The 245,582-nt window shown below is 42.5% G+C and overlaps 2 protein-coding genes across 6 annotated transcripts; one reads left to right on the top strand and one right to left on the bottom strand.

The window, feature by feature from the left end:
• The first annotated feature begins 14,734 nt into the window (after positions 1–14,734).
• On the top strand, positions 14,735–189,907 carry fbn2b (fibrillin 2b). The gene is made up of 65 exons (XM_060941303.1): positions 14,735–14,833; positions 18,796–19,083; positions 46,774–46,856; positions 51,512–51,616; positions 61,351–61,446; positions 61,589–61,684; positions 72,845–73,042; positions 84,807–84,932; positions 92,971–93,096; positions 96,802–96,954; positions 98,616–98,786; positions 98,877–99,023; positions 112,042–112,161; positions 112,301–112,426; positions 112,555–112,677; positions 114,544–114,819; positions 115,085–115,138; positions 117,227–117,352; positions 118,567–118,692; positions 122,115–122,231; positions 123,255–123,392; positions 124,655–124,705; positions 124,852–124,977; positions 125,131–125,358; positions 127,256–127,381; positions 127,665–127,793; positions 127,908–128,033; positions 129,887–130,012; positions 130,172–130,294; positions 130,380–130,505; positions 130,590–130,715; positions 130,883–131,005; positions 131,176–131,298; positions 134,221–134,346; positions 134,422–134,544; positions 138,553–138,675; positions 139,197–139,358; positions 141,126–141,194; positions 141,366–141,491; positions 143,939–144,064; positions 144,163–144,312; positions 144,918–144,989; positions 145,087–145,212; positions 145,360–145,485; positions 147,236–147,361; positions 147,557–147,673; positions 149,702–149,830; positions 155,108–155,227; positions 155,344–155,469; positions 155,764–155,916; positions 156,086–156,151; positions 159,205–159,324; positions 160,740–160,859; positions 161,460–161,582; positions 163,201–163,332; positions 163,872–163,997; positions 169,437–169,643; positions 171,251–171,376; positions 172,247–172,369; positions 172,478–172,594; positions 175,865–175,993; positions 179,373–179,492; positions 180,424–180,655; positions 186,500–186,656; positions 187,200–189,907. The coding sequence occupies exons 2-65, from the start codon at positions 18,908–18,910 to the stop codon at positions 187,572–187,574; spliced, it is 8,589 nt and encodes a 2,862-aa protein (XP_060797286.1). The 5' UTR covers positions 14,735–14,833; positions 18,796–18,907; the 3' UTR covers positions 187,575–189,907.
• Positions 189,908–192,180: 2,273 nt separating this feature from the next.
• LOC132898844 (cortexin-1) lies at positions 192,181–228,689 on the bottom strand. 5 transcript variants are annotated; one of them, XM_060940515.1, is made up of 4 exons: positions 228,668–228,689; positions 208,617–208,701; positions 202,818–202,976; positions 192,181–194,043 (listed from the first exon to the last, which is right to left on the bottom strand). In XM_060940515.1, exon 4 carries the CDS (start codon positions 193,304–193,306, stop codon positions 193,058–193,060), a length of 249 nt encoding a protein of 82 aa, XP_060796498.1. In that variant the 5' UTR covers positions 193,307–194,043; positions 202,818–202,976; positions 208,617–208,701; positions 228,668–228,689; the 3' UTR covers positions 192,181–193,057. The 5 variants fall into 5 exon arrangements, with proteins under 5 accessions (XP_060796498.1, XP_060796500.1, XP_060796497.1 ...); XM_060940517.1 differs by lacking the exon at positions 228,668–228,689 and adding an exon at positions 220,022–220,106 and having other exon boundaries at positions 202,809–202,976; XM_060940514.1 differs by lacking the exon at positions 228,668–228,689 and adding an exon at positions 220,022–220,106.
• Positions 228,690–245,582: the final 16,893 nt, after the last annotated feature.

The raw sequence follows: 245,582 nt of genomic DNA, 5'->3' as shown, positions 1-245,582 counted from the left end.
TAGAAGACAGTCCATCATTCCATGCACTGAGAAAGAGTCCATCATTGTAGTATTGTGATAAAACAAACAAACACGCAGGACTAGCAAATAAACATTGCAAACATGAATAAAGGCCAAATGCAGAGTCTTGTTTTTGCAATTCTACATATCATGTCAGATCCCAGTGATGATTGGGTATAGGAGAGGAAACATCACTGATATGGTAATATGTATAAGTCTCATCTCATTATCTCTAGCCGCTTTATCCTGTTCTACAGGGTCGCAGGCAAGCTGGAGCCTATCCCAGCTGACTACAGGAGAAAGGCGGGGTACACCCTGGACAAGTCGCCAGGTCATCACAGGGCTGACACATAGGCTACGTTTACATTAGACCGTATCTGTCTCGTTTTCTTCGCGGATGCACTGTCCGTTTACATTAAACCGCCTGGAAACGCCGGGAAACGGGAATCCGCCAGCGTCCACGTATTCAATCCAGATCGTGTCAGCTCCGGTGCTGTGTAAACATTCAGAATACACGGATACGCTGTGCTGAGCTCTAGCTGGCGTCTCATTGGACAACGTCACTGTGACATCCACCTTCCTGATTCGCTGGCGTTGGTCATGTGACACGACTGCTGAAAAACGGCGCGGACTTCCGCCTTGTATCACCTTTCATTAAAGAGTATAAAAGTATGAAAATACTGCAAATACTGATGCAAATACTGCCCATTGTGTAGTTATGATTGTCTTTAGGCTTGCCATTCTTCCACTTGCAAGTGGTAAGTGATATGCGCTGGGATCACACACACAGTGGCTCAGTCCCGAATCACAGCTTTTTCACTTCACTCGCGTGCTCTGTGAGCTGCGCAAGGCCGGAGTGCGCACCCTCCAGAGGGCACTCGCTGTTCAGGGCGGAGTGATTTGGAGCGCAGGATGCCTGCGGAGCCGAGTGTATCCGTGTATTGGTATTGCTGTGTGCATGCAAATCGTGTATTGGTGTTGCTGTGTGCACACTAATCGTTTTAAAAACGTTAATCTGATGATCCGCTGATACGGTCTAATGTAAACATGGGCATAGACACAGACAACCATTCACACTCACATTCACACCTACGGTCAATTTAGAGTCACCAGTTAACCTAACCTGCATGTCTTTGGACTGTGGGGGAAACCGGAGCACCCGGAGGAAACCCACGCAGACACGGGGAGAACATGCAAACTCCACACAGAAAGGCCACGGGACTCAAACCCGGACCCGGACTGTGAGGCGACAGTGCTAACCACTACACCACCGTACCGCCCCAATATGTATAAGTGTTGTGTTAAAAAATAAAGGTTGACAGTCACGTATAAGATATGTATCCAGACCACCTATAAAATACTATGTTCACACTACAGGTGAAATCCATTTTTTCATTTTTCATTACAGTGTGAACAGAAGAAATCACACTGAAGTTAAAATTTTGCACCTTTTGACCACATTCATATGTGATACTGAAAACTTAACAGTCCAATTGGAATTCATGAAGCTTTCCATCAATCCAGTTTGACATGTCATTATTTTCTGCTAGTGAAAATTCATATTGAATGAAACCGTAGTGCAGCAGTCAAACCAGGATAAAATGGCTAACAATAATGATAAATGAATGAATGAGAGTTCATCTGAAGGAAATTGTTTTCTTCCCTTGAAAACCTTGTAGAAATTAGCTGATAGATGTTTCCCTAGATATTGTGAAATTTTGGTTAAATTCCATATCTGCATCCACTTAATAGTTCCACTGCTCCTACCATGTAGATATCCCCCCCTTTCCCCTTCTCCTCTTATTTGTCTACAGATTTGCAACCTGCCTTCATATTAATGTCGAATGCTACTTTAGGTAAACAATTGGTAGTTTTATGTTTTCTTTTTTGTTTACTGCTACATACCGGTAAGTGAGCACTGTGGATTTTGTGTTTTTACATGTATGCACGTCAGTACAGGCATTACCTACTGTATTAAAAAGTATTTAAAAGCTTGTGTGAAACCTTAACAAAAATTCAGATTTAAACAGTAAATCAGAATTGAGCACTTGGAACTTGCGGTACGGTGGTGTAGTGGTTAGCACTGTCACCTCACAACAAGAAGGTTTCTGGGTTCGAGCCCAGTGGCCGGCGGGAGCCTTTCTGTGTGGAGTTTGCATGTTCTCTCCGTGTTTGTGTGGGTTTCCTCTGGGTGCTCTGGTTTCCCCCACAGTCCAAAGACATGTAGGTTAGGGTGACTGGTGAATTCCAGTCCAAATCTGTGTTACATTTAGACAATTGGAATTTTGTGTTCATACAGTTCTGGAAAATCTGATTTGCGTTACATTTAGACAAAAACTGAAATCCACCAACTGGCTTAAAGTGCCTTGGAGAAAGCAGATTTTGTCCCTCACACTCTTAATTTGGTAGCTGTAACTGTTATGTGACAGGAAAGCGCTAACTTAGATTAGATTAGATAAAACTTTATTGATCTCTTTGGGGGGGGGGACAGCACGGTGGTGTAGTGGTTAGTGCTGTTGCCTCACAGCAAGAAGGTCTGGGTTCGAGCCCCGTGGCCGACGAGGGCCTTTCTGTGTGGAGTTTGCATGTTCTCCCCGTGTCCGCGTGGGTTTCCTCCGGGTGCTCCGGTTTCCCCCACAGTCCAAAGACATGCAGGTTAGGTTAACTGGTGGCTCTAAATTGACCGTAGGTGTGAATGTGAGTGTGAATGGTTGTCCGTGTCTATGTGTCAGCCCTGTGATGACCTGGCGACTTGTCCAGGGTGTGCCCCGCCTTTCGCCCATAGTCGGCTGGGATAGGCTCCAGCTCGCCTGCGACCCTGTAGAACAGGATAAAGCGGCTAGAGATAATGAGATGAGATGATCCCTTTGGGAGGGTTCCCTCAGGGAAACTAAGATTCCAGCAGCATCATTACAGATAAACAGAGAAAAGAAACAGAGGAAAACTTCTAGATAAATTCAAATAAATTAAGTATTTACATATACAAATATAAAAAGAATAAGATATGGGGAAGAGAGGAAGGGGAAGGAGGAAAAATAAAAAAGGGGGGGGAGAAGGGGGGCGGCAGGAGACTAGTGGTTGTGAAGTAGTGATGATAAGAAAACTAAAAAAAATGATATAAAATGGAAAAACAAAAGTATTTGTTTCAAAACAAAAGCATTTATTGTGTCAATAAAAAGGAATTTGTACCCTGAATTTTGTAATGTAAATGACGCCAAAGTGGGCTATGATTATGCATAATGTGATGCAAGAACAGTTTCCCAAAAACTAACCTCATTCTTTTCTGTAATGTTTTGAAGGAAATGACTAAATGTTGGGCAAATAAGAGCAACCTCTTCAAAGTAAGATTTATAGTGAAGTCAGCGGTGGCGCTTTCTACCCACTGACCACAAAGTGCACCCTTTTGACCAGCGGCTGCATATGACAGGCCTCAGTGATTCTGTCTAATGAGCTTATACTGACCCTACTGACGTCTCCAAAAGAACACCGCATTGCTCACACATTTCCCTCAGAATGGAAGAATTTTTTTCCCCATTCTTTTTTTTTTGTCAGGAAAGTCCTTATTGAGTGTTTCTCTTCCTTTCCACCCAGGAATTTCTCCAAACTGAGCTTTGCTCCACCCACACTCCACAGACCCCACCACAAACCCAATGCAGAAACACAACAAAACCTCCATTCTCATACATCTCATACGTATACTGGACACACAACTCTTCTTTTCTCTAAACAAGCCGGTTTGTTTATCCTGGTCAAGGCTGAGGCATAGTGGTGGAAAAGATATCTACATGAACTGAAAGTAAGTGCATGCAAGAACCTTAATGCATCTTATTCCTCATCCAGACTACACTCTAAACACACTTTACATTCCAAGCGCACATCCTTTACGTCAATGCAAATGTTTTTGCAACTTTCACGTATCCTAAGGAATACATCCAGGGTGTATTCTCTCTTCACACTCAGTGTTCCCAGGACTGGCTCTGGATCCATCACAACCCTGGCCAGGATAAAGCTCTGAGTGAAGATGAATGAATGTATCTCAAATCACATTTCTTAAATAAATAGTAACAGTCCTGTCTTGGCTGCATGACCTAGTCATAAAAAGCACTGATGAAGCTTTTACAAAATGTTGCTTAAGTTTTCTAAGGCTACACAAAACAGAGATTCATGTGGAGTCTAGCAAAAATCTGGTATTTGGACTTTGGAACCATGGTCGATACCTGAAATGATATCACAGAATAAGCCATGCTATCATTTTGTGAAAAAGCCTGCCCAACTTCCCATGAGTCTATCCTATGACTCAATTGAAAAAGTTAGCTCTAATAGAACACAGAGTTTCTGTTGTGATGTGTCTTCTCAGCAAGATACTTTGTCTCAGGAAATGAAAAAAAAAAGATTCGCTTGGTGTGCCACTGTCTCAAAGTGGTCCAAATCAGGTTTGGTGCTGATTTTTATTCAAGAATGTTCTCTACTCCAACTTGAGACACAAGACTGAAACGGAAGTCATGTGACACTGGGCCCATACGGTGACCAAAGTGTATTCTCATCTGGTTGCTGCAGGATGTGTTGTCCACATAACATTACAGTACATGCAGAGACGTCAGAAATCTTTTTTCCCCACTTTTTGAAGACTTGAAAGATTGGCAGTAAAAAGTAAAGCAGTCATAACAGTAAACAGCAGACAAGCCTGACAGAACTCTAATAGATATTCTGTATAATTTGACAAAACAGCATCTCTACCATATGTCCACTTTACCTGGACAAATCTGGATCTAAATAAAAGATACAGAAAGAGATATCTGATTTTACCTAATGCCATGCAAAGCACTGGAAGGAATTTCAGTCTCATTTAAACACATTTTAATGAGTCAGGCACTTTAGGGGGGGAAAAGGATCTTACTGGGCTCTGCAGAAAATGTGGTTCTGTTTAGGAGAAAGGGAGGGCGGTGAACAGCAATGGCCTTGGGGGAAGGGGGGTTGAGCCAAAAACGTTCTTCCTATCCCATATTCTGGAGCAGATGCAGCCTGACCCATGGGGGTAGCAAAACAAACTGAAAATCGGTCCAGTACCTCTACTGCACCATGTGGATAAAGTTCATAAACCTTCTTACAGTATATGACTGTTGAATCTTGCCCATAATCATGTGATAAAATCACCAGCATTAGTCTTTTTTCTTTTTCTTTCTGGAACTAATACAACATTGAATAAGTAATTTCATGTTCTATCAAACTGATAGTGTTGCCAAGTGAACCTTAATTATTTAATGTATCAGTGACAAAAACTATCCTCTTGAAGACCTCAAGTTCATTTTTATCTGAGATGCATTTGTGAGATGATTTAAAGAGGACAATTGAAGATGAACCCAATATGGTCTACTGCTGCTCAAGGTTCAATGTGCTGTCCATTCTGAGATGCTTTTCTACTCATCACGGTTGCAAAGAATGGTTATTTGAGTTACCATAGCCTTCTTGCCAACTGGAAACAGTCTGGCCTTTCTGTTCTGGCCTCTCTAATCAACAAGGTGTTTCCAACCACAGAACTCCTGCTCACTGGATGGTTTTTTGGTGTTTTTTGCACCATTCTGTGTAAACTCTACAGACTATTGTTGCTGTGTTTCTATTCACTCCCTATTGACCATATAGTGCACTATTTAGGGTGCATCCATGTTAAATTTAATTCCATGTATAGTTCACTTTATACGACAGCACCGCTGAATTCTCAATTCTGATTTGTCAGATGGTGCTGATTAATTTAAATAACAGCATGGCTCAGACAGTAGTTTCATCTGTGATGCAAATCACAGGTTTATATTGTCTCTGTAGTAACAGTTTATTCACAGGGACTTGTGGCAATTGCGCCACAGAATCTAAACTTAATATAAAAAACCTGAGTAAACATGTGTTGCCATTTAAAATGTTTTATCTTAGATATGATGAAGTTTTCTGTAAGGAGACATTTATCATTATTGGAAGGAGAATCCAGTATCAGCACCTTGTAACAGTCAGAAGTTGTAAGTTTAAGTTTTCTGAAACAATATAGTATAAACCTGGAGGACTTGCATTTTGTGGTTTCTCAGTGCCAAAACATAAGCATAATAAAACATTTTTATTTTCTTACCTTCATGAGAAATGAAGGAGAGAATTGCAGGACCAACTATTTTAGCTGTTATACTGCAAGTCATAACAGAACCCAATATCTTTCACTGATGTGTCACAACATTAAATGTAACTATTATCAGATAAAAAGTTAGTTATGTCTATTTAATTGTTTAGCAATTGCCATATTGTAAAAATAGTGCGTTATTTAAGCCAAAATCTAAGTTATATTTAGAAAATTATAGGTTGGAATTATCTGACCACTGAAATACCCTTTTCTCCACCATGATGAAAGCATAAAAGAAGGCAACAAGTTGTAACCTCAGATACATATAGTTTCTGACGTTCCACTTGTAATTAGGACTTGAAGGGATGCTCATGAACTTCTTTTAAGTAGGGAACATAATTCATGCTAATTAAAAAAACAAATAAAGTTGTAAGTCTGAAAGAGACTTGAGAACTTGAGAACAAAAATAGAAACTTTCTTTAGAACAACATGGGGGAAGATTCCTCAGTGCTGTCCCAACCTGCTGTCTCATGTCATCAGTGTGCACTCACTCAGTGTGTTCGTGTGTGACAGTACGTTCAGCTGTTTGGCCACCCAGCTGGCAGAGGCAGTGAGATGAGTAGTCGAGTCGTGACCATGGTGCTACAAAGGAAGTTAGTGAAACGTGAGCAAACAAGATGGCCTAGTAATGTCATTGATGCAGGCACAATTTTTTTCCAAATACTGTTGAATGTATGGGCTCTGAGATAGCTGAGGTCTTAAAATGTGAAAATATTTAATAAACACACAATTCTAGATAGGTGTGACATCCAAACTGCCAGATATTCCCAACTGAGATATTAAAAAATATAACTTCCTATCCTTGTGAGGACTTTGTATTGATATAATTTTGCATTTATTTAATGCTATGCCTACATGGAAATCTCACCCTTGCCTTAACCACAGTAATCAAAAGAAAACCTTTTGGCTCTTTAAAATTTTTTTTTTGTTACAAAAATAAAAGTGACAGCTTTTGCCAAGGGCGGCACGGTGGTGTAGTGGTTAGCGCTGTCGCCTCACAGCAAGAAGGTCCGGGTTCGAGCCCTGTGGCCGGCGAGGGCCTTTCTGTGCGGAGTTTGCATGTTGTCCGCGTGGGTTTGCTCCGGTTTCCCCCACAGTCCAAAGACATGCAGGTTAGGCTAACTGGTGACTCTAAATTGACCGTGAGTGTGAATGGTTGTCTGTGTCTATGTGTCAGCCCTGTGATGACCTGGCGACTTGTCCAGGGTGTACCCTGTCTTTCGCCCGTAGTCAGCTGGGATAGGCTCCAGCTTGCCTGCGACCCTGTAGAACAGGATAAAGCGGCTAGAGTTGATGAGATGAGCTTTTGCCAAAAAACACTTGTGGACCAACCAAACATCATCACAAGGTCAAAATGGTCATGTTCCTATCCTTATGGGGTCATTGGGTCCCCACCAAGATATAAAAACATGCTCCCCACACACGTACATAAAATATCATTGATTGATTGAGTCATTCATTCATTTCTATACCACTAAATTCCATTGCAGATCCCAGGTGAGCTGGAGCCAATCCCAGCTGATATTGGGTGAGAGCTGGGGTTCACCTTGGACAGGTTGTAATTTATTGTGGGGCTAAAACAGACAGACAGACAGCTGTTCACACTTACATATACACCTATGGGCAATTTAGAGTAGCCAGTTGACCTAATCCGGATGTCTTTGGACTCAGAGGAAACCCATGCAGGCATGAGGAGAACATACAAACTCCACATAGAAAGGCCCTGGTCAACTGGCAGGTTCATATCCAGATCTGCTTGCTGAGAGGCTACAGTGATAACTACATGTACCACCATGCTGCCCCACACATATAATACAGTTTTATATGTATTCTATTCTTTTTATTGTAATATTCTTTTTATTATATGGACACATCCAAAAAAAAAATACACAAGTTAATCAAAAGAATTTTAAGGTTGAACCGGTTCACCATTTTGACAAAGCACGTAAAGTCAGCAGGAAAACACTGGGAGGGACATCATCAAAGTGAAATATCGGGAATTATTATACATAAAGGACACTTTTTTGATGGAATAAAAACATGTATTCTATTTCCTTCTAGCGGGTTTCATTCATTTGGTTTGATAGCATGCAATATTGTTAGCATATTGCTTATCCTACATGTATTACGTCACGCTACCCAATGGAGAATGAGTGTTGAATATGGTTTACGATATTGCATGGTTGTCAAGACAACAAGACGTTAGATGTTGGAGCTGATGCGAATATCCAATGAGAAAGTTTTCTGCTGCATATGTGCAGAAGCATTTCTTTGTTCGCCGGGAAAAAGAAAGACGCGTTGCCCAAAAGGCGACCAAAACTTCATTAAATATTCTTCATGCATATTTGCAAGAGAAAAACATACCAATGGACATCGAAAAACTGGAAAAAAGACACGTTGGAGACATAAAACTTCCGCGCTAGTGAGTGACTGTGACAATTTGTAAACAAATATAGCCACCAGATTTGCTTCATTAAATATGGAAGATTTTGAGAGAAATTTGAAAGAGAAAAACACGTTGAACACCTGAAAAGAATGTGTATGTATAATAATAATAATAATAATGACTATTGACTCGTCTTCGACTTGTTCAGTATTATGCTAGCTGAATGGAATATATCTGATATACCACTCAACGTGGGCGGCAGGGTGGTGTAGTGGTTAGCACTGTCGCCTCACAGCAAGAAGGTCCTGCGTTTGAGCCCAGTAGCCGGCGAAGGCCTTTCTGTGCGGAGTTTGCATGTTCTCCTCGTGTTTGTGTGGGTTTCCTTCGGGTGCTCCGGTTTCCCTCACAGTCCAAAGACATGCAGGTGAGGTTGGTGGCTCTAAATTGACCGTAGGTGTGAATGTGAGTGTGAATGGTTGTTTGTCTCTATGTGTCAGCCCTGCGATAACCTGGCGACTTGTCCAGGGTGTACCCCGCCTCTCGCCCATAGTCAGCTGGGATAGGCTCCAGCTTGCCTGCGACCCTGTAGAACAGGATAAGCGGCTACAGATAATGGATAGTTGGATGGATACCACTCAACGCCAGCCATCTCATCTCATTATCTCTAGCCGCTTTATCCTGTTCTACAGGGTCGCAGGCAAGCTGGAGCCTATCCCAGCTGACTACGGGCGAAAGGCGGGGTACGCCCTGGACAAGTCGCCAGGTCATCACAGGGCTGACACATAGACACAGACAACCATTCACACTCACATTCACACCTACGGTCAATTTAGAGTCACCAGTTAACCTACCTTGCACGTCTTTGGACTGTGGGGGAAACCGGAGCACCCGGAGGAAACCCACGCGGACACGGGGAGAACATGCAAACTCCACACAGAAAGGCCCTCGCCGGCCACGGGGCTCAAACCCGGACCTTCTTGCTATGAGGCGACAGCGCTAACAACTACACCACCGTGCCGCCCCAACGCCGGCCAATATTATTTAAATATGTCACTCAAATCTGTGATGGATTTCGGAGGAAAAATGCGACTTTGTCAACACGAGAAGATAAACTTTGGATCTTCAACCCAACATGTGATTTTCTTATATTAGACACATTGACAAACAAAGTATCCAGAGTTATCAAAACAATTCATTGGTTTCCTCACGAATGAGGACATTAGAAATTCTGTAACTCAATGTCCTGGATGTAGTTCTTAATTTCCCTGAGGGAACCCTCCCAAAGGGATCAGTAAAGTTCTATCTAATCTAATCTATGAAAAGTATGAGTGGCATATTTCCCAGTAAAACACTTGTGTCTATATCAGATACAGTGTCAGCGTTTAAGTCTAAGCTGAAAACATATCTGTTTAGTCAAGCCTTTTGTTAATGGTGTTTATGAGGTAAAGGAGTAAACTCTGGAGGGTCCTCAGACATAGTGTTTTGGTAAACTGGGATGTATGGATGCTGTCAGTCCCCCACCTGCTTGCTCACTCGAGTTTGTTGATGGTGTAGTGGCTGGCTGCTTTATGTCCCGGGGCTCCCTCATGCCTGTGTTACATTCTGGCTCTCCCCTTTTAGTTATGCTGTCATAGTTAGTTTCCGGAGTCCCTGCTTGTACTCAGTGCAATATGTATACTGTTCCTACTTATTCAGGTGACATTGGGCATACCTAACCACCTGTGTCCCCCCGTCTGTCCTTCTGAGTTACATGTCAATCCTGAGATCGAGATGCTGACCTCTTCTGCTCCTTGGACCTGCCTGATCCATCCTGATGCCCTATGTCTGGTTGGAGTCTCATCACATTGCTCCTGTGGAGGACGGTCTCATATGGACAGTTGAAAGTCACACTTGGAAGACGCTCTGGACTCTTACAGTAATGCTTTTATGGCTGAGGACTACAGTTGACTTGCTAACTTTAGGACTGCAGTTGTCATGAACAGTTTTGCACTCAAGTTTCAATGAAGAGTTTATAACATCAACAAAACTGACTTCATGTTAAAACTGTTAATGTTATAGTCATGTTGTCTGTTGTTGCCCAAATGAGGATGGGTTCCCTTTTGAATCTGGTTCCTCTCAAGGTTTCTTCCTCATGTCGTCTGAGGGAGTTTCTCCTTGCCACCGTCGCCACAGGCTTGCTCATTGGGGATAGGTTAGGGATAAAATAAGCTCATGTTTTAAGTCATTCAAATTCTGTAAAACTGCTTTGCGACAATGTTTATTGTTGCTATACAAATACAGTGGTGCTTGAAAGTTTGTGAACCCTTTAGAATTTTCGATATTTCTGCATAAATATGACCTGAAACAACATCAGATTTTCACACAAGTCCTAAAAGTAGATAAAGAGAACCCTGTTAAACAAATGACACAAAAATATTATACTTGGTCATTTATTTATTGAGGAAAATGATCCAATATTACATATCTGTGAGTGGCAAAAGTATGTGAACCTCTAGGATTAGCAGTTAATTTGAAGGTGAAATTAGAGTCGGGTGTTTTCAGTCAATGGGATGACAATCAGGTGTGAGTGGGCACCCTGTTTTATTTAAAGAACAGGGATCTATCAAAGTCTGATCTTCACAACACATGTTTGTGGAAGTGTATCATGGCACGAACAAAGGAGATTTCTGAGGACCTCAGAAAAAGCATTGTTGATGCTCATCAGGCTGGAAAAGGTTACAAAACCATCTCTAAAGAGTTTGGACTCCACCAATCCACAGTCAGACAGATTGTGTACAAATGGAGGAAATTCAAGACCATTGTTACCCTCCCCAGGAGTGGTCGACCAACAAAGATCACTCCAAGAGCAAGGCGTGTAATAGTCGGCGAGGTCACAAAGGACCCCAGGGTAACTTCTAAGCAACTGAAGGCCTCTCTCACATTGGCTAATGTTAATGTTCATGAGTCCACCATCAGGAGAACACTGAACAACAATGGTGTGCATGGCAGGGTTGCAAGACAGAAAGCCACGGCTCTCCAAAAAGAACATTACTGGTTGTCTGCAGTTTGTTAAAGATCACATGGACAAGCCAGAAGGCTATTGGAAAAATGTTTTGTGGACAGATGAGACCAAAATAGAACTTTTTGGTTTAAATGAGAAGCGTTACATTTGGAGAAATGAAAACACTACATTCCAGCATAAGAACCTTATCCCATCTGTGAAACATGGTGGTGGTAGTATCATGGTTTGGGTCTGTTTTGCTGCATCTAGGCCAGGACGGCTTGCCATCATTGAAGGAACAATGAATTCTGAATTATACCAGCGAATTCTAAAGGAAAAATGTCAGGACATCTGTCCATGAACTGAATCTCAAGAGAAGGTGGGTCATGCAGCAAGACAACGAGCCTAAGCACACAAGTCGTTCTACCAAAGAATGGTTAAAGAAGAATAAAGTTAATGTTTTGGAATGGCCAAGTCAAAGTCCTGACCTTAATCCAATCGAAATGTTGTGGAAGGACCTGAAGCGAGCAGTTCATGTGAGGAAACCCACCAACATCCCAGAGTTGAAGCTGTTCTGTACGGAGGAATGGGCTAAAATTCCTCCAAGCCGGTGTGCAGGACTGATCAACAGTTACCGGAAACATTTAGTTGCAGTTATTGCTGCACAAGGGGGTCACACCAGATACTGAAAGCAAAGGTTCACATACTTTTGCCACTCACAGGTATGTAATACTGGATCATTTTCCTCAATAAATAAATGACCAGGTATAATATTTTTGTCTCATTTGTTTAACTGGGTTCTCTTTATCTACTTTTAGGCCTTGTGTGAAACTCTGATGATGTTTTAGGTCATATTTATGCAGAAATATAGAAAATTCTAAAGGGTTCACAAACTTTCAAGCACCACTGTAAACTTGACTTGACTATATAATAAACAAACAAACAAACAAACAAACAAACAAACAAACAAACAAATAAATTAAAAAACTTCATTCATACACATCTTCTTTCTTTCTTTCTTCTTCTTCTGGCTGCTCCCGATTAGGGGTCGCCACAGCGGATCTTTCGTCTCAATTGCTCCCTGTCTTCTGCATCCTTCTCTACCACACCTGCCACTTTCATGTTCTCTCTCACCACATCCATGTATCTCCTCTTTGGCCTTCCTCGTTTTCGTGTGCCTAGCAGCTCCATCTTCAACATTCTGCTTCCAACATGCTCTGCATCTCTTCTCAGGATGTGCCCATACCGTCTCAGTGTCATCTCTCTTAGCTTAATTCCCAAGCTCTCCACATGTGCTGTCCCTCTGATGTGCTCGTTCCTTATCCTGTCCAACCTTGTCACTCCCATCGCAAACCTTAACATCCTCAACTCCGCCACTTCCAACTTTGCCTCCTCGTTAAGGGGACGGTCTCTAATCCATACATCACAGCTGGTCTCACTACTGTCTTATACAGCTTACCTTTCACTTTTGCTGGGACTTTCCTATCACAAATGACTCCCGCAATCCTTCTCCAACTGCTCCACCCTGCTTCCACTCTCTTTCTCACCTCACTATCGCAGCCTCCATTTTCCTGCACAGTTGTCCCCAGGTACTTGAATTCACCAACTTTCTTTACGTCTACTCCTTGCATCTTCCCTACACTCTCATCCCCATTCTCACTGATGCACATGTATTCTGTTTTGCTACTGCTCACCTTCATTCCTCTTTGTTCCAATGCATCCCTCCATCTAATTTGATTTATTAGCTTTGCCATAGCAAGATATATATATATATATATATATATATATATATATATATATATGCATTATGGCTGGGAAACCACTACAGCTTGCGCCAATAACAGTGGCCACATTGTACCAAATCTGCATGTCTTTGAACTGTAGGGGAAACCGGAGCACCCGGGGGAAACCCACGCAGACACGGGGAGAACATGCAAACTCCACACAGAAAGGCCCCCGTCAGCTGCGAGGTTCAAGCCCGGAGGCGACAGTGCTAACCACTACACCACCGTGCTCTCTCCAAACCCAGCTTAACCTCCTTTCTACTTTTGCCACATATCACAATATCATCTGCAAACATCATGTTCCATGGCGACTCTTACCTCACTTCATCCATCAAGCTATCCATCACTATGGCAAACAAGAAAGGATTCACTTCATAAAGATCTCATCTCATTATCTCTAGCCGCTTTATCCTGTTCTACAGGGTTGCAGGCAAGCTGGAGCCCATCCCAACTGACTACGGGCGAAAGGCGGGGTACACCCTGGACAAGTCGCCAGGTCATCACAGGGCTGACACATAGACACAGACAACCATTCACACTCACATTCACACCTACGGTCAATTTAGAGTCACCAGTTAACCTAACCTGCATGTCTTTGGACTGTGGGGGAAACCGGAGCACCCGGAGGAAACCCACGCAGACAAGATGCAAACTCCACACAGAAGGGCCCTCGCCAGCCATGGGGCTCGAGCCCGGACCTTCTTGCTGTGAGGCGACAGCGCTAACCACTACACCACCGTGCCGCCCCTTCATAAAGATCTCATCTCATTATCTCTAGCCGCTTTATCCTGTTCTACAGGGTCGCAGGCAAGCTGGAGCCTATCCCAGCTGACTATGGGCGAAAGGCGGGGTACACCCTGGACAGGTCGCCAGGTCATCACAGGGCTGACACATAGACACAGACAACCATTCACACTCACATTCACACCTACGCTCAATTTAGAGTCACCAGTTAACCTAACCTGCATGTCTTTGGACTGTGGGGGAGGCCGGAGCACCCGGGGGAGGCCCACGCGGACACGGGGAGAGCATGCAGGCTCCGCACGGAGGGGCCCTCGCCGGCCCCGGGGCTCGAGCCCAGGACCTTCTTGCTGTGAGGCAACAGCGCTAACCACTACACCACCGTGCCGCCCCTTCATAAAGATATAAAACATAATTAATAATGTTCAGTTACATTTCAGTTTGCAACTATTGATTGATTAGTGTGTATGTTGTTCTCACTCACTCCCACTCAGAGTGAAATATTTGGTAGCCTCAGCGTCTGCTGTTTGTATTGGTCTTAATTATCTCATAGCAGAAAGTATGCGGTCAGCCCCCTCCCACACTGTCCGCTACAAGCCCCGCCCCTTTACAGGCGCATTATAGGAAGCCCCTCCCCTTTCCCTTTTCTGCACTAATTCACTAAACTTTTTCTTTCCCCATGAGCCAGCGCTGAATTTTCCCCATTCAGCCTCCTCAGCGTATCCCGTTACAAAAACCGGATTCCGGGCTGCGCAGTCTCAACACATTCCGACAGTTATAAGGTAATTCTCTTCAAGATTTTGTTAGCAAAAACATGTTAAGACCTTATTTTGTGCTTAAAGTTAGACACTGCAGTCGAGCCTGCAAAGAATAGTAATGTTAGTAGAGAGGAAAACAAGTTATAAGTTCATTCAGGAATTTCATGAAAGTCAGGTTTATTCATTCAGTCGGATTACATTTTGCTTCATGCTCACCTTGTTTGTTTGCTTGTTTTTCCTATATTCTCATAATATCATATTGTCTGATTTTCTTAGGATTTTTTTTTTTTGGTCATCAAAAAAAAAAAAAAGATTGATGATTAATGCTAATTAATCCAATTCCTGCTTATGTTCTCACAAAACTGTGCACTGCATCTAGTGAAGGTTTACAAGTTTCCCGTTGCTCATCTGAGATTTTGTGAGCTGTTCACAACTTTTTTTTTTTTTTAGCTCGTCACCAAGACAACCCTCGCAGCTCGCGCGCCTTCGTATTTATTTCTCGCGATAATTAAACAACATCGCGCGTGCACACTGGAAACCGGTAGTGTTTATGCACGCGCCTCTAATGGTCTAATTAGCGTTGATTAGAGTGGTGTCTGTGTTTTTGCCTGAAACCATAAGCAGTCTGTTGCTTTAGTTTTTGAGACTGTAGTGTGTACATTACAAACAGATTTATGAAGACTATACAGCAGAGCATTTTTTAAAGATTTTCCACTAGGAGACTAACACTACGTTCAGACTGCAACCTGAAACGACCCATATCCGATTTGTTGTGAAATCCGATTTTTTTGTTAGGCCGTTCACATTACCAATTATATGAGACTTGTATGCGATCTCCAATATGAACGGAAAACGACCCAAAAGTGTCCCGCATGCGCAAATTGACACGTAATAAGCACATCTACGTAATACGTAAACAAAAAAAAGCGCACTCTTCATGTTTAATGATTTCTTTTTTGTTTGTTTGTTTAATTATCTGGTTAGTGTTAAAGTGTGAGGTCTCGTGTGTGTTTTTGTTTCTGAACTGAAATGAAAACGTGTAGCCTGGTAACGAGGGTTGACTCCTAAATGTCTGTCTAATTTCTATATAAGTGCACTACATGTTACTAGGAAGTAATGGATTTTTAAACTCTATATAGTGCACTCGAGCTTCAGTAGGCAGTCATTTGGGATACAGCCGCTGTATTACCAAACTCTTAATTCAGGCTTAATAATTTGCACATATTTATTTCGTCATATTAATAAACTTTTTCTACATTTTTATAAATATTTATTTAGATTGTTTATAGCGGGGCGGCACGGTGGTGTAGTGGTTAGCGCTGTCGCCTCACAGCAAGAAGGTCCTGGGTTCGAGCCCCGGGGCCGGCGAGGGCCCTTCTGTGTGGAGTTTGCATGTTCTCCCCGTGTCCGTGTGGGTTTCCTCCGGGTGCTCCGGTTTCCCCCACAGTCCAAAGACATGCAGGTTAGGTTAACTGGTGACTCTAAATTGACCGTAGGTGTGAATGGTTGTCTGTGTCTATTTGGTTGTTGTTGTTTTCCACCAAAGAGGCGGGATTAGCCAACGCAGAATAGTGATGTTTGTCTCTTGTTGATGACGTGCAGGTCGCATGAATGCGACCTGTCCGGTCAGACTGCAGTCGCATGTGAAAATAACGGATATGCATCAGAATTAGGACCACATATCCAAGCGGCCTGGGTCGCATGTGAAAAAATCGGATCTGTGTCGTTCAGATTGTCAATAACAAATCGGATACATGTCGCATATGGGCAAAAAAATCGGATATGGGTCGTTTCAGGGTGCAGTCTGAACGTAGTCCAACTGGTCTGGGCAATACAACCACAGGCCCCAGAGTCCATGCGGCTGCGGTATATTCTGTGATGCAAAATGGTTCACCAATCACCATACAGACAAACACACTGCAGTGACTACACAGCTATCAAGAGCAATTACCAAGCACAAATGTTATGTCAAAGACACTCAAAGTTACACAGTAATGACATCGGATTCTGACATCAGCCATCTCAGCAACCAAATTTTAGTTTTGTTTTTCTTAACCAACATGATCTTGTGTGTATATCTTATAACATAGATCTTCGTTTTCCTTGTTAAATGTATACTTACATTTATTTATTACATAATACTTGGTGAATTAATTGCAACTGATTGAACCAAATGATAAGACATAACTTGGTTTAAAATTTGGTCTCCCAGTGAAGCTAGTTTGGCATTGACTAGGAGACCAAATGTTAAAAACTGCTCTGCTATACAGTGTATAATAAAGTCTGCAGGTTACCAGGGGCATGGTTTTGTAGACCAGGGGGTCAGTACAGCTTAATTTGCAGCCATTGTTTCAAGGTTTAAAGAGATGAATTGCTTTCTTTATTGGATTACAGATATACCCTGCTGAAAAAGAAAATACCCAGTGTTTCACAACACCCTTGGAGTTCACCCATTTCTACCAGTTATAAATCTTTTGAGACCTGTGATTTAACCTGATCTCTGACTTTAATGAGAGGACTGAACAGTTGGCCACTTTTCAGAACTATACTGCAGTAATGCAGTCGATGTGGACTTGTAAAACCACACATGCTGGTATGTAATTCAGCATCGCTTTGCGTATGAAAGCCCTGATCCAATAGGCATAATGGATTATTGCATGGTTTAAAGATCAGCTATGGGTTTCTTAATTTTCAGGTTTACAGTGGGACTCAGGCGGCACTGGTGTAGTGGTTAGCGCTGTCGCCTCACAGCAAGAAGGTCTGGGTTCAAGCCCCGTGGCTGGCGAGGGCCTTTCTGTGCGGAGTTTGCATGTTGTCCGCGTGGGTTTCCTCCGGGTGCTCCGGTTTCCCCCACAGTCCAAAGACATGCAGGTTAGGTTAACTGGTGACTCTAAATTGACCGTAGGTGTGAATGGTTGTCTGTGTCTATGTGTCAGCCCTGTGATGACCTGGCGACTTGTCCAGGGTGTACCCCACCTTTCGCCCGTAGTCAGCTGGGATAGGCTCCAGCTTGCCTGTGACCCTGTAGAACAGGATAAAGCGTCTAGAGATAATGAGATGAGATAAGACAGTGGGACTCATTTCTTCCAACCATAACCTACTTATATAAACATTAAGGGTGTGATTTATTGAAGCGTTAATTCACATGTCATTTGTGTTTGTTGGATTGATTCAGTTTGATTTAGTTACCCAAACGTATTTGAATCAAATCATTTTCACATTTGTGTGTGGTGATGTATTGTTTTCTCCCTGGTGACCTGCGGACATTTTACAGAGTACAGTCTTCATCAAACCGTCTGCAATGTACAACCTAATATGTATGACTGTGCAGATCATTTGGTGTTTCAGACAAATAAATCAGTTACAGACACTGCCCCTATTATGGACGTGTTCATAAATGCCTAAGGATTGAAGTTCCATTATGGGTGTGTGATACTGTTTAATTATCGAGATAAAAGTGAAGGTGCGTTAGCTCTGAGGATTGTGTTGGTCACAAATCAAAAACAGCTTTGAACAGCTCACAGGAAAAATCTAAGATGAGCAATGAAAAACTTTTGTAGATGATTAATAGACTCTGTACTGTCAAATTAAAGTGGATGTGGATGTTGGAGGACTAAACACCACCATGCTTCCAGCAGTACTGACATCTCCTCTCAGGCAGCACACCTGCGTCCAGAATAAACACATACCGACTCACTTAGCCAAGCACAGGAGCCACATTTTATCAGAGCTAAATTGGGAAACAATATATTCCTTGAGTAAGGGTTAAGGAGTAAAGGTCACATGACACTGGATATATGAGAGAATAGTGTATAGTGTAGTATACTAGTAGGGTTTGTAGTCAAGTAATTTCTGATCTAGTAGTTATGTAGTTATAAGCAAATTATGAAATACACAACAACAAAAAATGTAATCAAATACAACTCAAGGTCAAAGCAATATGTAGTCAACTCTTATTTTACCCCCTTTCCCCTCTGAACCTCCAGCTCTCACCCTGGAGTGGAAGTGGCTCGGACAAGTGGAGCTCGGAGGTGTCCAGGCTATCAGCGTGAGTGAGTGTTAAGAGTGAGGACTTGGGGAGCAGCACGGCGCGGGCTGATGGGGGCTTGGACTGTGGCCAAGGTGGTGCTGGGATGGGCTGCTGTGTGCTTGGCGTCTCTCCAGATGGTGCAGGCTCAGGGAGACAGAGGCCTGCAGGCGAGCCTCTTTAATGGAAAGCCGGAGGGGGGGTTCCAGCAGAGGGTGCGCCGGAGAGGACAGGATACCCTCAGGGGGTAAGAGACTTGTTCACAACCACTTTCCCACAAATATGTTGCTGGAGTTGGTTCAGGGAGCAATCAGTATTAGCAATCTAGCTGCTACTTAGTTTGTTGCAATTGCCAGTAAAAAAAAGGCTGTTTCCTCCGAAGACCATTGCTTCATGGTTATAATATTTAATTTCACAGATTTTCCAATGAAAATCCCAAAACCCACCCAGAATCACCACGACGTTATGACACAATTCTTGGTTCCAGACCAGCAACATTTTAGTGATGGAACTGAACAAAGCTGCAGTTTTGCAGCGGAAACGCCCAGAACTGTTTAAGACTAGGCACTACTAGGGAGCCAGTATTAGCACCTTGTCAGTGCACAAAGTCTTTTCTAAGGCACAGTGTAAATCAGGAGACACAATCTCATTTAAGTCTATCAATGTGTAGTAAAAAGGCAAGCACAGGACAGACTCACTGTTCAAGTGTTTAAAGTTGATAGGCAGCTGGGAAACATGGACACTGAGCAACTGAGGGTAACAATTTATTTAGCTTGACTGTAGTCATAAAATCTTATATAATTACAACGTAAAGACATAATGACAATAAAACTGAGATAAAGTTGTCAGGAATGTCAACATTTTCCTCATACATGTTGGTAAATTTGTGAGAAACTATTGTGCGCAACTAAAATGACGCATTTATTGCACTTAGCATTGCTTGCTAACAGAACTGCAAGATTATGTTAATATGAGTTATAAACTAGGTAATGCTAATGACTGAAACTAACAATTTATCAAGAGCGTTCATGGCCATAAAGTCTTTTGTACTAACAGTGTAAAGACATAATGAAAATGGAAATGAGCTTTATCTCAGGTATGTTGGAAAATTTGTTAGAAAAGGCACCATATGACTAAAATGAAACTTTAATTACACTTGCCCACTAACTGAACAGCCACATACACAGAAACATCAGCACCAGTTATGAGAGCACTGTTGTTAGGCAACTGGAAAACATGGACGCTGTGCATAAGCTAGCAAATAACAGAGGGTAACAATTTATCTAGCTTGAATATATTAGTAAAGTCTTTTGTACTGACAGTATAAAGACATTGTCAAGTCAAGTCAACTTTATTGTCAAATATGCTCCACATGCTCGACATACAGCACAGATGAAATTTCAGTCCTCTCTGACCCACGGTGCAAACAGGCAATGCAACAAATAAAAGTAGAATAACTGAAATAAACAATATAAACAGTATAAACACTCTAGATAAGAAATAGATATAGACTAAACACTCACAGGTGTGTGTGTGTGTATGTGTGTGTGTGTGTGTATACACACATACACACACACATATATATATACATACATACAGTGGTGCTTGAAAGTTTGTGAACCCTTTAGAATTTTCTATATTTCTGCATAAATATGACCTAAAACATCATCAGATTTTCACACAAGTCCTAAAAGTAGATAAAGAGAACCCAGTTAAACAAATTAGACAAAAATATTATACGTGGTCATTTATTTATTGACGGAAATGATCCAAAATTACATATCTGTGAGTGGCAAAAGTATGTGAACCTCTAGGATTAGCAGTTAATTTGAAGGTGAAATTAGAGTCAGGTGTTTTCAATCAATGGGATGACAATCAGGTGTGAGTGGGCACCCTGTTTTATTTAAAGAACAGGGATCTATCAAAGTCTGATCTTCACAACACGTGTTTGTGGAAGTGTATCATGGCACGAATAAAGGAGATTTCTGAGGACCTCAGAAAAAGCGTTGTTGTTGCTCATCAGGCTGGAAAAGGTTACAAAACCATCTCTAAAGAGTTTGGACTCCACCAATCCACAGTCAGACAGATTGTGTACAAATGGAGGAAATTCAAGACCATTGTTACCCTCCCCAGGAGTGGTCGACCAACAAAGATCACTCCAAGAGCAAGGCGTGTAATAGTCGGCGAGGTCACAAAGGACCCCAGGGCAACTTCTAAGCAACTGAAGGCCTCTCTCACATTGGCTAATGTTAATGTTCATGAGTCCACCATCAGGAGAACACTGAACAACAATGGTGTGCATGGCAGGGTTGCAAGACAGAAAGCCACGGCTCACCAAAAAGAACATTGCTGCTCGTCTGCAGTTTGTTAAAGATCACATGGACAAGCCAGAAGGCTATTGGAAAAATGTTTTGTGGAAGGATGAGACCAAAATAGAACTTTTTGGTTTAAATAAGAAGCGTTACATTTGGAGAAATGAAAACACTACATTCCAGCATAAGAACCTTATCCCATCTGTGAAACATGGTGGTGGTAGTATCATGGTTTGGGCCTGTTTTGCTGCATCTGGGCCAGGACGGCTTGCCATCATTGATGGAACAATGAATTGTGAATTATACCAGCGAATTCTAAAGGAAAATATCAGGACATCTGTCCATGAACTGAATCTCAAGAGAAGGTGGGTCATGCAGCAAAACAACGACACTAAGCACACAAGTCGTTCTACCAAAGAATGGTTAAAGAAGAATAAAGTGAATGTTTTGGAATGTCCAAGGCAAAGTCCTGACCTTAATCCAATGGAAATGTTGTGGAAGGACCTGAAGCGAGCAGTTCATGTGAGGAAACCCACCAACATCCCAGAGTTGAAGCTGTTCTGTACGGAGGAATGGGCTAAAATTCCTCCAAGCCAGTGTGCAGGACTGATCAACAGTTACCGCAAACGTTTAGTTGCAGTTATTGCTGCACAAGGGGGTCACACCAGATACTGAAAGCAAAGGTTCACATACTTTTGCCACTCACAGATATGCAATATTGGCTAATTTTCCTCAATAAATAAATGACCAAGTATAATATTTTTGTCTCATTTGTTTAGCTGGGTTCTCTTTATCTACTTTTAGGACTTGTGTGAAAATCTGATGATGTTTTAGGTCATATTTATGCAGAAATATAGAAAATTCTAAAGGGTTCACAAACTTTCAAGCACCACTGTACATGCATACACACACACACACACACACACACACACACATATATAATCTCATATAATTGTGAGATTATATGTATATATAATTGTGACAGTGAAATTGAGACAAATGTGTTGGAATATCAACATTTACCTCAGATATGTTGATAAATTTGTGAAAAAAAGACACTATGCCTAAAATTAAACTTTAAATGCACGTAGCTTTGAATGCTAACTGAACTGCAATATTGAGAAATGTCAGTTGTGAGAGCACTGTTGACCTGAAACTATACAAAAATTAGACTTCCAAAGTTGTAAATACAACGATGGGATATTCATGTGAAATCTTCTCAAAGATATAGTCAGCACAAAATTACCCATTTAAACATAGAGTAAGTAGGACATTTTTATAAAAAATAAATCAATCAATAAATAAAAATTCCGGAAAATAACTAGAGCGGCGGCTACAGTTATCAACAGTCCATAATTATTGACACCTTTTCAGATTTACCAATAAAAAACAGTTTTGCAAAGGTGAGTTTCAGTTACAACAGTTATTATTGGTTAATTAGTCAACAGGAAGACCCGCCTCACCCTTTGATCTTGTCGTCTGATGACACGGCTCGTTACCTGAGATGAAATTTTTTTTAGCATGATCAGCAATTTGAGAAAAACCAGGTAAGCATGGTGGAAAGATCATGGGCATGTTTTTACTGATCAAATTCACCGATATTTCATGATATCCTTGTCAAAACCTACTTTGTTTCTTACTCTTTTGTTTGACAGTCGCCATTTTGTATCTAAACGTGCGTTTGAGAAGTCTCATGATGTTTCGATAATAGTGATCACTTTCACTGGTGTCCACCATTATCGACACCCTGTGGAATTAAGTGACATTTACAACTGTTATGGATCGATCTTTGTGTAACATTGTTTAAGTAGATGAAGCAGTTTATAAAAAGTGCTGTGATTTATAATTTTTTTTATTTCTGATTCATAACAGAATGGAATGCTTATAGAGTATTTGGAATCCTATTGCAATAAATAGAATTAGACCAGAATTAAATTCCTAACATATGAAAAATTACATGCTTGAAACATTCTGATTTTTCTATTCCATTCAGAAAATATTTTTTTGCAGTTTGTTGTAAATATCTACCACATATTACAATATCAGTAGACATTTTATATTTTTAGATGTAAATTTAAAATCTCAATTTAAAAAATTGACCTTTGACCTGGATTTTCATGTGGTTACAATGTCAATTGCCTGTTGACATTACTGATAAGGCCACTCATTTTATATCATCTGGTTGACGGATCCGCCAAAGTGCTGAGAAGAGTGCCGCTTGAAAAAAAATTCAACTTTATTTATTTATTTTTTTCCCACGCCGATCTCTCAAAAGATGCCGATGTGAAAATAATTTTATTTAATCTAAATTAAACATTAAATCGCATCTTTATCATGACCATTTGATACCTCGCGATACAACTTGCCATTTTTTCGGTCACTGTATTGACTCCACTGTATTCGCGTCTCGTGTCTCGCGTCTCGAGAGTTCCCAAAGTGCATTGCGAATAATGGCGGCGTCCAGGAAGTGTGTTCATGCCATGCGAGAAGAATCGAATAACAAATCACAATGACTTCGTTCGTGCGGGTTCGTTTAAATAGGGGACAAGCTGCATTTAAGCAGTCTGCCGAAGGAGAAACTGTCAGCGAGTTTATTATGCGCGTGGCACACTGTGCTCTGGCCGATATCCTAGGGTATGTTTACTCTTTCCCCGGAACGTGTAGTACCACTTCTCATGGAATTATAAGGTCTCTCCATTTTTGTATTGTGTGGAGTCCTACAGCTACAGCATATATGGAAGTTGACCTCATGAGGAAACGTTTTCCTTCGTATAAATATATACCTAAATTGGTTTTGCATTTGTTTCATTAATATGAACACGTCAATATTTCAACTGGAAACTTCTTTTGGTAGACTAGTACATATATTTTGGGTTAATTAATTTCAACAATACAGCCAAAAATTTTAAGTACATTATTATTATTTTTTCCTCCGACACATTTTTTTTCATTTAAAGAAAATAGTATTTTTTTCAACCTTGTAGCCTTATTTTTTTTCTTATTTCGCCCTACATCACACAATTTGACCTGAAAAATCCGTCAACCAGAAAATAAAAAATGAGTGGCCTAAACTAGAAATTAATACAAACAACGACGACTGATTAACAAAATGTGAGCTACGAAAATACTTAGAAAGTGGGTAGGGAGCATCATGCTCAGGTGGATAAGGCGTCATACCATAAATCCGGGGACCCAGGTTCGATTCCGACCTGAGGTCATTTCCTGATCCCGCCCCGTCTCTCTCCCGCTCATTTCCTGTCTCTGCACTGTCCTATCCAAAAAAAAAGCCCCCAAAAAATCTTAATGGAACAAAAAGATTTTCTGACACAGGTTAAACATCAGTTCATTTGTTTACAAACATTAGAATTACTTTCTCATTTACATAAGCACCGACATCCATATATTTTTACAAAATATATTTTGTACTAAATATAAGTCTATGTAAAACAAATTTTAAATAAAAACTGTTTTGTTAACTTAATACCACATACCGATTATTTTTTTAATAAATAATCATCTGGGTGGCGGCACGGTGGTGTAGTGGTTAGCGCCGTCGCCTCACAGCAAGAAGGTCCAGGTTCGAGCCCCGTGGCCGGTGAGGGCCTTTCTGTGTGGAGTTTGCATGTTCTCCCCGTGTCCGTGTGGGTTTCCTCCGGGTGCTCCGGTTTCCCCCACAGTCCAAAGACATGCAGGTTAGGTTAACTGGTGACTCTAAATTGACCAGGTGTGAATGCGAGTGTGAATGGTTGTCTGTGTCTATGTGTCAGCCCTGTGATGACCTGGCGACTTGTCCAGGGTGTACCCCGCCTTTCGCCCGTAGTCAGCTGGGATAGGCTCCAGCTTGCCTGCGACCCTGTAGAACAGGATAAAGCAGCTAGAGATGATGAGATGAGATCATCTGGGTGTCGATAATTGTAGAACGGTGTCGGTAACTGTGGACAAAGGTGTCAATACTTGTTGAACGGTGTCACGTGATCTGCTACGCTAAGTAATCAGGAATCGACTCCTTTATTTCCAGTGGAAGTTTAAGTAATTATTCATGCACAATTTACGTATTGAAAGTCTTTTCTACTTTTGCAATGGCCAAAAGATTGTTAAGGTGTCGATAATTGTAGCCGCTGCTCTATTTCCTTTTGTTGAAGAATAAACATGTGCCCCTGCGGTAAATGCACTGTCACAACACTTTGGAAGATGAAGGTAGCTTTCCAGGCGTTTTTGCAGTGTGCCTCTCAGGCTTACTGGGAGGGATGTGTGAGTCCACAGAACTTGGTGGATTTCAGTATATTTAAAAAAAATTTTGCAACAAGGGACATTTTGTTCTCCATGGTCTTGAATGTCAGGATCAGTTATTCCAATCAGCCTCTCATATGTCCCTGCTTATTTACTCCCCTGCAAATTGCCACAGGAAATGAGGTATCCCCATCACTTGGGGGCTGTTACAAAGGACATTTGTTTCTAGGCTGCAGGTGACAACAAGGCAGAAAGCACTGTGAACAGAAATATGTCAGCATTACACTGAATCCTCTGTAATTACTTTAAGCAGGACCTTGCCATGCCCACAAAGAACTGATTTTTCAAAAAATGTCTGCGAGTCAGTCATCCAAGCCTAAATAAATACTTTTGGCTTGAGTGTCTAAATTCTCCTGGCCCTGTTTCTCTTTCTGTACAAGAAATCATGACAGAATTTAATAACAACATGTGTAGTGGAACCCTTTTGTCTCTGCACGCAAGACCCTGGACAGTGTAGGTCCTCCAGATGGTTCGATCTATTGGCCAGTTTTCCCACCATTACTTTTTATGAATAATCTATTCAGCGAGGCAGAACTTTGTAGTGTAGAACTGATTTGTGCTGCATAATTTAGAAAATACAAACACATGCAAATGCTTATTTCCTCAGCGGGTCTCTGAACTTGCACAATTTCCTGATTCCTGTTGTTATCTCTACAATTCCCTTGTGACTTATCCTAAACGAAGGATTTTTTTTGGCAAGTGGGCATCATCAGTGCTTCTATAGCATTGAGCAAACCTATTGTTCATCTGCATAACAAGGTTGGATCGAAAAAATTTGAATTCTTGAATTTTTGTTTTACTTTAAAAATGATTTGGAGCTGGGCGGCACGGTGGTGTAGTGGTTAGCGCTGTCGCCTCACAGCAAGAAGGTCCGGGTTTGAGCCCCGTGGCCGGCGAGGGCCTTTCTGTGTGGAGTTTGCATGTTCTCCCCGTGTCCGCGTGGGTTTCCTCCGGGTGCTCCGGTTTCCCCCACAGTCCAAAGACATGCAGGTTAGGTTAACTGGTGACTCTAAATTGACCGTAGGTGTGAATGTGAGTGTGAATGGTTGTCTGTGTCTATGTGTCAGCCCTGTGATGACCTGGCGACTTGTCCAGGGTGTACCCCGCCTTTCGCCCGTAGTCAGCTGGGATAGGCTCCAGCTTGCCTGCGACCCTGTAGAAGGATAAAGCGGCTAGAGATAATGAGATGAGATGATTTGGAGCTACATTTTATATAGTGGTAGTGTATTGTATGTTCCAATTCCAACCTCAGCAAAACTAACATCTTCAGATATCATGATATGATATTTTTGTCACATCGCCCATCCTAAAAGACTGCCATTTTGTTTGTGTTGGCCAACCATAAATCTTTAGCCTGATTAAAAAGAGGTCTAAATTGTACAGTTGTTTCCAAAACAACTCCATTTTGCTTTCTTTTCATGGAGGGAACAGGAAATTATTAGGTCTTTTTTTTTGGAAGGAATGTAATAATGAAAACTCACCTCAGACAGTGGCGTAGGCTGGAAGTTAAAACTGTGTCCCGGCCATCATGCCTTTTTCAGACTGTTTGAGCAGGAGTCGGCCTGATTTATTGGCTCTCTTAGCAATGAATGATTTCTAAGAATTTGTGGTGCGGGTCCACCAATGGCAGGCTGCACTGGACCTAAAGACCTCAGAAGAAAAGCAGAACGTTGGCTGAGAGACCAGCAGTGCCTACAGGGGAGATGTTGTTGAATGTTTACTGGCTTTGGGAATGTTCCTCAAAGGAGAGAATCATATTCAGCCACTGGGACTGCAGCCAAGGGGCTGTCGGTTTTCGTCTGTTAGTCAGAACAGCTTTCAAACACCAGTGTGCAATGAATTTCATGATGAGCAACAAATGTTGCATGAATCATAGAGTGCATTTATATAAATGTGCATTGTATAAGTGTATTGGCTTGGGAAATGGAAAAGGAAGAATTTATGCAGAAAACCTCAGCTATAATCTGATAGAACAGCCAGTGTGGTTAATAGTTTCATTCAATGCAATTAAATTGTATTTGTATAGAACTTTTAACAGTAGACAGTTAACAAAGCAGCTTTGCAAAAATTGATCTGTACATTTTACAGGCATTGCCAATAAAGTACTAAAAAAAAAAGCTGAACACATGACATTCTGCTTTGTAACGCAAACCTTAGCTACTGAGCCACTGCAACTAGCACAGAATTAACTCACACTAAAGGCTTCTGCATGCTCTTGCGACAAGGCTTTCGCAGACAGCTTTTCGCAGACAGTTGTAATTTATCGTTGAGCGGGGAGTATAGGCGTGTATAGGCGTGCGCGATGTTATTCGCCACCACAACGCAAGGGGGCGCGAAGTCGCGAAATCGCTAGGAGTAGTTGGTGGGTGTGGTTAGTGGAGTGTTTATCTTCCGGTTACTGAGCAACAGGTCATTCAACACCGCTGTCCTTATAATGCGCTGTCCTTATAATGACTAGAACTGGAGTCGTATAGATGTACGTACTTCCTCACTTCCTCGAGCAACCGCTCTTCGTGCTGCTCCATCTTCGCTCGTGTTTTTAAAAATGGCGGTCGTGAAAACAAACCAAACCGGGGAAGTAGGGAAGCGGAAGTGCGTGTACAGCGGATGTAGAGTGGACCAATCAGAGCCCTCTTGTCTGCGACGCTGTCTGCGGTGGTCACAAATTTTGGGAGGTGCGCGCAGAGCATCTGCGAAAGGGGGGGGCTTCGCAGACGCCATCTGCGACGCCGTCTGCGAGGACTGGGTTGTCAGCATAAATTGGCCCTAAGACATAGCATTGAATCAATACAACCAGTTGAGCTAATTGCAGTGGTTCAGTGATTAAGGCTTTGAGTTATTGACAGAAGGTCGTCAAGTCAAGTTTATTTTTTATAGCGCTTTTAACAATAGACATTGTCACAAAGCAGTGTTACAGAAAGTTAAAATTAAAGACTAACATGGGCGGCACGGTGGTGTAGTGGTTAGCACTGTCGCCTCACAGCAAGAAGGTCCTGGGTTCGAGCCCAGTGGCCGACGGGGACCTGTCTGTGTGGAGTTTGCATGTTCTCCCTGTGTCTGCGTGGGTTTCCCCCACAGTCCAAAGACATGCAGGTTAGGATAATTGGTGGCTCTAAATTGACCGTAGGTGTGAATGGTTGTTTGTCTCTGTGTCAGCCCTGTGATAACCTGGCGACTTGTCCAGGATGTACCCCGCCTCTCGCCCATAGTCAGCTGGGATAGGCTCCAGCTTGCCTGCGACCCTGTAGAACAGGATAAGCAGCTAGAGATAATGGATGGATGGACTTGAAGTAATTTTATCCCTAATTTATCCCCAATGAGTAAGCCTGTGGCGACGGTGGCAAGGAAAAACTCCCTCAGATGACATGAGGAAGAAACCTCTAGAGGAACCAGACTCAAAAGGGAACCCATCCTCATTTGGGTGATAACAGATAATGTGATTATAAATAACTTGCTTCTATAACTGTGTCCTACATAGTCACAAAATATAGCTGTGAAACCAGGAAATCATTATAATTTTAACATGAAGTCTGTTTTGTTGAAGTTACGAACTGTTCATTGATGGAAACTTGAGTGTAAAACTGTTCATGACAACTGCAGTCCTAAAGTTAGCAAGTCAACTGAAATCCTCAGACATAAATGTATGTCTGTATGTGTCCAGAGCATCTTCCAAATATGACCTTTGACTGCCCATATGGGGCCGTCCTCCACAGGGGCAATGTGATGAGACTCCAGCCAGACGTAGAGCGTCAGGATGGATCAGGCAGGTCCAAGGAGCAGAAGAGGTCAGCATCTCGGTCTCAGGATCGACATGTAGCTCAGAGGGACAGACAGACAGAGTGAGGGGGGAAGGGGAGAAAGAGAGAGAGAGAGAGAGAGAGAGAAAACGCAGGTTGTTAGGTATGCCCAATATCACCTAATGAGTAAGAACAGTATATGTTTTGCGCTGAATGCAAGCAGGGACTCCGGCAAAACTAACTATGACAGCATAACTAAAAGGGGAGAGCCAGAAGGTAACACAGGCATGAGGGAGCCCCGGGACATAAAGCAGCCGGCCACTACACCATCAGCAAACCCGAGTGAGTGAGTGAGTCGGGGGCTGACAGCATCAATACATCCCAGTTTACCAAAACACTCTATGCCTGAGGACCCTCCAGATCTACACCTTTACCGAGTAAAACTATTAACAAAAGGCTTGACTAAACAAATATGTTTTCAGCCTAGACTTAAACACTGAGACTGTGTCTGAGTACCGAACACTACTTGGAAGGCTGTTCCATAACTGTGAGGCTTTGTAAGAAAAGACTGCCCTTTGATGTAGCCTTCACTATATGAGGTACCAACAGATAGCCTGCACCTTTTGATCTAAGTAGGCGTGGCGGGTCATAAAGAACTAGAAGTTCGCTCAAATATTGTGGCGCGAGACCATTCAGTGCTTTAAATGTCAATAGTAGTATTTTATAATCAATATGAAATTTGATTGGATAAGACAGGGTGGTGTGGTCATATCTTCTAGTTCTAGTAAGGACTCTTGCTGCTGCATTTTGAACTAACTGGAGCTTGTTTATGCACTTATTGGAACATCCAGACAGTAAGGCATTACAATAATCCAACCTAGAGATACAGTGGTGCTTGAAAGTTTGTGAACCCTTTAGAACTTTCTATATTTCTGCATAAATATGACCTAAAACATCATCAGATCTTCACACAAGTCCTAAAAGTAGATGAAAAGAACCCAATTAAACAAATGAGACAAAAATATTATACTTAGTCATTTATTTATTGAGGAAAATTATCCAATATTACGTATCTGTGAGTGGCAAAAGTATGTGAACCTTTGCTTTCAGTACCTAGTGTGACCCCCTTGTGCAGCAATAACTGCAACTAAATGTTTCCGGTAACTGTTGATCAGTTCTGCACACCGGCTTGGAGGAATTTTAGCCCATTCCTCCGTACAGAACAACTTCAACTCTGGGATGTTGGTGGGTTTCCTCACATGAACTGCTCGCTTCAGGTCCTTCCACAACATTTCGATTGGATTAAGGTCAGGACTTTGACTTGGCCATTCCAAAACATTAACTTTAGTCTTCTTTAACCATTCTTTGGTAGAACGATTTGTGTGCTTAGGGTCATTGTCTTGCTGTATGACCCACCTTCTCTTGAGATTCAGTTCATGGACAGACGTCCTGACATTTTCCTTTAGAATTTGCTGGTATAATTCAGAATTCATTGTTCCATCAATGATGCCAAGCCATTCTGGCCCAGATGCAGCAAAACAGCCCCAAACCATGATACTACCACCACCATGTTTCACAGATAGGATAAGGTTCTTATGCTGGAATGCAGTGTTTTCCTTTCTCCAAACATAATGCTTCTCATTTCAACCAAAAAGTTCTATTTTTGTCTCATCCATCCACAAAACATTTTTCCAATAGCCTTCTGGCTTGTCCACATTAACATTAGCCAATGTGAAAGAGGCCTTCAGTTGCTTATAAGTTACCCTGGGGTCCTTTGTGACCTGGCCGACTATTACATGCCTTGCGCTTGGAGTGATCTTTGTTGGTCGACCACTCCTGGGGAGGGTAACAATGGTCTTGAATTTCCTCCATTTGTACACAGTCTGTCTGACTGTGGATTGGTGGAGTCCAAACTCTTTAGAGATGGTTTTGTAACCTTTTCCAGCCTGATGAGCATCAACATTGCTTTTTCTGAGGTCCTCAGAAATCTCCTTTGTTTGTGCCATGATACACTTCCACAAACATGTGTTGTGAAGATCAGACTTTGATAGATCCCTGTTCTTTAAATACAACCCTGATTCCAAAAAAGTTGGGACAAAGTACAAATTGTAAATAAAAACGGAATGCAATAATTTACAAATCTCAAAAACTGATATTGTATTCACAATAGAACATAGACAACATATCAAATGTCGAAAGTGAGACATTTTGAAATTTCATGCCAAATATTGGCTCATTTGAAATTTCATGACAGCAACACATCTCAAAAAAGTCGGGACAGGGGCAATAAGAGGCTGGAAAAGTTAAAGGTACAAAAAAGGAACAGCTGGAGGACCAAATTGCAACTCATTAGGTCAATTGGCAATAGGTCATTTACATGACTGGGTATAAAAAGAGCATCTTGGAGTGGCAGCAGCTCTCAGAAGTAAAGATGGGAAGAGGATCACCAATCCCCCTAATTCTGCGCTGACAAACAGTGGAGCAATATCAGAAAGGAGTTCGACAGTGTAAAATTGCAAAGAGTTTGAACATATCATCATCTACAGTGCATAATATCATCAAAAGATTCAGAGAATCTGGAAGAATCCCTGTATGTAAGGGTCAAGGCCGGAAAACCATACTGGGCGCCCGTGATCTTTGGGCCCTTAGACGGCACTGCATCACATACAGGCATGCTTCTGTATTGGAAATCACAAAATGGGCTCAGGAATATTTCCAGAGAACATTATCTGTGAACACAATTCACCGTGCCATCCGCCGTTGCCAGCTAAAACTCTATAGTTCAAAGAAGGAGCCATATCTAAACATGATCCAGAAGCGCAGACGTCTTCTCTGGGCCAAGGCTCATTTAAAATGGACTGTGGCAAAGTGGAAAACTGTTCTGTGGTCAGACGAATCAAAATTTGAAGTTCTTTATGGAAATCAGGGACGCCGTGTCATTCGGACTAAAGAGGAGAAGGACGACCCAAGTTGTTATCAGTGTTCAGTTCAGAAGCCTGCATCTCTGATGGTACGGGGTTGCATTAGTGCGTGTGGCATGGGCAGCTTACACATCTGGAAAGACACCATCAATGCTGAAAGGTATATCCAGGTTCTAGAACAACATATGCTCCCATCCAGACGACGTCTCTTTCAGGGAAGACCTTGCATTTTCCAACATGACAATGCCAAACCACATACTGCATCAATTACATGTACAGCATCATGGCTGCGTAGAAGAAGGGTCTGGGTACTGAACTGGCCAGCCTGCAGTCCAGATCTTTCACCCATAGAAAACATTTGGCGCATCATAAAACGGAAGATACGACAAAAAAGACCTAAGACAGTTGAGCAACTAGAATCCTACATTAGACAAGAATGGATTAACGTTCCTATCCCTAAACTTGAGCAACTTGTCTCCTCAGTCCCCAGACGTTTACAGACTGTTGTAAAGAGAAAAGGGGATGTCTCACAGTGGTAAACATGGCCTTGTCCCAACTTTTTTGAGATGTGTTGTTGTCATGAAATTTAAAATCACCTCATTTTTCTCTTTACATGATACATTTTCTCAGTTTAAACATTTGATATGTCATCTATTTTCTACTCTGAATAAAATATGGAATTTTGAAACTTCCACATCATTGCATTCCGTTTTTATTTACAATTTGTACTTTGTCCCAACTTTTTTGGAATCGGGGTTGTAAAACAGGGTGCCCACTCACACCTGATTGTCATGGCATTGATTGAAAAAACCTCACTCTAATTTCACCATCAAATTAACTGCTAATCCTAGAGGTTCACATACTTTTGCCACTCACAGTAGTGTTTCCCACAGACCAGATAGCAATTTGTGGTGCTCCACTGTGCCGATGAGGGAATCGTGCGCGGTGGTGTTGTGGCGGTCGGTGGAGTCGGTCATTGGGGTGTATGCAAAGTGTTTACAGCGGGCGGTGTTCAAACACAGTATTTTTCTTCAGAGTCACCTGCTGGGACTATTTTAAAGCTACAAGAAGCATTTGAGATTATTCAGTTCAATCTAAATTCTTTTAAGTTCTTTAAGAGAAGACAGCTAAAACAATTTTTACCAGAACCCTGCCTGGTTTCATTCCTCGACCCAACTTTACATTACAGGGCAGGCCATTAGTTTGCTGGGCTTGATGTTGGTGGAAAACCTGTCTTTTAAATTTATGAAAATTACTCACCAAAATTGAAGTTAAAGTTTAGTTTTTACCTTAGCTTTTTTGCCTTTTTGGTGTCAATCTTTCAATCATTCTTTAGTTGACATTCAAGGAATAAATTGCAAAAAACAAGCTGGAGGTTTTTATTTTAAATATTGAACTCAACACTTACCTCAACCAATACTAAACTGAAATAAATAGTATAATGTAACAACAAAATAATAATAAAATAAAATATCATAATTAGATGTAAGAAACCACTTAAGATAACACCAAGGCAACTAACAATAATGAAAAAGCATTACCCTAATTGGTGCAAAGCCTGCATGCCCTATCAGAACATTTAATTCTGCGTGGCTTCCTGAAAAAAAAAACTCAAGTGCCCTATCGTAAGGGAAGTCATTGGGTTCGGGACCATTTATGGAGATTCGTAAGCAGGCTGCCAGGTGTTCCCCTTGGAGCCTATTCCTGAGGTCTGTTTTAATCTATGGATAAAAAAGTACATTTTCTTCATCATCAAAGCACTAAAAATTTCCATTACATCAAAAAAATATACAAAGGAATACTGAATTTCTATGTGCTTACCCTATTCATAGCTGAGAAATCTCGCTCGCAATTCTACTTCTCTAATAAAGATGTTTCTTAAAATATTCAGATTTTATGCTTCAGATAGCATCAACTAGGCATCCCCGCGAGTATAACAACATTTTATTTAGGCTAGTGGGAAATCCTTATTTATTGTGAATGTCAAGCCATTATTAATAACTTGCATGAATGCTGAAGCGGGATAAACGGGATAATGCAATAAGGCCGGTTCCTCGCGTCAAGCTGCTACTGTATGCATCAAAATTGGTTTGTAGCCTGACTCAGGGATGTCCGTTTCATGAAGCCAAGAAGGTTATGATAAAGCTCATCACGAGCACGACGTAGGCTACCTTTTAAAATAAGGGGTCGGAAGGCGAATCGGGAAGGCTGCGTTATTTTTAATTAGCCTAACAGGCCTACTTGCAGTCCGGGTATATGCGCAACGGCAGGCCTGTGTACACGCCTGTCCGTCTCTCTCTCTCTCTCTCTCTCTCTCTCTCTCTCTCTGTGTGTGCGCGCGTGAACAAGAAGAAAGAGCACTATGAATGAACGGAACGATACACAACGGAATTTTTATTTTTTTCAAAATCGCGAGTCTGATTGTGTGGCGATAGGAATCCATTGTGTGGCGCTGCGCCACACAATGGTCTATGTATGGGAAACCCTGCACAGATATGTAATATTGGCTCATTTTCCTTAATAAATAAATGACCAAGTATAATATTTTTGTCTCATTTGTTTAACTGGGTTCTCTTTATCTACTTTTAGGACTTGTGTGAAAATCTGATATGCAGAAATATAGAAAATTCTAAAGGGTTCACAAACTTTCAAGCACCACTGTAACAAAAGCATGAACTAGTTTTTCTATGTCATGTAGTGACATTATATTTCTTATCTTAGCAATATTTCTGAGATGAAAGAAAGCTATCCGGGTAATGTTATGAATGTGAGTTTCGAATGAAAGTCTGGGGTCAATAATCACCCCGAGATCTTTTACTGCTGCACGTGAAGTTAGGGCGTAATTTTGGGTAGGGACGCTAGGGACGTGTCCCTACCAATATTCAGCCGCTACTGTGTAATCACGATCAATAAAACCGATGTCCTAGCCTGAGCAATGATTACATGGCACACAAAGGGTTAAATCTATGACACTGCTAATAATCCCCCCTCTAACGTAGATATCATTCTCTGATTAGCTACCTATTTTTCGCTAACTTGCATGGTTGGCTATCCCAGCTGTCACTCCATCTGCTGTAAAAGCAGCACACTTCCCACAGCAGCCGTGACTACCCGCCCATCAACCCCCCGTATCTCACACATACACACAGCCATGGATGGAGATGTAGGGAGAGGTAAGGGTGGGATTTGAACTTGCAACGCTGGGATCCAAAGACCAACTCCCTAACCATTAGGCCTCATTAACCTATAAGATCTGCATGACATGAAATTATGATTGCTAATGGAAAAAAAAAACACCTTTTGGAAACTCTGCCTTGGATCACTTTTGTGTCCCCACCAATGTCAAAATCAAAGTTACTCCCTTGACGTGAAGAAACAGAAACACCATCCAGAGTGACTATGTAATCAGAAAACCTACTTCTAGCTGTATGTGGTTCTAGTACAAGTACTTCAGTCTTGTCAGAGTTAAGCAGAAGGAAGGTAATAAGCATCCAGTGTCTAATGTCCTTCACACATTCCTCAGTTCTATTGAAAGTCTGGGGTCAATAATCACTCTGAGGTCTTTTACTGCTGCACGTGAAAAAACAGAAAGGCCATCCAGTGTTACTGTGTAATCAGAAAACTTACTTCTAGCTGCATGTGGTCCTAGTACAAGTACTTCAGTCTTGTCAGAGTTAAGCAGAAGGAAATTAATAAGCATCCAGTGTCTAATGTCCTTTACACATTCCTCAGTTCTATTAAGCTGGTGTCTCTCATCAGGTTTTGCAGAAACATACAATTGTGTGTCATCAGCATAACAGTGGAAACTAATACCATGCTTACGAATAATATCACCCAGAGGTAACATATATAAAGAAAAAAGCAGTGGAACCAAGACAGAACCTTGTGGAACACCAAACTTGACCTCAGTATGTCTAGAAAAATCACCATTTACATCAACAAACTTATAGCGATCAGTTAAATAAGACCTGAGCCAGGAGAGGGCCGTTCCCTTAACTCCCACAACATTTTCTAGTCTATCCAGAAGAATGGAATGGTCAATCGTGTCAAATGCTGCACTAAGGTCAAGCAACACAAGTAGCGAGACACAGCCCTGATCAGACGCCAACAGTAGGTCGTTTACTACTTTAACCAGAGCTGTCTCTGTGCTATTATGAGGTCTAAATCCTGACTGATACATTTCATGGATGTTATTCCTGTGTAGATATGAGCATAACTGCTGTGCCACAGCTTTTTCAAGGATCTTGGAGATAAAGGGGAGGTTTGATATTGGCCGATAATTGGACAGCTGACGGGTCGAGGCCAGGTTTTTTAATCGGGGTTTGATAACTACTGGTTTAAAGGATTTGGGTACATAGCCAATTCTAAGGGAGAAATTTATTATTTTTAGAAGCTGTTCAATTGCTTCTGGTATTATCTGTTTGAAGAGTCATGTACGGTAGGTAAGGGATCTAGTACAAAAGTTGAGGATTTTGATGTGGAGATTAATGAAAGTATTTCGATTTCTCTAAGGGGAGTAAAACATTCTAATTGCTGATCTGATGCAGTTATATTGTTAACTACAGGATCACTTACATTGTCTGACCTTAAATTAGTAGTTTGAATTTTTTGTTGGATATTTTCAATTTTGTTATTGAAAAAATTCATGAAGTCTCATCTCATCTCATTATCTCTAGCCACTTTATCCTGTTCTACAGGGTCGCAGGCAAGCTGGAGCCTATCCCAGCTGACTACGGGCGAAAGGCGGGGTACACCCTGGACAAGTCGCCAGGTCATCACAGGGCCGACACATAGACACAGACAACCATTCACACCTACGGTCAATTTAGAGTCACCAGTTAACCTAACCTGCATGTCTTTGGACTGTGGTGGAAACCGGAGCACCCCCACGCGGACACGGGGAGAACATGCAAACTCCGCACAGAAAGGCCCTCGCCGGCCACGGGGCTCGAACCCGGACTTTCTTGCTGTGAGGCGACAGCGCTAGCCACTACACCACTGTGCCGCCCATTCATGAAGTCTTTACTACTATATTTTGCAGGTGTGCATGTGTCTATAGTGGTCTTTTTCCTAGTTAATTTTGCTACAGTATTAAATAGGAATCTAGGATTATTTTTGTTATCCTCTATTAGGGTGGAGAGATGCATTGATCTAGCAGCACTAAGAGCTTTTCTATACTTCAGAAAGGTCTCCTTCCATGCTAAATTGAATGCTGCCAATTCTGTTTGACGCCATTTATGTTTTAATTTTCGAGTGGTCTGTTTTAAAGCGCGAGTGTAATTGTTATACCAGGGTGCTAACTTCTTCTCTCTAATAATTTTTTCTTTTAAGTGGCGCTACATTATCTAAAGTATAGCGGAATGTTGACTCTAAGCATTCAGTTGCCTGGTCAAGTTCTGCGGGGTCTGACAGTGATCCAGTCAAAGTTGACAGCTCTGGGAGATCATTTATAAAGCTCTGTGCAGTAGTTGACGTGAATGTGCGTTTAATACAGTAGCATGGTGAGGTGCATATATTATTATTACTCAGACATATTTTGAATAAGAAGAGATAATGATCTGAGGTAACTTCAGACTGTGGAAGTATGACTATATTTTCTGTATTTAACTCGAATATTAGTATTAGATGACCACCATTGTGGGTCGGTCCTATGACGTTCTGATTAACCCCTACTGAATCTAAAATGGACACGAACGCTGTTTTCAGAGGATCTTCAGGGTTATCGAAGTGAATATTAAAATCTCAGACAACTAAAGCTTTGTCTAAGGAAATAACAAGGTCTGAGATGAAATCCGCAAATTCAGAAAGAAACTCAGAATATGGCCCTGGGGGCCTGTAAATAATAAGTAACGGAACTGACTGGGTAGACTTATTTTTCGAGGCTACATACATTTATATGAGTATGAAGAATTTCAAACGTATTAAATTTATAACCGGAGTTTTGTGTTACACCTAGGTAATCATTATTTTTAACAATAATTGAACAGGTCGTGTGTTCAAATCCCACCACTGAGCAAAAGACCCTTAACCTTCAGTTGTATTCTGCATTAATTTTAAGATGTTTTTTAAAGCATCGACCATATGGGCAAATGTACTGGATTATGGGTTATTTTACTTTATGTAAGATATTACAGTACTTTACTGAAAATATGTTTGCAGTTGTTTATTGTCATTTTTTACAATAATTTGCTGTTAAATTAAAAGTCTTTTTTTTTTCAGATTTCATATAATTAGAGGTTTAGTTTTTTTCCAGGGACCACTAAGATTTGATCATCCTAGTTTTTGTGATTACAGCAGCGGTTCTTAGGTACAAGTCTATTGTATGCAGATGAGACTATCCACTAAAAAAATGTCAAAAGGTGTGGGATGTGAGAACTTGCAGACTCCTCCATGTCTGGTCATTCAGGGAAAAGTCATGTCTAGACATCTTGGTTATCACAGGTCATCCAGGCCAGGAGTTTGGAAAAGACCATGCAGGACCTGCAGAGACCATGGACAGATTAACGGGGTCTGCTAGCAGCAATATGAGCTTAGAGCAGATGCCAATCACTCACCCTTTGACCTGTTCAGGGACGGTAGCTCCTGAGTCAACATTGTCTTGCATTTGCCGTCACGTCTGCTAAGAATGTTTATCCATGAGCCTGGCTAGTTCTTTATAGGTTTGAAAACTAAGCTGGATGCCGTTGAAGAATTTCCTGCTTTGGAGGTCCCGAGCTGACGTGTTTTTTTATGACCTTTTACCCTGCTCCAAGATCATGCTTGGTCCCTGCTTCATTTGTCTTGAGATATGTGGCCGGTAATATGTCAGTGACCTACAGGGGTCTGACTCTTGAAAACGTCAAAAATCCTAAAGCTGCTTTTACAAGGAATTCGCCAAAAATGCACCTCTTGACATTGACCTCAGTGAGAACATGTTGACAGACAGCAGGCTCCTTTAAGCATGGCAATGCTTAAAAAATATTCTCACGCTACTGCAGTCATTAGAGTACAGTCATTAAACAGTCATTGTACATTACGTGTTAAGTATATTATGTGTGTTCTAAACTTGTTTCGTACCTGGGCGAACAAATACCTTTAAAATTGCCTTTGAATTTCAGTTACTTGAATGCAACCAAATATTAATTAGGTATAAAATTAGCATAATTTTATACAACTATCAGACAAGCAAACATTCATGTTCATACAGATTATGCACAGGGTTTTTCAGGTTCCTATTATTTAATGTATGATTTGTAACATTAAGACTTTCCAGCAATTTAGGTCTGACCATACTAGTGAGCTGGAAAAATTGTGCCTTCTGACAAACCTAATGCCTTGGTCACAACCGGCCGTACGTGTTCCTATGGCCGGTCTACGTGCAAAAACGCAAGAAACGCACGGAGGGTGCGCGTGTGACGTGCTGATTTTCGAGCCGTAGACTGGCCGTAGACCGGCCGCAGAGGTTCTTTGTCATGTCAAACAAACTCTACGGGCGCTTATGTTTTTTTTCAGGTTGCAAGACAAACTTACGGCCAACGTGCGTCTTTCTCCACGAACAAAAAAAACGCAGCGATTTGGGAAACGCCAAAAATCACACGGCCAAAAAATCGTACGTCCGGTTGTGACCTAGGCTTAAGCCATTCTTTGTTAAAAGACAAGGGAAACACTTGTGTCTATACATTTGGGTTTGAAGTAAAGCATGGGATCCGAATGTTTTGGAAATATAAATATTATGTAAATTTGAATAGACTAAAAGAACATATGGTAAGGTGCAGGACAAATCAGTATTTTTATTTCAGTATACTTCTATGCAGCTTTTATATTTTGTATAAACATGAAAATCTAAACAGGAAAGGTCTTAAGGAAATATCAACAGACTAAGCTTAGAAACAGGAGCGGGGTTGGCATTCATATGTTTTTATGATGTAATTTGTATTAAATTTGTATGAAATCCAACCAAAAAAATTGGGGCGGCACGGTGGTGTAGTGGTTAGCGCTGTCGCCTCACAGCAAGAAGGTCCGGGTTCAAGCCCAGCAGCCGGCGGGGGCCTTTCTGTATGGAGTTTGCATGTTCTCCCCGTGTCTGCGTGGGTTTCCTCCGGGTGCTCCGGCTTCCCCCACAGTTCAAAGATATGCAGTTAGGTTAACGTGGAGTGGCCTTGGGCTGAGGTGCCCTTGAGCAAGGTACCGAACCCCTGACTGTTCCCCGGGCGCTGTGGTATGGCTGCCCACTGCTCTGGGTGTGTGTGTGTGTGTGTGCGCGTGTGTTCACTGCTTCAGATGGGTTAAATGCAGAGGATGAATCTCACTGTGCTTGAAGTGTGCATGCAGGGGCGTTGCACCAAATTCTGGGCCCTATGCACAAGCAGTGGCCATGGGCCCCCCCAAAAAAAAGTTCAGCAGTTAACAATGCTGAAAGTATCTAACAACAAGGTCGTACTACCAGTCCAGTCAGTTACGTAGCCACACATTAACCTAACAACTCTTAAATGAATAAAAAACCCTAATCACACAATACGTCACTGAATCTTTGTTTTATTTGCAGAATGATTAAAAGTTGTAACAGTAAATGCCACCAAAGGTCACCAAACACAATAGGCCTGCATGAAAATTGAGCACCTTTGCATTGGGCTGAAGAGAACAGATTTTTATCAAGTAGCTTATTTATTACATAAAAGAAATGCCATTTCCAGATTTCTACATTAACAAAATACTTCCTTTAGAATGAAAGGTAAACAAAACTTGACTCTCTTGTCATTTTTCATTTTAAAAAGGACAAAAAGAAAACAGGCTTCCACAAAGTGCTAAACACTGGAATTTATACCCCAGCTATTAGCCTAATTATGTTATGGCCCAATATAATTTAATTTTCGATTAGTATACTATTGCAATGCAGACAAAAAAGGCAGCATGTTATTTCTAATTTTGTGTTGTGCAGTTTTTAGCACTGACAATCACGGTGGTATTGAAGCATTTATAACCACGGGTGTTCATTTAATGTAGGCTATTTGCTTTCACACTTGGGTTCACCTTTCTTGGGAAAGAAGTTTGTGAGCAGTTGCTTTCCCTCATTTCTTTTCTTGTCTCTTTCCTGCCTCTCTTTTCGTTTCTAAAAACCGGATTTTGTTTTCTTGTGCATCATCTTCCATAGCACAGATAGCCTACCATGCGCAGGTGCTGCTTCAGCAGAATGAACGCTACGTTAAATGCGCTTAGTTAAAAAGCCCGGTGAAAGCGGACTAAACCATTTCGTGCAAAGGGGGGGCCTGTCCCCAGACACCATATGTAGGCTTGGACAAACAATTCAATCCATTAATCAAACGATTTATTTACCCAAAACATTACATTTACATTAGTTAGCAACATATATTGTGATCTTTAAATGGTATTGATATTTAAAGGAAAATAAAATTACAGACTCCTCAAGGGCCCTCCCCCCACTTGGGGCCCTGGTAACTCAGTCCCCCTTTTGCCCCCACTACAACGCCCCTGTGTGCATGTAACAAATAAAGGCTTCTTCTTCTTCTAAAAATTCTGGCCACAAACATGCCTACAGCAAACCAGGAATGACAAAATATTCTTATACAAGCAGCCTAAGGGCGTAGAGTTTCCTAAGGTTGGGATTTTACATAATTTTTCGCAAATGTGCTAATTTTAAAGCCAATAAATGGGATCTTACTGGCTGCTATAAAAAGTAAAAGATCGCCTCACATGCACAACGTAATTTGTGGTTTATTATAGCAAAACTAAAAAGGGTTCTTTGAATGGTTAATTGTTCAAGCTTTCTAAAAGGATTTTAATTGGAACCATTTCTAAATAAGGGCATCAGAGAGCCAACCCCTTTAGAGCATTTATGTAGGTGGTCCTTTTTTCCGAAGATTGTAGCTAATTAGTTAATGTAGTGAACCACTCTCTTCCCTCCAAAATCGTATTACGACCCCACCATACTCACCTGGTGAGGAAAATTGCGAGGTTTTTTTGCAACCACTGCTAGGAGAAACAGCAAACTCAGGAAGTGTAATGGCTCAAACTCAAAGACCTGTCAGCTACGTTCATGGCATTTAGTGGAGGCTGATGCAGAGAGACGTCTCGGGGAGATCCATTTTGACAGGTTCCTTTTATTCTCTGTATGTAAGAGCTCATTTGTCATGTTGTAAGGGCAAGTGTGTTAGGGTGAGAAATGTGACCCTCTGGGTCCCCCCCCCCCCCCCCCCCGATAGCTGGTGCTCCATCATTGTCTGTCCTGATAGCCACGGCTTTGTTTTCCACCACCACTCCCATGTACTTAAGTTAAAATTGTTTTCTTTCCCTCCTGCCGATTCTCAGGCCTTTCCCACCATTTCTTTTTCCTGTTTAAGCCTCTAGTTTTTTATCTCCTTCACCCTTTCACCTCTTTGCAATTGCTCTCTTGTTCATGTGCTTTCTATCTGTGTCTTTGCTGCTCATGGACTCTTACTCTGCTTTCGCTTCTTCTTCTTCTTCTTCTTCTTCTTCTTCTTCTTCTTCACATTTCTCCTCTCCCTTATGTGTCTTCCTGTTGTCCTCGTTTTTGTCCTGTTATTTCTCACCTGTGAGTCATTATTTCTGGAATACATTAAACTATCTACAAACGTGCTCTCCTGAGACATCTTGATTTCTGTAGAAGAAGATTCTCTCTGTGTGTGTGTGTGTGTGTGTGTGTGTGTGTGTGTGTGTGTATGGACAGATGGATGTACATCATTGCTTGTTTGGGGCCAGCAGGCGTAAACAGGTGCTGATAGAAATAAAGCGGCTTTAGCAGACAGAGCTTGGATTTCCCAGTGGACCGCAAACTGATTTTTGTTTAAATCTCACATCAGGATGTAAGCAGGAATAAAGTGTGTAAAATCACAAGTTTTGCCACATGTGAAGGTAATTTTGTCCAAGCTGTTATGTAGCAACAGGAGTCTATCACAGCATGGAAACTGGTTCATTTCACTTCAGATAGTTCTTGGTTCTTGGTACTAAACAGAACCCATTCTCAGAATGGTACAAATGTTGTTCTCTCAGAAATGCTGGATAATTGGGGGAGCGTTAAACACATTAATCTCATGTGGTCAGACGTTTTTACATTAAAACCTTTAAGTGGGGCTGCAGAGCTGGAACTCGGCCAAAAACAGCTCAGAATTGCTGAGAGAACTGCACCATTTTCTGTGACGCCCCTTGAAAAGTGTGTTTTACGCTTTTTATACTACATTTACAGTGGTGCTTGAAAGTTTGTGAACCCTTTAGAATTTTCTATATTTCTGCATAAATATGACCTAAAACATCATCAGATTTTCACACAAGTCCTAAAAGTAGATAAAGAGAACCCAGTTAAACAAATGAGACAAAAATATTATACTTGGTCATTTATTTATTGAGGAAAATGATCCAATATTATATAGCTGTGAGTGGCAAAAGTATGTGAACCTTTGCTTTCAGTATCTGGTGTGACCCCCTTGTGCAGCAATAACTGCAACTAAACGTTTCCGGTAACTGTTGATCAGTCCTGCACACCGGCTTGGAGGAATTTTAGCCCATTACTCCGTACAGAACAGCTTCAACTCTGGGAATGTTGGTGGGTTTCCTCACATGAACTGCTCGCTTCAGGTCCTTCCACAGCATTTTGATTGTATTAAGGTCAGGACTTTGACTTGGCCATTCCAAAACATTAACTTTATTCTTCTTTAACCATTCTTTGGTAGAACGACTTGTGTGCTTAGGGTCGTTGTCTTGCTGCATGACCCACCTTCTCTTGAGATTCAGTTCATGGACAGATGTCCTGACATTTTCCCTTAGAATTCGCTGGTATAATTCAGAATTCATTGTTCCACCAGTGATGGCAAGCCGTCCTGGCCCAGATGCAGCAAAACAGGCCCAAACCATGATACTACCACCACCATGTTTCACAGATGGGATAAGGTTCTTATGCTGGAATGCAGTGTTTTTCTTTCTCCAAACATAACGCTTCTCATTTCAACCAAAAAGTTCTATTTTTGTCTCATCCATCCACAAAACATTTTTCCAATAGCCTTCTGGCTTGTCCACGTGATCTTCAGCAAACTGCAGACGAGCAGCAATGTTCTTTTTGTAGAGCAGTGGCTTTCTCCTTGCAACCCTGCCATGCACACCAGTGTTGTTCAGTGTTCTCCTGATGGTGGACTCATGAACATTAACATTAGCCAATGTGAGAGAGGCCTTCAGTTGCTTAGAAGTTACCCTGGGGTCCTTTGTGACCTCGCCGACTATAACACGCCTTGCTCTTGGAGTGATCTTTGTTAGTCGACCACTCCTGGGGAGGGTAACAATGGTCTTGAATTTCCTCCATTTGTACACAATCTGTCTGACTGTGGATTGGTGGAGTCCAAACTCTTTAGAGATGGTTTTATAACCTTTTCCAGCCTGATGAGCATCAACAACGCTTTTTCTGAGGTCCTCAGAAATCTCCTTTGTTCGTGCCATGATACACTTCCACAAACATGTGTTGTGAAGACCAGACTTTGATAGATCCCTGTTCTTTAAATAAAACAGGGTGCCCACTCACACCTGATTGTCATCCCATTGATTGAAAACACCTGACTCTAATTTCACCTTCAAATTAACTGCTAATCCTCGAGGTTCACATACTTTTGCCACTCACAGATATGTAATATTGGATCATTTTCCTCAATAAATAAATGACCAAGTATAATATTTTTGTCTCATTTGTTTAACTGGGTTCTCTTTATCTACTTTTAGGACTTGTGTGCAAATCTGATGATGTTTTAGGTCGTATTTATGCAGAAATATAGAAAATTCTAAAGGGTTCACAAACTTTCAAGCACCACTGTACACTAAAGCCACATCAGCTTTAAACCTTTATATTAATTCATAACTATTTTTTTGGGTGATTTTCATGAACGATTACAGAGCTGAACGATGACAGTCTGGTTCTCTTTCAGTCGAGTCACTTGGTATGGTACATGTCTGGTATAAATGTGTGAGCAGGGCTAAGCTGCCTGTCTTTCAGAAATAAAAAGGGCTTCAATTTCGGCATGTACATCAGATTCTTTCTCGTTCATAAATGTTCGAAGGTGGATAATTTTGAGCTTTTGTCGAACCAAGCACAACAGTACCACTAGTGGTCTTCAGAGAAATACTCAGAACAGGATGAAGACGTGAGAAGTGAGGTGTGGGCTGATTTTGTTCTAGACCAGACTGTAGAATCATGCAGTGACAATTTTGTTCATGTAGTTTTTTTTAAATTATAGTACATAGGGCCAAATTACTCAATTCTGATTGGTCAATCAAGGAGGGCTTTTTTTCCTTAACACGGGGCCGTATTTCTGAAATGCTATTGGCTAGTTCGTTGCTTGGTTACGGTTACAAAAATTAGCAAATTTTGTCAACAAAATGGCTGACTCTGCCGACTCAGCAATGCCACGTTTCGCTATATTTGACGAAGAAATGATAAACCAATTGAAAGCTGCAAGCGAAAAAGAAAATACCAAAAAAAAAAGTACGAATTTTTGGCTTTCCGTGTTTAAGAAATGGGCCGCAGAAAGACAAATAAATGACTCTCTAGTGGCATATGAATGCTGTGAGTTAGACAAGGTGCTATCGCAGTTTTATGCAGAAGTGAGGAAAGAAAATGGGGAAAACTACGAACCAGACTCTCTTAAAGTAATGCAGGCTTTTGTAAAGAAGTTCCAATAAAATTTTGTTAACCACTTTCAAAATCCTCGTGTCATGTCACTGTGTCACGATGAAAGACGCTTTAGAAACTGATTCAAACGTGCAAGATAGTCTCGCACCCTGATTGGTTCAGAAAACGTGAATGACAAATATTGTGAACTTGAATGGCTTCCGAAGTATGAATTTGGCCCTGTATATTATAAACAAGTAATCATATGGTTCCTCGTAAAATTAAGGATCAGTTTCACTCTTGGTTTCAAAGTTTTGAAATTCGAAATCACTCGTGAAATTAATCCTTAATTTTACTCGGCCCCATACGATTACCTATACAAATATATATTTTTACATGCAAATGAACATGAAGCATGAACTCCATAGAAATCCAGTGAAACCACATAATCACACTGTATATAAAGTATGTTGTGAACTTAATATAATCCTGTGACGGAACCTGTAGTTTCATAGAAACGCGTATAAATGGATATTCCTTCAAATTATTCAGTTGAATCAGTTTCCCTTCAGTCATCACCTCTTTCCATTTACAGTGTTTCTGGGTATTTATGTGCTAGTACTATTGTGTATATTTTAGTGTTATTGCTTATATTTTGTCTATGTTAGTTTTGTCAACCTGTAGTATTTTATATTTTGTTGTTATAGTATTGATGTGTTTCATATTCCTTAGTTTTAGTCTACTGAATTTGTTTAACTCTATTGCTAAGTTTGCTACTTGGCAAGTTGAGTTAGTGGCCTTGTGAGCCACACTACACTGTTGCAGAGATACTTCTGGAACCAACACAGTTGAAAAGGTGGACTGTCACTGATTTTGTACTAATGGCTGATTGCTGGGTCTCGTGCTCAGGTTGTTAGATTAAGGTTACCATCGTACGTCACTGAAACTTCAGGAATTAAACATACATTTTCCACAGCAGTCATGAATGGTGTTTTCATTAATATTTGTACAAGATCTCACAGTTGAACACTTTTGATGTGTTTTGTTTATTGGATGTGTTTTGTTTTATTTCAGGCCCAATGTGTGTGGTTCTCGATTCCAGCCTTACTGCTGCCCGGGATGGAAAACGCTGCCTGGTGGAAACCAGTGTATAGTTCGTGAGTAGTACCACTGTGTCTCATGACTGAGAGCTGAAGTAGTTCAGGAAGTTTTTGTTTTGAGAAGTGGGTGATGTGTTAAGGGGTCCAGAAGGGGAAATGGAAAAGGGGAACACCTACCTGGATGACTAAAGTACAAATATACATGGAGCAGCTCCCCTGTCCGTACTCTGTAACCTCAATTTAAAGCTATCTCCATAAACTCTCAGCTTATTACTTATTTATTTATTAAGTCCACGGGAAAGCCTTGGTCTAAAGGTTAGAGAAGCAGCTTTGGGACCAAAAGGTTGCCAGTTCCATTCCCTGGACCAGCAGGAGTGGCTGAAATGCCCTTGAGCAAGGCACCTAACGCCTGTCTGCTCCCCAGGCTGCTCTGGGTATGTTGTCTGTTGCTCCAGATGAGAGTGCCTGCTAAATGCCAGTAATGTAATTATTTACATTTAAGTGTAGTATTTAGTAACTAGGCGGCACGGTGGTGTAGTGGTTAGCGCTGTCACCTCACAGCAAGAAGGGCCGAGTTTGAGCCCCGTGGCTGGCGAGGGCCTTTCTGTGTGGAGTTTGCATGTTCTCCCCGTGTCCGCGTGGGTTTCCTCCGGGTGCTCCGGTTTCCCCCACAGTCCAAAGACGTGCAGGTTAGGTTAACTGGTGACTCTAAATTGACCGTAGGTGTGAATGTGAGTGTGAATGGTTGTCTGTGTCTATGTGTCAGCCCTGTGATGACCTGGCGACTTGTCCAGGGTGTACCCCGCCTTTCGCCCGTAGTCAGCTGGGATAGGCTCCAGCTTGCCTGCGACCCTGTAGAACAGGATAAAGCGGCTACAGATAATGAGATGAGATGAGATTTAGTAACTACAGTGAAATTAATAGGTGAAGTGTGTGGTGGGACAGTGAGGACTGTAAGTTTGGACCCTCTGATGGGTCCTAGCGTTTACAGAATACAGTAATAACTAATCTATTGGAATCTTTAGCTGTTGATTTATCGTAAAAAAAAAAAAAAAGACTTGAGAGCACTTGAAAAACTATGAGAGCACTTCAGTTCTGCGAGCACTGAGACATGCACACTTCCTTTCTGTTCATTTGTGCTAATACTTATTTTTAAATAAGTATTGCTCTGTGCTCTCAGGTTGATCACCCTTGCGCTCTCGATTGAAGATACTATTTAAACATATCACATCTTAAACATAGCACAAAGAGTTTATCTCTCGCAGCACATGGCAGCAATCAGTTTAACCCTTTGATGCAAAACATGGGTCAAAAGTGACCCGGCTGAGGTTTTATCTTCTATATCTTTGCAATAAATTAATTCCATCATTCAGTATTTAAGGTATTCCTCAATTAACTTGTTTTTGATCATCATACATCCTTATTTCATTTTTTCCTTTCTTACTTTTTGAATAAAAACCCTTTTTGTATCACTACCCTTCTATAGCACAACATGGGTCAGAAACGACCTGCATTCATTTTCCAGGTTATTTCATGTATGGCTGAGTGTTTCTATGATATACTTTTGAAATAAATTCATTTTGTCATTTACTTTTCCAAATATGCAGTAAAGATCTTGTTTTTGTTTAGCACAAATCATCATTTTTATTTTTCCTTTCTTAAGTTATGAACAAGCACAGCTTTTGTAATTCTACATCAAGTTTACACACATGGGTCAGAACCGACCCGCATGCATTTACTCCAGCGTTTGGTGGGAACTGTGAATTGTGCTTGTGTCAGACATTTCACAGCTCAGCACAGCGCCCTTTGCCCATCTCATACATGCAAGTAATGTTTTTCAATTGTTCTAACATTACCTTTGAAAAAAAATTGATTATGTTTAGGTTACCTTGAGAGTGAGTAGCTTACTTGTCAGAAAGTTACAAGTAATTACTATTAGCTACCGAGCTGTTGACATATTCTACTTTAGTTAGCTAATTGTATTGTAGTTGGCTTAGCTAACTACAGGGAGTGCAGAATTATTAGGCAAATGAGTATGTTGACCACATTACCCTCTCTATGCATGTTGGCCTACTCCAAGCTGCATAGGCTTGAAAGCCTCCTACCAATTAAGCATACCAGGTGATGTGCATCTCTGTAATGAAAAGGGGTGTGGTCTAATGACATCAACACCCTATATCAGGTGTGCAAAATTATTCGGCAACTTCCTTTCCTTTGGCAAAATGGGTCAGAAGAGGGATTTGACGGACTCAGAAAAGTCAAAAATAGTGACATATATTGCAAAGGGATGGAGCACTCTTAAAATTGCCCAGCTTTTGAAGCGTGACCATCGAACAATCAAGCGCTTCATTCAAAATAGTCAACAGGGTCGCAAGAAGCGCGTTGAAAAAAAAAGCGCAAACTAACTGCCCGTGAACTGAGGAAAGTCAAGCGTGAAGCTGCCAAGATGCCACTCGCCACCAGTTTTGCCATATTTCAGAGCTGCAACATCACTGGAGTGTCAAAAAGCACAAGGTGTGCAATACTCAGGGACACGGCCAAGGTAACAAAGGCTGAAAAACGACCACCACTGAACAAGACACACAAGATGAAACATCAAGACTGGGCCAAGAAGTATCACAAGACTGATTTTTCTAAGGTCTTATGGACAGATGAAATGAGAGCGAGTCTTGATGGGCCAGATGGATGGGCTCGTGGCTGGATCAGCAAAGGGCAGAGAGCTCCAGTCCGACTCAGACGCCAGCAAGGTGGAGGTGGGGTACTGGTATGGGCTGGTATCATCAAAGATGAGCTTGTGGGACCTTTTCGGGTTGAGGATGGCGTCAAGCTCAACTCCCAGTCCTATTGTCAGTTTTTGGAAGACACCTTCTTCAAACAGTGGTACAGGAAGAAGTCAGCATCCTTCAAGAAAAACATGATTTTCATGCAGGACAATGCTCCATCACACACATCCAAGTACTCCACAGCATGGCTGGCCAGAAAGGGTCTAAAGGAAGAAAGATTAATGACGTGGCCTCCTTGTTCACCTGATCTGAACCCCATAGAAAACCTGTGGTCCCTCATCAAATGTGAGATCTACAAGGAGGGGAAACAGTACACATCTCTGAACAGTGTCTGGGAGGCTGTGGTTGCTGCTGCACGCAATGTTGATCGCAAACAGATCAAAACACTGACTGAATCCATGGATGGCAGGCTTTTGAGTGTCCTTGTAAAGAAAGGCGGCTATATTAGTCACTGATTTGTTTTTTTGTTTTGTTTTTGAATGCCAGCAATGTATATTAGTGAATGTTGAGTTGTTATATTGGTTTCCCTGGTGAAAATAAATGAGTGAAATGGGTATATGTTTGTTTTTTGTTAAGTTGCCTAATAATTATGCACAGTTATAGTCACCTGCACACACAGATATCCTCCTAAGATAGCTAAAACTAAGAAAGCCCTACTCCAACTTCCAAAAATACTCAGCTTTGATATTTATGAGTCTTTTGGGTTCATCAAGAACATAGTTGTTTTTCAATAATAAAACTAATCCTCAAAAATACAACTTGCCTAATAATTCTGCACTCCCTGTACATAGTTAATAAATAAATAACTGGCCCCATTCACTGCTAAAGTAATTACTTGAAACAAATTATTATTATAGTATTAAGACATTTAATTTTAAATCACACTTGGATGACCCATGTGTAGTAATATAAAAAGTATTTTTGTTCATAAAGTAGGAAAGAGGGTGGCATGGTGGTGTAGTGGTTAGCACTGTCACCTCACAGCAAGAAGGTCCGGGTTCGAGCCCCGCGGCCAGCGAGGGCCTTTCTGTGTGGAGTTTGCATGTTCTCCCCGTGTCTGCGTGGGTTTCCTCCGGGTGCTCCGGTTTCCCCCACAGTCCAAAGACATGCAGGTTAGGTTAACTGGTGACTCTAAATTGACCGTAGGTGTGAATGTGAGTGTGAATGGTTGTCTGTGTCTATGTGTCAGCCCTGTGATGACCTGGCGACTTGTCCAGGGTGTACCCCGCCTTTCGCCCGTAGTCAGCTGGGATAGGCTCCAGCTTGCCTGCGACCCTGTAGAACAGGATAAAGTGGCTAGAGATGAGATGAGATGAGATGAGATGAAAGTAGGAAAGAAAAAATTAAATTAATGATTTGTGGTAACTAAAAACAAGATATTTAAAGAATACTTGGAATATTCAATCATAAAATAAATTGATTTCAAAAGATAGAGCAAAGAAAAACTCAGTCAGCATGAAATAACCTGGAAAATGAATGTGGGTCATTTTTGACCCATGTTGTGCATTAGAAGGGGTGTGCATATGTTTTGCATCAAAGGGTTAAACGGAGCTACATAAAATGTTCCATGATGTCCATGATTGATTAATACTAAGCAGGTTATTCATTTTGGTATCAGTATCAGTACTGGTATTGATGAGTATTAAAAAACTTATTCAGTCTAAAAATGGCATCAATGCATAGTATAATCCATGAATCCAGAGGACGATGTGTTTTCTTCGCCAAGTCCTGGCTCCTGTGAAGGTTTCTTTCTGTATAACTTAATGATTCCTCACTAAGCCAGTGATGTTTACTGATTTGACACAATCTGTGGTGTAAAAAGCGATAGATATGCAATTATTTTCTGTCGCTCCATAACTGCTTCATAAGCCATATTATTTGCCTATTATTAACTCCTTATCTTTTCTCCACCTTCACGCCTGTTCTCAGCAATTTGTAGGAACTCTTGTGGTGATGGCTTCTGCTCGAGGCCGAACATGTGTACCTGCTCCAGTGGTCACCTCGCTCCCAGCTGTGGAGCTGCAGCTGCTGCAGGTAAGAAAACCCATGATGAAATACGTTGAACAAAAATGTCATTAGAAAGCAGGGAAAAGTTACATAAACCTCTCCATGCTTTGAACCTTCATGAATAAATTTTACAAATATCCAGATTGGAAATACCCTTTTTGTGCCTTGTCTCGCTTCCCATGTTACACCAGTGCTACACAGACTGTGTTTGCATACTGATAATTAAATTGAAATGACACTCATTCTCTTAAATTTAAAGCCATCTTACTTTGGTTTACTGAGAACAGCCTATGCATGTCTGTCTGGCTGTCTGTCTATCTATCTGCTTTTTTTTTTATCGCCGGAGTATTTCCTCTATTCACCCCAGATCGTTTGGCTCACCAGATTTCTCTAATGATCTCTGGAAATATTCATGTTTCTTGATACGTTGTGAGCAATGTAGAAGACCAAACGTAAGAACGATAACACCATGATACCTGTTTTTACAGTAACATGGTGATTTAGATTTGAGCTTATGTAAGAAAGATGAAAAATGTATTGAAACAAAAAGTAACAGTGACAATAATACTCTGATAGCTATTAACAATCAGATTTTGGCAATAATTCGGTCAGTTTAGTGAGCTGCTTAAAACAAATTTCTAAGCTGCCCACTTAGATTATTCAAATTTCCTGCATAAAGTTCACACTGATGTCACCGGTTTAGACGTGTCTGAGATGGGGTTTTCAGTAGTGTCTAGATGACCTTTAAATACAGATGGTTTCATTTAAACACCCCCCCAAACAAAAAAACCCCAAAGAGATAGACTGACATGATGATACATAAATGCGAAGCATTTAAATAAACACCTAATAGGAGTCTTGTATATTGCCTGTATATTGATGCATGAATAGTCCTAGTCTGTGGGTGGCACGGTCGACTCACAGCAAGAAGGTTCTGGGTTCGAACCCAGCGGCTGGCGAGGACCTTTCTGTGTGGAGTTTGCATGTTCTCCCCATGTCTGCATGGGTTTCCTCCGGGTGCTCTGGTTTCCCCCAAAGAAATGCAGTTAGGTTGACGTGGGGCGGCCTTGGGATGAGGTGCCCTTAAGCAAGGTACCGAACCCCTGGGTGCTCTGGTGTGGCTGCCCACTGCTCTGGGTGTGTGTGCATGTGTTCACTGCTTCAGATGGGTTAAATGCAGAGGATGAATTGAAGTACGCATGTGATAAATAAAGGTTTCTTCTTCTTCTAGATTTCACATGAATCACTGCAAATTTATTGTAACTGAACAACATGGCTTCTACCCTCACTGTACAGTATCTCATAAAATAGCACGATACAATATTAGCTCAGTCGTATTTCATTATTTTCTGTGTAGTTGTTGGATAATAAGGCTTTGGGTTTAAACGTGCCCTCAAAAATTACCATCTATCTTATCCTAGTAACTTTTGACCAGTCTAATCTTTTTAAAATGATTGTTATCTCTGAAAGCCTCTACACATTTTTCCCGCAATTCACTTGTACCGATATTGCACAATTAAACTACCTTTTTTACACATTTTGTACCTTAGTACATCTCATCTCATCTTACTTCTCATCTCATCTCATTATCTCTAGCCGCTTTATCCTGTTCTACAGGGTCGCAGGCAAGCTGGAGCCTATCCCAGCTGACTACGGGCGAAAGGCGGGGTACACCCTGGACAAGTCGCCAGGTCATCACAGGGCTGACACATAGACACAGACAACCATTCACACTCACATTCACACCTACGGTCAATTTAGAGTCACCAGTTAACCTAACCTGCACGTCTTTGGACTGTGGGGGAAACCGGAGCACCCGGAGGAAACCCACGCGGACACGGGGAGAACATGCAAACTCCACACAGAAAGGCCCTCACCAGCCGCTGGGCTCGAACCCAGGACCTTCTTGCTGTGAGGCAACAGCGCTAACCACTACACCACCGTGCTGCCCCGTTATTAGTTCACTTATGCCGCTTTTCCACTACAAACGCGGCTGAGCCGTGCCGTGCCGAGTCGAGCTGAGTCGGGCTGAGCGGGGCTGTTGTAGTTGCATTTCGACTACAACCGCGCTGAACCGTGCTGGCTGGAAGTGGGTGGACACATTGGGTGGAGTTAGCGAAAGTGGGTGGACATCAGGTGATGTCGTTAAGCAGCGCAAACAGTGACATCAGTGACAGTGGCGGAACAAGTCAGAGCCGGGCCGGGGGCGGGGCAAATGACCGGGCATTTTATTAAAGCTTATCATAACATCATTTTAGGCTACAAAATGTCCGCAACTGCGGTGTTTACCAATTTCAACACTACCGGGTGCAATTATGTTATTTAGTACATCAAGTCCTTCAAACGAACATGTAACTCAGAAACAAAAAACATTAGGATACTGTACATGGCTCATAATAAAACATCAATAGCCTATACTGCGCACATTATTTGAAGGGCATACGAATGAGCGCTCAGAGGTTGCAAAGGTGACAGGAAGAGTCAGAAATAAAAGGAGGGCGGTGCAAACCTCACTGAATGCACTGTGTTTACCAATTTCAACACTACGGGGTGCAACTATGTTATTTTGTACATTAAGTCCTTCAAACGAACATGTAACTCAGAAACAAAAAAAACATTCGGCGACATACTGTACATGGCTCATAATAAAACATCAATAGCCTACTGCGCGCATTATTTGAAGGGCATACGGCGAGCCTTACGCTCCGCGAACTCGTGCACGATGCTCTGTATGTCACTGATTCAGTGAGCTTTTAAGCGGTAGTCTCACGACCCGAATAGTAAACAATAAACATGGAGGACATGGAGTCGTTAGTGTTGCTGGTCTTGGTTCTGTGGCTTGTTGTCACCGACAACGCGGACAGATACTGGCAAGAGCGTATAGATGAGGCGAGGCGCATAAGGCTTCAGAAATTCTCGTAATTCGTAATTATTCTTCTTCCGGGTTTGTGGTGTTTACAGATCCCAGCGCGCTCGCGGGGCGTGTGTGGGCATGTGAGGACACTCCTCCTCACCAATCAGTGCACAGGGGAGTGTCTGCTCACGCCCCCAACCTCAGTCGGCACGGTTTGGCTCGCTTCAGCCCCACTCCAAAACGGTGCGAGTTTTAGGGGCTAAGCAGGGCTGAAACGAGCTGAGTCGTGCTGGTTTTTGGTAGTCGAAACGCGAGCCGTGTCGGGCTGAAGTGAGCTGAAGCGAGCTGAAGTGAGCTGAAAAAGGGTAGTGGAAAAGGGCCATTATATATTTTGTAGTATTGGTAAGCATGTTTATTTATCCATTTTAATCATTATTAATTTGATTATTCTTACTTTTAGACCTATAGTATGTTAGCTGGGGGAGGATCTAGTATAAGGTCTTCTTTTTATGGTCTTTTTTTATGTGCAAAATAAAAACAGACAAAATTTAAAGAAACATATTAAAATTTGGACACTTTATTTAGGATAGAAAGGGCAAGTTTTCCCCGCATCAAACTGCATTTCCTTTATTTGAGACATAAAATTTTACTCTCGTTTAAATGCTTTCTTAAGCTGAAACCATGTTAAAAGTCACTGCTCTTAGCTAATAGCTAGATTCCGTATTAACATGCACAGACATGTCAACGGGGCAGTGTAGTGGTTAGCGCTGTCGCCTCGCAGCAAGAAGGTCTGGGTTCGAGCCCCGTGGCCGGCGAGGGCCTTTCTGTGCGGAGTTTGCATGTTCTCCCCGTGTCCGCGTGGGTTTCCTCCGGGTGCTCCGGTTTCCCCCACAGTCCAAAGACATGCAGGTTAGGTTAACTGGTGACTCTAAATTGACCGTAGGTGTGAATGTGAGTGTGAATGGTTGTCTGTGTCTATTGGCCCTTTTCCACTACCCTACTTCAGCTCACTTCAGCCCGACACGGCTCGCGTTTCGACTACCTCAGAGCAGCACGACTCAGCTCGCTTCAGCCCTACCCAGCACCCAAAACTCGCACGGTTTTGGAGTGGGGCTGAAGCGAGCCAAACCGAGCCGAGTGGGGCTAGGGGCGTGAGCAGACACTCCCCTGTGCACTGATTGGTGAGGAGGAGTGTCCTCACATGCCCACACACGCCCCGCGAGCACGCTGGGATCTGTAAACACGGTAAATCTGGAAGAAGAATAATTACGAATTACGAGAATTATTTAAGCCTTATGCGCCTCGCCTCATCTATACGCTCTTGCCAGTATCTGTTGGCGTTGTCGGTGACAACAAGCCACAGCACCAAGACCAGCAACACTAACGACTCCATGTTTATTGTTTACTATCCGGGTCGTGAGACTACCGCTTAAAAGATCACTGATGTCACTGTTTACGCCGCCTAACGACATCATGTGACGTCCACCCACTTTCGCTAACTCCACCCAATGTGTCCACCCACTTCCAGCCAGCACGGTTCAGCGCGGTTGTAGTCGAAATGCAACTCCAACAGCCCCGCTCAGCTCGACTCAGCCCAACTCAGCACGGCACGGCTCAGCCCAACTCAGTCGCGTTTGTAGTGGAAAAGCGGCATAAGTGTCAGCCCTGTGATGACCTGGCGACTTGTCCAGGGTGTACCCCGCCTTTCGCCCGTAGTCAGCTGGGATAGGCTCCAGCTTGCCTGCAACCCTGTAGAACAGGATAAAGCGGCTAGAGATAATGAGATGAGACATGTCAACGTTGTGCCAATATATTTTATGAATAAAACTTCAACTTTCAGCCTGATGTATCATCTGGACAACAACACTACACTAGTAAACACTAGTTGTATCTTTGACCATTGTTCTTCCATTACTCTATAATAACACTGTCCAGGATAAATAAACTGACACTTCAATGAAGTCTATGGTCTTACAGGTTGTAAAATTGTACAGTCAATTGACTCCTCATGTTGAAATCAGCCATGTAATTTCTCTGGAATCTTGGAGTACTCAGACATTATGAAACTGCACGCGAATGAGCTATTTTTTAACCTCCAAACACACTCACAGTCATCTTCTTTGGCAAAGCTACTGAGATTTGATAGGTCAGTGATAACACCGTTCATAAAGCCTGAATGGCCGAGCCGTTGTGAGAGCGGCTGTGTTTATGACTCAACAATGAATCTGTAATTACTCCATAAATAACAAACCACAGTAACGGCTGTTGGCCACTGTTAGTTGTGTTCAAGGAATCACAGTTGCACTCAGGATAAAACCCAATCCTGCCTTCATCTTTGCTATAAGTATGCACTAATTACCCTGGCTGTGCATTCTCTGGCTCATAATCAACTGTCAACCTGGCCAGTGGTGCGTGAGATACGTGTGAGACACTGTAAGCTCTTCAGACATTGGCTAAGGAGAAAGAGAGAGAGAGGCTGTTCAGGTTTCATGGGGAGGAAAGACAAACCTGGAGACTCAGGGCGAACCAAAATTTTGGCCCTGAAAATGCCCCAAAAATAATACTGGTGGATTTGTATGTTTTGAAATGCTAGATGATAATTTACTGCTTTCCTTTAATTTCCGTTAATGCTTTCAATTAATATGATTTATTTTTCAAAAGGAAAAGAAATTATTACTGTTAATTACAATGAGTTAGCTATCAATAAATACAACTACTTCTTATAATAACTGAATAATTATATTCTATTAAAGAGTTTTAACATGTCTATACACATGAAAGACTCCAGTTTATAGCATCCTGTTAGCAAGTCTAGCTACTGAGATCATCTTTATTTCTGTTTGCTCAACTGGGCACAAGAGAAACATGCATGCGTGCAAACACACACACACACACACACACACACACACACACACACACACACACACACACACACACCAGCCAAAGTTATGAAAGTGAGCAGTGAAGTGTGTGAGGAGAATGTGACTGATCTCCTACTCTCTCCTTGTGAATATAGATAAAGCGAAGATGTATTTTTTTTTTTAGACATTTTCACAATACTCAGAGAACAAGGATGATTTCTCCTCATAGAAATTCCATATGCCTCTGAGAACGCTCTTTTGTGTAAACACACACATTGGCCAATAACCCGAAATTGTTCTTCAAACAACTGCTGGGAGCCAGTGCACTTTAAAGTATTCCTCTGGGAAGTTCTGGGATTCCCCACCCTCAAAGATGGTAAAGTCGATTCCACAATTATTGGCACCCGTTAAGAGAATGAGTAAATGAGTTTATAAAATAAACATTACTCACAACGAGTCACATTTTCCACTAAACAATCGGAGAAGCTTCAAACCATTGATGTAACAAAAAGAACATTCTCATAAGAAGAATGACTAATAGTATTCTGTCTCGAAAACATTTGGCAAAATAACATTTTGAATAAATGCAAACAGGCGGCACGGTGGTGTAGTGGTTAGCGCTGTCGCCTCACAGCAAGAAGGTCCTGGGTTCGAGCCCCGGGGCCGGCGAGGGCCTTTCTGTGTGGAGTTTGCATGTTCTCCCCGTGTCCGCGTGGGTTTCCTCCGGGTGCTCCGGTTTCCCCCACAGTCCAAAGACATGCAGGTTAGGTTAACTGGTGACTCTAAATTGACCGTAGGTGTGAATGTGAGTGTGAATGGTTGTCTGTGTCTATGTGTCAGCCCTGTGATGACCTGGCGACTTGTCCAGGGTGTACCCCGCCTTTCGCCCGTAGTCAGCTGGGATAGGCTCCAGCTTGCCTGCGACCCTGTAGAAGGATAAAGCGGCTAGAGATAATGAGATGAGATAAATGCAAACAAGCTTCAATGCATTAGATAGGACTATGTATTTAATAGGATGCACAAAGCATGTATGAAGTTAATGTAAGTAGAGAGCAAGAAACAGTTTGGGATTTGGTCTATCCTGAAGTCTCGCTGTAAAGAAGGCGGGTGTCCTTAAACCCTTGCCTTCACTCTGTAGTAAATATACGCACGTACTGTAGTCCCACGACCCTGTATAGGATAAGCGGCTACAGATAATGGATGGATGGATGGATTATGTGTAGTAGCTGGATCATCCCCCCCAAAATAAACATTTTATATTGTTTAAGTCAAAAACCACAAATTATATATGAACAGATTTGTTAGCTTGGGTCTCAGTTTTCTGTCCATTCAAGTAGAGAGGAGTCTGGTCTCTGCTTAAAGCTATAAAGCTGTGTGTCTGCTGTAGACTTCCCCTTTAGCTATACAGGCTTATTGCTACAGTACCTTCTGTATGGGTCATTTAATGGAACAATGGCTACATTTACATACAGAGATTTTCAGCACTCCAAATGAATTCATTGTGATTGTAGATTCCGAATGAACTGTTTATGCATATCCTAAACTGGACATTCTATACACAGTCTCTGTTTATTTGCATATTATATATACTTCATTCCAATGTTACATACATACGATGTTTAGTGTCAACGTTACCAGAACAACATGGCGTCAGCTCGTCCAGCTTTTTAATTGCACTGCTTGTGTTTTTACTGAGTTTATATGATTACTGTATCAGCAGAACATAAATCAACTGCGATTATTGAATAAACAAGGAGAATAAGCTCAAGATTCAGGAACAAGGATGCTCTGATTGTTGAAAATAGCATACGATTTGTGTGGTAGTTCAGTGATTAAGATACTGGACGCCTGATTGGAAGGTTGTGAGGTTAAATCCCAGCATTGCCAAGCTGCCACTGCTGGGACCTTGAGTAAGTCCCTTAACGCTCAGCTGTATAAAATGAGACAAATGTCAGTTGCTCTGGATAAAGGTGTCTGCCAAATGCCATAAATGTAAAATGCATGCGTTACTCAGTTTCGTAATGCCTTTACTTATATTTTAAAGTTAACTCCATTATAGGCCATTTTTTTGTGAATAACAGCACAAGAAATATACTAGTGCATCTCAAAAAATTAGAATACCATGAAAAAGTTCCTTTTTTCATAATTTAATTCAAAAAGGTAAACTTTCATATTCTATATTCATTACATGTAAAGTGAAATATTTAAAGCCTTTTTTGTTTTAATTTTGATGATTATGGCTTATAGCTCATGAAAATCAGAAATCCAGTATCTCAAATTATTAGAATATTCCCTAAGATCAATCAAAAAAAGGATTTACAATACAGAAATGTCCAACTTCTGAAAAGTATATTCATTTATCCACTCAATACTTGGTTGGGGCTCCTTTACCATGAATTACTGTATCAATGCGGTGTGGCATGGAGGTGATCAGTCTGTGGCACTGCTGAGGTGTTATTGAAGCCCAGGCTGCTTGGATAGTGGCCTTCAGCGGATCTGTATTTTTAGGTCGGGTGTTTCTCATCTTCCTCTTGACAATACCCCATAGATTCTGTATGGGGTTCAGGTCAGGCAAGTTGGCTGGCCAATCAAACACAGTAATATCATGGTCAGCAAACCATTTGGTAGTAGTTTTGGCACTGTGGGTAGGTGCTAAGTCCTGCTGGAAAAGGAAATCAGCATCTCCAAAAAGCTCGTCAGCAGATGGAAGCATGAAGCGCTCTAAAATCTCCTGGTAGATGGCTGTGTTGACTTTGGACTTGATAAAATACAGTGGACCAACACCAGCAGATGACATGGCACCCCAAATCATCACAGACTGTGGAAACGTCACACTGGGCTTCAAACACCTTGGATTCTGTGCCTCTCCACTCTTCCTCCAGACTCTAGAACCGTGATTTCCAAATTAAATGCAAAATGTACTTTCATCTGAAAAGAGGACTTTGGACCACTGAGCAACAGTCCATTTCTTTCTCTCCTTAGCCCAGATAAGACACTTCTGACATTGTCTCTGGCTCAGGAGTAGCTTGATATTAGGAATGCGAAAGTTGTATCCCCTTTCTTGAAGATGCCTGTTCATGATGGGTCTTGATACACTGACACCAGCCTCAGTCCACTCCTTGTGAAGCTCTCCCAAGTTCTTGAATCAACTTTTCTTGACAATCCTCTCAAGACTGCGGCCATCCCTGTTGCTTGTGCACCTTTTCCAGCCACCCTTTTCAGCAATGACCTTTTGTGGCTTACCCTCCTTGTGGAGGGCATCAGTGATCGTCTTCTGGACAACAGTCAAGTCAGCAGTCTTCCCCATGATTGTGGTTGTGTGTACTGAACTAGACCGAGAGATACACTGTGTTCATACTGTTTTACTCAAACTCGAAATGAAATATTCTAATATTTTGAGATGGGGTTTTTTATGTTTTTGTCCTATATGCCATACTGATTAAAATTAAAATAGAAAAATGCTTGAAACATTTTAGTTTATGTATAATGAGTCTATAATATATAACATTTTCATTTTCTTAAATAACTGATGGAAAATATTGAACTTTTTCACAATATTCTAATTTTTTGAGATGCACTAGTTTATTTTATTAAAGTCCATTATTTTTTCTCTTTTTTTTACTGAGTGTATGTTCTGCATCCTCACTGAATGTTTGTTGAACTGCTTATCAAACAACGAGCCAACTTTCCCATGCAACTCATGAATATTACTGTGGTCCTGCCTCTCAGATATTTTAAAATTTACTGAAAGTTGCAACATATGAACTGTGTTTTCTTTCGGGGACCATTTTATTGCAAAGGAGTGCAGTGTGACCCAAATTCACATGTACAGAGCAGGCATGCCCATTATTCTTCTATTGGATTGGATTAATCTCAGTCACTTTATTTTATTCCAACATTAATGTTTTTTTTTTTATTCTGCTTGAGCTATCAGTTGGATTATTAATAGGTTATTTGCATGTGAGCATAGCTAGATTGAAAATTTGGAAAAACTGATTACATCCCTCCCTAATTTCTCCACATTAATCTGTTATCCTTCCTTGCAGTTCAGACCTGTAGTGTCCGGTGTATGAATGGAGGCGCTTGTAATGAAGATTCCTGCGTATGTCTGAAGGGATATACAGGGACTCATTGTGGACAGCGTGAGTAACACTTCTGTCTCAATTCAATACTCAAATCTTCACACACACACATAAGTTCATTATTCATGGGCTCGTGTACATCATTCAGGGTTCATGTACTTTTTGCATATTAACTATAAACTAACTGGCTTATCATTTACAGCTGTTTGTGAGAATGGGTGTCAGAATGGCGGGCGTTGCATTGGACCAAACAGATGTGCATGTGTTTATGGATTTACTGGTCCACAGTGTGAGAGAGGTAAGCTAATGTTAAAGATTACTTTTTTTTCTTTTCTCCCAGATTTAGCTGTAGCCAGTTCCCATCCTGTTGTAGGTCTCCCCTTCCTCAAACACACACAATAGCTCATAAGAGATGGAGCTTACGTAACAGCCTTAAACCAACTTGGATGTGTCAATGCAGTTTCCTTTCTTTTTTAAACCTTGTTTTCCTGGTTGACTTGTACAGTGTTTTAGCGTGAGAAAAGCTCAACTCAAAGTATCAGTCCAAGTCAGGTCAACTTCTATTTTTCCATTTTATTCCTCCAAATTGGTTGATGCACTGTTAATGGATGGCCATTAATTGTAAGTGAGTTCTGAAAAATGGTTTGAAAAATGAATCTAGTGGTACAGCCCATAGATTGAGGAGGGTAATTTAGACTGAAGTTAAATTGTTGAATGCTGGGTTGATTAGGTAATACGGCTGAGAATGAAGAATCGATTGCCATGTGGAGGAAGACATTGCTTTGTTGAAGAATTTCTCGGGTTTCAGCTGTGTGAGAATGAGTGAGGACACAAAAACATGATTTTTCAATGGTTATCTTTCCTGGAGTTTGTTAACACAGTATGAAGGAAGTGTAAACTGGTTGACTTGCAGCTTAGCTACATATTGTGCATAATTACATACTTACAATTACATATTGTACATACTTACAATTAATGACCATCCATTAATAGTGCATCGACCAATTTGGAGGAATAAAATGGAAAAATAGAAGTTAACCTTTAATACTAACATGCCTCCAGACTTGGACTGATCCTATGAGTTGAGCTTTTCTCACACTAAAACACTGTACAAGTCAAAAAAAAAAACAAAGCTTAAAAAAACAAAGGAAATGGTATTGACACATCCAAGCTGTTTTATGGCTGTTATGGAGCTTGCCTATTTGAGTTTTAAATTGTAATCTGGAACAACTTAATAAGTGTTCCATGGTTTTTTTTAAGCCTTTATGCACTGAAATTCTTTCTCTGCAATTTAATCCATCTGGGAACGTGAGCATATATAGCATGCCAGAGCAGTGGGGTAGCTGTGCTACAGCACCCAGGGGTTAGGTGCCTTGCTCAAGGGCACTTCAGCCATGCCTGCTGGTCCAGGGAATCAAACTGACAACCTTTTGTTCCCAAAGCTGCTTCTTTAACCTTTAGGCCATGGCTTCTCTGTGTTATACAAGGTCTGAGTAAAATTCAAAACCTTAAATTAGAGCTGCACAAAAAAATTGTATCTCAGGCCAAGTTTACATTAGACCGTATCTGTCTCGTTTTCTTCACGGATGCACTGTCCGTTTACATTAAACCGCCTGGAAACGCCGGGAAACGGGAATCCGCCAGGGTCCACGTATTCAATTCAGATCGTGTCAGCTCCGGTGCTGTGTAAATATTGAGAATACGCGGATACGCTGTGCTGAGCCCTAGCTGGTGTCGTCATTGGACAACGTCACTGTGACATCCACCTTCCTGATTCGCTGGCGTTGGTCATGTGACGCGACTGCTGAAAAACGGCGCGGACTTCCGCCTTGTATCACCTTTCATTAAAGAGTATAAAAGTATGAAAATACTGCAAATACTGATGCAAATACTGCCCATTGTGTAGTTATGATTGTCTTTAGGCTTGCCATCCTTCCACTTGCAAGTGGTAAGTGATATGCGCTGGGATCACACACACAGCGGCTCAGTCCCGAATCACTGCTTGTGCACTACACTCGTGCGCTCTGTGAGCTGCGCAGGGCCGGAGTGCGCACCCTCCAGAGGGCACTCGCTGTTCAGGGCGGAGTGATTTGGAGCGCAGGATGCCTGCGGAGCCGAGCGTATCCGTGTATTGGTGTTGCTGTGTGCACGCAAATCGTGTATTGGTGTTGCTGTGTGCACACTAATCGTTTTAAAAACGTTAATCTGATGATCCGCTGATACGGTCTAATGTAAACCCCACCTCAGTAGTATTTGATTCATGAACAGCGTAAATTGTGCAGCATTTGTGGAGATATTACTTAAAACACAAAGCCTTATTTCTCCTCATTTGCCGGGAACAATAGCTTGCCATTGTGCCACTTGACGTCACCTGAAGCTTGATGAGTCTACAGAAGAAAAAAGGGAAGAAACAGTGTTGGAAAACTGCGATGATCCAAACTGATCCATATGTCCACTTGTAGTAAGACCGAGTAAATTTGTCCTCAACAAATGTTTAACATTATGTACTGAATACCAAGTTACTCCCCAATTACGAAATAAACAATGACTAATGTATGAAATAACGGGTTGAGTGAGTCATGGCTGTTTGTGCTGTCTCTTAAACCTTCCCAGTGGCACATTACTCATAGAGTGTGTTTATCTCTATGAGCTTTTTACCCATCAGAAGAACAGAAATATCACTGCAACTAATTATTTAACCAGATGCTAATATTGCTGATTATTACCCTTTAACGTTTTGGGACGGCACACTGCACTCCAATATGAATGAAGTTTTATACTAAATAAGTTATTTTTTGGTCAGGATTTTGTCATTTGTAGTACAAATGTGCAGCAAATCAGTAACTGAGAATACAGAAAGGCTATCGTCCATGAGGAAAATGGAGCTACTACACTCTGCGACAGTGACATACGAATGTAGCACACATGGTGTTCCTTTAAAAAATGAGCCAAAGAAGCATGACTGAAAATCATGATCTCAATTCTAAGTCAATAAATCGAGATTCCTGTTTCACCACAAACCTTTCAGTCCTCTCTTGAATCACAAAGTAGTCTATGGTGTGATTGCATATTGTCATCATATGACGCCTTCTTATTCTGACTTGAACTATGCTGCTACTTGGTGGGACAACAAACTGTGCACTTTCATCTATTACTCCTTGCTATTCATTACTCTGTCCCCTGCTCAATGGACAGCTTGCGGTCAAGAATCACCTGCTGCTCTGAAAAACCAAGAATGTTCCACATTGTTAATTCCTGGTGCTTTTCAGAAACACTTCTGACAAAGTCGAATCCAGTCTTAAAGGGGACATATCATAGAAAAACTTTTTCAGTGCTTATGCCCATACATTTGGGTATCTGGAATGTTTACCAGATCACAAACTCTAAAATAAGACAACCCAGTCAGTTTATTTTGGGCTGCCTAGTTCAGAAAACATGTGCTTCAACAAACTATTTAGCTTTGACTTCCCTTTCTATGTCACAAGGGGAGCTCATTAGAATTATGCTACCACTTCATCTGAGTATCTCCAGTCATGGCTTGAAAACTGCCTTTCTGAATGAATATTCACGAGGAAAGTGCTATCTGATTGGCCGGCAGAAAGGGGAGCAGTGGCTCATTATCATTTAAAAGAACGAGGCTAATCGGCCTGTTTTGAACAGGGCTGTTTAGACAGGGTGAGAAGGAGGCTGTGGCACTTTATCCTTGTGGTATTTTGACCAATGCGTGTCACAGACATTTCAGTAAGACCTCATGCCCCTTTTCCACCAAAGCAGTTCCAGGGCTGGTTCGGGGCCAGTGCTTAGTTTGGAACCGGGTTTTCTGTTTCCACTGACAAAGAACTGGCTCTGGGGCCAGAAAAACCGGTTCCAGGCTAGCACCAACTCTCTGCTGGGCCAGAGGAAAGAACCGCTTACGTCAGCGGGGGGGCAGAGTTGTTAAGACCAACAACAATAACAAGACCGCGAAAGATCGCCATTTTTAAGCGACGAGAAGCCGCAGCTGTACAAACGCTTAGTCATCCATTATTATTATTGTTGTTGCTGCTGCTGCTTCTTCCGTGTTGTTTTTGCTTCGATATTCGCGCCAAGGTTTATGCAAACGTAGCGACGTAACTGACGTATACAGCGACGTAATGACGTATACAACGATGTAACTGACGTATACAGCGACGTAATGACGTGGCTTCCCTTAGCACCGCGAGCTATGGAAAAGCAAACTGGTTCTCAGCTGGCTCGCAAGTTGAACGAGTTGTGAACCAGCACCAGCACTGGCCCCGAACCAGCCCTGGAACTGATTTGGTGGAAAAGAGGCATCAGAGAACTGTGTCAACTTGTGGAAAAGGCATATAATATGTCACCTTTAAGACCTAGGGAATTGTGAGAGTAGGCTTTGCAGCCTTTATGTACTGAGTGGCACAAGACATATTGCATGACCCATTCTTTGACACCTCACTCTTTTTCTCCTTCCACTCTATCCTAATCACTATCTCTGTCTCTGCGCTGCCACTTCCCCCAGCAGCCTCTGCAACCATGGGCTTGTTTTCTTGGAACACACTTTAGGGGAGGCGGGTGGAGCATCTGGAAATAAATAAGGCAGAGTCCAGAATGAGAGCAGCGCTCATTTCTTTTTGGGCATTTGACAAGAAGTAGAGTAAGCAGTTGGGAGGCGGGTGTCAAAAAATGTAGTTGCCAGCTGTGTACACAAAGCAAAGCCTGGACAAGCCAGTACAAACAGTCTGGGATTGGTGGTCACTGGACTCACCAACCAGCTTGGCCAATGTTCTGTCTAATTCCAAATGTCCCATAGCCTCTCAGACGCTTTCTCTTCTTGATTATGGCACCCTGCAGGTACCCACTTGCTTCCTGACTGAATCTTGAACCCCACACAGCTCATTTTTAGCTCTTGCCTCATGTCTGGAGGGAGCTGTTAACACTCATCTATCAGCACCGACATGAAGTGTTTACACAAAATGTCAGGATATTTAAATCTCAATCTCGTAAAACACATTGCTTATTTAATGAGGATTTGAGAATTTTCATTAGCTTGTGCCCTGTGGTAATATGGCTTAAATAACAGGCTACATTTGCGTTCAACACACTGCTTCTAAAGTGAAATGTCATCTGAGGTTTTCATTTTTCTTTATTTGTTTCTTCATGCTTGATACTTTCAGATGAACTCAGATTTCACTTGATGCTTTCGCTTGATACTTTCACATGAATGGGTGTTCTTTTTGATGTTGGCTACTTGCAAAACGGTGAAACCCATTCATTAGAAGGACTTAGGAGGCTTGCCCATGTATCCACTGTCCTGATCTCGTAACTTGGCTGTGGTCCACCTCTGTACAGCATGAGGAAAGCACACGTTTGAGGGTTAGCAGGATTATGGTGATCATGTCACTTCTGAGGCAATGGAAAGCGAGGGAAGGATTCTATTCAGTCCCACGTGCTCTAGTATGTCCCTTGAGTAAATATTAAACAAGGGTCAAACACATTTTTTAAGACCTTTCGACAAATGAGCACTATTTGACTATAAAATATTAAGCTGTATTAACGTACAAACAAGTTTTAGTAAGGTTATTGTGAAGCCATGGATGATAGAAAGTCAAGAAAGAAGCTAAGTGAGTGACATCTCAGTATTTATGATGTACATAAAACCTCATACTTAATAGCTGGAATTTGCTGGGAAAGACTGGCCATCTGCAGGAGATCAGCTGGCTCTACTATATGCAGTTGTTTTTTTGAGAAAAGTGCAATGAGTTAAGGTTAAGAACAATGTCATGAGATCTGGGTTAATTAAATTTCCTCACGGATGCATGTTTGCTCTGCATTGCTCCTGACAGTGGCCCCTACTGATGAATGCTGCCTCTTCATTCAGCAGTTGAATACTTATTTCCTTGAGGAAAACATGATCACTCACTGCTGGAGTTGGGTACTTGGAACGGAGAGGTATTTCATGGACCCCCTGCTGACTCTTAATTGCCAGCTTGTGGCTTTCCAAGTCTGAAGATATCCATAATGACCAGCTAACCACTGGAATACAGCAGTGTGAGCTGAAGTTGAAACAGAAGCTTGTGGAGAAAACGGTGCTGTTGGTCATCAAAATTTGGAGCTGTGCTGGTGGAGGAGATGCAGTTGACTGTCCTTTTTAGATGTCCTGTAAATCAAACTGCTGCTAAACCATAGGCTGACCCGTCCAGGAAAAGTTACAATCCTGACTGGAAAGATCGAGACTCTTATATTTCTCTTCTTCTCATGAGGGGCCTCTCTCGTCAAGCCTCTGTGAATGGATCCATTATTCTCCCATATGGAGTTAACATTCTGGTCCCCAAGTCCACTAGAATTCTGCTAGACTTTTTTGTGTACATTAACATTCCAGTAACCATGTATTCCAGGACTGTATCACTTTAGGACAGTAGTTTACAGAGTACTGGATAGATCAATTCCTTTTACATGTGGTCCTTGAGAAAGTTAACCCTAAGTTGCTCCAGGGGTATTGTACTACTGATGTAATTCCAAATGTGCCGCCCACCTCTGGAACAATTGGCCAGTAGTAATATATTAAAGGATTTCACCACTCATCTGCTACTTCTTGTTTACTAACACATCCTTTCATTTGATGGCCAGCCAACAATCTCTTACTGTTCTAAAAAAAAAAAAAAATCATTATGGGTGGCCCTAGGAACGGTTCTAATGAAGCATTCTGACAAACAATCCATTAGTAGCCCACTGTGGGTAAATAAAGGCATTCTCCTTTTATTTCACATTTCGAACCAGCCAGCAATAGCAGCAATTGCATCAAATTGGAGAAACTTCTCAGTCGTAAACTAGAGAGCATGTTTTTTTGGCAGGAGTTAAGACTCCCTCAGTATTAATTGCAGAGCTAGACTGGGCCCCAAGGGTAAAGCATTCCAGACCAGATTAGACTTCATTCCTGCATTGAGCCAATTTCTCATTTATCTGCCCTCTTTCATGACAGTTTATCACATTTGGCCCATTAACATTGTAAATGATAAAGGTAGGCCAAGACCCTTTAGGGTATAATGAACTGAAAATCCCAGAATCAGATCACATATTACACTGATACCCTTATCTTGGCCTCTTTACCAGTGTAAATTCCATACATTAGTTCAAGAGCTTCGAACCTTTTTTTTTTGTCCTTTCAAGCTCTGTCATGTGATTCACAATAAGTCTTTCTCTGAATCTTGGACTCCCTGCCAGAATCATCTGGCAAACGATCAGTGTAGTGACTAAATGGAAAAGGTTTGCACAAATAGGGTGGGGGTGTAGGTGAACGGTTTTGATCAATCACTTTGCTCGAACTGTAATCAGTCAAAATTGTTTCCGAATGTTGTCTGCGTCACCCTTGTGTAGGTCCCCTTTGCTAATCTGTCTGGGGTTTGGGGTGTTTCTGGGAATTTGGTCCATACATTCATTCATTGCCAAGACGACTTTTCAGCTTGGCCGGTTGGTTTTCACGTCTCTGCTTCGTGTTGCAGTCTGGTCTGTTAAAACAAGCTGCTGGGCTTCAGTCTTTAGTTTGGCCTTGCAATGCTTTACAGAGTTATTCTTCAGTTATTCTTAAACACACACAGACAGAACCACACTGAACTTGGCTGGCATGTTTCAAGTGGTAATTTTGACTTTGTCCTTGAATCATGGAGCTTTACTTTTTCCAGCAGATGAAAGGAATTGATCAGCGGCAGAGTAGAGCAGGTCTTATCGTACTCTTACCTGCTTGCATACTCTTAACCAGATTCCTCCAGTGTAAAACTTTATGAAAGGTTTTTACACCAAAGTATGTGATCCAATTTCCCCAGTCATCTTTTCTGTAAATAATTCTAGTCACTCAGTTCTGGACCATTACCATGAGCCTTAAACCTGAACAAGAAACCATATTTTGTTGCCGTCATGCCAGCCCAAAGACTTTGCTCTTGATTTGATATTAATTTATGCTCTGTACGTGACTGATTGCGGACATAACCAGTAGGACAGCTGCACTGTAGAGTGAGAGAGGAACTAATGAATTGGGAGTAGGATATGGATGGATGCATCTTGGCTGGAGCTTGTTGCTCTATATCCACAACCAAGCATTATTAATTGTAACCAGATGTGAATAGGATGCACCCAGCGGGTCGCCCCAGCTTGAGGAGGACTCACATTCCTGCACTCAAATCGTCCAGGAAGGATTGTTAGGTCAAGGGAGCACACGAGACAGGACAGGAAGAGGGGAGAGGAGATGAGAGGGGACAAGAAGGGGGATAGGGACAGGGGAAGTGGTTTTAGGCAGGTTTCTTCTCTTATAACACTTCTCTTTCTAATGGTTTCTCCCTGACCTACTTTCTCTTTCCTCTGTGGAATGAAAGTGATTTCCCTTTCATTACACATGAAGTTCCAACCTTTTCTCTAAATATGATCACGACCACTGGAAAATATATCTTCTGATACCCTTTTGAGAAATCCCATGTGCCTGTAGGTTTATTCATCAATCATTCTTATATTACTGATTTCTCTACCAAATTTGGGTCTCAGTGAAAAAGAAGTTTTTCTTTGCATCCATGAGTTTATTCTACAATGTTTATTTTTGCATCTAACCATATTACTAATTGACGTAAGAATACAGCACATGGCTTGAACATTCTGAGATTGCCGAAGACAGTAAATCAAATATCACAGAACTCATATGATTTTGATCTGAATTCAACGTGTTTAATATGACAAGCTTTAAAGAAAATAAGCTCTCTTAGGTGAAGGCTACTGGGCATTTGGATCGGCCAGTGTAAGTTCTATAATAGCCTAGTTTGAAGGTAAATGGCCTTTACGTCTGAGGCTATGTTTACATTAGACCGTATCTGTCTCGTTTTCTTCGCGGATGCACTGTCCGTTTACATTAAACCGCCTGGAAACGCCGGGAAACGGGAATCCGCCAGCGTCCACGTATTCAATCCAGATCGTGTCAGCTCCGGTGCTGTGTAAACATTCAGAATACGCGGATACGCTGTGCTGAGCTCTAGCTGGCGTCTCATTGGACAACGTCACTGTGACATCCACCTTCCTGATTCGCTGGCATTGGTCATGTGACGCGACTGCTGAAAAACGGCGCGGACTTCCGCCTTGTATCACCTTTCATTAAAGAGTATAAAAGTATGAAAATACTGCAAATACTGATGCAAATACTGCCCATTGTGTAGTTATGATTGTCTTTAGGCTTGCCATCCTTCCACTTGCAAGTAGTAAGTGATATGTGCTGGGATCACACACACAGCGGCTCAGTCCCGAATCGTGGCTTGTGCACTTCACTCGCGCGCTGTGTGAGCTGCGCAGGGCCGGAGTGCGCACCCTCCAGAGGGCACTCGCTGTTCAGGGCGGAGTGATTTGGAGCGCAGGATGCCTGCGGAGCCGAGCGTATCCGTGTATTGGCGTTGCTGTGTGCACGCAAATCGTGTATTGGTGTTGCTGTGTGCACACTAATCGTTTTAAAAACGTTAATCTGATGATCCGCTGATACGGTCTAATGTAAACATGGGCTGAGTTTACAAATGATTCAGAAGTAATGGTTGCATCAAGTAAAATAGTTTCAACGTAGCATTAACTTAAAGCTTTCACCTACCTCCTAGTAGAGCACAGGCCATGGCATATGTTCATTGTACATGGATACCTTGGAGAAATACAGGTGATTATACAGTAGGATTACAAATAGATTGGTTTTATATCAGCAAGTGTTGCACGCTCTTTCCTTGGGTACTGCAGATTGTCATCAAATTAAAATATTGGAAAGGTAGTTTGCCATAAATGTAATACCACACTGTCATTCAGCATATTCAAATGAAGATTAAGCTATTCATTAAAGTTTCATTGTAATGGTGCATTATTAAAATGTCATTAAATTTGTTGTGTGAGAGCCCCAGCAGCGGAACAGAACAAGCACCTACGTATAAACTACAAACACAAGAGATGGATAAATTGAATTAGCACTTTACTCTAAAGCACAGATTTTTGTCTATTTATCTACGGTTAATATATAATCAACCTAAAATATATATGTGTGGCAGCAGGAGTGTGGTCAAGCGTCAGCTGTGGACGGAGAGGAGGCAGGTTGAACTGGCAGGTAACACGTGATGAGTCTCACCTGTATTGGATTGCCATCAGTTTATTTGTGTGTGTCCTTTATGTGTGTTTGCAGAGAGAAGCTGGTAACCAGAGAGAGAGAGAGAGAGAAAGCTAAGCAGTCCAGTGCCGTGTGTGTGTGTGTGTGTGTGCTTAGAGTGGATAGAGTGAGATAAAATCGCTGAAAAGCAGAACTAAGCAAGAATAAAACGCACCTTGAGTTGTCACAAGCCTGTCGTCCATTTCTTCATTTTCCTCGGGTCTTAGAATACGTTACACTGAAAAAAAGGACATTAACTGCTTCCCTGCACCTTAACATGTCTCGATCATATAGTATTTCCGTTTAGGTGTCTGATTAGCTGGTGAAGGTAAAATACAACATTCTGTGATCACTATATGCACCACTTGTTGTGATACACACAATATGCCCAAAAGTATTTAGACACCTGACCATCACAGCCATATGTGGGCCTTCTCGAACTGTTGCCACAATGTTGGAAGCACACAATTGTATAGGATGTCTTCATATCCTGTAACATTATAATTTCCCTTCACTGGAATTAAGAGACCCAAAACTGTTCCAGCATGACAGAGCCCCTGTGCACAAAGCAAGATTCATAGTTATGGTTTGCCAAGATTGGAGTGGAAGAACTTGAGTGGTCTGCACAGAGCTCTGACCTCAACCCCAGTGAACACCTTTGGGATGAACTAGAATATCGACTGCACCCTAGGCCTACTGGTTTGACATTAGCGCCCGACCTCACTAATGTAGTTGTGGCTGAATGTGTGAATCCCCATGGCCACTTTCCAAAATCTAGTGGAAAGCCTTCCCAGAAGAATTGAGGTTATTATGTAGAAAAGTCTTTCTGTGCAGAGTTTGGATGTTCTCCCCGTGTCCGCATGGGTTTCCTCCGGGTGTTCCGGTTTCCCCCACAGTCCAAAGACATGCAGGTTAGGTTAACTGGTGACTCTAAATTGACCGTAGGTGTGAATGTGAGTGTGAATGGTTGTCTGTGTCTATGTGTCAGCCCTGTGATGACCTGGCGACTTGTCCAGGGTGTACTCCGCCTTTTGCCCGTAGTCAGCTGGGATAGGCTCCAGCTTGCCTGCGACCCTGTAGGACAGGATAAAGTGGCTAGAGATAATGAGATGAGATGAGATGAGATGTAGAAAAGTGGGAATAAATCTGGAATGAGATGTTCAACAAGCACATATGGGTATGATGGTCAGGTGTCTGGTGATATTTGCTTCTTTAGCTTCCTGCTGGAGCCACAAATCTAGCACCGCCTACAAGGAAAGGAAGTGTATGTCTGATAATTAAAACATAAACTCTTTTCCCGCTTGTCTTTTCCAGACTACAGGACTGGCCCATGCTTCACACAGGTCAGCAACCAGATGTGCCAGGGTCAGCTGAGTGGCATTGTGTGCACCAAGACACTGTGCTGCGCCACCATTGGCCGAGCTTGGGGTCATCCTTGCGAGATGTGCCCTGCCCAGCCACACCCCTGCCGCCGAGGGTTCATCCCGAACATCCGCAGTGGCGCCTGCCAAGGTCAGAGGTCATACACTGATGAGGGTTATTTATACATGAAAGTCAAACAGGACAAAGATTAGATCTACTGTGTGTTGAGCTTACATCATATGTTAGTCCTGGGGCTGTATGACAATGGCTAATGGGGGAAGTTTTGTTCACTGCTAATATCATAAATACACTCTCAGAAAAAAAAGCTATAACATTTCTTCTCTCTGATGTGGAGGCTTTTAGGGTCTATCCTTTGTACGTTTAGTGTGTATCTATCACAATGGAAAATAAATGTAGTGTCTTTGTAAAATGTTTAAAGTATAACTATGGCGTATTGGAGCTAATCACTATGTAACATTTTTGTTTGTTTGTTTCTGGGTAGTCAGTGTTATTTTTTAATTGGTTATACTGGAAAAGTATGGATAGTGGTATATTTTTACCCTCAACCTTGACTTTTGTGACCAGGACACTGGTATTTCAAAATGTATCTATTTTCATTGAGAAAACGTGCGAATTTGCATCTTTTCATTTACATGAAGTCTGAAAAACAACATATCAGTCAAAATTAACATATAGTATACTAAAGTTAAACAAAAATGATGACAAAAGATTTAGAAGTGAGAAGTTTTTCAAGATTTAAGATTATGTGATAAATCACTTTCACGAAGCAGACCCGAACTGTAGTCTCCCATCATGATCTCGGTAATGTCTTTGGTAACGGCGTTCAAAGTCCACTACTGTATATCCTGGTGGAAGTGCTCGCCTTGCTCTTCTGAGTGCGCTCCCATGCCCTCCTCGAATTTATCAAGATGAGCGTCAAGGATATGGACTTTGAGAGACTCCTTATCTAGAGCTGTAACAAATTATTTCATAAAGCCCAATTTGATGTGCACTGGTGGCCTCAGCCACCATTTTGAAGTCTCCGATGTCCTCCCTGTCATACTTATCACACTTCATGGCATACAGTAATGTCTTGAAGCTGGTATAATCTTCTTTGAGGTACACTAATGCCCCTTTTCCACCAAAGCAGCACTGTAAAAAAAGAATAGTTGAGAATACTTGAAATTTCAAGGCAACAGTCTGCATTAAGAATTTTATGTTTTGCCAATGATGTGCCCATGATAATCCAAACTATGATAAAACTGCTATCTTTATTAAGAATTCTTAATTAAGTCAATTTTCAATTCCTCATTCTGCCAACATAGATTTCTCTTTTTGCTGAACAGTGGCATTCACAGTAGTACAAAAAGGCAATTGAGGTTATCAGACTTTTTGGGGGGGCTTTTTTCACCTTTATTTGGATAGGACAGTGTAGAGACAGGAAATGAGTGGGATGGGGAGGGATCGGGAAATGACCTTGGGTCGGAATCAAACCTGGGTCCCCAGAGTTATGGTATGGCGCCTTATCCACCTGAGCCACACCCACAATGTGGGTTTTAAAAATTTTTGTAATTGTGTAGAACAATGAAAAAAGGCATGTATAGTTTAATGATAAATTGTGATAACCTTGGAGGCGTCGTGGCTCAGGTGGATAAGGCGCCATACCATAAATCCGGGGACCCGGGTTTGGTTCCGACCCGAGGTCATTTCCCGATCCCCCTCTCTCTTTCCCGCTCATTTGCTGTCCTATCCAAATAGAGGTGAAAAAAGCCCCAAAAAAATCTAAAAAAAAAAATTGTGATTGCCTTTTTGCACTACTGTGAATGCCACTGTTCAGCAAAAAGAGAAATCTATGTTGGCAGAATGAGGAATTGAAAATTGACTTAATTAAGAATTCTTAATAAAGATAACAGTTTTATCATAGTTTGGATTATCATGGGCACATCGTTGGCAAAACATAAAATTCTAAATGCAGACGGTTGCCTTGAAATTTCAAGTATTCTCAACTATTTTTTTTTACAGTGAGTTCCAGGGCTGGTTCGGGGCCAGTGCTTAGTTTGGAGCCGGGTTTTCTGTTTCCACTGACAAAGAACTGGCTCTGGGGCCAGAAAAACCGGTTCCAGGCTAACACCAACTCTCTGCTGGGCCAGAGGAAAGAACCGCTTACATCAGCGGGGGGGTGGAGTTGTTAAGACCAACAACAATAACAAGACCGCGAAAGATCGCCATTTTTAACCGACGAGAAGCAGCAGCTGTACAAACGCAAAGTCATCCATTATTATTATTATTGTTGTTGTTGCTGCTGCTGCTTCTTCCATGTTGTTTTTGCTTCGATATTCGCGCCAAGGTTTATGCAAACGTAGCGACGTAACTGACGTATACAATGACGTAACTGACGTATGCAGTGACGTAATGACGTGGCTTCCCTTAGCACCGCGAGCTATGGAAAAGCAAACTGGTTCTCAGCTGGCTCGCAAGTTGAACAAGTTGTGAACCAGCACCAGCACTGGCCCCGAAACAGCCCTGGAACTGATTTGGTGGAAAAGGGGTATGAGTGAGCCAGGGGAAGAGGCAGGTACTTGTTCCCATTATGGAGCAGCATGGCTTTGAGGCTCCTGAATGATCTGTAAGTGAAGAGGCACCACTGGTTCAGGTTACAGGAGATTTCAATTGCCTCAAACAGACTGGCCTGAATACATTAATTAAATTCACTAAATTCACCTCTTTTCTCAATGAAAATATGTACCACAAAAAAAACCCCAACACTGTTCTGGTCACAGAAGCAAAGTTTGAGTGGATTAATAGCCATTTTCTGTACTTTTGAGCCATAAGCAATTAGAAAATAACACTTACTAACCAGGAACAAAAATTATGCACATAAGAAGGTTTTAACAGTACCACGGCCTCGTAACAGTTTCCTGGATGAACGACATATGCCCAAGTTATATATGCACAAATGATGTGCCCTCGAGCAGAGGTATTCAACTCAACTTTGTGAAATATAAGCTATATAAAATTACTTGCATATAAAGGTCTGGATCAAAAACTAACATGTTGCTAACAGTGATATTTTATCGCTTAACAATTTATGATTAGTTCATGACTATAAATAAGACGTAAGTTTGAAGTAGATATGTTTTGTTTCAAAGTTGCACCTTACTGTATTTGATGAGTGCAATGGACTATTGAAGTGGAGAATAATCTCACTTTTCTATCCAATGATCTTTAAACAACCTGTTTTTCCTCAGTGTTTTTTAAAGTGTCAGCTTCTTTAAGTGTTATTTTTAATACTTTTGTGACTTTATTAATAAGACAAGAGAGAGTAAATCAACATCTGTGAAAATGAGTTGCCCTCAGTGAAATAATTTACATAAAATGCATGCTTTGGCTTAAACATGCCACAACAGGCCATGACATGCTACAGGATCTGCTACAGAAGTTGAGTTGGTACGTGTTTAGAAATCCGGAGTTGCTGAACTATGATCAGTTTTTTTCATACATTAATCAGTTTTGCTACAGTATTTTCTGAAATGTTTTGCTGTGGTCACCAGTTAATAACCCCTGGCCTGGAGGTTCCAATTTAGTACCTTTTCTCAAAAAGTGCATTTATGACAATTATTTAACCAAACCAAACCAGATTATTTAATTATTTACCCAGCTAGCGGCATGGTGGTGTAGTGGTTAGCGCTGTCGCCTCACAGCAAGAAGGTCCGGGTTCGAGCCCCGTGGCTGGCGAGGGCCTTTCTGTGTGGAGTTTGCATGTTCTCCCCGTGTCCGTGTGGGTTTCCTCCGGGTGCTCCGGTTTCCCCCACAGTCCAAAGACATGCAGGTTAGGTTAACTGGTGACTCTAAATTGACCGTAGGTGTGAATGTGAGTGTGAATGGTTGTCCATGTCTATGTGTCAGCCCTGTGATGACCTGGCGACTTGTCCAGGGTGTACCCCGCCTTTTGCCCGTAGTCAGCTGGGATAGGCTCCAGCTTGCCTGCGACTCTGTAGAACAGGATAAAGCGGCTAGAGATAATGAGATGAGATTTACCTAGCTACTGGGGTGCCACAAGTCAGTGCATACTTAGTGCTGGTTCCAAGCCCGGATAGATTGGGGAGGGTCGCATCAGGAAGGGCAGCCGGTATAAAAACTATGCCAAATCACCAAATGTGGAACAGATCCACTGTGGCGACCCCTAACGGGAGCAGCCAAAAGAAGAAGAAGATTTAACCAAACAAAAATAGGCCTTTTTTCACAATGTACATTAAATCTGCCAATTCCTAACCACCAGCCAGCTTTCCCCATGACACGACAGCTATAGCTACTAATATGTGCTTCCTCTGAGACGTGAAGCTTTTCTGTACTACGTCTTTTTGACCCGTTGCTCATGCTGTGTCACGGGACATTGTATGTAACAAACTCAGAGAAAAGCATTATCCTCCTTCTTTCATATAAATGAGCTCATAGATGACCATGGCTGGCTGGCATTGCAGTGATTGACAGGGGAGAGAATAACCCCATCCCTCCTACCCAGGGAGCATGACCAGTTTTGCTCCCTTGGCTCTGAGCCACAGATGGCTGTGGTATCATCAGGGTTTGAATTCACTATCTCCTGGTTTTAAAACCAAGTACAGTAGATGCACACTACAGTACGCAGTCATGGCTGTCATAGGTCTAGTACTCTTCACTTTTGCCAGTGTAGTCAAATGAAAGTGCCTCTGTCTGCAGTCTTATCTTTTTGGAAACCAGTAAATGACAGTCAGTAAAAAAAAAAACCTACAATATTAACATTCTAGCCAACTTTAGTTATCATTGAAGAAGCCAAAAACAGTACTCCAGATGACTCAGCCCTGGTTAGTGGTTTAAAATATGAAACTAGCTGCTGAAATGCAGTGGAATTCAGTCAGCTGTTATTTAAGTCATTTGTTTTCACAATATCAGTTGAATGTGACATACAATTGTGATCTGTGCAGCCAAATACTGAGCTGAATTAAATTTATTCACTCAAGAGACCTAAAGCCTTATTTGGAGTCTATCGCCTCCTGCTTCAGCTGACAGAAATTATTACAACAACAGACCATTTTTTGTGGTCTGACAATAGCTGTATCACCACGAGTGTGTTCTCATGAGTGTGATTATGCAATGTATGTGACCGCTGCATTCTTCGAAGCAGTCAGTGATAAGTCATATGCTACCCAGCCTTAAAGCTGAAAAATCTAAAAGTCAGAGACAGAGATTGAGGCACAGAAGGAAAAATATGAACTGAGCTTCACCTCAACTCCATAGACATTCCAGAGCAAATAACTTTTTTTTTTCTTCTTAGCACCATCTCAAACATCTCAATGACACATCCTCCAGGTTAACAGAGCTGTAGTGCACTCGGCCTCAAGTCTTTAACGGTGCAAAGGGGTAAAACAGGGCACTTGGAATACTGCGTGTCTACTATAATCCCTTCTTGCCAGTATCTTGTACGTTTTTGCATAAGGGGCCACTTTTGATTACAGTTGAGTCTGCATTGACATTTGAATCACAGAATGAGGAATAGGACATGCCATGAAGCTTACAAGTGCAGCATTGGAACAGGATAGTCTCGCCAAAGTGTCTGAATGAGACAGAACTAATTACCAGTCAGGCTGTGTAATGATGCATTATGATACTTCTGTCACAAAGCCTGACCAGGTCCAGACTGAAGCTGGTTCCTCCATCAGATGGTTGTCTCAGGATGATCTCCACGAGGACCCGGAGGCTATGCGTTTTGCAATTCCCTGATAGTGATCCATCTTTAAAAGTGGACAATGTTGGAATGTTGTCCTTAGGCCATGTGCCCCAACAGAAATGACACAATGAAAATGAAAGGGCTATGCTTGCAAATTTGAGGGGTTTGATCAAACAAAAAGATAATCTGCCCATTCCTTTAGCTCAGACAGAGCCCCACCTTGCCTCTGAGCGTTTTCCACATCACCGTTTTGGCTGGTCTTTACCAGTCTCCCAACTGCCGTGCAGACTTAATAAAAATGTTTGAAGACTCCGTGAGGTCTCTGCTCAATGACTTGGAGAAAAAAAACAACTTTAAAGTCAGTGAAATTCCACTGGCTTCTTTTTAACTCAAATACCCCAACGCCTAAGTATCAGAACTTGGAGACAGCTCTTAAGCCTGGCTTGAATACAAAGCACTCACTCACACACAAACGCACACACAAGAGCTGAGGAGGATCTTACTCAGAGCATCAGACTTTGCCCAGGCGCTTGGTGATGGGCATGGGGTATTCTTTAATGACAAGGGCTATTTTGGCTCTGTGTTAGAAGACAGATGAATGATGCATTTGATTGAAGCCAGACTGTAGTTCTTTTCAGAAGTAAAGCCATGTGAGCATAACTAGAGAAAATGAGGAGACAGAGAGAGACAGATAATTACATTTTGCTCACTTTGTCTTTGCTGTGGCAGTCACGTACAAAGTAAAATCTGCCACTAACTTTAGTAATTTACCCAAGTTACCACCTGGACAGCTTATCAGAAAGAGTGTTTCTTTTTTCTTCATCAGCTAAAATGTCCTTTCATCAGTTTCATCAGCTCTCATTGCCAGGTATTTAAATATATATTTATTTGCAACTAAAATAGGCCAACTGACAGAACCCAAGAATGAATCATTGCATGAAGAAAAACTGGGGAGTGACGAGAGTTACTCTTAAAGCAAGCATTTTACAGTCATTTCTCACCTGTTAGCCTGTTTGCAGTGTTCACATCACAGAAGACTTGATCCTTTTGCTTCATTTGCTACAGTGGTGCTTGAAAGTTTGTGAACCCTTTAGAATTTTCTACATTTCTGCATAAATATGACCGAAAACATCATCAGATTTTCACACAAGTCCTAAAAGTAGATAAAGAGAACCCAGTTAAACAAATGAGACAAAAATATTGTACTTGGTCATTTATTTATTGAGGAAAATGATCCAATATTACATATCTGTGAGTGGCAAAAGTATGTGAACCTCGAGGATTAGCAGTTAACTTGAAGGTGAAATTAGAGTCAGGTGTTTTCAATCAGTGGGATGACAATCAGGTGTGAGTGGGCACCCTGTTTTATTTAAAGAACAGGGATCTATCAAAGTCTGATCTTCACAACACATGTTTGTGGAAGTGTATCATGGCACGAACAAAGGAGATTTCTGAGGACCTCAGAAAAAGCGTTGTTGATGCTCATCAGGCTGGAAAAGGTTACAAAACCATCTCTAAAGAGTTTGGACTCCACCAATCCACAGTCAGGCAGATTGTGTACAAATGGAGGAAATTCAAGACCATTGTTACCCTCCCCAGGAGTGGTCGACCAACAAAGATCACTCCAAGAGCAAGGCGTGTTATAGTCGGCCCGGTCACAAAGGACCCCAGGGTAACTTCTAAGCAACTGAAGGCCTCTCTCACATTGGCTAATGTTAATGTTCATGAGTCCACCATCAGGAGAACACTGAACAACACTGGTGTGCATGGCAGGGTTGCAAGGAGAAAGCCACTGCTCTCCAAAAACAACATTGCTGCTCGTCTGCAGTTTGCTAAAGATCATGTGGACAAGCCAGAAGGCTATTGGAAAAATGTTTTGTGGACGGATGAGACCAAAATAGAACTTTTTGGTTTAAATGAGAAGCGTTATGTTTGGAGAAAGGAAAACACTGCATTCCAGCATAAGAACCTTATCCCATCTGTGAAACATGGTGGTGGTAGTATCATGGTTTGGGCCTGTTTTGCTGCATCTGGGCCAGAATGGCTTGCTATCATTGATGGAACAATGAATTCTGAATTATACCAGTGAATTCTAAAGGAAAATTTCAGGACATCTGTCCATGAATTGAATCTCAGGAGAAGGTGGGTCATACAGCAAGACAACGACCCTAAGCACATAAGTCGTTCTACCAAAGAATGGTTAAAGAAGAATAAAGTGAATGTTTTGGAATGGCCAAGTCAAAGTCCTGACCTTAATCCAATCGAAATGTTGTGGAAGGACCTGAAGCGAGCAGTTCATGTGAGGAAACCCACCAACATCCCAGAGTTGAAGCTGTTCTGTACGGAGGAATGGGCTAAAATTCCTCCAAGCCGGTGTGCAGGACTGATCAACAGTTACCGAAAACTTTTGCTGCACAAGGGGGTCACACCAGATACTGAAAGCAAAGGTTCACATACTTTTGCCACTCACAGATATGTAATATTGGATCATTTTCCTCAATAAATAAATGACCAAGTATAATATTTTTGTCTCATTTGTTTAACTGGGTTCTCTTTATCTACTTTTAGGACTTGTGTGAAAATCTGATAATATTTTAGGTCATATTTATGCAGAAATATAGAAAATACTAATGGGTTCACAAACTTTCAAGCACCACTGTATTTGGTTTGGTTTCACAGTGCACGTGATTAAAAGGAAGAGTAAACAAAAGAACAGGCGTGTGTGGGAAGGGATGAGGCTGAAAATGTACTCGTAAAACTCTTATTCGATGATCAGAAATATGACGACAGAAAAAAAGGTAAAGAAACCTTTGCCAAGTGTGCATAGAAATTGCAAAAATTACCCGAGCACCAAGAACATTAATAATTCATCAATTATTTGATAATTATATAAAATAACCATTTAAAAATGTTTTGTAAGATAAGATAAACTTAATTTTTTCTGTAGGAGAAATGTTATTCACATGTTATAGCAACTCCAAGTAAAGTGGGACCACCATATCCACTGACTTGGTAACTGTGGTATCATAGGTATACTTCGGGATTTCTATCACTTACTCTCTTATTTTTCTTATACAGTGGAAACACTATATCCACCCAAATAATAACAATTAAAAATATACACAATATACAAAATATACACGCTAAAATAGTGTACAAAATTGAATGATAAATACTAAAATAAATATTGCACAGGAGAAATTGAATGACTGCAATAAAACCGTTATCCAAACTTATTGCACAGAGGTGAAACATAAGCTAAATATGATAGATAAATGATAAAAGATATGACAAAATGATAACTGCATGATTATGATATGTTGCCTGAGAGTCCTGCACACTCGAAAGGACTCAGTCTGCTCAGCATATGGAGACACCTCTGGCCTTTTTTGTACAGGGTATCTGTGTTGTTATCCCCCGCTGGCCGAAAGGCCCGAAGGGGGATTATGTCGTGGCGATGTCCGTCCGTCTGTCCATCCGTCCCAGGAAGGGTATTCACCTTCTGAAATCAACTCCTCTCAAAATTTTTGGAGGAATTTCACGAAACTTGACAGGATTCTTTGTTATATGCTGGTAATACACATATTGCAATTTCATTGAGTTCAGTCTCATTATACCAGAGTTATGGCCCTTGATTACCAAACTTGTGCTTTGACAATTTCACGAGGGTGTATTAAGCACTTTTAGTATAGATATAGTTGCCAGCGGGGGGTATTGTGCTCTCAGAGCACTCTTGTTTTTTATGGAGGCGAACACCCAGGTCCCAAAAAATCAGAGCTAGTGTCGTGTCTAGACTGCATATCCAGTAGTCTGCCATTGTTGTGGTTAGCGCTAGCGTTGCTGGGAAAACAGAGACATATACAAAAGTATTCAGTGACGTTCAGCGGCTCTATGGTGGCTCTCTAGCCTGTAGAAAAGCATGCTGGTTTTTAGAAGGTTCTCAAGTTGAACCAGCTCCAAACTGGCACTAGCACCAGCCCAGCTCTAGCACCTAGTTTGCGTTGGTGGAAAGGGGGTATATGTTTTAATATGCAGCTAAGTGTGATTGCTGTGTTCTCACCTGCCTAAAGAATAACATCAAGCTGGAAAACAAATGAGGATTCTACTCACATAGACAAAATGCTGAATATGTTAAAGAACCCTTAAAAAGTTCTTTGATTTTTCTTTTTAAGAGAACACTTTCAGATTCTTGATAGAGAGTAGCTAGAAATGGAAATGATTACATATCAGAGATAGTTCTGAGTGGAACTCTATTACCAGTAATCTTTTGACAAACGAGCCAAAGCACCCTTGAGGAAGTCTTTTTTTCTAACAGTCTACCTCAAGCTTATGTCAAGACAATCAGTGTTGAGAGGATAAAGTGAAAACAGAATTTGCAACTATAAATGTTTTGGCTAGTATAAGAGCTACTCAATTTGGAAAATAATTAGCCACAGTGGCTGTTGAGCTACAGAAAGTATTGATTGTGTACTGCAGAGGACAAAGTAAGAAACTGAGGAAAAAACAGCAACAGTGTAATTAAGGTCAACATAACAAGGTGGTGTAGTGGTTAGCGCTGTCGCCTCACAGCAAGAAGGCTCCTGGGTTCAAGCCCAGCGGCCGACGAGGGCCTTTCTGTGCGGAGTTTGCATGTTCTCCCCGTGTCTGCGTGGGTTTCCTCCGGGTGCTCCGGTTTCCCCCACAGTCCAAAGACATGCAGGTTAGGTTAATTGGTGGCTCTAAATTGACCGTAGGTGTGAATGTGAGTGTGAATGATTGTTTGTCTCTGTGTCAGCCCTGTGATGACCTGGCGACTTGTCCAGGGTGTACCCCGCCTTTCGCCCGTAGTCAGCTGGGATAGGCTCCAGCTTGCCTGCGACCCTGTACAACAGGATAAGCGGCTACAGATAATGGATGGATGGATAACAAGGATCTAGGGCGGCATGGTGGTGTAGTGGTTAGCACTGTTGCCTCACAGTAAGAAGGCTCCTGGGTTCAAGCCCAGCAGCCGGCAAGGGCCTTTCTGTGTGGAGTTTGTATGTTCTCCCCGTGTCTGCGTGGGTTTCCTCCGAGTGCTCTGGTTTCCCCCACAGCTAATTGGTGGCTCTAAATTGACCGTAGGTGTGAATGTGAGTGTGAATGCTTGTTTGTCTCGATGTGTCAGCCCTGCGATGATCTGGTGACTTGTCCAGGGTGTACCCCGCCTCTCACCCATAATCAGCTGGGATAGGCTCCAGCTTGCCTGCGACCCTGTACAACAGGATAAGCGGTTACGGATAATGGATGGATGGATAACAAGGATCTAGGGTGACATGGTGGTGTAGTGGTTAGCACTGTTGCCTCACAGCAAGAAGGCTCCTGGGTTCAAGCCCAGCGGCCGATGAGGGCCTTTCTGTGTGGAGTTTGTATGTTCTCCCCGTGTCTGCGTGGGTTTCCTCCGAGTGCTCCAGTTTCCCCCACAGGTAATTGGTGGCTCTAAATTGACCGTAGGTGTGAATGTGAGTGTGAATGCTTGTTTGTCTTGATGTGTCAGCCCTGCGACGACCTGGTGACTTGTCCAGGGTGTACCCCGCCTCTCGCCCATAGTCACCTGGGATAGGCTCCTGCGACCCTGTACAGGATAAGCGGCTACAGATAATGGATGGATGGATAACAAGCATCTAAAAAAACCCAAAAACGTAAGAGAGAGAAAAAAAGTGAAGTGAAACAGTGTGAGTGAAGGAGCGTTCCCCATGGATCAGGTCACCTCTTGGCTTCACTGGGTAGCCTGTTTCATTCTGAGGGGAAAGAGGTGCTGGCGCACTAATGAGAGCGTTTCCTTTTTGAACAAGTGCTCGACTCTTATTAGACTGTACTGGTGCCAGGATTTCCAGCCTCGCTTGCTCTTTCCTCAGTCCATTCTTGGGTTGTCTGTTTTAAAAAAAAAAAGCCATCACCTCTTGTTTGAAGCAAGGAAATCTTGTTTTGGCTACAGCGGGTTCACTGGCTAACATCTGGCTAAGAATGTTTAAAGGAAAGAATTAAACTGTGAGTTAGAGCCTGTTAGTAAATTCACAGCCGTAGACTTGCTGAGTGGCAGGTTGTTAAATGTTACTCAGGCCACACGATGAATAAAACGCAACCTTTTACACATAACACATGATGCTGTTAATAATTTAAATTTCTTTTATCCAAATCCGTGTGAAGAATATGCTCCATGCTTAGCTTCTTTCTTTCATTCTGTCCCTCTAGATGTGGATGAATGCCAGGCCATCCCCGGTCTCTGTGCAGGAGGGAACTGTATTAACACCGTGGGTTCATACGAGTGTAAATGTCCTGCAGGCCATCGGCAGAGTGAGACCAACCAGAAGTGTGAAGGTAAATGACTCAGAAATAAATGATAACGACTAGAGGTAATTTTCAGTTATAAAAAGTTGCTTTTCCTGTTTTAACTTTTGATTGGATATCCAATCTGTCACTTGTTGTCAATTCAGACCTTTTATGTTTTATTGAATTGGAAGCATTATGAATCAGATAACGTTGCTAGAACATTACAGAAATGTCATTTGTGTAACACTATGGTTTAACCTCTAGAACCAGTCAAATACATTAGTGAATGTTCTGATAACATTCTCTATTAATTAAAACACTTCCAAGAGACTGTTTAAGGGTGTTCCTGAGCAGTTCTTTGGATAAGTAAGAGTTCTTAGCTTCTTAACGAGGTTCTGCTTGCAACTCTTTCTAAAAAAGAACTCATTTATTGTAGGTTTTTACATATAAACCTTATGTATTCCTCCAAATGCTTCTAGATTTAACTATATTGTGCTCTTGTACTTCCACTGTGGTCTCAGCATCAACACTCCACCAATGTAGAGTTTTCAGACATAACACCAGGAACTTTTTCCACAAAATGTTGGCAGATCCTTTCACATCTGCAGTCCATTGCCAAAACTTTGCTGCATCATACCAAATAGGAAAATCCCAGAAAGTCAGGATGTGATGGAAGATGTATTGTGCAAAATGATGGCTCAGTGGATCATGTTGAATGTCAATAAGATAATAGTATTATTTATTTATCACATGCTTTGGACCTGAAACATACATGGATTTATTTTTTACTAGATCTAATCCGAGTAAAATTGTAGAATTGTAAAAATGGTGGAACTTTTAGTGTTGAGTCTGATGCTTCTAAAGACCAGTTTAAAAATCCATGGGATATTGGCCTACATAGAGCTGATTAAGCAATGAGATTTTGCAATGAGAGTTCACAGAAAGAGAAGCGTTATGGTGAGGTGGATGGGTGGAGCTTCTCAAGTTTTATGGCCCATGGCAGAAATGGCTTTACTCCCATAATCTAATTATCATATAATTTGCCTTCTATTACTAGAGATTACACTAAAAGATAAGTCTTGGTGTTACAGAAGATGAAAAGTAAAGTGATTATAATTATCTTTGGTGCATGGCTCTAAGAATCAGAAATAATCAAGTTGTTTGCTTACAGCACACCATGCTGTTGAAATGCACTTGTTATCATGATCAGATAGCTAGTAAAATGCTGGTCTGTTTCTCAGGCTTGTTTGTCTTTTCGTTAGCCAACATGTTTTAGGCTTTAGAGCTTTAATTCACTCGGTGTCTATTTCTGCTCTGGGGCAGGTTACTTTGCATTGACTTGATTGGGTGGAATTTAAACAATGAGAAGTGAAAACAAACAGGCAATTGAGTGTGTATATATATACAATCCCGATTCCAAAAAAGTTGGGACAAAGTACAAATTGTAAATAAAAACGGAATGCAATGATGTGGAAGTTTCAAAATTCCATATTTTATTCAGAATAGAACATAGATGACATATCAAATGTTTAAACTGAGAAAATGTATCATTTAAAGAGAAAAATTAGGTGATTTTAAATTTCATGACAACACCACATCTCAAAAAAGTTGGGACAAGACCATGTTTCCCACTGTGAGACATCCCCTTTTCTCTTTACAACAGTCTGTAAACGTCTGGGGACTGAGGAGACAAGTTGCTCAAGTTTAGGGATAGGAATGTTAACCCATTCTTGTCTAATGTAGGATTCTAGTTGCTCAACTGTCTTAGGTCTTTTTTGTCGTATCTTCCGTTTTATGATGTGCCAAATGTTTTCTATGGGTGAAAGATCTGGACTGCAGGCTGGCCAGTTCAGTACCTGGACCCTTCTTCTACGCAGCCATGATGCTGTAATTGATGCAGTATGTGGTTTGGCATTGTCATGTTGGAAAATGCAAGGTCTTCCCTGAAAGAGACGTCGTCTGGATGGGAGCATATGTTGCTCTAGAACCTGGAGATTCCTTTCAGCATTGATGGTGTCTTTCCAGATGTGTAAGCTGCCCATGCCACACGCACTAATGCAACCCCATACCATCAGAGATGCAGGCTTCTGAACTGAGCGCTGATAACAACTTGGGTCGTCCTTCTCCTCTTTAGTCCGAATGACACGGCCTTCAAATTTTGATTCGTCTGACCACAGAACAGTTTTCCACTTTGCCACAGTCCATTTTAAATGAGCCTTGGCCCAGAGAAGACGTCTGCGCTTCTGGATCATGTTTAGATACAGCTTCTTCTTTGAACTATAGAGTTTTAGCTGGCAACGGTGGATGGCACGGTGAATTGTGTTCACAGATAATGTTCTCTGGAAATATTCCTGAGCCCATTTTGTGATTCCCAATACAGAAGCATGCCTGTATGTGATGCAGTGCCGTCTAAGGGCCCGAAGATCACGGGCACCCAGTATGGTTTTCCGGCCTTGACCCTTACGCACAGAGATTCTTCCAGATTCTCTGAATCTTTTGATGATATTATGTACTGTAGATGATGATATGTTCAAACTCTTTGCAATTTTACACTGTCGAACTCCTTTCTGATATTGCTCCACTATTTGTCGGCACAGAATTAGGGGGATTGGTGATCCTCTTCCCATCTTTACTTCTGAGAGCCGCTGCCACTCCAAGATGCTCTTTTTATACCCAGTCATGTTAATGACCTATTGCCAATTGACCTAATGAGTTGCAATTTGGTCCTCCAGCTGTTCCTTTTTTGTACCTTTAACTTTTCCAGCCTCTTATTGCCCCTGTCCCAACTTTTTTGAGATGTGTTGCTGTCATGAAATTTCAAATGAGCCAATATTTGGCATGAAATTTCAAAATGTCTCACTTTCGACATTTGATATGTTGTCTATGTTCTATTGTGAATACAATATCATTTTTTGAGATTTGTAAATTATTGCATTCCGTTTTTATTTACAATTTTGTACTTTGTCCCAACTTTTTTGGAATAGGGGTTGTATATAAGCCCTGCGATAATCTGGCGACTTGTCCAGGGTGTACCCCGCCTCTCGCCCATAGTCAGCTAGGATAGGCTCCAGCTTGCCTGCGACCCTTGTAGAACAGGATAAGCGGCTTCAGATAATGGATATATATATATATATATATGAGTGATTCCACGCTTATGGGTACTGAAATGGGGACATGAACTTATTTTTAAAAATTCACCTAAAACCATTTCTTTTTTTTTACCATCAGGTCACAAAACATGTAATCTTTAATGAATGATATGTTAAAAGATAACTTTAATTTTCTGAGATGTAATAAAAACATATTTATATGCCAAAGTCAGAACGTAACAGAAGTGTTGTGGACATATATATTCTCAATTTTAACAATGTAGAATTACTTTTTGAAACATAGGAAGGTGATGCTTTAGCAAATATAATTAATAAACATGTGTAGTAGAATAAACATACACATTCTTTCAATAAGATTAACATGGTATATAGCTAGATTGTAATTAATTTGTAACAGACATATATATATATATATATATATATATATATATATATATATATATATATATATATATACAGAGAGAGAAAATAATAATAATACTTGAACATTTAATTTTGAACCTTTGTTCCTCAAAATTACACCAAAATTATAACCTCAAAATTATATCAAAATTCTTTCCCTACTTTTTCAGTTATGTTGGGAACAGGCAACCAACCAACCAATCAATTAACCAAACCAAACAAGCAAACAAACAAACAACTGGAGGCAAAAACATATAACCTCCTCCAACAAAGTTGGCGGAGGTCAAAAAAAATGGGTGAAAGATCTGGACTGCAGGCTGGCCAGTTCAGTACCCGGACCCTTCTACGCAGCCATGATGCTGTAATTGATGCAGTATGTGGTTTGGCATTGTCATGTTGGAAAATGCAAGGTCTTCCCTGAAAGAGACGTCGTCTGGATGGGAGCATATGTTGCTCTAGAACCTGGATATACCTTTCAGCATTGATGGTGTCTTTCCAGATGTGTAAGCTGGAAAGACATGGAAATGTAATACTAATACAGATGTATTTGTATTACATTTCCATATACAAGTATAGTTTTATAACCTAAACCCACTGTACCTTCACTTTCCTTCGTAAAGTAAAAACCATGTCCTTCTAAACCAAGACCGTACTCAGAGATCCATGTATTCTCAGTGTCATTAAATTAAACTCTTTGTGCTGCTGACTGATGAGAGGCACAAGAAGAATCCAACTCATTGTCTGACTCAGCCATTTTGAATTGGCAGTTTTATCAAGGTCATGGGGAAGGCATAGAAAGTGAAAGAGGGCGAGTGAGAGACATTCGTGCACACGCACGTATGTGTGTGTGTGCTGCCCATGCAGAAATGTAATTTAGACAACTTTAGAATGTTAACCCAAATGTAGTGGAGCCAAACAGAAGTAGGAAGAGGGTCTGGATGGGAGACCAAAAGGCTTTTGGGTTTCTGTGCCTTGCTGGAAAAACCATGTTTAGGTTGTGAGAACTCAGCTAGTCTCACAGAGGAGCTGCTTACGTGGAGCAGCTGAGCTAATTACAAGACTACACTGAACTGCAGAGATGTGTACCCTCAGGCGCCGTCGGGTTCTACCTTATACTCCATTCGCTGCTTACATAGGCAATTTCATAGGAAGGAAGTCTTGCTCTACTGCCAGTGGCAGCTAAAAAGCTATATTTTACAGACACTAATGAGTGTACTGCATCCCACCACATCAAAAATGGAGATATTTGTAATTAAACTATGCAGCATAGAGTGAAAGACAGATATTGTTCTCTTCAGCATTGGTCTCCAGTGCTTTTTTTTCTCTCTTGGTTCACTCTCACATTCTCCTCATGTAAATACAGGGTGCTGGCAATGGGCCATCTATTAGTGCTTGAAAAAAGAGCTGTTTACATCTGGCCACAAAGGGAGCTCACAAATGGCAGTGTACAAGGATACTGTGTTAGGAATAAAACACTTCTGGGCATCCAGGTCTAGGAAAATAAGCCACAATGGGATGGTTTGATGCCACCCTATTTGGACTATTTTCCTATAACAGCACATTCTGAAGGCCCCGGGGAAGACCCAGGACACGCTGGAGGGACTATGTCTCTCGGCTGGCCTGGGAACGCCTCGGTGTTCTTCCCGAGGAGCTGGCCGAGGTGTCTGGGGAAAGGGAAGTTTGGGCTTCCATGCTCAGACTGCTGCCTCCGCGACCCGGCCCCGGATAAAGCGGATGAAGACGAGACGAGACGAGCACATTCTGAAGTTTTTTATTCCTCTTATACTACAACAATTTGCCAGCAGTTGCAATTTTACATTTATTACAAAATGACACATTGGGATTTCTATCCACATCTATCCATTATCTATACCACATACATATCCATCAAAGTCATGGCTGAGCTGGAGCCAGTCCCAGCTGACTTTGGGTAAGAGGTAGGGTACACCCTGGACAGGTCGCCAATCTATTGCAGGGCTGACACAGGACAAACAACCATTCACACTCACATTCACACCTATATGCAATTTAGAGGAGCCAGTTGACCTAATGTTTGCATGTCTTTGGACTGTGGGAGGAAACCGGAGGACCCAGAGGAAACCGGGTAAAGGGAGAACATGCAAACTCTACACAGAAACCCCAGTCAACTGCAAGCTTCAAACCCAGAACCTTTTTGTTGTGAGATGACAGTGCTAACCACTACACCACAGTGCTACCCTATCCACATAAAGTTATAATTAAAAATTACTTAAAAAACCCCCAGAGAAATCCCAGCTTCTTTTTTACTGAGAAGCCAGAAATCACAAATGGCTCTGTCCTGAAGACATTCACATGGCGGAAAACTTACTGACTGTTACAAAGTGCTGACTTTGGAGACGCCTTCTGTAAAATAAAAGTCCACCATTTGTGGTTAGCACTTTCACCTCACAGCAAGAAGGTTCCGGGTTCGAGCCCAGTGGCTGACAGGGGCCTTTCTGTGTGGAGTTTGCATGTTCTCCCCATGTCCGCGCGGGTTTCCTCCGGGTGCTCCGGTTTCCTCTACAGTCCAAAGACATGCAGGTTAGGTTAACTGGTGACTCTAAATTGACCGTAGGTGTGAATGTGAGTGTGAATGGTTGTTTGTCTCACTGTGTCAGTCCTGCGATGATTTGGTGACTTGTCCAGGGTGTACCCCGCCTCTCACCCATAGTCAGCTGGGTTAAGCACCAGCTTGCCCATGACCCTGCACAGGATAAGCGGTTACGGATAATGGATGGATGGATTTATTATTAGTCTTAGATTATGTATAGCAGCCCTACAAGTCTCTGTGAATGAACTGTTATGATAGAAACAATGGCGTATTAGAACAAGCTAATTAATACAAACGCATTACAGCCTGCTGTATTGCCAGAGCTGCTGTTAGAGAAAATTAATTAACACCTTCTGATTAGCCAGATTTACGAATTCAACAGCAGCAATAGAAGCAATTTTTTAATCAGATGTGTAGACATACATACTCAAAGTACACACAGCAGTCACAATTTATTCAGGTGGCAGTCATTTCCCGTAGCATACACCATCTCGTCTGGCCAGTGTAAAGTCTGGGCCAGTTCACAGGATGTCTGATTTATTTAGCTGGACTCTTATCATGCCTGTTAAATCCACCACTAATGGAGTGACTCCATGGTTCCTTAGTTTGCTACTCACACACATATACTTTTCATCATACCGCGACATCTACATATATGCTGTGGAAAGACAGAATCAATCATTACTCAAACTGCATAAAAATAGGTGTGGCATTATGGATATATTTTTTCCATCTGGTGCTGTTTACTGCTTTAGATTCCCGTCATGCAAAAACACACGCACACACATTCCCATCCACATAAAATGTAGTGCCAAGTGGCAGTTCTTTTCTGCTGATGCTGGTCTTGTAGGTGCTGCCATGCTGGAGTGGGGAAAACCCATGTCCACACCTACAGCTCTTAAACCCTCTCCTGGTTTACATCGGCTAATGTACTCACAGCTACGAGGATTATAAATTTTCTGGAAATGAATGTCAGAGGTTCAGCGGAGTAGAAAAGCCTCCATGAACCATCCACTAGTGCTACTGAAATCTGAATGACGAGCTGAGCCGGCAGCCTTTCTCTTTTTACAACCAAGCTGAGGCAGCTGTGTATACAGGCATTAGGGTGACATCCTATTGGAGTACACTTCTATTTCTTTAGCCATCACTCTTATTTAGGGCCCGGATACACCAGATTCACCAGGGCCCATCGAAAGTCTGTAGCTGAGCATTGCCTGTGTATTTTGCAGGGTACCGTCCAATACCATGTTGGTGTCTGTTTGGAGCATGTTGGTGTCTGTAGTGAATCAAAACATTTTTCCATGATAATGGACCATCCATTTTTATGTTTTGATTATAAATACAGACTAGTGCCCTATTCTGGCGTGGAGAGTAATATCCTGATGAGAAGGTGCAGAGTGTGTATGCAAATCAGACATCAGTTGTCGTTTTTATAGTGTTTCAAATGAAACTTTTCACAGGAGGTGTGAAACAATGGGGGTGATCATCATCATTCAGCCTTGGTTGGAACGAATTTTGAAATGTTAGATTGGTGTGTCAGGGAGTATTACAGAGAATTGTAGAAAATAGAGATCAGAGGAGCCTGAGTCCAGTCCTGGTCATCTAACAAATCTGCCAGAACTTAACCTTGATGAGAACAGAGCTTACATCTGGACCATCTTCCAAACAGAATGAAAGTAGAGCACAAACTTTACATACAACAAGCTGTATAAGGGCAGTTTTTGGCCTAGATCCCAAATGCCATTAAAACTCTAAATGTGGCCACTTGCAGTTGAGCCCACAATACACTTTGTCACTGTCATAACTAAAGCTTACATACCTGAACCATATTTGGCCCAGAATGATCTCTTATCTCTGAAGACACTAATGGACAGTTAAACAAGCAAACAAACAAACAAACAAACAAACAAACAACAAAAGCCTCTGGTGTGTCTCTGGTCACGTTGCCAAGGTTCCATATGACTAGCTGTACTATTTTTTTTTTTTTTTTGCTTGACTTTTCCAGATGTGGACGAATGTTCCACCATCCCTGGGGTTTGTGATGGTGGAGAATGCACCAACACTGCTGGCAGCTATGTCTGCACCTGTCCTCGTGGCTTCGTCACCAGTGCAGATGGGTCCAGATGTATAGGTAAGACGTCACACACACTCTGCCTGACCTGTAATTCTGGCTACATCATCAGTCAGAAATGGTTCAAATGAGTTGTTAAGACACACAAAAAGGTACACATGTTCTCTTCCTGACCTTATGAGGCTATGTTACCAACACAAATATGTATGTCACTTTTCACACACACACACACACACAGACTTGTCTGACATCTGGCACCACTCTTTCTTTGCCGGCATGAATCATTTGGCCTTTTGGCTTGTGGTCATCCTCTGCAAGCTCAGGCGCGTGGAGTGTGTGTATGTGTGACTCAACTCCACATCTGCTGCGAAGTACCAACAGGTGTTAATGGATATGGGCATCTCCTGAAGGTTCTTTCATTTCTGAGCAAACCCTCTGAACTCTTTCTCAAAGATCGGTCTGTCTGAACACAGGAAGTGGGTGATTATTTTAATGGAGAAGTCGTATTCGCCTGTACTCATTCGTCATCTACCATCTGTGAGGAATCTTTTTTTTATGGCTTGTATCATTGACTTCTTTTAGTTGGGTAATCACAGAAAGTCACGTGAGGTGGTGTGGATCACATGGACCTGTTCAGGTAAATACATTATAATAAATATTCCCAAAATGTGTCATGCGGAACAGGGGCCAGTAAAATTCTGTTTCTGGCAGCAGATGTTAAAAAATGCTTTGGTTCCATTCCCAAAGCCGAAACGAAGGATAACAGGGTTATGGAAGTAGAATTATTGTCTACTGTATATCTTTAGAGAGACGATGTGGACATTCCAGACTGACTGGTAATGGACTGATATGGGAACAGTAAGTGGATAGCAAACGACTGAATTTATTTTGGGAAAGTTTCAGGCCAGCAGTTGTGGATTAATCTGAAAACAGTCCTTGTTAGTACTGGGAAGTAGGACTGCTAGAGTTCAGTCTCAGGGGAGTAGAAGTCCAGAGCTCAGCAGGGAGACACAAGACTGCTATTTCCTCTTTACACTAAGGCTCGATGTTGACTCTGGCATGGGGTTGTTCTCTGACTCACTGACTTTCTGAATACTTCTTCCGTCTCTGACTTTATTTCTATCCTTTCTTATTTTTATTGAAGTTAAATTCTCAAACTCCTTTTCTATTCCTTATTCATTCCCTATAGGTTTTTCCCTCTCTAGGAGACAGCCATTTTCTCACATTCCCATCCTACCATCTTAACCTTTGAACCAAATAATCTCTTCGAGCAAATTTATGAAGCCAGAGGTGATGAACTGTCATATTTTCCAGAATAGTCGTTTCCTACTATACAAGTGACCTGTCTATTGGTGGAGATACTTACAGTACCCTTGGGACTAACTGACCTGACCCAGATTTGTTCCCCAAATCCTGAAGAATAAACTGTGTTCCATATGGGATACCCCAGAAATCACCTCCACTAGGATGGCTGTAGATTGTTGAGAGGTTTGTTAGAGTTATGCAGTTTGTTGGTGTTTTTGCATGGGCAAAGACAGCAAAGCCATCATGATCCAGTCCATGATTGAGAGTGGTGCCACTTCAGTTGGATTTGCTCCGTCATCAGAAGATCACAAGTTAATATCCGGAAGATAGCAGAGTCTAATGCCCCTTTTCCACCAAAGCAGTTCCAGGGCTGGTTCGGGGCCAGTGCTTAGTTTGGAACCGGGTTTTCTGTTTCCACTGACAAAGAACTGGCTCTGGGGCCAGAAAAACCGGTTCCAGGCTAGCACCAACTCCCTGCTGGGCCAGAGGAAAGAACCGCTTACATCAGCGGGGGGGCGGAGTTGTTAAGACCAACAACAATAACAAGACCGCGAAAGATCGCCATTTTTAAGCGGCGAGAAGCAGCAGCTGTACAAATGCGAAGTCATCCATTATTATTATTGTTGTTGTTGTTGTTGCTGCTGCTTCTTCCGTGTTGTTTTTGCTTCGATATTCGCGCCAAGGTTTAAGCGAATGTAGCGACGTAACTGACGTATACAGCGACGTAATGACGTATACAGCGACGTAATGATGTGGCACCGCGAGCTATGGAAAAGCAAACTGGTTCTCAGCTGGCTCGCAAATTGAACGAGTTGTGAACCAGCACCAGCACTGGCCCCGAACCAGCCCTGGAACTGATTTGGTGGAAAAGGGGTATAAGAGAGACCCTGGCCCTGCTCTTTTGGTGGCATTCCTTTCCTCCCTATGAGAGCAAGGTTAAGCAGTCGTGGATATCTGATATTTCATGTAGGACAGTTAGTGTTCCATATGCTTTGCTACTCTGCATGACCAGCAGTTTGAAAAGATGAGGTAGCTTCATTATGTTGCAAGAATCACATGGTAGGTTTCACTTTTCCAGATGGGAAGCAGTTGTGCAATGGGGGTAGAAATTGCCTGTTACTAACTTGGGAGAAAATTGGCTGGGGGGGGTTGGAGGGGCGAGGGTGGTCAAGAGAAAAAGTTATGCCACACTAATTATGCCAATTCCATGTCACACTGTGAAATCCCACTCCAAAAGAGAAAAAGAATGAAACGGGGAAGGAAAAAGAGAAAGGCTGCAATTGTGCGTATAGAAATAAAAAGGTCTGGTTCCAATTTCAGCTATCATCTCCGTCACAGCCTTTGCAGAAAATCCCTGTGCCTCCACCCCACATGCCCCTGAGCTACAGTCTCCTTTCTTTCTGCCCCACCGTGTCCCAGAGGGCTTGCTGGTTGGGTTTAAAATGAGCAGTTTAGCCTGCAGACAGATGGCTGCCTGTGTTGACTGGAATTGGTAATGAGTGCTCCACATGGAACTGATTAATTTCAGAGCGCTGTCTCATTAGACTGGCTAATCGACATGCGCCACCCCTCTTGTGTGCTTGTGCTTTCTCTCTCTAAACACACAGGCCCTTTTAAACTCTTTGAGCCCCAGTCCCAATTTTTGACCTTGACCGGGGGAAACTTGCAGTCACAGAGCCATTTTTGGGTTGCTTTCAAATCTGCGTTGAATTTTCCGATATCCTCTTGACATCCCCAGCTCTCGCCCCATAAAGGGGCTCCCTGGAAGCAGTCCATGAGAAGGGCACATATGAACCTGACTTCCAGTGAATACTCACTGGAGAAAGCCAATGCTTGGAAATCTTGGAGATCATCCTCAAGGCAAGGAGCTCAGTATTCTAAAGCTGGACGTGACTCATCATATTCAGAAAAATGTGTGAAAATGAGTGTGTTTGGCAATGGATGAACCATATTACAGACATATGTTTTTGTCTGGTTTCTACTCTTGGTATTTCTTTCTTCTCCTTCCACGTTTCTGCTTGAGTTTATCTTCCATTTTTTCTCTTTTTTTCTTGTTCACTCAGTGAAATAATACAATCTCTTTCCGTAGTTGTGGCCTATTAGCTGAGCTCTTTGATGACATCAGGTCAAGTTTGGAATCCTTGCCAAAAATATTTGCTTGTAGTGGCAAGTTAGCCCGTAAAAGTTGCTTAAAATAAATGTAAACTAGGTGGCTGTGCACACCTAAAAAGTTGACCAGCATTTGGAGGGTTTCAAGGAGCTTTGTTCATTATATTGCAATTATATGCAAATATACTGCGTGACAATATTGCAAATAACAGGTTTTCTAAGGTAACTTTGTAACCCTATCATTACACACAGTACCTTTTAAAGTTCTTTACGTGAAATGTACGGACCAGTTTGTGTATGATTCCTTCATCCTTAATTAATTCTCTGTTTTCATTTTTATCTCTCTTTCAGATCAGAGATTGGGTATGTGCTTCGCCTCCTTGGCTAACGGACGCTGTGCGATGGAAATGACAGGCCAGTACACCAAGATGCAGTGCTGCTGTGATACAGGTCGCTGTTGGGCCATGGGTCACATCCCAGAGATGTGTCCAGTCCAGGGTTCCGGTGAGTTTACAAGATACAAGTAGAGTTATGCACAAAAAACTCACAGTAGGACACATTCTTAGAAAAAAAAAACAGAATTCAAACCCACATACAAATTCTGAATTAGTGACAGATCCAAATCAGTGTGGACAGTGTATAGTAAATGCTTTGGACAGACACTTTATTAGAGTGACAAATCCAGAGATTCATAAACCGTCCTTAGACATCCCCTGCTTTTTAAATACTTCCCTTGCTCATCCAAGTGTGAGCCATCCCTTTGGCTCTGAGCTTGTGAGATTGTATGAGCCACAGGAATGTACAGGCTGAGAGTTTGCCAAAGCCTGCGATAGGCCTCTTTTCCTTTGGTTCATCTCCGTTCATGGCCTTCATGTTTTTCCATCTAACATGAACCACACATCCTCAACAGTCAAGGCCAACAGTTTTTTTTACGCTAGTAGACTTATTCATAGACATTCTCGACTTATTCACATGCAAACTATTGTCAGTGATTTTGAATTATATGTGTAAAAGGAGTGCATTTCCTGGCTTAACCAAAGGGAGGGAATTTTAAATTAACTAAAGCTGAGTAGACTACACTAACCATTGTGTGATGATGAAGACGAGGATTTGGGTTAAGATACATCATTGCAGTTTCTAAATAATAACTTAATAGTTAATGCCATTCAGACAGATATTGCAAAGACCTTGGGCAATTTAAATTTAGGGACATTAACTTCTCATCTCATCTCATTATCTCTAGCCGCTTTATCCTGTCCTACAGGGTCGCAGGCAAGCTGGAGCCTATCCCAGCTGACTGCGGGCGAAAGGCGGGGTACACCCTGGACAAGTCGCCAGGTCATCACAGGGCCGACACGTAGACACAGACAACCATTCACACTCACACTCACACCTACGGTCAATTTAGAGTCACCAGTTAACCTAACCTGCATGTCTTTGGACTGTGGGGGAAACCGGAGCACCCGGAGGAAACCCACGCGGACACGGGGAGAACATGCAAACTCTGCACAGAAAGGCCTTCATCGGCCACAGGGCTCGAACCCAGACTTTCTTGCTGTGAGGCGACAGCGCTAACCACTACACCACCGTGCCGCCGGGACATTAATTTAGTTAATGTAAATCAGCGGTTCTCAAAGTGGGGTTTGGGGACCCCCAGGGGTCTGTGATTGTATTGTTTTATTTTATTACAATGGTGGACATCACAAACAACAACTATATAGGTGTATAGGATTACCATAGACTTTCAACACAAAAGAATTTCAACATGTTTTTTTTTTCCCCTAATGCATTTGCTTGAAATACAATTATAACACAAGTCTAATGGCAGTTATTGTCAATATATGTTTTAAATATGCATCTATATAATACATATTCCAAACTACAAACATTACATTTGAGTGTTTTGGAAATCCAAATTTCCAACACTGGAGCAATATAACCAAAAGTTTTCAGTTATTTTCTCAGGACAGTAAAAGGGAAATTCACATATGTTACAGATTCTGGTGAATTGAGATGAGGTTGAAAATATTTTTGGATAAACACAGACCCTCAAAACCATTTTGGAACCGTTGTTTTGGTGCTGGGTGTTTTGCTGCTGCTTACAGTAGTAGCAAGTTAAGCCGACACATGTTACACAGTGTAAAAGTTGTCTTCTTTACTTTCAGATGAATACCGGAGACTGTGCATCGAGGGAATTCCCTTCACAACCGGTAGGGAGACTATTAACGTGTTTAATGGTCACAAGCATCCTGGACAGAATGGGCACGGGTACGGCAATGGAAATGGCAATGGCAATGGAGGAGACTGGCCCAAGATTGACACACGTCCAATTATTGGTAATTTTGCGTTGAGTCTTATGTGTTGTGCTTTTGTAGTTAAAAACAGTGTCTTAGATTGATCACTCTGTCCTGTCGTTTTGTATCCAGTCTTGTCTCAGAACGTAAGCACAACCATTGATGTGTGCAAGCATTTCCCCAATCTGTGTCTGAACGGCCGCTGCATCCCCACCCCCAACAGCTATCGCTGCGAGTGTAACATGGGCTACAGTCAGGAGGGGCCTGGCCAGTGCACAGGTAACACATGCATAGTTATATAAACACAACAACTCATAGTGGAACTGTGACATACTCTACACATTACTGTTTGAAAATTGGAACCAGTGTAAGAAAACGAGGGTTATGTATATAACCGCGGTTCTATGAGTTTCGGATGACCGCCAGAGGCGGTGCTTTCAGCACATGGATATCCATCACACGAACGTGCAGGTCGAGTAATAGTAACAACAAAGTCACGTGTGACCTGGGTGACGTCACCCCGTGACCCCGGCATAAAAGACCGGTAAACCCAGGAAGTGACCTCTTGGCAAATCTTCTCGTGTACACTCCGAGTGACTGCCAAGCTCTGGCGGTCATCCGAAACTCATAGAACTGCGGTTATATACATAACCCTCGTTCTATTTCGTTTCTACTGACCGCCAGAGGCGGTGCTTTCAGCACATGGATGACTAATACCAACCAGGTCATGAGGAGTGCCTACCCGTACCCAGTGCTGCTGCGACGGGCCTGGAATGACAGCCGTCGCCACAGGATTATGTGGGACGACATTAAGACGGTAAAACCTGGTGAAGGTGCAGCTGGAAGCCCAGGAGGCTGCGCTGCATATGTCTGAAAGGGGCACGCCCTTCAGTGATGCCCATGAGGCTACCACGCCCCGTGCAGAGTGCGCCCTGGCAGCCGGAGGAATCGGGAAGCCACTGTGCCTGTAGGCATGTAATATGGCCTCGACTATCCACTTGGATAGCCTCTGCTTAGAGAGCGCCAGACCCCTCGACGGTCCTGTGTGGCACAGAAACAGGGCGTCACTCCTACGGAAGCCCTCTGTACGCGACACGTACACCCTGAGGGCGCGAACTGGGCACAAAAGTTCCGACCTCTCACCATGGCCCGCCTCGAACGCCGCAAGGCTAAGGGGCTGGTTGACGAAGGTAGCAGAGAGGGTCTTTGGGAGGAAAGAGGGGTTAGGCCACAGGGTGACCCCACTGTCGCCGGAGTGCCACTGCAGGCACTCCCCACTGACTGACAGTGCGTGTAGTTCCTCGACGCGCCTCGTCGATGTAATGGCCAGAAGAAAAGCAGTCTTCAGGGAGAGCCATGAAATGTCTGCCGTGAGCAGGGGCTCAGAACGGTGCGTCGCAGAGAGCCTGCAGCACCAATGAAGGTCCCATGTGGGTACCCGGCTCCGTCGGGGGGGTCTCAACCGGAGAGCACCCTTCAAGAAACGTGCCACCAAGGCGTGGGACCCCACGGTCCTTCCCCCAACTCTGGCATGCTGAGCAGAGATGGCAGCTGCATAGACCTTGATGGTGGCAGGGGTAAGACCCTTATCAAAAGCAGAGACTGGCGGAACAGTCAAATGGTCGGCAGGGGGCAGCATGTAGGCTCCTCCCCCCGAGTTAAGCACCAGTTGGAGAAAAGCCTCCATCTGTTGGCATAGAGGGCATTGGTGGGGGGTGCCCGAGAGCTTGCAATGGTATTGACCACTGCCGGCTCACAAGGACCTCGCAGGGGGTCCGGCCCTTCAGCGGCCATACCCAGAGCTGCAGACGGGCTGGATCCGGGTGCCAGATCTGCCCTCCCAGCTGTGATAGCAGGTCAGTCCTCACTGGCAGGCACCAGGGGTCGCCGTTCAGAAGTTGCAGCAACTTGGGAACCACACTCTGCCCGGCCACCGGGGGGGCGACAAGCAGCAGCCCGTGGTGGTCCATCGCAACCCTGTGTAGGGTTGGCATGATCAGCAGCAGAGGGGGGGAGGCATACAGCAGTTGCCTCGGCCAAGCATGCGCCAGCGCATCCTGGCCCAGGGGACTGGGCCGTGGAGGCTGAACCACAGAGGGCAGTGTGTCGACTCCCGGCAGGCAAAGAGGTCCACCTCTGCCCTGCCAAAATGTTCCCAGATGGCGAGAACCACCGCTGGGTTGAGTCTCCATTCCCCGGGATCGGGGTCCTGGCGGGACAGCAGATCTGCTGCCCTGTTGGCAGTGCCTGGCAAGTACATGGCACGCAGGCTCAAGAGATGTCGATGGGCCCACCGCAGAAGTTGGCCAGCCACTTCCAAGCACTGGAGGGACTTTGTGCCTCCCTGGTGGTTGATGTAGTACACTACCGTAGCGTTGTCCGTCCGCACCCGAACGTGTCTGCCGGTCAGGCCTAGGAGGAAGTGCTGTAGGCCGAGGAACACAGCCCGTAGCTCCAGCACGTTGATGTGCTGCGCCCGTGCAGCACCGGGTGGAGGTGGAGACCGTTGAACCACCTCTGAAGCGGCATAAGTCCAGAAGTCCCAGCGGGACCAGAGAGGAGGCTGCCGTAAGCATGCCCAGCAGGCGCTGAAAGGTCTTCAGGGCGAGTGACCTACCCCGTCCGAAGCGGCCAAGCAGTAGGCGGATGTTGTGAATCCTTGTCTGGGAGGGAGTTACCATCAACGACCTCGAATCCAGGTGCATGCCCAAGAAAGTCGTCTCCCGGCTGGGCACCAGCGAGCTCTTCTTGTAATTCACCCTGAGCCCCAGCTCTACGACATGCGAGAGCACAGTCGCGATGTTGGTGCGGGCCTGAGCTGCTGACCGTGAACAGACAAGCCAGTCGTCCAGGTAGGGCAGGACACGCAAACCCCTTGCCTGAAGTAGTGCCGATGCCGCTGCCGCACACCCGGTGAACACACGGGGTGCCAGCGATATCCCAAAGGGCAGAACATTGAACTCGAAAGCCTGGCCCTCGAAGGCAAACCGCAGGAACTGCCTGTGGTGTGGCACAATGGGAACATGGAAGTAGGCGTCTTTCAGGTCAAAGGTGACAACCAGTCGCCCGCCTGGATGTGGTGTAAGACATCCACTGTACGCAGCATGCGGAATCTCATGGTCCTCAAGTGGGAATTGAGGGACCTCAGGTCGAGGATCGGGCGGATACCGCCGTCCTTCGGAACCAGAAAATACCTGGTGTAGAACCCACCTTGCTGTCTCTGCCTGTCGACGGGAGAGACTGCTCCTTTCTCCAGGAGGGTGGCGATTTCCTGCCGGGGGACGAGGGACTTCCCCGGATGGCTCACGGTGGTGTTTGACCCCATGAAACGTGGTGGACGGCGGCAGAACTGGATGCGGTAACCCTCGGTGAGGGTCACCAGCACCCAGGGGTCAACGCTCTCCAGCTTTGGAGCTGTTCGCTGGAAAAGCGGCCGACCGCCGGCGCGCTGATGTCAGCGCCGTCCAGAGCGCCCCCGTCGGTCACCATGGGGGCGACAAGGAGTGGACTGGGTGTAGGGGGCGGCACCGCGGGTCCGGGAGGTGGTGGGGTGGCGAAAGTCATCAACCCGTCTGGTCTCCTGGCGGGTGCGTGGCCGAGACAGAGTCGGTGTGGGCCCCCTGAAGGACTGGGCAGCATTGCCATGGTGGTGGGCCTGGCGGGGGCCAGCGAACTGCTGTTACGCCTAGATGACCTGGGCACTCCGATCCAGGGCTTGCTGAGTGGCTTCGCCAAACGGCTCCCCGGGGACAACAGGGAGAGAGTGCAGCACACGCCGGTCGGGCTCGGCCAGAGGGGACTGTGCCCGCCATATCTGCTGGCGGCCGAGGGTGAGATACGACATCAGCCGGCCCAGTTCCCGCGACGAGTAGGCAAAGGCCTGGAGCCGCGTCACACAGCTCCCGTGATGCCGCGCTCGTCCCCTCCAGCGTCTGGGGGTCCATGACACCTGGCTGGCAGAAGGGAACTTAAATAGGGCGAGAACGCTCCAAGTAAGTAGCCCAAAATAAACTATCAGGCGGAAATAAAAAATAAACGACCGGGCGAACACACCCGTGGTCGGGAATATTAACAAGGATGGCGCCGTGCGCTACAGAACTGATAAACAGCGGCGAGAAACACCGCTTTAATTTAAATGAATGAAGACCGCTTACCTGAGCGACAACAAACCGGCCTCCAGCAGCGAGGACACGCCTCGGAGGGCTAGTCAGCTAACTCCACCGAGCGAGAGCGCTCAGCTTAACGGAGTAACAACCAATACGAATATAACACACAAGACAGCCGGCCCGTGAGCAGGCCGGAGACAAGACTACACAAAACAAGCGGTTGATAATATTAACAAGGATAGGCACTGTGCGCCACAGAACTGATAAACAGCGGTGAGAAACACCGCTTTAATTTAAATGAATGAAAGCCGCTTCTCAATGTTGGGCATCTGCAGGAGGCCATAGGTAGGGGTGTCCTGCATTGCCGCCAGGGCCCTGCAGTCACTAGGGAGGTGGGAAGGCATCTAGGGTCCGCCCAACACCTCTGTAACTCCTCGATGTATGAGGCCGAGGGCGGAACAGACAACGAGGAAGGCTATGTGGGACCTCTGAAGAAAGCGCTCTGATGCTGGGCCACCGGGGCGTGTCCAACCCCAGACGGGCCAATGCAGCCCTCAGCGTTGGCTGGATGCTCAGGCACATGCAGTCTGCGCAGGCCATGTCCGTCAGCCCCTGCCGCAGGTGATCAATACCCAGGCATGAGGGGCACTCGCGGTGGCCGTCCTCCGGTTCGAGGGGGACCGGCAGTTGGCGCAGCGAGAGAAGAGGTCCATGACGCCTGGCTGGCAGAAGGGAACTTAAAAAATAGGGCGAGAACACCCCAAGTAAGCAGCCCAAAATAAACAATCAGGCGGTAATGAAAAACGACCGGGCGAACACACCCGTGGTCGGGAATATTAACAAGGATAGGCGCCGTGCGCCACGGCACTGATAAGCAGCGGCGAGAAACACCGTTTTAATTTAGATGAATGAAAACCGCTTACCTGGGCGACAACAAGCCAGCCTCCAGCGGCAAGGACACCGCCCCGGAGGGCTAGTCAGCTAACTCCACCGAGCGAGAGCGCTCAGCTTAACGGAGTAACAATATGAATACAACCCACAAGACCGCCGGCCTGTGAGCAGGCCGGAGACAAGGCTACACAAAATAAGGCGGTTAATAATATTAACAAAGATAGGCGCAGTGCGCCACAGAACTGATAAACAGCGGCGAGGAACACCGCTTTAAATTAAATAAATGAAAACCGCTTACCTGAATGAGGACAAACCGGCCTCCAGCGGTGAGGACACCGCCCCGGAGGACTAATCAGCTAACTCCACCGAGCGAGAGCGCTCAGCTTAACGGAGTAACAAACAATACAACACAAGACCGCCGGCCTGTGAGCAGGCCGGAGACAAAGCTACACAAAATAAGGCGGTTAATAATATTAACAAAGATAGGCGCAGTGCGCCACAGAACTGATAAACAGCGGCGAGAACCACCGCTTTAAATTAAATGAATGAAAACCGCTTACCTGAATGAAGACAAGCCGGCCTCCAGCGGTGAGGACACCGCCCCGGAGGACTAATCAGCTAACTCCACCGAGCGAGAGCGTTCAGCTTAACGGAGTAATAAATCAATACGAATACAACACACAAGACAGCCGGCCTGTGAACAGGCCGGCGGCGAGGCTACACAAAACAAGGTGGTTAATAATATTAACAAGGATAGGCGCCGAGCGCCGCAGAACTGATAAACAGCGGCGAGAGGAACGCCGCTTTAATTTAAATAATGAAACCCGCTTACCTGAAGCGAAAACAAGCCGGCCTCCAGCGGTGAGGACACCGCCCCGGAGGGCTAATCAGCTAACTCCACCGAGCGAGAGCGCTCAGCTTACGGAGTAATAAATCAATACGAATATAATGACAAGAAGAAAAGAGTTGGTGGACTTAGCGCAGTTTCTTGGAGGGTGCATAAGCACAGCCCCAACCCTACGGGTAACGAAACTACCACAGCGCTTTGTCCAAATTTCAATCCAACTCGCAACCTGCAAACGCGAGAAGATGTAAGAGGTCACTTCCTGGGTTTACCGGTCTTTTATGCCGGGGTCACGGGGTGACGTCACCCAGGTCACACGTGACTTTGTTGTTACTATTACTCGACCTGCACGTTCGTGTGATGGATATCCATGTGCTGAAAGCACCGCCTCTGGCGGTCAGTAGAAACGAAATAGAACTTAAAAAGTAGGACTGTCAATCGATTAAAATATCTAATTGCGATTAATTGCATTATTGCCCAGAGTTAACTCATGGTTAATCGTGATTAATCACAAATTAATTACACATTTTTTTCATCTGTTCTTAATGTACCTTAAAGGAACAGTCCACCGTACTTCCATAATGAAATATGCTCTTATCTGAATTGAGACGAGCTGCTCCGTACCTCTCCGAGCTTTGCGCGACCTCCCAGTCAGTCAGACGCGCTGTCACTCCTGTTAGCAATGTAGCTAGGCTCAGCATGGCCAATGGTATTTTTTGGGGCTGTAGTTAGATGCGACCAAACTCTTCCGCGTTTTTCCTGTTTACATAGGTTTATATGACCAGTGATATGAAACAAGTTCAGTTACACAAATTGAAACGTAGCGATTTTCTATGCTATGGAAAGTGCGCACTATAATGACAGGCGTACTAACACCTTCTGCGCGCTTCGGCAGCGCATTGATACGGAGCTCAGATATCAATGCGCTGCCGAAGCGCGCAGAAGGTGTTAGTACGCCTGTCATTATAGTGCGCACTTTCCATAGCATAGAAAATCGCTACGTTTCAATTTGTGTAACTGAACTTGTTTCATATCACTGGTCATATAAACCTATGTAAACAGGAAAAACGCGGAAGAGTTTGGTCGCATCTAACTACAGCCCCAAAAAATACCATTGGCCATGCTGAGCCTAGCTACATTGCTAACAGGAGTAACAGCGTGTCTGACTGACTGGGAGGTCGCGCAAAGCTCGGAGAGGTACGGAGCAGCTCGTCTCAATTCAGATAAGAGCATATTTCATTATGGAAGTACGGTGGACTGTTCCTTTAAAGGGATATTTTTCAAGTTTTTGGGGAGTGGGAGTGGACAAATATGCTTGCTTTATGCAAATGTATGTGGCCAGGTCAGCAAAAATTATTTTTGTGGGTGTCTTATTCCCCCACTGCATTTAAACAATAAAGCAGCGTTAACTTTATAATTTTGAGGGTTTAAGCACAATTCAGTGTGAGCAAAACAATATAGTATTTTCCTCTCGTTTTGTACTTAACTTCCAGACTCAAACTCATCTCATCTCATTATCTGTAGCTGCTTTATCCTGTTCTACAGGGTCACAGGCAAGCTGGAGCCTATCCCAGCTGACTACGGGCGAAAGGCGGGGTACACCCTGGACAAGTCGCCAGGTCATCACAGGGCCGACACATAGACACAGACAACCATTCACACCTACGGTCAATTTAGAGTCACCAGTTAACCTAACCTGCATGTCTTTGGACTGTGGGGGAAACCGGAGCACCCGGAGGAAACCCACGCAGACACGGGGAGAACATGCAAACTCCGCACAGAATGGCCCTCGCCGGCCATGGGGCTCGAACCTGGATCTTCTTGCTGTGAGGCGACAGCACTAACCACTACACCACCGTGCCGCCCCCAGACTCAAACTATGCAGTAAAATAAACTAAACAAACTCAGTGATGTGGACTCTGGACAACAGTAGTGGCTATCTTTAAATAAAGAAAATAAAAATGCAAAACCCAAATAAATACATTTGTTAAGCCACACAGCTCATACAGTGGTTTTCCAGTAAAATGCAACAACTCACTGGTAAATATACAGTACATTCATGAGCAAAAACTGCATTTTAAACACTTTTTACATAACTCACAAATTTCCCAGAATAAAACAAACTCTCTCACTCACTCCAGTGTGCAGCCTGCACGCTTAGAGACACACACACCTGGACCTTAACACGTCTTCTTTTCTCCCCTCTGGATCATCAAATGCCACACTCACAACCTTCCGTAAGTGTTTTGGACACGCATGGGTCGCAGGGTTTGGTAGCTCCCAGCCGTACCGCAGGGCCGTGGTGAACCTGGGGGAAAGTTTGAGGGAGGAGTACGGGCAAAGTACTTGTCAAGTACAGGTTGCACGCCTGACTTCCTCGAGGCGTGGGAAAAATTGCGCCGTTAGCCCGTGGAAAGCGTATGTCTGACGCACGTCATCAGTGCGTGTGACTTGCATTTTACCAGTTTCCTGCGCTAGGAGTACGAGCCACGCTTGTGAAGCATGTGTGACGCACGTGATTAGCACGTGACAATCACTCATGATTTGCATGTGACGCAAGCCAGGAGTGGGTATAAAACCAGCGTGTCTGCAGCATTCTGCGTCTGTCTTTTGGCTGAAGAACAATATCGCTTCATGCTGCTCCTCAGCTTCTATCATCTGCCTATAAGGGTCCAACTCCCTCAGTCGTTGCGGCGGTATGGCGACAGCCATCTTCTTCCCTTCTACAATGCTACACGTTACATGACCGGTTCCTTGGTTCCTCCCCAATATACACCCAGAGTCTTGCCCCTTGTGTCGCGTGCGGGTCGCGTGCGCTGCGTGCACGCTGCACATAGGGGTAGAAAGTGAGATGTACTTCTGTCTTGGGGGCCGCACAAATAGCAAATGTGGAGTACTTGCGTAGTACTTCTGAGGCACGTCACTCGTACAATGACCGTGCGTCACTCGTGCGTTTTACTGTCATCTCAACGCCCCTACTAGCCTTGCTGCTAACTTGGTTCAGGCGTACTAAAGGAGTACAGGTCCCATACGTAGTACACTACCGTTCAAAAGTTTGGGGTCACTTTGAAATGTCCTTATTTTTGAAAGAAAAGCACTGTTCTTTTCAATGAAGATCACTTTAAACTCATCAGAAATCCACTTTATACATTGCTAATGTGGTAAATGACTATTCTAGCTGCAAATGTGTGGTTTTTGGTGCAATATCTCCATAGGTGTATAGAGGCCCATTTCCAGCAACTCTCACTCCAGTGTTCTAATGGTACAATGTGTTTGCTCATTGCCTCAGAAGGCTAATGGATGATTAGAAAACCCTTGTACAATCATGTTAGCACAGCTGAAAACAGTTGAGCTCTTTAGAGAAGCTATAAAACTGACCTTCCTTTGAGCAGATTGAGTTTCTGGAGCATCACATTTGTGGGGTCGATTAAATGCTCAAAATGGCCAGAAAAACGTCTTGACTATATTTTCTATTCATTTTACAACTTATGGTGGCAAATAAAAGTGTGACTTTTCATGGAAAACACAAAATTGTCTGGGTGACCCCAAATTTTTTAACGGTAGTGTATATGCGTTCTTGATTTTTTGCAAGACCCGTAGAATTTGCATGTGCAGGACCAAAAGTCTCCACAGCCAGTCTGCGACCTTCTACGGCACTGAACACATGCAAGTGTCGTGCAAGTCTCAAACACGGTTTTCTACGGGCATAGTAGCACGTACGGCGGGTTGTGAGTTAGCCTAAAAGCATGTAAAAATATACACACATTTTATGTAAACAGTCAGAATGCAACAATTTGATTCTGTACATAAGTGAACTTTATCACGATTTATGCCGACCAGCTACTCGCTACATCGTTCGCTCATGCTATGCCACTTCTTGATTTCCCAAAGTATAGGGGAGGGGCACAGAACAGGCATGCGTTAAAAAAATTAGTGCCGTTAAAAGGAATTTGCGTTAGCGCGTTATCGTGTTAACTTTGACAGCTCTAGTAAAAAGCTTGTGTGGAGTGAAGAACAGAGCAAAAGAGTTTTAAAGGTGTATAAGAATTAAAACACCTGGCATGGTTCTCCAGAAAATCTGAAGTAGTCGGGTAAAAAAAAATTAGTAGGCGGCTGTGGAATTTGCAGCAGCATGGGTGCACTAATGTTGGGGGACATGCACACACACCAGAAAATTTTGAAATTTACATGCCTTCTGGGGGTTTCTGGTGCATTCTCAGCTAATAAATTACTAACCATTTCCCTGTAAAATATTTGTAAAATATGCATGTAATTTCCCTCCAGTGCTGTAGTGGTTAGCGCTGTCGCCTCACAGCAAGAAGGTCCGGGTTCGAGCCCCGTGGCCGGCGAGGGCCTTTCTGTGTGGAGTTTGCATGTTCTCCCCGTGTCAACGTGCGTTTCCTCCGGGTGCTCCGGTTTCCCCCACAGTCCAAAGACATGCAGGTTACAGTGGTGCTTGAAAGTTTGTGAACCCTTTAGAATTTTCTACATTTCTGCATAAATATGACCTAAAACATCATCAGATTTTCACTCAAGTCCTAAAAGTAGATAAAGAGAACCCAGTGAAACAAATAAGACAAAAATATTATACTTGATCATTTATTTATTGAGGAAAATGATCCAATATTACATATCTGTGAGTGGCAAAAATATGTGAACCTCTAGGATTAGCAGTTAATTTGAAGGTGAAATTAGAGTCAGGTGTTTTCAATCAATGGGATGACAATCAGGTGCGAGTGGGCACCCTGTTTTATTTAAAGAACAGGGATCTATCAAAGTCTGATCTTCACAACGCATGTTTGTGGAAGTGTATCATGGTATGAACAAAGGAGATTTCTGAGGACCTCAGAAAAAGCATTGTTGATGCTCATCAGGCTGGAAAAGGTTACAAAACCATCTCTAAAGAGTTTGGACTCCACCAATCCACAGTCAGACAGATTGTGTACAAATGGAAGAAATTCAAGACCATTGTTACCCTCCTCAGGAGTGGTCGACCAAAAAAGATCACTCCAAGAGCAAGGCGTGTAATAGTCGACGAGGTCACAAAGGACCCCAGGGTAACTTCTAAGCAACTGAAGGCCTCTCTCACATTGGCTAATGTTAATGTTCATGAGTCCACCATCAGGAGAACACTGAACAACACTGGTGTGTATGGCAGGGTTTCAAGGAGAAAGCCACTGCTCTCCAAAAAGAACATTGCTGCTCATCTGCAGTTTACTAAAGATCACGTGGACAAGCCAGAAGGCTATTGGAAAAATGTTCTGTGGACGGATGAGACCAAAATAGAACTTTTTTGGTTGAAATGAGAAGCGTTAGTTTTGGAGAAAGGAAAACACTGCATTCCAGCATAAGAACCTTATCCCATCTGTGAAACATGGTGGTGGTAGTATCATGGTTTGGGTCTGTTTTGCTGCATCTGGGCCAGGACGGCTTGCCATCATTGATGGAACAATGAATTCTGAATTATACCAGTGAATTCTAAAGGAAAATGTCAGCACATGTGTCTATGAACTGAATCTCAAGAGAAGGTGGGTCATGCAGCAAGACAATGACCCTAAGCACACAAGTCGTTCTACCAAAGAATGGTTAAAGAAGAATAAAGTTAATGTTTTGGAATGGCCAAGTCAAAGTCCTGACCTTAATCCAATCAAAATGTTGTGGAAGGACCTGAAGCGAGCAGTTCATGCGAGGAAACCCACCAACATCCCAGAGTTGAAGCTGTTCTGTACGGAGGAACGGGCTAAAATTCCTCCAAGCCGGTGTGCAGGACTGATCAACAGTTACCGGAAACATTTAGTTGCAGTTATTGCTGCACAAGGGGGTCACACCAGATACTGAAAGCAAAGGTTCACATACTTTTGCCACTCACAGATATGTAATATTGGATCATTTTCCTCAATAAATAAATGACCAAGTATAATATTTTTTGTCTCATTTGTTTAACTGGGTTCTCTTTATCTACTTTTAGGACTTGTGTGAAAATCTGATGATGTTTTAGGTCCTATTTATGCAGAAATATAGAAAATTCTAAAGGGTTCACAAACTTTCAAGCACCACTGTAGGTTAACTGGTGACTCTAAGGCTACGTTTACACTAGACCATATCTGTCTCGTTTTCTTCGCGGATGCACTGTCCGTTTACATTAAAACGCCTGGAAACGCCGGGAAACGGGAATCCGCCAGGGTCCACGTATTCAATCCAGATCGTGTCAGCTCCGGTGCTGTGTAAACATTCAAAATACGCGGATACGCTGTGCTGAGCTCTAGCTGGCGTCTCATTGGACAACGTCACTGTGACATCCACCTTCCTGATTCGCTGGCGTTGGTCATGTGACGCGACTGCTGAAAAACGGCGCGGACTTCCGCCTTGTATCACCTTTCATTAAAGAGTATAAAAATATGAAAATACTGCAAATACTGATGCAAATACTGCCCATTGTGTAGTTATGATTGTCTTTAGGCTTGCCATCCTTCCACTTGCAAGTAGTAAGTGATATGCGCTGGGATCTCACACACAGCGGCTCAGTCCCGAATCGTGGCTTGTGCACTTCACTCGCGCGCTGTGTGAGCTGCGCAGGGCCGGAGTGCGCACCCTCCAGGGGGCACTCGCTGTTCAGGGCGGAGTGATTTGGAGCGCAGGATGCCTGCGGAGCCGAGCGTATCCGCGTATTGGCGTTGCTGTGTGCACGGCTAACGGTTTTAGTGTAAACGCGAATCGTTTTAAGAACATTAATCTGATGATCTGCTGACTCGACGTAATGTAAACGTGCCCTAAATTGACCGTAGGTGTGAATGTGAGTGTGAATGGTTGTCTGTGTGTCAGCCCTGTGATGACCTGGCAACTTGTCCAGGGTGTACCCCGCCTTTCGCCCGTAGTCAGCTGGGATAGGCTCCAGCTTGCCTGCGACCCTGTAGAACAGGATAAAGCGGCTAGAGATAATGAGAATGAGATTTCCCTCCAGATTTTTGTCTGCTTGGCTTTCTCAGTTACCCTCTGTAGTATGCTGCCAGGCTCTGTAACATGCACTACAGCATGGTCACATGGTCTGTCTCAGCCAATCAGAGCGTGAGAATCGATCAACAAATATGGCATAGCTTCCTGTCATGACCCAAATCAAAGACAATTTCGTGGTGAAATAATCGGATTTGCAGCAAAAATTATGGGCAGCGGAGACAAGATAAATCGCTTGAACATTGAAAGGCAAGGTTTTTTTTTTTCCTTCTGGGATCGAGTAGCCGGCGCAGACCATCTGTGTAGGCGGAGAAAACCGCCGGTCGCTGGTGCTAGTGGATATCTCTGACTTGGAGACATGCTGTTATCGGAAAATAATGGGATGGTGTAATAAGACCTGATGTAAAGCGGAGTCTCTTTCCTTCTCTTCTCTCCTCCCCTCTCCTCTGCTGCCATCTATAGGCCTTTCATGTTATGAGACTTTGTTCTCCTCTTTCTCTTGTAGATGTGGACGAGTGTAGCAGTAACCCCTGTGTGAACGGAGATTGCGTTAACACCCCGGGTTCATACCACTGCAAGTGCCATGAGGGGTATCAGGGCACCCCTACCAAGCAGGCCTGCATTGGTATGACGTGTAAAATGCATCCATATGTAACTGTGAAGAACTCACCAACATTCCACAAGACTGTACTGACCTTATAAGGCAATGATTCACATGTATGCAATAAAATATTAACATCCTCTCCTAATGTTCATTGTTTCAGACATTGATGAGTGTATCGTAAACGGAATCATGTGTCGCAATGGCCGTTGTGTGAACACGGAAGGAAGCTTTCAGTGCATCTGCAATGCTGGCTTTGAGATCAGTCCTGATGGGAAGAACTGTATAGGTGAGGATCCAAACCCTCACCCCCTCAGGATGTCATTTATAATCACATCTTATTCTAGCCTTCACAGTTAATCGAGTATCTTCTTGCTATTTGCTAAGTTGTTAGTGTTAGCTATAATTCTTTTGCAGATCATGATGAATGTGCGACTACCAACATGTGTCTGAATGGCATATGCATCAATGAGGACGGCAGCTTCAAGTGCATCTGTAAACCCGGCTTCACCCTGGCTCCAAATGGACGCTACTGTGTCGGTGAGCAGAAGCGACTTAGGCTCGAAAATAGTTCAGTGAAAAATCTGATTCAAGCATTAACCTAAATTTATGATATTACTGATTTTTTTAAAGCGATCCATTTGGTTTGTAAACTAAATTTATTGATCACATTTGACTTTAAATTGATGGAATTAAGCACAGGGACTGATTGTTTAGACATCTGGAGAATTTATTCCTAATCCTCATGTAACACAACTGATCTGGCCTGAGCTTCCCAAAAGCGTCGCAATAATAATAACAATAATAATAATAATAAAGTTCAATTTATATAGCGCCTTTCTCAAAACCCAGGGTCGCTTTACAATTATAGGAAAAAAAAAAAGGTCCACCAAATAGAGGTCAGGATGTCATTCCAATGGTGTAGCAGCCACAGTCCCACCAAAAGGTGGACAAAAACAAGCCCCACACCGCCAGCACAGCCACCGCGACACCGCCGGGCAACATCACTCGGAACACTGTGCCGTGGATCCACAAAGTGAGCATAGATGCACCACTACGCAAAGCGCTGGTATGTCCCAAACCGCCTGCACAGCCGCCGTGACGCCACCGAGCAACATCGCTCGGTACATCACGCCAAGCACTAAAGCACAGAACGCTGGACAACCACGATGTTAAAATGAGCAACGAGCTCACTGCAGTCCATAGCTAGGAGCACAGGCATCACCCACAGTGGACCAAGGCCTGGAGGGAACCGACGCCCAAAACTGGGTCCGGAGCTACACCACAACCAGCGGACAAAAACACTCAAACAAAAGCAAACATCAAACTACACACACACAAAATAAATAAATAAAAGGAGAGAAAATCAAATAAAAAGCTCTGGTGAGAAGCGGCAGCCAGAATACGCACGACGTACTCTCAACCGGAAACGGAAACTCGTAGCACAAAGATCATTGTGAAATGGTAACGTGAGCAGCACAATGAATGCTATCTCTCCTAGTTAAGATGCTCTTTGCGTTAAGAGGCTTTTGGGAAACCTACCCCTGATGTCCAGGAGCATCTCTAGACTAAATCATCCATACAATTATGCGACTGATACCACAAGAAGTAATGATCCAATGTGTTGGAAATGACTGAGATGGAAAATAACATGTATTTTAGTGATTGATTATTATCTGGTCATTTGTTGTTACTAATATTAGCATATTGTAAATATAAGTTCTACGTTTGGCCATTCGCTAAATCTAGCTAACATTTTGTAATTATAAATATTAGCGCCTTTGTTTCTTTTAGCTGGTCTGGTTGACTAGTAAAACCTTTCTGGCCGAAGCTGTTTTTCAGTAGTGGACTTGCGTGAATTTTCGCTGGCAAATTCCTTTACATGCTATTAGCAGTTTTCCTGAGAAAACCCCATATGTCTGACAGATGCATGATGGAAGGTCAGAATGAACTGTCGACTATCACTTTTTAATATGACAGACCGTTCTCTCTGACTAAAGCCTAGGTCACAACCGGCCGTACGTGCTCCTACGGCCGGTCTACGTGCAAAAAACGCAAGAAATGCACGGAGGGCGCGCGTGAAACGCACTGAGGGCGCGTGTGTGACGTGCTGATTTTCGAGCCATAGACTGGCCGCAGACCGGCCGCAGAGGTTCTTTGTCATGTCAAACAAACTCTACGGGCGCTTACGTTTTTTTCAGGTTGCAAGACAAACTTACGGCCAACGTGCGTCTTTCTCCACGAACAAAAAAAAACGCAGCGATTTGGGAAACGCCAAAAATTGCACGGCCAAAAAATCATACGTCCAGTTGTGACCTAGGCTTAACAGCCATGCAACAGCTGCCAACTGAGTCTCAAAATAGAACCTGTCTTATGAATTCCTGATTCCTTTTAATCGCACCACAGACATCGATGAATGCCAGACAGCGGGTATCTGCATGAACGGCCGCTGTTTGAACTCGGAGGGTTCGTTCCGCTGCGAGTGTCCGCCCGGGCTGGCTATTGACTTGGATGGCCGTGTTTGTGTGGACACACACATGCGCACCACCTGCTACGGTGCAATCAAGATGGGCACATGCTCGCGGCCGTTCCCTGGTGCCGTGACCAAGTCGGAGTGTTGCTGCGCCAGTCCTGAGCACGGATTTGGCCAGCCATGTCAACCTTGCCCTGCTCGCAACTCAGGTAAAAATTCCAGATCATTGCTTTCAAATATAATCTCATCAGTTCTGTGGATTTTAATGAACTCAGAGGTGGAACTGAATAAAAAATGTTCATTTATCGATGAGAGAAAAGTATGGGAAGACGTATTTTTTTAACATTTATCAACCGGATTAAAGCATAACTGAAAAGGATTATACAGTGCTTATTCAGTACTTAATGATAGCTTAGCCTTGAGCTGATGTGCGTGATAGATTAGTAGAGTTCACTGAGCCCCTGTTCTTCCCAGCTGAGTTCCAGGCTCTCTGCAGCAGTGGCATCGGCATGACGATAGACGGAAGAGGTGAGTTTATAAATACACAATGATACTCGACACGCACATGAACGATGTAATAAAAACGAGTCACTGTTGACTTGTTTTCATTGGTTTCTACTTGTTTAACCACAAAATCTAGAAATCTAATATTTCTGAAAATGAAAAGATACCCACTGCGTCACATTTCAGCACGAACAGGGTCAGCCTGGAAGTACAAGTCGACTCTGTTTCAGGTTATTCTCTGGTTAAGATATGTACACCGGAACCTTTTTATCTTTTCATAAAAGAATACAAATGGGATCGTCATACTTGGAAATAAATTCTGAGTGAATGCAGCACCTGTAAAATTCTTTAGCCTCCATGCTGTCCTCCTTTACTGTCACGCTCTTGTTCTGTTTAAAAAGCATGTAGTGATCCACATTCGCAGTACATCAGGCATTAACCCTTTGATGCAAAACATGGGTCAAAAGTGACCCAGCTGAGTTTTTATCTTCTATATCTTTGCAATAAATTAATTCCATCATTCAGTAGGCGGCACGGTGGTGTAGTGGTTAGCGCTGTCGCCTCACAGCAAGAAGGTCCTGGGTTCGAGCCCCGGGGCCGGCGAGGGCCTTTCTGTGCAGAGTTTGCATGTTCTCCCCGTGTCCGCGTGGGTTTCCTCCGGGTGCTCCGGTTTCCCCCACAGTCCAAAGACATGCAGGTTAGGTTAACTGGTGACTCTAAATTGACCGTAGGTGTGAATGTGAGTGTGAATGGTTGTCTGTGTCTATGTATCAGCCCTGTGATGACCTGGCGACTTGTCCAGGGTGTACCCCGCCTTTCGCCCGTAGTCAGCTGGGATAGGCTCCAGCTTGCCTGCGACCCTGTAGAACAGGATAAAGCGGCTAGAGATGATGAGATGAGAGATCATTCAGTATTCAAGGTATTCCTCAATTAACTTGTTTTTGATCATCATACATCCTTATTTTATTTTTTCCTTTCTTACTTTTTGAATAAAACCCTTTTTGTATCACTACCCTTCTAATGCACAACATGGGTCAGAAATGACCTGCATTCATTTTCCAGGTTATTTCATGTATGGCTGAGTGTTTCTATGATATACTTTTGAAATAAATTCATTTTGTCATTTACTTTTCCAAATATGCAGTAAAGATCTTGTTTTTGTTTAGCACAAATCATCATTTTTATTTTTCCTTTCTTAAGTTATGAACAAGCACAGCTTTTGTAATTCTACATCAAGTTTACACACATGGGTCAGAACCGACCCGCATGCATTTACTACAGCGTTTGGTGGGAACTGTGAATTGTGCTTGTGTCAGACATTTCACAGCTCAGCACAGCGCCCTTTGCCCATCTCATACATGGAAGTAATGTTTTTCAATGGTTCTAACATTACCTTAGAAAAAAATTGATTATGTTTAGGTTACCTTGAGAGTGAGTAGATTACTTGTCAGAAAGTTACAAGTAATTACTATTAGCTACCGAGCTGTTGACATATTCTACTTTAGTTAGCTAATTTTATTGTAGTTGGCTTAGCTAACTACATAGTTAATAAATAAATAACTGGCCCCATTCACTGCTAAAGTAATTACTTGAAACAAATTATTATTATAGTATTAAGACATTTAATTTTAAATCACACTTGGATGACCCATGTGTAGTAATATAAAAAGTATTTTTGTTCATAAAGTAGGAAAGAAAAAATTAAATTAATGATTTGTGGTAATTAAAAACAAGATATTTAAAGAATACTTGGAATATTCAATCATAAAATAAATTGATTTCAAAAGATAGAGCAAAGAAAAACTCAGTCAGCATGAAATAACCTGGAAAATGAATGCGGGTCATTTTTGACCCATGTTGTGCATTAGAAGGGGTGTGCATATGTTTTGCATCAAAGGGTTAATGGCGATCTTCAGTCTACATTCTTCTTGCTACTAGCTACCCAGTAATTGGTGATAAACATCCAGGTCAATCATTCATTTTTAACGAAAAACAATTTTTGTCATAACTTGCATCATTTTTTTTGTGATTAAAAATATTCATGAGCGCAGTGTCCACAGGCCATACACTTTCTTCATTTTTTAAAAAGTTCTCACATCTGTTGCCTCTCAGACATCAACGAATGCGGTTTGAACCCAGACATCTGTAAGAACGGGGTGTGTGAGAACCTGCGTGGGAGCTACCGCTGCATCTGCGACTTCGGCTGGGAGCCCGACACCAGTGGCAAGAACTGTGTGGGTGAGTGATCACTCCTGTCCAGCTATCTGTGTTGAAATTAGCTCCATCCAGTCATTTTAGTCAACTGGAACTCATCAGTTTAAACAAGAAAATGCATTAGCAGGTATTCATACAGCGACTCCTTTCAACACAGGATGTGAAAACTGGCCTCCGTGGAACCAGCACACCGTGTGATCGGAACAGATTTGATCACTGAACATATATCTATGTTTCTATCACTGTCTTGGGAGAAACTTTTTATGACCTGTGATGTCAGCTATCGTGATTGAGATCAGCAGCAGATCTCTTACTGGAATGAGTTGTCTGGAAACTGATGGATGAATCAGTTACATTACAAATCATAAAATGCATCTTTTTCTTTTTAAAAATTCATATAAACAGTGTGTTTATAGAAAAATGGAATACATATGATTGGAAATTAGTAGAGTAGCCTTCACTGAGGGGAGGCAGGGTGGTGTAGTGGTGTTGCCTCACAGCAAGAAGGTCCGGGTTCGAGCCCCGTGGCCGGCGAGGGCCTTTCTGTGTGGAGTTTGCATGTTCTCCCTGTGTCCGCGTGGGTTTCCTCCGGGTGCTCCGGTTTCCCCCACAGTCCAAAGACATGCAGGTTAGGTTAACTGGTGACTCTAAATTGACCGTAGGTGTGAATGTGAGTGTGAATGGTTGTCTGTGTCTATGTGTCAGCCCTGTGATGACCTGGCGACTTGTCCAGGGTGTACCCCGCCTTTCTCCCGTAGTCAGCTGGGATAGGCTCCAGCTTGCCTGCGACCCTGTAGAACAGGATAAAGCGGCTAGAGATAATGGATGGATGGATGGATGGATGGATGGATGGATGGATGGACTTTGCTGAGGGTCCTTTTTTGCATCAGTAATAACCTTACAGTATTATTTTTGTTTCCGTGTATTTTTGGCAAATTAAAATTGTGTCATAGTTCAGAGGTTTTGGATCATTTGTGAAATGCATTAACACTGCGGGTTCTTTATTTACTTTACACACAATATATCAATTTTACAAGCTTTATTCTTATAATGTACAGTACACACACACACACACGGGTAGCTTTCTGTTAGTAGTACTGTCCGACCACTCCATACACCACTTCTAAATGAAAATATTTCTTTCTGTTATGAAATGCCAACACTAAGGTGCTAAGGCCTTTTTTTTCTTTTCTTTTTTTTCTTATTGTTATTCATTGGTGGATTTCTGTACGTTCCAGATGTGGACGAGTGTCTGGTGAACCGGCTGCTGTGTGATAATGGCCAGTGCAGGAACACGCCCGGTAGCTATTCCTGCTCTTGCCCCAAAGGTTTCATCTTCAAATCCGACTCGGAGACGTGTGAAGGTGACTTTTCACTTCACAATTTCAATGCTTTTTACAACCCAGCCTGCCTGTGTAGCTCTGTAACCCTGTAACCAGTGAAATGGTTAAAAATGTAACACAGACATCATTCAAAATGATCAGCGATGACTCTTTAAGGCAGGTTTTATTTGATTTTTGTTCCTTTTTCAATCATTTAATTGTTTTAATCCTTGTAGCTTGCTTATTACTTAGATTTTTTTTTGACTGCTGCGTAAGAGCATCAGAGAGCATCTTTTTATGATTATGCGTCGGTGCAGGTAATGCAAAAACAGTCTGATTAAAAGAGGAAGTGACAACAGGGACATAGTTTATTGGAGTTGGAAACAATAGTAAAATCAGACATGGCTGTCAGAGCGAGCAGGATTCTGACTCCATGAAATGTTTTTGGTAGAGTACTAGTAGGGGTGGGTGATACTCATAATATCTTACAAAATTATATTGTGACAATTTATTATGATATCTATATTATATCATCATATCACCCATCCCTAAGTGCTAACTGCAAAAGATGATATCTTAGCAAGAAAAGCATGTTAAATATAGGCACGTTCAATGAATAGTTGTCTTAATTAGATTGTTTTTAAACAAATATTAGATTATTACTACTATTTGTAGATATTTGTACTCATCCATGCTTGAAATTATCTGATTCTCCTGGCAGATAATTTTGCTTATTTCCAACATTTATTTCTAGAAACAGCAAACAAGCTATTTTAATCTTAAAGTTACAGCAGTAAATAAGCTTGACGGTGTCATGTTTTATTATATTATATGGACACGAGTGTGTTACTGGGAAATACACCACTCATATTTTTTATACAAACTACATCTGGGACATGGAGACTGGCAACCGTGACATAAATTTCTTTATTTTTTTCGCGGCCCGGTTTCCATCAAATCCTGTGCTCTGATTGGCTGGCGAGCGGGTCCGTATCCTACAGTACAGACCCCGGTTACGGACCCTGGTTACGGACTTCTGGCGGCTTGCTCGTTCACAACAAGAACAAACATAGTAGCAATTTTTGTCAACATATATTTTCGCATTTCTCAGGAGAATAACATTAATTTTACAGCATGGATAGTGATAACGAGTTTTATTATCCTGAGGGAGAAGAAATAAAATAAAACATTTCAGGAGAAAGCTAAAAACCTGTAACTTGCTAACGCTGAGCAAAAACATGGCTGAATCCTGAATGACTCCTATTTGTATAAATAGGGGACTACATAGGTGGCAAAATGTAGTTTTTTTCCTGCCATGGAAGTGCACTTGTATACCGAGGAGGAAGCCATTTGCATTACAGCCGTGAATGAGGATTCAAAATGGCGGCTCGGCTCGGTTTTCCCTTTCGGGCGCTCTCGTTTTCTGTTAGAATTTGGTAAAGGAAAAAATATATATATTATTTACCAGCTTAAGGTCGGTCCATATGGTGAAATACCGTGACCTCGGTCCAGAGGGCCTCGCTCAGTACTTTCAAGACCTCGGTCACGGTATTTCACCATACGGACCTCCCAGCTGGTAAATAACATATATATATTTCACTCGTGAGGAAATAAATGAATTGTTTTGATAAATTTGGATACTTTTTGTTTGTGAATGTGTCTATAGACCCCTTCGCATGTTTGTAAACAAACCGGCCGTTGCCAGGATGCGCGTGGAGCCTGGACTCAGAAACAATGGCGCTGCCCATAGACCGGCATTATGAGCTGTCAGATTATGCAAAACAATTGTCATTACAAGATCGAGAATGCTACATAAATAAGTTAACTCTAACAAGTGGACATCGCCTACAGGATCCGTATTTAATTAAAGAGTGGACGGACGATGTTAGTAAGTTCCCTCCTCATTTTCCTCTGATACCTGAAGGCAGTCATACTATTTACAAAAAATGTCAAACTCAAAAAAAAAAAAAACCTATTTACAAAAGTAGCCTGCCATCAACATTCTGGTTACAGCGAGACTACAACTTGATTAACAATGGGACATTCATATTCATTTTGTTTTAATCAAATCATGCCAGTGATGTGATGGCAATGTGGCTTTAGCTACAACAGCAAATACCAACACTAAACAGCAATTTGCAGGAGGTAATGGCATGAAAGGAATGATAGTGTAAAGAGTGCAGCTAAGAGAAATCAGAGCTGCGTAAAAAGCGAGAGGCAGAGAGCAGAAATGAAACTGAACGGGGCGGGAGCTAGGTTAGAGCAGTCAACGTAAGTTGGCATTTAGAGTGAGGGCACACAATTTTACCTTTCCATCCTTGCTTTAAAATTGTGATTTTCGGCATACACAAATAATGATGGCACAAAATCTGGACTGCTTGAGTCAAGCGAGAGCTCTCCTACAAACAAAATTGCATGCAAAACTAAGTTAACATGCTAACAATATTCATTACATTGTGTAACTATGACCCAGCTAATCAGACAAACGTTACCAAAGTATTTTGCTACATCAATAAACGAAGACTAGAAAGAATAAAAAAGAAAGATTTAATAAATAGCCTGATCTTACCTGTGATGAAGTGGGCGCTGCAAACCCGCGCATTTTTGATAGTGCTTTCATCCCAGTCTACACGTTTGATGGCTTGTAGTCATAGACGTCGGCGATTTTTTTGGAATGGGTGAGATCCTGCTGGAATTCTGAACATTTTAACCCCATCACTGCTATGATTCTGACACCCGACAACACAACAACTAGGCATTTCTTCCAAATATTTCTTCTCGTCTCTACCGTCGCTGAGTCTTTTTTGGGTCCAGGCTGCGCGCGCAATTTCCTCTTACGTATGAATGACGTTTACTGCGAAGGGGTCTATATAATAAAAAGAACATCACACATTGGCTTGAAGATATGAAGTTTATCTTCTCGTGTTAAAAAAAACATATTTTTCATACGAAATACATCACGGGTCTGAGTGACATATTTCCCGATATTTCACTCCGATGACATCACTCCAAGTGTTTTCCTGCTGACTTGACGTGCGTTGTCAAAATGGCGAACCGGTTCAAAATTAAAATTCTTTTGATTAACTTGCATTTTTGTGGATGTGTCTGTATAATACAAAGAACATTACACGGTGGTGCGAGGATGTGAAGCTTATCTTCTCATGTAGAAAAATATATCAGTCATTCACTTTGCTCACTCGTGAAATATACGTTCACCACTCGATGATAAGCTTGATATCTTTGCGCCACCGTGTAATATCCTCTATATAATGTTCTCATGATGAGAAATATTAGATAACTTTTCCTTTATTCGGGTTATGTTCACTTGCTAAGATTTTTGCAGTGCTATCCCAAATCTTTGCCTTTGTCTGGGGGTTTACGTGCTAGATCCGCAATTTTCCATGTCTGCTTTATCCAGGCAGACAAACACAGTCACAGTGTCTGACCGTTTCTCTGTCTTCCAGACATTAATGAATGCGAGTCTAGCCCCTGCATCAACGGAATCTGTCGGAACATAGCTGGCTCCTTCACCTGCGAGTGTTCTCACGGCAGCAAGCTAGACTCCAGCAACATTTGCGTGGGTAAGAACATCTTTGTGTTTCTTTATGCTCATACTAGATATTTTTTCCTCAACCAGCAGGAAATCCTTTACATGTAATTACATGTATTTATTATCAATTATATTATGTTGAATTACACTGCCAGTCAAACATTTTTTAGTCTCGGGAGTTTCTCAGGTTACGTGTAAAGAATAAAAAGTAGGGGAGTGCTATTATGGGAAAACAATTCTTGACAGGCTGGTGGTGGTCCAACCATAAGTGATCCAAATAAGTGTGTTATTTCTTTTATGCCATAGCAATATGCCAACAATTACAATTCTTAATTTGTTTATGAACAACACAGCATGCTTTTATCCATTTATGGTTACATATAATGTTGTGGAACGTCCACTAAAACAATTTAGCATAATCTCCTCTGTCCTGTGCCAGAAAACTTAAGCCTCGGTCACAACCGGCCGTACGTGCTCCTACAGCCGGTCTACGTGCAAGAAACGCACGGAGGGCGCGCGTGTGACGTGCTGATTTTCGAGCCGTAGACTGGCCGCAGACCGGCCGCAGAGGTTCTTTGTCATGTCAAACAAACTCTACGGGCACTTACGTTTTTTTTTTAAGTTGCAAGACAAACTTACGGCCAACATGCATCTTTCTCCACAACCAAAAAAACGCAGCGATTTGGGAAACGCCAAAAATCGCACGGCCAAAAAAATCGTACGTCCGGTTGTGACCTAGGCTTTACTGATCATTACAAGGCGCTGACACAGGAGACACCTTCCATAAACGTGAAATAAACATTTCCTTATAGTAAACTTCACCATATCAAGAATTATATTTTCTATGTTAATGAACATGTTTTATCTATTTCGTATAAGTTATTATTCGATGGTGAAGATGAAGTCCTTGTGAATGAGTGTTATTTGAGTGTTGAAGTGTTATTTATATGATATTCTTCAGCAAGTAACAAAACTTGTTTACGGTAAGAGCAGCTCTACACAATCTCACACACACACATTCTCAGACTCTCACTTCTCTCTGTTTCTCATATAGAGAGTATGAAAGGTACTTGCTGGCTGCATGCTCAAGATGGCCACTGTGAGGTGAACATCAACGGAGCCACACTCAAATCGGAGTGCTGCTCCACCCTGGGCGCGGCATGGGGAAGTCCATGTGAAATATGTGAAGCGAGTGAGTCCACGTGTATATATACACACACACATATAGATATACACACAGATGCAGCGAGAAACCTACAACCCAACTGTAAAATCATGAAGGCTTGTTTGTATTGCTCAGTAGATCTTTTCCTGCAAATAAATGAAACCATAACCAGCAACTAAAAAGAGATTGCTGCAAGCAAGACTAGAAGGGCAGTCGGGGAGCACAGACATCCGTCAAGGACAATAGTCGACTCTTCTATGATAAGCAAATCTGCAACTGCAACCACAGTTTATATGTCTGGATATATTATTCAAAATTTTTATAATTATGTGCCTGTATGTTGCCCCTTTTCCACCAAATCAGTTCCAGGGCTGGTTCGGGGCCAGTGCTTAGTTTGGAACTGGGTTTTCTGTTTCCACTGGCAAAGAACTGGCTCTGGGGCCAGAAAAAACGGTTCCAGGCTAGCACCAACTCTCTGCTGGGCCAGAGGAAAGAACCGCTTATGTCAGCGGGGGGGCGGAGTTGTTAAGACCAACAACAATAACGACCGCGAAAGATCGCCATTTTTAAGCGACGAGAAGCAGCAGCTGTGCAAACGCAAAGTCATCCATTATTATTATTGTTGTTGTTGTTGTTGCTGCTGCTTCTTCCGTGTAGTTTTTGCTTCGATATTCGCGCCAAGGTTTATACAAACATAGCAACGTAACTGACGTATACAACGACGTAACTGACGTATACAGTGACGTAATGACGTGGCTTCCCTTAGCACCGCGAGCTATGGAAAAGCAAACTGGTTCTCAGCTGGCTTGCAAGTTGAACGAGTTGTGCACCAGCACCAGCACTGGCCCCGAACTGATTTGGTGGAAAAGGGGTATGTGTGTCCCAGAGGAATACTGGTACCTGTGAATATGGATTGTGATATGGAGGCATCACACTTCTACATTGGCTATGTTTTTTTTTTGCTATTGAATTTTACTGCCATCTACTGGATTTTAAGAAGTATGGCATTTTTGAGCGCAGTCTTCTGCCAAAGCCAAATACTGTATTTCGCAACGTTATCGAAAGTGAAAACAAATTTCTCAGTCCGATCTGTGACTTGGATCCGCTCCAAAAATCTGCACTGAAAACATCACCTTTTTGGCAGAGGGTGCCATTATTTAAATTTCTTTCAACACCACTGGAGTTCTGCATTAAGTTTTACAGCTAACTTGCGGTCCTGACACAGCACAAAAAACAGCACGCCATTAATACAATGTTGTTCTTAATAACAATTGTTTTTTCTTCTGTAGACGCTCACTGTCCTCGTGGTCTCACTCGGAGGAAGGGACTTGTGTGTGAAGGTACGATATCTTGAAGTCACTTGTTTTTCTGGACATACAAATACAGTCTTTGCAAGCTTATTACTTAGGCACAAACACACTCCCAGTTGAACATGCACAAAACTCTCTATCAGCTGATTGAGGCTCTGTCTCTGTCCTTGTGTCAGACATTAATGAATGTGAGGTCTTCCCGGGTGTGTGCACTAACGGACGCTGCGTGAATACGCATGGTTCGTTCCATTGCGAATGCACCGAGGGGCTCACGCTGGGTGACGGTGGCCGCACCTGTGTTGGTGAGAATACCGGTTTATGTTTTATTAATTTTTTTCTAGCTGCGGCTGTAGTCCAAAGTGATGTATAGAAATCAGCTACATCAAATATGCACTAATATATATGTGCATGCACACTGTATATATCAGTCGTGTTTTGTTTGTGTGTGTGTTCAGATATCCGCAGTGAGCAGTGTTATCTGAAATGGGATGAGGATGAATGTGGTGAGCCGTTGCCGGGACGTTACCGCTTGGACATGTGCTGCTGCTCAGTGGGTGAAGCGTGGGGTGCAGACTGTGAGGCCTGCCCTAAACCCAGCACCCCAGAGTACAAGAGTATCTGCCCTCGAGGCACAGGCTTCGCCAGCAGAGGAGACATCGTCACAGGCAGATCCTTCTACAAAGGTGCTACTCTAACTGATGTTCGTTTTTTTTTTTACATATGGCTCCATATTCATTGCTGTAGTCATGACTGATTTTTCGCATCATGGCAGCTCCCAGATTCTAATGAACATCAGAGCACAAAGATGTCATAATATAGACTGCACAATATACAATGCATCAAGACAACTAGCGTTCACAAAATGTTAATTTTAATTATAATAGTAAAATAAATGACACCATAAATACACTTCCATTTGAGCCCATGGATGAGTGTCATAGACAAAACAGAATGGCTGGTAAAAAATATTTAAAGCATTTATGAAGTTTTTACAATTAAATAAACAGTAACAGGGGCACCTGGCGACTTGTCCAGGGTGTACCCCGCCTTTCGCCCGTAGTCAGCTGGGATAGGCTCCAGCTTGCCTGCGACCCTGTAGAAGGATAAAGCGGCTAGAGATAATGAGATGAGATGAGATGAGATGAGTAACAGGGGCGGCACGGTGGTGTAGTGGTTAGCGCTGTCGCCTCACAATAAGAAGGTCCAGGTTCGAGCCCCGTGGCCGGCGAGGGCCTTTCTGTGTGGAGTTTGCATGTTCTCCCCGTGTCTGCGTGGGTTTCCTCCGGGTGCTCCGGTTTCCCCCACAGTCCAAAGACATGCAGGTTAGGTTAACTGGTGACTCTAAATTGACCGTAGGTGTGAATGGTTGTCTGTGTCTATGTGTCAGCCCTGTGATGACCTGGCGACTTGTCCAGGGTGTACCCCGCCTTTCGCCCGTAGTCAGCTGGGATAGGCTCCAGCTTGCCTGCGACCCTGTAGAACAGGATAAAGCGGCTAGAGATGATGAGATGAGATAAACAGTAACAAATATTTCTCACTTCACTTAGATCCATTCCATAGGTTTACAAAATGCTTAAATGGAGGGTGTCAGAAACTTTCAAACCTAATTATATTAACAATTAACAGATAATATGGACTGATTCAAGCTAGACGGCCTTTTGATTTCATAAAATCGGTGAAATTTAGTTCCCTCTGAAAGTTGGTCATTGTGATACATGTTTATTTCTGTAATATCTAAAAAAAACCCAGGCCATTCTGTAGCTGGGAAGTTATATAATTTGAGGGGATTCCCTAGCAAATAATGTGCATGAAATCGCTCGCTTCGCGCAGTCAAGCAGACAGAGGAAGTCCGTGTGCGCATGCGCAGGTTTACCTGCTTCTTCTTTTGGGTTTTACGGTAGCTGGCATCCACAGTGTTGCATTACTGCCATCTACAGGTTTACCTTGACCGTGCACTGACAGTTCCATCATTCTGCCGCTAAGTGAACAGCTGATCACACCGAGGTGCTCGCTGACTGCCGATATTTATTAGTTTGGTCCTGCGTTTCCTTCCCTTCGCAACATAACGTCTTTTCTTCTCGCTTTCCATTACTGTTGTTGGTCTTTCTCATTTCATTCGCACACTCACACCCTCCATTTTCCTCTCCTGTTTCAGATTTGTATCCCACAATGCCTTGCGCGAACAGGGAAAGCCCACCACATGATGCATGACGTAGTATCTTGAATTACGTCACGATGAAGCAGGGAAAAATAGCAGAGAATTTAGGGCCACATGGCCCTAAATTCATTAACTGTTCCATTTTTAAAAATCAAATAAAATTGGAAGTCTGTGATTCAAATTCAGTAGCTTTCAGTCCACTAAACAAAAATAATTGGGTGTCAGGGAAAATTCTTTTTATGACCTAAACTTGAAAAATCTGAAAGGCAGTCTACCTTTAATGATTATAATTTGTAATTAATAATTTTAATATTATTGTAACAACAAGCAAAATCAGGCTGGTTGTCAGTGTAATACGGTGTAACTCTGCTTTCTGTCTCTCTCTCTCTCTCTCTCTCTCTCTCTCTCTCTGCTCTCTGTAGATGTGAATGAATGTAAAGTGTTTAAGGGCCTCTGTACACACGGAACGTGCCGGAACACAATCGGCAGCTTCAGGTGTCGCTGTAGCAATGGTTTTGCACCGACCATGGAACAAAGGAACTGCACAGGTGGAGACAAACACATACACACACACATTTAGTTTTTTAGAATAAAAGGTTCTTTTTTTTTTTTGCAAAAAAAGCAGTTTTCCTCATGGGGATCTGCCAAATGTATGCACAAAGTCAAAATGGGCAGATATTCCTATCCTTTGGTCCTCACCAAGATACTATAAAAACATGCTCACACACACAAGCGTACACACAGTCTCTGGCAAGATATTTCTAAATAGATTTATTTCTGCTTATCCATCTTCTCTGTACATCTTTTTAAATTTCTCGCATTCTTTCTTAGACATCGATGAGTGTGCTATCTCTCCGGACCTGTGTGGTCAGGGTACGTGTGTGAACACGCCGGGCAGCTTCGAGTGCGAGTGCTTTGAGGGCTACGAGAGCGGCTTTATGATGATGAAGAACTGCATGGGTGAGAGATGCACACGTGCTATTTACCCTGTATATGCAGGTTTGTCTGAACATGTATAACATCTGTCATCCACTAATCTCTCTCTCTTTCTCTCTCTCTCTCTCTCTCTCTCAGACATTGATGAATGTGAGCGGGATCCCCTGCTGTGTCGTGGAGGTACATGCCTGAACACTGAGGGCAGCTATGAGTGCGAATGCCCACGAGGTCACCAGCTCAGCCCTGAGGGCTCTGCGTGTGAAGGTAGAAACAGTCGAAATGTCACCACACAAAGTTCATTCTCCTCATAAGGAATAATCCTATAAAACCCTTGGAGATGTGCAGTTATAGGAAAATAATCAGCAGCGACCTGATATGAAGTAGAGGTACTGTTATCACCCCAAAGTTGATTACTTTTCACATCCTAAAGTGTTTTCTTCCCATGTAACAAATATATATACACAGTACCAGTCAAAACTTTTGACACACCTTCTAATTCAATGGTTTTCCTTGATTTTTATGAATTAAAAGCCACTTCATGTCTTAAAGTAATGATGGATGTCGTTTCTCTTTACTTAGTTGAGCGGTTCTTGACATAATCTGGATTACTACAGTTGTGGAATAGGGCTGTTTACTGTATGTTTATTATTTACTATTTAATGTTTGATCTGAAACACATGAAGAAGGCAAGGAGTTGCACTAATTAACTTTTGATGAGGCACCTGTTAATTGCAAAGCATTCCAGGTGACTACCTCATGAAGCTGGTTAAGAGAATGCCAATAGTGTGTAAAGCGTCATCAAGGTAAACGCTGGCTACTTTGAAGAATCTAAAACATGAAACACTTTTTGTTTTTTAACACATTTTATCCCCCGCTGGCCGAAAGGCCCGAAGGTGGAATATGTCATGGCGATTTTCGTCCGTCCGTCCTAGAAAAGGGTGCTCACCTTCTGAAATCAACTCCTCTCACAGTCTGTGGAGGAATTTCACCAAACTTGGCAAAAGGCTTTGTTATATGTCGGTAGTACGCATATTGTAATTGCGTTAAACTGGGTCACATTTTACCGGAGTTACAGCCCTTGATTAACAAAATTATACTTTGACAATTTCATGAGTGTGTTTTCCTTCTGAAATGAACTCCTCTCGCAATTTTTGGACGAATTTCTCGAAGCTTGGCAAAAGGCCTTGTTGTATGACAGTAATACGCATACTGCGATTTAATTTCGTTTGTGAACATTTGACCAGAGTTTTGACTCTTGACACTTGGACAATTTCATGAGGTTGTACGTTCTTCTCAAATCAGCTCCTCTCACAGTTTGTGGAGGAATTTCACCAAACTTGGCAAAAGGCTTGGTTATATGACAGTTATACACACATTGAAATTTCGTTTAATTTGGGCAAATTTTACCAGAGTTATGCTTTTGATGATTAACAAACTTGTCCTTTGGCAATTTCATCAAGGTGTGCTTGCTTTCTGAAATCAACTTCCCTCACAATTTTTGGAGGAATTTCATGTAATTTGGCAAAAAGATTTTTATCCCCCACTGGCCAAAAGGCCCGAAGGGGGATCATGTCGTGGCGATGTCCGTCCGTCCATCTCAGGAAGGGTACTCACCTTCTGAAATCAACTCCTCTCACAATTTTTGAAGGAATTTCACGAAACTTGGCAGGATTCTTTGTTATATGTCGGTAATACGTATATTGCAATTTCGTTCAATCCAGTCGCATTTTACCAGAGTTATGGCACAGTTGCCAACGGGGGATATTGTACTCTCAGAGCACTCTTATTTTTTTATCACATAATTCTGTATGTGTTCCATGTGTTATTTCATAGTTTTGATGTCTTAAGTATTGTTCTACAATGTAGAAAATAGTCAAAATACAGACAAACCTATGAATGAGTAGGTGTGTCCAAACTTTTGACTGGTATTGTATATATTTCTTATTAAAGATACGTCATACTTTTTATCTGGTTATAGTTACGCAAATGTTGTGCAATGTCTCTGAAACAAGTGTTGCACATCTTATATCATTTCCATTCGCAATGCAGTGTGAAAGAGACACTCATGCTCCTTTTTTCTCCAACACTTCTGAGTCTCTTCTCTTTTAACCCTCCAGATGTGAACGAGTGCGAGTTGAGTGACAACCTCTGCAGGAACGGCAAGTGTGTGAACATGGTGGGCGCCTACCAGTGCTCATGTAACACAGGCTACCAGGCCACTCCAGACCGGCAGGGCTGTGTGGGTGAGTGACTACCATTCACACTCCTACACCACACACACACAAACAAAAACAAGCACCCTAGGTCTGGAATACAGTACATATTTACATATTTAAAAGCAGCAAATCCTCATTTGAATGTTTTAGACACTGAGTGTGTTGTTGATTTTTGTGTTTTGGTAGATATCGATGAGTGCACAATCATGAACGGAGGTTGTGATACACACTGCACAAACTCAAAGGGCAGCTACGAGTGCAGCTGCAGTGAGGGATACGCCCTGATGCCTGACCTCAGGACCTGTGCTGGTAATCAAACACACAGACGTGCACACACACACACACACACACACACACACACACAGTGTCCTGACCTGTTTATTTATTTGTTCAGACATTGATGAGTGTGAGGACACTCCAGATATCTGTGATGGTGGTCAGTGCACCAACATCCCCGGAGAGTACCGCTGCCTCTGTTTCGACGGCTTTATGTCCTCCATGGACATGCGCTCCTGCGTGGGTAAGAAAGCAATACATATCCATACACACACGATGCTGTATTTTTGCCTGATTGTCTAATACTCATGCGTGTTTGATTCTCAAGATGTCAACGAGTGTGAATTGAACCCCAACATCTGTCTGCACGGCGAATGCGAGAACACTAAGGGCTCTTTCATCTGTCACTGCCAGCTGGGATATTTTGTAAAGAAAGGATCTACTGGCTGTACAGGTATGTGTGTGTGTAATTTTCTGTCTCCATGTTACAGTATGTGCATGTCTTTGTGTCTAACATTGTACATTTATGTCTTTTTTTCATCCACTTAAACGAAACATCTCATTTTTTAAAAATCCACTTTCACCGTTTTCACTGCATTATTTGTCTTTGTTGTAATCTAGATGTCAACGAGTGTGAGATTGGTGCTCATAACTGTGACATGCACGCCGCCTGCGTCAACGTCCCTGGGAGCTTTAAATGCCGCTGCAGGGACGGCTGGGTGGGAGACGGAATTAAATGTGTAGGTGAGGGACTGTGCAAAAGAACACGGTGATAAAGCATAGACCTTACACACACTCATCAATTAAAACACTTTCTATTTACATTTTAGAGCTGCAGTAGCTACGAGCTCCCTTTTGTCTCTAGTTTCTCCATGAGCGCTAACCCTGTGGCGTGTATATGTCCGTGTGTGTAGATTTGGACGAATGCTCCACAGAGGACCACAGCTGCAACCCCAACGCTGACTGTGTCAACACTCCTGGCTCGTACCGCTGCGCCTGCAAGGAGGGTTTCAATGGAGACGGCTTCTCCTGCTCCGGTACAGGAAACATCAATCACCACCTCTGCTGAAAAGCCACTACTTTCTTACTGTTTCTAATTGCTTCCATTAACCATTATGTGCTCATGGGCGATGGTTAATGGACTTCAGAAAATTCTGTTTAGGAAACTAAACTTTCACAGAAGGAGAAAGAACTTTATACTTTATAGCCTGATATTGTTGAATGGATTGCAGGCAGCACTCAAGTTAAATCCAGTCTTGCCCCTTTTCCACCAAATCAGTTCCAGGGCTGGTTCGGGGCCAGTGCTTAGTTTGGAACCGGGTTTTCTGTTTCCACTGACAAAGAACTGGCTCTGGGGCCAGAAAAACTGGTTCCAGGCTAGCACCAACTCTCTGCTGGGCCAGAGGAAAGAACCGCTTACGTCAGTGGGGGGGCGGAGTTGTTAAGACCAACAACAATAACAAGACCACGAAAGATCGCCATTTTTAAGCGACGAGAAGCAGCAGCTGTACAAATGCGAAGTCAGCCATTATTATTATTGTTGTTTTTGCTGCTGCTTCTTTCGTGTTGTTTTTGCTTCGATATTCCTGCCAAGGTTTATGCAAACGTAGTGCCGTAACTGACGTATACAGCGACGTAATGACGTGTCTTCCCTTAGCACCGCGAGCTATGGAAAAGCAAGCTGGTTCTCAGCTGGCTCGCAAATTGAACGAGTTGTGAACCAGCACCGGCACCGGCCCCGAACCAGCCCTGGAACTGATTTGGTGGAAAAGGGGTATCTGCCAGTTGCAAGCTTGAACACGTGACCTGACCACCATTTCACATCTGCGGCTTATCACAAAATCCTGACATTAAATACACATAATTTAGCTCCATGAATCTAAACACACTGTCGCACTAACATTACCAATGGCCCTTTTCCACTACCCTTTTTCAGCTCACTTCAGCTCGCTTCAGCTCACTTCAGCCCGACACGGCTCGCGTTTCGACTACCAAAAACCAGCACGACTCAGCTCGTTTCAGCCCTGCTTAGCCCCTAAAACTCGCACCGTTTTGGAGTGGGGCTGAAGCGAGCCAAGCCGTGCCGAGTGAGGTTGGGGGCGTGAGCAGACACTCCCCTGTGCACTGATTGGTGAGGAGGCGTGTCCTCACATGCCCACACACGCCCCGCGAGCGCGCTGGGATCTGTAAACACCGCAAACCCGGAAGAAGAATAATTACGAATTACGAGAATTTCTGAAGCCTTATGCGCCTCGCCTCATCTATACGCTCTTGCCAGTATCTGTCCGCATTGTCGGTGACAACAAGCCACAGCACCAAGACCAGCAACACTAACGACTCCATGTCCTCCATGTTTATTGTTTACTATTCGGGTCGTGAGACTACCGCTTAAAAGCTCACTGAATCAGTGACATACAGAGCATCGTGGACGAGTTCGCGGAGCGCAAGGCTCGTCATATGCCCTTCAAATAATGCGCGCAGTAGGCTATTGATGTTTTATTATGAGCCATGTACAGTATGTCACCTGTTTTTTTGTTTCTGAGTTACATGTTCGTTTGAAGGACTTAATGTACAAAATAACATAGTTGCACCCCGTAGTGTTGAAATTGGTAAACACAGTGCATTCAGTGAGGTTTGCACCGCCCTCCTTTTATTTCTGACTCTTCCTGTCACCGTTGCAACCTCTGAGCGCTCATTCGTATGCCCTTCAAATAATGTGCGCAGTATAGGCTATTGATGTTTTATTATGAGCCATGTACAGTATCCTAATGTTTTTTGTTTCTGAGTTACATGTTCGTTTGAAGGATTTGATGTACTAAATAACATAGTTGCACCCGGTAGTGTTGAAATTGGTAAACACCGCAGTTGCGGACATTTTGTAGCCTAAAATGATGTTATGATAAGCTTTAATAAAGGGCCCGGTCATTTGCCCCGCCCCCGGCCCGGCTCTGACTTGTTCCGCCACTGTCACTGATGTCACTGTTTGCGCTGCTTAACGACATCACGTGACGTCCACCCACTTTCGCTAACTCCACCCAATGTGTCCACCCACTTCCAGCCAGCACGGTTCAGCGCGGTTGTAGTCGAAATGCAACTCCAACAGCCCCGCTCAGCTCGACTCAGCACGACTCAGCACGGCACGGCTCAGCCGCGTTTGTAGTGGAAAAGCGGCACAAGTTACCTCTTTAGTTTAGTAAACATTAATGTTAACCTCTCTAGCAGAGGCTATGTGATGTTACATAGCTAGCCAAGTATTTACAGTAACACATATTTTGACCTAATTAACACTTAATTATAATGGCTTTATGTTTGGTGCATGTTGAGATACAGTAAATATATTTACAGAGATATGAAATGTGAGGATATTGATGCGCATATTCTTTTTTTTTTCCATATTTATTTTGCAAGTAAATCCAGCAGCTACGTTTGTTAGCTAGCATTTAGTAATTAAGGAATCAAACACTTATGGGTGTGCTGTTATAGGAAAATAAATCAATGACATGACCTGATGCAAAGCTGAGTTACTGTTACCACCCCAGAGTTGATCATTTTCCAATAGCAGCACATCCCGACGGGTTTTATTCCTCTTACGTTACAGTGTTTTGCTAACAGTTAGTACAAAATACTGTTCAACTTCCTGCTTTCACTTACATTAGAGCATTGATGAACAGTCGTTCCTTCACCAGCCTCGGGGTTTTTTTTTTTAAGTTAATGAGACAAAAAACACAGCTTGTTATTGTAAACTGCAAATTGCAAACTTTTCTCTCCTGATGACTTGCCTGTGGCAGAAACCTTACTGACCTTTACAAAAGCGCTGACACTGGAGACTCCTTCCTTCTCAAGCATGTGATTGGTTGATTCAGTATAACTGAAGGTCCATCCTTGTTGATTCAGTCATGTAGAATGAAGATGCACACAGAGATGTGTAAAAGGTCGCCCACTCTGCTTTTGTCTCTCAGACACAGATGAGTGTGCAGATAATGTGAACCTGTGTGAGAACGGCCAGTGTCTGAACACTCCTGGAGGCTACCGCTGCGAGTGTGAGATGGGTTTCACTCCTACTGAGGACAGCAGGACCTGCCAGGGTACACACACACACACACACACATTTATATGGATGTATAGCACACACACTCACTATTTTTTTATACAATTTACAGACATAGATGAATGCAACTTCCAGAACATCTGTGTGTTCGGAACATGCCAGAATCTACCTGGGATGTTCCGCTGTGTGTGTGACGATGGATACGAACTGGACCGCAGTGGAGGCAACTGCACAGGTGAGAGGGAGTACTGTAGATTTACACACTGTACGGAGTGCAATACACAGCCCTTAAATTCTATATGTTTAAAGTACATAAGTTTATCAATCATCTAAATCACATTAGTAAAATAAAAGGAGTTGTGCTGCCTATAAAACAGGACCTCATACTGTTGTAGTCCAGTATATCGTACATATACTGTAGGCTACAAAATATAAATGATGCTTTACCATATAAGTTTCAGCACCAATCAGACCTTACCTTAGACCTTAGTTCCTCCTGTGCCTTTCGAGGCACATCGGGCAGCAAGCTTCCATGTCCGTTTATCGGCTGCTACTGTCTCCGCTTCCTCCCAGGCGATGTTTGCCCTTTTTAGATCTTCCAGGAATGTCCTTCGCCAGGTGTTTTTTTTGGCCTTCCTCTCTTTCTTCTGCCGCCTGGAGGAACCCAGGTCATGGCTGTTTTGGAGTGTCTATGTCTGGGTAGGCGGAGGATGTGTCCTGCCAGCTGCATCCTCTTGGCTGTAATAATGTCAATGAGCGGTCTTGATTTAGCCCTTCTGAGGATTTTTTTCATTTGTTACGTGCTCTTGCCACCTCACCTTTAAGATCTTCCTTAGGTTTCTCTGGTGGAAGGCATCCAGCTTTTTGGTTATTTTGACAGAATCAGAATGACCAATCAGAAGGTACAGTAAATTGATGCAGAGCTATAATGAAGCTATAATGAAGGCTGGCACCAGTGAGTCTCAATTCATTTTTAGTTCCAACCCAAGAGTCAGTATTTTTCGATGGACTAGAAACTATTTTGCTGACAAACTCAGCATTTTCAAAAACCAAATTATCAAAAAAATAATTATCAAAAAATTGCGTTATATGAGAGGCAACAATGAGACACGACCAGAACAGTTACAGTGATGACAACACCAATATCGATGAAGCGCTTTGATTAACATTTTCCTTTCTTTGATTGGCTTTTTGGTTAACCAGCTTGTGTTTGTTCCAACCGAATTGCTAAAAAGGTTTTCAATAACTTTCATTTTAAGCCATTTTGACTGAACTCTGAAATTTCAAGAACACTGTAAAAGGTATTATCATCTCAATAAAACATCCATTAAATCAACATTCCATATGTTGAGAATTTCTATTTATTTGTATTACAATTGTGCTGTATGTTTTTTTTTTTAGAAACACACACACACTTATGTAGGGGAGACTTGGGAGAGGGGAGACTTGGGACAGTTTGTATTCCCATAAATTAATTTCAACCAATCAGGTTTTAGATTACATCAGAAGTTAGATGTTACCCCTTAGAGTAACCTATTTCCTTTGGCGCCTCAAAGCTGGAGACTTGTCAGAGCGTAGGCACTTACGGATGTAAATGCAGAGGAGAGTGGGGAAGCAGACTGTCGACGAAGCCAAAACGATAGACAAGAAGCGAGGTCAGGGAACAAGCGAGAGTCGGTCGATCAGCAAACAATGTAGAGAAGACGAGACAAAGCGTGTAAACGAAGGAAGGCTAGCAAAGGTCAGAAAATTGAGAGGCAGATAGAAAAATGCAAGGCTTGGTGGGTGAATACAGAACAATACTTCGCGTTGGAGTGGAGTGTGAGTGTGGTTTAAGTAGGAGAGGGGGCTAACTGAGGAAATGAGTGTCAGCTGTAGTTAATCTTCGGGAGACAGAGGGCACTGTGAGTCTTGGGGATCGTAGTCTTGAATGTCCATGTTTGTAGTTTTGAGTGTCAACAGCAGGTTTACTGACAAGACTGCAGTAAGGTTTTTGCAGTTAAATATTTTTCTCAACCAAAACTTGTATTGTCTACTTCGTCTCCACCTCCATTCTGTGGTGTAATGTACGCTGGTGAATTGGGGATTTGTTAGGAATTAAAGTTATGTAGCGATTAGTTACCATATATTGTTATTTATTAACCCCTTGGGCGGCACGGTGGTGTAGTGGTTAGCGCTGTCGCCTCACAGCAAGAAGGTCCTGGGTTCGAGCCCCGGGGCCGGCGAGGGCCTTTCTGTGCGGAGTTTGCATGTTCTCCCCGTGTCCGCGTGGGTTTCCTCCGGGTGCTCCGGTTTCCCCCACAGTCCAAAGACATGCAGGTTAGGTTAACTGGTGACTCTAAATTGACCGTAGGTGTGAATGTGAGTGTGAATGGTTGTCTGTGTCTATGTGTCAGCCCTGTGATGACCTGGCGACTTGTCCAGGGTGTACCCCGCCTTTCGCCCGTAGTCAGCTGGGATAGGCTCCAGCTTGCCTGCGACCCTGTAGAACAGGATAAAGCGGCTAGAGATAATGTGATGTGATGTGATATTAACCCCTTCAATGCCCTTGGATGAGTCACGTACACTACCGTTCAAAAGTTTGGGTTCACCCAGACAATTTTGTGTTTTCCATGAAAAGTCACACTTTTATTTACCACCATAAGTTGTAAAATGAATAGAAAATATAGTCAAGACATTTTTCTGGCCATTTTGAGCATTTAATCGACCCCACAAATGTGATGCTCCAGAAACTCAATCTGCTCAAAGGAAGGTCAGTTTTATAGCTTCTCTAAAGAGCTCAACTGTTTTCAGCTGTGCTAACATGATTGTACAAGGGTTTTCTAATCATCCATTAGCCTTCTGAGGCAATGAGCAAACACATTGTACCATTAGAACACTGGAGTGAGAGTTGCTGGAAATAGGCCTCTATACACCTATGGAGATGTTGCACCAAAAACCAGGCATTTGCAGCTAGAATAGTCATTTACCACATTAGCAATGTATAGAGTGGATTTCTGATTAGTTTAAAGTGATCTTCATTGAAAAGAACAGTGCTTTTCTTTCAAAAATAAGGACATTTCAAAGTGACCCCAAACTTTTGAACGGTAGTGTATGTCATGAAATCTTTTACCGCTGTGCCTTATGACGTACGCTACTCGTCATAAACGCTTCCTTTTATGTACCTTACATGGCACGTTACTTTTACTTCACAGTGGCACATTACTGTGAATTGGCCTAGTGATTAGCATGTCTGCCTCACGATTGCGAGATTGTGAGTTCTGTTCACGGTCGGGTTGTACTAAAGACCATCATAAAAATGGTACCCAGTTACTTGGAATGTGTGGACCCTTGGTATACATTGTGATTTCAAGTACTAGTAATTCATGTTTATGGACAGGTTCTCATTGACAAGACCTGTTGTTTTGGGGTTTTTGATTACTAAAGTTATTTTTACTCTACAACAGTGGGTTTTTTTTGTGATTTCCCGATACAAATATTAAAAATATAGTTCTGAGCAAGTTAGAGAAAGATTATCAAAATATCCCAATTTTGTCCTATATGCCTGGCACATTACAATTAATTATGGGTGGCAGCCAAGGGGTTAAACTTAAATTCTGGGGAAAAAACATTTAAGGATTTTTTCAAAAGGCCAGTTGGGGAGAGTTGGGACAGTTCATGTTGCAGGTTTTTTTCTTGTGGTTTACAACTCTAAAATTGCTTAAAATTGTTTGTTAAAAATGTGGGCGTGTCCCTGCATGAGGATTAAGCTCATTTCATTCCTTCTGGAGAATGGAACTGTTTTGTCTAGTCAGGTTTTGGGTAAGCTCACATTTTTCTATCGTTGTACCAGCATTGTGTGTTCATACAGTTCATATGTTACAAGATTTAATAATAAATAAAAATTAAACATGTAGGCCTAGGTATTTTATGTTTGTTCCATGTCTCCCCTGAATGTCTCATGTCTCACCACAAAAAATAATGACAGAAAAGTGAAGCCTGAAGGCCAGTATGTGACAAGCTGAGAAACTAATGTTGTGGTAAGAGGGTGTAGTAAATACACTCTAATGTAATATGAACGTGACGCTGACTGCAAAGAATTGCACACAATCTACAAAAGCTGAAAACTTGTCCTAAGCCTCTCCGCTCTCCCCTACGCATGATCTGTAGACATAACACGTGGTGAAAAGCTCAAGTGAAATACATATTCCACATCAGATAACTCGTCTCTCTCTCTCTCTCTCTCTCTCTCTCGCGCTCTCAGACGTGAATGAGTGTGCTGACCCGGTGAACTGCATTAATGGCCTGTGTGTGAACATACCAGGAAGCTACATGTGTAACTGCCCTCCAGACTTTGAGCTCAACCCCACAGGAGTGGGCTGCGTGGGTGAGTGTGTCAGTCAGTCAGTGACATCACTGAGGGGAACAGCAGCAAGTAAAATCTCACCCTGCCTTCACATCAGCAAGCCATAAGTCAGTTACTTTACCCGTATCATTGTGCAAGTGGAATTTAGACTGTTTTCAGTATTGTAGTAAATCTACAAAACACCAAGAACAACCCGTGCATAGTCAATTAGATTGAGAGAGTCATTTGGATTTGTCGTAATTTATTTACAAAAAATGTAACAAAGAAATGACAATATGCTTCGAGAACATGGTTCTTTATCAAAGACATTATCATTATCATTTCCATTTAGTGTGCAGAAGTGCAGCGTCAGCCAACAGCATGAGACAATTATGTGCATCTACAGATTTTATTGGCATTCGTGACATTAGAGAAGGACATTATTTATAAAAAGGCATGCAATGAGCCACTGAAAAGAATTTGCAGTGTCCTACTGTATTTGAGTTATTTGTGGGTTGAATGTGTGTGCATGTGTCTTTCGCTGTCTGTCTGTCTTTCTTTAGACACTCGGGTGGGTAACTGTTTCCTGCACACACTGGATCGGGGTGACGGAGGCATTTCATGCCACACTGAGATAGGAGTGGGCGTGTCTCGAGCCTCCTGTTGCTGCTCTCTGGGCGGAGCTTGGGGGAATCCATGTGAACTCTGTCCCCCGATCAACTCCAGTACGTCCTTTCAGTTGCTCATGAACACAACTCACCAACAACAACTGCTACTAAAAATTATACCAATAAATAAATAAACATATAAATAAATAAATAGTTTTCACTGACGTCACGGCATTCCGGGGAACGCCCTCCAGCCGCCATATTGTGGGGCAAACAAAGGACCATCGCCATTACCGGCTATGTTATCTCGGACGAATTTATAAAGTTATATAGTCAGTTTTCTAAAATAAAGATCAATGTCGGCAAAATCAAGCAAACGGAAGTATATGGACACATTGGACGACATCTCACGACAATGGTATGCAGCCAAACTGGCCTTGATTGGGGGAATTGACCCCTACGAAGTAGACAAAGATGCATTTTCAAGTGACTATGCAGGGCTGCCATCCATATCGTACCCTGATATTGTGAACTATTTCGTGAATAGTAAAAGTGCCTACACACTTGATGACCTCAAAGCATACAAGTCGCTGGAGTCATACAATTATTTTGTCTGTGGCTGGGTCCGCGAAGTCCACCATATAAAAACAAGTGACAGTCGTGTCCTAATTACAGCCAAGGTATGTAAACATTGGAATTTTAGAGCTCTCAACACTGCATATAAATATGTGTGTGTATAATATCGAGTTGATTTAAGACTATTATGAATACTGTGCAATATTACTTTGCATCGGAAAGCTGCGCACATTTGCGCGAAGCTGCGCAAATGTGCGCAGCTTTCCGATCCACTGTTTTTTTCTCATCCTTATACTTCCTGTTTCATGGACTGTAACGGATTTGCTTATTTAGTAATTTTAATACAGAATTTACTTTGAAATTATAATCAGATACTCCAACGCCCCCCCAAAAAAAAAATCAGATCTGCGCGATTCAGCCGTGAAAAAGGCGGCATCCACCAAAAGGCACACTTTTTGCATCCCTGCATACAGAATAGACCTAAAATGTTTTTCAAAAATGACCCTTGCGTGAGTGAAGTGACAAGTGTCAAATAGAAACGTCACAAATGAGCGATATTAAGTGTACATTACAATGTAAACGTACACTCAGCGGTTCCAGTTAGGCATTCTCCAGAGATTGTTTACACGATGTTTTGGTTTCCAAAAACAAACTTAAACACAATTGATTGTTTATTTAAACAACTTGCCACTTATAAAATGATCGGAGCAGACTTTGCTGTGTTTGGAAGGCTGATAATCCTTGCGGTTGATTCTCGCAAGCCATAGATTTCTCCTTTGTATGCTGAGTTTCTTTGTTTGCTCGCCTTCGTGCTCCCGTACAGTGGGAATTCCATAAAAGCTCCGCTTGACGTCATCATCTGACCTATTACGACAGCCGTGAATACAACAGGTGTGCACCATTGCTAGCTTTAAATAGCTTGCTTGGGTTCTTTTGAAGACTTTGTACTCGCGCGTTACAATGTGTGCTCAGTGACCCGTACGGTAAGCTTGACCCGCAAGATGGCCGCCACTAGGGAATCCCCGACTCTGTGACGTCATGTGAAAACCATCTATAAAGTTATTACAAATTGTAGAAATTTTATTAAAGATCGTATTAAAGTTAATAATAATAATAATAATAAAAAAACTTTATTTATACAGCACTTTTCATACATTAAAATGTAAATTAGATTAGAAAGTCTGAAAATTGGATTAGAAAGTCATATAAGGCAGGTGTATGAAAGGCTAGTTTAGGTGTGTGTGTGTTGTTGTTGTTGTTGTTTGATGTGAAATCATGAAGAAATTTTAACAAGCTCTCTCTATGTAGCTGAATACAAAACTTTGTGTCCCGGAGGAGAAGGCTTCAGACCCAACCCGATCACAGTCATTCTGGAGGGTAAGTCTGTGCGTGTGTGTGTGTGTGTGTGTTCTGAGTGTCCTTGCTATATCAATTTGTGTGTACATCTGCAGTATCCTTGCTGCAGCTGTGACTGTTGACTGCTAATGGCCTTACTGTCTCCACTCTGATGCTCGCATTAACAGTTCCTCTTTCTCTTCTTCTGAACAGACATAGACGAATGCCAGGAACTGCCTGGTCTGTGTCAGGGGGGCAACTGTGTCAACACATTTGGCAGTTTCCAGTGTGAATGTCCTGCTGGATACTTCCTCAATGAGGAGACGCGCATCTGTGAAGGTGATGGCGCGATAAGAAATTCGCCTCACTCCTAATTTAAGTTCATGTTTAAAGGAGAAATCATCTCAAATTTTAATATTCCTCATACTTACATTACAAATTTATAAGCTTAGAAAATGACTTAGAATTTACATTGCGACTTTGCAGTCAAAATCTTTTTTGGAATGATATCCTTTTAATATACTGCGAGTTGGCCTAGTGGTTAGCATGTCTGCCTCTTGACTGGGAGATCGTGAGTTCTACTCGTGGTCGGGTCATACCAAAGACCATCATAAAAATGGTACCTACTACTATCTGGTAAGGCACGCCGCAATACAGATATGAGTGGGGAGTCAAACTCTTGTGGTTACCAGAGGACCAGCCCCTAGCTGTATACACTACTGTTCAAAAGTTTGGGGTCACCCAGACAATTTTGTGTTTTCCATGAAAAGTCACACTTTTATTTACCACCATAAGTTGTAAAATGAATAGAAAATATAGTCAAGACATTTTTCTGGCCATTTTGAGCATTTAATCGACCCCACAAATGTGATGCTCCAGAAACTCAATCTGCTCAAAGGAAGGTCAGTTTTATAGCTTCTCTAAAGAGCTCAACTGTTTTCAGCTGTGCTAACATGATTGTACAAGGGTTTTCTAATCATCCATTAGCCTTCTGAGGCAATGAGCAAACACATTGTACCATTAAAACACTGGAGTGAGAGTTGCTGGAAATGGGCCTCTATACACCTATGGAGATATTGCACCAAAAACCAGACATTTGCAGCTAGAATAGTCATTTACCACATTAGCAATGTATAGAGTGGATTTCTGATTAGTTTAAAGTGATCTTCATTGAAAAGAACAGTGCTTTTCTTTCAAAAATAAGGACATTTCAAAGTGACCCCAAACTTTTGAACGGTAGTGTAGGTGAGAGGTTGAGGGCTGTTGAAACGGAGATTGGTGCCACACCCACACGCCTTAAAGAACTGGTTCGTACTGGGACAGGAGACTGATTCTGGTGTGAGAGGGACTTTGACTTGACTCACTTTGATCCTTTTAATATATTCTTTTAATGACCTCTATAATAAAATATGAAGTAACAACCTATGGGATAAAGCACTTTTCCTACAAACCTGATGATTGACTCACACATGGTGATATGATCATATTTTTGGATCATGCATTTTTATTAAAGGAAGACTTTATCCTGGCTGTAGTTATCCTGTCAGACCTGAATCTGGAATGACTGAAGGTTGTGTCTGTGATTTTATCAATTAAAATTCACTGGTTTGCTTTCTGTCATGATAAACGAAGAAAGATTTGAGTTCATTAATGACAGTTTCTCTGAGAATGACATTAGGTATAAAAAGGCTTGGAATGAGCATTGAAAAGAATTTGCAGTGTACCACTGCATACTGTATATGATCAATGCATGTCTGACTTAGCTAAACATTAAACATGTCTATACTCTAGTTCAGCGCTTCTCAACCTTTTTTCAGTCACGGCACCCTTCAGAAGTCTGCAAATTCTCAAGGTACCCCCATATAAAATATACGCAGTCACGCTGACCATACGCTGACCCTGGCAGTGACGTTGTGACATGGGAAAGGGGGCCGTGAGACAAATTTTGATGATGCATGAGGCGGCGATGATCTGCGTTAGTGTAACTATCGTTTTTTGGAATTTTAATTCATTTTAGTGTTAGAATGCATAATTTTTTGACGGCACCCCTAACGAAGCCAGACGGCACCCCAGGGTGCCGCGGCACCCCGGTTGAGAAAGGCTGCTCTAGTTAACATAAGCTAACTATATTTATTAGGGATGCCACTGAAAATTTGCTCAAAAATGGCACTTTTTTTTTATCTTGAAATAGAAAAAGTGTTTCAACCTAAAATTTTGACTGAAAAATAAAAATAAATAGGCCTAAAATATAATGGTAATGATAATTAGAAAATGATTAAAAATGCTGCGCTCCTGAACGTGTCAGTGTAGCTGCCAGACAACATGGTCAAGTCCATTGCGATCGAAACTGGAAACTGTAGCGTATGTATCCTACGTTATTCTTCTACCAGGTGGAAAGGTCAGCTGTAGGATTCTTCTCATTTTGATTAACTTTTTTTCTCTTCCTAGCAAGAGTGAGTAAAAGTAGACAGCATGAGTAAAAGATTTTCTCTTTAACAGCTGTCAAATCTATAGCAGCCTACGGAAAATCAAGAGGAAACATCTGCTTATAAAATAGAGATGTCAGCTCAGACAGGACGAAAATAATCAGTCCACCATTAGGTTTGTCAAAAAAACAGGATGCGTGTTGGACTGGATTTTTCTCATGAGAAGAGATACAAAGAATCATCATTGCAGATCCAGAGGAAAAAATATATACTCTTTTACAAAAGATGAAATTATCAGTAATTTAAAATAAAAATAACCCGATATAAAAATATTCTTTTATTGCAATTCTGCTGTTCCAGACATTGACGAGTGCTCAACTCACATTGGGATCTGCGGCCCAGGGACGTGTTACAACACACTGGGCAACTACACATGCGTCTGCCCTCCTGAGTACATGCAGGTCAACGGAGGCAACAACTGCATGGGTAAAGCGCTTGTTTTCCAGAAAATAGGAATCTTAACATGTACGTGAAGTATGTCTTGTCATTTCACCACTTGCGTAATGTTCTCTGGCCTTTTACAGACATGAGGAAAAGTGTGTGTTACCATAACTTTAATGACACGTGTGAGAACGAGCTGTCCTTCAACATGACAAAGAAGATGTGCTGCTGTGCCTACAATGTGGGAAAAGCCTGGAACAAGCCGTGTGAGCCGTGTCCGATTCCAGCCACCTGTGAGTGTCCATATTGTCCTCACTCTCTAGAATAAACAGCTGTCTCGTCACTTGTGCATCATTCTTGACTTGAGAAAAATGATTTTATGCCCTCAAAAGACATCAAGCACAGCTGTTTCACAAAATCGGGTCACCCATAAACACCCAGGAGTGTTATGTCTTAGAACAATAATGAATCAACTCATGGGGCTTTAAGAATTATTTGTGTTAAGTTATTATAAGCCTTTTTAAACGATGAATATTCATAGAAAAATTTGAGGACACAAAATGGGTGCTTAATCTGTGGTGTTGGGTTATTAAGTTAGCTACTTACGTTTATAGACGTATTTGGTCAAAGCTGTGGTTTGCTTTGGCATGTTTGTGGAATGTTTCATGCTCTGGGGAACAGAATCATGGTAACATAGATCCATGCAATGCTGACCTCATATTTGGCTGAAATACGAAACCTCTTGTTGAATGTTATGATTTTATGACAGTGCTCAAACGTTCCCCAAAACAGCTGCCAACCAAAGGACGGTTTGGAAGGCAATAATAAATACTCTGATTGTCTCTAATTTCATTTGCAGTCTTTTATACACTAATTTTTGTGTTGCTGCTTTGTATAGCTGAGTACGAGCTCCTGTGTGGGAACCCAGCTCCAGGTTTTATCATCGATATCCACACTGGAAAACCCATCGGTAAGACACATACTGTAGTAGAGTTCTGTAACAAGAATTGATAAAGTCATGTTAGTCGTCACATGATGTGTAAACTGAAATGTGTGTCATGATCCAGATATTGACGAGTGCAGGGAGATTCCTGGGATCTGTGCCCATGGAGCGTGCATCAATCAGATTGGCAGCTTCCGCTGCGAGTGTCCGATGGGCTTCAGCTACAATAACATCCTGCTGGTTTGTGAAGGTACACACACACACACACACACACACACATATCTCCCAGTGCATTCTGTAAGTAGGCATAGCGTGTTCTATCAGTTAACATTTTTAGATCTCTCACGACTGATTGTACCTCTTGCTGTTTGTCTTTTTTTCTCAATTTCTTTCTCAGATATTGATGAGTGTAACAGCGGGGACAACCTGTGTCAACGCAACGCCAACTGCAACAACATTCCCGGCAGTTTCCGCTGCGAGTGCTCTCCCGGCTTCAAGCTGTCCCCCAGTGGAGCATGCGTGGGTGAGTCCTCTGCTTACAAAAGCCACATAGAGTATAAGATTTTACAACCCCAATTCCAAAAAGTTGGGACACTGTGTAAACTGTAAATAAATACACAATGTAATAATTTGCAAATCATGGAAACCCTATATTTCATTGAAAATAGTACTAAGACAACATATCAGATGTTGAAACTGAGAAATTTTTATTGTTTTTTGAAAAATATATGTTCATTTTGAGTTTGATGTCAGTAACACATTTCAGAAAAGTTGGGACAGGGGCAACAAAAGACTGAAAAAGTTGTGTAATGCTAAAAAAAAAACTAATTAGGTTAATTGGCAACAGGTCAGTAACATGATTGGGTATAAAAAGAGCATCCCAGAGAGGCGGAGTCTCTCAGAAGTAAAGATGGGGAGGGGTTCACCACTCTGTGAAAGACTGCGTGGGCAAACAGTGCAACAATTTAAGAATAACGTTCCTCAATTTAAAATTGCAAAGAATTTGGGGGATCACATCATCTCTGGTACATAATATCATTACAAGATTCAGAGAATCTGGAGAAATCTCTGTATGCAAGAGACAAGGCTGAAAACTGACATTGGATGCCTGTGAGCTTTAGGCGACACTGTATTAAAAGCAGACACGTGTCTGTAGTGGAAATCACTGTATGGGCTCAGGAACACTTCAGAAAACCATCGTCTGTGAAAACAGTTCATTACTGCATCCACAAATGCAAGTTAAAGCCAGATATAAACAATATCCAGAAACACCGCCACCTTCTCTGGGCCTGAGCTCTTTTACAATGGACTGAGGTGAAGTGGAAAATTGTCCCAAGGTCTGACGACTCAAAAGTAGAAATTCTTTTTAGGAATCATGGACCCCACGTCCTCCAGGCTAAAGAGGAGAGGGATCATCCAGCTTGTTACCAGTGCACAGTTCAAAAGCCAGCATCTGTGATATGAGGGTGCATTAGTGCACATGACATGGGTACCTTGTACATCTGGGAAGGCATCATTAATGCTGAATGATATATACACGTTTCAGAGCAATATGCTGCCATCCAGACGAAATATTTTTCATGGAAGGCCTTCCTTCTTTCAGCAAGACAATGCCAAACCGCTTTCTGCACATATTAAAACTGCATGGCTCCATAGTAAAAGAGTCCGGGTGCTAAACTGGCCTGCCTGCAATCCAGACCTGTCTCCCATTTAAAACATTTGGTGCGTTATGAAGCGGTAAATACAACAAAGGAGACCCTGAACTGTTGAGCAGCTGAAATTGTACATCAGGCAAGAATGGGACAACATTTCTCTTTCAAAACTACAGCAATTGGTCTCCTCAGTTCCCAAACGTTCACAGAGTGTTGTTAAAAGTAGAGGTGATGCAACACAGTGGTAAACATGCCCCTGTCCCAACTTTTTCAGTCTTTTGTTGCTCCTGTTCCAACTTTTTTGAAATGTGTTGCTGACATCAAATTTAAAATGAGCATATATTTTTTTAAAAATAATAATAATAATTTCTCAGTTTCAACATTTGATATGCTGTCTTTGTACTGTTTTCAATGAAATAATGGGTTTCCATGATTTGCAAATTATCGCATTCTGTTTTTATTTACAGTTTACACAGCATCCCAACTTTTTTGGAATCGGGGTTGTATGTAATTGTGAGGGAGGTAGTTTAGCAGCACAGTTACAAGCTGGTGCATCAGTTACATTTTTTCAAAAGTTTGTTATGTGTTTGTGAAAGTTTATGCCATCATTCTTTCCTGCAGACCGTAATGAATGTCTGGAAATCCCCAATGTATGCAGCCATGGTGAATGCATTGACACACAGGGCAGCTACCGCTGTCTGTGCCACCCCGGCTTTAAGGCCACGGCTGACCTCACCATGTGCATGGGTGAGTGTGTGTCCAAGTCTTCAAAAAAAAACAAACACTCTCTTCCTTTCTGTGACTTTGGATTAGACTAATGCTCTTCAGTCCTGTTTTTGCCAAACACTCATTACCAAAATTGATAATGAAATAATGGCCGAACGTATATGTTAATCTTTCCCTGACCTTCTCTTTTCCTCTAATTCACTCTCTCTTTTTCAGACATTGACGAGTGTGAGAGACAGCCGTGTGGAAACGGGACGTGTAAGAATACTGTGGGCTCCTATAACTGTCTTTGCTTCCCAGGCTTTGAGCTCACACACAATAATGACTGCATGGGTGAGTCTCTTATAAGGGTAACACACAACATTTGTATATACATGTTCAATCAGAAAATTGTTTTATTAATAACCATCAAGAGGTGATGCAATACAGCATCAGAGCTACATCCCTGTATATGCATGATCCAGTTCCATACATTATAGTCCAAAAACAATATAAACCATTAGTGAACAAGTTTTAAAATCTCACATTTCATTATTAGGGAGGTGGAAAGTCTTAGCACATTCTACATACACATGCTATTTGAATTTCTCACAGTATGACTACCAGTGTTGTAGTTGAGTCACTAAACCTCGAGTCCGAGTCCAGTCTCGAGTCCCCAGTGTTCAAGTCCGAGTCAAGTCCAAGTCATTAAAAAAAATTCTGAGTCAAGTCCAAGACTCCAACTGCACCATTTGATGGTGGCTGTTTCAGTGCCATTAACATTAGTTTGTTCCTGAACATGACGCATGAACAGGTGAATGTGCGTTCTCTTTGTCAGGGAGTGTGAAGTATTCTGTCAGAGATGGTTGGGAGATGGATGTAAGTGCAGAAGATGTGTTTGTTAATACAAGTGAAGACAGGTAAACAATCCAGGACGGCAGGCAAAATTGTAAAACAGTGAAACAGGCAGTAGGTCGAGCGAGGCACAAACAGGCTATCGTAGACTTGGCAGAATCAAAGACGAGAAACAGGAAATCAGGGCTCAGGAAACCAAACAAGGAACTAAGGCTCAGTACTGTGTCAGCAACGCAACTCAATACTTCGCAAAGTAAGTGCGTTTTCACAGTTTTTATATAGGCATGCTGATTGTGCTTTAATCCTGTGCAGGTGCGAGTTGTTTACAGCGCTCGCACGGGATTCCACTTGGCTCGTGCGCTGTTCATAGCGTGCCCGAGAGTCTATCTGATGCACGCGCCAAGGCGTGCAGGTGTGACACTCTTGCACGAAATTAGTACAAAAATTTATGTAGATACAAATATCTTATGCCAAATTATTATGGCATGTTACAAAAAATAAAGAAAAAATCCGAGTCCTCGTCTCCAGTTTACGAGTCCGAATGCAGTTAGTGTCCAAGTCATCAGTGCTCAAGTCGAGTCACGAGTCCTTAAAATTAGAGCACAAGTCAGACTCGAGTCTGAGACCTGGACTTGAGTATTACAAGCCTGATGACTAGTGTCTGAAAGGATGGAAGGTATCACTCTATACACACACACTGATTTTCAAAGCTATGGATGATTATGTAGTGAATAAAACACAACACATGGTGCTGCTGTAGGAAAATAATAAACAACAAGGTGGTGTGATGAAGCAGAATTACTGTTGATTTTCCACTAAAAGCAAGTCTTGAAATGTTATATTCTTCATATAACAAGCAATATGCAAGCAATATCTCATCTCATTATCTCTAGCCGCTTTAATTTTTACTTTTTTTTATGAATCACATATCATACTTTTTATCCTTTTATAGCTACAATTAATGTTAAACAAGGTAGTTCCTGTTCTCACTTGTGTTATAGCGGCTATAAACAGTTGTTTCTTCACCAGCCTCTCTTTTTTTTTTCTCTCTTTCACATAGTTAATAAGACAAAAAAAAACCCACAACTTGTCATGTAGAAGGCACTGACACAGGAGACTGCTTCCACAAATCTTAAATAAGCATCTCGTTACTAAAAATTTCACCATGTCAGTGATTATATGTTTCTTTTGTTTGTTGTCGGTGCTGTGTCTCTGGCAGTTTGTTGTGTTTCTCTGAGCATTTATTATGTCTCAGAGTGTTTGTTATATATTCTGAAAATTTTTGTTGTATTTCTGATTAGAGTTTGTTGTGTGTTCCGAGAGTTTGTTATGTATCTTTGAAAGTTTGTTGTGTGTCTGAGTGATTTTTTTTGTGTGTGCATCTCCAGGAGTTTGCTGTGTCTGAGCTTGGTGTGTAATTCTGAGTGTTTGTTGTGTCTCTGAGAGTTTGTCGTGTGTCTTGGAGAGCTTGTTGTGTCTTTGAGTGTTAGTTGTGTATCGCTAAGCGTATTGTGTGTGTCTCTACAGATGTGGATGAGTGCACTACTCTGGCTGGTCAGGTATGCAGATCTGGGCATTGTATCAACAGTCTTGGCTCCTTCCAGTGTCTGTGTCTGGAAGGCTATGAGCTCACCCCTGACTCGAAGAACTGTGTTGGTAAGTCAATAACATTATCATTATTTCACAATGTACAATGCCTCATTTACTGTACCATTCTGTGCAAAAGTTTATATCCCCCATGGTTTCAGGGTGGAACATTTTTTGTGAAATATACAGCCTAGCCAACTCAGTCTCATTCAGCAGCCATCTTTAATAGCAAAAAGCTTGCATCCCCTATACTGTGCACTAGTTAATTTATTTAAAAGTGTCTCCCCGAAGGTCTTTACACACACCGCGTGACATGAATAAATGATGCAAAAGTGCAAAAAAAATTGTTGACAAATTTGATGCAGGCAGCACGGTGGTGTAGTGGTTAGCACTGTCGCCTCACAGCAAGAAGGTCCGGGTTTGAGCCCCGTGGCCGGCGAGGGCCTTTCTGTGCGGAGTTTGCATGCTCTCCCCGTGTCCGCGTGGGTTTCCTCCGGGTGCTCTGGTTTCCCCCACAGTCCAAAGACATGCAGGTTAGGTTAACTGGTGACTCTAAATTGACCGTAGGTGTGAATGTGAGTGTGAATGGTTGTCTGTGTCTAATGGCCCTTTTCCACTACCCTTTTTCAGCTCACTTCAGCTCACTTCAGCTCGACACGGCTTGCGTTTCGACTACCTCAGAACAGCACGACTCGGCTCGCTTCAGCCCTACTCAGCACCCAAAACTCGCACGGTTTTGGAGCGGGGCTGAAGCGAGCCAAACAGAGCCGAGTGGGGCTAGGGGCATGAGGAGACACTCCCCTGTGCACTGATTGGTGAGGAGGAGTGTCCTCACACGCCCCGCGAGCACGCTGGGATCTGTAAACATCGTAAACCCGGAAGAAGGAGAATTATGAATTACAAGAATTTCTGAAGCCTTATGCGCCTCGCCTCATCTATACGCTCTTGCGTATAGATGTATAGATCTGTTGGCGTTGTCGGTGACAACAAGCCATAGCACCAAGACCAGCAACACTAACGACTCCATGTCCTCCATGTTTATTGTTTAGTATCCGGGTCGTGAGACTACCGCTTAAAAGATCACTGATGTCACCGTTTGCGCCGCCTAACGACATCACGTGACGTCCACCCACTTTCGCTAACTCCACCCAATGTGTCCACCCACTTCCAGCCAGCACGGTTCAGCGCGGTTGTAGTCGAAATGCAACTCCAACAGCCCCGCTCAGCTCGACTCAGCCCAACTCAGCACGGCACGGCTCAGCCCGACTCAGCTGCGTTTGTAGTGGAAAAGCGGCATATGTGTCAGCCCTGTGATGTCCTCACAGGGTGTACCCCGCCTTTCGCCCATAGTCAGCTGGGATAGGCTCCAGCTTGCCTGTGACCCTGTAGAACAGGATTGTAGAATGTCCCTTAGGTGTGGGTGGAGCACAGAGGACGGCAGGACAGAGATTAAGGTGACTAGAAGGCTTTATTGCCACACTTTTCAGTTTAACAATAAACACTGGAGAGAAACACACACACACACACACACACTGTGTTCTCGTCCGGGGAAGAGCATCTCCTCTGCTCTCCCTCTGCCTCCTTAAATAGGGCGCGGTTACTGGGAAGACACACAAACACAGGTTAATTACCGTCAGGTGTAGTGATTCTGCCACTCACCTTCCCTGGCTCCGCCCTCCTGTCACAGACCGGCGCTTGACCACGCCCCCGCTGCCACAAGGATAAAGCGGCTAGAGATAATGAGATGAGATGAATTTGATGCAACATTAATTTTCACATTAAACATAAAACGATTATGCGAGCATTCCACAAAAACAGTTGCATGACGATGGAGTCAACAAGTAATGATGAGCTGGTGTTTATTCTTTTACAAAAGAAGGGAGGGGAGAAAATTTTACGTACATCCTATTCTGAAAAGTAGGCAAGAATGCAGGGAGTTTCACTGATTTGTTCAGGAGTTGCTGATGGCAAGCTTCACCACATCACAAAGTAGGCACCAGACCACAGACCGTACACGCTGTTTTCATTGCCGAGTTCCTCTCCTGTTTTTTTTTCCAGACATTGTCTTTAAAGCCGTTCTCTTTAAAACAACGTTGGGTTTTGAGACACAAAATGAACGAGAGACCCTGCAAAGCTTGCAGCAGTGTGATGATGTTTCCAGAACCTGTGCCCTGATTGGTTGAATGCATTGCTTTTGCTAACAAAATAATAAAAAACTCAAACCTGCTGCAAGAAAAGAAACGTCGCTTTTTTGCACATGAACATTCATCTTTGATGTGAAATTGTTCATTTATGGGATAGTCATTCGAAAAAGTATACTTTCAGATGAAAAAATTGCGATGACAAATCGTGTGTGTTCTTAGTTAAATTAAGCCATAAAAATTCAGCAGGTTTACAATCTCAAACAATTTGTGTGAGCACTCAAGAATCAATCGAATGATGAAAGACGCTATCACAGGAGCTGAACCTGAAAATCCTGACCTTTTACAAAGCTGGAGAAAGGCATGAAAGATAATCAGGGACCTTGTATAGGTTCTGGAAAAGTGCAGGATTTAAAAGCGGTTTAAAGTGTGGGAATTAAAGGCACTTATCCATATATGAAAAAGCTTGGAAAGTTGAGAAGATCTCATCTCATCATCTCTAGCCGCTTTATCCTGTTCCACAGGGAAGCTGGAGCCTATCCCAGCTGACTACACTACGGGTGAGAGGCGGGGTACACCCTGGACAAGTCGCCAGGTCATCACAGGGCTGATACAATGACACAGACAACCATTCACACTCACATTCACACCTACAGTCAATTTAGAGTCACCAGTTAACCTAACCGGGCGGCACGGTGGTGTAGTGGTTAGCGCTGTCGCCTCACAGCAAGAAGGTCCGGGTTCGAGCCCAGTGGCCGGCGAGGGCCTTTCTGTGCGGAGTTTGCATGTTCTCCCCGTGTCCGCGTGGGTTTCCTCCGGGTGCTCCGGTTTCCCCCACAGTCCAAAGACATGCAGGTTAGGTTAACTGGTGACTCTAAATTGACTGTAGGTGTGAATGTGAGTGTGAATGGTTGTCTGTGTCATTGTATCAGCCCTGTGATGACCTGGCGACTTGTCCAGGGTGTACCCCGCCTTTCGCCCATAGTCAGCTGGGATAGGCTCCAGCTTGCCTGCGACCCTGTAGAAGGATAAAGCGGCTAGAGATAATGAGATGAGATGAGTTAACCTAACCTGCATGTCTTTGGACTGTGGGGGAAACCGGAGCACCCGGAGGAAACCCACGCGGACACGGGGAGAACATGCAAACTCCGCACAGAAAGGCCCTCGCCGGCCGCTGGGCTCGAACCCGGACCTTCTTGCTGTGAGGCGACAGCGCTAACCACTACACCACCGTGCCGCCCCAGTTGAGAAGATTATTTGAGAATAAAAGTGTGGATATTTTGTTGCCACAGTAATATAAACTGAAGAAGCTACAATTCCAACTCTGTTTTCTGACATAATGCTAGTCTGGCTAACGTGACTTCAAAGCTCTGCGAGCATTGGTCTGGCAAAGATATTAAGCCCAACCGTTTCCCAAAGCGCGTGGTTGACCCGCCTCCCTGAAATGCCTCAGTTTGCTACTGGTCGAAGCCAGAAAAGGCTGTGACGAAGCTTAAACCAATCACATCACTCTTTCCTCTGACGTATGCGACGCGACGGAAACTGCTTGAGTAACAGGAAGAAGATAAATACCTCCAGGGCTGCTCTTTGCTCCGTTTTCAATGAGAACTTCCCGTTGAATGCTTTCAATACAGCATCTACCGCTGTGTCAAAGGCTTGCCGCTGCTCCATGTTCGTGATGTGAATGAAGCGCTTCCGGCATAGATTCTGTAAACAATCTATGGCTTCCGGTCGCAGTTCTACTACGTCAGTGCCTTGAACACGTCTCTACCCAGGGCCGTTGGAGATGCTCAAAGTTGATTGGCTCCCGATTTTTCGGGAGCTTGGAAGAGCTGTAGATAGCTTGCCTGGCCAGACTAAGCTCACAACAGGCCCTCGTGTTGGCCCAGGCTAACATAATGCAGCCTCACATTGAAATGTGTCACATTTCATGATCTTTAAAAACTAATTAGAGAAAGTCTGGAAATTTTTAAAAATAAATCTGGAAAAAGTAAAGTAACTCTGGTATTTTGGGGGAGGCATGAATCCTAAAGGTTCATAAATGGAAGCAATACAGACTCAAATACGTAACCAAAGAGAAAAATGACTGAGGTATTCACAAAAATCCAAAACATACAGCAGAGACTTGGAGACATCAGAAACAATGGGAAGAAAACTGTGGGTGGTAGAAATGGGCAACTGGACTTGCTTGAAGATTCTTGAAAACTTTTCACCTTTCGTCCAAAAGGCTTCCTCAGTTCTGTCTGACTAATAGGGAGTATCAGATATTTATGATTTTTATATCATAAATATCTGATACTCCCTATTAGTCAGACAGAATTGAGGAAGCCTTTTGGACGAGAGGTGAAACGTTTTCAAGAATCTTCAAGCAAGTCCAGTTGCCCATTTCTACCACCCACAGTTTACTATGACCTGGATGATTGAGAATCTTCACAGAAATGGGAAGAAAAGCCCGCTTTTGTATCACTTTGAGAAAGATCATTTCGATTTTTTTTTTCACTCTTAACAGCTTTTACACTTTCAGTTCTTATATGGGATAGTGCAGTGAGTAAAGCTTTCATTTTGGATTGCGAGAATCCCCTGCTGATGCAGGGCACTGCCAAACTTTTTGTGTGTGTGTGTGTCTGTGTTTTTTAACCCCTTCAGTGCCCTTGGACGAGTCACGTACATCATGAAATCTTTTACCGCTGTGCCTTATGACGTACACTACTCGTCATAAACACCTCCTTTTATGTACCTTACATGGCACGTTACTTTTACTTCGAGTTGGCCTAGTGGTTAGCGTGTCCGCCTCTCAATCGGGAGATTGCGAGTTCTATTCATGGTCAGGTCGTACCAAAGACCATCATAAAAATGGTACCCGGTTACTTGGTGTACATTGTGTTTTCAAGTACTAGTAATTCATGTTTATGGACAGGTTCTCATTGACAAGACCCATTGTCTTGGATGTTTTTGATTACTAAAGTTATTTTTACTCTACAACAGTGTTTTTTGTGATTTTTCTGTACAAATATTAAAAATATAAAGTTCTGAACAAGTTAGAGAAAGATTATCAAAATATCCCAATTTTGACCTATTTTTGTCCTATATGTCCGGCACATTACAATTAATTATGGGTGGCAGCCAAGGGGTTAATGTTTATTATTTCTATACTTTTGAAATCACCGTTTGTGATGCAGTTTGTAAGGTGTTATTTTGCTTGCAGACATTAACGAGTGTGTGACGTACCCGGGCACCTGCTCGCCTGGTACTTGCCAGAACCTGGACGGCTCGTTCCGCTGTATCTGTCCTCCAGGTTACGAGTTGCAGAACGAGAACTGTATCGGTGAGCCTGTCTGTATCCGCTCTGTAACACACACACCAGATTAGGGGGAGTTCTGTTTTTCATTGTACCTCTCTCTCTCTATCTCTTTCTTTCTCTCTCACATAATTTCTCCAAAGACATTGACGAGTGTCAATCTCAGCCCAACCTCTGTGTTTTTGGCGACTGTGTTAACACGCCGGGAAGCTTCCAGTGTATCTGCCAGCCAGGTTTTGTTCTGTCTGATAACAAACGTCGCTGCTTTGGTGAGTGCGACCTCTTGTACATTTTAGATGTTTTAGTATCAGTTCTCATATTGATAAGCAATAAGACACATACAGTAATATGGCTACAGAAGCTGTGAGGCAGTGTTGCCAATCTAGCGACTAAGATTTGGCAACTTTTTAGACCCCTTTAGTGACTTTATTTAAAAAAAAACCACCTAGTGACAGAGCTAGTGAGTAGACTCTAGTGAATATCCTGCTCACAATATGGTCTTATGAATGAAGAGTTCAGCATTTTAGTTTGTTTAATTTTCCCCTATCATGTCTCTCTGTAAGACACACGCAAGAGCTTCTGCTTCACACGTTTCGAGTCCAGCAAATGCTCCGTTCCTAAACCTCAGAACATTAGCAAGGCTGACTGCTGCTGTAGCCTGATGCCCGGGGAGGGCTGGGGTAACCCATGTGAACTCTGCCCCCAGGAGGGCCAAGGTACCAAGACTTACTGAACATCCTGAAATGAAATAAATAATTCAGAAAATAAATAGTAAAAGTAAATGCAGTGTGTAATCATATAAACACGATATACTCCTAACTACCTAATTAACACTGACCAATAATTCCATTATAATCTTCGTCATGTTCTCGTGTCCCTTTGCAGCTGCATTTAAACAGTTGTGTCCCTACGGTCATGGAGCTGTGCCTGGACGAGGGGAAGGCCGTGTGGGTAAGATGCATACCTACACCAAACTACACAATTAACATACATACAGTATATAGAAGTCACAAAACTTGCTAGGCAACAGGGAAATGTGGGTGCTGTACAGAAATTAGGTAACGACAGAATGTAATGTAAAAGTAGAGTGAATGAGAGGACCTGTCGGGAATTGTAGTATTTTCTCATGTGTTGTTTAAGAAAAGGTTTCGAACTTCAATGCAAGAAACATCAACATTGCAGCTCATTACAACCTGGGAATTGGTACATAAGATATATCAATGTAACACATACATAATTTCTTTGCTCCGGAAATTAATCTTAATACTCTCCCGGAAAAATGTCCAGACGATGCAGGGACATTATTCTCCAATATTCTCATCGCCCACTGATCATAGTTGATGAATCATGAAAGAAATCATGAAGAAATCCATGCATTATTAAGACAGCACATCTTTATCGGGGCATACACTACAGAATGTAGCGTTCAGGATGAAAGGCTGCTCACTTTTTTCATTATAAATGGGCTTAAATAGCATTCAATTAAAAAAAAAAGTTTAAAAAATTTGCAGTTATCATTAGAATGGACTCTAATGTGAATCCACGTATAATCTTTAATCTCTTTAACATCTGGCTTCAGAGATTATTTCTTTGCCAGAAAAAAAGAAAACGTAGCGTCATCCATTGTGAGACAGTATTGCAAATTATAACTAGACCGGACAATTCCCCGGGGGAAATTGTGAGAGGATGCAGTGCGCGAAGCAATTCGGTCACGCATGTTCGCTGGCCGTGAATGTGTGACCTGCTATGAAGCTACAATGCCATGATTTATGTGTGTGCTTGAGACAGCAGCCCCCCCCTCTCTCTGCTCCCTCACTGGCCCCAGTCGGCATGGCGACGGGCCTGAGCAGGAGCGTTAAGACACACACACAAGATTTTGTCAGGTGTCTGCTGTTTTTTGCTCAGGAGCAGGCCTCGAACAACGACAAATAACTCGACAACGAAAGCAGCTATTCACAAAATTCTTTCACAGTGAGCGCTAGAAGGGTCTCCTGAATAAACTGATGTAATTTTTTGTCTGTAGTGTTAAAAATGAGGACACTAGAGCGAGTTAAAAATGAGTGACTTTTCTGTCACGTTTATAATGGGTGTCAATGAGGCCTCTCGGCTGCACTCTCCTCAGTTTGAGGCTTCTCATTCAAAAACTGTAAATCCTATTGTTTAGGTAGACACATTGTGTGAATCAGGACAAGTTTTATTACTACTTTTGAGAAATTTATGTCTGTAGAGTGAAATTTGTGGCTGAAAACACAGTTTAAGCGAGAAAGTTTGAGCTATTTTTTCAAGCTCTCTACACTCTAAGTAAACGAGCTCCACTGGTGTGTAACGCAATAGACACCCATTCAAAAGCTGGATTTTCTCCCGGAACCCACATGGCGTTTGAGCCGGGACTGATCCGAAAGTGTAGAACCTAGCAGAAAAGTTGAATGCCAGATCCACAGAGGAGAAGTTTTCCTACGTTTTAGAGTTTGAATCACGTCTCTAGGTGAAAGCATGCCAGAGCAGCGGATGTTTGAAAAAGTGCTTTTTTTTCCAATTAATTCCATAGAAATGAATGGGGGTTTTTTTGGCGATTTTTTTTCACGACTACGTCGCGAAAAAATCGTATTCTGTAGAGAAAAATAATAGCATAGCGAGTCCGATTGAGCTGCACGTTTTGATATATTGTTTGTCTGTGTGCGACGTACGGTTATTGAGTTATTCAAAATCGAAATTTGCGTAGGAATAAGAAGAAGAAGAAGAAGAAACATGTAGAAGAACAATAGTTGCAGTGCTTTGCACTGCAACCTATGGGCTCCCCTAGGGGAGCCCATAGGTTGATGTGCTGCAGCACTGCATCCTAATTATTATCAAAACTATGAGATTATTAAAGGGCTAGAAACACTTTAAAATGACTGATTGCACCATTAATGTGTTTAATAATGTGTAATACCTCAGATCATTGTTGTAGTCGAGTCATTAAACCTCAAGTCCGAGTCCAATCTTGAGTCCCCAGTGTTCAAGTCCGAGTCAAGTCCAAGTCATTAAAGAAAATTGTGAGTCGAGTCCAATATTGATCCGAGTCGAGTCCAAGAACAAGACTCCAACGGCACCATTTGACGGTGGCTGTTGCTGCCTTTGTGTGAAAGCGTCTCTGCTACTGTGTTGGACTAACGTTACTGCTTGACTGCCCCATTTTAGTTAATAGGCTACAGATAAAAAGCTTGTTCATCGCTCAGCAAGCCCTGCCTACTATCAACAGGGCAAATAACATGAGAGAGGGTTAACACTAGCTAGTTCATCACTCTGCAAGCCCCGCTATCAACAGAGCAATGAACATAGCGTGTCACTGACTTCTCTGGGTGGAGTCTTACCAAATGATTGAAGTTCAAGGCTGTCCCTGTTGTCTCCTTGATAGTTCTTCTACATATCGAACACAGAGCGGTGCATTTTTTCCCACTGCACGAGAAGTCTGTATAAGCAAAGCGCACAATCCTAGGGGCTTCTCTCCAGGCATTTTAGCACCATTAACGTTAGTTTGTTCCTGAACATGACGTATGAACAGGTGAATGTGCATTCTCTTGCACCAAATTAGTATAAAAATTAATGCAGATATAAATATCTTCTGCCAAATTATTATGGCATATTACAAAAAATAAAGAAAAAGCCTAGTCCTCGTCTCCAATTTACGAGTCCGAATGCAGTTAATGCACGAGTCCGAGTCATCAGTGCTCAAGTCCAAGTCAAGTCACGAGTCCTTAAAATTAGGGCACGAGTCAGACTCGAGTACTACAAGCCTGCCTCAGATACAAATTCCTCTTTGTATGAAAAGAAAAATAAAGACATTTACCCTTTAATATCCAGACAAAAGCAGTAACATTTTTGCTATAATATTTATTTCAAAGGTGTACCACTCATTCCACTAGGTTACCTGTGCTCCTAATCTGGAAATTCACTTCCAGTTCTCAAAATTTGTCACTTTCGTGTGTCCAGTTTAACACACCTTGTCTTTTTGTCTTGGACAGATATGAATGAGTGTCTGGATAACCCGTGTAAAAATGGTGTCTGCATCAACACTGATGGCTCCTTCCGCTGTGAATGTCCCTTTGGCTACAACCTGGATTACACTGGAATCGAATGCGTGGGTGAGTTCACACACACTCATTCATTCGCACAAACATACACTACCGTTCAAAAGTTTGGGGTCACTTTGAAATGTCCTTATTTTTGAAAGAAAAGCACTGTTCTTTTCAATGAAGATCACTTTAAACTAATCAGAAATCCACTCTATACATTGCTAATGTGCTAAATGACTATTCTAGCTGCAAATGTCTGGTTTTTGGTGCAATATCTCCATAGGTGTATAGAGGCCCATTTCCAGCAACTCTCACTCCAGTGTTCTAATGGTACAATGTGTTTGCTCATTGCCTCAGAAGGCTAATGGATGATTAGAAAACCCTTGTACAATCATGTTAGCACAGCTGAAAACAGTTGAGCTCTTTAGAGAAGCTATAAAACTGACCTTCCTTTGAGCAGACTGAGGTGGGGTTTACATTAGACCGTATCAGCGGATCATCAGATTAACGTTTTTAAAACGATTAGTGTGCACACAGCAACGCCAATACACGATTCGCGTGCACACAGCAACGCCAATACACGGATACGCTCGGCTCCGCAGGCATCCTGCGCTCCAAATCACTCCGCCCTGAACAGCGAGTGCCCTCTGGAGGGTGCGCACTCCGGCCCTGCGCAGCTCACACAGCGCGCGAGTGGAGCGCACGAGCTGTGATTCGGGACTGAGCCGCTGTGTGTGTGATCTCAGTGCATGTCGGGCATGCGCGTCACTTACCACTTGCAAGTGGAAGGATGGCAAGCCTATAGACAATCATAACTACACAATGGGCAGTATTTGCATCAGTATTTGCAGTATTTTCATACTTTTATACTCTTTAATGAAAGGTGATACAAGGCGGAAGTCCGCGCCGTTTTTCAGCAGTCGCGTCACATGACCAACGCCAGCGAATCAGGAAGGTGGATGTCACAGTGACGTTGTCCAATGACGACGCCAGCTAGAGCTCAGCACAGCGTATCCGCGTATTCTCAATGTTTACACAGCACCGGAGCTGACACGATCTGGATTGAATACATGGACCCTGGCGAATTCCCGTTTCCCGGCGTTTCCAGGCGTTTTAATGTAAACGGACAGTGCATCCGCGAAGAAAACGAGACAGATACGGTCTAATGTAAACTTGGCCTGAGTTTCTGGAGCATCACATTTGTGGGGTCGATTAAATGCTCAAAATGGCCAGAAAAATGTCTTGACTATATTTTCTATTCATTTTACAACTTATGGTGGGAAATAAAAGTGTGACTTTTCATGGAAAACACAAAATTGTCTGGGTGACCCCAAACTTTTGAACAGTAGTGTAGGTACATACACACACAAGGTATGTACAAGGCATGCAACTAACATAACAAACGCACACACAAACACGGACAGAGGCACACACCCTGACACAATGCAGATCGTTAGTGTGATGCTTCTTTCTTCGCATGTTAGATACGGACGAGTGTTCGATCGGGAACCCATGCGGTAACGGCACCTGCACTAATGTGGTGGGAGGCTTCGAGTGTTCCTGCCAGGAGGGCTTTGAACCTGGGCCCATGATGACTTGTGAAGGTGCGTAGACCCAAAACATGATGCCATGTGTCATATAATTTTATAATAATAATATATAACACTTAAGTTTATCCCACTTCAAAAAATGAACGAGTTGTGTTACATTCCCTACCTAAAAATAGATTTAATATTGTAGGGAAAAGGCCAAATATTCTATACATTATAAGCTTTATAGGCAGCACATCATGAAATTTAAATACAGTTTAGCGTTTGGGATGAAAAAAGTGCTTGAGACATTTGATATGTAGATTAACAGCTGAAGCTTGAAATAAATGTCTGTTTATGAAATTACATCGACACGAAAATTCTGCAGCTGCAGCAATGTGTTTTATAAACACTTTAAAGCAAAGCCGTGTTTAAGATCATGCAACATTAAAACTGTAATGATACAGAGGTAATTGGACAAAGCCTTTCAAACAATGTATATGCAGGACTTTATCTGAAAACCAATTATAAGCAATAACATCCACACCCGTCCAGAAATCACTTAATATTTAAAATCGTATTATGAAATTCTACAAAATGGCTGTTTGGACATTCTGTGAATGGTACTGTGATTTAACAGGGATTGCCTCACAATCTTTTTTGCTTCTTTTTCAGATATTAATGAATGTTCTGTGAACCCACTGCTCTGTGCCTTCCGCTGTGTGAACACGTTCGGCTCGTACGAGTGCATGTGTCCTGCAGGCTACGTGCTGCGGGAGGATCAGAGGATGTGCCGAGGTGAGAAAATCCACAGCACGTTACGAGAGGCCATCATCTCTAATTACCACCTCACAGGATTACCACACTGTCCTCATATTACTATAACACATTTACTCTTTTCACTTATTTAACTAAGTTTTTAAATTTCGATGTGCAAAAGTTTGCACCAAATAATTTATGGACCTCTGTTTTATCAGTTCTATAGGGGTATCCTGCACAATACAGTGTTACAGAACAGAGAACATAGTCAAATTTTGTCCTGACTCTATTTATCTTCAAACCTCCATCCATTATCCGTAACCGTTTATCCTATGCAGGGTCGCAGGCAAGCTGGAGCCTATCCCAGCTGACTACGGGCGAAAGGCGGGGTACACCCTGGACAAGTCACCAGATCATAACAGGGCTGACACATAGAGACAAACAACCATTCACACTCACATTCACACCTACGGTCAATTTAAGCTGTGTTCACATATATACCGGTACGATAGTGGTATAACTGTATCGATACAAAGTATACCGGTACAGTTTAGTGCATCTGTCCACACTAGCGAGAAATGTTTGCGGTTTTCTTTCACGGTAGTTGAAATGTGCGTGCGCGAAATGTTTCCGTGGTTACCGAGTAACTTCCTTCCAAGAATATGGCGGATGAAACAATGTGTGTGTGTTTTTTGTTGTCAATGTACAGTCTGTATTTCTGGTGGTCATTTATTCAGTCGAATCGTATAAAACGCACGAGGCAGTTGAGAAAGAAACAAACGAATCTCCGTTCTTCACTATTTTATTCAGCGAAGACATCGATTGAGGTGTGTGACTTTGCACATGCGCGTTATATTTGTATCGATACAGAGCCGCTTCATCTGTCCACACTACAGCGAAGCGCTACAGTACCGATACTGTACCGGTACGAAACCCATACATTTGTGGGTTTCGTACCGATACAGTTATACCGCTGCAGCACCGGTATAGTTGCTAGTGTGGACAGGTGTTGCGGTACGAAAGTAGTATCGTATCGGTACAAAATCCCTAGTGTGGACAGGGTATTAGAGTCACCAGTTAACCTAACCTGCATGTCTTTGGACTGTGGGGGAAACCGGAGCACCCGGAGGAAACCCATGCAGACACGGGGAGAACATGCAAACTCCGCACAGAAAGGCCCCCATCAAACCCAGAACCTTCTTGCTGTGATGCGACAGTGCTAACCACTGATTTTATATAATGTATGTATGACATTTAGGGTATATCAAGAAGAATAGGGGTGAATATTGCATAAGGAATAAAAGAGTTGGGGGCGTGCTGGTATCGGAAAATAATAGTGGACAGAATGTGATGCAGCTTGACACAACACAAATTAGTGTCCACCACAGACAGAGCGATTTTTGAACTTAAAATTTTGATCCTTTCATGTTAAAGACTTTAATATTTTTTGTTGGAAATCAGGGAAACCTAACACACTACATGTCTTGTTGGTATAAATTAAATTTCTTCGTCTTTTCACCCAAAGCTCATAAGCATTTACACTTAAAATTTTGATCCTTTCATGTTAAAGACTTTAATATTTTAACGTTGAACGTTTAACTTCATTTTGCTGTTTAATGTTTTTAATCTCTCTCTCTCTCTCTCTCTCTTTCTCTAGACCAGGATGAGTGTTCAGAGGGGCTGGATGACTGTGAGAGCAGGGGCATGGTCTGTAAAAATCTCATCGGCACCTTCATGTGTATCTGTCCACCAGGAATGACTCGACGCCCTGATGGGGAGGGCTGTATGGGTGAGTGCGTGTGTGTGTGACTCAGTGTGTGTTTATGCATTTTAAGAAGAGATCAAGCAAGTAGTGTAGACTGAAGCGACGCAAGAAGATTAAATGTGAAATGACAATAGGGCACCATTGCCAGTGATAATGAAATGTACAATTTTAGAATCCTCTTTTGAAAAAGGTCACCGTTCTGATATCAACTTATAAATTTAATTCTATCTAACGCTTTAGACTTTTAGAACCGTTCGTATCATCCTGTACACAAACAATGAATGCACTGCTGCATTTGAACATCGAAAAAGAAGAGTCAGTAAAGAAGAGCGCAATAGCTTGAGGGTTTAAATCTGTTTTTGGATGTATAGTAAATACTGTAAATAAGTCTCGAGTGATATTAATACATGTATCGTATAGGTTCTCCCACTACGTTTCTTCCTTTTTTCTTTACTTCGGTTTCTCTTCACTGTCGAGCTCACTTTCACTGCTCACTTTCGAGCACCCACTCAGCCTGACTCACTGTATCCCTTGTTCCCCTCCTCTGCATGTCTCCTTGGCAGACCTGAACGAGTGCAGAACCAAACCTGGCATCTGCAAGAATGGCCGCTGTGTGAACACGGTGGGCAGCTACCGCTGCGAGTGTAGTGAAGGATTCGAGGCCAGCTCCACAGGCACCGAGTGCATTGGTAAGAACCTGCCACGAAGGAACACACAAACTCATGCAGAGCCAAACATATGCTTTCTCTATAACATGCATGACAGCCATAAACAAATCTGTCACTCTCAAGTCTGCGCGTATATGATGTTTCTCAAATATGTGAGTCACAAATACAGCCTACAGCACACCTCCACAAATGTTATCTAACATACACCCACACAGAAACACTGACAGGGACAAGTTTGCAAAACTATCTTGGAATTCTAATAACATGTCCATGCTGACAGGTTTTTCTGTCCTGTATTTGTCTGATACACGTCCTGTGAATTCATACAGTGTTGAGTGTAAAAATTCATATCGGGGTACCATATTTATTGCACAGATACAGTGGGGCAAAAAAGTATTTAGTCAGCCACCAATTGTGCAAGTTCTCCCACTTAAAAAGATGAGAGAGGCCTGTAATTTTAATCATAGGTATACCTCAACTATGAGAGACAGAATGGGGTGAAAGAATCCAGGAAATCACATTGTAGGATTTTTAATGAATTAATTGGTAAATTCCTCGGCAAAATAAGTATTTGGTCACCTACAAACAAGCAAGATTTCTGGCTCTCACAGACCTGTAACTTCTTCTTTAAGAGGCTCCTCTGTCCTCCACTTGTTACCTGTATTAATGGCACCTGTTTGAACTCGTTATCAGTATAAAAGACACCTGTCCACAACCTCAAACAGTCACACTCCAAACTCCACTATGGCCAAGACCAAAGAGCTGTCAAAGGACACCAGAAACAAAATTGTAGATCTGCACCAGGCTGGGAAGACTGAATCTGCAATAGGTAAGCAGCTTGGTGTGAAGAAATCAACTGTGGGAGCAATTATTAGAAAATGGAAGACATACAAGACCACTGATAATCTCCCTCAATCTGGGGCTCCACGCAAGATCTCACCCCGTGGGGTCAAAATGATCACAAGAACGGTGAGCAAAAATCCCAGAACCACACGGGGGGACCTAGTGAATGACCTGCAGAGAGCTGGGACCAAAGTAACAAAGGCTACCATCAGTAACACACTACGCCACCAGGGACTCAAATCCTGCAGTGCCAGACGTGTCCCCCTGCTTAAGCCAGTACATGTCCAGGCCCGTCTGAAGTTTGCTAGAGAGCATTTGGATGATCCAGAAGAGGATTGTGAGAATGTCATATGGTCAGATGAAACCAAAATAGAACTTTTTGGTAAAAACTCAACTTGTCGTGTTTGGAGGAGAAAGAATGCTGAGTTGCGTCCAAAGAACACCATACCTACTGTGAAGCATGGGGGTGGAAACATCATGCTTTGGGGCTGTTTTCCTGCAAAGGGACCAGGACGACTGATCCATGTAAAGGAAATAATGAATGGGGCCATGTATCGTGAGACTTAGAGTGAAAACCTCCTTCCATCAGCAAGGGCATTGAAGATGAAACGTGGCTGGGTCTTTCAGCATGACAATGATCCCAAACACACCACCCGGGCAATCAAGGAGTGGCTTCGTAAGAAGCATTTCAAGGTCCTGGAGTGGCCTAGCCAGTCTCCAGATCTCAACCCCATAGAAAATCTTTGGAGGGAGTTGAAAGTCCGTGTTGCCCAGTGACAGCCCCAAAACATCACTGCTCTAGAGGAGATCTGCATGGAGGAATGGGCCAAAATACCAGCAACAGTGTGTGAAAACCTTGTGAAGACTAACAGAAAACGTTTGACCTCTGTCATTGCCAACAAAGGGTATATAACAAAGTATTGAGACGAACTTTTGTTATTGACCAAATACTTATTTTCCACCATAATTTGCAAATAAATTCTTTAAAAATCAGACAATGTGATTTTCTGGATTTTTTTTCTCATTTTGTCTCTCATAGTTGAAGTGTACCTATGATGGAAATTACAGGCCTCTCTCATCTTTTTAAGTGGGAGAACTTGCACAATTGGTGACTGACTAAATACTTTTTTGCCCCACTGTACAATGATTCAACACAGTCTGCATCAGGTGAAAGTTGTGAGCAGGGTTATTATCACTAACAAAAACAGGCCCTGGGACTTTAAGGATTTCAAAGCTTTCAGTTGCGGTAAATTTTAATTCCTTTTTTAATAATAATTTTAGAGAGAAAGTAGCCTAAATATAGTGCCATATACTGAGTTGTGTAAAAATAAAAAGCTAATGTACAATTTTAAATGTTTGACTTGAACTACAGTTGTATTTAATACATTAGTGAAAATGGTGGCGAGCAGAAGTTCCCTATACAATGTAAGGAATAAAACACTCAGGCATGCATTTTTAGGAAAATAATCAACAGCTAAGTGGTGTGATGTAACCCTGTGCGTTATGCTATTTTTACCATGCCAAGGTTAATTTTTACCCAATAACAGCATGTCCCAAAGTAGTTTATTCCTGTTATACCACAGCAATTTGCCAACAATTCATGAAAGCACGATATCTGTCAGGTGCATGAGAGAGGCGGATGGAAGTACAGAAGTGTTTGTATCAGTACAGTGCATAAGAAGTGCATGAAGCACACACAAAGCAAGCAGTCCAAATCGGCAGGCAAGGTCATAAACACGAAAACAGGCAAGAGGTCGATCGAGGCACGAACGGGATATCAAAGGCAAAACGAGGACAAGAACTAGAACCAGGAGTCGAGAAACCAGGAAAGCCATAAGGACAGGAAACAAGGCTCGGCAATACTTCGCGTCACATTACCTTCAGCGCAGTCCTTAAATAGCCCAACATTTAGTTCACTGATTGAGGGCAGGTGCACCTTGTTCAAGGCACGCAGGACTGACAATATCTCATACTTTTTATCCATTTATAGTTATGTTTAATGTTGTTGAACATCCAGGAAACTATCCATCCATCCATTATCCATAACTACTTATCCTGGATAGGGTCGCAGGCAAGCTGGAGCCTATCCCAGCTGACTATGGGCGAGAGGCGGGGTACACCCTGGACAAGTCGCCAGATCATCACAGGGCTGACAATCCAGGAAACTACTTCCTGTTATTACTTACATGATAGCAGTTAATTTGTTGTTTGCGCAAAAGGCGATCTTTTTTCTTTCTTCTGATGATAATAGGGAAAAAAATGTCACTGAGAAAAAAAACCCCAAACAAACAGCCTCCTTAGTCCTGAAGCCTTTCCTGCATTAGAAAACCTAAAGTTATAGCTTTACTTCTGACTGTTACAAAGCACTAATGCTGGAGACTCCTTCCAAAAATGCTTAAAGAAATACATGTCCAGAAAATCAATGAACCAAGTCAAACAAAAGACAAGCGGATATCATCACTTTGAACATTTTTTACGCAGATGAAAAAAAGAAAATGCAAAGAGAGATCAAACACTGAAATAGCTAATAACTATGGTGGCATGCAAAAGTTTGGGCACCCTTGCTGAAAATGTCTGTTACTGCAAATAGTTAAGTGAGCAGAAGATGAACTGATCACCAAAAGGCATAAAGGTAAAGACGAGACATTTTCTTTTCGGCGTTTTATGCAAGATTTGTGTATTATTTGTTTTGTACAATTGGAGAGCGAAAAAAGAAAAGGAACACCATGCAAAAGTTTGGGCACCCCAATACATTTGAGTTCTCAGGTAACTTTTACCAAGGTTCCAGACCTTAATTAGCTTATTGAGCTGTGACTTGTTCAAGTTCTTCGTTAGGAAAGGTCAGATGATGCAGATTTCAAAGCTGTATAAATTCTCTGACTCCTTAAATTTGTCCCTAAAATCGACAGCCATGGGCTCCTCTAAGCAACTCCCTCGCATTCTGAATAATAAAATAATTGATGCTCACAAAGCAGGAGAAGGCTACAAGAACATATCAAAGTGTTTTCAGGTAGCTGTTTCCTCAGATCGTAATGTTATTAAGAAATGGCAGTTAACAGAAACAGTGGAGATCAAGGTGAGGTCTGGAAGATGAAGAAAACTTTCTGAAAGAACTGCTCGTTGGATTGCTAGAAAGGCAAATAAAAACCCCTGTTTGACTGCAAAAGACCTTCAGAAAGATTTAGCAGACCCTGGAGTGGTGGTGCACTGTTCTACTATGCAGCAACACCTGAACAAATATGACCTTCATGGGAGAGTCATCAGAAGAAAACATTTCCTGCATCCGAGCCACAAAATTCAGCGTCTGAAGTTTGCGAATGAACATCTAAATAAGCCTGATGCATTTTGGAAACAAGTCCTGTGGACTGATGAAATCAAAATAGAACTTTTTGGCCACAATGTGCAAAGGTATGTTTGGAGCAAAAAGGGTGCCAAATTCCAGGAAAAGAACACGTCTCCAACTCTGAAGCATGGGTGTGGATCGATCATGCTTTGGGGTTGTGTTGCAGCCAGTGGCACAGGGCATGTTTCATTGGTCGAGGGAAGCATGGATTCGAATAAATACCAGCAAACTCTGGAAGTTAAATGAACATCACACCATCTGTAAAAAAGTTGAAGTTAAAAAGAGGACGGGTCCTACAATAAGACGATGATCCAAAACACACCTCAAACTCTACAATGGAATACCTCAAGAGGCCCAAGCTGAAGGTTTTGCCCTGGCCCTCACAGTCCCCTGACCTAAACATCATTGAAAATCTGTGGATAGATCTGAAAAGAGCAGTGCATGCAAGACAGCCCAAGAAACTTGTAGAACTGGAAGCCTTTTGCAAGGACGAATGCGCGAAAATCCCCCAGGTAAGAACTGAAAGATTATTAGCTGGCTACAAAAAGTGTTTACAAGCTGTGATACTTGCCAAAGGGGGTGTTACTAAGTGCTGACCATTTCAGGTGCCCAGACTTTTGCTTCAGGTCCTTTTCATTTTTTGGTATTTTACGCCTGTAAATGATGGAAATAAAAATGTAATCTTGTGGAAAATATTAAATGAATGTGTCAGCTTTACCCTTATGCCTTTTGGTGATCAGCTCATCTTCTGCTCATTTAACTATTCACAGTAACAGACATTTTCAGCAAGGGTGCCCAAACTTTTGCATGCCACCATACATGCTGAAAGCAACGCTCAACTGAAAACAAACCTTAAAATAGCATAAACATCAAAACATTTTTCAAATATCACAACTATAATGGCAGCAGTGAGGAGGCACCCTTTCATACTTCTTCCTCATGGTTCTCTGTTGATCGTAGTAAAGAAGATATGGCTTCTTAAAATCATACTCTTTGTACACCCTCACTGGATGGCTGTGTGACAGCATGGGGATAGATCACAGAAAGACAACAGGATCTGGGTGGGATTATTTGTCTGTGGTGGCTGCAGGCTATAGATCAATACTATGAGAAACACAGACCACAACATCACATTAATTAATCATGTCTATGATGTTGTCACTTACAGTTAGACTAAATGATGTATATTTCCTTCTCTAGACCACAGAAAGCTGTTAACAATAAAATCACAGAGATGCAAACCTAACCCTCTGATCATCCATTGTCTTTTCCAGATAATCGTCAGGGCTTCTGCTTCACTGAGCTTCTACAGACTATGTGCCAGCAATCCTCCTCCAATCGCAACACCGTCACCAAGTCAGAGTGCTGCTGTAACGGAGGTCGCGGCTGGGGACCACAGTGCGAGCTCTGCCCCCTGCCTGGCACCGTGCAGTACAAGAAGATGTGTCCACACGGACCGGGCTACACCACCGACGGCAGGGGTGAGAGGGGGCCATTAGTTTTACAGGATTATACTGTAAGGACATGTCGGCAGTGACGTTGCATGTCTCAACAGTACATGATCAATGGCAGCATGCAGCCATATACATGTTACCATGGTAATAGCGTCATGTGTTGCACAAATAACTTTGAACTTGCTTATTTTTTCATTACTTGTACTTAACTAGCTCGTTTATCATAGGCAGGCCAATCTGTCAAAAGCAATAATAAATAATGCAATATAATATTGATAGCCTTTTAAAGCAGTACTGCACACTTAAATGCGTTTTTTGAGCCGTAAACTAAATGATGTGACTGTACTGTGATGAAACACACCAATGCTGGTGTTAATATTGACAAAATTACCATTTTTTAAAAAAAAGCTGCATTCTTTGAAGACAAAAAATTGCTGAAAATGCTGTCTACTGGTTACAACCCCTTGGCTGCCACCCATAATTAATTGTAACGTGCCGGGCATCTAGGACAAAAATACGTAGGTCAAAATTGGGATATTTTGATAATCTTTCTCTAACTTGTTCAGAAATTAATATTTTTAATATTTGTATAGAAAAATCACAAAAAACACTGTTGTAGAGTAAAAATAAGTTTAGTAATCAAAAACAACTTCAAAAACATCCACAAAAAAACCCAAGACAACAGGTCTTGTCAGTGAGAACCTGTCCATAAACATGAATTACTAGTACTTGAAAACACAATGTACATCAAGGGTCCATGTATTCCACGTAACTGGGTACCATTTTTATGATGGTCTTTGGTACAACCCGACCGTGAATAGAACTCGCGATCGAGAGGCGGACACGCTAACCACTAGGCCAACTCGCGGCAATGTGCCACTGTGAAGTAAAAGTAATGTGCCATGTAAGGTACATAAAAGGAGGTGTTTATGACAAGTAGCGTACATCATAAGGCACGGCGCTAAAGGTTTCATGACGTATGTGACTCGTCCAAGGGCGCTGAAGGGGTTAATGACGTTTTATCAGACGCTCTTATCCAGAGTGACATGCAACATACCCAGATCAGCCAGGGGTTAGGTGTCTTGCTCAAGGACACTTCAGCCATTCTTGCTGGTCTAGGGAATTGAACTAGCAACCTTTTGGTCCCAAAGCTGCTTCTCTAACCATTAGACCATGGCTTCCCCCCCGGTTAAAAATATATATATATATATATATATATATATCACATCCTGAACCTTGCAAGGTCAATGCTGACTAGAGTCAACCATTTGGTACTTTACTACGTCATAAAATTTAAGTAAAAAAAAAGAACGTTAACACCCTCTGACCAGAAGTTGTCAGCTTACCTTCCCCATCCCCCTTTCTTGAGTGGAAGCCACACTCATTTTCAAATATATGCTGAATGAGACTCACTGAGCAACTCCTGCCTCATACGTCCATGTCCCCTCCTCCCCCTCCCTCAGTGGCACTGCCACTATATTTTTCCAGTACATTGCTGGTCAACTTTGGGCCTACAGTCCACCATCTGTGGGGAACCAATAATGGTTCTATGTAGAACCCAGTAGCAGGAAATTGCTTTTTTATGATGTCACTCATGGGTGTGAAACTGAATGTGACTCTTTGTTTTTCCACAGATATTAATGAGTGTAAGGTTCTGCCCAACCTGTGTCGGAATGGCGAGTGTATGAACAGCATGGGTTCCTTCCGCTGTCAGTGCAACGTGGGCTACACCAACGACTTCAGTAGCACCTCCTGCATTGGTATGACCTTCACATTTCACTCAGTCACAAGGAACCGAGTCATCATGAGTCCAACAAAGATCGCTGGATTCTTTGTGCGTTAAAGTCATGTCAGAATTACCAACCCGTAAAAGCCAAGTTTGTCAAACTCATAACTGCCAAATAGAAACCCTGTATTTTCTGGAAGTTCCTATTTGGCAGTTGTAAAAATTTCTTTGTAAAAAAAATACAACCACGATTTTTTTCTATCTTTTTTTGTGCAAATATTTGCACACCCTTAGGCCACAATAAACCATCACCAAACATAATTTATAGCAAAATGATATTTAAAACATGATTTTTCTTTATCACAAGTAATAAAGTGTTCAAATAGTGCAGTGTATGCTTTACACTCCAATCTATACACATATTTTAACTCATTATTTATCATTTCCTACTAATGACCCCACAATTCATGGTATGGTTTAAAATTTAGATTTCAGTCTTAAATGAACCGTACTTTTCATCTGGTGTTTTGCTGTTGCCATAGAAACGGCTAATGTCCAAGTCCAAGGAGATAAGTAGTTTTAGACAGAACCTCCAAGCTGTTACCTTGAATTAACTAATCCTGCATTCAACTTAATTCGGAAGTGGAAAATAAAACATGGCAGAATAGATGCCTTCACAGCATCTAACTGTGATGAGTGATGTATATTTACCTCCTGAAAAGAGTGAACTTTATAGTGAATGTTATGAAATTAACAGGCTGTTATGTCTGTATGATTGATTTAAAGCAAATGCTAGTAAAATACTTGAAAATTACCCAAACTGTCATGAATTGACAAATTGAATGTAAATAATGATAACATTATGCCTTTTGTGTGTGTCCTCATTGTTTCCAATGTGTTTCAGATTTGGACGAGTGTTCTCAGTCTCCCAAGCCGTGCAACTTCCTGTGTAAGAACACAGAGGGCAGTTACCTGTGCTCTTGTCCCCGAGGGTACATCCTGCAGCCAGATGGAAAGACCTGCAAAGGTGAGTTTCCCCTTCTGCATCACCTCACTGCGTAAATAGATTTGTGATGCAGCATGTATCATGAGCACAAGTAATGGTTTATAAATGATGGGACATTTTGACACCCAGACTTGGATGAATGCTCCACCAAGCAACACAACTGCCAGTTCCTCTGTGTGAACACCATTGGAGGCTTCACCTGCAAGTGTCCCTCTGGATTTACTCAACACCAGACAGCTTGCATTGGTAAGCTTAGCTCCATCTTCATTAGTGTATGGTAATGAGTCTACAATAGGGTCTACAATGCCATTATGTAGGGAGCATAATATGCTCTGAAGAGGAAGCTAGTTTTGAATTCTGTGTTATGGGGGGAGGCACGGTGGTGTAGTGGTTTAGTCTGGCTAACGCAACTTCAAAGCTCTGCGAGCATTTGGTCTGGCAAAGATATTAAGCCCAACCGTTTCCCAAAGTGCGTGGTTGACCCGCCTCCCTGAAATGCCTCAGTTTGATACTGGTCTAAGCCAGAAAAGGCTGTGACGAAGCTTAAACCAATCACATCACTCTTTCCTCTGACGTATGTGACGCGACGGGGCTAACTGGTAGATTAAACTCTTACCGAAGCCGGTTGGGAGCAAGGCGAAAGCGTCCTTCCTTTCAATAAATACCTCCAGGGCTGCTCTTTGCTCCGTTTTCAATGAGAACTTGCTCCATGTTCGTAATGTTTCTAGTGAATCAAGCGCTTCCGGCATAGATTGTGTAAACAATCTATGGCTTCCGGTCGCAGTTCTACTACGTCACTGCCTTGAACACGCCTCTACCCAGGGCCGTTGGAGATGCTCAAAGTTGATTGGCTCCCGATTTTTCGGGAGCTTGGAAGAGCTGTAGATAGCTTGCCTGGCCAGACTAAGCTCGCAACAGGCCCTCGTGTTGCGTCACGCTTAGGATGGGCGGGCCCAGGCTAGTAGTGGTTAGCATTGTCGCCTCACAACAAGAAGGTCCTGGGTTCGAGCCCAGTGGCCGACGAGGACCTTATTGTGTGGAGTTTGCATGCTGTCCGTGTGGGTTTCCTCCAGGTGCTCTGGTTTCCCCACAGTCCAAAGACATGCGGGTTAGGCTAATTGGTGGCTCTAAATTGACTGTAGGCGTGAGTGTGAATGGTTGCTTGTGTCTACAACCCCGATTCCAAAAAAGTTGGGACAAAGTACAAATTGTACAACCCCGATTCCAAAAAAGTTGGGACAAAGTACAAATTGTAAATAAAAATGGAATGCAATAATTTACAAATCTCAAAAACTGATATTGTATTCACAATAGAACATAGACAACCTATCAAATGTCGAAAGTGAGACATTTTGAAATTTCATGCCAAATATTGGCTCATTTGAAATTTCATGACAGCAACACATCTCAAAAAAGTTGGGACAGGGGCAATAAGAGGCTGGAAAAGTTAAAGGTACAAAAACGGAACAGTTGGAGGACCAAATTGCAACTCATTAGGTTAATTGGCAATAGGTCATTAACATGACTGGGTATAAAAAGAGCATCTTGGAGTGGCAGCGGCTCTCAGAAGTAAAGATGGGAAGAGGATCACCAATCCCCCTAATTCTGCGCCGACAAATAGTGAAGCAATATCAGAAAGGAGTTTGACAGTGTAAAATTGCAAAGAGTTTGAACATATCATCATCTACAGTGCATAATATCATCAAAAGATTCAGAGAATCTGGAAGAATCTCTGTGCGTAAGGGTCAAGGCCGGAAAACCATACTGGGTGCCCGTGATCTTCGGGCCCTTAGACGGCACTGCATCACATACAGGCATGCTTCTGTATTGGGAATCACAAAATGGGCTCAGGAATATTTCCAGAGAACATTATCTGTGAACACAATTCACCGTGCCATCCGCCGTTGCCAGTTAAAACTCTATAGTTCAAAGAAGAAGCCGTATCTAAACATGATCCAGCGCAGACGTCTTCTCTGGGCCAAGGCTCATTTAAAATGGACTGTGGCAAAGTGGAAAACTGTTCTGTGGTCAGACGAATCAAAATTTGAAGTTCTTTATGGAAATCAGGGACGCCGTGTCATTCGGACTAAAGAGGAGAAGGACGACCCAAGTTGTTATCAGCGCTCAGTTCAGAAGCCTGCATCTCTGATGGTATGGGGTTGCATTAGTGCGTGTGGCATGGGCAGCTTACACATCTGGAAAGACACCATCAATGCTGAAAGGTATATCCAGGCTCTAGAGCAACATATGCTCCCATCCAGACGACGTCTCTTTCAGGGAAGACCTTGCATTTTCCAACATGACAATGCCAAACCACATACTGCATCAATTACAGCATCATGGCTGCGTAGAAGAAGGGTCCGGGTACTGAGCTGGCCAGCCTGCAGTCCAGATCTTTCACCCATAGAAAACATTTGGCGCATCATAAAACGGAAGATACGACAAAAAAGACCTGACAGTTGAGCAACTCGAATCCTACATTAGACAAGAATGGGTTAACATTCCTATCCCTAAACTTGAGCAACTTGTCTCCTCAGTCCCCAGACGTTTACAGACTGTTGTAAAGAGAAAAGGGGATGTCTCACAGTGGCAAACATGGCCTTGTCCCAACTTTTTTGAGATGTGTTGTTGTCATGAAATTTAAAATCACCTAATTTTTCTCTTTAAATGATACATTTTCTCAGTTTAAACATTTGATATGTCATCTATGTTCTATTCTGAATAAAATATGGAATTTTGAAACTTCCACATCACTGCATTCCGTTTTTATTTACAATTTGTACTTTGTCCCAACTTTTTTGGAATTGGGGTTGTATGTGTAAGTCCTGCGATGACCTGGCGACTTGTCCAGGGTGTACCCCACCTCTTGCCCATAGTCAGCTGGGATAGGCTCCAGAACAAGATAAGTCGCTACAGATGATGGATGTTATAGGGATATAAAAAAAAAAAGCCCTGTGTAATTTGGAGTTAAAATATTTTAATGTGAATCCTGGGTGAGTGTAAGAATTGTTAAAGAGATACGTCAACTTCAGGTAAATAAAATATTCATCTGGGATTTTGAAGCTCATGATAAAGTGATTATATTTCCTCCTTGTGGTTTTAATTGCTTAAGAATGAGACGTAATTTTTCACCTTTCATGGTTTCTGCATAATGTAGCTCAACTGCTCTGTCTGGTGATTTAAAATTATAGCCTTATTGAATGCATGAACACGCTGCATGTTTAAAGTAATTATATTATGGACACAGTTGTTCATAATATATTAATATTAGCCCCACTGCACGCACGCACGCGCGCGCGCACACACACACACACACACACACACACACACACACACACACACACTTACTTACTGGAAACCAGGCAAAACCAGATCTGATATTAGCTCCTATGTAAGGGTATTCATTAGAATATGAAACTAAAAGCCGGTGCATATCATTGTTCTTCCTCTAAGTACTCAGATAAATGTCCGTACCGGAGAATGATGTGGTTCTAACTGGGTTTTTCTTCCTTGCAGACAACAACGAGTGTACCAACCAGCCGAGTGTGTGTGGATCCCGAGCATCCTGTCTCAACACCCCCGGCAGTTTCTCTTGTGAGTGTCAGAAGGGTTTCTCTCTGGACACCACAGGACTGGAGTGTGAAGGTAATGATAATACAGCAGGGCATTTAATGTCAGTGGTTATGGAATTAGTGCCACAGGAAACAATGAGTGTCATTGACCTTTATAAACTCTGAACAGCTAGATGCCAGATTAACACACTCAATGTGACCTGCTGTGGAAATGTCAGATTTTGCCTCTGTATTATATAGCAAATGACCACGATATGTTTGCAGTAATTAAAAATAATTGGACGTAATAAATTGCTTAACATGGACGTTGCACAAGATACATCATTAGACTACAGGAAAAGAGACAGAAGCATCCTTATTTTTACTCAGTGAGAATTCAAGTCAAGTCAGTTTATTTGTATAGCACTTTTAACAACAGACACTGTTGCAAAGCAGCTTTACAGAAAAGTAAAGACTTTAAACATATAAAGTCAGCAGTTCAAACTCATCTCATCTCATTATCTCTAGCCGCTTTATCCTGTTCTACAGGGTCGCAGGCAAGCTGGAGCCTATCCCAGCTGACTACGGGCGAAAGGCGGGGTACACCCTGGACAAGTCGCCAGGTCATCACAGGGCTGACACATAGACACAGACAACCATTCACACTTACGGTCAATTTAGAGTCACCAGTTAACCTAACCTGCATGTCTTTGGACTGTGGGGGAAACCGGAGCACCCGGAGGAAACCCACGTGGACACGGGGAGAACATGCAAACTCCACACAGAAAGGCCCTCGCCGGCCACGGGGCTCGAACCCGGACCTTCTTGCTGTGAGGCGACAGCGCTAACCACTACACCACCGTGCCGCCGCAGTTCAAACTTACAATTCAAACTTGTATGAATCTGCAGGATAGACTCTCCTTAAAATGTAAATTTCCACCTCTTCACATAGTAAACTGATGTGACATGACCTTCATTTACATATTGGAACATGATAGGCTTGTGTATTTTATAATGCAGTAATGCTCACCTGTCACATGTTCAAGTGGTGCTTGAAAGTTTGTGAACCCTTTAGAATTTTCTATATTTCTGCATAAATATGACCTAAAACATCATCAGATTTTCACACAAGTCCTAAAAGTAGACAAAGAGAACTCAATTAAACAAATGAGACAAAAAAATTTCACTTGGTCATTTATTTATTGAGGAAAATGATCCAATATTACATATCTGTGAGTGGCAAAAGTATGTGAACATTTGCTTTCAGTATCTGGTGTGACCCCCTTGTGCAGCAAAAGTTTTGTTGATCAGTCCTGCACACTGGCTTGGAGGAATTTTAGCCCATTCCTCCGTACAGAACAGCTTCAGCTCTGGGATGTTGGTGGGTTTCCTCACATGAACTGCTCACTTCAGGTCCTTCCACAACATTTCGATTGGATTAAGGTCAGGACTTTGACTTGGCCATTCCAAAACATTAACTTTATTCTTCTTTAACCATTCTTTGGTAGAACGACTTGTGCGCTTAGGGTTGTTGTCTTGCTGCATGACCCACCTTCTCTTGAGATTCAGTTCATGGACAGATGTCCTGACATTTTCCTTTAGAATTCACTAGTATGATTCAGAACTCATTGTTCCATTAATGATGGCAAGCCGTCCTGGCCCAGATGCAGCAAAACAGGCCCAAACCATGATACTACCACCACCATGTTTCACAGATGGGATAAGGTTCTTATGCTGGAATGCAGTGTTTTCCTTTCTCCAAACAAAACGCTTTTCATTTAAACCAAAAAGTTCTATTTTGGTCTCATCTGTCCACAAAACTTTTTTCCAATAGCCTTCTGGCTTGTCCACGTGATCTTTAGCAAACTACAGATGAGCAGCAATGTTCTTTTTGGAGAGCAGTGGCTTTCTCCTTGCAACCCTGCCATGCACACCATTGTTGTTCAGTGTTCTCCTGATGATGGACTCATGAACGTTAACATTAGCCAATGTGAGAGAGGCCTTCGGTTGCTTAGAAGTTACCCTGGGGTCCTTTGTGACCTGGCTGACTATAACACGCCTTGCGCTTGGAGTGATCTTTGTTGGTCGACCACTCCTGGGGAGGGTAACAATGGTCTTGAATTTCCTCCATTTGTACACAATCTGCCTGACTGTGGATTGGTGGAGTCCAAACTCTTTAGAGATGGTTTTGTAACCTTTTCCAGCCTGATGAGCATCAACAACACTTTTTCTGAGGGCCTCAGAAATCTCTTTTGTTCGTGCCATGATACACTTCCACAAATGTGTTGTGAAGATCAGACTTTGATAGATCCCTGTTCTTTAAATAAAACAGGGTGCCCACTCACACCTGATTGTCATCCCATTGATTGAAAACACCTGACTCTAATTTCACCTTCAAATTAACGGCTAATCCTAGAGGTTCACATACTTTTGCCACTCACATATATGTAATATTGGATCATTTTCCTCAATAAATAAATGACCAAATGTAAATATTTTTGTCTCATTTGTTTAACTGGGTTCTCTTTATCTACTTTTAGGACTTGTGTGAAAATCTGATGATGTTTTAGGTCATATTTATGCAGAAATGTAGAAAATTCTAAAGGGTTCGCAAACTTTCAAGCACCACTGTAAATACTAACTCAGATTTTCCAATAAGATTTTCAGATTCCTGCTCAAAAGGGTGCTTATAGCTCCTCTCCCACTGCTAACAGTTCTAAAGCTGACTATATAATATTTCGGAAACTTTTTTTTTCTTTTTTTGTGTGTGTGTGTTTGTTTCTCGAATACTCAAAAATGCAGTAAACATGTTCTCTGGTTGGTATAACATTTTACTGAAAGATTCCTCTAAATTAAGAACTTAAATTACATTTCAATTCACATTGAAAAAGTAATTGAAAATTTGTCAGTTTTATTTGAAATTGCCTATTACCCTATCAAATTAATTCCGTTAGAAAGATTAAATAACATATTTATTATAGTTTAGTGTGATTTTAATCCTATGGGGCGGCACGGTGGTGTAGTGGTTAGCGCTGTCGCCTCACAGCAAGAAGGTCCGGGTTCGAGCCCCGTGGCCGGCGAGGGCCTTTCTGTGCAGAGTTTCCATGTTCTCCCCGTGTCCGTGTGGGTTTCCTCCGGGTGCTCCGGTTTCCCCCACAGTCCAAAGACATGCAGGTTAGGTTAACTGGTGACTCTAAATTGACCGTAGGTGTGAATGTGAGTGTGAATGGTTGTCTGTGTCTATGTGTCAGCCCTGCGATGACCTGGCGACTTGTCCAGGGTGTACCCCGCCTTTCGCCCGTAGTCAGCTGGGATAGGCTCCAGCTTGCCTGCGACCCTGTAGAACAGGATAAAGCGGCTAGAGATAATGAGATGAGATTTTAATCCTGGATCTCTGTAAAGCTGCTTTACAACGCTGTTGAGAGAAGTGTTATAATATAAAGTTATAAAAAAAAACACTTGTGGTATTGCAGATGTGGACGAGTGTACAGGGAACCATAGATGCCAGCACGGATGTCAGAACATGCTGGGTGGTTTCCGCTGCGGCTGCCCTCAGGGGTACGTTCAACACTACCAGTGGAACCAGTGCGTGGGTGAGTGTCGTACAGTACAGTTTCTCAAACCACCTCTCCAATCAACCATCTAAACAAATATGAATCATTAAGACAAAGAAATGCAAAACCACAACATGAAAGGTATCTGTTAACATTGAGATCGTAAACTGCACGTTTGTTGACAATAATTACCTGACTGTCATTTACCAGATTATTTTGGCACCATGTAAATACCATAGTAAGATATTTCTTAAATTAAAATGATCAGATTTCAAGAAACCCACTAAAAAATGTGTATTTCAAATCTGTAATCTGATTGTATACTGTTAATCTGATATCAAACACAAGTTTAGCTTTTTAGGCTTTAATTTCTTTTATTCAAAAGTATTTGAGTAGGAGTTTAATATATTTGAATTATATACAAATAGGATTAAATAATTTAATAAATTGAATAAATACCGGTTTTTTCCTTTGTTTTGAAATTGTTAGTTGTAGGATTTCAGATTTATTAAAAAAAAAATCAGAACCCTAAGATTCCAGATTTCACAAATCACAAGCTCCGTGAAAAGAGATGCGACTTCCTGTTGGAAAAAAAAGAAGCATGAAGTTTGAATTTTATGTCACATCTCTCTTTAGTGGATTGATTCACCAGTTGTAGTGTAGTATTGCAAAAGAAAGATGATTATTTACTGATTTCTGTCTTATCTTATTATTGAAGTGCATCTTAATATAATGGATCGGTTAATGCCAAAATCTTTTTGAAATTTATTTTGTATGTAGGCTGAATAATTTCATGAGCAGAGAAAATAATTTTGTACTCAAGTGAAATGCTATTTTTACTGATTCCCGTGTTACATTTTCATTTCACGTAGCGAACACTGCTCAACTCCAACCTTTAACCTTTAAAGCATTACTCACTCTCCTCCCTCTGTCTGTTTCTTCCTCTCACTGTTTCCCTCCACCTCTACAGATGAGAATGAGTGTACTGGCAGTCAGGTGTGTGGCTCCGCCTCATGCTACAACACTCTGGGCAGCTACAAGTGCGTGTGTCCATCAGGGTTTGACTTCCAGCACAGTCTTGGTGGGTGCCAGGACGTTAACGAGTGCACCACGTCGAACAACCCCTGCACTTACGGATGCTCCAACACGGACGGTGGTTACCTGTGCGGTTGCCCCGGGGGCTTCTACAGAGCAGGACAGGGGTAAGACTGAAACAACCAACCCTGCTTCACTTTCTCAAATTCACCTAAACATTAACTTTAATACCTTAAATTCAGTACTTTAAGGAATTTGGATATTAATGATCCTAGAAAGGACGGCACAGTAGTGTAGTGGTTAGCGCTGTCGCCTCACAGCAAGAAGGTCCTGGGTTCGAGCCCCGTGGCCGGCGAGGGCCTTTCTGTGTGGAGTTTGCATGTTCTCCCCGTGTCCGCGTGGGTTTCCTCCGGGTGCTCCGGTTTCCCCCACAGTCCAAAGACATGCAGGTTAGGTTAACTGGTGACTCTAAATTGACCGTAGGTGTGAATGTGAGTGTGAATGGTTGTTTGTCTCTGTGTCAGCCCTATGATGATCTGGCGACTTGTCCAGGGTGTACCCCGCCTTTCGCCCATAGTCAGCTAGGATAGGTTTCAGCTTGCCCACGACCCTGCACAGGATAATCGGCTACGGATAATGGGGGAAAAATGGATAAATGATCCTATGCAGTACTGCTACAGACAAAATGTAAATATGACAAAAATAAAATAAACAGGGCGGCACGGTGGTGTAGTGGTTAGCGCTGTCGCCTCACAGCAAGAAGGTCCGGGTTCGAGCCCCGTGGCCGGCGAGGGCCTTTCTGTGTGGAGTTTGCATGTTCTCCCCGTGTCCGCGTGGGTTTCCTCCGGGTGCTCCGGTTTCCCCCACAGTCCAAAGACATGCAGGTTAGGTTAACTGGTGACTCTAAATTGACCGTAGGTGTGAATGTGAGTGTGAATGGTTGTCTGTGTCTATGTGTCAGCCCTGTGATGACCTGGCGACTTGTCCAGGGTGTACTCCACCTTTCGCCCGTAGTCAGCTGGGATAGACTCCAGCTCGCCTGCGACCCTGTAGAACGGGATAAAGTGGCTAGAGATAATGAGATGAGATAAAATAAACAAGAAAAAAGTGTACACTAAGATTGTGCAGTATGACGATATTATATTAGTAAAATTTTATATATAGTATATCTATGTGTGTGTGTTGGAGGCCACTGACATGAGGACAAGAAAACTCCTGACAATGCATGGAGGGTTTCACCCCAAGTCCAGCATCCTGAAGTTGTACACTAAGAGGAACGAAGGAGGCCAAGGACTAGTGAGCGTCAGAGCCACTATCCAGGATGAAACAACAAAAGATCCACGAGTACATCAGGGAGATGGCCCCGAATTATGAAGTGCTTAGTTAATACCTCAGGCAGCAGAAACCCGAGAAGGAAATGTAAGAGGAACTAGCATGGAAAGACAAACCACTGCATGGGATGTACCACCGGCAGATAGAAGAAGTGGCAGATATTGAAAAATCCTACCAGTGGCTGGATAAAGCTGGACTGGAAGATGGCACAGAGGCACTAATCATAGCTGCACAGGAACAGGCCCCAAGCACAAGATCGATCGAGGCCAGCGTCTACCACATGAGGCAGGACCCCAGGTACAGACTGTGCAAAGATGCCCCCGAGACAATCCAGCACATAACAGCAGGGTGTAAGATGCTAGCAGGAAGAGCATACATGGAACGCCATAACCAAATGGCTGACATAGTGTACAGAAACATCTGTGCCGAGTATGGACTGGAAGTCCCAAGGTCAATGTGGGACACACCTCCGAAGGTGGTTGAGAATGACCAAGCTAAGATCCTGTGGGACTTCCAGACAGACAGACAAACTGGTAATGGCTAACCAACTGGACATGGTAGTGGTGGACAAACGGGAGAACAAAGCTGTAGTGATAGATGTGGCAATACCAAGTGACAAGAACATCAGGAAAAAGGAACTTGAGAAGCTCGAGAAGTATCAAGGGCTGAAAGAAGAGCTAGAAAAGATGTAGAAGATGAAGACAACAGTGGTCCCCGTGGTGATAGGAGCCTTCAGTGCAGTGAACCCTCAAATGGGGAGAGTGGCTCTGACAGATCCCAGGAACATCATCCGAGATCTTTGTCCAGAAATGCGCAGTCCTAGGAACAGCTAAGATACTGCGCAGAACCCTTCAACTCCCAGGCCTCTGGTAGAGAACCCGAGCTTGAGGGAAAAAAAAAAACGCTCGAAGGAGGGGCCAGTGGGGAATTTTTATATATATATATAAAATCTCATCTCATCTCTAGCCGCTTTATCCTTCTACAGGGTCGCAGGCGAGCTGGAGCCTATCCCAGCTGACTACGGGCGAAAGGCGGGGTACACCCTGGACAAGTCGCCAGGTCATCACAGGGCTGACACATAGACACACACAACCATTGACACTCACATCTACGGTCAATTTAGAGTCACCAGTTAACCTAACCTGCATGTCTTTGGACTGTGGGGGAAACCGGAGCACCCGGAGGAAACCCACGCGGACACGGGGAGAACATGCAAACTCTGCACAGAAAGGCCCTCGCCGGCCACAGGGCTCAAACCCAGACCTTCTTGCTGTGAGGCAACAGTGCTAACCACTACACCACCGTGCCGCCCATACAGTGGGGCAAAAAAGTATTTAGTCAGTCACCAATTGTGCAAGTTCTCCCACTTAAAAAGATGAGAGAGGCCTGTAATTTTCATCATAGGTACAGTGGTGCTTGAAAGTTTGTGAACCCTTTAGAATTTTCTATATTTCTGCATAAATATGACCCAAAACATCCTCAGATTTTCACACAAGTCCTAAAAGTAGATAAAGAGAACTCAGTTAAACAAATTAGACAAAAATATGATACTTGGTCATTTATTTATTGAGGAAAATGATCCAATATTACATATCTGTGACTGGCAAAAGTATGTGAACCTCTAGGATTAGCAGTTAATTTGAAGGTGAAATTAGAGTCAGGTGTTTTCAATCAATTGGATGACAAATCAGGTGTGAGTGGGCACCCTGTTTCATTTAAAGAACAGGGATCTATCAAAGTCTGATCTTCACAACACATGTTTGTGCAAGTGTATCATGGCACAAACAAAGGAGATTTCTGAGGACCTCAGAAAAAGCGTTGTTGATGCTCATCAGGCTGGAAAAGGTTACAAAACCATCTCTAAAGAGTTTGGACTCCACCAATCCACAGTCAGACAGATTGTGTACAAATGGAGGAAATTCAAGACCATTGTTACCCTCCCCAGGAGTGGTCGACCAACAAAGATCACTCCAAGAGCAAGGTGTGTAATAGTTGGCGAGGTCACAAAGGACCCCAGGGTAACTTCTAAGCAACTGAAGGCCTCTCTCACATTGGCTAATGTTAATGTTCATGAGTCCACCATCAGGAGAACACTGAACAACAATGGTGTGCATGGCAGGGTTGCAAGGAGAAAGCCACTGCTCTCCAAAAAAACTTGCTGCTTGTCTGCAGTTTGCTAAAGATCACATGGACAAGCCAGAAGGCTATTGGAAAAATGTTTTGTGGATGGCTGAGCCCAAAATTAAACAATTTGGTTTAAATGAGAAGCGTTAAGTTTGGAGAAAGGAAAACACTGCATTCCAGCATAACAACCTTATCCCATCTGTGAAACATGGTGGTGGTAGTATCGTGTTTTGGGCCTGTTTTGCTGCATCTGGGCCAGGACGGCTTGCCATCATTGATGGAGCAATGAATTCTGAATTATACCAGGGAATTCTAAAGGAAAATGTCAGGACATCTGTCCACGAACTGAATTTCAAGAGAAGGTGGGTCATGCAGCAAGACAACGACCCTAAGCACACAAGTCGTTCTACCAAAGAATGGTTAAAGAAGAATAAAGTTCATGTTTTGGAATGGCCAAGTTAAAGTCCTGACCTTAATCCAATCAAAATGTTGTGGAAGGACCTGAACTGAGCAGTTCATGTGAGGAAACCCACCAACATCCCAGAGCTGAAGCTGTTCTGTACAGAGGAATGGGCTAAAATTCCTCCAAGCCGGTGTGCAGGACTGATCAACAGTTACCACAAACGTTTAGTTGCAGTTATTGCTGCACAAGGGGGTCACACCAGATACTGAAAGCAAAGGTTCACATACTTTTGCCACTCACAGATATGTAATATTGGATCATTTTCCTCAATAAATAAATGACCAAGTATAATATTTTTGTCTCATTTGTTTAACTGGGTTCTCTTTATCTACTTTTAGGACTTGTGTGAAAATCTGAGGATGTTTTATGCCATATTTTTGCAGAAATATAGAAAATTCTAAAGGGTTCACAAACTTTTAAGCACCACTGTACACTTCAACTATGAGAGACAAAATGAGAAAAAAAATCCAGAAAATCACATTGTCTGATTTTTAAAGAATTTATTTGCAAATTATGGTGGAAAATAAGTATTTGGTCAATAACAAATGTTCATCTTAATACTTTGTTATATACCCTTTGTTGGCAATGACAGAGGTCAAACGTTTTCTGTAAGTCTTCACAAGGTTTTCACACACTGTTGCTGGTATTTTGGCCCATTCCTCCATGCAGATCTCCTCTAGAGCAGTGATGTTTTGGGGCTGTCGCTGGGCAACACGGACTTTCAACTCCCTCCAGAGATTTTTTATGGGGTTGAGATCTGAAGACTGGCTAGGCCACTCCAGGACCTTGAAATGCTTCTTACGAAGCCACTCCTTCGTTGCCCGGGCAGTGTGTTTGGGATCATTGTCATGCTGAAAGACCCAGCCACGTTTCATCTTCAATGCCCTTGCTGATGGAAGGAGGTTTTCACTCAAAATCTCACAATACATGGCCCCATTCATTCTTTCCTTTACACAGATCAGTCGTCCTGGTCCCTTTGCAGAAAAACAGCCCCAAAGCATGATGTTTCCACCCCCATGCTTCACAGTAGGTATGGTGTTCTTTGGATGCAACTCAGCATTCTTTCTCCTCCAAACACGACAAGTTGAGTTTTTACCAAAAAGTTCTATTTTGGTTTCATCTGACCCTATGACATTTTCCCAGTCCTCTTCTGGATCATCCAAATGCTCTCTAGCAAACTTCAGACGGGCCTGGACATGTACTGGCTTAAGCAGGGGGACATGTCTGGCACTGCAGGATTTGAGTCCCTGGCGGCGTAGTGTGTTACTGATGGTAGCCTTTGTCACTTTGGTCCCAGCACTCTGCAGGTCATTCACTAGGTCTCCCTGTGTGGTTCTGGGATTTTTGCTCACCGTTTTTGTGATCATTTTGACCCCACGGGGTGAGATCTTGCGTGGAGCCCCAGATCGAGGGAGATTATCAGTGGTCTTGTATGTCTTCCATTTTCTAATAATTCCTCCCACAGTTGATTTCTTCACACCAAGCTGCTTACCTATTGCAGATTCAGTCTTCCCAGCCTGGTGCAGATCTACAATTTTGTTTCTGGTGTCCTTTGACAGCTCTTTGGTCTTGGCCATAGTGGAGTTTGGAGTGTGACTGTTTGAGGTTGTGGACAGGTGTCTTTTATACTGATAATGAGTTCAAACAGGTGCCATTAATACAGGTAACGAGTGGAGGACAGAGGAGCCTCTTAAAGAAGAAGTTACAGGTCTGTGAGAGCCAGAAATCTTGCTTGTTTGTAGGTGACCAACTACTTATTTTACTGAGGAATTTACCAATTAATTCATTAAAAATCCTACAATGTGATTTCCTGGATTCTTTCCCCCCATTCTGTCTCTCATAGTTGAAGTGTACCTATGATGAAAATTACAGGCCTCTCTCATCTTTTTAAGTGGGAGAACTTGCACAATTGGTGGCTGACTAAATACTTTTTTGCCCCACTGTATATATACATGTATGTATGTTCACCTCACAGCAAGAAGGTTCTGTGTGGAGTCTACATGTTCTCCCCATGCCTGCATGGATTTTCTTTGAGTGCAATCATTCACTACTGTTTGTAGATTAGTGTTTGATGGTGTGTGTGTGTGTATAGGCACTGTATCACAGGAGTGGGCTTCCAGGGTCAGTTTGGTTCTGAGGAAGATGAGGACAGTGCTCTATCACCCGAAGCCTGTTACGAGTGCAAGATTAACGGTAACGGAGACAAAGGCGGCCGTCACAAACGCAGCGCTGCAGACAACAAGCTGAAGGTGTGTTACAGATTAAAGCCCTTTTGTCTCTTATTGGCTTCAGCATCTGATTCCACCTGTATTCAGTTTGTTTCTTTAAGGCTGGGCTTACAAGATAACAATAAGAAAAGAATAATTTATTATTATTATTATTATTATTATACCTTTCTTTGTATTTGCATCGCTTTATTTCCTTCTTGCTTCATCTATTTAACTTTCTTTTTGTTTCCCTTTCATTCTTTAATGTTTTTTTATATCTGTCTTTTTTCTTTGAATCTAGAATTCCTTTTTTCTTCCTTCTATTTTTGCTCTTCTGTCTCTGTTATATTCATTTATGCATCATTCCAGCTTGTCTACAATATTTTCTCTTTATCTTTTTCATTCTTGCTATTCTTTTTTTTTTCATTTTCCTTCATCCATTATTTCTTACGTATTTTCCTCCTATATATCTATTTTTTCTTGATCTGTTTCCCTTCTGTCCTTTAGCTTCTTTCTTTCTTTACTGTAGCGATGTCTGTGCATTGACTCACTGTCTTTAACCCCCATCTTATTGCTGTGCTGCAGGAGTCCGTGAGCATGGCCAGTGTAGACACTCAGAGCTCCATCCCCATGAATATGTCTCTGGCCTCGCTGCAGAACAGAGAGCCGCTGCTGGAGCTGCTTCCAGCCCTGGAGCCTCTGGAGCACCACGTCCGCTATGTCATCACTCACGGCAACCAGGCCGAGCACTTCAGGCTGCTGGAGCGGCGTGACGGTAAGACGATTCTGCGCTTGGGCCGTAAGACTCCCCCGGCCGGCTCCTACCGCCTGGAGATCACCTCCCTGCCCCTGTATGGCCCACGCCAACTACGACAGCTAGAGGACCAGCACGACACTGACTACCTGCTGGGGGAGATCGGAGACGCGCTGCGCATCAAGCTGCACATTTACCTGCACTGAGTGCTCTCCTGACCTTTGACCCCAGTTTCTACACTTTAGAGCTTTATTATGCTGAAGAACTGTCTTCAAACACAACACACTTTTTTTTTTTTTTTACTTATTCAGTCTCCCCCTTACACCAAAGCATAACAGTCAAGCCAGGACAGGCATGAAGACAATCAGAAAGCTTAATTAGCCACAATGGCATTTAAGCCATTAGTGACAGATGAAACTGTCAAAATGACCAAAAAACGGACTTAAGCTGATGCCCAAATCTATTCCCTGTAATCCAAGACAATCCAGTATTCCTCTTAGATCTTAATGTAGCAACTATATCAGCCTGTAAATGCACATACAGTTAAACTGTGTCTCATAATATTATGTAATGTATTGAACGTATGGCCCGAACAACCACTGACTTTCTGTAATCTCAGTGAACACTGGGGTCAAAGGATATTTCATTCAGTATTGAGTCATTCATAAAGAATTGTACTGTTGTTTATTTTAAGTCACGAAGGACTGCAACAATAACCATGTTTCAGGTTAAAATGGAAGTCGATCACATCAAGGCTGGTTAAGCCTGCTCCTCAAGGCCTGCCTAACTTTAGCATTTCATTCTGGACCTAATCCAGCAGCTACACATCTAGAGCCAGTGTTGGATCAGGGCCGGAACTGAAATCTGTATAACGGTAGAGCTTGAGGAGTAAAACTGGCCATGCCTTAAGGGTGTCACATACTGCTTTTACCTCTTGAACAAGTGGTTTCTGGTCCCAGGTCTGGATGTTTCAGGAGAATGTTGCATCTGCTGCCATGTCATAATACCTCAACCATACAGATCTTAAAGGTGCAGTTTGTAATTTGTGAAAATTATAACATTTTAAAGGTATCTTCAAAAAACTGTGATTTGCAATAGTACCATGTAATGAATCTGTTTTCAGGCTTTACTTCAGGCTACTGTTTACATTTTTCTGGCCCAGAAATAAGCTCCACCCAAAGCTAAATCCGTGTGCCTTAAAATGCAACTTGCAAGGAAATCATAGTTTCATCAAAAGGGGTCAGAAATCAGGTGTAAGCTTCTTGACATTTTCATTATCGTTGTAATTAACCTCACAATTTTAAAAAAAAAATTACAAACTGCCCCTTTAAAGGTGTCATTGTTCGGCATCAAACCTGCTTTTTATTAAATCACGGAGCTCGGCATGCAACATGGCTAAACACAAGCTCACAAAGCTGTTCTGCAATTAAACATTAAACACTACAGCAATATAGTAGCTGATTTTTCTGACACACTCCAGACCACATCACACACTTAACCACGACACTTATTAGCTCCCAGTCTTGTTTTCTCTCAAGGAATAAAACGGTGCTAAATGACTCCACCAGTGCTACAGAAATGCAGTCTCAATTTACAGATTGCAATCGTGATCTTTTTATCAGATGTTTTGTGTTTTGTTTTTGTATTGTCTCAATGCTGAAAACCAATATTATCAAACTTGCTTTTCGAAAATTAAATTGTCTATTTTAAAAGTGAAATGTAGATTTTTTTTTTCAATGTCAATCTTTTTTTAAGAGCATCAAGGCTGACAAACAGAACATGCAATAGACTTAAAAGTGCTGTTGACTTTGTTTCCTTAATTAATAATGGTGTCCTTGACTGCTGCCAGACACTGACACCCATCACTGTTTACATGGCTCCGTCCTCTATGTGACACTCACTGAAATAACGCCAGCGAGGTGTTAGTGTCAAGTGGGTGTATTGAGGACCTGCACATTCAGAGTTATCGCACTGTTTCTAGTGCAGCCTGACTGCAGTGTCTGGTCCTTTCTCTCTGGTGCTAAAAATCATTACATCTTCAATCCTGAACATCAAGGTTACTGCACTGTAAAAAAAAAAACAGCCTGAGCTATATTTATGCATAACCATTCGTCTAACATGGGAACTCTGTATACTTTTGTATCTTTTTTTGTAATGTTTTTAATCATAATTTTATTTGCCACTACATGTAAAAGAACAAATGTGCGTGTGTGTACTGTATTTCAGCATCATTAGCAAACTTGAAATATCTCAGTCGTCATCACGCTCTCAGAACAGAACAAACTTCATATGTGGTGTTAATAATGGTTTGGCACGACAGCCCTAACACTGTTTCTCACACACACACACACACACACACACATACATAGACTGCAGGTGATTTCTGTGAGCATATAGGAATAGGCTGTGTCTAAGCATCCACCACATTCTGGACATAAAACGTTTTTAAGAATTATTTTAGTTACATCAGTCATATGCCAATTTTAACAAGCTGTAAAACAACAAATGGCAATAAAGCAATATGGGTTATGTTTTTAAATACTTTGGTGTGTGTCAGTTACTTGACCATGGAAGGCATATTTTGTGTAGAATATTTGGGAAAGTAAGGAATTTAAAGTCATTAACAGACCTGGAAAAGAAATATGTGCTGTTCCTGACACAGGGCACCAAACACGGATGTTAAACCAAAGTGTACCAATAACATATGAAGTATGTTATGCTTGTGTCATGCCAAGGAAAATGTACTGTAGGTTCTATGTTGATATTGGAAAAATAATCAACTTCTGTTTGGGACAGTACTTCACGTCATCCTGCATCACACTACCCCGGGACTCCTTAAAAACCTCGTTATTATCAGAATTACTTCTAATATACAATTCTTCCTTCAAACTTTGGGTTTTGATGACTTTCTACAATGACACAAAAATGCTCGGAGAAAGGGATTCAGCTTCAAGACGGAGTTATGACTGTTTTAGCTTTATAATGTACTTTTCCTGGGTTTTATAGATTACAGTGTGTCATACAGTGTGAGATCAGGAAGTCATGCAGCACTGGAAGCTGTACGCCTCATTTACTTGTTAACTGTGGCTCAAAAAAAACCCAAACCCTTTTTTTGTTAAAAAAAAAGCAGCAAACCTCGGCCATCACACGTCTTGGCTTCTTTCAGGTGCTGAAGGTGTTGTGAACTGGCTGACTGATAATGTAGAAAGTGTCCGTTGTAATTTTTTTATTTTATTACTGAGGATTTCTAAAGCATAGTGAATAAAACCCCTCTTTATTTGACACAATTGCCCCCAGCTTAGCAAAAACAAAGGATTTAGGAAAATATCCAATCTGCTTACAATACAAATATCAAAAACACACCAAAGCAACACATTGTTAAGGAGACACTGAGCTATAAATCTTAAACTGAATCCATACAGTACAGTATTAGCAAAAGGAGACTCCAAATCTGAGTCTGAATACAAAAATAAAGCACTTTCAGTAGTTCTAAAACTCACACAGTAACTCACTACACAGTCACAGAGCTTGGCAGATCAGCTACGGCTAATGACCACATAACATAACACTGTCCAAGGCATACATCTAGATAGATAGATTGATAGATAGATAGATATGGCTTGTAAATGATACAAATACACTGAAATACACTGCAGCAATATCACATTTCTGACATCTTAAAGGGGATTCTGCTCTTGTAAACACCAAGAAAATAACACACCATCAGCGGAAAAGAAAACAGTGGTAATTACGGGTGGTCCGAGGCAGCAGACTGAGGGGAATTCCACATAGCAAGTGAACAGTTCTTACGTATTTGGCGTATGATAATCAATTCTATCCAAAGGTGTTGTAAATAGATTTATCTGGTCTCTATTACAGCAGTTTGGTGATGCACTGGACTGGAAAGTAGCCTTGAGCAGTCACCCTGCATTTTATTTTAGCAGAGCAAAAAGGTGATTATGGCAGTCCTGTGTGAGGTACTTCTCTGATTTGCTAGCCTTTACTGAGCTAAGTACAGGAAGATAATAATAAATCATTTTTAAAATGTCATCAACAAATCAGTAACTATGGGAAATCCAATCAATGACTAACACATTAGCTAGCTAATTAGCTGAGAGGTAAAATAAGCTGTAGCTGTGATTACCAAAGCCTGTCCTTTTCTATTGGCTCTCACTTAGCAGGAAACGCAGTCCCTTTTATTCCCTCTTCAGCTCGGCAAAGTTATTTGCCGGTGGTCTGAAAACTGCTTTAAACTGGTCAATATTATCTGTCACATGATCGTTTGTAAATTCTATACATATTAATTCAGTCAGGGTAGGGTGGGGTGGGGTGGGGTGGGGTGGGGTAGGGTGTACTAAATGAGGCAGGGTTTAGCCTGGAAATAGTCAAACCAGTATGGCAGCCCTGCTGTGGCAGATGATCGCCTGCGTGCTTGAACAGTGGTTCCCAAATATTATGATGACAGAATGGAATAAAATACACCTAATTCATACTTTCTCTGAGTCCACTATCACGAACAGTTCCTCATTTATCAAAAACTAATACTTCACCCAGTTGACATTTGGAGAAACCTTTGTTTTAACCAAATTAGATCCATCCATCCATCCATTATCTCTAGCCGCTTTATCCTGTTCTACAGGGTCGCAGGCAAGCTGGAGCCTATCCCAGCTGACTACGGGCGAAAGGCGGGGTACACCCTGGACAAGTCGCCAGGTCATCGCAGGGCTGACACATAGACACAGACAACCATTCACACTCACATTCACACCTACGGTCAATTTAGAGTCACCAGTTAACCTAACCTGCATGTCTTTGGACTGTGGGGGAAACCGGAGCACCCGGAGGAAACCCACGCGGACACGGGGAGAACATGCAAACTCCACACAGAAAGGCCCTCGCCGGCCACTGGGCTCGAACCCAGGACCTTCTTGCTGTGAGGCGACAGTGCTAACCACTAGACCAACGTGTCGCCCAACCAAATTTGATATGTCAGAGCGCTGATATGGGTTCAGTACTTACTTTAAAACTACTCACTTTAATGACTGCAGAACGTGTTCAAAAGACATAACTATGAAGATGTCTGATGTTATTGTCCTTAAACTAATGATGGACCTGAGATGAAGATAATTATCTTGACTGAGCTATATGTATGGAATAAATAATATGTACGTCTGTATGAAATAAAATGGGTCTAACTATGGTTTCTCCTGCTACATTCTCCAAAACACTCTGCTTACACAAATAATGAAGAAATTACAAAATGTCCTGTTTCTCTGCAGCTTTGTAACTGCATATATACAGTATATATGCCTAATACACAGTGTTAATTGCTGGCAACTAATAATTAATCCCTCATATTGACTCAATAAAAACACATTATTCTGGATTAGTGAATCTGAAAAATATAATTTGACAAAACTGTATTAGTTTTTCATAACTGATGGAACAGTAGTAGTTCGTAGTACCGGACTCTGATTTAATTTTGTCTCTGAATGGTCTGCAGATTTTATGGGCCAGGGGAAAGTGGATCATGGTTTAAGCAGCACTGCTCTAAAGGGAACCTTGTAGACCTGAGGAGTCACTACAGGATGCGGTGAAAGGAGAATGGAGGTGGGAAATCGTCGAGGGCTGACCACAGAGAGAGCGAAGGCAGAGGCTCTCGGCTCGTCCACCATCGCTGGGCAGTGTTTTACACCAGCGCGTAGTCGAACTGGCCCCTCTCCAGGCCCTCTTTGTGGTCGGTCCAGGACGAGGCCGGCATGCGGCTGTAGGGATCAAGCAGAATGCGGAAGCAGCGCACAAGCAGGAAGAGCAGGAAGAGCATGAGCAAGCCCACGAAGGCTAGAGCCGTTCTCTGTTCAGCGTCTGCAACCAGCGGCGGCCTGCTGGGGAGCGCAGGGGAGAGCGGCTCGTACTCCAGTGGGGGAACATCGCTCATCCTCCACACGCCTCGCCCGCAGAACCTGCACACTGTCTGGACACTCGGGAGTATGGGCAGCTCAGCCAGATTGGACAGAAAGAGAGAACTTCTGCGAGTTTTACAGTCTCGTGCACTCTGGACCTCAACTCGTCCTTGAGGAGAACAAAATGACAAGTCTGATTATTTCAGCCCCAGCACGTCTGGTCCTCTGAACAGCAGGAGTGGCACGAGGGAAGACAACATGACACGGCAAGGGACAGATAGCTGATGCACACACTCTCTCACACCAGCTAAATGGATCCAGATGGGACTTTGGTGTCCAGGTGTTACAGAACACTGGACCCTGCTTTTCAGAGATTAGCACAGCTGAACTGTAAATGGTTTGATGACACAAGTCCTTGTTTCCTGTTTTCAGCGTGTCCAGGCCTGCAGACCTGAGACTAATCAGATCAGTGGGACAGCGGATGGATGCGTCGAGAATAATAATAGTAGTTGCTAAATAACGTGCCTGGCCACTGGAGGGAGGAGATGGATTGGGAATAACAAGCTGCTGATAGTGCTACACCAATCATCTAACAATGCTAAAAACTGAGGAAGCTGGTGAGAGATAGACGGTGGACTCAGAAGGTTCAGAATCTATTGCAAAATCACTTATTGAAAGCTGCGTAGTCAGAGCAGAGGACGTCTGGGGCTCTCCAGTCCCTCTTGGCCATATGAATATCTCAAGTCGTCTTCCTTCTGTCCTTGGTCCACACCTGTGAACACACAAAACCTGCATTTGACAAAGCTAAGAGAGAAAAAAAAAAAAAAAACAGTAAATGTTCCACTCCCACTAACTTTGTCTGCAAAATACAAGTGCATTTCAGTGGAATTCGCTGGGATCACACAGAATTCTGACGTGAACAGATTTTGTGAGCAAAACTTTACATCGAGTTCAACTTAGGCGCAACTGTCTTGGAGTTATTGTTCTTTGAACGGCTAGCAGAAGACCCAAAGTGGATGACGCACTAATTATACCTTGGTATGAGAGCTTATATAATACTTCCTAACCAGCTATACATTCATTTTAAAAACTGGTGCATGGTAAACATTAACTCTTTACCCCTTAATGACGACATATGACGACCCCGTGTGTATCCCATAATGACAACATATGACGCCTTGTCTAAAACCTAGTCAAAACCTTGTCTTTAGACTTTTTTTTTCTTGTAAATATGTTCTAAGGGTGAACAGTATATACATACAAGGGTGGCTGTAGCAACTGCTTTAAGGGGTAAAGAGTTAAAGAGGGTGGCTGAAATGGTATAGCTACCTTTTACCTTTGTATCGCTTACTAAATAAGGTTGATTATCATTGGCAAGTCAGGAGACTAACTTTAACTTTACATGTTCATTTATTCAGTTGGCTGTCACTTACATTTCCAGTGCAGTTTAATCAGGATACAACTGAACATATGATGTTCAAGGACCCAACATTGGCAGTTTGGTGGTGCTGGGATTTGAACTCACAACCTTTTGAACAGTAGCAAAAAGGAAAGCTCCACCCTGAAACTTTTGCATATCAACATTTATAATTAAAATGTGATATTCGTTGTTGTAAAATATTAATTGTATTGTTCATCGATTATGGTTCACTATATTATCACTTTGGTTAACAGTTTTCTACATCACCTCCATGATTTAGCCCTGCTTCATCTCTACTTAAACAGAGTGACACAACAGCACTTCGATCCTGTAGTCTGTCTCGCGCTCTCACCTCCTCAAACAGATCAGCTTCCAAAGCTTCAAACTTAATCATAATAGCACATCAAGACTGTTATGCTCATCATCTCATAGATCGCTAACTAGCTGAGCGAATTCTCTGCCACAGCTAGTATATCTGCGTTACACTCTGGGACTTTCTGCGTCCAGTGTTTGCATAAATGTCTCTACTAATTCTGCATTGGATTTCTCATTAATATGACATCGAACATAGCTGGAAATTGTTGAGTGAGAAAAGAAGCTCTTGTTCCTTTTTAGGACCTGAGAGCAAAAGCTGACTGTTATCTGTTATGCCTGAGATTGTTGAACATTTTTCTCCTATTAAGCACCACTGTAATTGTGTTAACAATAACACATGCCTGTGATGTCAGCGCAGCACACGGCTGCTGACTTCTCACAGGATTAATGCCAACATAGCACCAGCCAATCATTAAACACATCACAAACATACAATCACCGGTCACTTTAACAGGAACTTGTTCTTGATGCTAAGATTCCTGTTCTTGACTGCAGAAGTGGAACCCAATGCGGTTTTCTGTTGTTGCATGCTGAGATGCTTTTCTGCTCACCATGGTTGGAAAGAGTAATTATATGAGTTACTATATCCTTCCTGGCAGCTCGCACCAATCTGGCCATTTTTCTCTGATCTCTCTTATGAACGAGGTGTTTCCACCCACAGAACTGTTGCTCACTCAGTGTTTTTGGTTTTTCGCACCATTCTGTGTAAACTCTAGAGACTGTTGTGTGTGAAAACCTCAGTTGATCAGCAGTTTCTGAAATACTCAAACATCTGGCACCAACACCCATGCCACAGTGAAAGTCACACTTTGAGATGATAATTTTCCCCATTCTGATGTTTGAAGTGAACATTAACTGAAGCTCTTGATTTGTATCTGCATGATTGTATGCATTGTGCTGCTGTCAAGGGATCAGCTGATTAAAGAACCGCATAAAACAGCAGCTGGATGGGTGTTCCTAATAATGTGGCCGATGAGTGTATTTAATGTGTTTCAGGGTAGAGTTTTCCTTTAAAGCATTAATTGCTGAGCCGTCATTGTCCTACAAAGTTCTGGTGTGACTGAGGCCCTGTCCACATGGCAACGGATTCAGGTGAATCCGATAAAATTGTTTATCGTTTCGGCCTGGCGTCCACATGGCACGGGCGTTTTGGGTGCCCTAAAACGATATTTTTTGAGAACGGGTTCCAGAGTGGAAAAATCTGGCAACGGCGCCGTTGCGAAGTCGTCTGGATGAGTAGAACGATGACGTCACAACCACATGACTAGAACAAGCAGCACTCTCGCTGTTTTGTATGAACCACTGCATTGCATTCACTTTTGTACACAGCTTTTCTTTTAAATAAACAAGTAACTGAACCATTTCTTGAATTTCTTTTTTTATTGGATAAGACTGCTTTTCAAAATGTTCACACACAATATAAAAAGTTATATAAATTACAGTGGTGCTGGAAAGTTTGTGAACCCTTTAGAATTTTCTATATTTCTGCATAAATATGACCTGAAACATCATCAGATTTTCACACAAGTCCTAAAAGTAGATAAAGAGAACCCAGTTAAACAAATGAGACAAAAATATTATACTTGGTCATTTATTTCTTGAGGAAAATGATCCAATATTACATATCTGTGAGTGGCAAAAGTATGTGAACCTTTGCTTTCAGTATCTGGTGTGACCCCCTTGTGCACCAATAATTGCAACTAAATGTTTCTGGTAACTGTTGATCAGTCCTGCACACCGGCTTGGAGGAATTTTAGCCCATTCCTCCGTACAGAACAGCTTCAACTCTGGGATGTTGGTGGGTTTCCTCACATGAACTGCTCGCTTCAGGTCCTTCCACAACATTTCAATTGGATTAAGGTCAGGACTTTGACTTGGCCATTCCAAAACATTAACTTTATTCTTCTTTAATCATTCTTAGGAAGAATGACTTGCGTGCTTAGGGTCGCTGTCTTGCTGCATGACCCACCTTCTCTTCAGATTCAGTTCATGGACAGATGTCCTGACATTTTCCTTTAGAATTCGCTGGTATAATTCAGAATCCATTGTTCCATCAATGAGGGCAAGCCGTCCTGGCCCAGATGCAGCAATACGGACCCAAACCATGATACTACCACCACCATGTTTCACAGATGGGATAAGGTTCTAATGCTGGAATGCAACGTTTTCCTTTCTCCAAACATAACGCTTCTCATTTAAACCAAAAAGTTCTATTTTGGTCTCATCCATCCACAAAACATTCCAATAGCCTTCTGGCTTGTCCACGTGATTTTTAGCAAACTGCAGATGAGCAGCAATGTTCTTTTTGGAGAGCAGTGGCTTTCTCCTTGCAACCCTGCCATGCACACCATTGTTGTTCAGTGTTCTCCTGATGGTGGTCTCATGAACATTAACATTAGCCAATGTGAGAGAGGCCTTCAGTTGCTTAGAAGTTACCCTGGGGTCCTTTGTGACCTCGCCGACTATTACACGCCTTGCTCTTGGAGTGATCTTTGTTGGTCGACCACTCCTGGGGAGGGTAACAATGGTCTTGAATTTCCTCCATTTGTACACAATATGTCTGACTGTGGATTGGTGGAGTCCAAACTCTTTAGAGATGGTTGTGCAACCTTTTCCAGCCTGATGAGCATCAACAACACTTTTTCTGAGGTCCTCAGAAATCTCCTTTGTTCGTGCCATGATACACTTCCACAAACATGTGTTGTGAAGATCAGACTTTGATAGATCGCTGTTCTTGAAATAAAACAGGGTGCCCACTCACACCTGATTGTCATCCCATTGACTGAAAACACCTGACTCTAATTTCACCTTCAAATTAACTGCTAATCCTTGAGGTTCACATACTTTTGCCACTCACAGATATGTAATATTGGCTCATTTTCCTCAATAAATAAATGACCAAGTATAATATTTTTGTCTCATTTGTTTGACTGGGTTCTCTTTATCTATTTTTAGGACTTGTGTGAAAATCTGATGATGTTTGAGGTCATATTTATGCAGAAATATAGAAAATTCTAAAGGGTTCACAAACTTTCAAGCACCACTGTATATAAAAATGATTTTCAAAATGTTCACACACAAAAAGAAAATTAAGTTATATAAAACTATGCACATTAATAAAACTAATTTGTACACACAGAAAGCACGATTTCCTCGCGTAGTCGCAGCCATCTTCTTCTTGTTGTTGTCTGTTTGTTCCTGAGAGTGCTTCACGCCGGGTAGAAGAAGGGATTTATGCGCATGCGTCCTACTTCTTCTATTGTTCTGGTGTCTCCGATGGGACCGTCTTACAGCGCACGTAGAGGTGTGGCATGTGTATTGCATCGTTTTCAGCAAGCGTTGCGTTGCCATATGTACCTGATATTTTACTGATCCGTTGCCCATGTGGACGCGATATTTTTTTAAAATAAAATCTCGTTGCCGTTGTCGTGTGGATGTAGCCTGAGGCTTTAAGGCATTTTCACAGTCTCCTGGAGCAACCGGTCCCAATGAGGTCAAAAATGAATGTTTGACATTTGCTGGGGGTTTTTTTGTAATTAGTTATAATCTTAAATCTTTAAGATTACAGAAACTTTTCACATTTTGGCTGTAACTTCATTTTCTTTGCAGATATGGCCTTCCAAAGTGTGCATGTCTAAAACTATTTTTTAAATAATAATAATAACCATAATAAATTATTATTATTATTATTATTATTATTATTATTATTATTATCAAAATTAGCCAGATTTCCAAGAAAAAATAAGTTGGATATTTATTCAACTTTTTATTATACGTATTTATGGAATTTTATTCTTAACTTCTGTTAATAGAAATAGGTTCAGTATTAATATACTGAGGACAAAAAACTATATTTCGTAGTGGACACTTTTGGACAGACAGATGTTGACATGCTTCTCAACTCCATGTTTCAGAAGCTGGTTCAGGTACGTTTTGCTCTAAAGTGATAAGCATAGATGTACTTTAATAAAAGTGTATCTGATTTACAAAGATGTATGTTTTGTAAGAGCAAGTGATAGAAAAGTCGGAGTGGACATTTTGGATGGACATTTGTTCGTGTGTATTCAAATGTGCTCTGTGCAGAACAGAACCTGGAGATAGCCACTAGTGCATGATTTATTTAAAGTACATATTCTTACCTAATTTGCCACTAGGTATTTTTTAGAACAAATATAATTATTGAAAAATTAATTAAGTTAGGAAATGAAGACTTTTCCAAAGGGAAACTCAATTTTGGCCAAAATTTAACTGGCCTCAAGACAAAAAATATTTTGGGTTATTTTTTTATTTTATTTTAAATAAAATACTATTATATATATATATATATATGACATTTTACATCATGCATATAAATATTGGAGCACGAACTCACATTTCTATCCATCCCCAGGAGCTCCAGTAGACTGTGAAAATGCCCTTAACAGTTTGTAAAACCACTGGTCTGCGAAATCACCCCATGCTTCACTCAGATCCAATGTTAATACACAGTGTACAAACAGCAGCCAGGCCAGAAATCCACTAATGGAATAACCTTCATTCAGCACATTTGGAACACTGCTGGAAATTTGTTTTCGATGTCTATTACCACATCCATGCATTAAAATGACATCAAGTCTTAGTAGTGCTTAAAGTATTACTCTGACACACTGACAGCATGATCAGTCAGTGAGTACCTCGTTATAGTAGCATTAGCAGTCAGGAACAAAAGCGCATTGAAACATTAATAATGTGAATGCCATGCCCATTCATCAGGGCTGTATTTCAGTAAAATTAACACACTGCTGTGAGAAGGATTCAAACAGCCACTCAGGAATAATAAGAAGCATCCTTTACATTCCTCTGTTAGCTCTGGCTTGACAACTGTGTTAGAATATGTAAAGCAAAGTAAGGCAAAGAAGAGCAAAGAAAGAAAAAAAAAACACACTTTCTGGCTAGGACCCTGGAGGATGTGGACCTGAGAAAGATCTCAGGTTCCTCAACTGGTATTCTCCAACTTCATCATGCAAAAATAGAGTACACTCAAAGTGGATGGATGGGGTGTCAATAATTTTGAGACATGTTTTTTGTTTTGTTTTGAATTTACCTTCAATAAATTTTTGATTTCTCTCATATTTTTAGTGCAAGATGAAGCTAATTAATCATAAAAATGTTAACTTCTTTACCTGTCTTTACTATGGGTACCAATAGTTCTGGAGCTGACTGTACGTTATATCTCATTAAAAAAGCTTTAAATATTATGACACCGGAACACTGGCTATTAAACATAAAGCATCAATCACATATGATGTACAACCCTGGGAACATAAGGACACAGATAGTATTATTATCGGTTTGTTGTTCTGTGGTCTGGGCTCTTTCGTACCAATGTGCACACGCGCACACACACACACACACACACACACACACACACACACACACACACACACTTAATCAAATCACTTAATCAATAAAATCATCAATCAGCTGTTCTCGAAGACACACAATGATTTCTGAGAGCCGACATCAGAGACCGCAAAGTGTAGATAAGAACAAGTGAATTGCATATAAAGGATTCTACATTATTGTTACACAAGAATTTGATTCTCCACTAAAGCAACAGCAATGCTTCCAAATTCAGAATAAATCCAATAATTAAAGTCCTGATATGTAGCAGTTACTTTTCTTTGTTATGTATGAGTGTCCATTAAGATTGGTCATGTAGGCAAAGTAAGGTACCTGGGTAATAATTAATAAATAAATAAATAAATAAATAAATAAGCATAGCCATAACTAGCTATGAGGACAAGGTCTGGCCCTCAGTAGTTTCTAAAGGTTTTGTTTGTTTGTATATACATGCAAACCAGCTGCTTTGGGGGACAAAGCTCATCTCATCTCATCTCATTATCTGTAGCCGCTTTATCCTGTTCTACAGGGTCACAGGCAAGCTGGAGCCTATCCCAGCTGACTACGGGCGAAAGGCGGGGTACACCCTGGACAAGTCGCCAGGTCATCACAGGGCTGACACATAGACACAGACAACCATTCACACTCACATTCACACCTACGGTCAATTTAGAGTCACCAGTTAACCTAACCTGCATGTCTTTGGACTGTGGGGGAAACCGGAGCACCCGGAGGAAACCCACGCGGACACGGGGAGAACATGCAAACTCCACACAGAAAGGCCCTCGCCGGCCACGGGGCTCGAACCCGGACCTTCTTGCTGTGAGGCAACAGCACTAACCACTACACCACCGTGCCGCTGGGGACAAAGCTACTCATCTGTTTTCTGTTTTAATATATAAACACTAGAAAGGTTTACATGCACACTTTCTTATTCATTACTATATAATATACAAAATAATGAATATCTCAGTTCTACAATTTACAATAAGTAGATGAACCAGAAGGGTACTCGGTAGCATGCATACTTCCACCAAGCCACATATCAAAATCAAATCACCTGAATCTAGGATAATACTAAAGCTATACGCCAAATTTTATCAAAATCCATTCACTACTTTTTGAGTTACGTTGGGAACAGGCAATAAAAATTCTGGATCCATATATATATATATATATATATATATATATATATATATATATATCCAGATTTGCATTAAAATCTAATCAATTGTTCCTTGGCCCATGACCCACCTTTCCTCAAAATTTCATCAAAATCTATTCACTACTTTTTAAGTTACATTGGGAACAGACAAACAAACAAACAAACAAATGAAAAGTCGTGCAGAGCACGATACTTGTGAAAGTCACAAAGAAACGGAAGTTATGGCAGATTAGGTGTTTTTACAAGATTTGACCTTAGTGACCTTGACCTTTGACCATGACCTACCAAAAACTAATGATGTCTTTGTGTGACCCTAGTGAGTTGTCCTGTGCATTTTGGTGAAGTTTGGTCAAGAAATGATGACGCTAGCACATCAACAAACCAACGGACAGATCAATATCCATCCATCCATTACCTGTAGCCGCTTATCCTGTTCTACAGGGTCGCATGCAAGCTGGACCCGACAGATCAACATACTTGCGAAAATCTCCGATTTTCGCAAAGAAGCAAACTGAGCTGAAAACATAACCTCTTCCAACAACACTGGCGGAGGTATACAGTTTAGTAACATTAAGAGCTTTACTTTGCTCTGTTGTTCTTCAATATGAAACCATATCACTTATAATTTTGAAAAATGCAATGCAAAATAAAGAGCATGTTCTGTCGGAGTAGTGAATTATATTTTGAGGCTGATAAAAAGTTAGGTTTCAATAAGTCTACGACGTGCATGGTATATTCTTGCAAAAAACCCTCATACTGTATGTTCCTTTAATATGAACTCAATTCACTGTGGCATTTTTAAGACACATGAAGCCAACTTAAGAAAAAAATTCTTGGATATTGTGAAATTGTCTTATTTTGGAGTCTGAAATCAATAGGTACGTTCGTGTAAACCAAGAAATTCAATACAATTAAATGTCTAACTGGAAAGGACTTTATGGAAGAATGAAAAGATAAAGCAACAGAGATTTAAAAAAATTAACAATTGATGGAGCACACACACATATATATATATATATATATATATATATATATATATATATATAATTTTGATATATTAAGTACAATTGTGCAATGTGGACTTCACTAAAATTTTGGTCCTGAACTAGCAGCCAAATGATTTCTTCATATCCTTCATATCCTCTGACAACATGATCTGCACTCATAAGATGGAATTTAAAGCTAAAAATCTCACGTGTAGGACCTTGTAAGCGTTGTGTGTCTTCCAGGTTGTGCAGAGGGAGAAGCTTCAGATGAAAGGGGCAGTGCCAGGCTCTGACTCCGGGGTCGGGCAGTGCCCGTCTGTCCAGAGAGCAAAGCAGATGGCAGCACAGCATGAGCCCCAAAACCTTTACATCAGAGCCTACAGGAGAGAGGAGAGGGCATGCTGAGGTTATGAAGATACCTGCTTCCGAGTCAGACAGCATAAAAATGCAGCCACATACTGTCATTTCTCCCACATTTATAGCATAGAAACACTCAAATACTCCGTTATGCCTCAGGGGGGCATTTATTTATTTATTTATTTATTTATTTATTTTTGTTGGCATGGTTTGGCACCACTTGTCCTCTTTGAGGAACCTTCACAGCAAATCAACAGGAATTTCTTCTAACTGAACGCCTTTATCATACGATGAAACATTTCTATCCTGATGAGCGTCGGCTCTTCAAGGATGACCCTGCCTTCATCCACAGGGCACAAAGGCTCACTGAATGGTTTGATGAAGATGAAAATGGCTCGAAGAATAGGAGCAGAAAAACAAGAAAGTACCATTAGGTCCCACAGGTGCCAATCTTCCACGGGTATCAAAAACCAAAAGATGCCAAAATATTCAGCGTCTGCTTCTGTTTGAAGCTGCACTTGTAAATCACCTACTGTTGCTGTTGATGGTTCCACATTGATACTCTAAAATTTTAAGCCTCCTCAGAAACAGTTTAAGCCCAACTCTCACCCTTGCGTCACTGGATAATCTCACCTGGATACTGCAGATTTGTACCAATTTGAACTGCTGCTGTAATCATAAAGACTGTCCTGTGCTCATCCCAGGACTCTTATTCACAATCTGCTCATATTGAACATCCTGTTTATTTTTACTCTTCTACATCTGTATAATGTGAGGGAAGCCATGGCCTAATGGTTAGAGAAGCAGCTGGACCAGCAGGAATGGCTGATGGGCCCTTGAGCAAGGCACCTAACCCCCTACTGCTCCCCAGTTCAACTACTCTGAGTACGTTGTATGTCGCTCGGGATAAGAACGTCTGCTAAATGCCATTAATGTAATGTAATGTAATAATTTATAATCCCACTATCCAAGTCACACAGAAGAGGATGGGGTTCCCTTTTTGATTCAAGTTCCTCTCAAGGTTTCCTCCTCATATCTCCTTCCTCAGGGAGTTTTTCCTTGCCACTGTCACCTATGGCTTACTCATCATGGATCTTAATCTGTATCTGGTTTCTGTAAAGCTGCTTAGTGGGGAAGTCAGAGGGAAGCCATGGCCTAATGGTTAGAGAAGCAGCTTTAGGATCAAAAGGTTGCCAGTTTGATTCCCTGGACCAGCAGGAATGGCTGAAGTGCCCTTGAGCAAGGCACCTAACCCCCAACTGCTCCCCAGACTGCTCTGGGTATGTTGTATGTCATTCTGGATAAGAGCATCTGCTGAACGCCTGTAATATAATGTAGTGACAATGTAAAAAAAACCAAACAAACCCTGAATCCAGTACTTGGTGCAGTCATAAGTGAAAATGATGCTCAGCCAATCTATGTTTCTATTTCTATGTTGCTATTGAAGTAAGCTGCGTCATTCTGTTTTCATCAGATCCCCTTTCACATCAACATCAGTTTGTAGGAAACCCATGCCTTAATGGTTCAATGGTCCTCCTGGTCATCTTGCCAAATTCCTGACCGTAATCCGACTCCTAACATGTACACAAAGAAATCATCACATAATTGAGTCGTCAGGTTCACTCGGTAGAGAGCTCAGGACAGAATGAAGCAGTATAATGGTAGCTGAATTCTGGAAAGTTTGAATACAAAGAAAGATTGTTGAGGGTCACTAGTAAGTTCACGTGTTAATTTCAGATTATAATCAAGTTTTGAGATATGACTGTGATCTTCATCTTGATCAACAATGTACAGTGGCATGCAAAAGTTTGGGCACCCTTGCTGAAAATGTCTGTTACCATGAATAGTTAAGTGAGCAGAAGATGAACTGATCACCAAAAGGCATAAGGGTAAAGATGACATATTTATTTAATATTTTCCACAAGATTACATTTTTATTTCCATTATTTACAGGCGTAAAATACCAAAAAATGAAAAGGACCTGAAGCAAAAGTTTGGGCACCCTGCATGGTCAGTACTTAGTAACACCCCCTTTGGCAAGTATCACAGCTTGTAAACACTTTTTGTAGCCAGCTAATAATCTTTCAGTTCTTACCTGGGGGATTTTCGCGCATTCGTCCTTGCAAAAGGCTTCCAGTTCTACAAGTTTCTTGGGCTGTCTTGCATGCACTGCTCTTTTCAGATCTACCCACAGATTTTCAATGATGTTTAGGTCAGGGGACTGTGAGGGCCAGCAGGGGCGTGTTTAGCCTATTTTTGGGGGTGCTCAAGCACCCCCAAAAACAAGCTCAGCACCCCCTAGCTCAGCACCCTCAAAAACACTGCTTTTGGACGTAATTTTCAGAAATAAGTGCCCTTGCGCACTGCGCAATGAATGTGTGCGCGGGCGTGTGTGTGTTCTTGAATTCACCTGTTACGTGATAGTTCTATGAGCAGTAAAATACCTCTCCTCCTTGCGTCCCCTCTGATTGGGTTGCCTGTCCGCGCGAGTGCTTGCTACGACATACTGTTTTTTTTTTTTACTGGATTCCACGCCGATGAGGAACTCGAAGTAGCACCTGAGTATTACTGGCATAGCAAGATGTGAAGGTACGGACTGGAGTTACAATTGTTAAACACAACACAATAATATGCATAATGCAATATTGATGTTCCCTGGTCTATGAACAGAATGATAAAAACGACATTTATCTTCCATATCGAGATACTTTTGTGCAGAGCTGTACAGGTGCTACGGTGCTAGACCACCGTGTGTTAGTCAATTTTATTTAATGTAACGTAGCGTTTACGTTTGCTTATCATTCACAAATCCAAACCCTGGTCATTGTCTGGGGGGACAGTGAGTGTGGTTTGGATATAGCCTACATTTTCAAAGCTTGCCAAGCCTAGTTGTGAGGCCACACATGCAACTCGATTAATTAAAAAGTTAGCTGGCTAGTGAATGTTCATTCACGTAGTCTGGAATCATGACCACGTAAATTTAAGGTTTACAGTACAATTACCACTGTTCAAAATGAATAGCTCCAACATTACAAATGCAGTAGTAGGTCTTGTTTAGTTAAAAATATAACGTAAATATTTGTGTCAGTGGTTGTAAATGTGTAGATATCATAGTTCATTGGGTCAGCTTCTGTTAAAACATTGCATAAGTCTAGTCTTGTCTAGTCTAGTCTTCTTGTCTAGTTAAGTCTAGTCTAAATGCGGAATAAACGTGGAAACACTGTCGTTCAAGCCAGGTGCCTCTGTCAGCTCTGGGGGCTAAGCACCCCCAAAGAGCAGATGCTAGAATCGCTCCTGAGGGCCAGGGCAAAACCTTCAGCTTGGGCCTCTTGAGGTATTCCATTGTAGATTTTGAGGTGTGTTTTGGATCATCGTCTTATTGTAGGACCCGTCCTCTTTTTAACTTCAACTTTTTTTTTTACAGATGGTGTGATGTTTGCTTCCAGAATTTGCTGGTATTTATTCGAATCCATGCTTCCCTCAACCAATGAAACGTGCCCTGTGCCACTGGCTGCAACACAACCCCAAAGCATGATCGATCCACACCCACGCTTCAGAGTTGGAGACGTGTTCTTTTCCTGGAATTTGGCACCCTTTTTGCTCCAAACATACCTTTGCACATTGTGGCCAAAAAGTTCTATTTTGATTTCATCAGTCCACAGGACTTGTTTCCAAAATGCATCAGGCTTATTTAGATGTTCATTTGCAAACTTCAGACGCTGAATTTTGTGGCTCGGATGCAGGAAAGGTTTTCTTCTGATGACTCTCCCATGAAGGTCATATTTGTTCAGGTGTTGCTGCATAGTAGAACAGTGCACCACCACTCCAGGGTCTGCTAAATCTTTCTGAAGGTCTTTTGCAGTCAAACAGGGGTTTTTAGTTGCCTTTCTAGCAATCCAACGAGCAGTTCTTTCAGAAAGTTTTCTTCATCTTCCAGACCTCACCTTGACCTCCACTGTTTCTGTTAACTGCCATTTCTTAATAACATTACGATCTGAGGAAACAGCTACCTGAAAACACTTTGCTATGTTCTTGTAGCCTTCTCCTGCTTTGTGAGCATCAATTATTTTATTATTCAGAATGCGAGGGAGTTGCTTAGAGGAGCCCATGGCTGTCGATTTTAGGGACAAATTTAAGGAGTCAGAGAATTTATACAGCTTTGAAATCTGCATCATCTGACCTTTCCTAACGAAGAACTTGAACAAGCCACAGCTCAATAAGCTAATTAAGGTCTGGAACCTTGGTAAAAGTTACCTGAGAACTCAAATGTATTGGGGTGCCCAAACTTTTGCATGGTGTTCCTTTTCTTTTTTCACTCTCCAATTGTACAAAACAAAAATAATACACAAATCTTGCATAAAACGCCGAAAAGAAATGTCTCGTCTTTACCTTTATGTCTTTTGGTGATCAGTTCATCTTCTGCTCACTTAACTATTTGCAGTAACAGACATTTTCAGCAAGGGTGCCCAAACTTTTGCATGCCACTGTAGACACTAAATCCTCAAACACATGTCCCCTGTGCTTTAGGTGTAGGCAGACCACTGGGTCTTGACCCTCCATTTTGGTTATTTTCATTCTTATTTCACTCCTTGATAATCATCTTTCTTATTTTTCCACCGTTTTTCTCATTTATGTTTTCTTATAGTTTCAATTTGTTCCCTTGTTTCCCTTTTGTTATTTTATTTCCCCCTTTTATTTATCTATCATTTTCGTTCTCCGTCCGCTTTATTGTTTCTCTCGATCTCCATCATCCTTATTTTCAGTTTTATTCTGCCTTATTTAAGGTTTTTTTCCTTTTGTTTTCTTTTCCTTCTTCTTTTTAACTCCATTCTCCCATTTTCCCAAGTTGTGAGTTGTTTCCCGCCCTTCATTCTGCTTTTGTGTTTTATTATCTCTGTTCATTTCTGTCATTTTCTGATAATCTATTGCTCCTTTTATCATCTTATTTTTTTCTCATTTCTTCTACCAATTCCCTCTTTCTTTCTATCTTTATTTCCTGCTTGCCACGTATTTATCTTCTCTTTATGCTCATATATATTTATTTCTCCTTGATCTCTTCAGTGCAAAAAAATATAGCATCTTGTCAAGTTAAAATATTTTCCCCTTCTTTCTCTTTCTTTGACTGTTATGATTTTATCTTTTTTCTCTTTCAGTCTTTCTGTTGGTTTTACTTTCTTTCCTTTTCTTTCTCATTAATCCCCTTCCCTCCTTTATTCTCTTTTTTGTCTCTATTTGGTTTAGCCCTCATTTTCCTGTTTTATATATATTTTTACTATCCATTCCCTCCCTTCTATCTTTCATTCTTTACTTTTACTTTCATGGTTTCTTGAGCAATTTTACCAGTATTGTTTCTGCTCATTTTATCATGATCTTCTTTCATTTCCATTTTTAGTTTGCTCTCCATTCTCTCTGTAGTTCTCTTCCTTAATCTCTTCTCTTCATTCAGTCTTTCTTGGGCTTTTATTATTGTTTTTCTTTTATTCTTGCCTTTCACTCCTTTCTCTTGGTTGTCCATTATCTCAGGTTTTTTCTGTTGTTTTCATTTCTCCCATTTTACCATTCTTTCTTTATCTCTTAGATTCATTTTCTTCATTTCCTTCCTTCTCTTTTGCCTCATTTCTAATAGTGTTTCTCTTTTCATTTCTTTTCTGCAATCATACCCTCTCTCTTTCCCAGCAGGGACGGCGATGATCCTCAATAACACGTCCGTCTCTCATCTAGGACCCTCAGGGTTTTCTCTCACTGCTGACAGATAAAACAAACAAGGGCAAACAGGGATATAAATGGCAATCCATTAAAGCTCCCAAGTGTCCACTGGTGTAATATGCTGTCCTCTGAAGCTTAGAGACAGAATGTCCCCCCTGTGTCCGATCATTACGTCCCCCACAGTGTCTGATCTCAGCAGCAGCCATTCCTCACATGGTGGGACTCAGGGGCGAAAGCCTGGATTTGTCATTATTTGTGACTTGTCTATGGTCCTTCTGCAAAATGAATTAGAGACCATGATCTAATGATGAATGCCACGCATCTACCCACTCTCTTCTGCACACGCACACCACCAATATCATGGCCAAACTGACAGTCAGCTGATGCTGATGGCCTGCACTTTGACAGGAAATTAGCTGAACTCCTTCCAGCTCTCTGCTTATGAAGATAAAATGGGTTTGGGAGAAAAGGGCAAGAGGAAACATTTACAAAAGACACAGTATCTGAGCAGAACAAATGCTACAATAGAATCTGTGTGTGTGTGTGTGTGTGTGTGTGTGTGTGTGTGTGGTGAAGTCCAGAGGAGCTATTTATGCCATCAATCATGCAAGTTCTGATCTGATGCTTCTTGGCTCTTCTTTGTCCCAAATCATTGATCAGGACAGAAACTATTTGTTCCTCAGTATTAAGATGCTGCTTAAAAACAAGGTCACCTTGAACTCAGACATGGTCTAAACTACATACATTTAATCTTGCTGAATTTGTACCCTATCTAGCATCCACATAATCTACATCCTAGCTATTGCTACTAAAGTAGCTCCAGTTTTCATTTGGGGTAAACACCATACATCCCATCTGGGCAGCTTAACCTTTTACCATTAAACTGTGTTGGAGAAAGAAAGCAGAAACCTTTCCAGAGGAGGGACTGAAAGAGAGACAGAGACGGTGTTTCAGCCTGTTAATATCCGTCCATCCATCCATTATCTGTAGCCACTTATCCTGTTCTACAGGGTCGCAGGCAAGCTGGAGCCTATCCCAGCTGACTACGGGCAAAAGGCGGGGTACACCCTGGACAAGTCGCCAGGTCATCACAGGGCCGACACATAGACACAGACAACCATTCACACTCACATTCACACCTACGGTCAATTTAGAGTCACCAGTTAACCTAACCTGCATGTCTTTGGACTGTGGGGGAAACCGGAGCACCCGGAGGAAACCCACGCAGACACGGGGAGAACATGCAAACTCCGCACAGAAAGGCCCTCGTTGGCCACCGGGCTCGAACCCGGAACCTTCTTGCTGTGAGGCGACAGTGTTAATCACTACACCACCGTGCCGCTGCCATTGTGACAACAGTTTAATTTAAAAAATCTTTTCTTCATATGAAGTGATTCATATGTGTGTCATTTAACAGCAGTGTTGTCTTCTGTCATCTCTGAAATGCTCCTCTGCCGGCAAAATAAAACAAAGTTTAAAACTGGAAAAAAAAAAGTTGGGTGTCCAAACATGGGAGAAGGAAAAAGGATAAATTTTTATTTATTATTCTATTATTTCAGTTTTTGCCCAACGTCAGGAACCTGTGAAAATGAATAGCCTACTGTGCCAGGTTTATTATTATGCTAAAGTCAAATTAAGGGCCCACTGGAGAATTCTTGTGCCACCTCTACACTGAGCCGTGCTGTGTCGCTGGAAATGATGGTTCTCCTCAGACTGCTGAGCTCCCTGTACCTTCCTCTCCGAATAAATGTACAGTCACATCTATCATTGGCCAGCTTTGAAGTAATCACTTTAAAAATCTCGTTCTAAGCAGTAGCAAGACTAATAAAGAAAAATCTAGCAGTGGCTTTCTGGACATGGCCCAGCTGGCTGTGCTGGAAAATGACAGAGTAATTTTCTGCTCCAAGTCTGTACCACCGATATCTGTTGTACTGCAGGAACCCAGTGGCTAGCCACAAAAGACCCCTTGTTGCTGATGGGCTTTATGTCAAACACAGCTGTCATCCATCCCACTGCAAGCCAGTGAGATGTTCCAATGAGAACAACTTAACTGCCAAGAGCAGAACTGAATTTTTGGCATTAATCACAATTGTAGGTCTGGAAGAACATATCACAGAACAAAATGTTCAGAGGGTTTAGTGATATGGTTTCTGCTTCAGTAAAGTATGTCATTTAAAACAGTTTGCAACCGTGGTGAAAGCCTTTTGCTCTAATCACAGATCAGTGTCCTCTGTGCCTGTCAGTCCAAATGAAGGAGGCGGGGCTTCTGTGCCTATCTGTCCTAATGAAGGCGGTGTGGCCGCTGTGTGCCTGTCAGTCCCAAAGTGAAGGAGCGTTTGCCTCTGATCCTGTTAGGTCCAGTGAAGAACTTCAAAATCCCCTTATAACTTAAAAATGCTAAAATTGATAATTACAACAGCATCATGGTGGTGTAGTGGTCAGCACTGTCGCCTCACAGCAAGAAGGTCCTGGGTTCGAGCCCAACGGCCGACGAGGGCCTTTCTGTGTGGAGTTTGCATGTTCTCCCCGTGTCTGCATGGGTTTCCTCCGGGTGCTCCGGTTTCCCCCACAGTCCAAAGACATGCAGGTTAGGCTAATTGGTGGCTCTAAAATTGACTGTAGGTGTGCATGTGAGTGTGAATGGTTGTTTGTGTCTGTGTCAGCCCTGTGATGACCTGGCGACTTGTCCAGGGTGTATCCCGCCTCTTACCCATAGTCAGCTGGGATAGGCTCCAGCTTGCTTGCGACCCTGTAGAACAGGATAAGCGACTACAGATGGATGGATAAATAATTACAACATCTCATCTCATCTCATTATCTCTAGCCGCTTTATCCTGTTCTACAGGGTCGCAGGCAAGCTGGAGCCTATCCCAGCTGACTACGGGCGAAAGGCGGGGTACACCCTGGACAAGTCGCCAGGTCATCACAGGGCTGACACATAGACACAGACAACCATTCACACTCACATTCACACCTACAGTCAATTTAGGGTGTTTTCACACCTGGTCCCCTTTAAAGGAACCAGACTCAGTCCTCTTTAAGTGGACCAAAAAGTGGACCAACAGAAAAAGAACTCAGTTCTTTTTGTGTTCACACTGTGAATTTATTACAAAGAGGACTGGGTTCTCTTTCTGGTCCAGTTAAGCTTTGATGGGGCCTCAGTCCTCTTTCTGTTCACACCAGGCCTCTAGAGCCCTCAGACCCCCAGTGCACGGAATTCTGGGTAATTTTCTCTTGAATCAAAATGTCTGCTACCATGCTTGCCCTGCTGTATTCTTTGATCAAAATAGTGCGGATTAAGGAAAATAAATTTATTATAAAATATAATATAATATAATATAGTTATATTATTGTGGCCGACTCATCAGTCAGTAAGTTCAGAGAACTGTAAAGCGGCTGTGGTAAGTTCCAAAAGGAAGTTGAGTTTCCCTGCTACAGTCACGTGACCAACTACGGCAAACGAAGAAGGTTAAACTACAGTGAAAAAGGCGAAGTGAACCCGGTGCGCTTTTTGTTCACAATGCACAGATTAGGCGAACCGTACCGTTGATTTTTAGCGAACCGTACTGAGACCACCTCCTGAGGTGGTCTCAGTTTGGTTTGCTTTAAAGGGGTCTGGGTACGGTTGGAGTGTTCACATATGCGCAAAAAATGCTGAGTCATCGATCTGAGTTCGGTTAGATGGCTGAAAGGGACCAAGTGTGAAAACACCCTTAGAGTCACCAGTTAACCTAACCTGCAGGTCTTTGGACTGTGGGGGAAACCGGAGCACCCGGAGGAAACCCACACGGACATGGGGAGAACATGCAAACTCTGCACAGAAAGGCCCTCGCCGGCCACGGGGCTCGAACCCGGACCTTCTTGCTGTGAGGCGACAGCGCTAACCACTACACCACCGTGCCGCCCTAATTACAACATATTGGGAAAAAAAAAAGTGTCCTACCACATCAGTGTTTTGAGGGGCGTGACCAAGCAGGTAACTCCAGAGAGATAAGGGAAGGGACTGAAACAAAACTGCAAATAAAATGTTGATAAGTAAATTCCGTGGAGTATAAAGTACAAACTAAATGTGTGGATGAGCAGCAAATTTAAAATGTGTGTAACATGTTACAGGTTTATTCAAACTGACTGATTGAGTGCACACTTTCTACCTGGAGCTCAGTCAACGGGAATACGCCAGCACACTGTCAAACTCACCTGCCGCATCTTTAATTCCCAGTCCAAATCACAGCATGAAATATTAAGCTGGAATGGACAGCACAGATGGCAGTGAGTGACTGACAGAGTGAGTGTATGTGGCAGCACAGCTCCTCAGTGGGCTCCACCTTTCAAGCGAACTCAAAGGAGGGACTAAGGGAGAAATGGCCCAGTTATAGGTCTGACACAAACCAAACTAATGCTCAGATTCTTCTGTGTCACTGCACACACCCTATTAAACAAGTCAGCACTTTATAAAGTCTAAATACAGAGGACAGCACTTCCTTCACTGCACGGTGACCTGTCGTGAGGACATGCAGCCAGGGACTATCTGCCCACGGACGTGTCAGTCCCTTCCAGAGGTCTGTCATTGTGGGCGTCACATCAAAGCTCAGCAAATGTCAAAAGGACGGTAAAGGACAATGGGGAGGGACAGCAAAAAGGTCAAACCATCCTTGCTGTGAGCGGCATTACAAAAACGGATTTAAGTTTGAACTTCTGTCAGCGGAAACAGAATGAAATACAGTAATTAAATCTGTGCAGGAGAAAATGAAAATGCCGATGCAGAGCAAAAGGTGTGTGCATGGAAAGCTCCAGCTCATAAACCAGAAAAAGAAAGCTTGGATTAAAAATAAAAGAAAGCACATATGAAGAGCATCCAGGGTTCAGAATCCTTAGAAAAAGCACACTAAACACAACGACTTTCCATATTTGCCTCTTTAGCAGTTTGAGCAGGATTTGAGTCCAAAATGCTAGATTCCCATCAAACAGGTTAATATTCACTGGACCAGACTGTAAATCGGCATTCTTGACTGGGAGGATAATAAAAACCCAGACATGGTGTCAATTATCAAATGGATCCAAATTATAGCCCTGATGAATATTTCAAGAGGGATCTTGGAAGGAAATTGGACCCTCCCCTTTGATCCATCCCTATGCCAAGCTCCATTCAAAATATTTACTGATATTAGTCTGTGCCCAGCGGAAGAAACTGGACCTTCTTCATAGGAGGATCAGGAAACCTGGGCATCATAGATATTAACACATGATATAGTTAAATAGATGATAGATATAGATGATATAGCTATAGTTATGATATAGTTAGAAATCACCAGAGAGAATGATTCAAAAAATTTTTACTCAAACAATTAGTGAAACTGATCACCTTTCCTCTGTGAAAAAAAAAATTCTCATGAGACTTTTAAGATGCTACTAGTTTCTCTTGTAAATCAAAATTATTGAGACACATCCATCCATCCATCCATCCATCCATCCATCCAATATCCATAACCGCTGTGCAGGGTCGCGGGTAAGCTGGAGCCTATCTCAGCTGACTATGGGCAAGAGACAGGGTACACCCTGGACAAGTTGCCAGGTCATCGCAGGGCTGACACATAGAGACAAACAACCGTTCACACCTACAGTCAATTTAAAGCCAAACATGCATGTCTTCATGGGAAACCGGAACACCTGGAGGAAACCCACGCAGACAACATGCAAACTCCACACAGAAAGACCCCCGTTGGCCACTGGGCTTAAACCCAGAACCTTCTTGCTGTGAGACGACAGTGCTAACTACTACAGCACCATGCCGCCCACATGTAAATATCTCATCTCATTATCTCTAGCCGCTTTATCCTGTTCTACAGGGTCGCAGGCAAGCTGGAGCCTATCCCAGCTGACTACAGGCGAAAGGCGGGGTACACCCTGGACAAGTCGCCAGGTCATCACAGGGCTGACACATAGACACAGACAACCATTCACACTCACATTCACACCTACGCTCAATTTAGAGTCATCAATTATCCTAACCTGCATGTCTTTGGACTGTGGGGGAAACCGGAGCACCCGGAGGAAACCCACGCGGACACGGGGAGAACATGCAAACTCCGCACAGAAAGGCCCTCGCCGGCCACGGGGCTAGAACCCGGACCTTCTTGCTGTGAGGCGACAGCGCTAACCACTACACCACCGTGCCGCCCACATGTAAATATATTTAAAATAAATACAACCTATCATCTTTTGGTGGGGGGGAATTACAGTATTTTTAAAACTGTTTTTGGTAACCAGAATCTCTAATGTTGTCGTTGCCTTTGACCAAATATGAGGTTACACACAAGGAAAATAACTTTATTATACGTCACCACGAGGAACACCAAAGGCTCTTGACAATAAAGAGGCAGACTAGGTGCCATCTCCATAACAACAAGCTCTTTGGAAGGATTGAAAGATGCCCTTCATAAAAACCTCTCAGAAAGTGCAGTGCAGTGCCAAAATTCAACAAGTATCACTGGAACTGTGTTCTGTTGTCATGAGACCAAAATCAAACTTTTTGGCTGAACGGCATGTTTTGGTTACAAATGGAGACTGAATACAGATAAGCAGAAGCACTCAAAACCCACTGTAAAATACTCTGGTCGATCACTGGTGCTGTGGGACTGTATCGAGGGCCTGTCCTTGTGAAGAAATTCACTAACAAGATTTAACAGGAACATAAAATTGTTCTCAGTGTCTGGATTTGGACTTATAGTCTGAATTGAAAAAGGAAGCATGCAATTTAAAAATCTTAAAGGAGCTTAAAGTGTTATGAATGGTCCACTTCACAGTTCATAACCAATCTAACAAGTGCTCCAACCTTGCTAGAGGCTTCTAGATTTGCCAAATATTGATCATGAATAATTTTTGTTAAGGTCAGTGTCTCACACAAAACAATGCATTTTGTTAGGAAAAAATATTTTGTTAGAATAAACATATAAACACAAACAATGCTGTGTGGGTTTAAACTCACTTATTGCATGTGTTATTTATTTTGCATCTTCACTTTTTTTCACTATTTTCATGAGGAATGTCAAAATCATATGGATGACATAGCTTTTTGAACCTTTTTTTTTTGTATGATACAGTCAAGCCGGAAAGTCTGCACACCCCTTTCACCTTCTTCACGTTTTATTACGTTACAGACTTATTCTACGATAGATTGAGTTCATTTTTTGTCACAAAATTCTACACAAAATAGCCCATAATTTCAAAGTGAAAGCAGGTTCTTAGACATTTGTGCTAATTTATTCTCATCTCATTATCTCTAGCCGCTTTATCCTTCTACAGGGTCGCAGGCAAGCTGGAGCCTATCCCAGCCGACTACGGGCGAAAGGCGGGGTACACCCTGGACAAGTCCCCAGGTCATCACAGGGCCGACACATAGACACAGACAACCATTCACACTCACAGTCAATTTACGCTACGTTCACATTGCAAGGCTTAATGCTCAATTCCGATTTTTTTGTGAAATCCGATTTTTTTGTGAGGTCGTTCACATTAACAAATATATGCGACTTGTATGTGATCCTCAGTATGAACGAAAAGCGACCTAAAAGTGTTCCGCATGCGCATTGCAGGATATGACGACGTCACACGCAGTGAGCATGGCCAGTGTTTACGGAAGTAAAACCGCCCGGTTGCGGTATGACCCATCCAATCTAGCTTGAATAGCTGCATCCCCCCAAATGGAAATCAGCTGAGACCCGCCGCCTACTTCAGTGCAGAATGGTGACGTTTGTGGCTTGTTGATGACGTGTCGGATGAATGCGACCTGGCGGTTCAGACTGAAGTCGCATATGAAAAGAGCGGATAGGAATCGGAATTAGGACCACATATCCAAACGGCCTGGGTCGGATTTGAAAAAATCGGATCTGTGTCGTTCATATTGTCAATAAAAGATCGGATACGGGTCACATATGGGCGAAAAGATCGGATTTGAGTCACTTCAGCCTGCAGTGTGAACGTAGCCTTAGAGTCACCAGTTAACCTAACCTGCATGTCTTTGGACTGTGGGGGAAACCGGAGCACCCAGAGGAAACCCACGCGGAGAACATGCAAACGCCACACAGAAAGGCCCTCGCTGGCCACGGGGCTCGAACCCGGACCTTCTTGCTGTGAGGCGACAGTGCTAACCACTACACCATCGTGCCGCCCTGCTAATTTATTACAAATCAAAATGTAAAATATCATATGTACACAAGTGTGCACACCCTTTGATATGACACCCAAAAGTGAGCTGAGGTGCATTTTGTTTCCACTGATATTGTTTCAGATGTTTCTACAACTTAATTGGATTCCACCTGTGGTAAAAATTCAATGGATTGGACATGATTGGGGATCGCCAACACCTGCCTATATAAAGGTCCCACAGTTGACAGTGCATGTCAGAGCAAACTCCAAGCCATGGGGTCAAAGGAATTATCTGCAGACCTCAGAAACAGGATTGTGTCAAGGCATAGATCTAGAGAAGGGTACAGAAAATTTGCTGCAGCTTTACAGGTCCCAAAGAGCACAGTGGCCATCATCATTCGTAAACGGAAGAAGTTTAGAACCACCAAGAATCTTCCTAGACCTGGCTGCCTGGCCAAACTGAGCAATCGGGGAAGACAGGCCTTGGCCAGGGAGGTGAGCAGGAACCTGAGGGTCACTCTGACAGAGCTCCAGTGTATCCTTGTGGAGATGGGAGAATCTTTCAGAAGATCAACCATCCAGGCAGCACTCCACAAATCAGGCCTTTATGGTAGAGTGGCCAGACAGAAGCCACTCCTTAGTAAAAGGCACATGACAGCCCACTTGAGGTTTACCAAAAGGCACCTAGAGAACTGTCAAACCATGAGAAACAAGATTCTCTGGTCTGATGAAACCAAAATTGAATTTTTTGGCCTGAATACCAAGCATCACGTCTGGAGGAAACCAGGCACTGCTCATCACCTGGCTAATGCCATCCCTACAGTGAAGCATGGCGGTGTTTTTCAGCAGCGGGGGGGCAACTAGTCCTGATAGAGGGAAAGATGAATGCAGCTAAGTACACCGAGATCCTTGAAGAAAACCTGCTCCAGAGCGCTTTGGACCTCAGACTGGGGTGAAGGTTTACCTTCCAACATGACAACGACCCAGAGGAGTGGCTTCGGAGAAAGTCTGTGAATGTCCTTGAGTGGCCCAGCCAGAGCCCAGACTTGAATCCAATTGAACATCTGTGGAAGGAGCTAAAAATGGCTGTGTACCGATGCTCCCCATCCAACCTGACGGAGCTTGACGGAGGATATGCCAAGAGGAATGGGCAAAAATGTCCAGAAACAAAGTGTGCCAAGCTTGTAGTTTCTTCCCCAAGACACCTTGAAGCTATAATTGCTGCCAAAGGTGCGTCAACCAAGTATTAGGCTAAAGGTGTGTACAGATATGTAACCCCTAAATAACCTATTTTTGTCAGTAAAATAAAATTGCATATTTTCTAAAAACTTGCTTTCACTTTGTCATTATGGGCCATTTTGTGACAAAAAATGAACTCAATCTATTGTAGAATAAATCTGTAACATAATAAAACATGGAGAAGGTGAAAGGGGTGTGAAGACTTTCCAGCTTGACTGTATTGTGTAATGTATGGTACGCAAGCATTTGAGTCTCTAGTTGAGGTTAGTGCTTCGGGTTTGAGGTAAACGGATTCTGTTTCAGCTTGAACAGCACACGGTGCCAGCTAAATTATGACCAGTGTTAACTCTGACCAGTAATTACAGTGAGTGTTATTTCATCAAATCTAATTTGGGACTGAGCATTAGGAATCTCAGACTTAGTAATGGCTTCTTTGAGCAGTGATTATAAAAAGAAAATGACGAGAGAGAGAGAGAGAGAGAGAGAGAGAGAGAGAGAGAGAGAGTTCTTGTTCCTGACTGCACCAAAACTTTCACTACAGTGCATTTATCATGATCACAGTGACTACACAGATCAGGGGGTGGCACGGTGGTGTAATGGTTAGCACTGTCGCCTCACAAGAAGAAGGTTCTGGGTTCGAGCACAGCGGCCAACGAGGGCCTTTCTGTGTGGAGTTTGCATGTTGTCTGCGTAGGTTTCCTCCCACAGTCCAAAGATATGCAGGTTAGGCTAATTGGTGGCTCTAAATTAACCGTGAGTGTGAACAGTTGTTGGGTGTCAGCCCTGCGATGAGCTGGTGACTTGTCCAGGGTGTACCCTGCCTCTCGCCCATAGTCAGCTGGGACAGGCTCCAGCTTGCCCCATGACCCCGTACAGGATAAGTGGTTACAGATAGATAACACAGATCAGGCACCGGATCTGGTCCGATTTAATACATTTTGGTCGTGAGTACTAAGTCAGATGCAGTTAGAGTCTGATAAACAGTCTAAACTAGTCTACACCTGACTTTTTTTTTCTCATATTATGTTTGCGGGCGGCACGGTGGTGTAGTGGTTAGCACTGTCGCCTCACAGCAAGAAGGTCCGGGTTCGAGCCCCGTGGCCGGCGAGGGCCTTTCTGTGCGGAGTTTGCATGTTCTCCCCGTGTCCGCGTGGGTTTCCTCCGGGTGCTCCGGTTTCCCCCACAGTCCAAAGACATGCAGGTTAGGTTAACTGGTGACTCTAAATTGAGCGTAGGTGTGAATGTGAGTGTGAATGGTTGTCTGTGTCTATGTGTCAGCCCTGTGATGACCTGGCGACTTGTCCAGGGTGTACCCCGCCTTTCGCCCGTAGTCAGCTGGGATAGGCTCCAGCTTGCCTGCGACCCTGTAGAACAGGATAAAGCGGCTAGAGATAATGAGATGAGATGAGAATTCAGGGGTACACCTTTTCTACCTTTCGTTCACATAGAAAAGTGAATGTTGTAGCTCTGTAAACTCATTTAAGGGATGTAATTAGACCTTCTTTTTATTTAAAATGCTGTTGTACCATTAGGTGTACAATACCTTTTTATTGACCGTGAACGAGAGTATGCACCTAGTATCAATCTATCTAGATAAAAATGAATAGTGCTGTAACTATACTAACACCATCATCTTCTCATGTATAAAGGAAACAGGTCCTTCAACAGCATGTGGAATATAAAGGAGTGGAGTATTAAACCTCTGACTGCTCTTCTGCACTTTAATATATGACACAGCATTACTACTATATTCAAGTAATAAATAATAAGGTCTGGGAATAGCATTGCCTTAGATGTCAGCTTTTCCTCCAATATATCTTTTCAATTATCTTTGTAATCACTGTGGTAAATAAATCCAGTGGAAGTTTCTGAAGCTGTGCAGTCCAGAGCATCTCCCCTTCCCCTCCAGCAGCATCAACAGCAAACCATGCAGTGCGTGCAAATACAAATGGAGACAAAAGATATAAAATCTTACCCCTTCTATGGCAAGAAAGACGAATATGGCCGGCACCAGATGTGAAGTGAAGTGAAACTTCAGCTGCTTTGCAGCTCCGCTAAACGAACTCGAATAACAGCATCGAGCAGCGGGGAGGGACAAGCGATTCACCAGCGATTCATTTCTCTATGAACGACTCTTTTGAACAAATCAATCACCGAATCGATTCTTCACCAGGAACGAATCCAGAGATTTTTTTTTTTTGTATTTTTTTTTTCACCCACGCACAAATATTCAGCCTGCATAACCTGAATATTTTCAGGTGTTTGTGCATTTCAGGTTGTTGAGGCGGTGTGTGTTCCTCACTTTTTTATTATCTGCACTAATATATGCAGTGTCATAGTGGTTTAATGGGTAAATATAGAGTGTGTGTCATGCATAAAAACAGAGTAAATATAATCTATTATTATACATACAGGACACTTTTTCAAAGGTGGTGTAGTGGTTAGCGCTGTCGGCTCACAGCAAGAAGGCCCGGGTTCGAGCCGGCAAAGGCCTTTCTGTGTGGAGTTTGTATGTTCTCCTCGTGTCTGCATGTGTAATTGGTGTCTCTAAATTGACTGTGAATGGTTGTTTGAGTCTATGTGTCAGCCCTGTGATGACCTGGCGACTTGTCCAGGGTGTACCTCACCTCTCGCTTGCCTGCGACCCTGTAGAACAGGATAAGCGGCTACAGATAAGGGATGGATGGAGGGATAACAAGCATCTAGGGTGGCACGGTGGTGTAGTGGTTAGCACTGTCGCCTCACAGCAAGACGGTCCGGGTTTGAGCCCAGCAGCTGGCGAGGCTCTTTCTGTGTGGAGTTTGCATGTTCTCCCTGTGTCTGCGTGGGTTTCCTCCAGGTGCTCCAGTTTCCCCTACAGTCCAAAGACATGCAGGTTAAGCTAATTGGTGGCTCTAAATTGAGCGTAGGTGTGAATGTGAGTGTGAATGGCTGTTTGTCTCTGTGTCAGCCCTGTGATGACCTGGCGACTTGTCCAGGGTGTACCCCGCCTCTCGCCCATAGTCAGCTGGGATAGGCTCCAGCTTGCCTGCGACCCTGTAGAACAGGATAAAGCGGCTAGAGATAATGGATGGATGGAGGGATAACAAGCATCTAGGGTGGCATGGTGGTGTAGTGGTTAGCACTGTCACCTCACAGTCAGAAGGCTCCTGGGTTGCAGCCGGTGAGGGCCTTTTTGTGTGGAGTTTGCATGTTCTCTCCGTGTCCGCGTGGGTTTCCTCCGGGTGCTCCGGTTTCCCCCACAGTCCAAAGACATGCAGGTTAGGCTAATTGGTGGCTCTAAATTGACCGTAGATGTGATTGTGAGTGTGAATGGTTGTCTGTGTCTTTGTGTCAGCCCTGCGATGACCTGGCGACTTGTCCAGGGTGTACCCCGCCTCTCTCCATAGTCAGCTGGGATAGGCTCCAGCTTGCCTGCGACCCTGTAGAACAGGATAAGTGGCTACAGATAAGGGATGGATGGACACTTTTCCGATGGAATAAAAACATGTATTCTATTCCCTTCTAGAGGGTTTCATTCATTTGGTTTGATAGCATGCAATATTGTTTGCATATCACTTATCCTATGTGTATTACGTCACGCTAGCCAATGGAGAATGAGCGTTGAATATGGTTTACGATATTGCATGGTTGTCAAGACAACGTGACGTCACACGTCGGAGACGTAAAACTCCCGCACTATGTGAGCGACTGTGACAATTTGTAAACAAACATGGCCACCAGGGGTCAGTCCTGCGCGCTGTGGCACGTGCACCTGAAGGCACGAATCAGGCTGCGCGCGCACCAAGTGAGCTCCAGCACGCGTGCACCGTGAACAAGACGCACCTGTTCTCAATTAGAGCGCCAGGTGTTTGGCTATTTAAGGACTGCGCCGATACAAGTGCGATGCGAAGTATTATGCTACGTTAAGTACGCATTACCGAGCCTTTCTTCCCGTATTCTTGGTTTCCTGGTTTCTTGATTCTTTTGCCTGTTTCCCATTACTGTTCTCGTTTTGCCTTTGATGTACTGTTTGCGCCTTGACCCAGGCCCGGCGCCGTGGGGGGGCGAAAGGGGGCGTCGCCCCCTCGTGGCTACAGCCCCGCCCCCTCAACGGAGACTCAGATCACTTAATTGTTTTCTTAGTAAAATATAATGTATTATAGACGGAGGGGTCGTGCAGGCGGGGGTTTTACATGTACACTTACAAGTGCACTGTCTCTGTAATATGCAGTCAGTTTACGGGAGTAGTCTTTCCCCCACCGAATTAAACCAATTCAATCACAATATTCTCATCTCATTATCTCTAGCCGCTTTATCCTGTTCTACAGGGTCGCAGGCAAGCTGGAGCCTATCCCAGCTGACTACGGGCGAAAGGCGGGGTACACCCTGGACAAGTCGCCAGGTCATCACAGGGCTGACACATAGACACAGACAACCATTCACACTCACATTCACACCTACGCTCAATTTAGAGTCACCAGTCAACCTAACCTGCATGTCTTTGGACTGTGGGGGAAACCGGAGCACCCGGAGGAAACCCACGCGGACACGGGGAGAACATGCAAACTCCACACAGAAAGGCCCTCGCCGGCCACGGGGCTCGAACCGGGACCTTCTTGCTGTGAGGCGACAGCGCTAACCACTACATCACCGTGCCACCTCAATCACAATATTGTGAATCCATTTTCTTTCTTTGTAGGCTAAGTTTATCTCCGTTTATGTTGGTGTATGTGTTCATATATGGTCCGCTTTGTGCGCAAATGGCGTAAGAATATGTGTCGTTGACGTCACCCCCCATGCAGCAGGGGTGAAAATTCATCACTTCAGTGTTTTGTCCCCTACACGCCTAAACTGGGATCGCGGATTAAGTGTGGTCGTAGTGTGTATGACAAGAGATGTTCATGAGAAGTTTGGTGATGATTGATCGTTGTTTTGGAACATTAAGCTATGTTAAGCTTTTTCACGTTAAGCGTTTTAGGATGTCCTTTGCAGCCGCGGTGGGGTCTGTTGATTTTTTTTTTTTTAATTATGATTTTGGCCACCGAGCCAAGTACCTTAGACTTGCATTGACGTTTTGTTTTCATGCCGCGGAGCTATTTGTATGTATTTTAAATGTAAAGGACTTGCCTGTAGGTTTGTGTGTGTTGTTTTATGTTTGGCATCTTTCCGGTTGTACCGTGTGTCTGTGAGAAAATCGGAGGGGAGGGGTAACAGGTGGGCACGGGGGTTGATAAAGCGCAACTGCCCTGGTAATATGTCACATGATTTTCCCGGACTAAAGCAACCTTCGGGGCCGTGGTTTTGTGGTTGGCGCAGTTAATTGTTTGAAACACGTTGTCAGACCGCCATCACTACTACACACTATATGAAAAATATTTGCCCCCTTGCGATTTCTAACTGCCCCCTTAGTAAACTGTTCCTGGCGCCAGGCCTGCCTCGACCGACCCTTTGCCTGTTTTCTCGTTTCTGATCTTGCCTGCCAATTTGGACTGGCTACCTGTGTATATAGTCTTGCACCTTGTATGTATCTGCACTCTTGTTATTAAACTGAACACTTCTGCACATACATCCACCTCCCTCGCGTACGGTACCTGACACTAGGTTTGCGTCGTTAAATACAGAACATTTTGAGAGAATTTTGAAAGAGAAAGACACGTTGAACACACGAAAGGAATGTATAATAATAATACTGGCTTTTTCATGGTATATCAGATATATTCCATTCAGCGAGCATGATATTGAACTCGTCTTCAACTTGTTCAATATCATGCTCGCTGAATGGAATATATCTGATATACCACTCAACACCAGCCAATATTATTTAAATAATATCTAATAATAAAATCAGTTTTTAATATTATGTGCTTATTCTTTGCATTCCCTTATTTTATTTTATCTATTTCTTGCTGCAGGTAGTCATGTATACAACAAGATCATGTGAAAATTAAAGTCAGCCTATTACAGAGAAAATAAATATACTATGTCAATAAATGAATATTACAGTAGTAGTGTCAATGTGACAATAAGTGAATAGCAGTAGGCTCAACGTGATCTCATTTAGGGCATTAAACCTCACTAAATGTGTAAAATATACAAGTATTGGATTATCCATGTGCAAAAATGCAAATGAGTAACAGCCGTGTGATATATACTGAAGGACAGTTATATCAGCAAAAGTAGAGAAAAAAAAAACTAGTGCAATATACTAGGTTATTGTCCATATGTTCAAAAGTACAAAGGTTTACTACTACTACTTGCTGTTAGATGATGTCAAAGATTTTGGAATAATACATATGTAAAAGTGTTGTGTGCTTGTTGGTTATTAATTGCCATTGCAAACTATTATAAATACACATGGAGATTATTCATTTCTGATTAGCTAGCATGTGGGATACTCCAAAATTGTTTGTTAAAAAGAAAGTCCGATATCAAATACAATTCTGTATCAATGCTCCTGATTACTATGTAGTCCAACTATAGAGGAGTGTAACCATGACAACGAACATCTCATAGTCTTGGTGACTGGAATGGCTGGAGGTTATTAAGACATTGGTTTCGTTATGTAAGAGGCTGCATCAGTTCTAATGAATGGTGGGGATTTACAGCTATTCAACTGCTGTGTGTGATTCACACCTGTGGCACAATGACATTTGTTACCAGGGATGGTGTGAAGGTGTGAATTGGCCTGAAACCCCTGCAGTAAACATGACATTGTGCAGGTAGGTGTAGGCAGTGTTGCAGACCTCTCTCTTTATTCAGAGATAGTTGTTCAAGATGTCAGTTACTCTTTTTTCAAGCCAGCTGTATTCTCTGTCTAGCTGGACTAATAAATACAGTTAAAATGAAATTCAATGCTGCAGATTTTGCGATGAATGTGACAACAGGACTGTTTTCCTAGTCTTTAAATTATAAGCTTTACAGCCTCAAGTAGCAGATATTTCTAATTCTGAGTTACACAGAAGATGTATTTTGATTTGCTACAGACTACATCAGACTCACTTCAATGCGTTATGCCTCAATTCTGATGCCAGTAAGATAAAACTACTTCTAGCATGCTAAAGCTACTAAGAATATTATTCATCATAAACTGTAACTACATTATTACAGCAGCATCAAAACATATGAACATGTCAAACAGAGTTAGCATCAATGCTGCATATCTAAGCTATTACGGCTGCTTCAGAACCTATTGTGGGGGCGTATTGTATAAGTATGCATCATGAGCGTATTCTCTGATTAATGTGTCCACAGGTTTCCACTCGACCTGCGCCCTTTTGACTCTAGATGCCAGTCCAGTCTCAGTGGTCAAGATGCGATCCAGAGCCCCGGGCAAGGGCAGGTGGCCATTTTGCCATCTGTGCCACCTGCTGCCACTTCCTCCTCAGACAGCCAGTCTTCAGCTGTGCAGGTTATGGATATCGCATTTTCTATGAGGTCAGAGTGTATAAGTGAAGCCTCACCAGCCATACTGTCACACATAAGCATGCCCACAATTAGAGGTACACTGCTCTCCACTGTGGAATGTAATAGGTAGGCACCCTGGTAGTCTACATCCTGCTGTGTAAAATGAATATAGCAAAAGGAATAGAGATAGAGAGAGAAAGAGAGATGGGAATAGTGAGAGAGGTGGATAGCAGGTGGCACGATTGAATCAATAACCTTAATAATGAGATCCATGGGGTGTCATTACTGTCCTCCCCTCAAGCGCCACATGACCCTTCTTCCATGACGAACAGCATCTTCCTCAGTCACTGCACAATAAGCCTCATTAACCTTTCGAGGTCTTTAAAAGACTTTCGTTTGGTCAAAGCTCCAGTGCTGGGTTGTTTTTCTGCTCATGGAGGATGAACACAGGTTCAGGTGTAGTTTTGCCAATTTCCTTTTGAGCGGTGCATTAGTTTTATGTTTTGTTTTGTGTGAAATCTAAAGAGCAAATGCAGCTAACAAATACAGGAAACATGTAGCTATTAGTTTAGAATGGAAAAAAATGGACAAAAGGATGGCAAATTTCTGTGGTTGGAAATTGACAAAGCTGAGTGGAAAAAACATCAGCATCATGAAGGCATGGTAAATACGTAGATCATGTCAATACTTACATTGATTTGGAGGTATCTGTGTGTTGAATAAAGATTTGATTTGTTCTTCACTAATTCATGCTTCTACCATGAAAAGCAAACACACATTCAAGTGATTAAAGTAATAAGAACACTGTTTCTAGGCAACTGGGGAATATGAATGACAAGCATAAGCTAATAACTGTTGCTAATGACGAGCTTATAGACTTTAAGTCCTTTATACAAACAGTGTAAAGATGCAGGGACAGCGAAAATAAGACAAAACTATCAGATCCTTCAGCATTTCTCTCAGATATGTTGATTAAATTACTCAGAAAAGACTCAGTACAGGGGGGAAACTTATACTTAGCATAAACTGAACTTCCATGGTGGCTGCCATATTGAGAAAGATCAACTTTACTTCACAACTCATAAACCCAGCGCTGTCAGAAATGTAGTGTTTAAACAGGACAGAAATCATCTTCTATCTATATACACGTCTATATATACTTGTGAATCGCTTGCGGGCGGCACGGTGGTGTAGTGGTTAGCGCTGTCGCCTCACAGCAAGAAGGTCCTGGGTTCGAGCCCCGGGGCCGGCGAGGGCCTTTCTGTGCGGAGTTTGCATGTTCTCCCCGTGTCCGCGTGGGTTTCCTCCGGGTGCTCCGGTTTCCCCCACAGTCCAAAGACATGCAGGTTAGGTTAACTGGTGACTCTAAATTGACCGTAGGTGTGAGTGTGAATGGTTGTCTGTGTCTATGTGTCAGCCCTGTGATGACCTGGCGACTTGTCCAGGGTGTACCCCGCCTTTCGCCCGTAGTCAGCTGGGATAGGCTCCAGCTTGCCTGCGACCCTGTAGAAGGATAAAGCGGCTAGAGATAATGTGATGTGTGTGATGTGAATCGCTTGCTAGCTGAATCATTAGCACTGGTCATTAGCTAGTTTTTGCTGTCCATTAATGTTTCCGGGCGGCACGGTGGTGTAGTGGTTAGCGCTGTCGCCTCACAGCAAGAAGGTCCTGCGTTCGAGCCCCGGGGCCGGCGAGGGCCTTTCTGTGTGGAGTTTGCATGTTCTCCCCGTGTCCGCGTGGGTTTCCTCCGGGTGCTCCGGTTTCCCCCAAAGACATGCAGGTTAGGTTAACTGGTGACTCTAAATTGACCGTAGGTGTGAATGGTTGTCTGTGTCTATGTGTCAGCCCTGTGATGACCTGGCGACTTGTCCAGGGTGTACCCCGCCTTTTGCCCGTAGTCAGCTGGGATAGGCTCCAGCTTGCCTGCGACCCTGTAGAAGGATTAAGCGGCTGGAGATAATGAGATGAGATTAATGTTTCCTGGTTGCCTAGCAACAATATTCTCACGTTTCTAACTGTAAGCACTTGAACAGTGAATGTTCACCTTCTTATGCCTAAAACAAAATTCACAAGTTACTGACGTTTTTCTGTATTTTTCTCTAAAGCTGCTTTGCGACAATGTCTATTATACAGTTGGCTTGACTTGACATGAACGCACTAACACAACAAACTCACATTTCAGTCTAGTAATGGCTACAAATATTGCAATAATTTAACCATGTGATTACAATAATGAAATATTAGAGATGACCATTGCTAAAGTTAAATAAGGTCAATGTAAAACAGGCTTCTTTTCTTCAGTATTCCTTCCGATATTGGCTTGATCAGCTTCAGAAACTCAATTTTCATGCAGATGTTTAGGCTATGCTTACTGCGGTTTTTAAATGATAACACTGGTCAACAATTTTTCAGAAGTTGTCTGCTTCAGAGATGAAATCGGCTATGAAATTTGGTGTGTTGAATTAAAATATGACAAAACTGCTGATTGGCTATGGCTTCCAAGATATTTAAGCGTTTACATTTTATACTTATGTACATTGTGTAGATAGTAATGTTTTAAGTACAAATTGTAAACCTAGGTCTCTTCATGTGTTTATGGCTGGTTTACATGATATTCCACTTGTTCTCTTTATGTAACCCTAGAAAATCAGCAAAAGGTTTATATAAATAAAATGTATGATGAACCAAATGGCAAAAAACAATTATGTATAAGTACTGAACAGGTTTAGTCCTTATTCAGTGTGTACTCAGTGCTTTCTGGCAGCTTGTCTCTTGTATTCATAAAACAGAGCATCTCTTGTCAAGCTTGTCAAGCAGAGACTTCATCTCGAGTGCATAGCACTGTATGATTTTTTTTTTGAGCTGACATAGGGCAATTTGTTCAGCAGAGCGCTGTAAGTTGACTTATGATTGCATCATCAGTAACTTCGAGGAATAACATGATATCATGTATGATGCAATACCGGTGTCCGATTGCATCATTCATTGTTTTGCCAAAAAAAAGTACTATCCAAACCCAATCATAGAGCCAATCTTGAAAACTAGAGCCAATGAACAATTTTAAGTTTAATTTTTGTTCTCGGCGACCCAGAATTAGTAAAGTTTGACGATATTTATTTCAGAAGCATTTTGGCTATAGACCAGTGTAACAACTGACTAGGACAGGATAACAACATATTTTATACTTCTGTCTGAATGACTTTTCAACCTTTGAAAAAAAAACGATGACACTTACTGTATATTCTAGATTGATTGACCCTAAGAAAGCAGCAAAGCATTATATTCGCTAATGAAAACATAAAAATGATAAAATACAGCTCAGTCCTCAGCTTCATCTATTATCCTTTTCTGTAATACAGTGAATAAATGAGTCCTAATAGCAACACTATGAGCAGTAGTCCAGCTAAGCAAATATCACAGAAAAGCACTAAGTGCCATAAAGCTTGAGTGCTTGCTGGCTTCATGTTTGCACTTCCGAGAATAAAACTGAGGTAGAGTCACACAGAATCAAAGGAAGAGCTGTATTGTTTTTGTTCTCCTGTTATTTCCTGTGTAGAACTATGTGGCATAGAGAAAGTTAACACTGATTATCAGCACTTCTTTGTTTTAATCATGCACACCCACACCAAAGTGCAGTACGTGACTCGACTCAATAGGCCATTAAGCAGTCTGGTTTTAGTCTGATTTTGCCCCAGACTTTCTGTTTCACATCCTGTACTCTTGTGGCTGTATAAACGCTTTTCTCTTTTTTTTTGTCTTCTATATGCATAGAAGCATCTCTCTCTCTCTCTCTCTCTGTGAGGGTAAGAGGGAGGAGTGTTGTAGTGGCTTTCCTTAGTGAAATGTCAGAAGTTGTTTTTTTTTTTATTATCTTTACTGTTACTGCAAAAGTCTGGTGTTACAATTGAAGCTAAGAACATCACAAATGAAAAAGCTGCTGTCTAAAGGTGCCTATAACTCACTGGATTTCTACACATTAAATATTCATAATACTGATGCAGAAAGTTGACAATTCAGACAGTGAATTAGTCCTAGAGCAAGAAAAACAGAATTAAAGGCACCTTCTGAGGAGTCCTTAAACGAACTTGTTTTAGTTACAAGTGAACTCCATAATACTTCATTTGGTCTTTGGAGGAATGTAAGCCTCTGAATTGTAACACAGGTGAAAACAACTGCAGTAAGAAGTAACTAAGCTGCTGTTCTGGGACCCAAAGCATGGAAAGTGAGGACATGGGCATCCCCACCTTACATTCTTTGACATGCTACAGGGACACCAAACTTGAGATAGAGAGCCTGATGCTAGACAGACATGTGTGGCAGTGTACCAGAGCATTTTTTTAAAGATTTTCCACTAGGAGACCAACTGGTCTGGGCAATACAACCACAGGCCCCAGAGTCCATGCGGCTGCACTGCTGCGGCATATTCTGTGATGCAAAATGGTTCACCAATCACTATACAGACAAACACACTCCAGTGACTACACAGCTATCAAGAGCAATTACCAAGCACAAATGTTATGTCAAAGACACTCAAAGTTACGCAGTAATGACATCGGATTCTGACATCAGCCATCTCAGCAACCAAATTTTAGTTTTGTTTTTCTTAACCAACATGATCTTGTGTGTATATCTTATAACATAGATCTTCATTTTCCTTGTTAAATGTATACTTACATGGTACTTGGTTCATTAATTGCAACTGATTGAACCAAATGATACGACATAACTTGGTTTAAAATTTGGTCTCCCAGTGAAGCTGGTTTGGCATTGACTAGGAGACCAAATCTGGCCACTGGGAGACCATTTGGTCTCCCAGTAACTATGTTAAAAAATGCTCTGCAGTGTACCATAGCATCTTGGACGATGAAGCCACCTGAAGTAAGTAAGTAAGTAGTAAGAAGCAACAACTCAAAGCATAATTAGTCAACAGGCCAAATGTGATGTCAGGTTCAAGATGTGTTTTCAGTACCTGAAACCAAAAGTCAGGTGTCAGGGATGGGTCCAGAAATTTTAGTGGAGACAAGTGCTACCCACCCACCCATCTACCTACCTACCTACCGTGGTGCTTGAAAGTTTGCGAACCCTTTAGAATTTTCTATATTTCTGCAGAAATATGACCAAAAACATCATCAGATTTTCACACAAGTCCTAAAAGTAGATAAAGAGAGCCCAGCTAAGCAAATGAGACAAAAATATTATACTTGGTCATTTATTTATTGAGGAAAATGATCCAATATTACATATCTGTAAGTGGCAAAAGTATGTGAACCTTTGCTTTCAGTATCTGGTGTGACCCCCTTGTGCAGGAATAACTGCAACAAAAGGTTTCCGGTAACCGTTGATCAGTCCTGCACACCGGCTTGGAGGAATTTTAGCCCATTCCTCCATACAGAACAGCTTCAACTCTGGGATGTTGGTGGGTTTCCTCACATGAACTGCTCGCTTCAGGTCTTTCCACAACATTTCGATTGGATTAAGGTCAGGACTTTGACTTGGCCATTCCAAAACATTAACTTTATTCTTCTTTAACCATTTCTTGGAAGAGCAACTTGTGTGCTTAGGGTCGTTGTCTTGCTGCATGACCCACCTTCTCTTGAGATTCAGTTCATGGACAGATGTCCTGACATTTTCCTTTAGAATTCGCTGGTATAATTCAGAATTCATTGTTCCATCAATGATGGCAAGCCGTCTTGGCCCCGATGCAGCAAAACAGGCCCAAACCATGATACTACCACCACCATGTTTCACAGATGGGATAAGGTTCTTGTGCTGGAATGCAGTGTTTTCCTTTCTCTAAACATAACGCTTCTCATTTCAACCAAAAAGTTCTATTTTGGTCTCATCCGTCCACAAAACATTTTCCCAATAACCTTCTGGCTTGTCCACGTGATCTTTAGCAAACTGCAGATGAGCAGCAATGTTCTTTTTGGAGAGCAGTGGCTTTCTCCTTGCAACCCTGCCATGCACACCATTGTTGTTCAGTGTTCTCCTGATGGTGGACTCATGAACATTAACATTAGCCAATGTGAGAGAGGCCTTCAGTTGCTTAGAAGTTACCCTGGGGTCCTTTGTGACCTCGCCTACTATTACACGCCTTGCTCTTGGAGTGATCTTTGTTGGTCGACCACTCCTGGGGAGGGTAACAATGGTCTTGAATTTCCTCCATTTGTACACAATCTGTCTGACTGTGGATTGGTGGAGTCCAAACTCTTTAGAGATGGTTTTGTAACCTTTTCCAGCCTGATGAGCATCAACAGCACTTTTTCTGAGGGCCTCAGAAATCTCCTTTGTTCGTGCCATGATACACTTCCACAAACATGTGTTGTGAAGATCAGACTTTGATAGATCCCTGTTCTTTAAATAAAACAAGGTGCCCACTCACACCTGATTGTCATCCCATTGATTGAAAACACCTGACTCTAATTTCACCATCAAATTACCTGCTAATCCTAGAGGTGCACATACTTTTGCTACTCACAGATATTGGATCATTTTCCTCAATAAATAAATGACCAAGTATAATATTTTTGTCTCATTTGTTTAACTGGGTTCTCTTTATCTACTTTTAGGACTTGTGTGAAAATCTGATGATGTTTTAGGTCATATTTCTGCAGAAATATAGAAAATTCTAAAGGGTTCACAAACTTTCAAGCACTATTGTATCTATCTTTTAACTCCATTTTCTCCCAGTTTGAGCATTTGCTAATTCCCACTCACTAAATAGCATTAATTGCCCTCTTTCGCATACTTATAGCTGCCCAAGATTGTCACCTTGATAGTACCACCCAAAGAGCACAGCTAATGAATGGTCTTTTCGACTCCTGGCCAGTAATGGCGGTGGTATTGTCAGAGTTCACGCTCACAATCTCTTAACAACAACGCAAGTGTTTTTTTCTGTTTTGACACTTGGGAGTCAAAAGCTGTCAGTTTTATTGATCATTTGTTGTTATGTGTTGGTATTGCTGTGGTGCTTTTGGTTGATTTGGTTTTGTTTGGATTTGTTTATAATTATTTATTAACCTCCTCCGACAGTAAAACTGGTGATTAATGCTGGATCATAGTGAAGTTTGAAATCTCATCTCTCATCTCATTATCTCTAGCCGCTTTATCCTGTTCTACAGGGTCGCAGGCAAGCTGGAGCCTATCCCAGCTGACTACGGGCGAAAGGCGGGGTACACCCTGGACAAGTCGCCAGGTCATCACAGGGCTGACACATAGACACAGACAACTATTCACACTCACATTCACACCTACGGTCAATTTAGAGTCACCAGTTAACCTAACCTGCATGTCTTTGGACTGTGGGGGAAACCGGAGCACCCGGAGGAAACCCACGCGGACACGGGGAGAACATGCAAACTCCGCACAGAAAGGCCCTCGCTGGCCACGGGGCTCGAGCCCGGACCTTCTTGCTGTGAGGCGACAGCGCTAACCACTACACCACCGTGCCGCCCTGAAGTTTGAAATATCGAGGTTATTCCGAATGTCCAGCATGTTTTTTTTCCAAACATCAAAAACACAGTGGGTGGCACGGTGGTGTAGTGGTTAGTGCTGTCGCCTCACAGCAAGAAGGTCCTGGGTTCGAGCCCCGGGGCCGGCGAGGGCCTTTCTGTGTGGAGTTTGCATGTTCTCCCCGTGTCCGCGTGGGTTTCCTCCGGGTGCTCCGGTTTCCCCCACAGTCCAAAGACATGCAGGTTAGGTTAACTGGTGACTCTAAATTGACCGTAGGTGTGAATGTGAGTGTGAATGGTTGTCTGTGTCTATGTGTCAGCCCTGTGATGACCTGGCGACTTGTCCAGGGTGTACCCCGCCTTTCGCCCGTAGTCAGCTGGGATAGGCTCCAGCTTGCCTGCGACCCTGTAGAAGGATAAAGCAGCTAGAGATAATGAGATGAGATGAGATTTTATGCTAACAGATTAGTCATGTAATCCTGTTTCCCCACACACCAATGCTTTCAGCCACAGCTTTGTCCCATGAGCAGCCTAAAGCCCCTGCAGGTCAATAGTGTGATACAGAAGGCGTGTCCAGCGATGTCCTTCACCGGAGTGAGTTGGAATGATAGCCCCTTATTTCTCGTTGTCCTCAAGGCCCATAGGTATTGATCAACATTCTAGGGAAAGCCATCACACCGATAATCCTAGTGGGAATGGGTTTGTTGTGCATGAAGGAGCTGAACACATTATGAACACATTACGTGTCTCAGTGACCTTCAAGATTGAGTTTGGCTGATCTTATATAAAGCACTCAGTCTAATTGAACAGGAAGCAGTAGGGTTCTACTGAATATGCATGAATGCTTAATTGAAGCAAACACTCTGTATCTAAAACAGCTCCATGTAGCATGTGGGATTTTTTTTTTTGCTTGTTTTTTTCTTGCACTAATACCAACATAGACAGCTGTTCACATTATTATTGTCTGTGAAATCAAATGTTGGACCCATATTATGAAATTGTTCCTGCATCAGATGTTTGCATTACACCATGAAAACGGCATGTTTATTAAAGAAAATTAATAAAAAGGATCAAACTACGTTTGGTTGGATTAGTTGTTATATTTTAACTAGGGGAGATTAGCAGAGCAGGATGAAATAATAAACAAGATGAAAACTGACTAGGAGGCATATCTAGCCTATGCAAACATTAAAAAGAAATAAATAACAGGAGAATAATGTTGTTGCGCAGAGGTGAGATGAAGGATTGGTCTGCACAGGTTAGAATGCGGTGTATCATCAAATAGAACAAGAAAATTGACATCAGTAAATCAGAAGCAAGATACAGGAACATCCTCTTGATGAGAGGATGGTGGCAAGCAAGGCCAGAATTAGATTCAAACAGTTCATGAAAGACAAGCCAACCAAGTTTGAATACAAACTGTTTATCTTGGCTGATTCCCAGACTGGATACACGTGGAAAAAGGAAAAACTGCTAATCTTCAGGGGCTCAGTTACACATCGGTTATGGATGTAATGAACTTCGCAGTACTGGGAAAAGGTTACCATTTGTACGTTGACAACTTTTACTCAAGCCCAGCACTTTTTCATAAACTTGCTGCCAGTAACACACTAACTTGCGGAACCATCCGACGCTCACACGTTGGCTTTCCCAATCCAACACAGAATGACTTAACAAAGAAGGCTGAAAGGGGAAATATGAGGTGGCTGCGAAAGGACATCCGCCTCTCATCTCATTATCTCTAGCCGCTTTATCCTGTTCTACAGGGTCGCAGGCAAGCTGAAGCCTATCCCAGCTGACTATGGGCGAAAGGCGGGGTACACCCTGGACAAGTCACCAGGTCATCACAGGGCTGACACATAGACACAGACAACCATTCACACTCACATTCACACCTACGGTCAATTTAGAGTCACCAGTTAACCTAACCTGCATGTCTTTGGACTGTGGGGGAAACCGGAGCACCCGGAGGAAACCCACGCGGACACGGGGAGAACATGCAAACTCCGCACAGAAAGGCCCTTGCCGGCCACGGGGCTCGAACCCGGACCTTCTTGCTGTGAGGCGACAGCGCTAACCACTACACCACCGTGCCGCCCACATCCACCTCTTTTTATATAAATAATGAGCAGAATCATTGTAATATATCAAGTTTAAAGTTTTTACAGTTTGTATTACGGCTGATTGTACTTAATAGTCTTTTTACAGTGCTGAGCGTAAATGAGTACACCCCCTTTGAAAAGTAACATTTTAAACAATATCTCAGTGAACACAATTTCCAAAATGTTGAAAAGACAAAGTTTAATATAACATCTGTTTAACTTATAACATGAAAGTAAGGTTAACAATATAAACTTAGATTACGCATTTTTCAGTTTTACTCAAATTAGGGTGGTGCAAAAATGAGTACACCCCACAACAAAAACTACTACTTTGTATGGCCTCCATGATTTTTAATGACAGCACCAAGTCTTCTAGGCATGGAACGAACAAGTTGGCGACATTTTGCAACATCAGTCTTTTTCCATTCTTCAGCAATGACCTCTTTTGTAAACTCCACACAGAAAGGCCCTCGTCAACCACTGGGCTCGAACCCAGAACCTTCTTGCTGTGAGGCGACAGTGCTAACCACTACACCCACCGTGCCACCCATAGTAGTTATCCATTACCATATAGTATCCATTATTCATTCATTCTCTTAGGTGTTGTAGCAGTAATCTACTCACTGTCCCATGCACCAGACTTTCCAACTTGGGAAAGAGATCTTACATCGCTATGAGCCACAAACTCTGGAATTCTCTTCCTCAAGCTCTCCATGACTGCTCTCCTTTCTCTACTTTCAGATCTGAATTAAAGAATTTTGTCTTCTATAAACATTCCTCTTCTTCCTTTACTGTGCTTAATTTTTTTCCCTATGTAAAGTGACCTTGGGATTGTGAAAGGTGCTATACAAATGTCACTTCTTCTTCTCCTTCTTATTATTATTCACCTGGCTGGTGCTGTCTGACTGTGCTCCCCATAGTGAAGGATGAATGATGGATAGATTTTTCTTGTGCTGTCAGCGGGTTGCCACATACATTTTGATATAACATGCTATCATATGAAATATAAATTCCCATGGGAAAAGTTTCTTTTCAGAGGAAAGCTAAAGCTGCTATTTTGGAAAATGTTTGTGTGGAAATTTTAAATCATTGTGTTTAAATTATTCATGTTTACATTTCTAGTGAACACGCTATATTTTCGGATTTTTTGTTTAAATGACCTTAATGGAATACTGTAAAATTTGAAACTCTAACAAAGGAACAGGTATCGATGAATAGAGAAGTGCTTATTATTCAATGTTTAACGAATTGAGAAATGTCAGAAATGACTATTTTATTGGAACATTATAGCGCTAATCTAATCATAAAAAGCCACAATCTTTAACACTCTAATTATATTTTTTTAGGCTTACCGCATATTTATGTTTTATAGTTAATACTATATGCTTTTATCTGTAGTCTTTACAGCTTTATCCTCTAACTGTGGCTGGCTTTAATAATGTGCTCATTTAGAGTTCCATTAGGATCTAAGAGTGAGCAATTAATAAGCTCCACAAAGATTTAGCTTTCCATATTTAATTGCTATTCTGTATCACTCTGTTCAGTTTGTGGCTATAATAGTCCTTCAACTATAATAAAACATATGAAGCTCCAAGTGCTCAAAAACTTTTGATTGGCAGTGTATGCTATATCATTATTTTGCCCATTATGTTTGGAGATTATCACACATTTTACAGAACTTGTCTGCGTGCTGGTCACGTAGCATATGAATTAAATTCTCTCAAGAACATCCGTACATTTTTTAATCTTATATCTCAGAAGAAGATCCATTAGTGGTAATAAATTAGGGAACACAATCAACATGTTCTTTATTTTGGCCAGTGACCGGTCATCCCTGCTATTAAGGAAATGTAGTAACGTGTCACAGCCTTCATTATGTCAGTGTATGTTCATCAGGGTGTAGTGAAATGTCTTGCCTTTTTGGTCCACATGCCTTGTTCCTGTATCTTGCTTCTGATTGACTGATTTCAACTTTCTCGTTGTATTTGATGATACGTCACATTCCTACCTGTGCAGACCAATTCTTCATCTCACCTCTGCACAACAATATTATTCTCCTGGTTTTTTTTAAGTTACTTTCTAAATTCTGCATAGGCTAGATATGCCTCATAGTCCGTTTTCATCTTGTTTATTGTTTCAACCTGCTCTGCTAATCTCCCCTGTTTATGAATAAGAACTAATTTAACCAAAAGTAGTTTGTTCTTGTTATTCATTATTATAAATCCCTGACCTTCAGTCATAACACCAGGAACACAAATAGTAAACTGTGGTGAACTGGAGTGAATTAAAATGAATAAAGAACGATGTCCAGTTTCTCCATTGATTTTCCAGGAAGGCAGTAACACCAATATCTTTCCATGGGATGATGATGTGCTATCACTGCTGAATTATGTAAATAATTTAAAATTTCAACTGAATATCTGAAGTAGAGCGGCGGGTACAATTATCGACACCTTAACGATCTTTTGGCCGTTGCAAAAGTAGAAAAGACTTTCAATACGTAAATTGTGCAGGAATAATTCCTAAAACTTCCACTGGAAAAAAAAATGAGTTGATTCCCAATTACTTAGTGTATCAGATCACAATTATTGACACCTTCGTCCATAGTTATCGACATCCAGATGATTATTTATAAAAATAAATAAATCAGTATGTGGTATTAACAAAATATAGTTTTTGTTTCAACTTTGTTTTACATAGACTTAGATTTAGTACAAAATATATTTTATATAAATATATGGATGTCGGTGTTTATGTAAATGAGGAAATAATTCTAATGTTTGTAAACAAATGAACTGATAATGTTTAACCTGTCAGAAAATCTTTTTGTTCCACTTTCTAAGTATTTTCGTAGATCACATTTTGTTAATCATTTGTTGTTGTTTGTATTAATTTCTAGTTTTGTAGTTTACCAATAAATGTCAACAGGCAACTGACACTGTAACCGCATGAAAATCCAGGCCAAAGGTTGCGTGTCATTCATTGAACCAAAATATAAAATGTCTACTGATATTGTAACATGTGGTGTGTGTGTATATATATATATATATATATATATATATATATATATATATATATATATGGAATAGAAACATCTGAATATTTCAAGCATGTAATTTTTTTATATGTTAGGAATTAAATTCTGGTCTAATTCTATTTATTGCAATCGGATTCCCAATACTCTATAAACATTCCATTCTGTTATGAATCAGAAAAAAATTTATAATAAATCACAGCAGTTTTATTTTTCTAAAGTGCTTCATCGACTTCAACAATGTTACACAAAGATCGATCCATAACAGTTGTAAATGTCACTTAATTCCACAGGGTGTCGATAATGGTGGACACCAGTGAAAGTGATCACTATTATCGACACCTCACATGACTTCTCAAACGCACGTTTCGATACACAATGGCGACTGTCAAATGAAAGAGTAAGAAACCAAGTAGGTTTCGACAAGGAGATCATGAAATATCGGTGAATTTGATCAGTAAAAACATGTCCATGATCTTTCCACCGTGCTTACCTGCGGTGATAACATCTGAGTTTTTCTCAAATTGCTGATCGTGCTGAAAAAAATTCCATCTCAGGTAAAGAGCTGTGTCATCAGACAACAAGACCAAAGGGTGAGGCGGGTCTTCTTGTTGATTAATTAACCAATAATAACTATTGTAACTGAAACTCACCTTTGTAAAATTGTTTTTTTATTGTTAAATCTGAAAAGGAGTCGATAATTATGGACTGTCGATAATTGTAGCCGCTGCTCTACTAGTAAAGTTAAAAGCGTAGCAAAGTTTAAAAATAATTAAAAATTCATCAATTGCTGTTTCTATAAATTCTGCAAATTCACAAATGAGCATACAAAGAGTTAATTCAATACTGAGGATTTTACTGTTCGCAACGTTTTAAAACATTACATATTAGAACAGCTTGGAAGTCATTTATTCTCCAAAGCTAAAATGACAGTTAACTAATGAAATGCCATTTCCAGTGTAATTACGGCTGGTTTGAAATGAAGCCTTACTGACCCAGAGCACATAAATTATAAATGATATTACTTATGGAAAAAGGGAGGTGCACAGTTAATTGTGGCTGCCAAATTAAGCAGCGTTTCTTACGGATGAGGCCTCATTGCACACTGCATTAATCATTAAGTCCACATTTAGAATGATTTTTATGGATGGCCATAGTGAAGCTTCTGGGTGTGAGAGTCAGTCTCAGAGGCACTGCAGACACACACACACACACACACACACACTAATATATATATATATATATATATATATATATATATATAGAGAGAGAGAGAGAGAGAGAGAGAGAGAGAGATGTGTTCAGAATGAATATGAGTACAAGCCAATCCTGATACCGAAATGAGTAATGAGTAACCTTAATATTAATCACTGGCGGCATTTTATTTAGTTCTGTGTAACTCCTCTATCCTTAATAATTTCCCCATGCATGGTGGAAAACTTTTACAACTTTACCTCTGACTGTTACAAAACACGAACATTCGAGATGCTTTCACAAATGTTAAATAAACTTACAAAAACTTCACCATATCAACATGTGCAATTACATCACGTGCCATCTACAATTATAAGAAAGCCTGTGTAAATTGCTACCACAGAAACATTAGAACTGTTAGGACTAGGACTGTTTTGGCCTCTAGAGGCCGCTGTTATTTCCTTTTCATGTCGTGTTTATTTTGGCCTCTAGAGGCCGCCACTGTTCCTGTGTTTTGTGTTTGTGTTAATTGCCTAATTATCTTCACCTGTGTCCTTAATTAGTTTGTCTATTTATACCCCTGAGTTCAGTCCTCTTGTCACGGAGTCTTTGTGCTGTTATGTTTATCTCCAGTTTCCTTTGTACTGTGTTTTTTGATCTTCTTAGCTTTTGTATTTTTGCACTTTGCTTTTCTTTTGGATTATACTCTTTGGTTTTTTTTTTTTGTCTTTTGTTTTGCCCTGTATATAGTGTATATAGTTTAAATAAACCTTTTTGATTCTTTTTCTACTTCCGCCTCACGCCTCTGCATTTGAGTCATCCCCCTGGTGGCCTAGTGGGGGTTTGCTGGATCATCACACCAACGAACCAGGTTCGAATCCCAGCAAAACCCTAACAGAAAGACTCCGTCATGACCGACTCAGCAGAGGCTGCTTCAACTGTCTACCCGGCCAACCTTCAGGGAATTATGGCAGCTTTGACACGCTTCGGAGCGACCATGGACGCTCATGGACGTACGCTCACCAGCCAACGTGAGGCCCTCGCTCGCCACGAGGAACTGCTTCAGCAAATTGGGAAAACCCTGGCACAGCTGACATCTCTGCCTGCATCTCCTGCTCCTGATCCAGTTCCTGCTCCTGATCCAGCTCCCACTCCTGCTCCAGTGCCTCCTGCAATGCTGCCTTCTTCACCTCGTGAACCCAGCCTTCCTGCACCACAGAGGTATGACGGCAAGCACAGTGAGTGCCGAGAGTTCCTTACCCAGTGTCAACTCACCTTTGAGCTTCAGCCTACCACCTACACTACGGATCGCCGCAAGATTGCCTTTGTGATCACCTTATTAGCTGGTAAGGCGCGAGCCTGGGCTACTGCTATCTGGCAAAGACAGGGACCTGAGTGCTTTGATTTCCAGCTGTTTTCTGAAGAGATGCTTCGGGTCTTCGATCAGGCAGACATCAGTACCGACGCAGCCCGAAAGCTCATGTCCATCCGGCAAGGAGGAAGCGTCGCAGATTACGCCATCTCGTTCCGAACACTCGCAGCAGTAAGTGGATGGAACGAGACTGCCCTGGTGTCAGCCTTCCACCATGGTCTGTCTGACCCCATCAAGGACGGTCTGGCCTCTATTGGATGCCCAAGTGACCTCGAAACCCTCATCTCACATGCTATTCGTCTGGACAACAGGATGAGAGAACGCCACCAAGCCTTGAGCCCCCCCAGCCTCCCTACCTCTACCTGGAGACCGTCTACCTCCTTCAGTGACTGTCCAGAACCCATGCAAGTGGGTCGTACTCGCCTCTCCGCATCTGAGAGGGAGCGCAGAAGGAGGGACAAGTGCTGCATCTACTGTGGCAAGCCTGGTCACTTCCGAGCATCATGTCCCGAACTCTTGGGAAAAGGACCGCCCCGTCCAGCCGAGGGAGGGTTGTGACGGGGCCTACCCTCTCTCCCGGACTCCCTGGCCAAGGAATCTACATCCCGGTCTCCATCTCCTGGGGTGAGTCTGTCCACTCTTGTCAAGCTTTGATAGACTCAGGGGCGGCTGGGAACTTTATGGATATTCACTTCGCCCAAAGCATCAATATTCCGACTGCACCTCTTGAAGTCCCACTGTCTGTGTCTGCCCTCGATGGCCAAGCGTTAGGTGATGGAAGAGTCACCCAAGTTACTTCTCCAGTTTTCCTCCAGTCTCAAGGTCACAAGGAAGAAATATCCCTGCACCTGATTCCTTCACCTGAGTTCCCAGTTATTCTAGGCCTTCCTTGGCTTACTCGCCACAACCCTCGCATAGACTGGGTAACAAGCCAGGTTGTGGAATGGGGCCCTGCATGCCATGCCTCTTGTCTGCTCTCTAGCTCTCCTGTGTCTCCTGCCGAGCCCCCTGATCTCACCGAGTTATCTCAAGTTCCCACAGAGTACTGGGATCTCAAGGAGGTATTCAGCAAGAGCAGGGCCGCCGTTCTTCCTCCGCACCGGGCCTACGACTGTGCCATCGACTTGCTCCCTGGGACTACCCCTCCTCGTGGCAGACTGTTTTCACTCTCTCAGCCAGAACGCAAGGCCATGGAGGAATACCTCAAAGATGCCCTGGTCTCTGGGTTTATTCGACCCTCCACTTCACCTGCTGGAGCCGGCTTCTTCTTTGTCGGCAAAAAGGATGGGGGGCTCCGACCATGTATTGATTACAGGGGCCTGAATAAGATCACTGTGCGCAACCGATATCCCCTTCCGCTGATGTCCACAGCTTTCGACCTGCTCCAAGGCGCCACCGTCTTCACCAAGTTGGACCTACGGAACGCATACCACCTCATCCGTATCCGACAGGGAGACGAGTGGAAGACTGCCTTTAACACCCCGTCTGGGCACTACGAATACCAGGTGATGCCCTTCGGACTCACCAACGCACCAGCTGTTTTTCAGGCCCTAATCAACGACGTCTTAAGGGACATGATTAACCTATACGTTTTTGTCTACCTCGACGACATCCTTATCTTTTCCAAGACCGTGCAGGAGCACCGCCACCATGTCCGCCAGGTTCTCCAGAGGCTGCTACAGAACAATCTGTTCGCCAAGGCCCAGAAATGCGAATTTCATGTTCCCGAGGTCTCCTTTCTGGGATTTATTGTACGGACAGGCCAACTCCAAATGGACCCTGCCAAGACCCTGGCCGTCCGGGATTGGCCTACTCCCAAGTCCGTTAAGGAGGTTCAGCGGTTCTTAGGATTCGCTAACTTCTACCGCAAGTTCATCAGGAACTTCAGTTCTGTGGCAGCACCCATGTCAGACCTCACCAAAGGGACAGGTGGATCTTATGGCTGGTCTCCTCAGGCAGAAAAGGCGTTCAAAGACCTCAAGGACCGCTTCTGCACGGCACCCATTCTGGTTCTCCCGGACACCTCCCAACCATTCATCGTGGAGGTGGACGCCTCGGACAGTGGTGTCGGCGCGGTGCTCTCTCAACGTTCGGAAGGAAAGCTGCACCCCTGCGCTTACTTCTCCCACCGCCTGAGTCCTGCTGAGTCCCGGTACGATGTGGGGGATCGAGAACTGCTAGCGGTCAAACTGGCCCTTGAGGAGTGGAGGCACTGGCTGGAGGGAGCACAACATCCATTCCTGGTTTGGACTGACCACAAGAACCTGGAGTACCTCCAGCAAGCCAAGAGACTGAACCCTCGACAGGCTAGGTGGGCCCTGTTTTTCAGTCGGTTTGACTTCACCCTCTCATACCGCCCCGGCTCCAAGAACACCAAACCTGACGCACTGTCCAGACTGTTCTCTGCCACTAACAGGGAGAATGAAGTCGGGCCTATTATCCCTGTGTCCCGGATTGTGGCCCCTGTCCGCTGGGGTATTGAGGAGGCTGTCCGACGAGCCCAACGCCAGGACCCCGGTCCTGGGACGGGGCCACCAGGCCTCTTGTACGTCCCACATCAAGCCCGGGCCAAGGTTCTCCAGTGGGGTCACTCTTCCCCTCTCACCGCCCACCCGGGAGCTCGGAGGACCCTGGACTTCCTGAAAAGACGCTTCTGGTGGCCTAACATGGAGAAGGAAGTAAGGTCATTTGTCCTGTCCTGTGAGGTTTGCACCAGAACCAAGAACCCACGACAGCATCCCCAGGGTCTCCTGCATCCTCTGACCATTCCCCGGCGTCCCTGGTCCCACGTGGCAGTCGACTTTATCACGGGTCTCCCTGAGTCACAAGGTAACACGGTCATTTTGGTCTTAGTTGACAGATTCTCCAAGGCCTGCCGCTTCATACCACTGTGCAAACTCCCCTCTGCTCTTGAAACTGCGAAACTTTTGTTTAATTATGTCTTCCGAGTCTTTGGTCTTCCACAGGACATCGTCTCAGACCGAGGGCCCCAGTTCTCCTCCCGAGTGTGGCACGGGTTCTGCAAGGTCATCGGAGCCACTGCCAGCCTCTCCTCTGGGTTTCACCCACAGTCCAATGGTCAGACGGAGAGGCTCAACCAGGACCTGGAAACCACCCTGCGAGGCCTGGCTATGGATAACCCGACATCGTGGAGCACCTGGCTGCCATGGGCGGAGTACGCCCACAACACCCTGCAGTCATCGGCCACCAAGCTGTCGCCATTCCAGTGCCAATTCGGGTTCCAGCCACCTCTGTTCCCGGACCAGGAGGAGGACGCGGGGGTGCCCTCGGTCAACCAATATGTGAGACGGTGTCGCAAGACCTGGAGCAAGGTCAGGAAGACCCTCATACAGACCTCCAGAACCAACCAGACTCAGGCCAACCGCCATAGAAGACCTGCACACGCTTTCCGCCCTGGGCAGCGTGTTTGGCTGTCCACTAAGGACCTTCCACTGCGGGTGGAGAACCGCAAGCTTGCTCCTCGCTACATTGGCCCCTTCAAGGTGGTGCGCAGGGTGAACCCTGTCTCCTACCGGCTCCAGTTGCCCCGGACTCTGAGGATCAACCCCACTTTCCATGTTTCCCTGTTACGGCCCGTACTGACGTCTACGTATGCCCCTGCCCCTAGGAACCCCCCACCCCCCCGCATCTTCCAGGGGCAGACTGTGTTCACTGTGAATCGCCTGCTTGACTCCCGCCGGGTCCGCGGCGGGTTGCAATATCTGGTGGACTGGGAGGGCTATGGTCCTGAGGAGCGCTGCTGGGTTCCTGCTCGGGATGTCCTTGATAAAGAACTATGTCGGGACTTCCATTCGGCCCATCCGGATCGCCCTGGGAACGTCAGGAGACGCTCCTAGAGGGGGGGGTCCTGTTAGGACTAGGACTGTTTTGGCCTCTAGAGGCCGCTGTTATTTCCTTTTCATGTCGTGTTTATTTTGGCCTCTAGAGGCCGCCACTGTTCCTGTGTTTTGTGTTTGTGTTAATTGCCTAATTATCTTCACCTGTGTCCTTAATTAGTTTGTCTATTTATACCCCTGAGTTCAGTCCTCTTGTCACGGAGTCTTTGTGCTGTTATGTTTATCTCCAGTTTCCTTTGTACTGTGTTTTTTGATCTTCTTAGCTTTTGTATTTTTGCACTTTGCTTTTCTTTTGGATTATACTCTTTGGTTTTTTTTTTTTTTGTCTTTTGTTTTGCCCTGTATATAGTGTATATAGTTTAAATAAACCTTTTTGATTCTTTTTCTACTTCCGCCTCACGCCTCTGCATTTGAGTCATCCCCCTGGTGGCCTAGTGGGGGTTTGCTGGATCATCACACCAACGAACCAGGTTCGAATCCCAGCAAAACCCTAACAAGAACAAGCACATTAATACGAGACGCTGATTTGCCTTGCAGCCAGAACTACTGTCAGAGGTGCTGTTAATGAAAGTTAATCCAAAATACAACAGGATTATCTCAGATCAGTGATGATAAAGGAAAACTGAGACACTGCATATGGGACTGGAAAAACATAAAAGCCATTTGGAAAGAGGTACTTAGATTATTACCACAAAGTGCAGGACTGAAGCTGGCTGAATGGGCAAATTTGTTGTATTTTCCACCTTGCTCCCTGAAGCTTTAAATCTTAGTCTTTTGCAAGCAAAGCATACAATCAGTATTTTATGGAAAAGTCCAGAGTTGCCAACTCAGTCAGTTGCTGGTTAAAAGTATTAGGCTTAAAGGTACAGAAAATCAAATTTACATATTTTCCTGTTATTTTAAATGTAATGAGAAGGGCACTCAATAGAGTCCATACCTCCATCAAGCCACATATTAACAACAAACTCAAATCACTTGAACCTAGGATAATACTAAAGCTGAACACTAAATTTTCTCAAAATCTGTGCACTACTTTTTGAGTTACACCACCGTTCAAAAGTTTGGGGTCACCCAGACAATTTTGTGTTTTCCATGAAAAGTCACACTTTTATTTACCACCATAAGTTGTGAAATGAATAG

This window comes from Neoarius graeffei, chromosome 15 (genome assembly GCF_027579695.1).
Source record: "Neoarius graeffei isolate fNeoGra1 chromosome 15, fNeoGra1.pri, whole genome shotgun sequence".
Lineage (NCBI taxonomy): Eukaryota > Metazoa > Chordata > Actinopteri > Siluriformes > Ariidae > Neoarius > Neoarius graeffei.
The sequence above is the reverse complement of the archived record's forward strand: the minus strand, read 5'-3'. Positions and strand labels throughout refer to the sequence as shown.

Coding starts and splice junctions, on each gene's coding strand:
- fbn2b (XM_060941303.1), top strand. CDS start 18,908: ATGGGGGCTTGGACTGTGGCCAAGGTGGTGCTGGGATGGGCTGCTGTG. Junction 145,486..147,235: donor CCCCAGTGGAGCATGCGTGG/GTGAGTCCTCTG, acceptor TCTTTCCTGCAG/ACCGTAATGAATGTCTGGAA. Junction 149,831..155,107: donor TGACTCGAAGAACTGTGTTG/GTAAGTCAATAA, acceptor TTTTGCTTGCAG/ACATTAACGAGTGTGTGACG.
- LOC132898844 (XM_060940515.1), bottom strand. CDS start 193,306: ATGAGCGATGTTCCCCCACTGGAGTACGAGCCGCTCTCCCCTGCGCTC.